This window comes from Passer domesticus, chromosome 1 (assembly GCF_036417665.1).
Source record: "Passer domesticus isolate bPasDom1 chromosome 1, bPasDom1.hap1, whole genome shotgun sequence".
NCBI lineage: Eukaryota > Metazoa > Chordata > Aves > Passeriformes > Passeridae > Passer > Passer domesticus.
The window spans coordinates 20,729,091-21,014,503 of record NC_087474.1 but is presented as its reverse complement, the minus strand read 5'-3'; the positions used below and the strand labels follow the sequence as shown (position 1 = coordinate 21,014,503).

At 38.9% G+C, this 285,413-nt stretch overlaps 3 protein-coding genes and 3 long non-coding RNA genes across 24 annotated transcripts; 3 read left to right on the top strand and 3 right to left on the bottom strand.

The window, feature by feature from the left end:
• Nucleotides 1-91,784: 91,784 nt before the first annotated feature.
• Nucleotides 91,785-120,959, top strand: STEAP4 (STEAP4 metalloreductase). Of its 4 annotated transcripts, none has more exons than XM_064409397.1 (6): nt 91,785-91,897; nt 106,202-106,360; nt 115,676-116,131; nt 117,465-117,992; nt 118,545-118,709; nt 119,683-120,959. In XM_064409397.1, the coding sequence occupies exons 3-6, from the start codon at nt 115,676-115,678 to the stop codon at nt 119,950-119,952; spliced, it is 1,419 nt and encodes a 472-aa protein (XP_064265467.1). In that variant the 5' UTR covers nt 91,785-91,897; nt 106,202-106,360; the 3' UTR covers nt 119,953-120,959. The 4 variants fall into 4 exon arrangements, with proteins under 4 accessions (XP_064265467.1, XP_064265472.1, XP_064265460.1 ...); XM_064409402.1 differs by having other exon boundaries at nt 106,202-106,364; XM_064409390.1 differs by lacking the exon at nt 106,202-106,360.
• LOC135294313 (uncharacterized) lies at nt 96,593-100,828 on the bottom strand. Its single transcript, XR_010356440.1, has 3 exons — nt 100,531-100,828; nt 100,207-100,284; nt 96,593-97,623 (listed from the first exon to the last, which is right to left on the bottom strand). It is a non-coding gene; the product is annotated as an uncharacterized LOC135294313 (long non-coding RNA).
• Nucleotides 105,590-111,111, bottom strand: LOC135294306 (uncharacterized). Its single transcript, XR_010356438.1, has 3 exons — nt 110,873-111,111; nt 107,952-108,118; nt 105,590-105,985 (listed from the first exon to the last, which is right to left on the bottom strand). It is a non-coding gene; the product is annotated as an uncharacterized LOC135294306 (long non-coding RNA).
• Nucleotides 120,960-137,065: 16,106 nt separating the features above from the next.
• SRI (sorcin) lies at nt 137,066-145,350 on the top strand. Of its 2 annotated transcripts, XM_064409359.1 has the most exons (8): nt 137,165-137,331; nt 138,001-138,084; nt 141,165-141,234; nt 141,936-141,979; nt 143,013-143,160; nt 143,315-143,428; nt 143,871-143,929; nt 144,609-145,350. In XM_064409359.1, exons 1-8 carry the CDS (start codon nt 137,284-137,286, stop codon nt 144,633-144,635), a joined length of 594 nt encoding a protein of 197 aa, XP_064265429.1. In that variant the 5' UTR covers nt 137,165-137,283; the 3' UTR covers nt 144,636-145,350. The 2 variants fall into 2 exon arrangements, with proteins under 2 accessions (XP_064265437.1, XP_064265429.1); XM_064409367.1 differs by lacking the exon at nt 141,165-141,234 and having other exon boundaries at nt 137,066-137,331.
• A 2,134-nt stretch (nt 145,351-147,484) lies between these two features.
• On the bottom strand, nt 147,485-278,980 carry ADAM22 (ADAM metallopeptidase domain 22). Of its 15 annotated transcripts, none has more exons than XM_064409239.1 (33): nt 278,600-278,980; nt 278,270-278,433; nt 262,427-262,503; nt 220,974-221,040; nt 207,789-207,871; nt 204,190-204,253; nt 203,488-203,557; nt 198,289-198,359; nt 197,722-197,796; nt 195,554-195,625; nt 194,384-194,550; nt 192,367-192,451; nt 191,853-191,943; nt 190,018-190,069; nt 188,021-188,120; nt 185,230-185,301; nt 184,702-184,794; nt 182,092-182,172; nt 181,818-181,868; nt 181,494-181,557; nt 180,866-180,971; nt 179,677-179,793; nt 178,843-179,011; nt 177,753-177,861; nt 176,815-176,905; nt 175,399-175,416; nt 172,343-172,537; nt 169,463-169,563; nt 168,831-168,897; nt 165,923-166,033; nt 163,760-163,846; nt 156,197-156,320; nt 147,485-154,933 (listed from the first exon to the last, which is right to left on the bottom strand). In XM_064409239.1, exons 1-33 carry the CDS (start codon nt 278,655-278,657, stop codon nt 154,913-154,915), a joined length of 2,973 nt encoding a protein of 990 aa, XP_064265309.1. In that variant the 5' UTR covers nt 278,658-278,980; the 3' UTR covers nt 147,485-154,912. The 15 variants fall into 15 exon arrangements, with proteins under 15 accessions (XP_064265309.1, XP_064265310.1, XP_064265320.1 ...); XM_064409240.1 differs by having other exon boundaries at nt 172,430-172,537; nt 278,600-278,977; XM_064409250.1 differs by lacking the exon at nt 163,760-163,846 and having other exon boundaries at nt 278,600-278,979.
• On the top strand, nt 178,299-182,796 carry LOC135294292 (uncharacterized). Its single transcript, XR_010356414.1, has 4 exons — nt 178,299-178,977; nt 179,664-179,774; nt 180,693-180,822; nt 182,653-182,796. It is a non-coding gene; the product is annotated as an uncharacterized LOC135294292 (long non-coding RNA).
• Nucleotides 278,981-285,413: the final 6,433 nt, after the last annotated feature.

The following is a 285,413-nucleotide window of genomic DNA, read 5'->3' as shown; positions in this document are numbered from 1 at the left end:
TGTGATTGCTGAGACATTCCCTGAGCAAAAAAACTCTCTTACAGCAGTTTTCCCTTCACTCAGTGTTTGCTAATACATTTGAATGCAAAGTGACTATTCAGTTCAACCATGTTTACAACTCTTATGATTCTTTATTTATGAGCATTCATACAAACGGGCTTTTTGTTCTCACAAATGCTTGCTGAAGGGCTATTTTTCATATGAATACCTGCACTCAGAAAGAAACAAGGGTGTTCTCTCAGAGTAAAAACAATTGCTACCTGTTGCTATTTGTTGGTTCTTACATATTCTAAAAGCTGCCATCGTGCATTTTACAAAACAATATCTGGAAATTAGATGGCCAGTCACATGCAAAACCAAAATGTCAGTGGATTCTGGCACTTCTGCTTCGACTGAGTAATATCTCATGACCAGCTCTGTTGACTACAGTGGAACAATTCAAAATGAGGAATTACTCCACCAGGTAAAGGCACAGAATCTAGCCCAAACCAGAAAATAACTATAGACTCCATGCAAACAGCAACAACTCATGCTCTGTATAAAATACTTAAGGACAGGGAAGTTTGGGGTTTTTTGGTCTGTTGTGTTGGTTTGTTTTATTCCCAGAATAATGAGAATTCCTTCTCATTTTCAAAGCATTTTCTATGCAGCAGCAAAGCTTTGTACATTCACAAAAAAATTTGTCTGCCACAAATAACATCACAAGCTGTTATCCTTCCTTTTTCTTCCCCAAGGGACAACAGTCCTTAAAACACCAATGTCACCTTCTGCCATACTTAAAGTTTGTATGAAACTGAAAGCATGTTGTTGTTAAACAAAGGATGCAAGTAAGTAAATGACAGAATTTGAAATGTAACCTGTTGAAAAATCTCATTCCATGGTGAAAGAAATCCAGAGTCTGATGCTGTAAAAGAGTAGAGCATCTGCAACCCCTTACTTCAGCATTTGTTCCCTACACAACATCCCTACTGCAAAGGCTCCAGACTGCTTTTTCCTACAGATCAAATAGTTTGCATATAAAAAAGATAGGGTTAAGGAAAAGTCAGTTTTGCACTTTGGGAATATTTTTCCCTTTATAACTTGGAGCCAAGTAAATAAAATTTTATCTCCAATCTTGTTTTTCTGGTACTGGAGAAGAAGATTATAAACTCCTTTTCTCATTGCCTACCTTCCTGTCCCATAGCTTTCTGGTCCTCTTGCAGCCTCACTTTACAGTCTTATTCACCTCCAGCTGCTCCTGCTTGCACCCAGTGAGCAGAGTGACTGCACATGAGGAGCTACACCTACTCATCCCTACAGCTCAAGAATCTGCTCTGACGTCTCTTCCCATACAGATTTCCTATTTTTCCTTTCCAGAGGCTTTCTCAGTGCTCACTGGAGCAAGTCACTTCACAAGACACCTCCTGCTGTTCCTCCCAGTAGAGCATGCCTGTGCTCCCCACCCTGCCTGTGCCTTGGGGTACCCAGGCCTGTCTGTACCTTACAATAGGATATATCATGTCAAGACATGCATAAGATTATGATGTAATTCCAACACAGTCACAAAAGCATGGAAAACTAGGAAGAGTTAGAGTTTTGCTGATTCCTCTAAAATTGTAAAATACCATCAGTTTTTAAAGCTATGCTTTATCACATTCCCCACATGATCATAATTAAATAGATGGACATGCCTGTGTTTGATACAGAAGATAAAGTTTAATTATTGTTTTGTGTTAAGAAAAACATTGAGGGGTGGGGGACACACGATAGGTGCAAGTATGGTAGTGAATTTCAGCCTTCTAAAAGCATAATACTAGCCCCCTGCAGTTGCCAGATAACATTTCTGAAATTGTGGAGATATTAAAAGGGTGGCAGTTCATTATGAAGCCATTTATATTTTGTCAGACTGTTAACAAGATTTGTGTTATCTGTACTATGCAACAGGAAGGCTGCTGCAGAATCCATAATAACTTCTTACTATCCATGCCAAAACATTGGTGCAATTGGCAAAGAGAGGAAAGGAATCAGAAGATTATATTAGTAACAGCCTACAAGAGTTGAGAGCCAAGTTATCCATCCCTCTTTGTGCTGTTGCTTGATTAAATTCATACTACATCATTAACCCATTAAATATTCAAATTATCACATCAATATTATACTAAATTCTCGGAGTTAACAGAAGTCAAGGTACATGCACTTCTGATTCTAAACATGAAATTGTATTTTTTAGTGCATTTAGCACACTTTGACCTACATATATTTAGCCAACAATTCCTTGCACGACAATGAAAATATATTAAAATTACAGTCTATTACTAATACTGTCTATACCTACACATGCACTGGTTTATGTAGTGTCATCTCAAGAATAACTGTTTTAGCCATTCTTGTCTTGCTCCTGCTCCTTTCTCTCCAATATAGCTTCTGAAAGACATCATTTGTCACCAACTTCCACTGTCTGCAGTCATTATTTGAAGTGTTAAGTGCATCACAGTGAGACCCTTCAGAAGGTGAGAGTATATCAGCAGGGAAGGAATATATTGATAGTAAGAGAAATTGAAACTTAAAGCTAAATAGAGCTGACATCCCATTGCTAAAATTATTTAACTCATTTTGAAACGGATCTTGTGAAGCTGATATCCTGACACTGAGCACTATCACCATAAAAGCACTTACAGAAATTTTGTGTTTCTTATACATCTTTTGCTTTTAAAGTGCCATCTTTTAGGATTTTATAAGCCATGTTAAATATGGTTTAGGATACTCAGCACTTTTCAAAATTTGTCTTATAGAAGGGAAGTTAAAAACTTTACATGCTAACTTTCCAATTTAATGACACAAATTGAATTAACCAAGAAAGAGAGTCAGGCACAGAACATAACACAGGTACAAGGAAATTTTCCAAAATTAAATGTAACAATTATCAGTCAGATTATGCATGAGGACTTCATTTACAATTCCCAAGACAAAAAATAAGGTGATATGAGTTAAAGGATGAAAGTTACTAACTTAGAGGTAAGTCTACACTTTTGAATGTGGAGGCCATCCATTCCTCCTAGACATCCTGTTCCAGACAAAGGAGACAATGCTGAGGACAGCTAGCTAGAGATTTCCACCTCCAAACCAACAAGAGGTGTGATCTCTCCAAAAGGACTGAAAGCAATGCCAGATCCACAGCACTCATGCCTATGCTGAGCAGATTTAATAGCTTGGAACTGATTCCAGATAGATTGTGTCATTTACAAAAATGTGACTTGTCGCCAAGACAGGGAGACAGATGCACTATGTCACAGCTGCACACAGGCTAGAAGAACTTTTAGAGACAGCAACACTTTGTGGCAGGACAGGTGACAGTCAAATGCTATAATCTGAAGAACAGCATCCTGACCACACCAGTCCTTCTCCTGTGCTCTTCAGGCTGTCAGTCATTGCCATCTACTGGTTTGTAGTTAGACAGCTTGTCCACATAGACTCCAAGTTCAGCAAAATCAAGTACTTTACTGCCAACCTGACTGCCAGTCTCATCAGACCCTCAGTGTTCCTGAGGATCTGGTTTTTATACATTCAGCATGCACAGAATTGACCAAGAGTCATCATTGCTCTTCCCTGTATCTGCCATGCCATTCCACTAGCTTAAGTGCCCCTTCTGAATTTCCACCAACTACTCCTAAGGAAGCATTTTAAACTTTTGGAGGTTTGCAACATGCAGATCAACAAAAAAACCCAAATTTGAGGTTTGCAACAAAATAATCACTTAATTATAGCTGGGCTATTTGTTAATTCCCAGTTTCACATAGAAGAATTTCAAAACAAATTTTATAAGAAGGTTTTTTTAAAACACTGTATTGACTTTCACTGTGCTAAAGAGAATGGAGATATTTAAAAAAAAGTTTTCCTAGCATTTAAAAAGTATGTCATATATTCCAAACCCCAGCAACCAAACTCTCATATATACATAAAGAAGGATTTGTCTAATAAATCCCCAGCATCTTGCTTCAGCATAGAAACAGCAATTAAGTAGCTGTCTACATCACCACTCAATATGACACAGCCACAGTGACATTTGAAGATTTAGTAGAAGCAAGTACATTCTATAATTATTGTTGACTTTCTGAATACTGTTTTGATCAAAATCTTGATTTGAATTATTTATTGAAGGCAGTGAATAGCCCAGTGTCAAAGCTAAATGGAGATTCTGCTTTTAGGCTGTGATGAAGTCTTCTTTTTACAACTCAGATTAGAGTTATAAATTTCTATAAATGCCTGTAGATGAACAAACCATAGTATGCTTGACTCAGTGGTCCTTGTCTCTTTTAGAGCTGTAAGTATATCTAAGATCCTTTTTCAGCAACCTGGATTGATGTTGCTGTATTGGAGTTTCCTAGAAATTTTCACATGCTGCAAAATACCTGTGGGAAGTCTTTTTTCTTTCCCCAGCAAATGGCTAGAGAAAGTTTCAAAGACAAACATTCTTCCTATCCACCTTTATGCATTCACACTCAAAAGTTTAGAACCTAAATTATTAATTTTTTTTCTTCTGGTAGTCTTCACTTGTATGAAGCTTAGATAACTTTTTTAAAAATTCAGATCTGCTTGAGAATATTGTATTTTAAATTTAAATTCACTAAGAAGATTTTAGTAATTTCATTTTTCTGGTACAATTTTAGAAGTACAACTTAGTTTTTCACACCAGTTAGTTATGTTAATATAAAATATATATTAGGATATTGTTTTCATATGTGAAGGTAAAAAGCGCCTAAACCAATGAATTGTGGATGTCACCGGTTAGCTGTGCTGGTAGAAGCCATACATAACCCAAACCTAACACTTCCATGCTGCTGAAACTCTCAAATTTCAGTAAAGACCAATTCTTTTCATTATTAAGAGGCGAAAGCTATAATAAAAAGGGGGCAAAAAACCCTAGAAGGATTGTGTTACTCAATATTTTCTTGCACAGCAATCACAGAGTTTGAGTAACATTATTACAGTAACTTAAAAAGCATCGATCACAGATCCCCCACTTTCTTTAGCATGTGCTAGGCTCACAGGATAACCTAGCCAGAGTGGAGGATGAAAGTAGTTCCAGAAATTTCTAGCTTCTCCTAATTAGCAGAAATGAGATTATTCCTTACCCAACATTAGTAAATACTTCCTCTATCAAGTAGTCTGCCCATCTTTAAACACAGCTGTTCAAGAAAACTAACTAGCTTCATCTCAGCAATCTGCCCAAGAACTAGTTTCAATGTCTAACAGCTGTACATAGAAGTGTTGGCTTGTCTAGGTGACATCTCCAGGTGTTTGTTGCTTTAAGTGGTAAGTGGAAACACAGCCACTGAGAATATCTGACTACTTACACCCTGAAAGGGAACCTGGAAAGCAAATGAAGAAGTAGGTACAAAAGTGATAAAACAAAGTAGTAGTGAGAGCTGTGGGAAGTTACTAACGACTATCAACACCTGTGTTCTGTTATAAAGTTTATAACCAGTAATCCCTGAAATGTAGGTGTGTTGTTGCCCTACTTAAAGCAGGATCAAAAATTTGCCTGTGATTTTATACATATCTATCTATCTATCTATCTATCTATCTATCTATCTATCTATCTATCTATCTATCTCCATGAATACAAAGCTGTCCAGGCTCCAAGCTGGGTTTGGGTGCAAGCCAAGTCATAGTATTACTCAGTAGCTTTAAGCCCAGCTAAATAAAGTGCTTTTGGAAGAGGAGCTCAGGATACATACAAGTCATGTAGAAATTTAATAAATCAGGAGATCTTTATTGACTTCAGTGGAGGTTTCAAATCAAGTTCATAAGATAATTTGCTGTCTATTTCATAAGGTTTGATTTTCTGTTTTGTTGTGTTTGTAGGTTCTGTTCTGTGAAGAATGCCATTGTCTAAGAAAACTTGATACAAACCCTAGATGTCTAAATTTTTGACTGGACATCCAGTACAACAGAAATTTTCCTCTTTAATTAAATGAGGTTTCTCTTAGTTTGTAACTGGAAGGTAATTTTGAAAGCTCATATTTTCAAAAAGGAAGGAAAATGTGAATGGTAGTTATCAGCCTTGAATGAAGTCTCCAAAATAAAAAGCACAAACTAATTATCCTGTGCATTTTCTTTAAATACTACTGGCAGATTTCCTGTAGCTGAGTGTGTACAATAACATTTAAATTCCTCATTCCATATCCACATAAGCAGATGATACTTTTCCATCTAAAAAATCCTGACTTGATTACTGAGAATGGTGTGATTTTAATGGTGTGTTTTTCAAAGGCATCTTTCACGGTCACTATTCAAACCTACAGATTTTTCAGGACTGCTGACAATGGCCTGCAAAGAAAGTATTCCTAGGGATTTAGATTATATACACTATTTATCATGAAAAGAAGTAGAGGAAGAAAGGCTATCACAAATCCCTGCCAGCCCATCTATTCACATGCCTTCAGCAGTCATTTATTACATGTTCCATGCCTTATCAGGTGCCCATTTGTAAATGATACAGAATTTTGAATACAGTACTCTCTAGATCTTGTGTGTATATTTTGTTGCTCATTCATTAAAGAATAAGGTGGATAAGAGTGAATCCACAGACTGTGTTCATATCTACTCTTGGCATTTGTGTTTTGACAGATGAATGAGGTGTAAAGGTTTTGAAGTGGAAGGAACACTCTTTAGTAATCCATTAACAGGCAGGGATTATACCTTCCCCAAGCAAGTGAAATGACAAGTGTGTACTTATTTTACTCAGTGACAAGAAACAGAACTGACGAACGGACATCAGACATGTTCCCTCCTTCATGTTTTTCCTACACCAAGACAAGCTGAGTGGACTGGTATATTAACCAAAAATCAGGTTCAATTGCTTCAGGTACCCAAAGTGTATGTAATAATCATGTTTGTCTTCATCAACAACCTGACATCTGTGATCATTCTTGTTCACTGCAATCCCAGGTTGAATGACATTCACTGTGAAATGCACATTAACAAAATAATATTTTATTGTTTAAAAAAATTAAGAAAATGCTGAGCGTGTCAGTGTTAAATTCCATCTATTGTTAAAATCTAGCAAATAGACTGGCTCTGGTTTTGGAACTTCTCTGCAAATGTGTAATTTAAAAATATAGTTGGGAAATCTTTGGATATAAATTGAAATCGAAAATTATTTCATCACACTTTTGGCACTATTACCCAGATTATAGCTTGAGTATTTTCCAGTACAATTTTAACTGAGAGAGCAAATAGAAATATATACATCATAATCATGGCAGAAGTTCATAAAAACAAGGAAGAGGTGTGATTGAGGGGCTAGGAAGGTAAATGCCTTCTATCTCCTGAAATAGAACTGAAGATTCAAAGTCTGCTGCTCAACTCCAAATGAGCAGTCTGTATTTGGAGGAGGAAGACAAGCTTTTGACAAACAAGTAGCTCCAGCAAGAGAGCTTTGTGGGGGGGAACAAAAAGTGAAGCTGGGGGTAAATCTCCTTCATTGCCCTCACAGGTTTGATCAGGCAAATTTTGCCACCTGTAAGGAAACCCCAGTTTTTTCCTAATATATTATGTCTATTTCCTAACAGACATAATAAATAGCTAGGGCTGATGAGGACTACTAGACTAGACATTAATAGGCTCACCACACCCAATGAGTTTTGGCTGGACAATCAACTCCCAGCCACATGGGTTGGTCTCCTCGGAGTGGGCTGACCTTTGATGTTGATGAGTTGGCAGCTTCCTATTCGTAGTTTTCTTTCTTAGGGCTTTATGCCTTTTCATGTCAACATTTTTCCTCTTGAATTTTTGAACTGCTGCCTATCCCCACCTCAACAACCTGTCTTATCTCACATGGCTGCAGGCTACGTGCTTTCTCTCAGCTCTCTCACAACCTAGGAGTATACACTAAGTTTATGCAGCTGTGCTGAATCAGAATCAGCCTTGGATCATAGGCAACTCAGTCCAAAGAGGAGAGTGACAATAGCCAGAGAACACCAATAATTTGTGCACATTTAATTAGGAATTCTTTGAGTATGAAGCAAGCAGAACATTAGAACATTAGAAAAAGTAAATGTAAAAGAGGAAAAATATTCCCCGTGGATCTCAACACAGGGGCTGTATTTTCAGGGATCTTTCCCCTGGTCTCTTGTGCTTGGTTTCTTTCCCCATGCTAAACCCACTGATCAGTGACATGAGACTGTGAAGAAATCACAGGAGTAGAAGTCCTGTCTAGCCCTGAAACTGAACTCTGCTATGTGACAACAACATCAGCTAATGGTCCAGTTACCACACAGTCCCCAGAGCACGTTTAAACAAACTAGACCAAGACATCTCCTACACAGCCATATAGTGGAGCTGTGAGGACAAAGAAGGGCCACTCTCTAGACTCACCTTCCCTACCAACCCCAGAATTACCATTGTTCTATCTCTGGTGTTTACAAGATACACACTCAATAAAGTGTTTGGTCCTCTGAAGAATAGTACTCACCAGGTGCCCTCAAATGCAAGATCTGATTCTCCCTTTCAGTGGGGCCACCACATGTCATGTTTTGAGTGACAGTTTTACTCTTTTGTCCTGGCATAGAGACAAGAAAAGGCAAAGCAAGAATAAGATACAACATGCCCTGTTCATCCTCCCACTGTTGAGACATGCAGTCCTGGTACACCGACAGTAACAAAAAAAAGAAGGGCCAAAAATTTATACAATCTACCCTCATTGCCAGGAGCCTTCATACAGTAATCAGTAGATACATGCAGACTCCTATGATAAACCCTTCTTACTTATCCAAAACACATACAGGATATATGTGTTGCTGTGGTAGAGTCACAGCAGCAGCACTATGTCACCAAGAAGTTCTCTGCCTTGAGCAAATTTGAGAGTTAACAGATACTTCTGGACAATGGATATGGCTTTTGGACCATGGATTATCCTCCTGCCACACTGGCACTTTAACATACTTGACCAGGAGCCGTTGAATTGTTTTATACTTTAATGCATAAGAAAAATATATGCTCTTTCTTAAATTACCATTTACAGCATCATTATTTTAAAAGATAACTTTTTGCTAGTAATGTCTTCCATAGAAGAAACTTAATAATAAATAAGGTCTCTCCTATTTTTCTCGTGTACTAATTGTATTTTTTTTTTCATTTCTACATAATCAAAGTCCTCTAATTTATCCTCATTAAGACAGATTATTAATTATAGTTGCATGCAACTGTATTTGCATGCACCCAACGCATTATAAATTTCACCCTAGGAACTTAAACTCTTTCATTATTTATGTAAGTAAGCTTTTATTTAAGTTCCAGAAAACTAATTACATTTTAAATTATGATGATCAATATTTTGTTTTTCCATATGAATACACTGGAATTTCATCCAGCTATGAAATCTGCAAGCTACAATTAACACATGTATTTATTTCCAAAAATAAAGCTGAATGCGTTTCAGATTTTGCACAAGTTATAAAAGCTGATGTTCTGGACTAAGAAATTATACTGCACTTCATTAATTATTTAGTTCAATGATTTGCATTTCACAAGTAAAAATAGGTTCTTTCACTTTCTTCTCTCTTACCAGCTGTAGGTGTTCTACTCAAATCTAGTGCCTCCCCTGACCAGTGAACAAAGTAAAACGAAAAGCTCAGGAAGTATGTTAATTGAACAGAACTTAGCTTAAGTACCTCATCATTTTACAGAGCTGTAAACAACATTGCCATTCTTGCTCTCCTTTTTCTCAAGGTTAAACCCATATGTCATATTTCTTTGTTTCCTCAAAAAGGAGCATTATACATCAGCATCCAAATACGACCCAATGGGCACTAGTCATGCTTCAGTTGGAGAAACTGTTGATAGAACTTTGTTTTATATTTTGCTTTTATTCTATGTTTACATTTTAGAAATAACATGTGAAAGATCACAACTCTGAAACCACAATGAAGTAAAACATTAATAATAACCATGGGATCATGAGATGATGCAAGGAATCCCAGAAGTGTATTTTTTCTGCTCCAAAGTCCTTGTGACTGTGATTCACTTCCAGACAGAACCAGACAAAAAAAGACAGCCTTCTGCCTTAGGTGCAGTGAGATACTTAATTGTCTCACTGCCGAAAAAAGTACCTTTACTTAAAAAGCAGATTCTTAAAATACTGACTCAGTTGATTCACATCCCTGTTGCTTATAATTGTGGAATGTTAACCATGTTTTCACTTCAGTTTCCTGTCCATCTCGAATTATGATCCTCATAAGACACTATGACTTCAGTTGAAACAGCAAAATTAAGGAAACAGGTATCAAAGTAATGACTCATGAACTGGATTTAAACACTCTGTCATGATACCAAGTTTCCCTCCATCATCTCTTCCACAGAGCTGTATCCAAGCCTTCACTGAATATCTGACAGGCCTAAAGACAACCTGAGAATCCCTCACTTCAAGCTCTGCACTGCTGTGATGGGAGCCAAAATCATGTGGAACCCTAGAACTGCTCTGGAAAGTTGGGATCTCTAATGCTCTTCAGAGGAAATATCTTTTGCTCTGCAAATTTTTTACTGACAAGCAAAGACAACCAAATGTCTTTTCTGGGGGTGGAATATGTCATCCAGACTTATCTTCCTAGTTTTGTTCAAGATCTGCAATAATACAAGATTTGTAATTTTTTGTTGAGCTGTGCCTGGAGTTTAGCATATTTTAATTAAACATCTTTTGAATTTTATTTTCTATATATAGATTAACTCAGGTAAAAAAACTGAAAGGCAACTTGTCAAACCTATTTGAGATACGGTATTAGACTGTGGTTCACTCAGTGCAGAAAAGTGAGGCAAGTCTAATTTACTATATGATGACCAAGGAAAGAGCATGGGTAATGGCTTTCTTTAGAATTTTGAGTTCAGGAAAATACAATAGTCACATGTAGAAAATCAGAGTTTGAGACCTAAAGATCTCCTAGTCAGATATTATTTGCATTAATCTCTTCACTGACTTCTAATTTTTCTTGTTCTGAAAATACATGCAGGTATAAAAATGTAAATGTGGAGATTACTGACAAACACCATACTACACAATGCCAATTAAAATGGAAATTAAATTGTACATGAAGCAGAAGAAAATTCCTTATGACATTATACTGGAGGGAATGATAAAAGAGCTACAATCACACTATAGAAAGAGACGTAAGTTTTCTATTTTAAATGTGATGAGAGTTAGACATTAAAACCTCAGAGATGGATAACACAAAACAGAAAATAAAATTAGATTGAAAATAACATTGAACTCTGTCATTGTAGTATGACTATAGTATTGCATACAAAAACTTAAGTGACCAAAGTGTAAGTAAATTATGATTTACATGATTTACTGATTCAGTCTGTGTCCTTGGATAATTTGTTTAAGGACCAGTCTTCAAAAAGGTTGGATGTGTCAGTGTGAACATGTGCTTGCACATGTAACACAACATGGAGGGTAAATTGTCATAGGAAAATGGCCAGTCATTCCCCCGAGTTCAGTGAGAGTCCACTTGAATCAAAAGTGAGTAAAAACCCAGGATTTGTCATCCTGCCTATTTTGCAGAAAAATCCAATCACACAGGCAGACTGTGGCGGCAAATAGCTTTCATCTGAAATGTTTCCACTTTATGTGGAATGTCATGAAATGTCCCTGATTAGGTATTCCACAGTTCCTCCTCCTACTAAAAATAGCTGAGTATCTGGTTATTCTTTTCCTCGTTCCTCATGTGATCCAAGTTTGTTTTCTATATATATAGAGAAAGAAATACATAGATACTCAGAATAACACCTGTGTGCAGCAGAACTTGGTATCAAAATAGATTAAGTTGATGATATCATGCCTAAAGAAAGAAAAAAAAATTGATGATATGTGACGCATTTCCCTGTCTTTTAAAAGTCTGTATACTAAGTATTATATGCATTATGTAGGTCTGCAGCTTCAATTGTGGTAGATTATACTTTTTTAAAGGCCTTTAGACCCAATACGAGACTTTGAATGACAGAAATAGCAGAAATATATTATTCTACAGGGGACATGTAACGCTGAATATATTCAAACTATTGTAAAATTGTTGCAGCTAATAATACAGAAACAGTGGAAGAAGGATTTCTTTTCATCAGTTTGAAGTTAATGATGTCCATGAGTCACACCAGATGTACTGAGCCATGAGTCCAGTAGTTATAAAGGTGTTACTGACTCAAATGATAACTGAGAAGGGTTGGTAACACCCACGGTGTCATTACTTGAAAAGTATCTTTCCCAGTAAGAATTCGGAGTTCACCCTTAGAAACTCTCTAGTTTTGCATTACATGTATGCATATTTTATTTTCCATACTGTTAATTTTATGCTTAAATGCTATTGTCTATTTTCTTTAACAAGCTCTGCTTCTGTGAGTAGGTTGGCATTAACTGTTAACTCTAAACCCATGAGCATCTTTCACTTGTGTGTCTACTGTCATGATATCATACAGTCCAGCAGTGCTAATTTGGGGCTTAACAGTGACAAGATATATCAGCACCAACCAGAATGTGATTTGGAGCACTGGAGCTGTTCTGGGCTCAGTGGAATTCAGGCTCAGATACTAATTCTGACATGGATGTACAGGAACAGATATTAATTCTGATATGGAGGTACGTTAATTGATTTTGACCACATATTTAATGTGTCAATACATTCTTCTATATAAGCTAATTAGAGTCTTATATTTTTTTTCTGTGATTAAAGCACTAAATTTAGCAAATACAGATTAAGGTCCAGACTGTGATAGATGGCATTTAAAAAAAAATTAATTGAGAGGTGAAGGCAAAAAGTTCTTAAAAATCCATTGTTAAACTAGACCCAGGGGTAGTCATTAAGGAATCTTCTTCTTTGCCCAAATATAAATCAGTTATTAGGAAGGAAGTTTAGTGGCAGCAGAAGTAGAAAACATTAAAAAAGTAATTAATTTACAAGTTTACATTTGATGTGTAGAGAAATAGGTTCCACTGCAGGATTACCTTAATATATGAGCATACATAGTTCCTCCCAGCCTCTGCTGCTGCAAGTGTGGTGGGTTTGGATTAGTGAACAGAAAGTCATTTGTTGCAGTCATTAATACAGTTGTGATATTTTGATGGGTGGAATTTGCATCAAAGCTGGGAACAACTCGACCTTTTTACACAGATGCATAAAAATTGATGGCATTTTATATGTAGCACCATCTGCTTTTCATAGGTTTTGTCTTTTCTGGATGTTTTTGTTTTAATTTATTCTCCATGGGGAATTAATTTCTTTAATGTTCAGCTTGTTAATAAGAAGAAAAAAATATACCTGTATATATAATACAAATAAATCATACAGTCAATTGTATAATATAGTTGAATTAGTAGATTTTTTTTCTGTTGAAAAAGTAAATAAAAATCTGAAATAGCCTGATTTTCAGAAGCACCTAACACCCAAATGCCACTGTCTACCGAGGAAATTTTGGACAGCTCCAAGGATCATTTCCTTCCTTCTAATAATCTGTGGGGAGATTATTGTCCTTATTGACATCATTCACCTTCTCTTTCAGCACGGAGTAACTTCCAACCTCACAATCAATTTCTCTCTCATATTTCTGCCCACAACAGCAGGCATTATTGCCTGATGGGAACATTGTAATCAAACTACACCAATGTCCTCCAAACCTTGAACCTGTGCCCAGGCTGTGAGTCTGGTGCCTCCACTAATTAACTATTCTAAATTTAGCTGTCAACTTTAATTAGGAAATCCATTGTCTCCAAATATGTGACCTGATAAAAGGAGACATGAGAAACATCTAGGATCAGGACAGCGTGGAATATCAGCTGTGGGGTTTTCATGAGTTTCAGCTTCATACCTGTGAAAATTAAGGACGCCCAGTCCCAGGTGGGATGGGGTGCAGCAGTGCCTTCCCACTTTTACACGGCTTAAATCCTGACTTCTGTCAAGTCCCTTTCTATTATCTCACCCTGTGAGCCTGCAGGAGGGAAAATGGAGAGGAAGGATGAGTGCAGTCATCTCTGCACTTTCTGTTAACCACCCAGAGAAGCCGGCTGCCCAAGGTGTGTGCTCACACTGGGTCTGAGAGAACCACTACACTCATTAAATCGGAACTAGCTTGGGCACCATGGCACAGGCAGCATGTACTCCACAGCAGAATGCAAACAGTGCCTAAGGTCCTAAGTCTCTGTGTTCTCTCCTGCCCCAGCTGCACCACCATCAGCTCTTGAACAAGCCAACAGAAAGGTAACTCGAGCTGAGCTGTTATCAGATGCTGCTCTCTGTTTCACTCTAGGACAATGTACTTTCACTAGGTTCATTCATAAGGATGGTGACATCTTGGAAACACTGATTTTGGAAACAGAATTTTCAATATAAATGTATTTATATTATATATATCTTCAATATAAATATAATTTAAAATGTAACATAGTGAAATTTTGTACATGGTTTACTGCTGGCGAGATACAATGAAATGACAATTTTGCAACACAACAGGTATACCCAAAGAGAGATATGAGGTAATTCTGCAGTGTCCTAATATTAAAAAAATGATTGATTGTGAAGATCTGACCCACACTGAGACATTTCTCAACTGATCAACGGGTCATTTATCTAAATGTGGGCTTTCTAGGTAGAATGAAGAGGTGTTTTCTATATAGTAGGAAGAAAAAATCCTGCCAAATTCAATTTCTCAACAGTGCAAAATAAATTTTCCATGGAACTCTGCAATAATTAGGCTTATACTATTAGTTGACATATAATTTTAAATAAATTTATTTGGCAGTCAAAACAATGGGAGTCAGTGAGGAACTGAAGTGTAAAAATAGTGAAAAACTAATTGAAATAATATGAAATTCATTTCAAATTAAGCATAAAACAGTATACGAACAGGGAAGTTAATTGGTTTTGATATGTCAATAGGCATCAGGGTAAAATGTGATCTTTCCCTTTGCAGAGGAAGCTCTAAGTGAGAGCTCGTTGCCAATGATCTCTAACACACGAGACAGATGCAGATGTAACCAGCGCACAGCCTAAGCACCCATTATGCTCACAAACAAGCTTTGTTGAGACAACTCCCTCTGAGCTAGATCCCAGCCTTTTCCTCTCACTGCTGCTCCTTTCATTCATTTCTGTTGCACCCCAGTTATCGATGACTTCAGCAGCAGAAGCCAGTAGTGCTTGAACACATTTTTCTCTCTCATAACATGTTCCTCTTGTCGTGCTCTTATTACAGAGTAGCTTACAAATGTTTGAGACCAAGGAGCATGGTAGAAAATAATTAATGTATTTACTGGTTCAGTGTGCGAGGTCAGCTGCCTGGTGTGATCTTCCTCAAATTACTTTGCATGTACCATGTGGTTTGCTAGTAGCCAGTAGTTTTCATCACCTACTGCCCATTAATTGCTCATAAATGTGTCCTTACCTGGGGTAACTGCAAGGTCTTTTGAACTAGCTCCTACACTCATACCTACTTGTATATAAAACAGAGAGGTTTTAGTATATTTTGCTACTTGACACAGCTTAGATTCAAGCTGTGCTTGATTCTCCTAAATGCAATGGATTTTTTCATGGATATTCATTTATCTTCATCAATACATTCACATAATGGGTTCCCACAGAAATCATTCTTCCCAGTGTATTTGCAAAGGCTCTTCTCAATTCTCCATCTCTTTATGATGCCTGTAGCAATTAGATTTTGTTTCTCAAGGGAAAATGAAAGTGTAGCTGATTTTCTCACACTTTTGCAGGGAATTCCCTTCCTCACTTACCACCAAAGTCTCTTTGCTCAAGTACACCAGAAATACAGTTGTCATCCCTTGAGTTCAGAGGTGAAAAGAACAATTAAACTGCAATTGTATGCTCACCTTGTTGATGAGAGTGAGTCTTCTTATCTGGGACAATGGCTATTAAGAAAACAGTTCCTAGTGTTCAGTCACTGGGAGTTTTGACTTGGTGACAATAAGTGAAAGGGAAAAATAGCAAGACAGCAACGGATGCAACACCTTTGCAACTTCCCCCTCATCCAGAATTTACACAAGTGTTCCTCTAATTTATCTTCATTACTCTAACCTACTTACAACACTCTTCATATATTTTGACTTTTAGTCTACATGACATTTTTTCATGATCTGTTTATCAAGCTTGAATTGGGGTTTAAGAGCTCAATGTTGACTCAAAAACCTAAAGTGTATATTGTGTACAAGGACAGAGAAAGGATATTACTGAAAGTGCCTATGTCTGTGCCTGTATATAGGTACTAGTTACTGCAGAAAGAGCTGCAACATAGGAAAAAAACAACCAAGACAATATGATATTTGTGGTGGGTTTTTGTTTTCACACAAGGATATGAACTGAAATTTATTATTTCATTGAAGGGCACTTTAACAGCCAAAATTATATTTAACTTCTAGAATGAGAGTTGAGTGTGATACGTATTTTATTTTTAGTGTCAGCAGACTAATCATCAATCACTCTCTCCATGTTTGAAAGAAGATGAAAGAGCAAACAATAGAGCAGAAGGATTCTGAGGCTAAAACCTCTCCGATATCTGTGAATATACAAGTCTGTAAATATTGATGATTCTTGGCAATAAAAAACATTCCTATCAATTTAGCTCCTGGGAGCAGGGAAATTAAGCCGGATTTCACAAGCCTTTCAGCATTAATTGAATAATGAGATCAATTAGCAATTACACTAAATTATTAAGTGAGTCTTATACATACCACCACATTACCTCATATATTCCTCCTTGCAGGCAACCCTTGCTAGGGTAATCAAGCCCAAAGTATGAACAGAGACAAAAGTGACTATTCTTAACATGTAAGAAACCACAGAAATTGGATTTTGAGGGCAGAAAATTCATGAAACTCAAATGAGTTTCTTCCAGTAAAAGCTAATTATTTGCCTTACAAATCCTCGAGGTACTACAGGAGTGAAAGCTTTGCTGTGCTCCTTGCATGTCTGGCTGTAGAAGTCCAAATAATAGCAGCTTTACTCACTTGAAGTTCGTGTTGGCAAGACTGGTGCTTTTGTGTGGACACGTTTTATGGATACAGATTTAAAATTTGGATTTATGTGCTGCTCTGAGACAAGTATGTCTTTCAATGGATGTGGGTTCCCCCCTCAGTTTCATGAGTGCGTTTCACAGTGATCAGTGGGAGGTGGAGGGCTGCCAGCACTGTGGGGCTCTCACTTTGGCTGGAGGCTTTCTGGTCTCTCCAAAAGGAAGATGCTCCAATCTGTCTTGCCTGCATGTCTTTTTTTCTTCCTGTGAAGGACAACCAAGCAGAATTCTTTTCATACAGAAGTACTTCTTTGCTCTCTGTCTGGTATGAACTAAGCTTCCCCTGCAGTCTTTCCTTTTCCTCAGGCAATGAGTTCTGCTCTGTGCTTGGGGTTGCAGCTTTTATACTTAATTTTTTCTGGCAATGGGGAAAGGAGAAAATGAGAAGAGTATATTTTGCTTGCTTGGACTTATGAATCCAGTTGGTAGTACAGTGAGGGAGGAAAAAAGATTTGAAGTCTGTGTATAAAGAAGGAAAAACAGCTAAGGCAGATGGAAAGAGTACTAGCAAAATTTTTGGTGGTTTTGGACCACAACTTCCTAATTCATGCTTATGTGGAAGATTTTAAATAGTGGGGGAGATTTTAAAGATAACAAAACAATGAACATGTCATAGAGGAGCAAAAGGCCCTGGAGGGAAGCTGGGTGAAATCATAACAAGGAATTTTTAGGCATACACAGCAGCAGATGCTCTAGTTAGGTCTTGTCTAGGAAGGAGTTTGGCCACTGCTGTAGCTTGTAACCAATATAAATTCTTCTGTGCAAATAGTGCTCAGTGCATTTTGTTCTCTAGGTTGCACCAGATTACTGTGAAATCAGAGACAATTTCCAGCCTAGGAAAGGATCACATTTGTGCCAATTACAAAGTGTATGCTTTTGCCCAAAAAGCTTGCTAGATGGGCAATCGTGACAAAGTCCTGAAAGCAGAATTAGCTCCCAAGAACAGAATTAATCAAATGACTTAGTAAATAAATTTGCTGGTCTGCTACCTTTGTAGACAATATAGCAAGAGCTCTTTGAATTGGCATTAAAACCACACTAATTCTTTAAACTAGTCAAATTTAATTGCATATTGTACTTTATCATGAAAATAACTGTGTTTTCTTAATATGTACTGGAGGAGAGAGGGAGAAAATTACTTCAGAACTTTCAATAAAGCATACCAGATGAGAATCAATGACATCTTGGAATTTTTTTCAGTGCATGCAGATAAGACTGGGAACTTAATGTGCTCTGTAACCATCAGCCAAAATAAGCCATTAGAAGTGGAAGCCATGTTACATGCCCCAGGAATCTGTGAGAAATCTATTGGCAGAAAAATATTCCCACTGAAGTTCTTGTTATTGATTTCCATGTTTCATTAAATGATTTAAAATTCTGCTGCCGGTGAGTGCTTCACTACTGCTGTAATGGGCACTCTATAAATTGTGATAGAAAACCACAGATTTGGAGTAACTCCTCATCTGCACTGGTGCAACTCGTTGCACCTGGCCCTGCACCTCATTTGCACAGAATGAAAGCTGGCAGCAGTGGAGTAGCACAGAGCTTGTAGTAGCAGCACACTGAATGCATACAGTCTACAGATGTAGCAGCCTGCAGCTCTGCTTTTTCATTTTTATCTCCAACATGTGATGGACAGAAAGAATTTTTCATTTATATCTTCACTGAAGAGGAAAAATACTGGAATTATGACCTCTTTTGATTCAATTCACTAACAGTATTGATTTTCTAATGGAATCTGAAGTGAGCCTGTTGATTGACATCAAGGGGGAACAAAAGTTGTCACAGTGCTGAAGAAGGAAGCAAAGAAAATTGTAACCTTACTCTGGAAGTGGTATTGATATATTGCAGCAGAGGTAAGAACTCTGGGGTATATTCAGATTTCTGAAGAAATTGCCATAATTTTATTGCCATACTCTTTTTTTCCTACATTTCCTTAGCTGGAAATGTAAGTATTCATGTTCTTTAGACAATATATAAGTTACTTTATGTGATAATGATCATAATAAGTAACATTTACAAATTTTTGTACATCACTAGAAAGGTCTCATGGAAAGAGGGGATATTATAAAAATATCCTCTTACAATCGAGTTTTCTATTATTTTAATTATTTATAGATATTAAAACTGGCTTGAATACAAATCTTCCCTCATTTTTTCCTAGTAATTCACAAGAAAAGGAAGTTTCGTTATTCTTTCTGTTTCCTGGCAAAAAAAAAAATCTGAATTCAAAAATATCACATCTACAAAACCATCTTCATTAAAAATAAAAAGAAAGAAAGAAATAGAAGAACTTATCTGCCAAATAAAGAGAATTTAAAAATCAATATAACCTTGTTTATCCTCAAACTTTAAAGAATCTGCTAAAAAGCAATATATTGAGACCACTCAAAAATAAACCTCTCAAATATCCATCAGAAAATAATTTTATGAGAAGTTAACTGGTCTAATGAGGTTTTCTCTGTGAAAATTTTTTCAATGGCAACATTGTATTATCACTGGTCAGTGCAACATCACTGAGGCAGCTGCAGACCTGGGACCGTGCACAGGAACAGGATCTGTACACACAAAGGACCTGCACACTGAGCAGGCAGACAGAATGTGTTGGGTTTAGCTTCTCAATAAAACTTTCAGGACTTTCATTTTAGGCAGCAGCAACTCATTTGAATCAAAGCACACATTGCAAATACTCACTATGGCCTGCTCCCTCCCAGAGTCTCTTCCCTGCCCACAGTAGCTTTCAGGACCCATCCTCCCAGGAGAACTGCTCTGGAAAGGTTCTGAGGAGCTGTATGTGCTGCATGTTTATTTGTGTAGTGCACATACAGTTGTAATCATAGGCATCCATCAGCAGTGAGTTCCAGTGCTCTGATTTTAAAAAAAAATTGTGCTGAAAATGGACACAATGAAATTAGTGTATGACAAAAAGGAGACAAAGGGAAAGCATTAAGAGCAGGAATTATCTTACCTAAATTTCATGATTTATAACTTAGTCTAAGCTATTCCTGCAGCATTTACATCTTAGTCCAAGCTATTTATTTAGGCTCCCTCAACAGTCAGTGAAGAGATGGAGACATCTCCACTGGATATCCATTCTCTCTCTTTTCCTCTCAAGTGACTCAAGGTGGGATGATTTATGTGGATGCGTGCTGCATGAGGGAGTGCTGCAGAACCATGGCTAGCTCCCTAAGGAAACAGCACAAGTCTCATACTAAGCAAATCAAACTTTTTCCCAGGCTTATTGTTTACTTACAGAACTGTGAATTTGTCGATGTCCTCTCTTCTGTGTAACCATAAAGCCCTCAAGCAGAAGTGTCTCAGTGTGCTACCTCCATCCACCTCAATCTCTTTGCACACTAAAGGAACATAATTGGGTCATCAAAATCTCTGATTCTGGCTACTGACCCATCTATTTTTTGCAATGTCTTGAAAACAGCATGCTTTTTTTTTTTTTTTTACTTTCTGAGACAAAGCAAGATTCTCCGCATTTGATTGCCTCAGGGAACAAACTATGTTTTATTTAGTGGCAAAACCAGTCTAAAGCATTTTCACTTGCACCTAGTCTGGCTAACCATTCCTATTCTCATGCAGATTCTTCTGCCTCCTTCCAATAGTGATGCTCTTGCTTGTGCTGCATCAGAGAGTTTTTTCTATAATTCAATGAACATGGATACAGTGCAACACTCAGGTGGTGGCACTGGCATAATAGAGCAGCTTGGGAGAAGTGTTCAGAAAGCAGGGAACTAAAGGAGGAAAAGTTTCCATTGGCTTTGCTGCTGGTGAAATACTAAGGTTATCATATCTGTGTATATGCATTTATAATTCTTATGACTCATTGTCCTGCACAGTAGGTCTTTTTATGTGGGAAGGGATCTTTTATTTAAGGTTCCCAGAAATGGTATGTGTAGTAGGGTGCCTAGAGACACAGAGTACACACAGTCACCTTAGTGAAAGTGAAGAAGTCCCTTTATGCCACTAAAAATGGTTAATTATTTTCAAAAGATAGCTTTAACACAGAGATTTGTTGTAGGCAAGTTTATTTTACCCATATATATCTCATTTCATGCTATATCAGATATAATTCATCTTCATGCAACCAGCTGACATGAACACCACGATGTGTGATGGTTAACTTGACAGAAATACAATCAGAGGCTCACACTTGATCTGGATCCAGTCCGTCTTGCCAGAAGACCTGAGAGCACTAATAAACGCAGGACTTCAGAACTGCTGTTTGACCTCAGATTGCTTTCAGAGCAATGAAAAATGAACTCCCAGTTGACTCTACAGAGAGCAAAATTATCCAGCTTGTCCTGACCCCCTCCACCAGGCCAGCTGTAGCCAAATTCACTTTGCTAGAAACCTCTGTATTAGGTAGCAGTAGACTCATTATTTATCTGAATGATCAGTTGGACAGCAGCCATAGCAGAAACAAAAAAGAGGCTGACTTTTATATAGTGAAAAATCTCTGCAAGGTTACAAGTTGTTGTTTTTTAACAGCTATAAACTTCTGTTATTTAACCTTTAAGGTTTCTGGTAATGCTTCTCCTCCTGCAGCAAACCCTTAAAGTAGTTCTCCCCAGCAAGCTGCAGGGACCATTTTGGAAGCGGAGGTATTTCTTAAAGGGGAGAAATATAGGTAAGGAGAGAACTTCCATCATAACACCCATCTGCACTTCTTTAGTGCCTGGTATCAAAAATTCCCATTAGACTGGCAGTGCACAATATATTCTGCCTGCTCTCCTTTTTGTCCTTGACATGCCTCTTATATGTTGTGGGCCAGAGGGACTGATGAAGAGATAGCAACATCAGTTTTATGCCAGCTGCAGATTTCTCCATCCTAGGTCGATCCTCTGCTGCACATTAAAGGCTACTTCAAGGTCCCTTTATGTTCCTCAGGTGGGTGGACTTCAGCACAGGCTTGAATCTGACCCTCAGAGAGCACTGCATTATTTGAGTTCCGTGATTTGTGTCGGCTTTAACGGTTGTTGTTTGGCTAAAATCCTGCCTGCAGTTTGAAAGTTCAGTTTGAATTTTGCCTTCATCTCCCTGTTTGATCATGACTGTGTCTAAAGTCTAATTCAACAAATCTTATTTGCCCTCTTCCTCTGACACTTGTTTAACTCCAGTGGTTTAACTCTGAAGCTTAAACTATAATGTTCTAACTAAGGAGGGAAAGATGATGAAAAGGCTGTAGTAGATTGCATATGAGGAGATTATACAAATTTGAAACATTTTAAGTGTTGTTGCAACTAGTAAAGTTGACTAATATTAGCAGGCAGCACTTAGGGGATCTGTTCTTTTAATTACACATAGTCTGACACTTTATTAAAAATCATGCCATAAATCTCTTTTTTTGCAGTAATTAATGGTTCTCTCCTATCTCACTTACCTGATGAGCTGTCTGCAATGCACACAAGGAAAATATAAAAGTCTTTTATCTGTCAGCAAAAGGAATGTGTATCCTTGTAGCACAGTGCAATCAAAAGGGTAAATAAAATTTTCATGTGGTAGAGGAAATTCTCGTGTTTTCGTGAGTTTTCAATTATGTTATAATTTTTGCTTTTAACAATGACTGTAGTATATTGCATCAAGAATGCCTCTGCTGCTTCCTAAAGCAGCTGGACACACTTGAAAGATTACGAACTTTCCAACTGAAGGAGCTAATCCTGAAAAATTATTTGTGGGACAAGTGTTCAGAAATCAGGGCACTAAAGGAGGAAACATTTCCATTGGCTTTGCTGCTGGTAAAAGATGAAGATTATCATTTCTGTTGATATGCACTTATAATCCTTATGACCCATTACCCTGTACAGTAGGTCATTTTTAGCATTTTTTTCTGTGTAAGACTAAACTACTCACTAGAGCGAGGCATTTCTGAAAGAAGTTCTAAGAGACAGACTGGTTAAAACAGAGATGTAGAGATTATGAAGGCCTTGAATATACTAAAAACAAAAAACCAAAAAAAACAACCAAAACCGGTGTAAGAACAATCCTTGATCTTGATATTGAGGGCTTGCATGTGGGAACAAGAAGAAAGAAAACTATCACTGCAATGCTTGCAGTAAATGTGAAAGGGCCCAAAAAAACCTAAAAGGGTTGAAAATATAGAAGACGGAAAACAGATTTCCCTAAAGAGAAATATAGAATATGCTGCATTTTCACAGACAAAATTTCAATATCCCTTCCTTCATTGTGCCTGCATATTTTCTGGGGACCATTTATTGCTAAGATCATTTTACCCTATAGGAATTTTGAAATTTAGGTTATTTGGGTAGTGAAGTATTAAAATTTTCCACAAATCATGTACTTTGTCATCATCTGCATTTTTTTGTGTACATAGGCAGCTCAAGCTACCACCAGACTGACTGTATACCTACCATTACAGGGGATTTTTTTTTTTAATGGAAAACAATGTCTTATTAAATTGAGAGTAAGATTCAAGCTTCACTCAGAATGAGACCCTGAAACAAGACACCAGAAGACAAGAGAATTTAAAGCCCCTATCTCTGACACAACCAAGCCAGATCATTTAATTTTCTACACCTTTCATCATTTTTAACTGAGTTTCTGTAAGAATGGTTAAAATTATTAAAATCAATTAAATATAGAGACAGAAAAGGGATTGTTAGCCCCATCAGTTTTATCATCAGTATTCCATATGTTGTTCTTGAAGAACTAAGGGCCAGCTATCAGCTCTTGTTTTGGTAAATTGTCCCAATGGTGATTTTTTTCTTATTTGGGACATCCTCTCCTCTTACAACATCCTAGAAGATGCTGTCATGTGCTCATACTGAACAACCTTGAATGTCTGAAATACAAATAAAGATTTGTACTTCATCACTTCTACAGTCTGATAGGAGATGCTTTGTTTACTTAAACATAAGGGCTGGAGAAAGAATTCCAATTCCAAAGAGCAAAAGAATGAAAGAACTTGTAAGCTACTCTAGCTATAAGTGATGAAGGGCTGTAAGAAAACAGCATTATCAAATGTAAATGCTTAGGGAATAAAATAATTACAAAAAGCAAAGTTTGAGGTGTTTCAGAAGATTGAGAAGGGTAAGCCATCATGTCACGGGAGGGAGCAAGGGAATAGATTACAGCTGTTTGTTTGCCAATGCCACAGAACAACTAAAAAAGGAATGTATCACAAAGTTTAAAATTGCTTTTAGTCGTTGTTATGAGTTTGTGGGGAGGTTTTCCTATTCTGTTTTGTTGATTTTTGTGGTGTTTTGCAGGAGCGTCTTGAGGGGAAAAACTTTGAGGACTATATAACTAGTCTTAACTTTTTGTCTTTGATCAAGAAAATGTGGTTAACTTCTTACCCATAAGCTTTTCTGCTCTTTGACTGAAGCAGAATAATATATACAAAATATAACATGTATAATACATAATAGACAGTATGAAGTATAGGTAAAAAGACTTATATTATGTTGTATTATATTATGTTATATATTTTATAAATGTTGGTTTTCACAAAATTAAAGTTCTTGAGACAGCACAGTGCACAAACCACCCTTTGCAGACCCTGACAGCTGGGAGATATACCAGTGCCTTCAGGAGCAGTGTATCTCCCTCCTGGCTACAAGAGGCACTGCAAAGGTTTGCACTGCCAGATCTGAATGACAAAGAGAAGCTTTTGCTTGTTGGTCTAAACCACCACCCTTCTGGGAAGCTCAAGGCCTTGCAGGACAGTTCCCTGGAAGAGACTAAGGGTACATCTGTCCTGCCAATAGTGACTGGCATTGTAAGAGCTCTCAGGTTCCAGTGACCCGTAGGGGACTTCTGAATTGTTTCTTAATAGCAGTTGAAGGAAATTCCTTACATACATTTGTCCCATCCACTGTGTTACTACATCTCAGAGCACGGGGATACACAGTTTAAACAGAAGCAGTGTGAAAAAAATGTCTCCTATTGGTTATTCTGAACATACCATCTCTCAATTTCATTTCATTCTCTTTTTTTTCACATAACAAGAAACAATGAACAGCTGCTACAGCTGCTCCTTCTTCACTTACCATTGTAATCTGTATTCCTGTGGATTCCCACCACGCCTATGTGATTAGTTTAATTTCTCAAAAAGAAATGTTCCAAACCTTTGACCTTCTTTCTCTTCTTTGAACTTTTTATGTACCACTAAGTTCTGCTTGAGGTGGAGATGACCATTTCTAGATCACATTTGAAGATACCTTCACAATGTGGATTAATGGCTTGAGAATCTTTTTCTGCTTTGTTTTCTATTTTTTCCCAGTAATTGCTACAATACACAGTAGGGTTTTTTATCCACTATTGAGAATTGTACCGATGTTTGAAAATACCTATAATTATAACCACAAGCTCTCTTTCCTGCATGGAAATAGGTAGTTTAGGATCCATTGTCTCAGACTGCTTTTCCCCTCCGTATTTATTATATAGAATGTAATCTGTCATCCTATTGCCTGCTTAGCACCATGACATTTTTCCCCAGCTCTTTGCAATCAACTTTCATTTTTGCTACCCTGAATAATCTCGCATCACCATTAGTCTCCTTGTTCTCAATTCTTTTCCATTTCTGTGTACTCCAACAGACACTGCAAAGATCCCAGTGATCTATAGTTTTCATCCATTGTGAAGCCCAAACATTCATTCCTTCTCTTTTTTTCTTGCCTGTTAACGTGTTGTTATTCTATAATATGACTCCCTTCTCTCCCACAGACAGCTTAATTTCTTTAAGAACTCACAATACTCACTGCCCCCAGATTTATCACAGAGTAAAGGATGATACTTATCTACTTTATAAAATGCCTTCACATCTAGAGATGAGAAATACTAGAAATTAATATTAGCTAGGAAATCTGTATTGCCTTAGATAAAAGATATTATAAGAAATATTATAAAACTGAAGGAGCAGGAATTTGAGAAATGCATGTTACTATGAGAAGAGGTCTGGCTGCTATACAAAAATCAGAGTTGTATCCATCTTAGCCTGAGGCTTTTTGAGTTTTAGCAGAGTTATTGCTGGACTAATTTCTCTGTGTGTAAAATGGGCTTCCAACTGTGATTGTGTCAGGGTTAAATAAATGTGGGTCTGGTAGCTTATCAAAAAGGTGCCAAAGAAAGATGAGTCTGCTAGGCTGTGAGTACAGGTCCTGACAGATTTGTGTATTAAGTCCCCAGAATCTTCAGTGGTTCAGTCGTCTGACATTTCACTGAGGGATTTGATGTCTGTTGCTTTTTTATTTTGCTAGGAAGTAACCTTCTAACAGCCTGGAGATAGAAGTGCCAAAAAAAAAAAAAAAGAAATAACACATTTTCTCATGTAAATTTATCTCCACTTTATTTCCAAATAAATTTGAGTATTTCTTCCTCAAAATTTTCCCATCTTGTTCTGTTTTGAATAAATGTTTGCACAGCTTTCTCCAGAGTAACATGTTTATCTATGTAGTGTATCACCTTAATACAAATTAAAAGTGGGTTAAAATGTCACATTGAATGTGGGTTAAAATATTAGAATTTTTGCCTAACCCCATAATTAAGGTTTTGCCTTGACCAGAGTTAGGATCCATACCATCTGCTCTTCATGTCAGCTGGTAGCATTCCACTGATTCTAAGAGGACTCTTTTAGGACCTTAAAGAGCAGAAATACTTTTTATTATTTGCCTCTGAGATGTTACACAAATGACAGAGTGCGAGGTGGAGTGACAAGGTAAACAAAAGACAATCTGACTGCAGTAGCTTGTAGGACTGAAATGAGATGTAAGTAACAATTGAGTAGTGTATGGGAGACTTGGGAAAATCAAATTTTGCAGTTATTTTAATTATCCTTTATTATACTAGTTATACCCAAGGAAATTGATAAAATTGTGAATTCTATTTGGATAATGCCTTTGGTGAGGACAATCAAAATATGCATTATGAATGAGCAAAAGAGTTTTAATACCTTGTTTTGGAATCTAAATCATTCAAATCATTTTTGCAGCTTTTGAAGTTCATGTGGTTTCGTTCCTTCTGGTGTTATGCACAGCTAAGGGCACGGACACCTCCTTGCTGTCACACAGGCAATCTGCAGCCCCTCTCCAAAAACTCCTGTCTTCTGCTTGTGTGCCACTGTTTCACCAAACAAGGGTTATAAATACAACTGGCCTGGATCATGTATCAGGTCAAAAATGAAACCCCTGAGTGCAAAGAAATAAAAAACTCTAAACAGTGTTTGAAACAAAACTCAAAAGACCTTCAGAAGTAGAGTGGTTCCAAGCAAGATTGATGTTCAAAGACATGAGGTAGCAGGGCCAACCCATGTAGTTCCTGGCTGCTGTAATAAATCTCCCTCTGAAGCACATGGACAGTGGAGCCAAGCACACAGGCAGGTGTTAATGTTAACATCCCAGTCCAGCTCAGATGTTGTTTACATCCCCTTGCAGTTTAGAAGAGATTTGTCATTAATACATAATGCCAACCTTTGAAAATTCGTAGAGGTGTCATCATCTTTTCTCCTGACTGCAATACTTGTCATTCACAGTCACCACACAGGTCTCTATAGATATTGTCTTGGTCTACATTGTTGAGAAATAGAGATCATAATAGTGATTTAAACAAGTTCTGGTTTCTTATTCTACTTATTTATTATATTTTATTTGGTTTATTTATAAATACAAACATTTATGGTTGTATAAAATGCATCTAAAAGCTGAGCATGTTTTGCATCTTCTAAACACTGCTTTTAAAATACATTTTTTCAGGTTGAATCCTGACAAAGAGTATCTGGGGGAAAATATCGTGAAGTGGCTACATTTATTTGAATACCACCCAACTGCCCAGATAAGTTCATCTTGTCTGGAAGGAGATGTAATTAAGCACAGTGGATTGAATGTTAAATTCAATAAAATGCCTAAGTAAGTTAATGAAAAATCATTTTTATCAAGGACAGAAGTCTAGATTCAAAATACATTCATTCCTTCCCATAAACTTGATCTACAAAAATCCTCTCTTCAATTATTGAAAAAGGCTGAAAACAGATAAGCTGGTTAATAAAAACTGGGAAATCCTGTGAAATCTCATTATATGTTTTCTTAATCTATATAATAGATTCATCTGTGTGATAATGTTTTTTATCATTGGCAGTTTCTTGATATGTAACTAGTGTGCATGGAAAGCTATTTATATGGATAAGTCACAGAAAAGGTCTGAGACAAGACCAGATCATTCATTAGATCTTCATATTTCTTCAATTAGGAAGAAGAAACTACAAAAACAGCTTTACAAGTGGTTACAATTCTGAGATAGAAATTTGTGCATTCAGATTAGCATAAAGCATAAATCATAGAGATCTCATTATGTGATTATGCAAATATGCATTAATTACACAACTACAAGCATCTATGGTGATGAAATATAATTAATTATATGACTTGGTTTACTTTCTGAATGTAATGCCATTAGTTACTAGAGGCCCATAGATGTGTTTCTTTTCTGATTCACTGACATTTTAATATTATGGGGCAATTATAAATTAGTGTAACAACAGATTATAAAAGCAGATGGAATAAACTTAACTGAAGCCAATATGATTTACTCAGCTTTAAACTTAACAGTTAGTGTATTTATCCAGTTATAAATGTTTTGCTCCATGATGAAGAGTTCTGTTTGGAATGAAAGTTTAAAAAAACAGTCACATATCTGAAAAAGAGCCTCTAAGCATGTGTCTTAAAATGTTAAGCTGTACTGACCCAAAACTAAGCAGTGGAAGGTAATTTAGGGCTGCCAAAGACACAGCTTTACTTGGGAAGTAAGGGACAGGCATTGCCAGCTGGAGACTTGGAGAGTACAATCTAGTTTATTTTCCTTAAATGTCCAACACAGGAGTCCCTTCTAGAGACCCAAATATATCCTACCTGCTGCAAACAACAATCTGGGGACAGATAAAGGGCTTTTTGAGGGAGTTTATCTCTTTCTGTTGATTACAGGAAGAGCCTTGATGTCTAACTCAAAAGTAGTGCACTCTGTGGAGGTGTTTAATAAAGATGAATCTTTCCTGTGTATGGGATGCATGTTTGCAGGAGCACTGGGTAGATATGACAGACAAGTCTTGTAAAGACTTACTTTTACATAGACAAGTAAAACGGAGTGGCTTGTTCTCTTCATTCTAATATCTCTTATGTGTTTAGGGTATAAGTCCCAAGCTGTGACACAGCAGCTTTGAAATACCCTGCTTGGTCAGTCTGCCCTGAGTGTTGGGACTAATTGCTATCTGTGTAGGACAACTGAGGTTTTCCACAGACACTTCCCAACTTCTTGGGCCCAGTGTATATCTTGTGTGAAGCTCTTCACCATCATCTCCATAAAAATCACAGAGTGGTTAAATTTGGAAGAGACCTCTGGGCACCACCTTGTCCAATTCCCTCAGCTCAAGCAGGGCCACTTAGAGCCATTTGCCCAGGACTGTATCCAGATGGCTCTTGAACATCTCCAAGTCTGGAGAGTCCACAGCCTCCCTAGGTAACTTGTGCCAGTGCTCAATCAGCCCACAGAGAAGAAATGTTTCCTGATCTTCACAGGGAACACTTCTGTGTTTCTGCTTGTGTGTCTGGTCCTGGCACGGGGAACTGAAAAGAGCCTCTCTCCATCCTTTTTGCTGCCTTCAGGTGTTTCTCTGAGCCTTCTCTTCTCCAGGCTAAACGGTTCCAGGTCTCAACCTTTTCTCATAGAAGAGATGCTCCGGTCCCTTCATCATCTCTTTGTTGGACTCTCTCCTGCATGTCCACATCTCCCTTGTGCTGAGCACACAGCTGGACACAAGAGGTGTGTCCTCACCAATGCTGAGTGAAAAGGAGTGATCGATTCCCTTGACCTGCAGCAATGCTTTGCCTAATGCAGCCTGGAACTCCACTCACTTTCTGCTGCAAGGGCACATTGCTGCCTTGGCCTCAACTTGGTTTCCACTGAGCCCTCCTGCTGCTTTCATACCAACCTGCTTTCCAGCTTTATGGACCCACAGTACACGTTGTTGCCTGGTTTTTTCCTCCCCAGGTGCAGGACTTGGCTTGTAGAGGTCCCTCTGGATAGAAGCACAGCCTTCTGGTGAGTTAGCCACTCCTCCCACACCGTCTCTATCCTGTATTTTATTTTTCACCAATACACAAATTTTCTGTCTGACGCTGAAAATTCTTCTGACTGACAAGGAGAACACAGTATGATACTACCTTAAGTATATCACTGCTCATGAGCTCAGGCTTGCTCTAGGCAAATCAGGAAATTCTAATGAATTCTGCTAATCAACCCCTGGCCTTTGCATTTGTAATGAAAGAGCTACTGCAAAATGCAGAGGAAACCTCCTCCTCCCCACTTTAAACAATCATATTGTAAGGTTAGAGTGTAACTTTTCCTTCTAACCATAACTGAATGTTTCACAGCGGAGAATCTGCAGTTTTTAAGACAGCAACTATTTATAAAATGCAGGGAAGTTCACTTGTAGGTCTAGCAAACTTTGGCTGAAAGCAGATGGAGAAAAGGTTGCCATAACCTAATCTGTCTGTTCTCTATTTTTTCACTTTAAATTTAATATCTGACTATCTTTTCATAGATATAAAAAATAAGTTCCTTTCTAAGTACTCAGATGGAGCACTTCAAATAAAAATGTGAACATCTCAGTCCAAAAATTAATTTGATTTGCTTGTTCAGAATACAGATAATTGAAGACATTTTAGAAAATACAGTTATTAAAAATCATATTGCTCCTTATGATTGATTATTTTTAAAAGGGAGTAGTCTTCTAAGAGAATACACCTGGTAGAACTCAGCTTGTGCAGAGGTGCTTGAAGTCACCCTTATTTTTTGTTTGAAAATAATATATTTCATAAAAATAGCTTATAATTTTATTCTTTAAACATTTTCCATTGGCTTTAATCTTTTTATACTGAAATAATTATTTAAAAAACAATAAAACTCATAATAGACTAGTGTTAAAGCAATGCTAAGTGCCTTTGAATATGTTGATTAACAGTGTTTGTCTTTCTTGGTGATGAACTGTGGAGCTTCTCTGAGGCCACTATTAATTAGAAGATGGTGTCACTGAAAATTCGTGGAAGGTCTCCTCCACACTGCTGACAATACAAAAATCATTATATATCATTAACACAATCTATTCTCATTAACACCATCCGTAACAGATCTCTGTGCCATTTCTCAACAAAAAAAATTCTCCTTTTGTGGCAGCAGATGTGACTTCACACCAGCTTCTTTATTGCTCTAGAGAGATGGACAAATGTATGTTTTCCACTGAAACAGACACTGAATCACTTGGGGAAGTCTCCTCTTTGTGTCAAAATAATGGATGCTTTTTCATGGAGAAGATGTAGCTTATTAAATGTACTTGCTACAGAGATCAAAGGCTTTCACTCACTGAAAGACAGCTGTAAAACAACTTGCAGAGGCTCTGGAATAATACTAGAGACTGCCCAACTCCACATCTCAGCTGCTAAATACTTCCCTAAGCATAACATAGCAGACCAGGCTTTCTTCTGTGCTATCTTAGGGACTGGGATCCAGGAAAACAACAGGGTTTTCACATAGCTGTAACCTGTAGTTAAATCTTTTATAGCCCCTGATTTGTACAGCCAAACATGAGAGTAGAGCAACTCCAATTAACAAAAATCAGAGGAGAGATAAGCTAAACATACTCCAAGTCATTATTGCACAACAGACACCACAAACAGCTTCACTGAGTACCTTACTAATATATTCCTGGAACACAGTGACAGTTAAACAGTAAGAGGAGAGTAACATTAGTGTTTGATAAACCTTAACATTGTGTTGGTGCCATATCACATAAAAATGTTTTCTGTCTCAAATGAATTTCAGCATTAAAGGAGGATAAGGAGCCTGGTCTTCTGCCAAAACCAAAGCAAGTCCTGCTGGGTGCCAGCCAGCCTCCAGCTGCAGCTGGGGCCAGCAAGCTTGGTAAGGACCTGGCTATACATCTCTAGCACAGCTGTGCAGGTGCTTCTGGCTCACCTGCTCAAAGTCCCCATGGAGGTGTCACACACATGAAACCAGGGCTTCTAGGGTTCCTCTGCCAAGCACTGCAGTCCCAGGGTGGGCTCCAGCAGGTGGGCATCACATGGGGCCGAGAGGCACCAGGGAGGGACACCCACGGTGCTGGGCTGGAACTGCACCCCTGAGCTGCATCTGCCAGCAGCCTGGAGCCAGCTTGGGGCTTGCAGCTGGGGGTGAGCAGGGGTCTGCCTCGCCTGAAAAGGCATTTTCAGCAACACCCCACTCCTTTTACTCTGTCTTAACAGGCTATAGGAGTCAAGTGAGGAATGGGGCTGCAGAAGGAGCAGCCAGAGGAACTGCCAGCATTTGGGGCACAATCTAGCATGGAGATTTAAGATTTCTTTCTAGCATAGAGGAGATTTGATGCTCATATCTATCATAAGAAAACCTCTAGATCTCTTATGCACTGAACTTAAAAACATCATGTAAAAGTAGAAAAGCAGCCCAGAACAGGTTAAAACTTTATTTTCTACCTAATTTTCTCAGAGAGGGCATGAATGCTGCAATTCTCCTGTCTGCTGTCCTCTGACCCAGAAAAACTGGTTAGCTTCACACAGCCCAGTCACAAACCCCTAGTTTCCCAAGGGAAAACCGAAATGTCATGTTCTGACATTGAATTTGAAAGCCAGATAAGCCAGTTGTCTTAATTCACTTCATAAAGTGCTATTTTCATTAATAAAAACAGAGAAAATAAACTCTGAGGAGAAAACAAGCATTTATAATATAATCATGTTATGTGATGTGTGTATACAAATACAAAAATATGTATCTATATGTGTGTATATAAATACATAAATAAGTATATATTTATATACAAGCTAAACATTTCTCGTGTAAACTCATCTGTCAGTTCAAGAAGTAAATGAAAGTTCAGCTCTCCTCTTCATTTGAATTAAGTGCTGTGAGCCAGGTTTGGTTCACATTTTCAAAATTTATAACACTGTGATGCATGCCAAAAATTCTTAATTAGATCAGAGGAGCAGCAAAACTGTCAGATGCGATAGCAAAGTACAACGAAGGAATAAAATATTCTGGGGTTAATTGGATAAGTTCATTCAGCCAGTTTTGCCAGGCTACTTTTCTACAATGATCCACAGACAGATAATGAGAATAGGGTTTTCTCAGTAATAATAAAACTGATTCTTCAAGTACATTTCATTTATAAGAACACTGAAATTGTTTATAACTAATATAAACCAACAATCATATCCCCTTTCCCAGAGTACACATAAATTATGAACTTCACATGAACTCAATTGCTTAGAGAGTACTTTGGGCATCTCACTTGTATGAGAATTTCATGAGAAGTGCTGCTGGCTGAGTGCTGCAGTGAGGCTGAGACCCAGTGACATCTCTAGTTTCATAAACTATTTGAGCTTTCATGTATTCAGAAGAAGGCTGCAACACTTTGAACAACAGAGTAAGAGATGATGGTATTAAACTCAAAAACAGCTGCATTTTTTTAACTGATTCCTCCATTTATTTAGAAAGCACACATAAAATATGACATTTGGGATGTTTTACTTGACACAGTGTATTAACACAAGAATGTTTCTAAGAAAGTAAAACCCACTATTTTTAATACAGATTATATTTTTATGGTGAGAATTTTTGGTAATAATTTTAGTGTTTTTCAGTTGGTTGTCCACCTCATAATGGATTTAGTGCTCTAGGGACATTTCTAGAGGGAGAGCAGGACATTTGATTCCCAGGGTATTTGACCACAGGGAAAAACTAAACCTAACAGCTTCATGATGCAGCAGGCAAAGGGCAGCCTGTGCATTATTTTAGAGGCCCTTCCAAATCAGAGCTGAGTGCCAAAAATGCAGCACAGCTATTCTGTGAATGAGTTGCCTTTTGTTAAGCCCCAGCACAGCTGGTCAAGATGGTTCTGTTAATGTAATGCTTCACCAAATCATACCCCAGCCACAGGAGAATGTTATTTCTTTACAGAAGAATGAGCACTGAGATATTCCCTTCTGAATGGAAAGAATAGAGGAGTCTTGCCATTTAATCTAAGTTTTATCTGCTGATACAATGGCTCATACTCACAACCACCATTGGGAAGTTAAGAAGTAATTTAAAGTATACCCTATGTAGTTCACCTACTAATGTGAGTATTTGATAAAAAAAAGTTAGAGCCAAAAAGTGTTTTGAATACCTCTGATTGATTTCACCAGTTATCTGGGAAGGTTTTATTCTGAAATAAAGAGCAGTGATCTTCCAGAGGTTCAAAAGACACCCATCATTCAAAATACTTTCCTGTCAACTAGGGAATACCACAAAAGAGACCTGTGTTACATCTGGTTCTGCTAAATTCTGCACAGTGAAAAGCAAACTTGGAGAAGTAGGGCTATGAGCAGCTGCCTCAGTGGGAGTGGACGTGCAGCTGGAGAGGAGCAGAAGGAATCCTCCTCACCCTGTTTCTGTGTTCAAAAGGAGCTCTGGACTTTACCCGAACCCTGTCGGCAGTACTGCAGCTGTGCATTGCTCCAGGGTATCCTTTACTTCTTTGTGGTGTGTCAGCCACCCCCAAGGCCTCCTCTCCTCTGTAGACAAAGCAGAGGACCTTGTATAGTCATGGTAGAAGCCACATGTGGCTTTTCTACCTGTAGATGCTTCCAGCAGAGAGCTGCTTCTAGAAAGCATTTAATTAAGCTAAGCCGTCACTCTCAGTAAAAATGGAAAATTAAATAACAAAGGCATAAAAGTAATTCCTATATTATGTACTAATACTCATGAGCCTCTTTTTCTTCTGAACTGAAGAAGAGAAAAACTGCAAGGGGGTGGTCCCACAGAGTAGAAACAGAAGCAGGCTTGTCCCTTTATTTGACGGGATACACTATGTCCATTACACCCTTTGGCCAGCCTTGATACTCTGACTTGCTATTACAGAGTCTCAATCCAGGGATTTTTGGATAATTTATTTTAAATTAGCATAATATTTTCATCATTGATTGAGGTATTGAGAAACAAACAAAAAAAGGCATTAAATTAAACAAAAATCAAAGACAATCACCTTTCATTCCCCTTCCACAGGTTCTATTTCAGTCCAACACCACTTCTCCCTTTTCCATGTCTTTCCTGCTCCTATTTTCACACTTACCTCAGTCCTTGCCAGTCTCACTGATGGGGCAATGGGCAGCACAGGAGGTGGGTGTCAGTGCATCATAATTTCTTAAACCAGTCACTGTTTCTCACCCTTCTCCTCCCCTCCTCCTCACGTGTTACTGCTCTCAGGTCCAGTGTGTGTCACCCATTGATCACAGCCCCTCAGTGGTGTCCTTGTCCCAGCATGGGCTGCCCACAGACTCAGTCTTCTCCTCCTTCCATCAATGCTCTGCAGCCATGACCCCAACAATGTCCCTTTTCTTTTGCCTATTCTGTTTTTTCTCTCCAAAAGTATCTCCTCACAGTCCTCCTCACATGTCCCTGTTTTGTGTCTCCTCTCACATCTTTCTCATGCCATGCCTTCTCCCATGGGCCCCCACATGTGTCCTTTTACACTTGCTGTGCCTCTTCACAGGAGCCCGCTGGTGTCTCCTACCCAAGTGACAAACACCATTTCCTCAGCTGCCACAGGCTTCCTGCCTGCCTTTAGTTTTGGTGGGCACTGGGTTTTCTCACCAGTTTGAAGACACCTGAAAACTTCTGCAGCAGGGCCAAAGCAGTCCACAGCCCCCTCCCACACAGGGCACCCCACCAAGTACCAGGATCGGAATGAAAACCAGGAAAAGGGAAGGGGCATTCAGCATTCCAGAAAAGGGTGTGGGAAACATCTTGTGCATTGGCCATCCTTTAAAGAAGGATTGCAAATGTAGTATTAAAATCACTTCTTTCTCACTCTCCCCGAGAAAGCAACAAGGGCTACGTGACACACAAGTTTTCACATCTCTGGGCCTCTGAGCATAAACCTCAATCAGTGCAGAATCACTGGTTCTCCTGACAAAGATATTTGTGCTTGATGGTAATAAAGTCTCATAGTCCAGAAAGCCAGAAAGGGTGGTCAGGCTGCTCAGCAGAGCTGCTGTATCAGGCTGAGCAAATTGCTGCAGCCAGCTTATACCCAAATCATGGGAATTGGAGGAGGAAAAAAAGCTATTTTCTTAGGATACCTCCACCCAAAGCCTCTGACAGATCCACTGCAAAAGACAGGAGCATTCCTTACTGTGTTTTGTGCACATAGTGAGGTTTTTGAAGTAGGGCTTCAGAGGTGCCCTTTGAGAAGTCACCAGAAGCTGCTCCTGTATTGAGCAGAGCCAGGTCCAGCTGTCTCCAAAATAAAATCACTGCTGCCCAAACCTAAGCCCACTGCTGGCACTGGTAGCACCTTGTCAATAGCATACTGAACAGAGGGTAAAATACATTGCACAGCATCTGTGGGAGACAGGAACAAGAAAAAAAGTAAGAGAAACATCTCTGTAGACACCAAGGTTGACTCAGACAAGGTAGTCTGTTATTTTACAGTTTGTTCTTCTGCAGTAGGTTTTAAGTATTCCTTGTTATAAGTTTGTAATGGTTCATTCCATGTACCCCATTTGACTTCCCTCATGATTCAGTTCTGAGTTGTTTACCCCAAGATTTTCCCACCAAGTGTATGTCAATTCCCCTGCCTATACAGGATAGCACAGCCTTTTTGTTCTGGAATGTTCCCTGTCCTTCATCCCTTCCTCAAAGCAGGATTTGATTGCAAGGTTTGCTGCTTCCCCTTGTTGGCTTCTATTGGATAGCCCTTACCCTGTACTCCTTCCCTAATGCCTTCCTATTGGTAAAAGGTTGTGTCCTCCCCCTTATTCCCTCCCCTCCTTAAAAGCAGATTTTTGCCCTCAGTTATTGTCACTTGTCCCTGACTCCTCTGGGGAAATAAACCTTCCTTGGAACTCAAACAAGTGATGCCTCTCTATTCCTTCACCTTGGTCCCTTGTACTGGGTTGCTGCTGTGTCACCCACACCACAGCTGCCTGTGGCAGGGAGATGCGAGCCCCTGCACACACCAACACCCGGGAAGGTCTCGTAGAGATCCAGGGGTGGCTTCTCTCGTGAGTGCCCATCGGTCTCGAGGAGTGAGCTGGCCAGAGAACATATTCCCTGTGACCGCAGCCTGCAGTGACACAAGGTCACTGAAAAAAAGCGGGGAGGAGGTGAAGGAGTGCTGCAAGCAGATACTCCTCTGCAGCCCTTGGTGCAGACCATGGTGAGGCAGGATGTCCCTGAAGGAAGCTGCAGCCTGTGGAGACCCCAGGGCTGGAGCAGGCCCTTGGCAGGAGCTGTGACCTCTGGAGAGAAGCCCACATGGGATCAATATTTCTGCCAATATATGTAGCCCATGAGGGACTTGGAGTGCAGCTTTTGAAGAACTGCAGTCTCCACAGAGCCACATTGCAAAAGTTCATGAAGGATCGCATGCTATGGGTGGGACCTCATGCTGGCATGGGGAGGAGAATGAGAAAGAAGGAGTGTTTGTTCATATCCCATGGCAGATATGGGATATGAACAAACATTCCCTCCATTCCCATCCTCCTGCAGGGCTCAGCAGGGAGGAAGGAGATTGAGGAGCTGAGAGTGAAACTGAGCCTGGGAAGAAAGAGAGTGGGGAGAGGGTGGTTTCAGTTTTGTTCCTCTTTCTCACTAGCTCTATTTTTAACTGGCAATAAATTAAACTAATCTTCCCCAAGGTGAGTCTTTTTTTACCTGTGATAATTGGTGAACAATCTCCCAGTTCTTATCTCAACCACCAAGATTTCTCATCTTATACTTTTCCCTGTCTTGCTGAGGAGGGAGAACAGCTTGAGGGGCACCTGTCAGCCAGCCAAGGCCAACCCACCACACTCACACAGCTGTTGCTATAAAGGACATTGCCACAAGAAGACAAAAAAACCTCAAAATTACTCAGCTGTTTTGCAAGCAGTTACCAGGCTCCAGTCACCTGCAATCTCATCCATGACCTTGTCCCTGAAATATGAACACATCTTCCGGACTGGAATATGTGGAATGAGGTGGAATACGTGCAGTGAGGTGGAATTCAACAGAACACAGAAGAAGGTCATGCACCATGACCCAAAAGCAAGAACTTTTGAAATAAAGGAGAAGCTTATTCTACAGCAATTACAGAAGAGATGAAAGACCTGCACCAGGCAGAGTAAGGGTTACAGTGAGCCCTCACTACAGAGGGGCCATTAAATGAAAACAGTGATCCCAAGAAGCATTAAGTGAGGCCTTTCTACTGGGAGAAAGACTTATTACTGCCATTGCACAAGAACCAGATCGGGCTCATCAGGAACAGGGACCACAGCCTTCACTGCCTGTACTCAAGGGAAATTGAATTCATTGCAATACACACAAAGGAGGGCTGCTAGGATGACCAGGTGAATTGGCAGAGCAGTTTGTGATAAAAGCCTGAAAGACCTCAGCAAAAGTGACATTTAAAAGCAGGAAATGGGTTTTTTGGTTTTTGGGGTTTTTTTTCTGTATGCGTATGTGGGAGATAAACAGGAGGGGATTTGGAAGGGATGGATGGATGGATGGATGGATGGATGGATGGATGGATGGATGGATGGATGGATGAGAATAGCAGGAAGGAAAAAGACATTTAAAATACAGGATAGTGCTGGCAAGAAAACAAAAAAAAAGTAGGAAGGAGAGGAAATTTTAAAAGCTTTTCTGTTTCAGAAATGATGAAGCAGCTTTTCAGTAGGAGCAAAAAGTTCAAGAAATACTTGTTGGTTTAAGATGGGTCTTGATAAATTTATGAATGGAATTACACCTCTCATACAGGACTACAGAATTGCCTTGTTTGATGACTCCCAGCAGTGTCTCCAGTCATCTGAACTGACCTGTTTTTATTAAATATAACCTATATATATCCAGACTAAATGATTTGTAATGTGTTACTGAATTCCACAGTATTACACTCAGAGTTCTTCAGTTTTAATTCAATTTTAAAAGCCCACCAAAAAGGTAGGGATTAAAAGGGTATAAAAATGCATATGAGAAAAGATGGATAATCAGATATGCAAGACAGATTTAAAGAAATGGTCATGAAAGGAGAAACTAAGGAGAAGTAAGTTGAAGAGAAACAGAGAATGTACAAATACCTAACGGAACACTATAAAGAGAATAAGGATCAATTACTGTCATTAGTCAAAGAGGTTGATCAATAAATGCTAATAACTAGATTAAAATGCAGCAGGGAAAATTTATAACTAGAGGAACAGAGACATAATGAAACAACCTGCCAGTGAAGGTTACAGCATTTCCATCACCAAATATATTCAAATTTATTTTAAGAATAATGAAATCCATCCACCAATGATTCAGGCTGATGGACTGAGATGACCCAAGAGGCATTTCTTCTACCACAAATAATTCTATTCTTCTGCAAGCACACTGATGCTTAGTAGGAGCTGCACTTCAATGAAATGTTTCATCTTATTTTTACAAAGAAACCATGTTATAATAAATATCAAGAGGAAAGTTTTTTTTTTTCCAATTAGTGGAAAATTAATGATATTTCAATTATCTATATTCTGGAACGTTTCTATTAAATCTTCCAACTAAATCCATTTATGCTGTAGTTCCTCCAAAAAACAATTATTTTCAAAAGCAAATCCAGTCTTCTCTCATGTCTAGCTTTAGAACAACTTACTGCACATATCAATCTAAAATATTGTACACATGTCTAAGAAACAGTAAGAAATCCCACTGGTTTCATGTAAGTTTGCTTTCATATGTTCCATTATTTGTTTGCATGTTAAGTGTATTGAAATGGACCTTGTATGTGGTTTTTATTTATTGGAAATTATGTAGCCCACACTACTTCCAAATACATAGGCAGTATTTCATCCCTAGCACCCCAAAGTCTAATTAAGATAATTCTCTCTTTTGCTCCCTCTTCTTACTCTTCTGTAACAATCATGGTTCATCAATACCTGAGCATCATGTCTGTGTGGATCATGCACTAATAGGGAATTAGTGTAATTATTGGGGAAGATACAAGAACAGAATGTATGCACTGAAGTATTCATCAAATGTTAGACTTCAGAACATTCAGAAATCACTGGAAAAATTAGGCTGGGTTTTACTGCCCATTTAACCAAAAATTCACTGGTACCCATTAAAATAACATCAGAAAATATAATCAAATCATGTACTTTGTTTATTTTCTATGGATAGAAAGTTATGTAAAACTGACATCAGACTATCACAGAAAAACCTTCTCAAGATGATGCCATGATGTCCTAAAAAGGACATCAGATCTTTTAGTCCCAATCCTGTGTTGGGAAATTAGAAGAAAAATAATCCACGTCTAGAAATAAAGAGGCTGGTTAAAAAGAACCTTTTACTGAAAGAAAAAAAAAGGGGGGGGGGGAAGGAGTAGGATGCTAAAAGCAGGTCCAGCTGAAGATCCATATTGTGGCTGTGTTATCAGTTATTTTGTGTAATTTTGTGTGCATGTCTCTCTGTTATTCGTGGGAATTTTCCAGCCCAGATAGAGGAACACAGAGGGTGCAGTAAATTTTCCTACTAAAAATATGATCTCTCTTCTTGCAACACAGCAAGTCCAACTTCCCTGCTCTCTGTAGGTCAGGTGAGTACAAGTCAAGGAATTTTCCTCCTTGTTTTCCTAGCTGACCTTTATGTAAATCCTGCACTAAGAGTTCAGCCAAAATTATCATAACCCAAGACTCAACATTTTAAAATATCGTTTATATATATCTTTTGTCTGTAGAGTTATAGCCTTCCACACATCACAGCTGCTAGAGGTAGCTGTTATACTTTCCATTATTTTTCTTGTTACCCAGTCAGGAAGAAAGGTATCTTCGCACTGTCCAGGACAAGTGAAGAGGAGGCTTTACATGGATCAAGGAAGATGGCAACAAGTGCAACAAGTGCCACAAGGCTGTGTCATAAAACACTTTCCTTGGGGGCACATGTTCTCACACATCAATCTTGTATGTGGCTCCTTGTGTCTGAAAAGTCATCCACTCTCAGCTGGCTGATTGTAATGTACCTGGGAAACAGGCTTCACACGACAGCTGAATGAGGCAGCTGCAGAAACAACAGTAGCACAAAAAAAAAATCAGTACAAAACTCATAACCTTTTTGGGTTCTTAGAAACACAAAAATACAGAAAGTGGAAAGGTGGCTTCTAAAAGATGTACAAAAGGATTCTTCAGAGCTATCTGGAGTATTATCTACAAAATATCAAACCACTGCAGAACTAAAAATTTTAAAAAAGGTGTTTAATAGAGTGGTACATGTTAGTTCTCACGTATTTGCTTTCTGCAAATAGCCTTCACTTAATTTTGCCACTCTGCCTAGACAATATCATCAGGAAATTATAAGTAGTATTAAAGAATTTAAGAGAAGATTGGATATTTTTCTTTTAGTAAAGGCTACTGTGTGCTGAATGTGTAACTTATACATTAGTGCTTTATCAATCCTATATTATAAAAACAAGATGAGGTTTTACTGTTCTGCTTTCAAATCCTGGATGTCTTGATGACTTTTGAAATTCACAGAGTATGTTATGCCTATTTTGGTGTCAAGTGTGCAGCAGAAGTAATTTGTTTTTCTGTGTAAACAGACTGGCAGATTGCAACAAATTAGGAGTTTCAAAATAGTTATCTTTTATTATGCATGCAAAAAAAAGTTTTATAAATTATTTTTAAAGTTGCATTAGTGTTTAGCAAAACTGCTCCTGAGTACCATTTGAAATAGTGCATTTAAGCTAGTAATAGTTGAATTGCATACTGAACGTATGGTCCACCTAAGGAAAAATGTACTGTGTACTTAATGTCCTCCCTCTGTGTGTCTTAATATAAACTGTATTTGTTATTTGTCTGTTTCTTTCTTCCAAGCAAGAAATTGATCCAAGAAGTGCTGTCACTGTACTCAAGGGAAATTTTTGAAGTAGGTCTGTAATTTGATCTTCTGTTCCTTTTTTCTCAGGAAAAGGACTAAGGTTTGCTCATCAGCCACTATGAGCATCTGCATCCTAACTCTCTTAATCTCCTCTGTTTTTTCCAAACCAGCAGAGAAAGGCCAAATTTTGGGAAGGCCAAATAAGGGAGGAGGGAGTAACCCTGCATCAGTTCCCATTTAAACCTGCCATGAGAAGGTTTGTATGCAGGTACTGGAGTGCATATGGATACACAGAGCTCTGAAGCTCGTAATAGAAAATTACAGAGAAAAGGACCCTGTGGTTTAGAACACAGATTTTTGATTTTGGACATTTCCTGTGAATCTGTGGGAAGTCCTTCTTCAGCACTACATGTCAGAAGGGATGATTTTGGATCTGAGAGGAGAGTGCAAGGTGTGGAGAGAACAGATTCTCCAGCCTGGGCGTCTCAGTGCTGCACAAGTGAAGCTGCAGGATCCAGAAGAGGCCCTGAGATGTCAACAAGATCAATCAGGTTATCAGTGAGGAATGGAAACAGCCCCATGGGATTATGTACATGTCTCACAGACAGTTCAGAGGAGATGATGGTGTAAGAGAGCAATGAGAAACCCTAGGAAGCAACCAAGAGGTCACAAAGGTGCCATTACTATTGTGTAATCTGCCTCAAGGCTGACATGCTTTTCAGTTTGAACTGAAGAGGGATGTCATGATTCTTCTCATCTCTTCTAAACTTCCTCCATTACCAATAAAAAGCCTTGGTGATATTGTTTAAATATGTCCCAGGTTTTTATCTCTTAAAAGTTATCAGCCTGGAAATGATACATAGAAATAAGCCAAATCAACTTCCAGCACCTTAGGTACTTATGGTGGTACAGCCTTTTTTTATATTTCAAAACTTCCAGTATTAGAAAAAAAAGTCTCATCAGTTACAAGACTCTGTATTGAGTGATGAGACATAAACAATTTTATTTTATTTTTTCTGCCTTTGCAGAAAGCATAAGGGAAGCATACTGCTAACATGAGCATCTTCTTTGAAAATAAAAAAGTATTTTTAAAATTATTTTGAGTACTTGGCTTGTGATCTACATACTTGCTTATTTTCAAGGAATTAAGTATGTGGAATCACTTCTTAGACCAATCTGGACCACATGTGTTTCAAATATTTTCAAGTAAAGAACAACAAACAGGTGTCTGCTAAGGAAGGCAGGAGCCTTCCTTGAAATGGAAAATGTAAACTCTCTCCCTCTGAATTATTATCATTTTGAAATTAGGGGGCTCTCAGGCAAAGACATGGGAGTAGGAATAACACTTCTTTACTAGAAAAATACAAATGCAATAGTACAAAAAAAGAAAACAAACCACTGCCAGAGTCAGAATATGACCTGACTCCCTGTTGGTCAGGGTGTTGGCAGCAGTCAATTGAAATGGTGGCTGCAGTCCTCCTGGAGTGACAGATGAGATTCTGTTGGAGCAGTGATCCTGTAGAAAGGTGTAGCTTTCCTCTGAAGGTCCAGTGATGGTGTAAATGGGCCTGGTCTTCCTCTGGGAAGCCAGTGGAGAAGAAAGCTGCTCCTCTGGGAATCCAGTGGGGAAAGGCTCCTGTGGGGTTGCAAATGTCAGAGTCCATCCAGGGAGAAATGCTTGGCTCCTCCCCCAAGGAGGGAGCAGCTCACAATGGGATGATGTAAATTTATCAGTAATGCACTGAGACTCAATGGGCCATTAACAAATGATATCTCCCCAGAAGGAGGATGGGTTGTGCAAATGATGAAGAAAACTGCCCAATTAACAGAAGATAACTGCTCCACCTCTAACAGATGGCAATAGAATACACACCCCGATTTCCAACCTGAGACACCCACCCAAGCACTGGCCTGGCTACACCCCTACGACCTCCTTCCCATGGAGTCAGCTTAGAAGGAGGAAAACGCTGCTGGGAGAGCACTGCATGAGCAGCACTGTCCTCTCCTGGTACCCAGCGTGGCTCAGTTACAGCTCCTTGGGCGTCTGTCTGCTGCAGCACTGCATACAGGTAAATCATCAGCATGAGGCCAGACACGGGAAAGGAGCAAAAGCTGCTGGAATAGCATCAGAAATGAGGAGTCAATTAACACTGAGCAGCACGTCAGCAAGAACCAAGAGATGACTAACACATCTATTAGAAAATTTCAGGAGGGGAAGAAGAACTTTATTCCTTAATTGAAGGACTGAAGAAAGCAATGAGGCAGCTTTGCAGATTAATTTTGCTGATAAAATAGAAGGGGCAGAATGGGGGAAGTGTATATCTAAGGAGAGAGATAGCAGGAGCTGCTATGAAAAGTCTCAGAATAGCCACAAAAAATTAACGTGTGCTTGTTGTAGGAGAGAGAAACATGCAGTAAGATACAAACAGGGTACACACACCAAGGGAGAGGCAAAGAAAATTCTCTTTTCTACAGCATTTTGAAGAAAACAGGGCAGGATCAGGGGTCTTGGTCTCCTGTTTTTTCCCATATGTCAGCTTGGGAGAGTCTATTGCAACCAGGAAAAATCATGAGGAAAAGAGAATGTAAAGAGAAAATCAAAACAAAAGGAAATAAATAGATCATTGGAGAAAGTACAGGAGTTAAAGACATGAATGAAAGACTGCATCTGTAAGAACGAGAGTGAGTGAGAGTGGCAGTAAACGAAGGAGTAAACAGAGATAAGCTGATGGAAAGAACAAGATAACATCCCACCTTTTAAATTGCATCTTTTGATAAATCAGCATGAACATAAAGAATAAGGTAATAAATGGAGTAACTAAAATTCTAGCAGGAAAATTAGTTCTTTTTCAGATCATTACTAGATATGATATGGTGGATTTCAAAATGTAATCTGTAGTGGAATATAAATATAAAACAACTAGCAAAAAGAAATTTTACCTACCAAGAAAGTTAATGGAAAAGAGGACTTTTTTTACAACAGATGTTTAAAGTACACAGCAAAAAAAAAAAAAATAGTACAGCAATAGTCAACTTGATAAGGTGCTGACTGAGATAATACTCTCTTCAAAAATAAACTGAATAAGAATCTCTCAGCATCAGAAAAATCCAAGCCATTTTGCTGACAAGGTTAATAGGACCAAAAAAAAGGACTGCTACATAACGAAGAAAATACAAAATCTCAAGAATAATAGAACATTGTGGACCCTGGCCAGCACACATCTATTTCTCCTTCTCCTGGCTTTAACTTTAACTTCTTTTTCTCAGTGCTAGAAAAATACAGATTCCTCAGTGAGGCGATTTTGCAGTGGAATCAGCAGCAGAGAGACCACCTTTCTGAAAGCATTGCTGGAACTTCCAGCAAATAGAAGGAATATGAGCAGGGCAGCTGCAGGAGGTGTCAGGTTTTAGCTGGGAGTCCTTCATCTAGCTTCTGTAGCAGACAGCTGTGTCAGTCTTGCAAACCCTCCCTTTCCTTCAACAGGATGAAGGGAAAAAAACAAAGCAAAAGGAAAAACACATAAATTGAATGTTATAAGCCTCTTTCATGATTTCTTTTTTAAAAATAATTTACATCCGTCACATCTGCATATTCTGTGCTATTTTTGCTCTCTCCTACACACAACTCTTCTTATTTTGCATCACAAGGGCCCACTAAAGGAGCTGCCTACACTGGTTTAGTGTAAATAGTTGAGTTGCAGAGAGGAATAGTTATTGTGGTACACTGTTGCACATCCAATATGCATTCAGGATTGCAACTGCCTCATGACCTTATTGAATAGAGATGCAACCCTTTAGTTAGGTTTTGTAAAGTCTCCAGCGGTGTTACAAAGAGGGACTGACAGAGGAACAGCAAGGCCTGTTGATACCACTGATAAAATGGGCAAGCACTCTCTCTTCATCCACTTTATCAAAGCAGGCACTTCATAACACAACAGGAGTGTCAGAAGTTTTTTCTTCTAAGACACATAATGTTTCCCTGACCTAGAGGGAAGAATAATCTATTATATGATTCAGAAATAAGTTTAAAGTGATTTTGCCTTTCATGTCTCAAAAAACCAAGAACATGATGACACTTTCAGTCTAATTATGAAACATTTCATTTTTTTCTTATGCAACTTTACAGAATCCTTAACAAGAATTCCCAGTAATATTTTCCCACTCATGTTCTGTGCCCTCAAATTAGGCATTTGTCCTTTAACTTTTCTAACTTTGTTCCTTTTCAGCTTGTTAAAAGGAAGGAGTCTACTTGTTCTCCTAGATTTTAAATTACTAAAAGAGAAATTATCTGCAGGGTAATTTTGATACATAATGTGGTTTTACTTTGACCCTGAAGTCAGTGCATTCACAGTGCATACATTAAAGACTGACACTACACAGTGAAGTGTAAGTTTTGGTGGTAAGGATTGCTAATGTTGTCTAGTTATAGGGCTCTTCACTGCCAACACTCAGTGGCACCAGAGGACTCCTGCTGGAATCCACCCCACTGTGTCAAACAGCCTCATGATCCACCCAAGACAAGGATGACTGCAGGAGAGCTGAACTGTCATTAGAGAAATCTTCTGCATGCATCAGTTCTACTTAAATGGGTTGTACCAACTGTAAATAATAACAGGAATGCATTCCCCCTGGGTATAGTTCCCTTTTCAAATACAAGGAAAAAAATATACATAACTGCTTAAAAAATTAAGACTGCTTTTGAATTTAAGTTCCTTTGAGTTGTTGTCAAGGCCCCATTGAGAAGTGCTCTGGGTATCAGAGACCACACAGGAAATTTAGGAAGTGAGAACCAGGAGCTGTGTTCTCAGGGTGGGCTCCAGCAGCTCCAACCTCATGAGAAGTGAGGAAGAATGTTGATCCCCATCCATTCCGTTTCACCTGCTGAATCACCAGCCCTGCATCCAAAATTTCACTTTATTTACAAGTACTTCTGAATCCTAGTTTACAGCAGCTGTAGTTTTTTTTAGCCAGTTTGTAGCACTAAAAAGCCTAAGCCACTGTCCAATCTGAAAACAAGGATGAACTATAAAGTCTTTATTAAGTCTATTTTCAGCGTGTCAGGACTGATTTGCTACATGCTTTTCTAGGGCTATTGTACCACTTATGGAAGGGTTACTGAAGGAATTCCCAAACACTGAGAAAATGAAATATGTGACAGTGTAATTTGTCAGCTTACCTATGCATACTGCAGGTTACATTCTGATGGGTGAGGTGAATTTGGAGCTAAATTCAATTCACTCGTTTCACTGGCACAACTACCCAGAGGTAATACAGATGCAGAGACATTAAGAAATGTGACTGGTTTGTTAGCAACAGCTTCTAAAATTAATAAACACACACACAAATAAACTTGTGTTTATAGCAGCCTGTTCTGCATCAGAGTTACACTGGTTCCTTTGACCCAGGGACTTCTCTCTCTACTCAGTACTGCAGCACACAAGCCCCACACTGTTGACATCAAGCATTCGAAATTAGAGGTCACCTTGAAACTGTCACTCGTTGCATGCTTCATCTAACTTGGTTTTATCCAAAGCTCTATTCTTACTCTTACCTGTCTTATTCTTAAATCAAGATGTATGACCGAGGATCATCTAAAGCACCTGCCAGGTAGAATCATACACAAGCATAGGGAAAAGCCCAGGATGCCTTCATACATGCTCTCTCTCCAAAACCATGCCATGCAATTAAGGGATGGCTGCCTAAAGGCTTGCAGATTTTATTGTGGTTTGTGGGGGGAAGAGAATTTGGATTTTGCTGAAAACTTATTATGGAGTCATTTAAGGGGATTGTGGAAATACGCAAGACTTCCTATGGGATGTTTAGAGGAAGGACCAAAGGAGGGGAAGGGGAAAGATCTGGGTTAACAAGGTAGGAACAGAAGTGGAAGAAGATCACTACAGCAGTCAAACATGTAAAGAGGCTTCTGGTTCACTCACCTGTCTGCCTGAGCCCTAAGCTTGGTCGCAGCAGTCTATCCTAGTTCCTTGTTTAGTCCTGTTTCTACGTTCTGTGTGTGTGCACACCCTGCTCTTTGCCTGCATGTGTTCCTGAGCCCCAGTGATTTTTGAACCGTAGCAGCCAGAGTAGGATGAGAAGTTACCACCCATCAGTGTAAATATACCATACATGCTTTTCATTGCCCAGATTTACACATATGTGCAAAAAAAAAAAAAAGGGTGTATATCAAGCTAACCATTGCCTGGATACATTAGTTTAAAAATCTTTCATTATTTTTCAACAGTTTTGGCCTATATAAATATACAGAGAACCAGAAAATAACATAGAAACTTTACCAACACTAAACCAAAAATTTAATTTAGTAGCTGCCAAGGAGAGACAGTTATCCAAAAGCATATGCAGTTATCCTCCAGCTGCCTGTCATCCAGTAAGTCCCAGGGTTATTTAGTCTTATTAGTTATTTGCCTAGATTTGTTATTGATGAATGCCATGCAGTAGTCATTTGATAGACCTGATAGCCTTGAAAATGTATGCACTGAGAGTTTCCAGAGAGGAGGAATAACTAAGTCCTAAGATAGGATAGAAGTCCTAAGAGAAAAATACATAAGGCTTCAGGAGCAGATTAAAAAAAGTGAGAAAACCAAGTAGGGTACAAGCAATTTTAGAATTCTTATGAGTCTTCTTTTTAACTTTCTATGAGAATTTGTTCCCATCCAGTGTCCCAAGATACATATTTGTGAACAAGTTTAGACAGAAGACTACCAAGAAGTGTAGGTGAATGCAATGCATTTGTCAAAATAAGACAATTACTTCACAAGAACTATCTAGATATCTCAGCCTCGGGAGGCTAGAAGCTTTAAAAAGTACAGAGGAGGTTGCTAAATGTAAAACAAACCACTGAGCTCCAGCTCCTACCTGAGATGTGTGTGGGTGCACATGCACATGCATGGCGGTGTCCCACCAAAGCTGCTAATAACCCTTGGGCTTCTAAGTACTCTCAAATCAACAAAGCAAGGAGAATACAAATTTTCACTTTGTTTCATGAAATTTATAACCACAGAAATAGAAATTAATGGTGAAATCAAATTCCCAGGAGCTGAAGCAAAGTAATGATGTTAATACTCTTCTAGCACAGAACTTTGAAACAGAAATGCCTCTGAATCAGGATCTTATTCTTCAAACACACCTTCATTAGCTACAGTTGAGAAAGCACAGCACAGCTCCTGTTACCTGGCTGAAGTGGCAGGTTCTTTCTTTGGTCCTTTTGGGTTATATTCTTGGTCTAATACACCTGGACTTCAAGAGAGTCACCTTCCTGAGGAACATCCTGATTAATATTCTTTCTTCTTTGAAGCCAATGGAAATTTTGCAATTGCCTTTAGTGGAGCTAGGAGTACATCTGAACAGGACTTAGCTAAAGCATGGGATTTGTTAATGGATTGGATGAACATCTGAAAACTCTTTTCTTCATATGCTTTAGATAATAATATTTTGACTTTCAGGAGGCTTGCATTGTCTTCATAGGCTGCTGTAGTGTCTATGCTGAAAACTGGAGTGAAAATGTCTTTATGCACAGAAATGACCAAAATTCTTCCTTTGTCTTGCCCAAGTGTGAAAAAAAAAAGGTATACAATACAGTGAGATATAACTCATATAAAATTCTGTACTTGTGGAGGTGAAATTGCATTCATAGTTACTGCATTTCTGCTATTTCATCTTCATTTCTTTAGACATTAAACTAGCAATTGTCTACTGAAACATACTGCAATCTTCAAGTATTTGTATATCTTACCATTAAAAGGTTATATTAACCAAAGAATCAATTAATTTTTTCACTAGAAATAAGACTACCTAACAGTATCTGGGACTTTACTACAGAGTAACCTAGCAACCATTTTGTTATCCATGTACTGATATACTTTGAAAAAATGGAAAATTCTGTATTACACATTGAGCCAGTTTAAGAGTTGCCACAAATTTGATACTGTATATATGAATATGGGACAGAAAAACACAGTAGCTAATGAGGTAAAGCTTTGTTAGAAGGACCTCTATGGGGCTTTTCCCATATTTGTTTGTCTTCTGGCAACTGGTATTGTATGAACGTTTTTTACCTTTGCAATTTCTCCTATATAAGCATACATACTTGATACCTAGCTATCTCTTCTTCTGTTAGACCTATAGGGCCAGAACCCAATTATTTATATAAACTTTTAATTATTCTATTATTTATATAAACACATAAAGGCACACATAATTATATATTCTCAGTAAGCAGAATACTATCTGAATTGTTATCTCTGTGCCCTGGTGTCCAACACAGAGTGAATAGCAATTTATGACGAACTTTGTATTACCTCAAAATCACCTACTGTCTATAGGGAGTCAAGAAAATATAGCATTTTCCATGGTATTTAATGTAAACAGGGATTGTCAGAGGATGTGTTTGTACACAGCAAGTTTTTCAGCATGAAGATAGGGCCAATCACACCTGACAGAAAGGAAGTAACACTGCCTCTGCAGTGGGCAGACAATGGTTTATAGTGAGATTAGGTACTTGGACAGGTACCATTTCAGCTCCTTTAATGCATGGTCACCACCAGATTTTTCTGTTTTGCACAGTCAAAGGTCTTAGCAGTCTAAAACCAGTAAGTAATGCCTTGGGAGTAGTATTACCATCTGATCTATTGATTAACTACCAGATTTTAAGAACTAAATACCAAATCTATCAAATTTCAATGGACATTTTATGTTAATTTGATGAGATTCTCAATGAGAAAGTGAGCATATAGTGTTGCACTTGTCAAAAATTCAATTTCTTCCCAGTGAAAGCAGCACCAGCAATGCAGATCTGGTCTAAGAGCTGGATCTCAGATTAAATATCTGCTCAAGACCTTTTTAGCTTCTTACCTGGGAGAAAGGGCAGAAAACCTTTGATGGCTAACCTGCCATGCTGGATTTTCTGCAAGGTATGATCTTCCTTCACTTGTATGCATTTGCATACACAGAAGTGAGCTGTACGGTTAGTATTTGGGTTGTTGTAAAAGTGTTTTCAAAGGTCTTTTACCTTTGAAATTTTTGATGTGAAGGTCGCAGTGCACTGGCATACCATTCACTGGGGAATAGAGGTTTGTAAAGAGAAATCTGGTATATGGGCAGATGACCAGCTATTTAGTATAAGATTAAGAAACACCATGTGTTAGCAGGCTATTCCTTCATTAAACTACACTTGAAAAACAGTTGTTGATTTGAAGGTGGTGTCTTTTAGTGCTCAGCATTAGCCAGAGTACCCTGACACAGATGTGCAGTGGGAAAAAAATATTTGAATCTTGAAGGTTTCCTGTAATATTCCAGTACAATCTAAAAGTCTGTAACTTATGTAAAAGTTTAACGAGTTGCTGAAGCAAAAACCTTTCACCTACAAGCAGTCTGTTAAACACCTACACTTATCCTGTAGAGTAATAGTGGACCCCTGTAGCTGTTGATTGAAGAGGAAAATGTGGAGCAATTTTTCAACAGAAAGCTTTCAACATTTATAATTGTGAAATGTTTCTGTCCAAATCTGTAACAATTTGGGTTTTCTCAGGCTGCCAAATGCTGCAAATATCTAGCTGCCTAGAAAGAAAAGGGGCAGAAATAAAAGACTAGGACTTCAAGATCTCAATCCTCCTTATGTTGCCACTCAGCCTGCTTGATACAATGTGATGGGAAGCTTTAGAGTATGATAAAGGCAAGTCCTGATTTAATTCAAAAACTAAGATCCCTCTCAGTGCCATTCTTGAATTGACAAATGTGTCTTTCTGTCATTCCTGAGATTGTTTCTAATGTAAAACTCCTGCTGCAGTCCCCCAATGAAAGTGCTGACTGATTCGTTTTCGTCTGATTCCTCAGAAGAATGAGTAGGTCAGACAGTGGAAAAGGCTGCTAGATAAGGAGATAAATGGTTTTTGGATACTAAGCAAAAAGCATCTATACAAATCTTTTGCCTAATGCACTGTTTCTTGTTGTCAATAAAATGGTAAAACTCAGGGACTTCAAGAACTTCTCTGCTCTTTCTAAATATTTACCTGTTTAATATAAAATTTAAATACAACTTACATTAACCCAGTAAAGTAAAAGTAAATTGAATTAAAACACATGAAAATGAGAGTACCCAGTGTGCAATGGAGACACACAACAGATTAGCAAATGTGGTATTTCATACTCCTGAAAAAAAACATTCACCTATCAAAAAGAACCAATAATTTGTCAAGATATAAGTCCATTTTCTCTAAGGACCATTCAAAAGAATTTGTGTGAGCCACAGAAGTAGGAAAATTTAATGCTTCACCATCAAACCTCTGGGATTCTTCAAGGGTAAACTTACTTCCTTCCATTGGCACAGTTCAAATTGCTGACCAATTTTGTTTTATCCAAACCCAGAAGCGCAGCCCCTGACTGGAATGGCAAGATTTTGGTTCTAAAAGATACATTCAAAGAGAACAAGTCCATGGTGCCTGTTCCTAGGGCTTTGGAAATTTTTGGAGGGTTGGGGTTTTTTGGGGGGTTTCTGGGTTTTTTACAGGTACACCAGTCCTACTCAGTTCAGATAAACTGAGTTGTTTTCACTGAAGTTTAGTTTGGGGGATCCCATAGAGAAATAACACAAATTCTGAAACACCAGTAGATTCTAAACATCTGTGACAGAATTTACCAGTATACTTGGGAGTTATGTTCTTCATTCTGATCATCTCCATCCAACCAAGGTCACAGAAGCTTGCCACATGAATGGACATTCTGAGCTCCACTCAGCCTTGCAAATATACTGCAACCATTCAAATGTGATGCTATTTATTGGGGAAAAAAAGATTCAAAGTAATTAAAATCTGGGATTTGGTTGGCAGATTATTCTAGTTAAAGAAATGAAAGTTTTGCTCAAAATATCTATGAGGTAAAATAATGATGAATATACAAATGACCCTGAACAAATATGCTACTAGTATGCACAAGTAATGACAGCCAGTCTGTATTTTATTTTGTTGCTGAAAAGAAACACATATCGTATTTATCTCTCTTGCTGAAGCAATCAAGATTTCAAATAGAGATTTAAGCAGCTAGATGTTTCCTTAGTAAAAATCAAATCTGGTTAACAGAACAAATATTCATGTGACAACCAGTCACTGTGTTACTTTTCACTAATGAATTTACTTCGTTATCTTTTCAACAGAAAAAATTAAGAATGGTCTTGATAGTCCTTCAGCAACTTCTTACAGCAACACTGTACTACAAAATTATATCTGTAATGCAACATATACACTCCTAAGTGTAATAATGGACATTAAAAGCATGTTCCACAAGGTATCTGTTAAATCTATTATATAAACTGCCAAAATAAAGTACCACATGGGCTCACTTTCAGCTATTTGAAAAGCATTAAAAATTCATGTTATATGAACAGGAACACCCAATACTCAGCTTTTGTAAGTGAATATTTAAGATGCACCATAAATTACAGTGCCAACTAGCAGTGCTTTAAAACACTCTGGATGTTAATAAAATCACTGTACTATAATGGACACACAAAATAAGTCACATCAGCCTACTGACGCTTACTATTATAATATATCTGTAAAACACAGGACTCCTGTGAGGCAATAGGTTCCAGTCCCATAACATGAGTTATATAATACATGAGTTATAATCTTTCACATGGAAGTGTGCTGTGGTTTAACCCTTGCTGGCAGCTCAGCATCCCAGAGCCAATCACTCACCCTCCACACCTGCCCCACAGCAGGATGGGGGAGAGAATCAGAAGAACAAACGAGAGAAAATCCTGGGTTGACAAAAAGGTAGTTTAATGAAACAGAAAAGGAACATAATAGTAGTAGTAGTAGTAATAATAATAATAATAATAATAATAATAATAATAAATTATAATAATAATAATGAAAGAATTAGAGTATACAAAATAAGTGATGCACAAGCCAACTGCTCACCATTCAGTGACCAATGCCCAGCCAGTTCCTGAGCAGTGGACTCTGGCCAGCCTTCCCCCCAGTTTATTGTTCAGCAGATGCCATATGTTATGGAACAGCCCTTTGGTCTCGGTTAGCTGTCCTGGCTGTGTCCCCTCACACCTTCCTGTGCCTCTCCAGCCTTCTTGCTGGCAGGGCACAAGAAGCTGAAATGTTCTTAGCTTAGTATAAACTGAATAGCAGCAGGCAAAACATCAGCATGTCATTCAACATTATTTTTATACTAAATCCAAACAGCACCATACCAGCTATTAAGAAGAAAATTAACTCTATCCCAGCTGCAACTAAAACAAAGATTCAATTTGTAACTTCTATATTTGATGATACAGCCACAGATGTTTTCTCTCCATCAATACTCAAAAAAAATCTTTATCCTATAAGCTTTTAATTAGAAACTTTATAATCACTTGATGAAAGGAAAACCCAACAATTTTGCAGCTATTTTTCTATCCTCAAAATCCCATTACTTTATTTGTATGAATGTCTCATGGAACCTCTTTTTTTCCCTCCTTCAAATCTGTGCTGACAAGACTTGCTGAACTAAATTGTTCAATAATGCATCAATCCATTATTTTGTATTTATGGTGTAGCTCTTCCCTATTCCCCCCATAGCGCTGTGCTGAAGTTTGGAGCCAAGCATGAGTTACAAGCCTGCAAAGCACCATGTGTGCTAATTGTGCTTTATATATTATTAATATGCAATGCATCCTGATACCAAGCTTCCAGAGCCCCAAGGCCTTCTGAGAGATCCAAAGAAAGAAGAGAGGAGATCCCACTTGTCCTCAGCATTTTCTACCTCCTTTTGTCAACTTTTGGCTGATGCTCATTATCAGAGCTGCAGGGAGGCAGAGCCCGGCGTGGCCGTCACTCCCCGTCTCGGTCACGCCACCCTGCCTGTCACAGCAATGTGCACACGTGCACTGCAGCTCTCTCTCACTTGAATCCTGGCAGACAGTGTCAAGCTGTTTATGCTTTGCTGACACAGATGCTTTCTACAGCGTTTTCTCCACGAAGACCCTTTCCAGGAAAACCTTGTTAAGCACCTGACAGAACCAATCTTCTTTTAATTTCAAGGCACTTGGACTTTTAGATGTAATTACATGTATAAATAGAATGACTCACCCAATTTTCTTGCTGTTTGTAACTTACATTTCATTATTTTCATTTAGCTGACAGAGAGCTGACAATTGTAGCTGTCCCTGGAGATAGTGCAGTGAATCCAATTTACAGATGTTCTTTGTAATTGTTTGGCAACAGACTGCCTGGCCATGCATTTAAAAGCAGAGGTGAACTTATATATATTAAGATGAACCCAGATCCAAGTACCATGTCTTATTTTATTTTTAATTAAAGCAGCAGAAATTTAAGAGAGTGTGGCAATCTGTACAGGCATGAGAGCCCATCTGGACATATTTGACAGGGCTCCTGTCATGCTGATAACTTTTTTACAGCTCGGTGGCGTCTGACAAATTCAAAAACTATTTTCTGGGCTTATTAAGAGAAAATTGAAAGGGTCCAACCATGAAGCAGTCCCTGATTGCTGCTCAGCACTGCATCTTCTCTGCTGCTGCTCTGAATGCAGGCAAGCCTGTGGGCTGCACATGGGGACTGCTCCAGAAACAAGCACATTACCTGCTCCCAGTGAGGGAGACAGAAGAACTATAAAGGTGTTTGTCTTCCTGGTAAATACAGTCCTAAAACTTAACATATCCCTTTGCTTCTCTTGAATTCAATACATTCCTGAAACATGTTGCTTCCTTCAAATTCATTATACAAAATTAAAATCTTCGAAAGGTTTAACATATTCCCATCAAGTAGAAGCTTCAGGATTGTGCTTTTCCAAGACTTCATTGAAATTTCCCCAAGTGAATTCTCCCAGCTCAGATGTACAGTCCCAAATCTCACATGGAGAGTTGAGTGCCTTTAGTACTCGGTAGGGTTCAGTCAACTGCATGGCAAAGATAGTATAGAAAATACCATCAAAACTGCAGCTTTGGAGTTCTGAAAAGGAATAACATAAAAGTACAAATAGCTGCTAATAGCTTCATATTATGCTCCCTCTGGAAAGTAAATACAGCCTATGGGGAATTTCCCAGTAGATACAAATGGCTCAAACAAACTACAGGGGAAAGAAGTGAGAGAAAGAGGGAGAAGTTATGGGGACCTAGAAAAATTACAGAAATTAAAGTTGTAAAGCCTCCAGTTCATTTAGAAGTCAATCTGTTTCACTTCTATTAAGATGACTGGTGATCTGAAGACATTTAAGATCATTTTATTTCTTTGCTGGAAATTTTGGTTCTAAATACTGTGATCTTTTTTTAAAGCAGAGGTTATAAAAGTACTGATATCAAGTTCTAGAAAGTAAATCTTACTGAAGATAAAGGGATTCTTATGAAGAAAATATTATTCCCCATTATTTATGTAGACATTCCTATACTAGAATGAATGGCATTGTAAATGGTGTAAAAAATAATAATACAAAAGACATGACATAATATAACAGGAATTGCTGTATCGATTATGTGTTCCCTGTTCCTTTGGTTCATTTGATCCATTGCTTCTTAATTAGTACTGTGTGTGTCTACATTAATGTGATAGCCTGAAGCAGGAGTGTACTTCTGAATCAAATCTCCTGCCATTTCCAATTATCCCATTTTGTTTGAGATCTCAGGGTAACCTGAGAGCACACAAACTCCATTGCACTATATGGACCTAAATGAAGAGCTGAACTTCACATGCTCACCTGATGTGCTCCACCAGGTAATCAGCCTGCAGGACCAGTGCATGAGACAGAGCTGCTGGGTCCTTGGCACCAGCTCTTTCCCCCTACAAAACATGTTGCACTGAACTGCCTGTTAAGGTGGATGTAGTTTTCTTTCATTCAGCCCACCACCTGATTTAAAATGTAGCAAATCTGAAATATAAAAGCTTCTTAAGGCTTTTTAAAACTCTTCTTTGTCATTAAACACCTTGTTAACCATGTAACCACGTTCTAGGAGTTTTCCTGACATGCTGGCAATAAACTTCTAGAGGAACACTTCCTGAAACTGCTCAGTATAACTCTCACAATGATAAAATAATCAAATAAATTTTCAAATATGTGGCTATCAGAAACCATCAAACATTCTCTCTATTGCTTCACTGTTGTCCAAGTTTTGGCTGGGATAGAGTTACTTTCATTTCAGTAGCTGGAACAGTTATCTTTACCCTGTGGCCCCTTTGGCACCCTCTTGCCAAAAAGGACTGTCATGGTTTAAGCTCAGCTGGAAACTGGACACTGCTGGTTCAACCTCCCACAGCAGAGGGGAATGGGGAGGAGAATCAAACATAAAAATTGTACATTTTGATAAGAACAGGTTAATAATTTAAACAAAGAAGAAGAAAAAGAAGAGGAAGAAGAAGAAGAAGAAGAAGAAGAAGATGATGATGATGATGATGATGATGATGATGATGATGAAGAAGTGTCTTATACTGAAATCCAGAAACAAAAATTATTTTCCAGCTATATTCTCAACTAGAAAACACTTTGATTCTCCTAATATCCTAAAAAATCTCCTGGTTCATTTTCTCATTCTATTCTACATCACAGAGACAATCGTGTCCAACAGAGCAACAAATTAGAAGAGTTACAATGCATATGTTTACTGATATATTTTAAATAAAGATAATGAGCATAGTGTTTTAGCATAAATTTGAGAATTGTACTTACCTTTTTTTATTCTCAAATGTCAACCTGTGTGCATAGTTGTTTTGTTCCCAAGTTCAAGTGATGCAACAAATGTTACTTATGAGAAATTTCAGTATTCTTGTCTGGGCTGAAATAAAGAAGGTTTTTTTAGTTCGTGGTTTTCAAACACCCTTCACAAGTCTGTGTCTAAGCACCAGGAATTAAAACTAATCTGGAAAAAAAATTGTATTTTCCCCATTTAACACACAAGAAATCCATAGTTAGATGCCATCAAACTAGGAACAACAGCCACAATTACAGGCTCATGGACCAATATCTCAACAACAGCTTGCTCTCTTTGCCAAGGATGAGAATTAGAACAACAGCTGCTGACATCCAAAAGTAGAGAAGGCTTTCAGCTCTCTTCCAGAGGACTAATCATTTTTTCCCTTACAGCCATTCCACCACACTGTCCTTTGCACAAATACTCAGTAGTTGCTGTCCTTCCTGCTTTGCTGTGTTAGCTGTAAATCATCATTCATGGTTCTCCTTATCAAATAATCTCAAATTATTTTTGAGAGTTTTATTTATTTAAATAAACTTAGAAGCAGAAGATGCACAATTTAGACTTGCATGCATATCCAGTTAATCAGTGCAAGCTTGGAGGAGATATGGATAATGAGAAGAAACCTGTTCTTAATTATGTCACCATCCTTTTTAGGTTTTATCTCTTGCAGCTGTAACATGAGTCTGTCTGTACCCAGCCAGCCTGCTCTGCATCTGAATAGATAGGTGATTCAGCAACATTTCAGCTAGAAGTCCATCAATTTATTCATATAGTTTGGGAGGCTGAAGCAGAGAGACTATTCACCATGGCTGAAAAATGATGCAAACTTCACATGTGTCTTCAGAAAGGCAAAAGGAGGAAGATTGGGAAACTACAGACAAATCCTGTGGTCTGGGGCTTGGAATCAGACCAGAACTTGAAAAACAAAAGGCAGAACATGCAGTAAAACAGTTTCTAAAATTCTGTCTTTATGGAGCTAAAATAACAACATCCAGAAAACAAAGGGGCTAAAAAGAGAATGAAGGGAAGAAATCCTGAAAACTAATAACTTGGCAGAATGAAGCCTACAGAAAAAGTAAGCTAAGGGGGAATTAATGCTAGAAAAACAGAAAATAAGTATGTGTTAGGGAAGAGAAAGATACAGAAGATAAAGAAAATAGAAGAGGAAAAATAGTTATATAGGAAAAACAGAGGGCATAGCATTAATTCATTTCGCTTAAGTCACCCTTGGCACCCAAGGATGCACTTGACTCACCTTTATTCTGCAAAACATGTTTGCCAAAGTCCATAATGAAGTCTGGAATGAAGAGAATCTGTTGTGAACTCTCTGGGTCTTTGCATGTTTTTATAATTCAAAATATCACAGAAAAGAAACTGATAAAGTAACACTTTTCTGTTTCTCATTCCAATGCAGTGAGAATTTATAACATCACTTGGAAAAATATGTTTATTTTTTTCCATATTGTCATCCCCTTATGTAGTACTAATTTTTAAATTGTGCATTACAATCACAAGAGATCACTACTACACTGTAAGTTACCTGAAGACTAACTAAACTATGCTTTAATCAAAAGGTAATAAAATAAAGCATTTCATAGCAGATTTCAAACCTTTAAATTCCCAGTATGGTAAAAAAAGTAGTTTTCGTATCATGTAGGAAAACCAGCCTGCATCACTGCAGTGCTTCATCTGCATCACTCACAACATCATCACCATTATTATCATTACTAAATTAACACTGCTTGCATGTTACACATTTAACTACAAGCATGCCTCATTAATAGAGCTGTATTCCTAACCTGAACATGTTTCTTGGAGGTGGATGAGAGCTATTCCCAGTCACAGGAAATCCGAGGTACCAGCTGAAAGGCTGATAAATCTGTATACATAATTCTGTACTGCAGCCACCTTGTGTGTGGCAGACAAAGCCCCCAGCTGTGCAATGCAGTGCCCTGCTTGGAAGCTGATGCTGCTTGGTACAACCTAGATCCGTGTATGGCTAGGTAACTATCAACAAGGGAGAAGGGAAGAGAGAGAGAAAAAAAAAAATCAAAGGTCAGCTTGGTGGACTGCCATTCATCCTGTATGTGAGATACCCCTGTGGCCTCACCAGAGAACAGAAACTCAACTAGGGGTTTCAAATAATCCAGAAAGTCTCTTCAAATTCTTAGTCTCCACTTTACCTAAGACACTAACTGTATTTATACTGCAAAAGGAAAATAAAAGAAAATAAAAATATTTAAATTTGTTTTTTAATAATAAACTATTATTTTTAGAAATGGGGCCAAAAGATGACACTGGTGCACAGGGCTGTGCTGACACCAGCCTACCTTGTCTGACACATTCCCTTTTTTGTTTCCACCTCTCCACAACACCTCTGTCCCTTTGCTCTGGGTGTTATGAAAAGCCAAAACAACTACTGAAATGAGGTTTTTTATTTTCTTTAGTTATTAATGGAGCTCTCTGTCTAAATAAAACTTCATTTCTCAAAACTTACTGAAACCTAATCTTGAAATCTCTCCTGTTCAGTAAAAAAGCACCGCAGCTCCAGTTAAAGCAATAGCTATGGGAGCTGTGGGAACACAGGTGGCAACATGAATATTGAGGAACTGTTTTTCCAAATAGGAATGGCTGTTTAGAGACCAGAGGAACACACCAGCCCATCAGCCCATGAGACTCCTTGCTGCATCCTTTCTTCTTGTTTGATAAGAGGAGAGTAACAGATTTTACCAGAGATCAGAGGAAACTGTCTGATCCCAGTGGGCTTTGGGGACCTGAGAGGTCTTGCTGAGGGACCTACCACTAGTTAAAAGCAAACAGCTCATCACACAGCAGGAAGGGATCTAAAAAGATGGAAATGAGACACATAAATGGGAAGGAGGGATTTGGATGACAGAAAAGTGGTAAAAGAAAGAATAAAATAAAAGGCAGGGGAGGAAATAGGAAAAAAAAATACAGACTGAGGGATGAAAGAACCACAAATCCAACCTGTGCAGGAAAACATCATAAACTTCCTGGGGCTGCAGTCTCCTTTTAAAATTCCCCAAGGATCAGCACATACTTTGAGCTGACAGTAAGATGCAGAGCACCCCCTGACATTTATGGGAAGGGTTCTCAGCTGAGGAGCAGCACTTTTTCTCACGGATACATCAGAATCATTAATTTGCTGGCTCGAATATTTCAGCACATTAAGGCCAGATCCTCCTCTCTTCCTCTGCTCATGGAGATGTTTTTTACTTCATCTTGTGTTCAGGTGAGTGGTTTTCCATTGCTGACATTTAATATTGTTCAAGGCAAAGAGGCTGTGTGACCAAAGCTCTTTATCAGCAAAACAGTAAACACATTTGTAGTGTTACTAAATTTTGTTTGGCTGCCTGAAATGAAAACTAGACTGAGTGATAACAGGCTGGAATACCCTGAGACTCAAGCAAATCAAAGACTACTTTAATGGGGACCATGAAAAGTCTTTTGAAAAAATTCAAAGAGCAAAATAATACAGAGTGACAAAAAAGAAAAAGGCTATCTTGAGGGAGTGAGTTAGTGGCTTTTCCCATACAAAGAACATAAGCACAAAAAGACACCTGGACCTTCTGATACAAAAAAAAAAAAAAAAAAAAAAAGGAGACAAATAAATATCCCTGACTACAACTCTCCTCAGTCCCACCAGTTCTTACTGGAAGAGCACTAGTAAAGGTTCTATAAACCTTCACTATGGTATTGTCTCCATACCATAGGCTCTTGAATGTGGCTATAGCTTTATACCTGTGGGCTGAAAGGAAGAACACTTCCAGAAAGCTAAATTCCTTCTTGGGTAATGAGTTCCACATGGAACAGATTCTGCCACTGATTTACATACTCTCTACAGGAGTTTTCATGAGAGCTTCTAGAAAAGTTGGGTGAATATGTATATACTCTTACTTAAAGGCAACACTTCAGGATACAAAGACTAACTGGTAGTAGTTCTGAGGATGAGACAGTGCTGTATGTTGGTCTCTTCCTTTTGGTGACATGGCTACACACCCACAAACATCCATCTCTGCTGCAAGCTCCCTCAGGAGGGCCTCCTCTCTCCCTACTTCTATAAAAATATCATCCGAGGTTCACTCCTTGCTACATTGAATACCTCCCTTACAGAGCACTGCAGACCTATGAATGGCAGCCTTGCACTGTGCCATATCCCCTCTTACTGGGAAACCAGAAACAGATCATCCAGCCCCACCACCCATCACCACTGCTTGCTCAGCTCCCTCCCCAAGCCTGTTCTGCTTCTGCTCATGACTGCTAACACAGCAGGACTTCTGTTGCTTCTGTTGCTGAGGTGAATATGTGATTTCTGATTCTGAACAGAGTCAGCTTGGATCAGAAGTGGGTACTATGTGTGGTCCTCCACTACAATGGAAATTTGCCCAGGGCAGCACAGAGCAGCACCAAATGTCCTGGTGGGCACTCTACACCTGTGTGTAGTGCCCACTACCAAGACCATTTGTGGGTGACACTGCATTCATTACATCTGACATGTCTCTGGTCACAGTGCAGGCATTAAGAGATCTGAATTTCCCAGAGCAGGACACTACATGTCCACTGCCATGGTTGCAGGGTAGTGCCTACCACCTCCTTGTCCCAAGGCTGCTGTACTGCAGAGGACACGTCACTGCCTTCATGGGAGAAGGCAGCTCCTCACCAAGTGAGGAAGATTTAATGAATCTGCATGAGCCAGTGATGACTGATGGATGTTTCCCATTAGCAAGGAAAGACAAGTGTTGCTCGGAGTATTTTGACATGTTAGAGATGAGTCCCAGGAATTCCTTCTTTTGCATTATCAAGAGTCCATTCCATATAGAGAAAATAACTAATATAAGAATAGCTATTTTCAGCTTTCAAGCTACCATCTGCTGAGTTCTTGTCACCATGCAGAGAAGCTGGTAAGCATCTAACAACCTTGTGTTACAAGAAGGTAAAGCTGAAGAGCATGAATTTGCTTGTGTGACGAAGCTGGCATTAAGACTCAGCTCCCTGCCCCCACCTGGTTGTTCATATTACACTTCTCTTCTCTAGAGTGGTCAAATAAGAAGTTCAATCATTCAAACAGAACCTGATCCAGCCAGGCTATCAACAGGAGTACAACTGTGAACAATAAATTGTGAAGTAAATCCAACTGCTCATAGAAAGTGGGTGTCCACAGCTTCTCTTTGGGAGTAGATGGAAGGCTAAAGCAAATTATGTTTTCTTTTCAATGGGAAAGAGAAACTGTTGAACGATTCACCAACTTCAGTATTGTTAGCTGTTGTTAAATTAATAAAACATCCAGTACGTGAGCAAATTATCAAATGGCTTAAGTACAATTATAGTGCATTTCAAATATCAGTTCTAGTTATATTTTCCTTTGACAAAGTAATTACACTTCAAGAAACCACAATCAGAACAATTTTTCACTGCCAAAGCTGAGAACAGAAGGTGAAAAAGGTGCATTTAGATGATTTTACAAATTACCAACTTAACTTTTATATAATAAAAAACCATAATAGTAGAACAGCTTAAAAATAGACCAGAGAACTCACATTTTAATCCTATTTCAAGTTGTTCAATGATTTGTAATTTAATGAGCCCGAATACAAACTTATGTTTAGATTTCTTTCCCTCCATTAACTTGATTTATTGATATTGAAAGTTATTTGGCTGCTATAGAGACAATATATATTTTTAGTCAAAAATTCACAGGAGACCAAAATTAGGCACAGCCATTTCCTGTTCCATCCCAGCTCCACAAATACTCTGAATATCTGTTAGAGAAGACTGTAAGATATTCTTGTGAGGACTGAGAAGGCATTTACTTTGTGAGGACATTGGGTTCAGGGCTGTTGAGCATAAAATACTGGAACAAGAGACAGGAAGAGAAGGAATATGTTAAAAACCCAATCACAGAATCCAAAAAGAGCAGAAGAAAATTGATACTTATACCAAATACCAGAGCTCTCACATTGATTATTGATAGGACACTGCTGGAACAAAGCTTTCACAAGTTCCACTAAAACTCTTCAAGTGGTAAGGAGGGGGAAGCAAGATTACCATAGGTCTTAAAGGCAGAAGCAAACCTACTATGGGATATTTGAGGAAATTGTGGGAATGCGATAAAGTTATGATGAAATATTTAAGGGAAGGGGAAATACACACATCTGTGTCGACAGGGGAGAACAAATAATGGGAAAAAGGAGAGCAGAGGAGGGCAGATAAATGCCACCAAGCCCTGTGCCTGACCACTGCAGTCTGCCATTGTAACACACCATTCTTCAATATTATCCTGTGTGAGGGTGCTCTCCAGTCCATGCAAATCTGTCAGGAGTCTGAGAGCTGACTAAGGGAGGGACCACAGGTCTGAGTCAGCTGTTGGGCAAGCCCGGGGTCTGAGAGGTGGGGAACACCACAGGGCTGGACCTGCTGCCAGAGAGATCCATTTGTGCGTGTGTGTGTGTCTGTGACTGTGTCTGTGTGTGTGTGTCATCTGCTAGCATGGCTGGAACCGAAGCAAACAACAAGAAAGGAACAATTGTATCTCTCATGTTTCTGTCAGGTGGCCACTGCAGCCCAGAAAATTATGCTGTGCCCTGAAGCCCCCTGGACTCAGCTTTCCTCCATCAATGCTCCCTCTGTGATCCCACTCCTTTCCCATGCACACACACACTTCTCTGGGTATGTTGTGTATAATCAGAATCACCCTGTCAAGGCAGCACTGAAAGAGAAAACATCTGCTCCATCCTTGTCATGTGGACCTGATGTTCTTCCAACATGAGGCAGCAACGGATGTAACAGAAAAACTCCCAGATTTCCTCCAGGCTGATTTTGATGAATTGCTCCTTCTGGACTGACAACAGAGGGATAACATGACTAGACTAAAGTATTCTGGTCTTCCGTGCAGTTTTCTCCTTTCCTCTTCACTGTATAAAGCATGGCAGGGGTTTCTGATAGCATACAGAAGGTTACAGACTTTCTGAAGCCTTTAGGGTCTTCTGTAACCGTGAGAGAAGGCATGGGTTGCCTCTCCAGGGCAGCTTGGTGATCTGGATGCAGTATCATTTTAAGCCCTACCTCAGTCTCAAAATGCATTCAATAAGGTCTAAAAAAGTTTCAAGTAGCATTTCACATGCTGCCTCAGCTACTTAGCTCCTCATGGCGCCCATGAGAAAACCACACACCCAATAGCTCACAGTAAATCTTGTTGGAGATGTGGGTTAATACTGGGTTTATCTGCACAGCCAGACTAGTAGCAGATTGAGAAAGAGAAGATAATTAGCAATTTTGGGATGTTAGCAATATGTATTTTCAGACAAAAATATTTGCTTTGAGGCTCTGACTTACAGTTTTGGCACCATTTCTGTTCCATTCTTCCTTTCAGATGCTAGAGACTGTCCAAGTTCTCACTAATGGCTGTTTTGTGCCCCCTTCTATTCCTCCCATAATTAACATATGTTACATGCTTTTGGAGTCAGATAATTTTGTTCAAAGTTTTCCCTTTTCCCCCCATATTCATCTAATGATCACCAGAACTATTAAATTTGTAATTTTTGGTTGTTTTTGATACCACCCACCCTTGATTGCAAGGTTTAGGGCCACTGCATGGTCTTAGCAGCCTTTTGCATGCATCCAAACAGCCCATACTGTGTTTGTTAAGCACAAAATTATTCTTTCTGCAGTATTCCTTCCACAATTTTTTAGGTGAATCTTTTCCCCATTCTGTTTCGTTGTTACACATCTCTTTGGTATCCTCCCACAGTAATTCCAGAAGTTGCATCATTTACACAAAATGCTTTTGGGATTTGGGACGTGGGAAGCTGTGGAAGCTGCCCAGCTAAGCCCCAGGAATGCAACACCAATGTGTCAGTCACACAAAGGACCTGAGAGTGGCAATCTGCCCATCACATAGAAGTTTTTGGGAGGCAACTGTGTTGCTTTTTACATCTGGAGGAAATGTTCTGTCTTGTAACAGCACTATGGGGAGCAGTAATGACACCTGAGACCAGGCAGGATTACTGGACCACTAGGCCTGTTTTGACTCACTTCTTACTGGATTTAAATTCCACTTCTCATGTGAATACTGAACTATATTGGAGTATTCCACCCATCCAGCATCTGGTTGTAACCCATAGTCAGGTTCTGAACATGAACAATAGCCAAAAAGAGATTCTTAAAGTTTCTTAAAGGCCTTTTTGTAGTAGTGATTGTGAATAGAACAGAAGAAACTGAATTCAGGCACATTGGTATTCAGGTCCAAGCAAAAAGCATTAGTGTAGTCCTAAAAATCATTGGCCTGATTTATGGCCTGAATTACTATATTCCTCCAGGGTTTCAGTGATGACATGCTTGCCACATGCTGTCTGTTTAACACAGTTTTTTGTCTTTCTCATATTTTTTTCTGTAAAGGTCTGCATTTGTGCAAAAGAAAGCTAAGTGAAGATTACAAAGGCCAGGGCCATGCTAGGCCCAGCATACAAATCATTCAGCCAACATGCTTTTTGTGTTGTCACCATTGGCACATCTGTGCCTTCTGCTTTCCCCCTTCACTCACAAAACCTCTTTGTTTTCCCCTGGAATATCAGGATGCCTCACAAAAATGCATATGAGCATAGGCTTGAGCCTGGGGTTTGCAGCAGCAGGGCTTCGGTGTTGATTATGAGCCATTCTGATGTTTTCCACTGATTACCATGCATGTTTCTCTCCTACACAACATCTAAAATGATTCCTCATGTTTCTGTTGTCCTCTCTCCTAATACAAGAGAAAAGGGAATTTCCTAATACTGAAAGGCAGATGAGGAACACTCTCTCCAGGCAAAGCATGAACAGCCTGTAGCCAATTTATTTCACAATATTCCTCCTTGTCAACATCTGTCCTAGATCCCCCAAATGATTATGCATTCGTGCTGATGAAGAAAATACCTAGAGGTGTCATAATGCCAAGAGCTTTGGTGGGATATGTCTCCTCATTCTTCCTTCAAGGTACAAAACTGCTTCTCACTCAAGGAGACAAAAAAGAATCTTTCTGTATACTCAGAATATTAAATAACTGGAAACTTTCTATTTCTGTAACACATCTGCTACCTCTGGTTACTGGAGGCAAAATACTGAGCTAGATAGATAAGTGCTTGAATAACAAGGTTATTGTTTATTAATATCATAAAAAATGACCACTGGTGAGCAAGATGGAGCAGTACTTGACTGCAGATCACTCAATTATTTTATAAATGCATGCCAGCTGCTATGGTAGTCAGGAATAAGATACACAACTGCAATACCAGTAATTTTTGTCACATTTTTTCCGTGTTTTCTATTGTTTCTTGCTAAGTCCCATTAGTAATCAACAATTCAACAGTCTTACAGTTTCCCTTACTCAGAGCAAGAACTTATTTTAAACTTGATTTACCTGCTCCTTCTCAAACCATCTACCAGAAGCAGAAATTTTACAGCTTTAAAAATACATTAATATGAAGCTGGGGGCAAGAGTTAATGACAGCCATTTCTACCTTTCTCTAAGTACTGACTGAAAATGCAAGGATTCAGAGAAATTCTTGCTTCTAACAGTATGCATTCTTCATTGCACTGTGAGAAACATGGTGAGCTTCCTTTCTTTTCCAGGAAGACAGGCTTTAAAGGACTTAATATTGCAAAGGAGTCATAGGGTAAAATAACAATACTGCTGTGCTTTCCTTTACTATTTCACCCCAGGTTGCCAGCACACCTAATATGCACTGCATTATCACAAAATCAATCAAAAAGAAGTATAGAGGATATTGAGGCCCTTCAGCCATTACAGCCACACAATGTGTGAATCAATGCCAGGGGGATTCAATGTGTGTGTCCAGTTTCAGCATTTCCCTTGTGAAAAGCCCCAGATGTTAATTCTTGACTGCTTCTGAAACCTTGAGCATAAATACTCCTTTTTAAATAAATGGTTAAGTTCTTAATCATGACTCATTAGGGATATAATTATTCTATTTTATTTACTTACTTATTGGCAGGTTAAAGCTGCAGACATAACAAAAGCTATTATATGAATGGCAACATACGACAAATTAAGAGATATGTTCTATTTTAAATGGCTTTTTCTCTTTAGGGCTTTGTAAAAAAAAATATTATCCTGTTTTTAACATCTCATTGGAAGGTCCAAATCTGCAGGTTTCTTTCCTGATGAAACAGCGAAGTTCACAAAACTTGACAGCAACTACCCCTACACCATGTATTTTACCAATTTAAGTATTTAAATGAACTATCATGTGTGAGTCTTTGAATCCATAGAAATTGTAATCTGCTCTGCACAGTGGCCATGCTAAATGTTCATTACTAAATGGTGTTGAAGAAGCAAGGGAGGGTGATCAATCACCACCACAACAAGGAAAACAGCCCCTCCATCTGGAGGCACCAGCTTTCCAAGCCTTCTGCAAAAGGACTGTGCAGTCCGGTGTCCCCAGAGCACCTTGACATTCATATCCTCTAAAACTGAAACTCACCAAAGGCAGGCTTGACAGCTGCAGGGGACATCACCGTGGCAGGCAGGCATTGACACTATCAGAGAATATAGGGACATTTTAGACACTAACAGTGTTTCATGTCTAAATCCCACCTTCCTCATCTTGCACTGTGAAGTTCAAGGATTCCCAATAAACGAGTCCTATCTCATGTTGTGCCCTCCCCGAAAGACTAATTCCAATAAAGTTAACAGCAGGATTAATAAAAATTACATATGTTGCTTTTCATATCTTGCCCTACAAGATACTTGCCATCACTAGAAGAGTCAGATCAAAATGGAATCTCTTGCTTCTGCAGAGGCTGTACAGCTGAGCAGAACAGCTGTGCTCCATGGATATACAGAAAACATCTGGCACCCCAGAGCTCAGCAGACTTACTGTCCAGCTGCAGGCTGACCTCCCATAATGTGGCCATGTAGTTCCAAACACATCCAACTCATCGTGCAGCTGAGCTGCACTGAAGCTTGTTGCTTTAAACTGCTGTACAGGAGGCAGCCCCACCAACACGAGCAGCCTGGAAAAAGCTGAAGTCTGTACTGAGTAAGACAAAGGTACTTTTTATGGCTTCACCAGCTTTGTTCTTTTCAGCCTCTACTCCTCTAATTTCCTCAACCCTGTAAGTGTGGGCACAGCTCATGGCTACGATTTGTAGGCCGAGAGAGGAATTTCCCAATAGCTCAAATCCTGGAGCTGACGAACCTGCTCTATAAATAAGAGAAGTGGCATTTTTTCATCACGAGATTAAATGAGGTTTGAGCACTCTGAAAAACCTCCTGTGAACCTGCAGTACTGATAGGAAGTGCACACATTTACTCCTTGTCTAACCTGTCCCAAATTAACCTCCTCCTGCCCATCTAATTTTCCATCTGGAAGAAATTTTGGCATTCTGATTCAGATCCAGAAAAAGGGCTGTGGTACTTCACCCAAAATTTTGCATCTGGCTTGAGTGTTTAGCTGATTGTGGACACATCCATGCCCCCTTGCTGATGTGTGTGCTGCCAGCATGTGCCCCACACCACCCTCACACAACTCCAATTCCACCCCTTCCACCTGCTGGTCCAATGAAAGCCTCAACCACTTTAGGTTTCATATAATAATAATAATAACAATAATAACAACAACAAAACAACAACAACAACAACAACAACAATAATAATAATAATAATAATAATAATAATAACAACAATAATAACAACAAGAACATTTTCTCTCATGCCAGGGAGGTTGGTGCTGTCTTGTTCTCCATTGATGTAAAAGTGCCAGGTCCAAATCCCTCCTCTTCCTTCACCTTACAAGAAATCTCAGTACAAATACAGACTTACAGCAAGAATATCCTGATTGTTAAATTACATTTTCATTTATTCTGTTGGAATTTCTCCACTTTTTTTTATTTTTAAACAATTATCCAATATATTTTGGAACAGAATTTTAATGTCTGATGTATGCACTTCTGACATTGTCTTGTGGTACATCTTGTGTAACATATATCTAAAAAGCACTGTCTGCAGAAGATGTGCCCCCACAAACAAATATTATTAAAATATATTTGATTGCTCTGATGGAAACTGTCGGAAGCCACCTGTTTCTTTAATGAAGAAAAAAAAAAAACAAAACAAAACAAAAGATTTTTTCTTCTATTGATAAATCTCTGAGCATATGAAGCCTAATTTTTTCCCCCTTTTTTAGACTGAGGTTTACTCTCAAGTGGAGGGCTCAGTTATTGTTAATACAGCAATCAATGAAAGCATCGCCACATCTATTTTTTTTCCTCCCTCTGGCTCTATGATTTCCAGAGAAAGCAATTTACTAAGCTTCTCCTGCCTTTACTTCAAGGTGAACTCTCTAAAAACATCAGAAATTTATAAAATTTCCTGTGTATTCTTCCATATTCAATTGAGAGTTTTTTGTATTCAAGAAAGATGTTTTAATTTTTTTCTCATCTCCTATTTAGATACTTTTCCAGTGAACACACCCTCAAATGAAAGGAAGGATTTTGTATATTCTTAAACGAATAATGGGACTTTTATTTCCTGATACTGTTAAAAATTGCATCTGCTTGAGCTTATTTACTGGTAAATTTAGTCCATATATTTTTTTATGGAGTTAGGTCACCTCAGCAAATACAAATTTTACCTCTTCACCCTCTACTGTTTGTGGATTTTCTTTCAGAAGTAATATCTCAGCTGCTGGCTCCATATCCTTATCCAGCTTGAAATTAATAAATATCACATTTCCTTTCATGCTGGCAGGTGTCTAAACTTTTGCTGCAATATTGACAGTGGTTCTTATGATACATTTTATGAGGCAATATTGTTGCTACTATCCTCTGAGCAGAGAGTGCATGAAAACCCTTCCAAAGCAAATCAACACAATTTAGTTCTCACATGTCGCTGCCTGGGGTTGAGTGGTTTGATAAATGTGCTGAATATTTGCAGTCTCAACCTCAGAACTGAGTCTGCCTTCCTGTCCTGGATCTGCTTCATTATTTTGATTCTCTGTCACACTTACAGCGCTAAAAGACTCTTCAGCCTTCACATGGTTCAAAGAGTGATGTGTTCTTAACTTTTCTGAGCAACTTTTCTGACAATTATGTTTATTCAGACATGGAGTTTGGGTGAAAATATACTAATCTTAACATTTACTAGTTGATTCACAGGCAGATGTTTGCAGAAAATTAATTTTTCTCATGATCCACACAAAGACATAATCTTGCAGTTATTAATGAAAACATAGTAAATCTCCATCTTTGAAGCTATTTGAAAGTCAGTTGTACAGATCCACCAGCAGCCTGATCTAACTTTAAGCAGGAACTTGGACTAGATAGCCTCCAGAGATCCCTTCCAACTTAATTATTCCGTGAATACATAGCATTAGCATCTTATCCTCATAATATTGATCTTATTATTGTAATTTGCTCTCTCTTGGGAAGTTTGGCTGCAGAATGAACTATTAATCTGGAGCTTATGAAATCACTAGACAACAGGGATTGCTTCACCTTCATATCAAAAGCATAGATGCTGTAAGCTTCCCAGCAGTTTTTACCACTGCAGTTTGTAAATACCTTATTCTTCTTTTTTTCCTGCCTAGGGAAGGGCTGGCTGCTGTACTGTGCAGGGGATCAGTGCACTGAACATATGGTCCCCTAACCCCTACATGTTGTGTGCAATCATTGCTCTTTAGGTGGCAAATCACTTAATAAAATCCAAGTGTTTAAAGAAAAGTGCATGTGCCAACAAGGAATGTTTTCTCTCGAGCCCTGTGTGCTTCTCTAGCCACCCCTGATGCAGGAGCTCCAAACCCACACATTCCTGTGCCCACAGAGTCCTGCTGAGCCAAACCAGCCATCACCTTTCCCTCAGCAGCACTCTTCTCCCATCCCCTCCTCACTGAAGCTTTCTGATCCTGCTTACCAGGGTTTTGGGATGCTCATGACTTTCCTAGCAGAAGGCTTTTTCAAAAGGGAAGGAAGTCTGAGGACTTCTCTGAGTGACACAGACCAAGAGTCAGCTGGTGACAATAGCACTGCTCACTCATGGATGGAAAAGACCACAGCAAAGTCTAATTAGAAAACAATTGCCAAATTGTTTTGGCACCCACAGCAGCTTCTTCAAATACCAATACAGCACATACAATTCACCACCATCTTCTAGTCCTTCTGCAGCAAGATTTAATGCTCCTCCACACAGGGGAATCCAGGGTTCTGAGTGTTTCTGCTGTAGGCAGACAGATGAGCTTGTTACTGCTTTGGGCACAGAGCAGGCACTGAGTCAGAACTGACTGAGCAGCATAAGGGAGAGACAGACTGCAGCCATCGTTCCTGCTCTCCCCTGTCACCTAAACACACAATAGGTTAGTCAATATCATTTTCTGGGGTGATGAGTTTGATCTTATCAATAGATTTCAGATGTTGGAAATGCCATTCCTTTAACTTTGAAAAGGGTGATATTGGGCAAGGAGGAATTAATGCAGTAGAAAAAAAGCAGAAGGAAGGAAGCACAGGAAGGGAAGCCACACAGCTTCAGAAAAAGCAACACTGTTTTATATACATTCCAGGGAAAAGACAATGAAAGCGTGACCAGTATATTTGAGGACAGTCTTTATGCAACCAGGAAAGCACCTATGTGAAATATAAAACAAAGCCTGAAAAGTAGAGTAAATTTTGCATAATATGTCAGTCCTAAGGCTTGGTAGGTAGAAGTCTACTGAAAATGATTTAAAATAAAGAGCTTACTTTGACCCGTGGATGATCAGAAAGGTAGAACGCAAAAAAACTAAAACTGCTCAGGATGGACCATTTCCTACAGCCAGCTGGCACAAAGGGATAGAATTATTTAAATGAGGATCAAAATTTAATCCATGAGGCTCACTATTCTGTATCTTTACGGTTTTAAATCATAGCATTCATAAATTCTATTGTATTTGAAGGCCTTTATTCAATCCTTATAATTTATTAGAGCTCACTGTACAATAAATAAACTTTATAATTGGAGAAACAAAATCGATCTATTTTTTATGTTACTTAGGTGAGCATATAGATGCTGTGATTAGCAAAAATAAAATAGCTGAAACAAATAGTCATGTAAAGCTTATGAACTGAAACACTCTGTTCAGACTACCTGGTAAATAGATGGTCAGAAATAACAGCTGTAGATGAAAACAGCTGTAGATTAAAAAAAATCAGATTTGTTTGAGAAGGACCTGTAAACAAATACAGGGCTAAATCTACAGTGACCCAATCAACTCCACAACCTTGGTACATCCCACAGTTCTAGAATGACAGCTGTAGAGTATTTCCAGGTGACAACCTAGAAGTACAACCAAACCATTTTATTTCATGTGATCTACAATGGTGAAGTGATGCACAATAATTGGTCACTGCAGGACTTATCACAAGCTCATGATTTCAGTTTTATAAGGAATCAAATCTTACATCAGATATTACAGGACTATGATGCTGTAAACTATCTGCAAAGCTGGAGCACATGCTCAGTATGTTATGCAATATCTGGATTTAAAGATATTGTTATGCAATATCTTGAAATGGCGCATCAACTTCTTCCTTGCTATTCCCAGTGCTGCATGCACAGTCAGATTTTTAACTGATATATTTTAGAAAGGACTGGGCAAGTCAGTATGTTATGTTAAGGTAAGTTGATGAGTTCATTGCTTGCATGGCATATGCCAGATGAAAAAGCCATTTTATGCTGCATTAACCATTTATCTCTAATTGGTTTGGGTTTTTTCTAAGACCTTTGCATTTTGCATCTGTTTACAGTTGCCAAATTGTTTAAATGGGTGGCTTCTTATTTTGTGGCCAATTAGGGATAATCAGCACTTCAGAGTGTATGATAGTTGAGTTAAACTCTAAAGTTACTCAATCCACCTACTAAAAATGTAAGTCAACTGATGATGCTATTACTAACTCTATTTTTGCTCCCTGTTTTAGGTTCCTTTCTATTCTACTCTCACCGCATAGTTTCTAGTTTACTTTCCTTCCTAAGTATAAGGAAGGGGAGGGAGTAACACAAGAAGAATTGCAGAAATATGTTGTGGAAATTCCTAAGGGATTACTTCAATCACAAATAATTTATTCAATCATTTTTAATCAAGGAACAAGAATTCACATTGTGATAATTCTCTGCATATTTTTAATAGCCATCCATCTGGAACTGATGTTAGTCTCCAGATCAATTTTATTTTAGGAAAGAACTTTGCAACCTCTTATTTCTCCTTGTCAAACAGTGTGAAATATGTTAATTCCTGTAGATTAATTTTTCCAATAAATGTGAAACCAGTGATGTCACTGCAGGAAACTCCAGTCTCCCTGAGAACCAAAGGTCCAGCTTGGTCCATCAATATGTTCCATGTTCTAACACGAAACTTTTACTCCAGTACAAAATTCATGAGAGCCTCAGGTTTCTCCTCTCCAGCTTTTACTAGTTTTCCATCCAAATGATGTTTTATATTTTGCAGGTATCCAACCTTTGGCACACTATTTGAAGTCATTTACTATCCTGCCATCCACTGGCTTGCTGACATAGAGAATCCTGTAATTAATGGGCAGGGACAACATTTTAAAAATATGATAACTCTTAAGATCTACTATCCTGTGACAAAGATGCAGTTCTGTCCCAACTAATTAACACTGACACTGAGTGTGCTGCACAGTAGCTAAATTGCAAGTTGGTTTGTTTGTGTTAATTGCTCTGTTAGCATTATTTATCTGTCCCGAATTAAGTCAAGCAAGAGGAGTTTTTGTTCTTTCGATTTCAATGAAGACTGTATTAAATATAGCTACTTTCATTTCCTTTGCCACTTTTCCTTGATGTTGCAAAAAGACCAATTTGAAAAGAGAGAACACAGTAAATTTTGGCTCAGTGGGAGATGCATTCACAGTTGGATCTCTTCTTTTTATATTTCTCATAAATGCACAAGTATGTTGCCTCCTGAATTTTCCTAATGACAGAAATTTAAAGTCCTAGACAACAATTAACACTACAGGGGCAAGAGTAGTGCAATTCTATTACCACAGAAAAAAAAAATCAAAAGCTCGTTTTAAAGCTGTACTTTTTTTCAACTTTTCTTAATTTCAGTTTTTACCACTTTTGCTTATCATTCATCAAAAAACCCTCAGTGTTCTCAAGTTATGACGGAGTATATCATATCATTTTTAATTAATTATGAATAATAAATAATGAGAGTAGTGATTTTATTTGTGAACATTGTATTGATATGAGCAGCATGTTGGCAGAGGACACTGAACCCCAGGCAGGTTAAATAATTTACTCAAACCCCTACATTGAAAAAGTGGCAAAAATGGTGCGGGTGACATTAGCAGGCTGTCCTGCAGAACAGCAATCAGTTTGGAGGAAGACTGTGAGGACTAGAGAAATCTGCACAGACAGAATGTAAACAGACTTCACAACCCTCATCAGCTGCAGTAAATTTTCTGACATTTCATGGAGCTGATATTGTCCAGTTAACACCTTGACCTCCAACAGGGAAAAATTAAAATAAGACATAAAATCCATATCCAAATTAACATGTCCCTAGTTTGTTCAGGCATTTTTAGCTGAAGGGGAGGAAGAGAGAGCACTAAGATGACGATTTTGGTGCAGGCTTGTTTGAAAGATCAGTACAGAGGGTGCTGTCCAAACAGAGTGAAATAGCTGCCTTAGGGACGTAGTAAGTGAATTAGCGAAGAAAAATATCATGTGACCCTTTTGTTTCTTTTTTTTTTAATAACAATAAATAATGAGACGAAAATCTCACAAAGAGAAGTTTATGTTTGCCGCAATAAAGACTCTCATAATAAATATGGATGAGGATATAGGACTTTTTAAGGAATTAAGGAGGTGGTGGATGCACTTGAAGCCCATTTTCCACTCAAATTCGCTGTGATTTAAACATTGCTACAAGAATCACTAATGCACTGAGGAGATAACAGATGTCCTTCAACTAAAGAAAATTACAGGGAAATCATCGCAAAAAACCAGCCTCAGCACAGAGAGATATCATACTTTTCAAGCTCTAGCAATCTGCAGACTCTGCTCAAATGAAATATATCTGGAGTCAGACCTAATTTACGCTAGTGGAAATCCATGTTGAAGCAAATAATTTATTTTAAATAATTATTGTGAATGGGGGATGAAATCTGTTCCAGGGCCTATAATTTTTCCTCATGCCTGAAAAAATGTAGTCTAGTGGTATTAGATATCACAAGATTAGGACCTTATAATTCTCTAAGAGACTGGATAGTGAAGAAATTTTTCTACTAAAAGAAATTCCCAGCGTCAAGCCTGGAGTGTGATTGGCAGATGGACAGCTACCCCTGGCTCCACCCTGTGTCTGGTGCACTAAGCTTCTCCTCTGCAAGATGTACAAATCCATGCATTCATAAGGCAGAAATAGTTGCAAACCCATCTCATTAAATATGAAATTTTTCAGGTCATGTAAGACTTTAAGAAAAAAAAAAATTAAAATATAAATCAGGGAAAAATACATACAGCAATGTGTTTAAGGCATCAGTTTGCAGCTATTTTAGAAAGCTAAACTAACATGCATATTCCCAGAAATGTAAAGGAAATCCCCTTGTATTCCCTTATAAATAAGGGAGAAAGAAGCAACAATCACATTCTGCCTCCACACTCTTTTCTGCCCTTCTTTGTATTAGTGCTGAATTTGCTTAGAGTACCATGCAGGCCAATATATTACTATTGACAACATGCTACAGTTTGATTCCCTGAACAAGAAAATCACTACTTCAATCTATGTTATTCTTAGTAGGAAATACTGTGTTATTTGGGTTTTTTTGGGTTGCAGTTGCAACTTTTTACGTTCCCAGCAGAAGCAGAACAGGATGTATTGGCTAAAAAGTATGAATGATTTGCCATTTCTTAGGTGCTATTACAAAACCTGAATTTTGACAACCTTAACTGAGCTTTGCCCAGGCTCAGAGACCTAAAGTGCTTTCAAATTGCAACAAACTCTATACATAACACAAACCTTCATAGAGGGCACCATAGAAATCTCTACCACAACTGCAGCTCAGCCAAGCAGCTTTTCACAACTCACACCACATGGTAGTTTTAAGCACCAAACACTGAACAATATATCCAGTGAAGCTGCACTGGGAGGTTAGGGATGCAAAATATAAGCTGAAGTGTGAGCAATGCCTGCAGTTAAGGTCTTGTATCCGGCTCCAGACTCAGGTGCTTATAATTTTGCTGTTGAGTCAGAGGTTTTCTGACCCAGACACCTGTCTTAAGTTAAAATTTCAGACCAAATGTTTTTTCTGTTTCCAGAACAAGTGTACTACCAGTGGGGTGAGTGCAATTGGCTGCAACTGGGAATCACCTTCCCAACAGCAGCCAAGGCTCGTACCGTCAACTACTACTGAGTAACAGGCATGATTAAGCATGATAGGGCAATTAAACATTTGGGTTCACAGATCTGGCCACAAGAGTATTCCCAACAGTCCCATGAGCAAAATATATAACACTTGAGCCATACATTATTCTCATCTGTTTTTAAGATCTGAATGAAGGTTTTGAAAGTCAGCATGGCAGGGGCTTTTGAGGTGCTGGAAATAACATAGTTCCTGTGAGAACTCAAAAGGTCAACCAAAACTACAAGGCTTCAGAGCAAATCTTATTTGACATAAATTTATGAAGGTCCTGGGTAAAGAGTGGAGACAGTCTCAGGAGGGATTCATCTGGGGAAGGAAGCACCAAGAACTCAGATTGTTAAGGGCTGCTCTCTGTGGTCCTTGAGACACCACCATGCACTTCAGAGAAGAGGTAACCATGACCTCACAGTACAGAGAAATCCATTTGGGAACAGGGAAAGTATCCAGGGAAAGAAAATAAAAGGCAGTCTATTAGCAGAGTGGAAGAAATAGCTGGGTTTTAAGAGAGAGCAAACAAAAGAGAGGAGGTCTGGAAGCAGGGCACTGGAGGCCAGGTGGGATGGCAGAAAATAGGTTGGAGGCAGAGTGGTGATGAGGCCCAGGGCAGGATCTTGCAGTCATGGGAGGAGGGAGCAGAGCAAGACATGCAGCACAGAATGCTCCTCTGAAACCCCAAACCAGAAACACTTTTTCTGAATTTCTTTCTTGCAATTCCTGTTTTGTACTGTTTTTCTCAGCCAGGCTGGAAAAAACAGAAAGCGTGTCATACCACACCATATGGGCCTATCCTGAGGGCCAGTCATCTGAAATCCATCACACAAGTGTGAGCTGAGCGAGCCACTGGGAGCTGCATCATATGATTATGCCTTGTGAGGGTCTGCCATCACCGAGGCACTCAGAATATTAATGGATTTTACAATGGCTAGAAGACAAATGAGGATGCATCCATGTTGACAGACTGTAGGAATAAGTCCACACATATTTTATGACTGAATGTCTGTGTATTCAGTTTGGTGGGGGTCTTTGGTTTTGTTAGTTATTTGGTTGGACATTGAAAACACGATTCTAGAAAGCTAAGAGACGTTCCATAGTTATCTATACATGGAATGAACAAAGACTGCCCTTGGAGAAAGGAGCATGTGGTTCAAGGCAATAACATGCTGCATAAATACAAAGTAGCTGAATTTATTTTGCAAAAAAAACCCTTCAATCTAGAATTTCACAACTTTCCCAAATTTGACTTGCACTTTAATATTTTCTTACTGGGTAAAGTAGTAAGGGAATTATGCAAACTGTGGCGCACAAGACACAGGGATCATCTCATCACCTTTCTTACAAAGCAGTCCAAGATTTTTAACTATTGCAGAAAAAGAAAGTTATAAATTCATTTTCAAAGTCAGTCCGTCACAGTTTTAAGCATTTCTGGGAATTGCTTCGCTTCTTCAAAGTTATCTTATGGTATAAGGAGCAGTAGCTCCTGAGATACAGGAACTGAGTGGTTTGCAAAACCAGGCATCTCATCTCCAGCCTGGCAGATCTGGTTTTAAAAGTGCCAATCTAAATGCTGGAGCAGATGTAGAGTGGCTTCTGTGAAACATGACAGGACCCAAAGAGGCTGTCTAGTGTCACAGGAGACTGCAGAACAGAAAGTTATTTTTGGAACTATTCCTTCTTCTGCAGTATATAATTACTTTTCATTTATTCAGCTGCTTCCATAAGCAATTTCTCACTAGCATGGGGTTTGCTCTGTCAAATAATATACTTCATCTACCTATCTCAGTCCTGTTTTTGTTGGTTTTCAGAGCAGAGAACCGCAGGGGATCTCCTGAGCTAGTGCAAATTCTTCTTATTATGGAACTCATTTCAGTGATGGTTCAAAAGTGGAGACTACTCGAGATTTGGCATTTGGGGCATTCTTTGACAGCTATAAACTGATGAGCTCAAAGAAAGCACCATCCAGAAAAATAACACAATATATATTTAAAAAAACCCCACCAAAACTACAAAACACAAAACCACTGTTTTTTTTTTCTTTAGAATTATCATTTGGACTTCTTCCATGCCCACAAGCAAAATTTAGGAATGCAGTCAAACAGCACAGCTCACACTGAAGTTTGTAAGGAGTTTCATGCACTTAGTGAAGTGCAAATAATTTTCTGGGAGCCTCTTAATGTTTATTTGTAGACATGCTAGAATCTACACAACCAGTATGCATAGATCTTACATCTGATTCTTCTTCAGGTGCAAGTTGATCTAGGGAATGAGAATGGTGTCAGAAGTTATCAAATACAGCCTTATTTTGCATTCTTGCCATGCAAACACAACTGCTACAAAAACTGAATCGAATTGATGCTTTCATAAATTATGAGATTATTGCCTTTTAGCATTTGAAAAATGAATGCATAAGCAATATTTGAAAATGTTCTATGCTACATTTCCAGTTATTTTCTTTTGGCTCTTTAAATCCATATTGAGTATTAGCATCATGACCACTCCAGGCATGCTAGGAATCAGAATCATCCAAGAGCGGTCCTGACAGTTGGTCTTTGAAATACATCCTTACCCTGGAAAGAGTTTAATGATTGCTTGATATATAAAAAATCTTGCACATTTTATAGTATCACCATGCCATCTAGAGGTGGCATATCACTGAGGCTCCCACTCATCATTGTGTCCAGAACAATGCAAAATAGTGAGCGGAATAGTGGGATGGGGGCTTTCAAATACAGCCTTTCACTAGGATGCTCCAACAGATTAGGTTGCAATTAGCCCATGGTTTCAGCACTATTAGTAAAGGACAGGAAATGCTGTTGCATGAGACTCATTAGGAAAAAAGATGAGCATTCAAAAACCCACTACTTATTCACAAAAGAAAAATAAGCAATGGACAATCTGTTGCTTTTCTACCCAGCTCCACTGGAAACTGTGCTCCATCTGGGACTCCATATTCACCTGCCTATGAAGTCCTACAGAGGAATAAACACTGTAAGGATCAATGCTCTTCAAAGCAGTAAGATAAGTAAATTCCATTTCAAAAAGGAAATTTTAAAACTAACAGCCAGCTTTGCATTCACCACATGCTCCCCATCTATCCTGACCCCTTGATTTCCCAATACTTCTCCTACTTCCCTGAAATAACAGAGCTCTGAACAGGAATCAAATACTTCTCACAGATAATTCAGGGTGGAACCAGCCCCAGAAAGCCTCTGGTCCACCTTCCTGCTCAAGGAAGGATAAATATGAGATCAGAAGAACTTTCTTAGAATATTGTCTAGTAAGTTCTTGAAAACCTGCAAGGACAGAGATAGCACAACTTATATTGTCCAACTCTTCCTCAGCTCTACTGTGCCCATGGAGAACAAGCTTCTCACTGCATCCAGTCTGCATCAAGGTTGTTCAGTTTACACTGTCCCATACCCTCCCCAGCACACATCTCCACTGATGTGTTTTCCTAACTTCCTTGCTGGTCTGGGGGATTTTGGTCCCTCCCAAAGTGGTCTTGTTTCCCAGCCGAACCAGCGCCGGTCCTTCAGTTTCTCCCCACAGGACAAGTACCTTTCATATGTGCAAAGCCTCTCCCTAATTAAGAGAGCAAAAGTAACGAAGATGTGAAATAACTACTGACAAGGAGGTTGCAGCTGGAAACTGGCAAGAGATACATGGTTATGTTTAGCAATGACTCTCAACTTTTACCTTTAGGTGATTCTTGTACCGTTTTTAAGGATACAAGAAGAGTAAATTAAATATGGGTATTGCATAGCAAAACTACTGAGGAAAACCTAAATATCTTTTCCCTGTAGCAAAAATCTATTGCTTGGTTTACTTTGTACCTCCTATTACATAGAAAACCTATGGCTGAATTTGCTTTACTGTCTGCTGTTATATTCCTACATCTAAAAGAACAGAACAAGCAAACATCAGCATTGAAAAATAATATGAAAAATAAAATCTCAGCTCAGTGCCCTTGCAAAACAGCATCAAAGGCATTCTGGAAACCATCCTAATCACTAGAAATACAAGTCAAAAGTAACAATTAGTACTGTAATTATCCTACAGCCTTGGCATCTGTCTTATATAAGCATTTAAGCCCTAAGAAAAGAGGTCAGCATGACTTCAATTGATACAAATACATAAGATGGGAAGAGCCAACAAAAACTCAAAAAAATTTTCAGGCTAACCATTTTTGCTTTCAGTTGGACAGTGCTACATGGGACACTTATGTTTTCACCAAGCTCCCAACAGCATCTGTGTGCATTATCCAACAATTCCTCCAATGTAAAATTCATAAGATCTTTTGGAAGCAGGAGTTAGTCCATTGCCAATCATGTCTCTAAACAAAAAACAGTAATTTCCTCTCTGCTTTGTGCTGCATTCAGAGCTCGTGGAGCAGTAAGCACTCATCTCCCCCATCCTGGAAACTAGAGTGGTTGCAAAGCCACCATGGGCCACACCAGAGAGAATCTCTGCCCATGCCATAGTGGACATCCTGACCCATATTCTGTGGAAGCTGGAAACTGAACTATCTGCAGGTGTGGCTCAACCTCTTTGAGACACGTTTGTCTCTCCCAGCAGAGAATTGTGTTAGTGGAAATCAATTACTGCAGCATCATGGCTTGCAGCCCAGAGGAGTGGGGGGAAGGGCTGGGTTTACCTGGAGCTGCCCTTCTTCAGCCCATCATTGCCACAGTCTCAGAAGGCGAGGTAGACTTTGCCTTAGCATCCATATCCCAGTTTGGATTTCCTCTGTGGGCATAGGCACTGTGGCACTGAGCCAGCTCCCACTTAACTTTGGCTAGTGAGGATAATTTAAAATCTCCCTTTTGCTGTTTTCTTTCTCTAAAGAAAAAGAACAAGACAAAATATAAAAAAAGCACCAAATCTGATGACACAACAGATCTTCCTTTTTCCAGTCTCTGAAACTTCCCGTCTCTTATAACTGTAGAACCAGATACTTTAGAGAAATAATAACTTTTTTTTGGAACTCATATAACTAAATATACTATTTTTATTAATAAATATTTATTAAAACTCTGGAAATCTCCTGTAAAATATTGTAGGTTGAGGCTATCTGCTTTAAAAAGTTCAGTCTTTAATCCCTCTATTTTTTTTTCCAGATTAATTAATTTGCTTCCTTAAGAGATTATCAGGTGCTTGGCTCCCAGTGTTTAGGTGGAATTTTCTGAAAACTAGGTACAAGACTGCTCAGTTAGCCTTGTTTCATAAAAATCAGCTGCTTTTTCTGAGGAACACTGAGAAGTCACATGTCCTGAGATCTCAAAATTGTCAGTAAAATTTGAGGTGGTTTTGTTATATTGATATTATTTCTATTTGTATTATTTATATTTATGAAACAGATTCTTCATATGCATATGAAACATGATATGTTTATTATTAAAATGATACATTTATTAGAATGTGAATGTATACTTCTCAAGACAATTCACAGCCCTTTTGCTCCCATAACAGTGAAAGTTCATTTAATTTCAGCTTTTACAGGATAGGCAGTTACAGTCGTTGGTTTCCTATTCCATGAGCTAATGCTAAGCTTCTCAGCAAGTGCCTGCCTTGTGAGTTAATCTTGTGCTCATTATCTGCACCAGCAAAAATACACCCTTGTGACTGAAAGAAATGGCACCTTACCAGAAAACAGAAAAGAAAAGCAGCTGCCCACTGTGATGAGAGAAAACAACCTGAGCATGAGGTTCCTGGAGGATTTCTTCAAATTGATACATAATGACAACCATCATAAAAACAAAGATAATGTCATAAAAGACTAATAGTGAGAGGGTGTAGTAATATTTGAAGTAATAAAACTGTTTTTCTGACAAAAGCCTAAATAAAGAATGCACTAACACAATCAGGGAAAGAATTAGTGGGACTGGTTTTCCTTCTAAGCAATCCCACGCTTTTTTGCTATAATGATGAGCAATCAGTTGAAGGGAAAAAAATAATTACCCTTGCCCTTATGTGGTGCAGCAAAAGATTTATAAAGAATAATTTGCATTCACAAAACAAGGAGGCTAGTGAGAAACCCAGACTGCTTCCATATGCAGCACCGAACTCTCTTCCCAGCTAATGTGTGAGTCTTTTATTCTTTGTGATTCATCTTCCTGTGCATGTCATTCACATTAACCATCACCAAAGACAGCTGTAAGCACAGAGGTCCATTGGAAAAACAGCCCAGAAACTCCCAGGCTTGTGACCTCTGCTCCCTGCTGCTTGTCCTGACCTGAGCTGACCTGCTGCCTTGCCCAGGAGAGCCCTGCTGCACAGTACTGATTGCAGGCAAGTTCCTCTGTGTCTCACCAAGCCAAAAGGGAGGTCGTAAACAGGCCACTGGTAGCTATGAGTTTTGCTGGAGTGGCTGCACTGAAGCTCTGCCCTGCAGCACTGGCACCCCTCCACTGCAGGCAGCCCCGAGGGGCGTCCAGCCCGACCTGCCTGCCCTGCCACGCGGCCGAGCGCCACGGCCACAAAGCTCAGCTGGGCTCAGGGCTGAACTAAGGCCTACACGCTCATCACAACGTCACCCGTGGAGACGTTGGCATTTTCTGTGACTCATTCCTCATCCTCTGCATGCCACACTCCTCATCCTCAGCCTTATCACAGGCTCCATCCTCCCGCAAAGGGAGAGCTGATAGCGTGTGTGAAGTTCACCGCTGGCAGCTCTCTCACCAGTACTCGGGCAGGAATCAATATAAATACAGTCTTTGGCTTCTGCATTTATTGCTGATATGGTAGAATGTTAAAGTCCAACTTCTATTCATGGAGAGGTCTGTTTAAGTTTATCTTTGTACTGTCTGCTGCTGTACATACAAGAAATACAATTATCAGTGCAAGTAGAGTAGTCCCTGAAAATGTCTTGTAGTAACTATGGCATTTCTCTCAAAACACACCTTCACTCCTTTCTCCTGTCTCATCTACACTGTAGTCCTTTCATCACTACCCACAGAATGCTGTCCATAAGAGTTATATCCATACAAATAACAAAACCTCTTTGCAGAGAGTGATATGAGTGAAACAGTAATACCAGGAAACTGAAACTAGGGCAAATGTGTTCCTGTTCACGCCAGGAGCAGCTAAATTCATTAGCCATTCCCCCTGTAATGTGTCAGGTCTACCAGTCTGCAAAACTGCCCCATGGCTGAGACCCAGAAGGAGAGAAAAGCTTTGGGTTATAAGTGTCAAATATGAGGTCTGAGTGTTTGCATACAAAGTCAAAAGACAAAACTTTCCAGAAAGGTACTACTTATTCCTACAATTGTTTGGTTTTTCCAGACACTTTCATTTTGTCTATTCTGCCTTGGAAACCTGCCCATACCTGTTCCCTGCAATGAGCAGAGGCTGCCTCTAGTTAACCAAGCTCTTCTACAAACAGCACACAAAGAGCACTGAGCTTCAGATGTGTTCTCTCTTCCTTGCAGTCACCAGATAGTTACCTTACTATAACTTCTCTCTTCTGGATTTCCCTTTCACACTGATCCATATTATTGTGACTTCTTCCTCTTTTGGTCTTCGAGCATAATTCTGAGCACTGATCAGGAGTACATTAACATCTGAGGGTTTTGTTTTCTCCACAATGACTTATGGCTTTTCCCTTAAAAGTCCTGCATTTCTTCAAGAACAATTTTTACCTTTTTTTTTTCTCTTTTTCCCCCCACATAAATGCAAGTGAAGAAATTGGAGGAAACCATTCATATCTGTGAGCTTAAGACCAGAATTTAAATATTTTTTAGGAATTTAACATATTTCAATCACAATTTTGCACCCTGGTGCCAATGTTCCTCCCAGCCTTGCAGTAAAAACTACAGGAGGGTAAGCCCTTGAAAGTGAGTGCATTGATTTGTTTTCCCCAAAGGATCCTGTGGAATAGAGATGGGATACCAAGATTCAGAGCAAGGGACAGCCATCCCTAAGGACTGTGCAATACTTCCTGCTGGGAAAACTAATGGAGGTCCCAGAGTGATGGCTACATATTATACTTCAGAAACACAGGGTTTCACTGCCCCATGAATGGAGAAGGGGCATTTGTCTGCAGGGGGAAACCTGCAGGACTGACACTGCACTGACCACATCCACAGTGCTGCATCCATGCATCTCCTGACAGGGCCAGACAGGCACCAGCAGCTCCACAGGAACCTCTTTGCCTCCAGCAGCTTCATCCTTGGGGTTCCTGATTTTTAAGGGCTGATTTCCCAATTTTTATCCAGTACAAACCTCATGCAAAGGACTACTGTGCAGTCAGAAAAGAGGCAGTTCTTAACATGGAAGGATGAAAATCCTACATTTTAGTGTGCTAGACTGCTGAAACAGATATCACATGAGTAGGTGAATTGGCTGTTTTTTCCTTTGATATCACATAAATAATATTAACAAGTAGATTTTCCATTCATTCCAAAGACATCTTTTATTTCAGATTTACTACAGTGTCAGTATGGAAACAAATTTTGTTATGATGTTCTCCAGCACAAGGTTGAATAATTGAATTGTCAGGCAAGCAACTAGTTGAGATCTTTAAAAAATATTTATAACTGTCAAACACAGAAGTATTGTAGGGTTTTCAGTACTCATTTGTTCCCTCTTTAAGGCTTTCAGATCACTCAAATTGAGTCAGACATTATTATTTTAAAGGATGTTTCTAATATGTTATTAAATTATCTCTACAGAAATTGAGTATTCATCAGTCCAGGCAAGGTTGTCAGCTTTTAGAACCACAGATATTTATGTATTATGCATTGATATCAATCACAGCAGAGGTATCCACATTTTTCTTCTCATAAGAAAACAGGTACACACATGCCCTTTATTATTCTCTTCTCTTTTGATGCTTCTTCTCACATACAGGAACTGCTACTTCTGTATCTTAACAACTGAAAACTGTTTAAGTATTAGAAAGCACTCTGGGCTGCCTAGGCTGGAAATAGGAGCCAAATTTCCCTTGCATTAGAAAATAAGGTACTGTGGCAGCTTCCTTAAACAGAGAGTTGCAAACGGAAATCCAAAGACAGGTGGGGATGGAGATTGAAAAGTTTACAAAGGGATTTGGCAAAGTACTGATGAATGCAACAGCACAGCGCGGGACACAGAGATGCAGGAGGCAATCTCCGATTGAACAGCCTATCATTAAATATCCCATTGCAATCTCCTTTGGGCTACCCGCACCCTCGAGGCTGTGCCTCCCCTGCACACGGCTGCTCTGTGGAGAAAGGTGCTGCTGTGGACGTGCCTCTCTGCCAGCAGGCGTGGGGAGCAATCGAAGGCAGCCCGGGCGGGCAGGGCAGCCGTGCCCGGGTGCGCATCCAGCCGCGCCCGCGCCCCAGCACGGCCCTGCTGGCTCTCTGGAGCCACTGGGAGCTCTCCACGAACAGCCTCAATTAGTGACAGCAGCGCTGATAATCAGCAATGACAGCTCGAGTAACATCCAGTCATAACAGCGCAATAAACAGAAATCAAATCTTTCCTATTAGCTCAATTAAGCTGTAGGCAATAAGAGTCTCTTAAGCCTGCGGAGTGGCATTTTAAATAGATTACTGAGGCTTTAAAAAGTCTTTATTTGATGTGGGCCTTATCTTCTGACCTGGCATACTCTCAAATCTTTGCACCACTTGCAAAAGCACCGCCAGACCTGCTTCCTATCAACAGTGCTACCTCACTCAGTCGTGAACAGAAAGCTCAGTAGCAGCATCGAGTACAGCAGGCTGTGGGACCAGGCAAACAGGGGAATGAACACCAGCCTTGGAGTAAAGAGCTCCGGGGGGGATAATGGAAATGGCATGAACAAAGGAGAAATCATCTACAATTTAAAAACGTGTGAATAATTGGCCCACCTCCTGAAATAAATAGCAAGACTTTTTCCTCTAATTGAATTAGTCATTAGGCTTTTTATTGCATTTTTTCATGCCAAATCTCTGGTTACACCTAAACACACTATACAATAAAATATTTTCTATATTGATCGCTTTTTTTTCTTTCCTAGAAGAGCAGGTTTTATTTCTCATGAGTAGATAAGAGATGTGGTTTCACCCCTAGACAGTGAAACTAGAATATCAGCATAATCCCTCTTAATGCTTTTTTTCTGCTTCAGTTGTGTAATTGTTTCCATAAATATCTGTGAGACTAGGGATCCAAGTGAGCTCAACAATGGCTGCAATCGATTTCAGTTGTTCACACAGCTGTATGACTTAAGAATATATCCTTTATCCTTATTTGGATTGCTAACTGACTCCCAGCAAAATCCAGTAGGGCTTTATCTGTTGGTGTGAAACTGACTCCTGATTAATATTAACCTGTCAGTTTAAAGCTGGGATAATACAATTACCTAAAGCTAGATCTCATAGCCCGACTAACACCCATGAACAGAAAAAAATCCAGAAACCTTTGAATTTCTCACAGGGAAAAATAATCCAACCAGTGTGATTAGTGGATACATAAATTAGTGTTTCCAAATTATACAGCTGAAGTCAATAGGAACTTTTATGGGAGCCTCTAGACAACCTGCATCCTTGGCCAAAATTAAAACATAGGTTCTCATCCAGCACATTATTAATGTTAATATATCAGATCCATGTAATTAACATTAAAGACAATTCTTACACCAGAACTTTTAGAATATTAAAAGGCAGACATGAAGAGGAAAAGCAATTTTGTCTGAGAGATTACCAATTAATGTAATTTTAACAATACCAAGGTATATCAAAATTTTAAGTACTAGTGACACTATCACTAAGTTATCCAAACTAACACCAGGAGCCAAAAGGTTTAACTTTCTATTTGTCATGGAAAATGGCTTTCTTTTTTCATTTAGACTGTTTCTTGATACTGAAGTGTATATTTTGTTGGATTGCCCATCTCACAAGGCCCCTTTCTAAGAAAATTAGATCTTGCCACCTGTCATGCCAGTGAGAACCATTAGGCTCCCAGAGCAATACAAGGCCAGAGAGAAAGTATCTTGCTAAGTTATACTTAAAAAACAGTGACTGAGCACCTCCTATAATAAATGGTATAAATGATGCAAAGGTGCTATTAGGAACACTTTTCTTCAGCTATGAAATAGCTATAAAGTACTTAGGTATATTATATTTAGCTGTTGGTTTGGTTGAGATCAAGTGTTTGTCACACCTGGAGAATACTAGCACAAGTGGATCTTGGTTTAGATAATTCCATTGCTCTGAGGTTGTCTGCTTTTGTTCCTGGAAAAAGAACAAGATCTTTCAACAGTGTGCTACGCTACTTAGACCATAATAGACTTCTATATTGCCTTCTTTCAACCATCTTTTCAGTCTATTCATATGATTTTCAAAGCACTTCAACATGTTTTGCCAAGTGATCCAGCAATGATGATGCCCTTTCAAAGAGTTTTCCAGCAGTGTTTGATACCAGAGTTTTCTACAACATGAAATTACATATTAGAAGCAAAAACTTCAATAAGTGAAGAAAATTCTGCTGTGTGATGCATTTTTTTCTGTTTTTACAGAAAATATCACTTCTGACAGTGCTTGATTTTCCTACTATAATTTACAGTAGTGTTACTCACACCTCTGCAAACTCTCTCAAAACGTTTTTCACTGCAGGAAAGGTCTGCAGGACCATGTACCAATTTCATGGACCTTCCACATGGCCTCCTTTGTATTTATATTTGCATTTATGTTATGCTTTCTTTTGAAGGCACTATTGTTGGTACTTGAGTGGCACACACCTCACACACCTACAGTTCCAGTGTTGGCCTGTATTTCCATATTTGCTTTCTACCTGTTCACAGTAGAACATTGCTCCTGAGGAGAGTGAGACAATCAATCTGACATGCTTTCTCCCATTTTGCAGTGTAATCAGTATGTGTAGGTAGTTCCACTCCAGTTCAGTATGTTTCTATGACCAATGTGCAAGATTTTTAGGTAGATTATGAAGATTTTTATTCTGTGATCACTAGCTACATATAGCTAAATCATAAAATTGGCTTTAGACACTGTCATTATAATAAAATTTATCAACATGATCAACAATTGATCAACATAAAAATGACCAACATGCTCTTTTGTGCACCAATTGCAATTATTCAGACACACATTTCTCAGTTTATAATGGATCATTGCAAAATTAATTATTTAACACATAACAGGATGGGCTTTTCATCTTCAGTTCAATCACTGTCACTTAAAAGGAATGTCTCTACCATGTGCTACATCTGAGCACACTTCAAATGAATATTTTTTGTGATGATCAATGTTAACAACTTTCTGTGATGAACACACATTCAACAACCACCTCCCTATTGAACTTTTGCTCCTGTAACTGGATAATTTGTGCTTAGGTTGTTTAACTTTCCACTCTTGTTTTTCTCAATTACTGCTAATATAGGCAGAAAAAAATCTTTAGGATAAAATATCTTTCAACATTATTTCTTAATGGTATTTTTGAGACAAGTCCACATAAAACAATTGCATATCAGCATGACATTTGTGGGCATCAGTTAGTGTACACCTCATCATAGGACTAAAATGTAACAATGAATCAGATTTTTCTGAAAGCTATTATAAATTTTATTTCAAACAATCACAGATTTGTCAGTCTAGCATAGAAATTACACTCCACAAGGTAAAACCAGTAATTTTTTTTGTGATTATAGAAGAATGTTACAAGTGACCACATGACATGTAAAGTATTAGAGTACGAAGCCCTTTGTGGTTTTTTAAAGAAGCATTTAATTTTAAACAGTCATTTAATTCCTTTTTCTCTGGTAATTTTATAGCCTTGGATTTTATTAAAAAAGCTTATTTTATATGAGAAACAGAATGTAGAAATCTACATGGGAACTGCATATTCTTCTATTTAAACAGAAAGAAAATTGAATATATGCAGTTCTGACAATTCAAGATGGAATTTAAGAAACCGTTTAAATTTAACCTCTCTTCTTGATGTGAGAAGATTACATTAACCATCAAGGTAGAAGCAATTGAACATTTAATTATTTTCTTCTGTCTTAGAGAGACTTTGAGAATTATTCCCAGTGTCAAACAAAAATAAATCCTGTAAACCGGCTATAATAAATTAACAGGAGTCTGCAATATTGAGTTGGGACAGTTACTTTCCTTACCAGCAGATGCTTTATGATTTGTGTCATTTATTACACCAGAGTTTTACTGTGAGGTGCTATTGCATGCTGCAGAAAAGGCCACAATATGTATCTGGAGAGAAGAAATCCACATGAGGATTCCCTGACAGTGCTCTTAACTCACAGCTCTGCAGCAAAGAGCAGGGTTTTGGCTCCCATGAGGAAAATTGGGAAGTCTGCTACCTCATGCAAGGCACATCCAGACAACAGGAGATGCACAAATGAATGTCCATATAACACCTCTGCCACTGTCCTAACTGCCCCTGCTCTCACCTAAACTCTGAAAAGGAAGCTGCAATTAAGACAGAACAAACCCTGGGAAGAAACATGATTTTTCGGATATAGTTTAAAAAGCACCACCAGTAAACTTAATTCTGTTTCCTTTTGTGTTTGATTCAAGCAACAGTGCTGGGCAGGAGCCAGTGAAAGTCAGTTTTGACAGAAAAGAATTATTTGTGGTCCAGCAGAAAGTGTTCCTTCTTCCTCATCTGGAACTTGACCTTCTCCCTCCCAGGACAGGCAATGAACCAGCCTGAGGCCAAACTGGGACACAAGGCTCCAGCCTGGAAGGAGTGCTGTCCCATAAAGCAGCTGGTTAGAAATCCCCCTTTTGCCCTCATTTCCCTGACATCTGCATTCACTTTCATTGTGAGTCAGACGCACCAGATTCCTCAGTAGAGATAAGCTGCAGATATCAGTAGGACTTAGGCAAGAAAATGAAGCTACTTTGAAGGTTTTTTTTTTATTTTCTTTCCACATAGCAGAGTTTTACACTGAATGGGGCTTGATTGCCTGCAGTTTGCTTTATGTTGAAGATCCACAGCTCTCAGTTCTTAGACAACACAAACTAACCTGGAACATAGGAACCCATCTCCTCCAGGCTCTTCTCTTTCAGTCTCACTTCGTAAGGTTGATGAGCCCCATGGCCGAGACTTCTTTGCCTGCTTCCACAGGGCAGAGCAGCACAGCCTGAAAAGCAGGGCATTGCCATTATGAGCAGGAACCCAAGAACTTTGTGCTACATCTTCAAAGCCTGGGAGCTGGGACACATCAGGATGACTTTATATTATCCTGGATTGCCTTTTCCTTCATTTTACCTAGGTGAGCGGTACCAAAATTTATTTACCTGCCAGGTGAATATTACCTAATTTAAGTTTTAGCTTAGCTTTGTAGGTGTGTGTATTTTCATGCCTATTTTTATGAGACTTTTGGTATTTCTGTATGTAATAGCAGAGGAGCTGCTTTGCACAGAGGCAGTTATGATCTGAAATAAAACTGGGGTAGAGGATTATACAAGTAACGGATTATAGGAGGGGTTCTCAAAGCATGGAGATGGGATGAAACCAGACCCTCCTGGGCCATAAACAAATTACCACTGATCAATTACTGGTCATTAAGCCTTTGGGAGGCCGGTAAAACTGGCTTTAGAGATAACAAAGGGAACAAAGAACAAATATTTAATGCAGGTAATTAAAACTTACTATATATAGTATATTTAGATACAAAGAGGAATTGCAGACCAATGAGGAAAGAGTAACGTGCAGTACGTGCTAAGAACCATATAAAAGCAGCCCCACACTGATCCTAGAGTAACATGGAAGAAATCCTCAGTAGCATCACATGGAAGAAATCCTCAGTAGCATCATACTTCTCCCAGTGAAGAACCTAGGACACTAAGAACTCGCCAGAATCCTCTCCCTTGCTTCTTGAGGACCAACAGAAGGGTGAGCATAATTCTGCACAAAGGGGTGGAGAAGAGGAAATTGGTGGGTACCAGCATCAATTGCATCATGACTGGGAGTGAGCTAAAATAATTGGAAAATTTGAAGTGCTGGTTTTTACAAAATGGGACTCATAAGAAAGCTTTGATTAGACTTTTAATACCTTAATACTTATGTTGATATGAAAGATTTCATTTTTCAGCCCATATAAAATTCATGGTGTGGGGGTTTTTCTTGTGTATTTGGTACATATACTGCTTAGTTGTAATTTCAGATGCGACACAAAAAATGGATTAAGAAAGTTGTTCTTCCCCAGATCATAAGGTCTACATGATGCCAAAAAATACCAAGTATATGAAACAGAAGTTAAAGTACGAGTTACTACTAAACCAAGATTATTATCTAACAGACAAAGATTTCAGAGAGACAGTTCAATTGTGCCTATTGCTTGGAAGAATAAATAAAGCCTCCTTGGTTTAGAGAAGGTGAACATTTTTATTCTGACAGCTCTACTTTCCCATTAGTAGCTTCCCATGGCATTACCATCAGATTGTTGACAGAAATGTGGTTGTGTAAGTTTTAATTTCTAGAGGGGGTGGCTCTGTCCCTTAGGCCATAATTTTTGTCACAATAGAAACAGCTTTTCACATTGCTAAAATTAGTCTTTCAGTTGACTTTGCCAGCAGAAATATGACAAATGCTTCTGAAAATTCTTATTAAGCAAATTTCATGGAGATATTTAACTTCCTGACATTCTTTAAAATAAAAAAAACCAGACTACTTATCTGAGGTATATGCACACATTTAATAACTTCTTACAGAAATAAAAGAATGTATATGAGAATGGTCAAGATGAAAATAGCTTTACTGCAATACATGCCGGTGTTTCCAGTCCCATTATTAGCATCAAATATCACCTACCTGAACCTTCTGACTGTCGATTTTTTGATTTTTCTAAATAACAAAGTTATTGTTCATATACAGGGCTGTTGTCAGCATATTTTTCTCTCCATATTCACCTGTCTGTGAAATGCTTCTTGTGAAACCTGAAAGTCTGCATCCTTACTTGTTCTGGGAGACTTCTCATTCCCACTTCATTGAGTTAGGTACAAACACCACCTTCACAAAAAGTAACCTTAATGTGGCTGGGGTACAGTCTGACAAAGAAACCAGGGAGATCACTGCTAGTAGTAAGCGTACTTTAAAGGGAGTTGAAAGGACAGGGAATGTAGAAGAGAAGAGGAATAGAGAGACAATCATCAGTGCTGCAAGGTCAGTGAGGGGAAACTGTGAAGGGAGGTGACTCTGAGAATAGAACATTTGTTGTGCCATGATCAAAATCAAGACCTTTTGGAAGAATTATGTCATTTAATAGCAGTGCACCACTCTGCAGCTCACTATCATTTCTGAAGAACTCAAACTCATCCTTTCCAGTGAAACTCATCTTACTCTTTGAAACCAGCACCTGTTTTGTTCAAATATCTACCTCTTCTGTCTTCTGCTTGGTGGCCAAGCACAGCAATGATGACCAGTAATGTCATAAGTCCTCAAAAGCTCCAAATAGAACTACTGAGGAGTCTGAGGGATCTGATAGCACTACAGAGACTTGAATCCTATATGTCATTGTCAGGGAGGCACCAGAAACCTTTTACTCACTTAAGTAGCCTATTCATCTTTATGTCCCCTCCTTATTGCTTTCTTTCATAATGCAGTGCAATTTATTTTTCTCTGATTAATTATAATACCATAAATGTATCACTGGAAAAGAAGGTCTACTCTTCTAAAGGAAGCATAGCTATAAAAATATCTAAATTATTTCTCCTTGACTAAGTGTTGATTTTATTTCTGTGTGTGTCATTTGGTTATTGCTTACATGATAATGAGGTTCCCATTTTTAAAAGGAATTTAAAAAAAAAAAAAAAAGAAGAGGGAAACAAAAATAGTTTCTGTATGTCTAAATAGCCCAGAAGAAAAATGTTGTTTTTCAAGCTCTTCCTGGGCTGGATGATACAAAGGAATATATATTAAGAAGTCTGTCTGGGAAATTTATTTTTACAAAGTGTAAAAGGAAGGATTAAAGCAGCACACAAATACCATGCGCATGCAGTCAGACTTGGTGAGATGGGAGACTTAGGCCTGCAGAGCTCTGAGGAAGACATTTAAACTGGTATGGCAGTATTTACTGGAGCAAGCCAAGAGCATGGACATGAAAGGCTAAACTGATATGGAGTAATTTGTTCAGCTCCTGTGACTCAGTCATTTATTTGAGCATTTTGGCAGTAGGGGTGATTTTTTCAGCTATGGAGCTCAGTAAAAAGTCTGGATATGCCAGTGTTGTGTCTTGCTGCTGGAGTGAGCTGCTCAAAATGGATTTGGGGTTTTTGTATTCTCTTTGAGTCCATAAAATTGACCAGTTATCTTTCTACATTTTTATGCTGCTTCTTTAGGGTTTTTATTTCTCCTTGCAGCTCATTTTTTAATTAGCTACAGTAGTTATAAAGACATTGCATAAATAGGATACAATGATCTGCTATGGTTATGGGCAGAAGTTCTACAGCCTATTTTCTCTCTCACAAGCAGTTCTAAATGTCAGAATATTGTCGCATCCCAAATGTGGGAAAACCATACAATTTTAGGGGGGAATGGTTAAGGGAAATTTTAAAAATAGTTTCAGTTGTAAAATCTACAAAGTTTTTCAGGTATATAATTATCCAAAGGAGATATTAGTCTTTTCAGAATACATCAAACATCCCTTGTATGTATGACAGTTCAGCTTCATGAAGCAATTTCAGAGAGAAGTATGAAGCCGGAAAAATCATCATCCCTGACTTACGGATATTTGTAAATTCTTTCAAGAAAAATCACTAGATGTACTGGAATGACTTATTGGGCATGCATGGCTCGTAGACCATAAAGATCTATTCAACACAGTCTAGGCAGATTTCAGCTCAAAGGCATTGCGGTCTGTAAATAAATATTTCTTCAATTAACATTTTCTACCTAGCCTAATTTTGAAATAGTATTGGACATTAACATACAGCCTAAAATACAGCACCCATTCCCATGAGCTTCCAGCTATGGTGTTTCCAGTTGTTGAGAACACTCTACAGAACTAAAACACTCCCAGTATGACACCATTACTTTTGAGCAGTGTTCATGCCTCCTCACAGACAAAGGGAAAATACACCTTTCCAAGTCCAGAATGGATCAGTCAGATCATAATCTAGGCTTTGCTTTGGGCATTGACTGAAATATTTCAGTGTGCTTCACTTTATGCTTTTCTTTAACTGTACCCGAATGTCCTTCCCAGAATACTTGTAACAAGTATTTTGCCTTCCATCTCACACAAAATCACAGTATGGTTTATCTGTGAAACAGTGAGAAGTTAAAATCCTGCACATTTCTCTACATCAGACAGTAAGTATCTTAGGGGATATTTTGGCCTCCTGGTAGGCACTGTCATCAGCAGAGCATGTTCCCAGAAACTAAGTGAACAATAGTGTCACATTCTTTGCTGTTTTCTAAGGAAAGACTGTTTAGAAATGAAGCAATAAGCTTGAATGCAGCAGCAATCCAGAGCAGCCTTCACAAATGCATGCACAACAGCAGTCTCTGGTCACAGCATAACTTTATCTGCTGAAACAGCATGGAATGCTGATATTGAATGGTTATTATCATCTCAGAAATGAAAGTGTCACTCTGAATAGACGATAAACACCAGCTGAACAAAATTACCTTTATTTAGCATAAAAAACCTGTGATATTTTAGCTGCATGTGTCTTCAGTGCCTTTAATCCCCACTTAAAATCAAATGGCATGCAGCCAAGAAACAGAAAATAATACTAAGAATGTGAAAGCTTATACAGTTACATTTTCCCATCTCCTACTGACAGTATTATAAGAGGTCCCTCCAGGATCTTTACTGATCTTCACATGTGTGTTGAAAACTAATGAGACACAATAAAAACCTGAGATATCTCACACATATTTGAGTGTAGGATTTTTGAAAATATTAACTTTAGAGGAAGCATTCTGAGCTGGGGTTTGGCTTCAGCTAAGATGAGAACAACAAATGGAAAAATGCTTCAGCCATTATTGACTTTTAGCCTCCCATGTGTCAGTCTCACCTCTGACAAGAAAAATGATACCCCTTCTCATGTCCTTCACTTCTCAAACACTTTCTTAGAAGATGATCCAAATGAACCATGGACAGGCTGGATGAGGTTAGTAATTTATTTAGAAAGAAAGCAGTTAGAATTTACTTTCTCCTTCAAAAATTCACCTGTTCACTAACTTTGAATATCTGGTCACACAACAGCTCATCTCTGTATGTTTGGTTTTGGCTCGTGTTTTCACTTGCTAAGTACCTTAAGAAATTCTGTTTATCTTGGTCTGCAACTTCGAGTGACCTATGTTGCCCACCTGCTTGCATGCCCAGTGCTTCCCTCATAGGCTTCATGGATAAAGTACTGTGCAAGAAAGAAATCTTAAGCTGTCAAGAGTGCTGGATCTTATGTTCAGAAATGGTCTGGATATTCCTACTCTGTCAAAATTGACAGCAAGTACTTACAGTCAACAGCTTCAGTTTGAGCACAAGGAAGCAAGTGAACCATCATATGAAACAGTGTCAAACAAAGTCCAAGAAAGAAATTTTGTTGACTTTATTTGAAAGGGAAATATGATCCAATTTGTCTCCTAACCATCTTTTTGTTTTAATCAAGTTTCACTGAAACTACTCTGAGCTATTTCCAATCCGACAATGCCATTCTATGGGAAATCCATGAATTTAAAAGTGACACCTGTATCTGTGATTTTGTGAAGGGTGATTTTTTTTTTCCTGTATCTGGGAAAGCTGATTCCAAGTCAGCTACTCCTGAACGCTGAGGAATCAGTACTTCACTCTCAATAAACTAGGCTTTGTGCAGCTTAGTTTACATGATGTTGGCATAGTTTCATATTAGTAACTTAGTTTACATATTACATGGCATTTACATGATAGGGACAAAGAATACAGGACAAAGCTAATGTTTACACCATGCTACTGTGTACCCTGTTTTCAGGGAGAAATCCATTTATTCTGGCATGTCTGAGATTTGAGTTAACTCGTGTGCTTGGTGGTGTTTCACCATCTCTAATGTATAAATCCTCAAAGACATGCTGACTTCCATCCTGAATACCTGTGTAATCTTGGACCTCAGAATAAACCCCCAGCAAAATGATGTTACTCTCTCTGTGAAGGCTGCACACAGCAAAGGCAGGATTTACAAAGCTATAGCCAGAATGTTTTTTCACATGCTAAAACTTTAATGTATATTCCCAAGGTTATACCTTCCCTGCCAAGGAAAACATAAAACCAAGTATATTTCAAACAGGGATAGAACAGAGGGATACAAATGTTTATCAGAAGCCTTGAGGCTGCATTTATCAGTAAATTTTCACCAGCCTTTGAGGGGCCCTGTGGGCATGCTTGCTCCCCTAGGGCACCAGGACTGCTTCTCCCAGGGGCACCATCCTAGCTGAATGTCCTGGGTCTCCCTGGTCCCAGGCTGAGTTTGCTGTCTGATGGAGATTTTGCAGCACAAAGTGACAGGCCTTGTGCCTCTTTTCCCCTTCTGGGTTTTTTTTAGAAGGTTGTCATCTCTTCTTCCATTGTAACTATGAGCCTGAGGAAACAACCTCCCACAAACAACATGCAGCTTTGTAACACCATTGCTCTTTTTTTCTTCTCCCTGAAAAAAAAAAGAGCACAGACAAGTTATGATAGGAAACAAAAAAATTTAAAAAAAAATTAAACAATTTTTAAGAAACTGAAAAAGGAAGCATGAAGTGTGAGAGATGGACACAGAGCAGAGCACACCCCTCCCGTGTCCCTTACCTTTTCCTTATGCATTTGAATCTTTAAATTTTTGGCACATATGCTTTGGAAGGTCTTCCCCAGTAGAGCTTTCAAGTTCACTACTCCCATGTTTTTAGGCTAAATTCAATCTTGCATTCAATGATATGAGTTATTTTCTGAAGCATCTTAGCCTCAGTAACTATTGTTGCAATAAGAGTGATGAGCAAATATCTCTTTGGACTTGGTTCTATTGTCAAATGCTCTAGAAATCCAGCTTGCAATTTCAAGGATATATTGAAGCTGCAAGTCACACTCCATAACTGAAAAATAATGAAAAATGGCCATTGGCCAGGCTTTGTTTGGTAATTCCTTATGATTTATAATCAGTTTCAAATGGCACTGGCCTTCAGTAAATAAAAATGTATGGGTTTGTTTATTCCCATGACTAAGATTAAATCTTTTTTTTCCCTATGAATATACCAAAGTTTTGTTAACTCCTAAACTACTGCAGTCTCTTTTTTTTTTATTTTCCACACTGTTTAAAATTACCTCATCAGCATTTGCCCTGAAATCCTCCACGGATAATTTACTTTAAATTCTGAAATGTGTAATTAATTCCTCTTATTTCTTATTTTCTTCAATAATTATATGTGAGATGATCATGACAGTGCTCTCAGAAGTTACAGTAGGTACGTATTTCTCTTTATAATTCAGCATCCAAATACTTTTGGGAGAAGACACATTGCTGAATATATTCTGGTGATTTACTTTGGTTTGTACCAACTTTTTTCAAGTTGGCACAAACCAAAGTAAATACCATGTAACACAAATAATGTTATTATTTGTGTTACATGGTATTTACAGTGTTGTTTGTCCACCTTCAGCCCAGAAGCACAGTTTCTTTCCATTTCTAATCTGAGGTAGTATTTTTTCATCAAATCTAAATGTCATCTCTATAAATCTTACTAACCTGAAAGGTTGGCAAAATTCATCACAATTTTCCTCAGGTGCTAAATGCAGCCTAAATACACATCTGAGAAAAAAAGTGCAGTTCACAAATGTTTCAAATTTTTTTAAAAACCCCTCTTTTATTTTTGGTAATATGAACATCCACCAGGATGTCTGTCACAGACCTCTTTTGTTTCTTCAGCCCCATCAATGGATGAACAAGAAGTTTCATTCATCTTTCCTATAATTACAAGAATTATTTTTCTCTGTTCTTCCAGTCATTCCAGAGCAATAAGCATATTCAGATCCCCTTTAAAGCACTGCTTTACAGTGTGAAGGGATAAAAAGGTGTGTGAAATGTTGGACAACTCAATGCTTTCCTGTTTTTTTTAGTATTCACAAGGTATTTATCCACTGGAAAATAGTCTCAAATTATTTACAGATTTTTTTGATCATGTTATTACACAGGAACTCAATGCTTAGATCAACTTGATGCACTGAATTTCATTTTACTTGCCCTTTTTCCCATCTATTATGAATTTTTGCATTTATTTCTCATATAACTTCTGTGGACTTAGCCTTGTGCTTTAAACTCTGCAAGTCAACTACTTTTCTCTCCGTTCCCTTTAATTTAAGTGTAAAACACAATTCGTGGCAGCATCTCTGTATAAAGGTCACCTGAAAATGAATACTACACTAGTTATCCCCAGACACATCCACTGCCTCATTGGACATTCTGAGCCAGGTCATACACTGCACATGCCAGGTGCTCCTTGTTGAATCTTCCAAGCTCTTTCAAAGTGATATCACCTTTTTCAGTTCCTGGATCTCTTCCAGTAGTTCAGGCATCAAACTGGCTTATGCTTTTTATCACAGTGTACAAATGACACGGGCAATTCCTGTTCTAAATCTCAAACATGACCTGATCTTTTTTCTAGAACTCAAGCTCTCAAATATACTTTCTTCAGCTCTAGTGAAGTCACAGATTGTTCTGAATGAAACTTCTTATTGTCCTTTCTTCCTGTTTTTAGAAATTACCCCTGTGTTTTACATATTCTATGACTCTTTCTTCTTAGTGTGTTTTTCTAATTAGTTTCCAGTAAATCTGCCAAAGTCAAGATTGTGTAAAAACATTTTTCTTTTAGTGTCTTCCTCTTTAATGTCATAAATTGCTTGCAAATCTGTAGAATGCTATATTATTCAAATCCCCCTACAATTCAATTTTCAAACTTATGAAATTTCAGTGCTAGTGGGACTTTCTTAGCCCCTTGCTCTTATCTGGATTATGATCTAGTTCAACGATGTTCAAGTCATCTGTTTTGAATTATGTCCCTTTTCGGACAGATATGTAACATCACAAAATTCACATCTACACAGTGGCTTATCCCTCAAAGACTGATTTCTCAATATTTATCCACAGGATAGCTGCACTTACCAAGAATATCCAGAGAATTTCAGAGATCAGCTACTTTCAACCACCCTATGCCAAATTCCTTTCATCCCAATGTAGCAATCTTAGTGTCCTTACCTACAGGTGGAATGGCACAGAAGAGCCAAGACACAGCAAAGCAGCTTTCCTTCCAGGCAAATATTTGTTGTTGTGCTTCTGCAACATTTCTTATGCAATTCTGGTTAGTCATACAAGAGTGGGAAAAGGCAGCCAAACCTTAGCTCTGGCCAATAGCTAAGGGGCAAGTCAGTGCCAGCATGATAAAAGCAACCACAGCTTCACCTCAGCTGTAAATACAAGGGCTGGGACTTTCCCTGAGACTTTGACGGGAAGTTCTTTCATCCCGCGCAGACAGAAAAGGCTTGCAACATCCCCTCACATATTCCGGCCCTGTTCACTCACCCTGGCTTCCTCTAGATAAATACCAGCTGAGCTGTCAGGGTTTCTGTGTCTGCTCCAAGCAGTAGATCCTCTCTGCAGCTCCTGAGGTTTCCCTTGGTGCACACACAGCATCTCACCAGCTGGGAAAGCACTGGCTTGCTTAGGGGGACTGCATCAGGGAGAGTGCACAGGTGAGTTTTACTCAGATGACACAGGTTTCTCTTATCCCTGCAGCTGAGAATGGGGAATGGCTAAACTCTCAACCTGAGAAGTTTAGGTGGGCTTGAAGTTAAAAATTTAAGTCTCTTGATGAAATTTTAGCCCAGCCTTTCTCTCTGCTAGACAAAGAAACCACAAAGCCACGACATGTCTCCTGGATTTTTATTGACATTATGCAATATATTTGTAACTAAGAGCTGATGTAAGGAAGAACTGAGAAATAAGAAAGTAATTGTATCTGTAAAGTCAGGACAAACCAGAACTTCAGATTTGTCAGTTAATATTCAGAGAGCTTACATAGCAGATAACAGGCTTATTTAATCTTCCAGAGGTGTTTGTTATAGTTACAGTGAAGAAGGCTTCTGCAAATAAAGATTGGTCAGTGGGGTTTAAATAATGAAACTAGAAAGTGGATTTTCTTTCCTATGCCAGACCCAAAATATTAGTTTGAGTTTTAGAAGCAAGGGCAGGGTGTTGTTTTACCCTGAATTATAAATTATCACTAATAAAAGTTAGAACTAATGATTATTTTTACTTCTGGATTCATATGTGGATTTCAAGTTTCCTCTTTCCATTCAAGCAGCATACCAATTTTAATCCTGTTTAATATTTTATAAGCAAGGGGCTTCAATGCTGCAGAAAGAAATGGATTTTTCTTAAATATTGTCTTATACCAGTTCCACATTATTAATTCAGAGAACATTTGCAGCTGTCAGAACTGTTCTTCAGCTTTGATATAGGAAAATTTCATATCCTCTCTAAATCTGTAACACAAACTGTCACTCAGACTGTAGGCCAATTTTTTCAAGTCTGTTAAGACTTCATAAAATGATGCAATTAGTGGAAGATGAAAATTCTTTTTTAGATGTGGCCTTTCTGAAGCTCCTAGATTTGTTAATAGCAATTATTTAGACTAGCATGAAGTAGCACTGTAATTACATACCAAAATATTGCAATAGTCATTGAGAAATCAAGCATCACTGTGTTATCTTCCTCCCTATTGGATTTTTCTGATAAAAATATAGTAGGCACTTTTCATATTTGTACATTTTTAAGCAGATGGTATGTTTTATAATTACTTTGCCTAGTTACAGTCAGAAATGATAATCAGATGAAGGGTCTACTTTGTGTTGAGAAATTAGGAACATAGTGTGTAGCCTGCACTAGTAGTTGGTTTAAGAGCAGGAGCTCATTGGGAATGAATCTGCTACTCTCCACCATGTCTTGTTCAGTGTCTCACACTGCAGAGCAGCTGGGGACATGCAATCTTGGCTGCTCACAGGCGAAACAAAATAATCTCACAGCTAATTGCAGTTAAGCTCACAGGACCAGACCAGAGCTACTCCAAAGTAAAAACCCCATCCGCGTGGGCATTGGGTGCTCCCTATAAACCTAGTCTCTCAAAAATACAGACAGCAACTGAGACGTTCAGGAAGAGTAATTAAAATCTACATATTTTAAGGTCTCTTTCACTGCTCCCCAGTCTATTTCTTATTTAAACCTCTTTATTTGGTAACTTCAAGATTTGAGCCAACATTTCTTTGTTTCTCATCTTGGTAGCTGAACTACTAGAGTGGAACTGCAAGATTTTCAACATCTAATTTTTCTGTGGGACTTTTTAGAGGCATTGGCATTTTGACTTTATTTCTATTCTATTCAGATTTTCATGTATATTGACTTTGGGGTTCTAAAGCCAGGTTTTGGAAAGAAAATGTAGAGACAGGTATTTAAATGTAACATTTAAATATTTATTGCAGTTCAAATAATGCATGTTCTAAAACAAAATACTGGGGTTTTTTTTCTTTTTTTGACATCACTGTTTAGAACCAGAGACTGTCTTCTTTTCAAAAATTTCTCCAATATGTACTCCCCTTAGTGAGAGCACTGTCAATCAAATACTCATTTAATTCACTTACTAGATGTTTGTAGGCAGGACTGTGAGAAGTAGGTGCACTCCCAAATGTCCTGGTGAGCCCTTCCTGAGCTCCCAACAGCTCTGTCCTCCCAGCTGAGGAGGTTTGGGCAGGGTTCTGGGACCGTACTGGGTGGCAGCTCGGGTAAGCACTGGTTATACTCGTGCTTGTTGGATACAGGGAATAGCTGCCAGCAAAAGCATCCATTAGAGGGCTGACAGAGCTTCCTCCCAACTTCATAGTGACTACTGAGTGCAGCCCTGGACACACCACTGCAAAGGTGTGACTTTTCACACACATTTTATAGACTCTCAGCTATTGTGTTTACTTTACTGGACTGTTGAGTGCTGTCTCTGCCGGCAGGGTACCAGAGAAATGCCCAAACTTTGGTGGTGGCACTATGCTGGGGACAGGCTCAGGCTGCCTGGCCTGGGACTGCTCTTCCAATGCTCGGCTGGGCTGCCTTTTTTGTTGCACTGGCAGAGCAACAGAGATCAGCCTGGCTCAGCAGCAAGGCTAGGTCTAACCTTCCACTGGGACATGCAGTTACCTTGCCTGTCTTTGGAAAACATGAGGTTAAGATTAAATCAGGAGTGAGGACAGGTTCTTAGCTATGGATGATTTCCCTACATGTGTTTTTCCCAAGTGGAGCAGCTTCACCAGGACAAATAAGAATGTGCAAAAAAAAACACCTCCATAAACAGCACGATATCCCTAAAAAATTGGAATATTAATACATTTGATTTGAGTTCTGAAACATGAACTGCTCCAGAACTTCATATCACTTGGCACTTCAAAGGTGCTCAATTATAATAATCTGCTACAAACTGCTTGATCAATGGTGAAAAGGCTCAGCCATCCAATTCAGACAAGTTACAGCACCTGAGAACTGGGATCAAAGTGTTTTACTGCTGCCTGCCACCTTTAGTGATGCCAACTATGTGAGCAAGTTTCTGGCGGCCTCTAGATAAACAAGCCTTGAGAGCTAAGAAATTAAGTGGAGAAGTTGATTGCCAAAGAGCAAAACACTTTCTGGCATCATTAAAGCAGAAGCTAGTTTGACAAATGATTTCTCTGGGGTGGTCCCATGCTATGATGGCTGTGAGAGAAGGAAATATGTAAAAAGACATGAGTACTCACAAAAAGTGGATAATTATGCAATAATCATAATAGCATAAAATGGTAATTCAATAAAGACAATGGGTTTATTCAGAAAACTCAGTTCCTTATTTTGTATTGCATTTCCTTGCTGGATATCAAGAGAGGGTCACCCTGCAGGAGGGAATTATTTTGTCCAATTAGGCAATTACAGAAGCAGCATGACACTTTGTTTCCTACCTCCTGGCACCCTCTTCTTTGCTCTTCAGCTAAGTTTAGTAAAAAGCTTTTCATTTGTCTCTTTTCCAAATACCCACTTTTTCCTTCATTCCTTTTTTTTGTTTGTTTATTGCATGTTCTCGACATTTAGAACCAAGAGTGATTTCTGTCTTGCACCCACATTTTTCACAGGGGTAGGAAATGGGGGTAGGTACCAGACCCTGGCTGAGAGCCAGGAGCAAGCAGAAGACAGAAATCAGGGTGAGTTCTCTCTGAAGGCCACAGCCCCTGTGTAAGAGGGCACAGGCAGCAGGGATTTGTAAGAGATGTTTTGTAAGTGTTCTTGTCCCTCTTGCAGTGGCACAGGATAACTCTGGCTGCCCTGTAAACAAGTTGGTGGCAGTGCTGTGCCCCAAGAGCAGTGCCCCAAGGCAGTACTCTGGCAGATGTCATTTGTACCAACATCTGGGTTGGAGAGAAGCTAATGACTCACTGCTGTGCACACCCATCCCTGCTTGCCAGGCAGGAATCACCAGCAGCAGCTCAGGAATCTGCAAAACCTGGACTGAACTCAAAGGAGGTTTGGTCCAAAAAAAAAAATCCAAAAAGAACCCCACAAACTCTAGATCTTTCCTTTTCTCAGCATAGGATGCTGCCCTGAATAGCTCTGTTAATTTGTTATTAATTCTGTTGCTGGAGGTTTTTTTCCTATTTTAAAAGCATGTTTCTAAACTCAGGCTTCTCAGCAATTAATTTTCAAAGCCTGTAACTTAAGGTTATTGCTTAAAGATTTTTAAACTCAGTGGCTCAGTAAGAAGAGGGACTTCTTCCATCTTGAGAAGTATTTAAAAGATTGCCTGATAAGAATTTTTCCTTGTTGAAAAGTGCAACAGCATATTATAATATCTATCTCACTCTCTTTTTTTTCTCCTTTTGTTTTTGGGGTATTTTGGGTTGGTGTGTTTTGGGGTTTTTTTTTTGAGGAATAATTTCTTTTGAAAATATCAGTGTTCATTTTGTCCTGGAGGCAGGCATGTCTCTGCAGCTGCCACTCAGATTTGGTGAAATGAGAGAGGAAATTGTTAAAGTCCACATAAAATAAAGAAAGGAAACCAAAAGGAGCAAGTAAATACAATTAGTACACTTGACATCAAGTGAGTAAGGGAACTGATGAAGTTATCCACTGTCTTGGATTGTCCAATAATATGTGTTTAAACCTAGATTAATGAACTTTCTGTAAAATCTGCTTGGCCCCATTCCCTAAATGTTGCAATCCACAATTATTTGTTTTGGCAAGAAAATTTCATATTCATATGCTCTGTTCCTTAAATCTTTCATCATATTGTCACTTCTCAGATTTCTAGGAGTGTAAGACAGCCAAGAGCATTGTCACTGCACCACTGCAGCCACCTTGCCCTTTCTTTTGTGAAAGGTGAAACAGAACAACTGGGCTTCATTTCCCCACTTGTGCAACCCAGTCCACAAGCAAAAGAACTGCAAATCAAGAATTCATTTGTGTAAATGGGAAAAGAGTCAGGCTTTTCATGATCTCCTAGAGCTCATAATAAATATGTGGCATGAATACATTTTTAGTGTTTGGAAGGTCTGGTTTTGGTAGGTTGCTGGTTTAATTTCAGCTAATTCCAGTTTCACTGCAAGGCACTCATTTCACTGGTTTCACTGTCAGTAAAAGCCTCCCAAATAATATCCTCTCCTCATTCTCCATTACTGTCAAGAGACCACAATGATGTTGATTGAAAACTCTCCTCCCTCTCTTTTGGTGGCAAAGACATGCATTTGGGTGTGTGTACTTCACAAATTTTTGGGGTGTCCATTACTTTAGCTTGACTTCTGTAGGAAGTGAGAAATCCTCTCACTCATGCAGAGGTATGTGAGCATCTCACATTTATGTGTGTTCCTCAGTCATTTATTACTGATGATTTCAAGCAAATATACCAGAAGGGCAGGGTCCTCACTTCTTCTCATGTTGCATGAAAGAGGGCAGCTGAAGACCCCAGAGATGAGTCCTGAAAAATGAAAGATGATAATGTGACTATACACATTTGAAATACCTAAAATCCACTAGAAGAAATGTTACAGGAGTCATCTCCTGTGATTAGAAACAGTTTCAATCAGTGCCTGTAATCAGCCCAGAAACACAAACCCCTAGGAAGCAGGCTTCATAATTTCTAGTGTTATTTCTCTGTGAGACACAGCTACTTGTTACTGTCTCTAAATGGCAGATTGAAGATGCTCAAGAAAATCACTTCACAGTGAGGGAACACCTCAGCAGGAATCCAAGAGGTGCCTCTCCATGCCTGGTGGATCTTCAAGCACGGCTTTCAAGACCTCAGAACATCCTCTGGGCCAGCTGGGATAAACACAGTGCCCCTGCACTGCAGGCAGGTCTCTCTCTCCCTCACACTTGATCACTTTCACGTGTTTTAAGAAATATTTTAATTCTTCTTGCAGTTGAATAGGCTGGATTAAAGCTTAATACCTGCAAGCCTCAAAATAAAACAACAGCCCTGAAGAGACTGAGGAAATTACTCAAGTTATAGCTGTGTATTTACGTGTTTATGGGAGCAGCTGGAGGTAGTGAGATTTCCAGCCCTCTCAGTATTTTGCTATGATTTAGACAACATTAAGCACATCTATTTAGGACTACATTTCATCTGTCTGAAGAGCCTCCAGACAGTTTTAGTGTACTCCTGATAAAAAGTGAAGATGTGGGAAATGCAATGTCCTCCATAGGAGGATTTATTGTCTCAAAAAAATATTTTTTATCATCTTTGTCATAACTTGGAGCCCAGGATTTTCTGCTGAGAAGAACAGCAGATATTCATCTGCTTAAAAGAAAATTCATGCATAATTTGTTGTAATAGGTTTGTTGGAGCTATTCTGCTTTTTTCTTGATGGGTTTAAGTACTGGATTAATCATGGGACAGTAGTTTAGCCACATACCTTTTAGTTTTAGGTGTATCAAGAAACAGAAAATGCAATTTGTATTTTAGGGCAGATTTGGTTCCACAGATGTCGTCTTGTAAGAAACAGTATTTTTTATAGAGTGTCTTTTTTATCTGTCTTTGGGAATAGTAAAATGAAATTTTAAGTAAATGGGATTACCTCAGAGTAGTGCACCTGTCTTTCTGAGGAGAATTTCTAAATCTCATTTCACCTGTTTTCCATATTACAACAGAATTACTGGATATTAAGCATGTGTGAAATACTTCATAAAGTATTCCAAAGATATTTAATGGACCACTATGTATAATTTTACTGTATTAGGGCATTTTTGTCTAATATGCACCTTACAAGACAAAGCAGGAGTCTTATTTAGAAAAAGAACCCTGCAGCTGGGGATGAATTATGCTTGCCAGTACATGCAATAAACATTTAAGATAATTATGAGAATTACCTCTATTTGAGAAAGAAAGTTGAACTTTGAAGAACTTGACAGTATGGGAAACTAAGAATTATCAGAGAAAAAAGTATAAATCCAAATAAACATATGCACCCATTTACTTATTTGGTTCAAGTTCACCATGCCCACCTACGGGTACATAAAATTTAAAGGAAACAATGAGAAACAAAATCCTGATATTAAGTAAATAAAGTAATTTTTTTAAAATAATCCTGGCCATGTCCACTGCCTTCAGCACCTTTGGTCATAAGCAGTGTTCTTTATTGCCACCAACATAAGAACATGCCATTGGGATGGTGTCAAAGCACCATGGTTACCAGGAGTGCTCAACCACCATTGGGAAGGATGTATGTTTATCAGATAGGGAGGGATTAGGGTTACACAGAGGCATTGGGAGAGCAAACCTGGCTGAACCTGCTTGGTCTGTTCAAAGAGGCATGAGGAAGGACATCAGACAAGGGTTTATTTTCACCATTTCAACATTAAATGCCAACTCGAGATTAGCTCACAGTAGCCTAGCAAAATTGAAATGAATAATCACATCAGATCCAACAGAGTTCAGGGCTTACCCTCTGTAGTGGTGGTGGGAAGCTCTTCTCAAAATGTTTTGGAAGAGAATACTCTGAACCTCTGTTATTGAAATGAGCTGTCATGTGCTCAGCCCTGCCTGAGTGGTTCAAACCACATAAGCAAGTTCCTGAATCCATGTTAGGAGCTGCATGCTTCCAGGTGTTTCCTGAGTAGAGAGATACAGAACTTTGACTGAAAAAAGCCTGTAGCAGAAGCTTGAGGGCTTATCCATGTGGATGTTGTGTGAGAAAGCTCAGCTGATCTTTGCTGTAATGGAAACAAGAGATACAGAAGGAAAAAGAAAAAAAAACCAAAAAAAAAACAAACAAACAAAAACAACCCGCAGAAAACAATTAATCATCCGTATTAAAAGAGCAGTGTTGTTATGCTGTAATGTAAGAAGCCATCTTGGTAACTTAAAATGAGGTCACAGTCTGAACCCAAACTGCTTGTCCCAGATGCCCCAGGTTCACTGCTGTACAAGCAGAGTTAAACATCGCAGGTCAGTGAAACCAAGAGAAGAATTAACTTCTCCATGCAGCAAGGTACTATTAGAGTTCATCTGTGCAATGGACTCAACTTAATAAGCTCCCAACTGTCCATCCAAGTGTCTCTCCATCATTATAGAATAACCCTTTTTAAACATAAAAACCAAGGTTTTTCTGGAGAGGTGGGCCTAGAAGACAGATTTCATATCCAAATTCTACTACAAAGAATCACTGGAATATGCAATCAATACTGTTTTCATGACTTCTGCATAACCCCAGAATATATGAATTCACACATATGAATCTATCCTCAGCATGCTACATTATGAGCAAGATGTATTAAGTCAGAACTTTTATTTGCCTCCAGAATGCTGTACTAGGCAATGACAAGCTGCTCCTGAAAGGCCATTCCATCCCCAACACTCTTTATTACTTGCACAGAGTAACAGAATCCTTGTTATTTACGTGGAAATAGCAGTAAAAATAATTCGTTTACATAAAAACAAGGCCTTTTAACCATCATTTTTACAGTTAAAATCACATATTTGTTGTGTGTATAATCCTTATGTCCATTTTTGGGATTAAGATTCTTACAATGAGTTTAAAAAGAAAAAAAAAAGAGAGAAACATAAATAGACCAGTGCTGTAAATTCTGGCACTAGTTCCTACAGTAGACAACACCATGGCCTACCATAACCTACTTATAAACCTTTCTTTTACATGGCAACAGGTCAAATTTCTTTGGCCTTTTCTGTTCTCATAGTCCTTATATCCTGCTTTGTCTTCTAAGCTTTTCCCTGAATCAAGAGATAAAAGAATATAATCCCAGTAAAAGATTGTGGGAAAAAGAGGGGGAAATACAGAGGTTCTGTCACAGCTTGGAGCCACCACAGGCAACCAAGAAACATCAAGTGCTCAAAAATGGATTTTTTCCCCGAGCAGAATAACAAGCTAGATCCTGAAGGTGGGAATGTGATGTTACATGGGAAGTACAATTTGAGAAGAAAATTAGGTCAGGAGACTAACTGCTTAAAGAAACTCTGTTAAAAGCAGACATAAAGACTGCAATGCAGAGCAGGGACTGCTATGAGAGAGCCATGTGGCTGGAGCTGTCAGTTCTTCAAAACTTCAAATTCAAACAACACACAAACCAAAAGCTATGGACAAGCACAGAATTGTGCCAATATGTTGGTATGATTTGAAAAGCCACGGCACAAAAAGAAATATAATTAGTAAGGTACATATAGAATAACAAAAAGTTTCTTTTAAAAACATAAACTGTTAAAGAAAAATCAAGGAGAGAATTGATCCACACTCAGCTGAGAGAAACTATTGACTAATGACTCCAAGAAAGGCAGATCTGTAATGGCTATTTTGCTTTTGTTCACTGGAAGGGTCAACCATGACAGAAGGGTTTACATCAGGAGTGAAGAGCTGGAAATACTTGCTAAATGACAGAAAAATGAGATTAGGCCATGCTTATGTGAGTTAAATGACCTGAGATCAGCGAGACTGATGGAATTCATCTCACACCACTTAGGTGATAACTGAAGCATTTCCATGGTTTTAAATACTGTCTTTAAGAATTGTGTGGAAGAGGTAAAGTTTTGAAAGACTGGAAAGGTAATAACAGCTATTTTTAAATGCACAACAAAAGACGAGGTGCAGAATTATGGCCCTTTTAAATAATCCGTTTAAATACAATTCTCAAACAAATAGAGGAAACACATAGAAAATAAGAAAGAAACAGATGACAGGCACATGGATTAATCAAGAACAAGATATTCCAAACCAACCCCATTATTTCTTATAAAGGGTAACAGGCCTTGTGAATCACAGAAGTGATACAACTTGACACGAGCAAATTTTTCAGTATGGTAAATGTTAGGAAAAAATGGCAAAAGCAAACTAAAAGAATGTAGTTTAGATTAAACTAATACAAGGTAGGGTTCTGTGGAACTAGCAAAAGAAACACTTTTCAGTCTTTCAGTTAACCATTGTCAAAATAGAAGACTGCATTTACTGCAGATATACAAGGGGGTTCTCCTGGCAAAACTCCTATTCCTTTCATTAAATGGCATCGATGCCAGAATAGACATTCTACTCATTAAAGCTGACAATCTGACAAAGTTGAAAAGGACTGCAAGCAAGTTAGAGGACAGCCTGGAAATCAGAATGATCTTGACAAATTGAAGCTACAGTTTGAAAAAATATGGTACTATTCAACAGGGACAAGTGCAAAATACAGCTCTGAAAACACTACAGAAATCAAGGATGGAGCAAGAGGCGTGGGAGAATTAAAGGACTGGGTGTAAGAGGATGCATTTGCATTGGTATTTCAGTTCTGCTCAGATGTAGAAGCAGGTCATCACTTTCAAGCTTTGCTTTAGACTACAGGGTTATCTTGGAACACAGGAAACTAGATTCCTTACCACAAAAGGTGAGCCAGAAGAGATGTTTTAGGTGGACCCAAATGCATTCAGCTACTAGTGGGCATGCAGACTGCAGTGCTCAACTAAAGTTAATCCAAGGTGGAAATCTGACACGCGCATGGTGTGCAAATCTTGAGCTCAGCACCAGGTGTTGCACTCCACGCCTTGGGCCCTGTTGCCACACACTCCTTGTTAAAGCACTCATCACCTTCATGCATCACAAGCTGACTGACTATTGAATCAGCTGGGCTGTGAATGAGACAAATGTGACAGCAGGATTACATATGGACTGTAAGGCAACTAAAGCAATCCTTTTCTGTCTGGTAAGATCTCTATGAGAGTACTGCAGTCAGCACCACACTTTTAATTAACAGTTGGAGCAGTTTAGCCTAGAAACATCAGAAGAAAGCCATGAGAAAGATCACTACTCACAGAAACACAAGTTGCAAGAAAGATGTGGGACTGTTTTATTTCTAGAAGAAAAGGGTGAAAGAGTAACAGCTTTCATGTCCGACAAAGGCTGCTGCAAAGAGAAGGGGGATAAACTGACACCTTTGACTGCTGTGTCTGCAGTGGGGGAGGCAATACAGATTGCTCATACAAAAATTTGCCTAATAAAATGGCTGAGAAAGCAGTAAGCAAGGAGCTTCAGCATCCACAACACAGGAAGGTTTCACAAACAGGTGAGACAAGTATTTATCAGACTTGGTTTAAATGCAGTTCACCCTGCTGTAGGGAGGACCTCTTAATACTACAACCAGAGCAATTTTTTGTTCCTTTTTTGAATTAAAATCATAAAATTACTATTTCCTGCTCATTGCATCTTGTCTTTCTAACTTTTGAATCATTCCACTGATCTTCCATATGCATTTCATGTTACATCTTTCTGATATTCCATTATCCATCCCATCTCTATTTTTCCACTTCTGGCGTTGTACTTCATCTGTGGTATTGCGTCTACTAGGATATCCCTCCTTTTACCCATGTGCAAAGCAATCTGCCTGACTTAATTCAATTTCCTACATAATCAAGTATTTGAATATAACTGCTTAACTAGACATTGTACTTTCCCCTTCCCCACTGTTCACTTCCCCCTAGTGTTTATGCAATGGGGAAAAATGACAGTGTTGCAGGTGACTTCTTTTTTTTTTCAGCATCTCCTTTTATCTTTACTGATGTAGAAAACTCAGAGATTACCACCATTTTCCTTAAAATAGGATAACTCAGTGTAGAAGAATACAACAATAATGCAGAGGAGAAAGGACAGAGCTAATCATTGCAGAAGTTTACACAGATTATCTTTCAAATAACAAAAGGCATTACTAGTGCTCTAATGTTATGAGGATGGATATAAGGAAAAATATTATGTATGCATACAAATCTCTATGGCTTTTTCTCAGATAATATACAGCTGCATATGTAAAAGAACAGATAATGATTACTGCATGTTCCTTTGTTGGTATTTCTGCTTTCCTCTGGTGCTTTGAAAGCACCCAGCATAACCCATGGGCATGGAGCAGAGCTCCACTGGCACCAGCTGCTGAGTGACAGCCCAGTGTCAGCCTTTGGGCTGAGCTGCCAGTTACCAAAAAACCCTTGTGTCCCTCGTGATATATTTCTGCTTCCCATCTGTCACGCTGATACACACAGTAAAACACCTCGTTCTATAGGAAATTACTGTCTTCTTAGACTCCAGCTACTGCTATCATGAATCTGGGAGTCCGATTTCCTTCTTTTGGCTTCAAAACCACACAGTTGCTGGTGGTTTTAAATGAGATGCTGCATTTTCTTCAAACACAGGCAGCAGTGCCAGGATGTGCCTATACACTCTCTATATGCTCATATCCTACTGCCTGAATTAACCTCCAGACATTCACTGCCAAGCCTACAACCTTATTTTGGTTCAGTTAGAGCCAGCTGACACAAAGACATGTCAAAAGCAAGAAAAAGAAGAATTTTCTATGGAGAAAATTAACTTAATTTCTATATTTTTTAGAAGAAGGCATGCAGAAGACCTGGAATTTAAAAGTCAACTTGATTTGTCTTACATGTGATTTTCAGAAGTAACAGATGCACTATCAGTTTTACAATATAATCAATTTGTTAAAAAATTCATTGGTGAATAGTTTATTTCTAATATATAATTTATGCTTTTATAACAGCTACGGACATCCTTATTTTCTCTTACAAAGAAAAGGTGAATTCTGCTCAATTTATTCAAGCAAATTGTCTCTCTTGTTAAAAAATGGTATTAGGCTATTATTAGACCACAAGTACTAAAGAAAACCTTAGCTCTCTTCAGCTTTCTATGCCTTTTACACTCCCTTTACGTCTTAGATAGCACTTCAAGAAACCATATTTTGGAAAAAAAAACCAAACAAACATTTCTTCCATTATTTTTTTCTTTTCATTTCCCTCTTTTTTTCTTCTCTGGCAAAACAAGTTCAGTGTTCACTAGTAAACGAGGTGCTCAGCATAAGTGAACAATGGAAGTACTTTATAGACTTATTTCTCGCTAGTGGATCCATTTCTATCTTAAATATGTTTATAAGCTCAAACAAAACATAATTCCACTGATCTACCAAATACAATACTTGATATCATTTGTCTGAGTTTTGGTTTTTTCCCTCCTTAGTTTGGAGAGGAGAATGAATTGAATAGTTCACTCAGCAAAAACTTGAGATTTCTTGAAGACAAATACAGATGCTTTCAAATGGATGATTGCATGTTACAAAGAAGTTTTACTTTTTATTTTAGATAGGAGACTACTTCGTTAAAAACTAAAATTAAAGACAGAGAGTTGAGTCTTGTTAGGTACTGAGTTGGACCATTTCTTTATATTACATAAACAACCCTTCTGTTCTTTTTGAAATACAGACTACAGAAAGGAATTTCATAGCTTTAGTCACTTTAGAGCCTCGTGGGACATTAATAAAACCCTCAGAGAATGATTTTCAAATATGTCAAAGGACCTTGTGACTTTAAGCATGTGTCAGGGCACACAAATATGCAAGACACATTCAGATGGATCCCTTTGAGGATCTATTTGCATGCTCAGTGTACTACTTGTCAAAGTACATGGAGTCCAGCTGCACAGAGCCAGGGTTAACCCCCTGCTGCACTGCAAAGCCTCCCATGGGACCTGTCTGAGCCACACAGATCCTCCAGCACACAGTCCTCAGCCCTTCTCTGCCTGAATCCTCACCTTCCCCAATGACCAGAAGCAGCTGCCTTGGCACCTCTCTAAACCAGGGCTCCCCCAGCTCAGTGCAAGAGTGCAGCTGGGCCAGCACTGAGGCCGGCTGAGGGCTACATAGCTACATATAGAAGTAGCCCAAGAAAAAAAATCTTCACATATGATTCTCAGAATAAGAATTTATGTGTCTATTTTGCTAGCAAAGCTTGCACCCTACAGCATAGGCCACAGCATCCTTGACTCACAGCTTTTATCCCTAAGTCATGGCAGGTAGGGGGAAACTGAGACTTGATTTTTTTCATTCACGAAACAAATGCAAGGTTTGGGTCAAATAATTTACACTCATGTCAGATTTTTTAAAAGCAAAAACTGTTCTGGCTAGAGGAAAATACAAAAGAAAGTGGAAAACATCATCTCGGTGTTTTAAAAGGCAGTATGTATAAATTGCAGCATTCTGAATGGTGCTTCACAGAAGAATGTAAGCAAAGGGTCATAAACAACAGGAGCAAAGAAGTTGTTTTCATTTCATGCATTTCTTTTCTTTACAATTTCACCCACGAATTGTAAAACCTGTTGTTCCCACAGCTCTAATTAGGACAGTTAGTTATGAGGCAGTTTAAGATTTGAATTGGGGCCCCTGCAAATTAAATTGCTGCTCTTAAGTACCAAATTGATGGACAGTCCAAGAGACAGGTCAGATGAGTCTGTCTGATTGACAGACCCTGAGACCAGGGTCTCCTGTTGGATGTCTTAGGTGTTCTGCTCTGATTCCACCTTTTGCTAAGAGAGAACAGCGTGTGGACCTACTGCAAGACCTATGGAACAAACCTTTCTGATTCTGTATTTGTATCATGGGTCTCACTCTGCAAGTACAGAGCGAACACACTGCCATTGCATGGATAATACATTAAAGACTTTGAAGTTGCCAGGTACAGTGATAAAGGAAGAGATATAAAACCTCAAAGAGAATTTCACTATGAGTAAAATATAAATATCAAAAATCTATTTTCAACATGAAATTTTCAAGTCCACTGTCCAAATGCTTCATGGAACATTCTTCAGGAAATTGAAGAACAATAATAAAACAAACTGGCACTGACTATTTGCATGAAGGAAATACTGAGAACAACAGATAGGTTAATAGCTACATTTTATAATAACCCTTCATAAAGTATTTTGAAAAATACCTTCCAGGTTCTAATCTGATTAGAAACAGACTCCTCCTCGATGTTTTCCTATAGCATAAATAAGCAGCAATTACTCTGAAAAGTATGCTACACTTGCTCTCTGAGCTCCTGTGTCTTTTCCTCCTATTTTCTCTTTGAGAGAGGAAAACTGAAACAATTCAGCTGGATGTTAAAATCTATAAAATGGATGGAAAAGAGAGTGCTATAAGACATGGAGGACTGAATGCTCAGAATGGTATTTTAAAAACTGTACATAAATCTTCTGAGAGTGTGTATTCAAAAGAGGGTGCAGGATTCATATTAAAGGACTAGAAGAGGTTAAGGTGTCTATTTTGTACATCCAGAGTGAATACAAACCTTTTATTTCCAAGAGATTAATGTTTTGCTTAGTTTGTTTCAATTACTTGGTTTTTTTAACAGATGAATAAAAATTCTTCCAACACGATGGCTTTGGCTCCTCATACTTCTAACAAAAGAGAGACAGTGTGCATATTTGGAACTGGAGATTTTGGACGAGCTCTGGGGCATAAGATGATCCAGTCTGGCTACCCAGTGGTGTATGGAAGCCGAAGCACCCAGATATCCAACCTGATTCCCAAGGATGCAGAGGTGTTGGGCCACGCAGAGGCAGCACAAAAAGCTGCCATCATCATTATAGCAATCCAGAGGCAGCATTACAACTTCCTCACACCACTGGCAGAGGTTCTCCGTGGAAAAGTCTTGGTGGACATAAGCAACAACTTGAAGCTAAACCAGTATCCTGAATCAAACGCGGAGTACCTGGCTCAGCTGCTGCCCGGCAGTAAGGTTGTGAAAGCCTTCAACACCGTGTCAGCCTGGGCCTTGCAGTCGGGCACGCTGGATGCAAGCCGGCAGGTAAGGCTGAGCAACGGGGACTTCCACAGCTACACATCACATGGCTTCTTCTCAGCCACACAAAACACACCCGGGACAGCGGAATTAGGCAGAGTTGAGATGGTGTTTTCAATATAATCTTCCATTTCAAACTAAATGTGAGCTAAAATTTACTTTGGATTTTTAATATGGCATAACAGTGAATATAAGAGCTTGCCTCTGAACTCAGAAAGATGTTTAGAGACACTAGAGAAGTAAGAGAAGAAAGATAGCAGAGCTACAACAAATCAGGAGTGTTACATCAGTTGGTCATCAGAAGAGTAAAGTTAAACAGAAATGAGGAGGAGGAATTTTCACAGCAAGAGTAAAATTAAGAAAGCAAAACAAGGGAGACAAGGGATGTGATAGGGCAATGAGTACTGGCAAAAGAAGTATGCTGAAAGGTGAATAAATAAATAAAGTTTTTTAAATTATCGTCACCTAAGTTTAACACAGCATCAGTGTGTGCAAACTGTTTTAACCACCTCCTCAACCACAGGCCAGCATGCACAGAGGTGGTCATAGGAAGCAGATAAATCATTTATAATGGCCCTGTTTTCTGTCACTTGAAAGGATAGTGCTCTTGTACAACATGAAATCATCCAGCTTCTCAAACCATTGCTAACTTTGTTCTCTGCTGCCAGATAAATGGTTTTGGCTAAACACCCAAGGGCTTCCAAGCCTAGGTTCTATAAACCTTCACCATCTGAACAAAAGCAGAAATTTCCCCCTTTCTCCCAGTTCCAAAAGCACTATATTATCTTATGTATCACAGAAAAGATGATTTCTTCACTATTTTACTAGACCCGGAAAGAACTAATATTTACTTTTGTGACAGGCAAATCGTGTTTTAAAGATCTCTATCCTCACTTCCTTGGAGTATTTATGGACCACTATAGCAGCAACTGTAAAATTTTGCTCTTACTTACAGCTATTGAAAATTTTGCTTCAATTTAGTCCTATAAAATCTTGTGCTTACAAACTACTTGCAGATCTTCAGAAAAGTGTGTCAAGTCTTCCACTCAAAGACCTATACTAAGCCTGTTATACATTATTCTTTCCAAATATAAAATTTTGCCACTTGAAACAATCTTCCTCCCTAAAGTAAAGAATTATATTCAAAGTTCTTTGACTTATTTGCCAAAAGTACCTATAGGGTACTTTTGACTATATTAATTAAGGTCAGCAGCAAACCAAGTAAGCAAAGCAGCAGTCTAGGAAGCTTATGCTTACTGTCCATATCCAGGCAAGATGGCAGTAGAGAAAGTCACAAAAACCTGTAAAAAAATAAACTTCTGTTTGTTTTTGTCTGCAGGTGTTTGTCTGTGGAGATGATGTGGAAGCTAAACAAATGGTCATGAATATTGTTCGTGCACTGGGTCTCACTCCACTAGATAAGGGATCCCTCTTGGCTGCTCAGGAAATAGAAAATTACCCTCTGCAACTCTTTCCAATGTGGAAGTTTCCCATCTTTTTGTCCCTTGGCCTAACTGCATTCTTCCTCTTGTACTGTGTGGCTCTTGATATAATTTACACTTATATTTATGAAAAGAATGACTTTTCATTTTTTATTGCAATTACCATTCCAAATCGGGTCTGCCCTGTAATGGCACTCATCCTTCTTGCCTTGGTGTATCTGCCTGGTATATTTGCTGCAATTATTCAGTTATACAGAGGTACCAAGTACCGCCGTTTTCCAGACTGGCTGGACAAATGGATGCTGTGCAGGAAACAGCTTGGTCTAATAGCCTTGGCATTTGCTTCCCTGCATGCTGTGTTCACTCTTGTTACTCCATTGCGCGCCTTCGCAAGTTGGAGAACTGGCAAAAGAATCATCTCCCAGGTAAGTTTTGTTCCCTACTCTAAGTCTTCCTTTCTTCTGGCCCTGTTACAATAATACCATCGACCTGGAGATCCAGAAATCCATGTGGACAGTCCAATGTTCTTTAAAACAGAGTAATATTCCTAGCTTTTCTTTCTTTTAGATATTGATATATCTACATTTTGTTGATATTATGTTGAGCTGAGGGAATTTCTGGCCTCAGCCTTCCTCCTAGATAGTTGACATATTAATAAAATAATCAGGGAAAATGTAAACACTATTTCTTCATATACTTTCAGGAATATAATATATTATGACCTTCTGATCTTACTTAACAAAGAATCACATATCTCTCTTCAACAGGTCTACAGAACAGTAAAATATGTACCTCAAATACAATTACATGTAATATAATTCCTCTCCTGTTTTTTGAGCAGGCATTCAAAGCAAATCTCTGATGATCAGAGAGTTAATGTATAACATTTATCTCCTACTTACCTGTAAGGAAACTTTTTCTTCTTATTGGTGCTAAAAATGCTATCACTAAAATACACCTGGTCTTCTTTTCTTCAGGTACTAAACAATAAAACAGAACCACTCGACCACACTAATGCCTGGCTTAGTGACTCTTATTTGGCTTTGGGAATTTTAGGATTTTTTTTATTTGTTCTTCTGGGAATAACTTCCTTGCCTTCAGTCAGCAACAATGTCAACTGGCGAGAATTTCGATTTGTTCAGGTAAGAAGGCCATCTTTAAAAAAACCTTATTCTAAAAAATACCTCCTTCCTATATCAATAGTGGCCATACTAGAGACTTATGGCTCTCCTCCATTATTATCTCCAAATGTGCATTATCCACAGTGAAAAAAACATCTACATGGCCATACAGTTGTAAAAACTCACAACTGCTCTGATGGCTGTTTATGGTACAACTGGGATTACTGCATTAACAAGAGAAAGCTGGGAAGATGTGAGCTCAGAAATAAAAAACAGAAAACTGACTTTGACATTAAATTCCACAATTGTACTAAGTGACAAAATAATTTAGCCATTTTATTGGGTTAATTTTTTTTGGTTCACAAGATAATTCAGTAAAATGGATCTGAAAATTACTTTATAACTCAAATCTTCTCAATGCCAAGCATCTAAAGAGAATCTGCAATTTCTGCAGAATGTAAAAACTGCTGTGACTATAAACAGGCTGCCCTTGGTAACACTATAATCTCAGCTCTCCATTTGGAGGAAGTTCGGTGCAAGCTGCCGTGCCTCTGCAGGAGCTGGGCTGGAGGGGAGGGGAGGAAAGAGAAGGGGAAATTACTATCAATGAATGTTTTATCAAGGCAAAAACTTGCGCAGTATGATACTTCTGGATGGATTAGCACTAGAGCATAAAAAAATCTTTAATCTCTCCACTGAATGTCAGCGTTTTCTCTGCTTTTTCACAAATATGACAGCCACTAGGCAGTATGTGTGAGCTAGGAAAAGTGATAAGGGCTATTGATGGAGAAAGAACCAAACTATTTAATCTATATCCATTTTAATTGATTTTTAAAAAAATAATAAGAGCCTTTATGCTATATAAAACAGTTTCATTTCACCAGTAACCAAGTTGGCACAAATCTTACTGTGTCCTTAAATTTGCATTTGTTCTGGTTTAATTTACTGTTTTAACTTCCATTTCTTTCCCTTTTTTTCCTTCCTTCTCCTTTAGTCCAAACTGGGATATCTGGCACTGATTTTGTGCACTGCACACACACTGGTTTATGGTGGAAAATGGTTCCTGAGCCCATCAACGTACAAGTGGTATCTTCCAGACATCTATATGCTTTCTCTCATTGTTCCATGTGCTGTACTGGTTGTCAAATTTGTGCTGATATTTCCTTGTGTAGACAAACCACTCACACAAATTCGGCAGGGCTGGGAGAGAAATCCCAAATACTCAGAACAGTCAAATTACATTATCAACAAGTCTGCTGTATAATTAGACAACACTGTATTATTAAAAAAAAAAAAATATTATGAGGGCAGATAAAAATGAAGTCTTAAGCCTACTCTATCTGGAAGGGGAGAGAAAAAGTGAAAACTTGGCCAGGCTCTGTATAAAACAAAGCCACCCCGATGACAAGCTTTAAATACAAATGAGGCCACTGAGTTTCTGCACCCCAGGCATGCTTTCACGCAGTTGCAGACTCTCTATTTTGCTTTGTTTATTTCCCCTTGCCTATTTAGTCACCATTCTAAGAAGGATACGTGAGAAGTAGGTTCCATGTCCCTCTTCTGTTGTCCTGAACTCCTCCAGAGCTGAGCAGAATCACAGAAACCTTTGGTGTTAGACAGTGTTTGCTCCTCTTTCTTATCCTGCCCATCAGGACTCAGCTCTACGTGCAGCTACACATATCCACAGAGATCCATATGCACACCTGCATGAGTTTCCACACATTTCCCTGTTTCTAACCCCAGAAGCCACCAGCACCAACAAAACGGATGCATGATGGATGCTAGCTAAGGAACAGAGCTTTGCCTCCTAGCATTGTTTATCCTCCATTAATATCTGATCCAAGGAGAGAGCTATGTTGATGCCTTAGAGATAGTTGAGTAAGATTTGTTTGGTTTGTGTACAGGAACCCTGATGTTCAAAGTGTGTGGGTCAAGGACTGCTGAATCTTTGCTTGTACTGCTCTACCAGATACTCAGGGGCAAGGGGAAGGAGTAGAGATCAAAATGGCAGAGATGTAAGAAATGCTTACAAGCCTCATCTTTTCAAGTATAGGCAAAAAATTATTTGTGATTTTTTTTTTTTGGTGTAAGCAGTGAGTTGTAAGAAAATAAACTGGAGAAAAATCCTTTTATTTGAGGAGTTATATGTAATAGTCATATCTCATGAAGATAATACTGTTGATTTAAAAAAAAAAATCATTGTATGTGATATTACAGAAATTCTATGAAAATACACATGTTTTAAAGACAATAAAGATTTTTTTTTTTACACCATTGAGCTCTGTTATATTTTTGGGAACCTGTTCTACTAAGATGCAGCTGCTGGTGTGCTCAGTTGCACAAAGGTGTTGGGAAGCCTTGGAACAAATATTAAAATAGGATCCTGTCTTCAGCCAGCTGCCTGGACTTGTCTTCCCCCACCTTTGTTTGCTTTTTGGATGCTCACATAAGCAGATCTTTGCTTAGTCGTCCAAGTAGGCTGAGGATGTTGGGGAAAAACAGGTTCCAGCTGGGTTGGTGACTTCCTGTTAAATTGCAAACAGAAGATCCAACAGTCTCCTTTGGACTGGAGAATAAAGAAAAGAAAAAAAATGTGCTGGCTTTATAGGAAGAAAATTGCTTACTATTTTTTTACGTCTCTGCTGGTCTCCCTGTCCATACAAAGAACACTCACATACATGAAAGTATAAGCATGCTACGTAGTATAGCTAACTGTGCTTTCAAACTAGCATCATCAAGCAGTTTTAAAAAATAAAATTAAAAAAAAACTCAAAACAAAAGAAACAACTATCTGAACAATAGTTCTGAAAACATTTCTCAACAATTGAGTCTTTTTTAATTCTGGGCAGTACACCCTCTCTTCATGTCATCCTCTGTTCCATAATCTGTTCTTTATGCACAAAAGGATGGTAAAGTTGCTGGAACATCAGCAACTGACAGAGCCAGATTTCTTAGAAAGAATTCTGGCACCAAGTACTCTTACTAACCAGCACTGGTGCATATGTTATACTCGTCCTAAACTGATACGCATATGTTGATCTAAGTCTTTACAGAAGTTTTTCTTGACCTGTGCCATGATGGAGTAGTACTATACTTCAAGCTGCCTTCAATGATTTTCCACAGAATCATTTATTGCAGAAAGAATCAGGTATAAACCCAACAGGCCCAAGTGATAACACTGTTGTGAGGATGCCTGTAACACCTCCTTACAGCTCCCTGGAGGAGAGATGGAAGCAATAGAGAGGATGAAAACAAGACAGAACAAGAGAGAGAGAGAGAGAGAGAGAGAGAGAGAGATTGTGTTTGCATGAGTACAAAGGGACAGACAAGAGCAGAAAATAAGTAGCAGCAGTCTAAATGAATATCCTCTAGTTTTTCCATTTTGGTGGTAGATTCTAGTCTCAGTGACACGTACTCCTGATTTATGTTATTACCAGTAGCAACAGTTCCAAAGCACCGACATATATTGGGTTTTGATATTACTTTATAAAGGATTTATTCTTGAGGTTTCTGCCTCTCTCCCAGTACAGACTTAAAACCTGCCCTTCCCCTCTCACAGATGAGCCTGTGGGTTGGAGTTTAAACTCCAGCAGCCATGGCAAGTCCCATTTAAAAGCTATGCTTTATGAAATACAAACACTGCTAGTGCTCTGCATCTTTTCCTCCAAGCAAACAGGCTCCATTGTGTTTTCTGAGGGGCTTGTGTTAAAAGAGGCCAAACCAAGTCTCCTTTACCCTCACCAGGAACTAGCACAAAGTTACCATGGCCTGACTGAATGCTGCTTTGTACAGTCACTCACAGCTAATCCATAGTCTCAAACACCCACAGGACTGTCCTTCTGCAGGCAAGACAAAGGAACTTCTTTGGGAATGGATATCACGTTGTTTTGTCAAAGGAAAACAGACCAAGATGTACTGGAAATGCAAAGCAGCTGGGTACGATTTGCAATTTGCTGTTTACTCCAAGGACAATGTGCCAATATTGGCTGTGTACAAACCAAGGAGGAGATGCTGTTTGCTTGCAAAGGGGGTGTACAGAAGCTGTCAGGAGCAGATCCAGAGCCCTTGCATCTGAACTCGGCAGCAGGTGCTTTGTTGACTTCAGTAGGTAATAGGTCAGATCTTCATCACTCATACCTGAGTGAGGGATTTCATGTCCTCTTCATATCCTCTTGTACTTGGGCAGCTGAGGAGGATTTGATTTACAAATTTACGAATTTACTTCCTGAACATGGTAGAGAAACAAAATTCAGTAATCATACTGGTAGTGAAAGTATTCAGTGGTAGTATTTTGAAAACAATAGCCAGTGCCAGGAAACAAGTGTTGGTAACTTGTATGCATTACTCATGGCTGATTTCTATTTTTTTTCCTTTTATGGGCTGACAAAGCCTGGTGAAAAAGAAGATCAGAACGATCACGAAAGGAATTTTGGAAAGAGCATTTTCCACATGGTTCCCAGAAGCCAAGAAAAGCTTTTATATTTGTATATAATTCCATTCAAAAAACTCCTGCAGGAATAAAACATTGATTCTTAGATCTTCTTCTAAATCAGAGTCAACACCTAGAAAATACAAATTGCAGTATTTTAAATAAACGGTCACATGGATATTGTCACAGTAACAACTAAGTTTGGGATTCATTATATAAGAAAGTTTTATTCTGATGCACTACAGCATAGTGGGATAGAGAGCATAGTGTGGGTAGACCTCTACATCCTTCATGATAGGGTTAATTTAACTCTGCCTTTTTGTTATACCTGGGGAATATCTATTTTAACCAAAAAATATACTTATTAGTGAAAATAAAGTATTTTAATTAATTAGATTTCCTTGAAACAGAATAGGGTTTCTGACACACACTGGCCCCAGGGGATGCAGCTGACACCACAGATACTGCTGGATCCTGAACCATGGAGATCTGAGCAATTCCCTTCAGTTCCACCACACTGCGCACTGAAGCCCTGAGATCTTCAACTTATTTTTGCTCTGCAGCACAGCCTTCTGTCAGGCTTCTCTGCTTTATCTGACAGTCACCTTTCACTCCAAGACATGACACTTTGTGACCCACTCTAAAAAAGCCCCTCTATTCCCCTATGTCAGGCTTTTGCAGCTTCACTCTTGTTAACTCCTGCCAGACACAAGATTTTGCAAAAGCATCTTTTGTTTCAAATGCTGTTGAGCATGTTGGATTCATTAGCCCAGTTCAAGAACTAGTGAATATTATGAACACTCACAGTAGCCATGTTTGCCTGTTCTTCCTTATTATGATTAGCATATTTAATAAGCATTCAGTGTACCAACAATAGCCTAAACATGGTCTCTCTCCCACACAATTTGGAAGCTTTTCTCTCCTACAGAGACTATTTTTTTAATCTGCATTATACAGATTTTTGTAGTGGGTCTCCATTTGTATCACTAATTCCTGAGTAACATGAATGATTTTCTCCCTTGAGGAAGCTGACATTCCTCAAGATGTAATTTTTATCTATCACCATGGAAAACTACACATCTCTTATTCTTGCACATTTGCCTTAACATTCTTGACTCTGGGTACCCAAACTGACATAAATACTAGCTCTGGCAAGACTAGACACCTACAGATTCCTTTTTTATAAGCAACCCCTGTGCTACAAGAAAAATACACTACAGAATCTTTACAGTACATGCACAGACCTCAGAGAACTGCATGAAACTTAGCTAGCTTATCTCCAAATGCTGCAAGCCAGAAGTGATAAAATTTGTTCATATGTCTTCATAAAAATCCTCTATTCCTGTCTCTGTTTTTGCTGCCACATCCAGATTTGCTTATTAGTTGAGATACAATCCCTTCACTGTGCTTCTCTTCACATGTGCTCAGATTTAAACTAGGAGTAGCTTAACTGCAGTCAGTAGACTCAAGATAGTAGTAACAGTGCAGAGGCCTTTCCTAGTTTCCTAGCTATCCATTAAATTTTTGCTCCAGTTTTATGGAAGATGGGAAAATGTAGTCTTTAGAAACCTCTCTTCAAGAGCCTTCAGAAAATAGATAAATGAAAATTGAAAAAAATATAAGTTACTGTAATATGGTAACCATTACAGGACACAAGTGGTTGAACACCACTAGACCAAACTAGAATATCCCAAAAAAAACATGTTTGGGGCATATTATCTATGACAGAGTGTTGGCATCAAAGCAGGGAGGTATTTTTAAATAAACATACTGGAGAAAAGTATATGGAACAAAATTAAAAGGCTATTAGGCTGAATGAGAGAGAGAGAAGGAAAGAAGGACAAAGATGAAAACCTGGTTTTCTTCTCTCCTCCTGGCTTCACAGCAAAAAACTTCACACATTTTTCATTGCGATTATAAATCATATTGCCAATTATTTCAGTACTTTGTAAATAACTAAATGAATAATTTGATCTTGGCTGCCCTGGAGTTCAAACTACCCTTTAGGATCCCACCATAGCCTTCTTCTCCACTCCAAACAGGTACAAATATGCATTTTTCTCATCCTTTGCAACAACCACTCAAAAGGAAGCTGCCACTCCTCACCACACCACACCACGCATGGCTGAGCAGCAGCAGTAGCAAACCCCACTGTGCAGCAAGCACAGGGCTTGCATGTCTTAGTATCAAACATAGTTGGAAGAACTCTTTCCTTGGGGTAGAAAACCAGAAAAGATGCTACAGCCCTACAGCCCAACTGTACTGGCTGAGGACAGATTGCTTAATGGACTGCTCTGTTTCAATGCAAGACACTGCCGTCTTCATTTTATAGTTAAAGGAGCAAAATCAAACACAGAATCTCACTGAAGAAAGAGTAAATCATTCACATGGCATGAAAACTGGAACTAAAAGAAATCCTACAGTACTTGGTGATGAAGACAAGTGAGAGCTGGGCAGGGTGAGCAGGACCTGAAGAGGTGACTGGAAGGGTAGTCCTTTCCCCTCCCCATTTTTCTAGTGATGAACCAGAGCTCTGGGAGTAGTGGAACAGGACAGATGCAGTGTTTCTGTCATTTAGAACTAGCCCAGGCAATCAGAGGGAATGGGTGCAGAAGTAACTGCAGGGAATTATGTAAAATACATACAGGATTATAGTTTGATTGTTTTTCTAGTAGCTTCTGTTTTCCAATCCCATAAGTAAAAACTGGAAAGCAAATCCCATCTTTAATTGCATTGGTCTAAAGGTTAAACCTCAAGTCACATTTCAGAAACTCCAGTCTGTTCTTTCTGGCAAGCCTGCTGAGCATTGTTGAGATAAATAAACCCAAGAACTTAGGATACCCAATCTTGCCTGAGGGATGCCTTCTGTCCAGTTACAGAAGTCTGGGAAGGATAAAGGGCCTAACTTGGAACAATACCAAATATCCAAGTATCACTGAATACTACTGAATAACTTCTAGCATCTCTTCTTCAAACACCCATGTTTCCTGGCAAAGCTGCCTTCCCTGTCTTTTGCAAAGGAGCTGACACTTAGATTCACACTTACTGTCTTCACAGACATATCCCGTTTCTTTAATGATCCCTGTGTCAGTGACTCATACAACATCACGCAGGAAGTCAGAGGCGAGGAGAGGAATTGGATTTCCTGAAGCTAAGGATAGTTCTCTAATTACGAGGAGCTTTACAGATTAGAAAGCCAGAAGGCAACCTTGTGATTAGCTATTCTCTCTTCCTGCAGAACACACGCTGTAGACACTGCCTAAATTAATTCCTCTTTGAGTTATCAGGAGTTGTCATATTTTTTGGTTCACAGACCTGCTACAAATTTTCCAACCGTAATACAGATTGCTGTAAAGTTTAAGCTTCCTGACAACATGTAGTTTTATCCTAGCTCCCATTTGTTATTGCTGGCAGGTAATCCATTAAAACAGGCTGCATTAAAGATATTCTGAAGGAACTGCTGAACTTGATTTAAACGTTAGAGAGCTCACCACAACTTCTGGCAAATTATTTTGACAGTTGATTACCCTCACTTCAATACGTGCCCTGGATTTTTTTTTTTTTTTAACTGTAGTATTCAGTAAACATAATTTATGATTTCCAAGATTTATCTGAAGTGTCCAGAATGGTGGCTATATATAGACCACATATATTACTCCAGAGAAGGAGCCTAGATGTAAGAAGAAAATTGTGATTTATACATATATATATGGAGAAATATAAATTCTAGTGCTCCTACTCTATATGTGGAAATTCAAACACACACTAAAACTTCATGGTGATGAAAGTAAAAGATTCAATGTATTTCAAATCAATTTTTTTACACCTAATCAAGCAAAAAAGTAAAATATTAACCATCAATGTGGATAATCTCAAACGTTACGATAATTTCACCAAAACAATCCCAAATTCTAATAAATATTTGTTAATAACAGTGTGAAGACATTATTACCTGCAGGTTTACAGTTTTTGTAACCCACTCTGTTAAATTCACACGTAGAACAACTACCACATAAGCAGGTTCTTAGGGAGTGTCTCAGGAATTAGTTGAAGACCCACCATTACACATAACAAGTCTCAACAAACATAAAATCACTGCTGAAGAAATGTGCAAACCATAGTACCCTGGAAATCCGCAAGGGGGACAGAAACAGATGGAAGAGGTTCAATCGATGGTGCATTTTCAGCCACAACCCCACTGAACCCAGCTCTCTAGAAGGCAATTGTAGAGGAACAAAGACTTGTCACACTTCCAGCCCAAGGAGATGTAGCCTGGAAAGCACCAGGTGAAAACCATTCACAGAGAGCCTACTAGAAAAGGTTATGAACCTTGTTCAAAAATGCTAAAGGGGTAGGAAAAAGAGGGCAGGACAAAGATCTATCACGGTTTTGTGATTTTCAGATGCACAGAGAGGAGAACTCCACTGCTGCAGAGAGCAGTGGCTGCATACTGTTACACACTGTGAAAAGGGACAATGAAGTCTCTGGAACAATCTCCATTAACACCAAAAATGTTGGAGTAAGAATGTTGTTGTTGTAAGAATGTGGAAAAATTTCTTACATCCACAGATTACATTAATTTAATTTATTTATTTTAAAAAAATAGAGTTGAATGAAATAAAAAGTACCCGGGTCACTATTCCACAGATGAAATGTCATAATCCAGTAACTGGAAAAGTGAGAAAAAGCAGTTTGTCTCTTTTATGAGACAGCAGGAAAAAAATATAATCTATACAAATATATGCAGCTCTGGGATTGTTTAACAATCCAGAGCACCAGGTGTGAGAAAAGCATACAGAGTATCACATAAGCTTTAGATAAAACCACAAGTGTACTTAGGCAGCTTTGGCTAGGTTTACAGGTGAAATTCTACTTAAATCAATCTACCCAGAGGCTGAGAGTGAAGAAACTTGTTCATTTCTTTCCAAGTTTAGGTATTTGACATCTGGCATTGTTGCACTCATTTTCAAAGAACACACATAAGAAAATATATGGCTCAATTACAACTTATCTTTCTAAAGAAAAGAACATAAAGACTAATAAGTTGTAAATGCTTGGGTTAGGAGAAGCATTACATTAGAACCATTCGAGAGACAAAACACCAATATCAAATATCACTATCCCAACACAAGAAGGAGACAACAGAAAAGCTTAGAGTTAAAATTATACAAATGAGATTAAAAACCTTCTGAAAAAATCCCCATTGGTCAGATGATTATTTTTAGTATGGGTGGGTTCACTCTTGCAAACACCAGGTCAAGCATGGATGCTTTAGTCAAGTTTAAATCACTAAGTTTAGCATAGGGACATCAGCATTAGATTAAATGTTAATTGCCTGTGTAATGCAGAAGGCATTGCAAAATCCTTGTTTATTCTTCTAAATAGGGGGAGGAGTGTGTGAATGCTACCACCCGCATACCTTTTGGTTATTTTTCTGAGATTTTCTAAGAACAAACAATTGAAAAACCAATCATGTTGCTTCATCTCCTCTTTCGTTCCCCCCACAGTTATGAGAGAAAAAAGTAAGTAAAGACTTTCTTAAGTAGGTCACTCTAGCACAAGCACAGAGTATGTGTAAATAAAGAGCCAAGAATTTTCCCCTTAGCTATCCGGAGAGAAATTTCAGTGATCAGTCCAAACATTGTTTTATCAGAGATGTGCCAGGAAAAACAGTAAAAATAAATTTAGCAGAAACTACAATAGCAACGACTTCCTAAGTAGGGTTTTAAAGTTTTTAGAAAACACGTAGTAATAAAATAGACTAATTCCATTCAGTCCATTACACACAACAGAAGGAGCAAGCTAAGAAAGGATCACAGTGCTAGAACTAGGTGCAATGCTAGTTCTCTGTACTCTGGGAATGTGCCATAAATCCCAACCTTGGACTTCGTAAAGGCTTAAATAAGATTACTTCTGCTGAATATTCATGCTGTAACTAGTTAAATTATAGCAGTACTACCTAAAGATTTCATAAATTAAATAAATGGAAAGACTCACAGGAAAAAAACACCAGCCTCGTCTACAAGGAGGTAAAGAGGTACTGTTCAAAGGCAGACTGAACTAGAAGCATCTGACCACTCCTGACACCCTTAGCTCTAACTACTGCAGCAGAAGAAAATCAAGCACCTCTCTGTGGTGCAAAATACTTATACCTAATGTATATCTACAATGAAGAGAACTTTTAAAACCAGATCTTTCAGGCAGGACAATGACACCCCTTAACATGCCTCCATGTTATATTCCAGAGAGGAAAGGGCAGAACTTGGAGATAATTTCTTTCTGACTGGTTTTATTAACAGAGTCCATGAGGGAAACAAAATAAAGCACTTAATCCATTCTTATTTTCCACCCGTCTCTTCTTGCACTCACAAACCTCCAGAGCAAGCAGACTTATTTACTGCTCAGATAAAACAAGCCTGGCCACTTCAACAAGCATGAAAATAGATACCTGTGACCTCTGATCCCAGCTAGGTTTTCAGCAGAGACCTTCACAAGTCTGATTGCTGTGCAAAATAGGACTCTGAAAGTATAATGTGCCCACTGTGCCCACTACCAATGAATAACTGGGGCCCCCTAAGTCCAAGATAATGGTGGTCATGAACTATCATAAAACCATTTTACATGTCAAAACAACTGTGGCTCTGCCCTGAGCATATTTGTGGCTTTTTCAGACCATGTCTTTTAGAGCTTTTTTCCCAGTCTTCAATGTTTTGTTAGCCCTCATGCCAAAACACAATGAGAACAGTAGTTCTGACCAATTTTTTTAAGTGTGTATTTGAAATACATCTGTGAAAGTCTGTGACAAAGACAATGCTTTGAAGTGTAAAATGTGGAGGTATTGTGCTTAAACTAAACTATCGGAAAGACACGATTAGATATTAGCCAATACAAAAGGTGATGACAACTATCTCACAAATGAACACAAAACCTTTGGATGAAAGGGAAAAGGATGGGAACATCCTCAGAGTTATATAAGAGCCCTAATCCAGAAGAGTGTGGAGATGACTGTGTTTAAACAAACTGGGCTGCCACATTTGAGAGCAACTCCAAAATTCAGAACCTTGTTTTTATGCTTACTGCCACCAACCAACTGTTCTAACTTTTGTTTAAATCAATTTCAAATGAAATCGGAAAGCTTTTCTGTTAACTTGTGGAGTGCTCTTAGACAGTTCAAGGCCAATTCATTCCTGGCTGTAACAGGTTAAGCATGCACAACACAAATGGAAACCACCATGTGATTATTATCATCTACAAAGATTCCAGGAACAGGTCAATTATATAAAAATAAGTATCAACTGGAAAGCCCTAAACACTTTGGAGAACAGAGTACAACAACTGAAAGCCTGCCTGGCCTATTTACCCTCTTTTTTTTCTGTAAGACCTGTGCATGATTTTACAGACATTGTGGATGTTCTTACTTAGAGGTGATGTAGAACCTTTCATTTTCTTCATGAAAATTCTAATAATTTTACTGAAAGAATAAGGAATAATCAGCTATAATGTACATATTAATAATGTATTAAATGATCCAGCTGCAAAAGGACTGAGCAAGAAAGAAGCATCAATATGACAACAACAACAACAAAAAAAACCTGTACCAGACATCCTACAAACATGAAGTAAGAACAAACAGAACATCATCAGCTCTCCTAATAGCCACGGTGCCATGTTCTGAATTAAATATTATTATGTTTGATACATTATTATGCATAACTGGCAAATTATTTCTGACTTTACTAATTATAACCTTATTTGTACATCATGGTCACACTTTCTAGGTGGACAAAAAGATTGTTACACTTAAAAAAGGGAGATGAAATGTTCTCTGTGATGCAGTTCACATAAAATATGGCAAACTGGAATACTTTCAGTGGCAGATTTGTGGCTAATTTTAGAAATTACACTTCTCAACCAATCTAGTTATTTAGAACTCTGATACTCAAACATTTAAATATTATCCACAATCTTCAGAATGGCTTCTCAAACATACATGCATGAATATGTGTTAAATTTTTTCCAATAGAAAAACCTATACATAAAGTCTAAACCACTCTTAGATATTTTAAAAGGGACTTTTGGCACAAATAATTTCTTTAGGCTCAGGAATATTATGGCTCCTACTAGAGAGGAGTGCTGGGACCTAAGGAGCTGCTCCCACAGCTGGTACCAGAGGCCTGTCTAGGTGAGTTCTGTTTCTGCCTATGGTAGAACTTATATTTGGATATTGTAAGAAAGAGGTATAGGTTAGACAGCCAGCAAGCAAGAGCTGATGTACCTGAATTAGAAGTAGCAGTGTGACATCTAGTGGGCTCTTTTTGGGACAGCAATAGGCTTCTTCCTTTTTAGCAACTCATAAAGCTCATAGATCACAGAACACTCTGAGTTGAAACGGACCCACAAGGACCATCAACTCCAACTCTGAAGTGAATGGCCCATACAGGGATTGAATTCATGACCCTGGCATTATTAGCACCATGCTCTACCAACTGAAATAATAGGTTTCAAGAAATTGAATGAAAGAAGCAAAGAAGCTAATACAAGGAGCAAAGAAAACAGCCACAGACTATACAGGTGAGGAAAAAATATTTACAAAAGCCAGAGGTGGAGCAAGAAGTTTCATGTTCAAGAAGTTTTGTGGTATTGCTTTCAGAGTATACTCAAGTATGACTGACAGGAATTGAAAATATATCTCATATTGGCCACTTGGGGATATGTGTTGCAATATTTGAGGCATTTTGAACACACACCCCATGCTTCAACAGAAGCATTAACCAAAACAAGCACCGAGAGGAGACATTATGATTAGGAAAGTGACTTTTCTCCACTGAGTGTGACACACCTTTCACTTCCAGTATGCTGAAACTTGGGATTCCCCCAAATGCTAAAAACTCCATTGCACCATAGGTCGTAGTGGGGCACTTAAAAACAAGTAAGTAAAACCTAAACTTTCTTTTCCAGGAGTTGTTTATTTCCATGTCCCTTCTACTACATGGGTCACATGGAAACCAGCCCAAGACATTTCCCCAGAATTTGGCCAGTCTCATTTATTATGGAAATTACACATCAGCAAATGGAAATGAATTCTGGTAGTACTGCACTGGTGTCAACTCAGTTTAAGCACTAGCCTATGGAGAGAATAAACTCTATCTGCCTAGATTCTCAACAAATTCTGGAGCCAAGAATGAGAGCCCTAATGGACATCTGGCACCTCATGGGTGACAATCATAAAATCCAGACACCTGAAGCATCATTTCTATGCTCTGCATGTTGGTTTTGTGCCAAAAGTACTGTCCCTGAACCACCGGGGACTAACCAGCTGTGAGCTCATTTCTCACCCATCACCAGTGGTGGTGCTGCAGAGCATAATGCCTAAATCGCCAGGAATATCCCTTTCGTGGATACCCATGGCACTTCTTCGGAAGAATAAGGCTTCACAGCAATTCCTTTCCATCTGCACCTGGGATTTTTACAAGCCTTTGCTTACCATCCAGCTGGTACAGCAGAATCATAGCCTTTCAGAAGGTGAAGTAGCATAATAAATATACTGATTTATATGAAAACATATGTGCTGACACATAGGATTGCAAAAAGTGTTGTACAGAAAGAATCAGATGCCTTATTGCTGAACTTGTTCTTTGCTTCAGTCCTTTATATACAGTTCATTTTCATATTCTGGTTTCTGTCCAGCAAAAACAGAAACCTGAATCTTGACCCCACATTATTCAACAAAATAATTAAAAGAGCTTGCATGACTCGCTTTGGTTGTCATCAATCTGTTTTAAATTATCCAAGCTCTTGGTATTGAAGGTCTTGAAATAAGGTATGTGGATGGTAAAGAAATAAAGATCAGCTGAGGAGTGATATGCAAAGTAAACAGCATTGTAAAAGTCTTTTTCAAGTCACAGGCACATATCACTGTTATCATCAGATATCTTTATATTGTAATTATATCTTTAGTTAAAGACCATCTTGGGAGCCATCTGACTGCAACATACCAGATCTAAGAAATTAATGTCATTACTGAAAAACTGCATTTCAGCTTTTGTTCTGTAAAGAACTCATGCCCGGGGAATGCACAAACTGTTGTATTTATAACTAAATGGATGTGGTAAGTTGTGTTATTGTACAGCATTGAATAAAAGCTGAGTGTTAGCCTCAAAAAATCTCAATATCAAAACCTCACTAGCTGTACCATCCACAATTAAGATTATCTTGTTTTAGGTCTTCAGTGATACTCTTACTGATGCCCAGGGAGTGATGAACAATTTCCACAACTCTGAACACAAGCGAAACAAAGAAGGGAATGAGTATGGAGTACAGGAGTTGGTCACCATCTATTAAAGAAGTTGCAGCTGAGAGGGAAAAGTCTGGCAGACAGATAAAGCAGAAAACCTGAAGTAGCTCAAACTGGAAGACTAAAATCTATAGAAAATTTTGTTCTCCATATTCTCTGTATCTATAAAGCAACAGAAATGCCTTCCCATTGCCCCCTATTCTTTCAAGTACATTATATAATCAATCCAGAATAAAACTTGGTTATTGAAGGAAATCCTGTACAAAATACTTGGCTGCAGAACTGAGCATAAATAATGTGCAATAAGTAAAAAGTGAAAGGGTGGCATCAAAGACAAAAAAAATGTAGCAGAACACAGAAGCACCATTCCTTTGGGCACCAAGTGAGGCATTATATTAGAGACATCTGGTCTGTATTATAAGTATTCTTCCACTGTTTAAAATCATGCCTCTTGTCAAGTATTGCAATTAAAAGGGTGAGGAGATTATTTCTTGGCCTTCCTTAAGCAGTATACTTATTCTGAAATTTTTATCCCCTCAGCTGTGCTAAGTAAACACCTCAAGAAAATTGAACTTTACACTTTAACTCCCTTTCTCCTCCCTAGCTTTATTGCAGTTGTCAGGAAAGCGTGACACCTTAGCATACCAGTACCAAGCTCAGAGCCACTACATCAGATGGGAATGTAACTGGCAGCACAATCCAGCTCAAGGCTTTCAGTTCAGGGTGACCAAATTACCACATCATGTGTGAGCTCATGTCAGGGTTAAATGTACCCAGACTTAGAAGGAACAGAAGAAGAGCAGATGGGCAAACAGAAAGTCTGTGACTTGTCATGGGTTTATGCTAGCCTTAGCTCACTGTGAGGAAGCATGGCACACATAATAAATGTAACTGGTGACCAGAGTTTAATGCAGTAATACTATTACTGTAGCTCCATTCTGAATTCTTTCTTAAAATCCTACTACAAAGAATCCAGAAAAGCTATGGAATGAAAACTGTGCACATCATTTTCCCGTTCTAAACAAAGTTATTTTACCTAGGCCTTTTCTTAGAAAAACAGTGAATTATCTCAAAAAAAAAAAAAAAAGATAAGGCAATAGTACTAGCATCCTAAGTTGCTTGACTTCAACTTTCCCACTAGAGGGATGACACACTCTTTGAGATCTGCAAAATCAGAAACTATTTATTCCACACAGATCAGATTTCTTACTCGTGTGTTTGTAATATATGAAATTATGGAAACTTAAAAGGTTACCACAGCCAGTAGCCCTTCAGAAGGCAGATGTATACTCATTAATCTCCTCAAACAGCCTTCCTTTACAGCCTTCATTCCTTATTCCAGATAAGGAATAAGCAAATGCACCAGTGCAAACAAAATGCCTACCCAACAATCCATTTAAAACACATCTCTTGGTTATATGTGTCTCCAAGCTCTTTTGCTCATGTATGTTTAAACAATCTTGCAAATGCTAACTACTGAGTGCAGTGCATTGGGCCCCTCACTGCAAGAAGGACACTGAGGTGGTGGGGCGAGATCAGAGAAAGGCAACAGAGTTGACGAAGGGTCTGGAACACAAGTCTGATGAAGAGAAGCTGAGGGACCTGGGGTGATTAGCCTGGAGGAGGCTGAAAGGGGACAGTATAACTCTCTACAACTACCTGAAAAAATGTTGTAATGAGGTAGGGTCAGCCTCTCCTTGCAAGCAACAAAAGAGGAAATGGACTCAAGTTGTGCCAGGGGAGGTTTTTGGATGTTTGGAGAAATGTCTTTATTGAAAGCATTGTTGAGCTTTGGAACAGGCTGCCCAAGGAAGTGGATGAATCACCATCCCTGGGGATATTAAAAGACCTGCAGATGTGGCACTGAGGGACATGGTTTAGTGGTGGGCCTGGCAGTGCTGGGTTAACAGGTGGTCTCAATGTTCTAAGAGATCTTTTCCAGCCTAAACTCCATGATTTGCTGAGTCCCACGAGTCTCAGTAGAAGTACTGAAAATGGAAGATGTCCAGATATTTACACTGAGTTAAAGTACAGAAAAATAAAAATTATGAAACACATCTTCCTTTTCTATACAGCTGCAGCTGTACAGCTTAGTGTCTTTATTGACCAACTGGTATAAATCATGCCTGGTTTTGTCTCACTGAAGCAATCAAAAATTCATTGTTATTAAGTTACTGGCAATACATATATACTATTTGACATTTTATCAATGTATAACTCTTCAAATCTTATCACTTACATTCTTTACAACTTATTTTCAATCTTCTCAGCCTTTAATATTTTTATCACTGTTCCTAGGTCCTATTTTAATTAGGAGGGCTTTTTGCCCAGACATTAATATATGTACTCTAACAAAGTTCACACAGAGCCTGCAATAACCTGCCCTGCACGTGATTAAGTCTGGTCAAAACAACTATTTGACCACCACACAGCTTGATATCAACACGCTTAGTTAAATACCCTTGTGAGATAGGTATTGCTTAAGCCAAGAAACTGTACAGGGTCATTACTTTGTTTCTCAGCTGTTTCATAGCTTCATATATGCTATTCTGTGTGATGAAGGTATTAAATAATTATTTGTCTCATTTGGCAACTCTACTGGTTATTAAATTACACAGAACACCAGTTTTGTTTTCATGTCATTGGCAATTGTTAGCAGCTACAAGGTGCACTTAGTACTGAAATAATAAAATATATTCTACATAGATAATGTCTGAAAGTTCGGTTTACTGGATGACTTAGAAGCTGAGTGACACACTTTAAATTAAAAGATTACTTTAAATGGAAGTTTAAATTCAAAGTCTACTATAAATCAGCATAGGCCAGCCCAGAGCAAGCCGCGGCCGCTCCGCTGATGCCGCTGCCGGGGGTGTTGGGCGGTCAGCGGCAGAACACCCCGGGCCGTGCCGGGCAGCGCCGCCAGCCGGGAGCAGGCTGCGGCATCAAAGCTCTCCCGAGAATCCCCAAACGCGGAGCGGGCCCGAGGGAACGCCAAAGGGCGCCCTCGCCTACTGCAGAATTTGGAGCTACGTAATTCAAAAGGAATTATGCAGCCTGTTCTCTGTCTTTGGGAGCAGTGACGGGTGGTCCGATTCTGAAGAAAAAGCCACGGTACGAACAGAGAACACGTAAAGATGCGGTTTTGGATACATGACACAGATGCTCGAACTGCTGAGTCTATGAGCCTTGCGGTCTTTTGATAAACCAGTCGGTGTCCATGGGATGCTACACCGGTGGTTCTGAAATAACCCGGTATCAACTCAACCGATTCACCGGTGAACACGTCGGGAGCTTTCCTGTCACCTTAGCGGGTCACAGCCGCCACAGAACATCGTTTTCCCGGCACCGGCAGTCCCGGGATGCGCCAGGGGCCGGCTCCACCTCCGCTGCCCGCGGCCGCTGGCTCCGGGGCGCAGCCTCCTCCTCCTCAGCGGTTCCGTTGCCGGGCGCTGCCTGCCGCTGCTGGCCGGGAGCCGCCGGCGATGTGAGCCCGCAGCCCTTGGCCGGCAGCTCCGCTCCGAGCCCGGCGCCCGCAGCGCTCCCTCCCGCCCGCCCCCGCCCTGTCAGGCCCCGGGCAGCGCCGCGCCCCGCCCCGCCCTGCTGCGCCGGGAAAAGCCGCCGCGGGGCTGTACCACCCTGCCGGAGGGGGAACGCGCAGGGGACGAGACCGGACGGGGCGGTCCCTCACCTCCCGACGGCACCGCCCGGCACCGCGCGCTGCCCTGGTGACGGCAGGTCGCCGCTTGCCCCGCCCGGGCGGCGGCGGGACGCGGGCTCCGGGAGGGGCCGGGGCTGGAAGTCGCCGCCCTCCCTCAGTATCCGGGTGGTTGCTCCCGGACGCGGCCGGACCGCCGGAGCCGTGCCAGGCGAAGATGGCGTATCCCGGGCAGCCGGCACCCGGCGGGCTCTACCAGGGCGGGGTGAGCGGGGCCGGGCCCGCGGGGGATGTGGCCGGCGGCCGGGGGCGAGCGGCGGGAGCCGGGCCAGGCGGGGTCTGCCCGGCTCCGGCCGCCGCTCCCGCCGGGAGGGGCCGCAGCGCCAGCTCGGGGCTGCGCCGGCGGGAGAGGGGAGAGGGGAGGGGAGGGAGGAGGCGCCTCCCGCAGCCGCTGCCGGGGAGAGAGTCGGTGCTGAGTGTGTCATTCCAGAGTTTTCACTTAAGAATCAGTTGTGTTTAAGGGTTTCCACACTTACTGCATGTTCTTTCGTGTGTTTGCCCTAGACATCTGTTTTGCTCAACTTTTCTGAAGAGGAAAGAAAAATTTGCAGTGGCTTAGCATTTTTTCAGCACGTTTTCTGCTAAGGGTAGAATAAAATGAAACCTTGGTGAGATAGATCAGGCTAGATCTAGATCAGTCGAATGCTCCTGTAAAAGATTTTACACTGATCTGCTTACATTACAATATATTTTTATGTCAATACTGAAATTGAGAGTTGGTTTGGGGGATTTTTTTCATGAGGAGTTTTGATTTTGGTTGGTTTGAGTTTGTTTTTTTTTAAGGCGTGGTGTGTACATAAAAATGTAAATTGATAAGTACAGATCTTTAACTGAATCATTGATTTAAAATTAATTTTCTTTCTTGTTTCCAAAGTATGGAGGAGCTCCAGGAGGACCAGCATTCCCTGGACAAGCTCAGGATCCTTTATATGGTTATTTTGCTGCAGTAGGAGGGCAGGTAAACTTTTAAAATGTTATTTACTTCTTGGATTTTTTTTTTCTTCATGGGGAATACTCTTGGGAGAAGAAGTGCCTAGTATTGGCAGTGAGAAAAACTGATGTTTCTAGTTAAAAAAAAAACAAATCCATAATTGTTTTACTTAGCCTATTTGCTGGGTATAGCTGTATTGGTCTATGTTACAGCTGTATACATACAGGAACTATACAATTTGATTAATGCTGTTATTTTCTGTATTGTTTGTGTAAATACATACCTACACAAACACAGGCATATATGCCTCTCTTTCCTATATAGGTATATGCAGGGAATATATAGGTGCATGAAGTTTTGTCACTGAATTGTGACTCAGCTCTGGGCTGGTGAATGCTGCCAGGTTTAGGAGAAAGAAAAGAGAAACAGTGGAAGGTGTGGGCTGTGGAGATGGCCTGGCTAAGAGCAGGAAATGCTAACAGGAAAGAGGTCATTACACGATCTTTATAGACTCACAAATGGAAAAGCAGTCATGGCTTGTGCCAACATTTGTGTTTACTGGTAACATAGAGTGACTATTCTTCTACAGGAGAGGCTTTCACTTTTTTTTCTTTGCCTGTCATTCTGCATTTTTAATTTCTTTCCTGTAATTTTGTGGCATATATTGTGTTTGTATTACCCCGCCTGTTACTAGAAATAAGTGCTTTTTGAACTGTACTCCAGAGTTTAGGAGCAATTAAGTTAGGTTTATTGAGCGGAAGTTCTGTGTTTGTTTGGCATATACAGACATTTATTGCACACTTGTAGGGTGTGGGCAAATCTAAAACTCTGCTCTTGAGTCTGCTGTCCTCAGGTAGATGCAACCACAACATGAAAATTTAAATTCAGCAATGCTAGCTGATGTTCAGATTCCCACCATAACTTGGATTAGTTTTGTTCTCTGTGTTACTCTTTTGAATTAATAATGCATCTTGCAGTCTATATCTTACTGCCTTCTAACTGCTTATGAAAATAATTAGACTGTGTGTTTTTGTAGTAAAGGAGAGCACTGGAATGACCTCTGTGTACTGGGGCCTTTCTGAGAAGGTGGAGCCCAGGGCTGAGTTCTGCTGAATGTGCTGACACTTTGCCAGCTGAGATGTGTCTGCGTGCAGGAGCCTCCTGGATGTGTGCCAGGAGTCAGCAGTGGAGCCAGTAACTGATGCTGGACAAGTGAACAAGCTCCTGTTGTAAAGAGAAAGGGAGGGAGCAGCAAACAGGATACATCACTGTGGAGAAGAGGTGGCAGGAGCTGGATCTCAGCAAAACATAGACCATGCCCAGCTTTCTCAAGTGGGGCATGGATACTGGAAGCTGGGGAACCAATGGGTTGATGGGTATGATCAAGTTAGCACTTAAGAATACTTAAGTTAATACTCTGAAGTGCTTTCTACTTGTAGAAATAATTTCTTGCTGAAATGAACTCAGTAGCTTTTTAAGTTATCCTTGGAATCTGAGGTGTGTGTTTCTAGTACCAGTGGCTGTGCAGAAGTAAAAACCCTGTAAGGGGACAGTGAAATGTAACAGATAAATTATCAGTTGCTTTTATGGCCACCCATGCAACTGTGTAAAAAGCCACATCTCAGTTATCCATCTGTACTTACTGTAGAATTAGTATGTTGTGGTAATAGTTTGCTGCTGTGTTGTTTTCATACTATATAATATTCAGTGTTTTATCTGAGCATTCTTTGAAGTAGTTTACAACAGGGATCTTGTCTTTGACTTGATGAATTAGTTTGCTTTGTTTACAGAAGAAAGTCAAAAGTATTGTTTCAAATCTTTGTTCAATTGAGTCTGTCTTTGTAGGAAGTAATAATTTATTTTTTAGCCTGTTTGCAAAGCCCATATGCATTGTCTAGTTTAACCTGCTTATGTTCTACTGAAAAAACCAAAAAAGGCAAGCATATTTTTGATAATGTTAATCTTGATTACAGTCATGCTTTTCTATCTTCCTCTGTTTTAAAGTTAGGCAGTTCCTATCTTTATTTCAGAAGGTACAAGGTCTTTGAAGAGATTAGTTACTTAATGGCTATTTCAAATCTCTTCAAATGTAAAATATTAAATACATCTGTATAATTAGACTGATGGAGTAGATAGGAAGCAAATTTGAGTTTATCTGCCAGTAACTTTATATAGAATCAAAACATTGTTGCCTTTTTTTCCAGATCCTGTCAAATATCATTTAACATAGAACTACTATTTGTCTTGTAAACAATGATACTTCATTTCTGAAAGTTATCAGGCTGTGCTGTTCCCACCCTATCATTCAGTAGTATATCTCTGTTATTGAAAAAAAGAGTTTTCAAAAGTGGGTTTAAAAACATAAGGAAAATGCTGTAGCAAACAGAATCATAGAATATGCTGAGCTGGAAGGGGCCCACAAGGATCATTGTGTCCAAGTCCTGGCCCTGCTAAAGACAGCCCAAGACTCAAACCAAGTGCCCAATGTGTTGTCCAAATACTTCTTGAACTCTGTCAGGCTTGGTGCTGTGATCCCTTCACTGGGAAGCCATTCCAGTGCTCAACCACTCTCTGGGCAAAAAACCTATTCCTGATAGCCAACTTAAACCTCCCCTGACTTGGCTTTTCATCTTCTAATGCTTTGCAGAAGTGTCATCATTTTCTTATGTCTACAGACATAATGTTCCGTTCCTGAATGAGGTTAAATTGAACTCTGTGTGAAGCAAACTTCATCTTGGGGATGTGATGAATAAAACTTAGAATTCCACCTCCACTTCTGGCAGCTCATTGCTTCCCATGAATTGGCAGTTGTTTTCTCTATTTGGCCCTGAGCAGGATTTGTTGGAAGTCAGGCTTTTTCCAAGCCATGTGGATAGGTATCTTTTCAGAGTTTGTTTTGTTTTTCGTTCAAAGTTCTTTGCTTTGTACGTTTGCTTTTTCTACTAGCAACTTAATATTTTTAAAAAACAGGAATTTTTATGTTTGTGAGTTATGAGGCTGTCTTGAGAAGCATAACTAATTGAATGCCACTGGAAAGGGAGTGGGTACTGGGAATAAGCAGCCTGGGAGAGGGTATTAATAGCTGATACATCTTCTGTTATCGAAAGGATGGACAAATAGATGCTGATGAGCTACAGAGATGTCTCACCCAGTCAGGGATTGCAGGATCATATAAACGTAAGTTAATGATTTGAATAAACAAGCAAATCTAAAGCACACTAATTCTTCTTCCCTAGAAAATGTGTTGTTGTGCCTTCTGCAGAGCTGGGGTTTTTTCTTTGCATGGCAAATGGGTTTCCTTTCCGTATCTTGGACATGTAAATTCTCTATATTCAGTTCTGTGTGCCAAGGATTTGCCTTCTCAGCCTCCTTCTCAGTTCCCCACTCTGCTGGGCTGTGGAGTTGAAGTGGTTTGTTTTGTAACGGACAGACAGTTCTTAAAAAGATGCTTTGCTTTGGTTTGAACTTTGAAGCTTTGATATTGACCAAAATCTGTGGCAGGACTCCTCTGCTGGGATGCCTCCTGTTCAGTTTACAGCCTCTGTGAGTGAAACTGGCTTGCTCAAGTGGTGTCTCTTGTTGGGGGGGGGGGGGAATATAAATGACCACTTTGAAACCCAAAACTGTTGTGGATTAAGGTAAGAGCAAGTTAATTTTAAATATAACTTGAATTGCCTCCAAATTGTCTGCTTTCAGTTTTTCTAACAAGTAATGGCTCATACTTGGATGAAAAATATGGTATGGCTGTATACAGGGGAACCAATTACATAATAGTTTATATAATTTAAATTTATAATAAATCTGAAATTTTATGTTTAGATAAAACTGAAGAATATGCTCTTAACATAATTTATTTTTCCTTTTTCTAATTTTAACAGCTTTCAACTTAGAGACATGCAGACTTATGATCTCAATGCTGGATGTATCCTTTAGTATGAAATGTAAACATTTTTGCATTATGTAAGCAAAAATGAGAGAGAGCCTAAACATTTGGGAAATGCTTTGTAGTTTCCATTCAGCCTTTACTTGAGAAGTCTTGTGATCAGTGTGATTGGGAAGTTACAAAATGCCATTCTCACTAATTTTAACAAATGAAGAAATAATGTATAAATGAGGCTCTTGGTGACCAATCATTTTATAGCAATTGGTACTGCTCTAAGCCTGGGGAACTGTTTCTCCACTGAATGTATGAACAATCAGGTCTGGTAGCCTAGAATAAAGTATTGTGCAAATCACTTATTGTACTTTTCAAATAGGACACCTTTCCAATTTCTCAACCTTCCTAATGAATTTCAAGCATTTGTAATACACAGCCTGAATACAATCTAAATCTTGTTCCATTAATGAATTCGCTTTGAGCATCTAATGGAATGGTGTGTGGGCATTCAGCAGCAGGACCTGTGGAAAACTTAGATATACTGTGTAAGGTTGGAATCTTTGGAGGTTTGTTAGCCAAAACTTAAATTAAAAGTTCTTCTGCTTGAAAAGAAAAAAGCGGAAATTAAACTGGAAGGGGTCTTAACTCATCTTGAACAAGCTACTTAGAATACAAGAGAACTAATATTATAACAGTTTATTCTTTGGCATCTATTTTTATTTCAGCTATGTATTTAATTGGTTACAATTATGTAGCAGCAGGTTAAAGGGAAGTGTGTCAACTAAAGTAGAATTCACAAGGAGCAAATGGGTTTAGCAGGTTTCACTGGGAAGAAGTGTAGACAGCAGGTTCTCTGACCTTGGGTTTTGGATAGTATTACCTCCATCTGTGCTGGGGGATGCTTTAGTTAGTGTTCTACAAGAGAAATTAATAATAGTAAAATTATATTATTATTGGCCTTCAAGTAAGGGTTTTTAACTAAAGAGAGATGTCTTTTTTGTTTGTTTGTTTTTTGTTTGTCACTTTTTGTTGGTGGTTTTGTTTAGCTAAGAAATGTTTTTCTTAGCTTTGAAATCAGAGAGATATGTCTGGCACACTGGGATTTAATGAGTTTAAAGAACTCTGGGCTGTGGTCAATGGCTGGAAGCAGCACTTTGTAAGTTTTGACAGTGATGGAAGTGGCACAGTGGATCGCCAGGAACTGGAGAAAGCCTTGATGACTATGGGTAAGTTGTGAAATGTTCTTGCTTCTGACACTGACTTACACCATTTCCCAGTTATCATCCTGCAGTAACTAACACATGATATTTCCAATGAAAACATGTTGGATTCTGTTAACTTACCTGTCTTTTCAAAATAAGACTTTTTATTTTCAAATAGGATTTAGACTGAGCCCACAGGCTGTGACTGCAATCACAAAGCGATACAGCACTCAAGGAAAGATTGCATTTGATGATTACATTGCCTGCTGTGTGAAACTCCGAGCTCTCACTGGTATGCTGGATTATAGCCTTGTTACTGTCATCCCCATAATATATTTTTATCTCATAAAACCTCTTTGCTCACTATCTCAAGTTCAACTTTGGCATACTACAAAAGAGATTTCTATCAGTAGTCTACAAACAATTACAGATCAGCATTTTTTTTAATTCCCATAAAAAAAGGACTTTATACTAATGCAGGGTTTACTTCAGAGACTGGAAGGGTAATGATAGCAAAACTGGGAAACTTTTTTATCAACGGAATATAAAGGGTTGTATATGATAAACACAAAAATTTAGAATGGGAAATAAGGTCTTGGAATGAATTGCAATATTCTTCATCACGTTCTCCTTCATATGACTTGGGAAATTTTAGGAAAGTACTATACACTTTAAAAAATTGTTTATTTGTAATTCTTCTTACTGGTTTCTGTTTTCTTAATGATTTTTTGCAGAATGCTTTAGAAGACGGGATACAACTCAGCAGGGTTTTGTGAACTTCCACTATGATGATGTAAGTAAATTTTAAGGAATCTATTAAAATTCCAGGGTAAAACAAAAGAAAAACTTAAGACAGTCAGTAATGATTTGAGTTTGTGCCTTCCCTACACATACAGTGGGAATGTGGAAGTTCTAGGGCATGTTGAATATTGTTTGAAAACGCTTTTGTGTATTTCACAGAGTTCTATAAAATGTTGTGTACCTTTTCCTGAACTAACCAGTGTGGTTCAAGGAGATCAAAGAAGCTCCATCACTTGCTAGCATCACTTTCTGTGACTTTTTGTTTTTTTTATTTTCTGTTTTAAAGCTTGGTAGGCATTTTTCCTGGGAAGGGTTGGTGGAGGTCTGGTGGACGAATCACACTCAGTCAGGCTTCTGGGTCTTGGCTTCCTAGCCACATCTGTGCAGCAAAAAGAGAAAACTAGATTCGAGTCATCCTGGGTTTGGGAGTTTTTTTGGAGTGGGGTGGGAGAGGACCATGTGTGCTAGTTTTTATTTTTGTTGTTGTTGGTATCATTAAGGAGATGCTTTGATTTAATTAACTATTGGCTTATTTTCACATGTATTTTAAAGCTTTACATACATGGGCTGAATTTCTTTACAGAAAAGTGTAGTGATAGTGAGTATTGTAGGAGAAAAAGTAAAAACCCGTTCTCTGTCATACATCTAATAGGTGCTTATTCTCTTTTCAGTTCATACAGTGTGTTATGAGCATCTAAATCAAAAGGAAGCAAGCCATGGATGATTATGATTTAACATTCCAGTTTTATGAGCATCTTAATCAAAAGGAAGCAAGCTGTGGATGATCATGATTTAACATTCCAGTATGTGTTTTGCTTTGCCAACTTCTCCAATGATTGTGTATCTCAACATTGGAAATTGAATATTTTATGAAGGCATCCCTTTCCACACATATTTTAGTCTTGATAATGAATATGAATTACTCATGTACTGTTGTCTTTAACTTCCAATCTGTGATTATTAAAGCTGCTTTTATTTTCATAAACTTGCAATTCACTTTGTATAACTCAGATCATGCAAATGGTAATATTTGCAGTCATGTGTCTACTTTTTTTCCCATGATTCACTAAAATCAATTTCTGGAGTGCAACTTAGCTTTTTCTGACTTAAACAGTAACATGTGTATGACTTAAGAGGATACATATTTTCTTGTCTTTGACAACCTAAGACACATGTACAAACTAAAAGGGATTTTGGAATGGTCATTTTGCACTGGTCTGTTAAAACATCATATGTTTTGGTTACTTACTTTGTCAGCATGCACTGAGTGTAAGACTACCTGCTAGAACTTCTTCTAAGCAGGGATGCAACAAAACATAGCAGAAAACTCTTCTAGCCTTGTGCCCTGGTAACAGGGGCTTTGTTCTTGTAAGATTCTTGCTTTGTTTGTGTGACTACATAAAACACTTTTAACATACAAGAGCTGTGCTGTGTCAGTTTGTGCATTAACTCTCCCTTCACAGGCAGACAGACAGACTTCAGTTACACGTAAATAAATGTTTCTATCTCCTCCACTTTAACCCCTGGCAAGTGGCCTTCATGCCTCCATATGCCAGCTAACACACAAGGGCCAAAACCCACTTGGAAAAAATTTTTGCTAGGTTACTCTTTCAGACCACAGCAGTAGTTAAAAATGAAAGCAGATACAGACAGGCAAGGCTTAGTTGCCTGAGGCTCTTCAGAGGGAAAAATGGGATTTTTGTTTGGTGGGGATTTTTGTGTTGCTTTTGTTGTAGGGATTTTTGAGGGGAAGATGGACATTGTATGGAAAGAGGGAACAGCACAACTGTACAGAGGTAGTACAAACTTTTTACCAATAAATACGTTAATGAAATGTTTGTTCATTTTGGTCACTTCTGCCTATCACGGGGGAGTAATATATTTTGTTTTGCTGTTTGTGAATACAATGCTAGAACAATGTTAAAAGATGTATATTTCTTAAATAAGTAGTTTAGGGCAGTTTTGGGAAGGAACCTTTGCATTAAGGAGTGAAAGCAAAACTACACATATGTGCATAGATATAGACACAAATGTAAATCATTGGACAAACAAGAGGCCCTCAGAGCAGGCATCTCACTCAGAGATACTGTATTGTACTCTGCTTTGTGGAGGTGTTTGTTAAATCCAGCACTTCAGTTTCTGGGCTGTAAATTCAAATCAGGCTCATCTTCCCTAAAGAAGTAACTTGTACTTACTGCTTAAATTTAGAATCCTTTGGGTATTGCTTGTAGTTTCATTACAGAAGCTACTTCTCTTTCTACCCTCATAATGAATTTCAAAGGCAGAGACAGCATTATACATTCACATTCTAATAGCACGTTGTCCTGTTGCACATAAAGTTGGGAAACAGATGGAATACTGCCGGAAGTATTTCTAATGGAAAGACCAAAATCCACAAAGGTTTCTCTGAGTGTAGCAGCCAACATCAGTTTTGCTGCAGTTCAAACCTTTGACAGCTGACGAGGTTAGTAAGAGTGTGAAAAAAGGCTGTTCTTCCTGTAGGGATTTGAGTATTTCGTATATAAACAGTGCTCATCCTTACACTTAATTTTACCCTAAGAACAGTAAGCGATCTTTACCAAAATGTTCATTTCCCACACATTTTTACTGTGTTTGTGGTCTTGTAGTGGCTTTGCTGGGATAGAATTAATTTTATTTATAGCAGCCCAAAGGTTCAGATTTGTAACTAATCAGCAGCAGTATCTCAGCAGTTTCCTGGGCAGTGCTTGCACAGCATCCAGGTCTTCTCAGTTTCTTACTCTGCAGTCACAGTGAATAGGCTGAGTGTGGGCAAGAGGCTGGGTAGGAATTCAGTGAAGACAGCTGAATCAAGTGGGCCAAAGCGCTCAAGACCCAAGGATCCAAAACTCAAGTCTTGCTCAGTTTATTTCCCCAGGCTGAATTGGTATTTTGGCACCAGCCAGTTACTGGGCTGCAAGGAAATAGTGTGAACTAATAGGGTTTTCAGTAGTCTTGTAAACATAAATCAGAGAAAACTGGAAAGCCAGGAGAAAATTCTGGCTTCCTCAAGAAAAAATAGCTTTTTGTTTTACATCAACATTTAAAAAATCAACATTTAAAAAAGCCACCTGAAACCTTTGCAAAAATGGCTTCCCCATTAAGAGTAGATTCAGTGTAGATTGATTATGCCAGTTACCTACTTTAGAGAAACACTTATTCTCAGAATTGATGGTTTCTCTTTCCCACAAGGCATACTGAGAAGGATACTCACATGACACCAAGTGGGGTGATTGCTCTTGACCTTTGCCTCACCAGGCATAGATTCAAATAGGTATTTTTCCTAGGTTGCCCTCAAACATGCAAACTAAGGAATAGTAATTTTAACTTTGCTTTGAGAACTGTAGGCCCCTAAGACAAAGATTTGAGGAGCTCACTGGATAATTTTCAATCTTGGAATTTGAAAAATAACATGTGTATTCTTCTATTAGCCTTTTCCCGTGCATGCAACATCTTTATTTTATAGAGGTCTATAAAACAGAAAGTGCTAAATACAGCAAATCAGAAGAACAAAATACACGTCACAATCTTTGTCATTGAAAGTCACTTTACTGATGTTACAATATGTTAGTAACATTGAAAACCACAGGCATTTGTATTAAATACTCTTGTAGAAGTGGATACTGTGACGCTGTTATTATTAAAAGTGAGCAGGAATTTAGAACCCCAAATTACAACAATTTGATTTTATAAAAAGCAATGGGTTTTTTTGGATACATGAAAGCCAGATTCATTCAACAGCCCAATGCCTGTAATGTTTATGACAAAAATATCACACTCAAAGCTATAAAGTTGTAAACTGAAGTGCTTCATTTTGATGTTTGTCAAAATCTTGCGCTTTTATTACATCAGGTATGATTTTTAAGGAATTTTAACTAGCAAAGACAATGATATGATGCAAATTATTGTTTTTTCCAATACTAGCCCAGCCACAGTGGTGAAACATGATTCTCCTTGCCTCTTTCAATAATGGCTAGTATGAGTGAAAAAATAGCTTTTTTTTTTTTTTTACAGCAATGCCCAAGTTAAACATCAGCACAAAATGAAGCTGGCAGAGTCAGTTGGTATATACCACCCCAAAAGCTTTGCTGAAAGAACTGGTCATACAGTGTTTTCTCCAGCAGATTAAAAATTCTGTAATGCTTTGCTATTCTGAAAAAAATATTTTGCATTTATGCAACAATAAAAATAAGTATTGTATTCTATATAAAATATTACCTATTGTAATATATTTTTATCCTTAAGGAAAGAAAAATCAGGTTATATATTCACAGTTTGAGTATATTCTGGACTGTATTTCCAAGCGTAAAGTATGCAGAGTCTACACAGGCAGTGAGCAGGAGTTCTTGTACCAATAATCAAACTAAATCAGCATTTGCTTTTCTACAGAGCCTTACAATATTGCATGATTAGCTGCTCGCACCACTCCACTTACAAGGTCAGTCAGGCCTATATACAGAATTTCTAACATGGTTGTAAAAATAGACTCTCCATGCTAAAGTTAGAATATATAAGGTCTTAAGGCCTCATGTTGATTTTTTTAAAACAAAAGCTTTATTTTTTTATTCAAAGGAATACAGAAACAGAAAAAAAAAAAGTTTGTTGCTTTGACATTTTATGCTCTAGCAATTAAAAATTGTGTTGACACCTTTACTTCTCCCTTAGATAACATGTTTCTTTTTAACTGCTCTGTGCTTATTTTCCCAAATTTTCCTCATCTCATTCTGAGTTACATGGCAATTATGGGCCATGTTAAGTAGCACAGGTTTTTAAACAGTTTAAACCTGGTTTAGCTGAAGTGATTTTGAAACTGGTATAGACTGGATTTTAAAGAGCCAAAACTGCCAGACCTGGCTAGGTGAGCCAATTTTGAAGCCAGGTACATTATCTCAAGCGTGAACAATATCTGTGTTCTGAACTTATTTTTACGGCTTGTTTTCCTTACTTGGCTGAGATAACATAGGAATGTTGACTGTTGTATTGCTTTTCTCTAAATACTTGCAGAAAACTGTTGTGGAATGACAAGATACCATGTGCACAAGATGCTGTTTCCAAAGCTGCAGTTTACATCAGCATCCATACTTGAGACAACAGAAATGGTTTTCATAAGCTGACTTTGAAACTACTCTTGTCAGAGGATATTTTTAGCATAGATGATAGAAACTATTACTTCCTTTCCTGTTTATGACAAAATTACACTTAAGAGAGACCTGTCTGTATTGCAGCTCTGTTTTCACTGTTTCATTTTATCTTGCCTTATTAGGATAATAGTTATGTGCACACAGGAACCTCACTTCACTGTCCAGTAATGGGATCATAACCTGCACATATTTTTGCAGTTTATTCAAATTTGTCTTCAGGAATCACAGAATATTCTGGGGAAGGGACCCACAAGGATAATGAAGTCCAACTCTTAAGTGAATGGCCCATAGGGCGATTGAACCCGTGACCCTGGCGTTATTAACATTGAGATCCGACCAACTGAGCATGTCAAATGTGATCCAAGTCAAATCCCATATTGCTGATACATAAGATTTGGAAGCCATGCAAATAGTGGGTCATCAGCTCATCCATTCTTGGTATTCAGTGGAGACTGAAATGCTCAAGCTCTTTAAAAATGAGGCAAATAACATCATATCGTGGTTATCCCATGACACTGAAACTCAATTTAGAGAAAGAAACACATGATTTTCAGACTTGGAGCAAGAGAAATGGGAAACAGCTGAACTGTTAGGTTCACAGTAAGAGGCTTAGCCTTCAAAAATGCTACAAGGTGAGACACAGGATGGCTGAGTCATCCATTTACCAGTAGCATTCTGGTTTAACCACAAAATAATTAAGCCCCAGAACAGCTGCTTGCTCAGTCCCCGCCCCCAGCGGGATGGCAAGAGAATTGGCAAGGTAAAAGTGAGAAAACTCATGGGTTGACATAAAAATAGTTAAATCATTAAAATTAAATAACTGTAGTTATAATTTTTAAAAAATGAAAAGGGAATTAAGAGAAAGAAATAAAACGCAAAAAAGACAAGTGACGCAAGTCAAAACAATTGCTCACCATCAACAGACCAGTGCTCAGCCAGTCCCCGAGCTGCAGTTCTTCACTGCCAGCCTTCCCCCTGGATTGTTGCTGAGCATGGCATCATATGGTTTAGGATATTCCTTGGGTCTGCTGTCCTGGCTGTGTCCCCTCCCAACTCCTTGTGCACCCCAAGCCCAATTGCTGGTGGAGCATGTGAAGAGCAGAAAAGGCCTTGGCTCTGAAAGCACTGCTCAGCAATAACTAAAAAATTCCCTGCATTATCAACAGTGTTTTCAGCACAAATCCAAACCACAGCCTCATACCAGCTACTGTGAAGAAAATTAACTCATCCCCAAGCAAAACCAGTGCAAAATCCATGAGACATGAGGCATTATCACCTGATTATAGCACAAGCAAAAGATCACAGAATCATTAAATGGTCTGGGTTGGAAGGGACCATAAAGATCATTTCATTCCAACCCCCCTGCCATGGGCAGGACTTTCCACTTGACCAGGTTGTTCAGAACCACATCCAACCTGGCCTTGAACACTTCCAGGGATGGGGCATCCACAATTTCTCTGGGCAACCTGTGCCAGTGTCCCACCACCCTCACAGTAAAGAATTTCTTCTTAATGCCTCATTTAACCTACTATTATTAACAGCATTGGAAAGATGCTATCCATAGTGTGGAAAGGTGACTAACTTAGCAGCTTTCTGATGTCAGCCAACTCACAGAGGCTGTTAGTGGATGAATGTTTCATGAAAATTCTTTTCAGTAGAAGTGAAAAGGGGATGGAAGAGAACAGCTTGTGAGTTTTACACTGGAGTCTGATAACTTTGTTTACAACTAGCTATGGGATTTGATGACAGAGCAAGTCAACTGAAGAGTATATCCTTTAGGATTATGGAGCCTCGTCCTTCTTTCACATTACATTCTATCCATTAATCAATTCATTAATGAAGTTACAGCAAATTTGTAGTATATTTGTCAGAATTTGTAGTATATGCATGCTATAATAGTGTATGTACCCATTCTTACCTCTGGTTTTCAAACAAGTTGTGACATTAGCATTGACAAGACCAATCAGTCCAAACCAGCAATAGGGATCTGAGTAAGAGGATTTCAGTACACTAACTATTGACACAATTTCTTTCTGATTTTAATTCAGACTATACCTCAAAGGTTCACTTGTTCAATAGCACAATCAAAATTATTTCATGAGCACATGAGCTCAGCAGGTTCAATATCTCATAAATCAGGAACTCTTTAAATGATTTGGAAGAAGCCATCTTCAAAGTCAAGTCACACTTAAGGTGACTGGCAAGTTGTGACTTTAGTCACAATTTAAGTAAAGATAGGCTCTGTAAAATTAACAATCTAATTGAATCTACTTACTTAAATATAACAACTACAATATAATAATTACATGTAAATTTTCAGTCACAACTATCTCTGGTATATTGCCTGAGATTACTGAAGTTCTTAAGTCAACAAATCCAGAATTGGTAGGTAAATCTTTACTTGTTAAATGCGGCATCATTGTCCAGCATTATTTTTAGATAAAATCTCAATTTTTCAGTCTCCATCAGTTAGTCACATTAATTTTATTACAAATTACACAAGATTGTTCTCCTACATTGAAATACGTAAAGGTAACTTAAGTATATCTCATCCTGCCAGTCCTATGCTCATATAAACAATTACTTCTAGTTGAGAACTCATGGCTTCCTCACTTCAACAGGCATCTACCGCATAGTTGGCAATAACTAGATCATTTATTAAAATGAAACAAAAATAAAAGCATGAGTCTCAATTAGTCAAAATGACTGTGCTATATTAGTGACAAGTACTCTATTTTAATCTGGATGAGGTATTATGCAGCAGTTTATATTGCTATTGCCAGCGTAACTAACTACAGTGGATAAAAATATTTGCAATCTTCAAGGTTATTAATCTGGCAGCTTTCCAACATACTACATTTTAAAAGTAGGAAATGACAGCTTTGTGAGCAAACAACTTCTCTGTCCAACCTCCACTGGCTTGGTAGGCTCACACGGCCCTGCCAGTTCAGGTATCCCAAGTTACCAACCTGACGCAAACTTCTCTGCAGAAGAATTTTGCAAGAACACAAGTCCTGTGATATTCTCACGCTAGACCACCAAAGTGAGAGTCAACATTTATTTAACTTAAATTTAGCACTCTGAACTAGACTTCCAGTCACTACATATCTCCAAATGTGAGGGTGACTGTTAAAGGTACGCTACACACATAAGTGTATCGTCATATGCTACAAATGAATTATACCAAAACAAAAGAAGCTGGAAGTACGTATGACATTGAAAATACAGTCAGGAGGGCCATTTGTTTGCAAAACAAGAAGCTATGAACATAGCAGAAAGAGCCTGCATGTTATCTCCAGTTCTGTCTGCCAAATTTTGCTGCTTCTTGGTAAGGAAAAATGGAAAGGGAAGAGTAAGCAGTGGTAAACATAAGATATGTACAGAAATCTAACGGGATCCTTCAAAACTACATGCCAGTTTGTATCCAAAAAAATACCATAAAAGGCCCATGATGAACAGTCCAGTTACTAAAGACAAGATATGAATATGGGAGGGAAAAACAGCTTCCAGGAAACAGAGTAATACAGTGATGATCAGGTTATCATAATGTCCTAATGTGGGTGAACTTCTTGAGGGTTCTGCTCAAAGTCTAGTGAAATCAACAAAAGACATATTGATTTCAAGTTATGGCTCAGACTAATTTCATAAGCTACATGCTGTCAACTATCATTAATCCAGATAGCTACACTCAAAGTAAATATTTGCAAAAAATATTCTTCCGTGCTGATGAAATATTTACCTTTCACAAAAATGCAGAATCTTTCCCTAAAGCAGTTACAATTGACTGTCTCTTTCCAGATGGTCAGACTGCACCCATTTGTGTTCACTTACATTTGTCTTTTTCCAAATACTTACCAGGACCTGTTGACTGTGAGAAAACCATTTGAATGCCAAGGCAAATATTTTGTCATAATCCAACATACAGCCTAATCATAAAATATAGTGCTTCTAAAAATCTTACATATTTTACAGCTGCCGACATGTTTAAACATTTCTTAATTTAATCTTACATATATCTGACTTTATTGAGAGACGTAAAAGTTAAAAAAATACATTAAAAGGCTGCAAGTGTTGGGTTCACTTACTAAAGGAAATACATGAAAGAGGTAGAAGATTCAGAAACACCATAGATGTTCCCATTACAATAAAATCTAATTAATCATACAGCTGTTGGGTAGGGTATTCAACTGCACCACAGAGTTGGGTGTTTTATTCTGCAATAGTACTACCTGAAGCTAAGTAGTCAGTTTTGGAAAACCAGAGAATTATAAACTGATTTAATATGGTCCAGTTTCTTACTAACTGAAAATTCCCAACCAGAAGTCATTTGCTTTACAATGACCTTTAGAAGTCTCAGGTGTTAGAAATATAACCATTAAGTTACAGACAAGATTAACATGGTAAAGAGTTGTTCCCCCCCACCCCATTCCTTTTAAGCTAAATTCATTTGTGCTCAATGAAGTTTTATGCCCCAAAAAATTGTCAAGGGGGTTTCAGGGGCAGCAAGCATAGCATTCAAGCACATGGTAAATGCAATTCCAGGAACAAATAAGAATTGAAAGACAGCAATGAAACTGGCCACTTGCTCAGCACTGTTATTTATCTAGTGCAGTGAAATCGTTATGCTTCTCATAAGCCTATGCCTTGCCATCTAAAACAGTGTCTGAAATGCTCTATCAAAAATACACAGCAACTCTCACAGACTTCACATCACCACATCCTGAATTGACTACTTAGAAGTATTCCCAAATGTCCAGTAAGTTTGGGTTGCACATGACTTAAAGACTGTTGTCTGCTGAATCATTCTTGATTAGACCTGTGAGAAGATACAGCGGTTATCTTACCAAACAAGGGATTTTGGCTGGTTCCTTTTATGATGATTTAAGACAAAGTGCTGCTGTACTGGTTTCTGCAGTCTGCTGTACAATTGAGATTGTCAAGACAGTGTAAGATGCTGAAAAAGTTGTATAGATTTTGGTCAAACACCAGTTTCTGAGAGACACAGTTTTACAGTACTGTACTTTCTGTATTTCTGAGGATGCCTGCTCATAATAATAGAAAATCTGAAGTGTGATGATGTTAGTCATGACTGTTTCTTTAGGCATTTGGCAAAATACACAGACGTATAACAGCTATTTTTGACATTATTGAAAGTTTACATATATACAATCTGTATACTGAGATTATAAACATGTAAGGTAAAAAAAAAAAGAGATATAATCTTTGTTTGCGGTTTGTGTCAAATAGTTGCCTTTCAAAGCTTGAAATCCTGTCACAAAAAAAAAATTTCCTATATTTCTTACTCCTGCATGCTAGTCTCTACTACAGTATGTTGTTTTTCCCCTACATGTGGAAAGTAAAGAACACAAGGTTCATGCATACAGCGTACAAGTTTACATCAGCTGGGCTCTCCGTGAGGCACATTCTCAGTTCCACTCTGGTCTGACTCAGGACTGCAGTAAACCAGAGAAAAACTTCTCTTACACAGGACTGGCAAATAGACTGCAGTTGGGATTCTAGGTCACCATGCAGAACAGCCTTGCCACATCTGAGCTAATTATTCTCTGTCAAATGCTATTATTTTGTTTGTTCATCAAATCCATAAAATACAAGTCAACAAAAAAAAAAGAAAGAAAAAAAAAGACTGTTTTTTTCCTTTCCACATGACAGGAGGTTATCACTGTGATATCACGGGCATCTCTGTTGATCTTTCGAATTGTCTGAAGAGCAGATGAATGTGCAGTAACTCAGTGATGCTGAGTTTCTATAAAATCCAAAGTAAACAGTTCTGATGTGACCCCAGGAAAACACTGCAGCTAGATGGATGTCTCCCATAGCTGGAGAGAGGGAAAATAAACACAAACACACATTGAACACCAAGATAAAACAGGTTGTGACCCAAACAGTGCAAGGAGCTTGTTTGGGGAACTGCATCTACATCACTTGGGTCACCAATCTCCTCCCAGCCTCTGGTGGGTGTGTGTTCACCAAGTGAGCAGACAGTCTTGAGCATTTCAGCACGACTTGCAGTCAGCATAGTAAATGCCCATGACTGGGACTTCACTTTTCTTTTTGAAAGAGAAATGTCAGTGTAGCATCAAACTTGTACTAGACAGCTTTTACCTTAGAGTTACGGTAATATTAGTGGAGAAATAACTTCCCATTTTCATCTGCCTAACTCTGCTCAGAGCAACATGACTTCCTGCTGTGGGTTTGAGCTACTGCCAAAGCAGCTCCAGGGCTGAGACACATCAGTACAGCCCAGGCTCCAAGCTGCCTTGGGAGCCCCTGTGCTGCACCTCACACAATCTTCTGCCCCAAGCAGCACTGGGGGAGCAGCTTGCAGGCTCCCTCAGCAGCACTCCATTCCTTTTTTCTTGAAAAAAAAAGGACAGAGAACAGTGATGAGAATCTCATCAACATCAGCAACATGAACCAAGGGTATTGCAAGTAAAGCTCCTAAAGCAAATTTCAGGAATTTTTTGCTTAATCAAATATCTGCTATGTCTGACTTGACACAAAGGAAATAAAAGCCTTTTGGAGCATCTGGAAATCTCTCCTTATGAGTTGTTACTATCCACCAGGCATTCCAGCAGCTCCTGGTCATTCTAGGGGGACCAGGGTGGGATCAGGTCACACAGCAGTGAAGTCCCTCCAGGCCTGTAACTGCTCCACATGCTCCATAATTGGAAATTTTTACATTTCCATAAAGCTGGAAAGCAGCTATCCCTGCAGCCTGAATGAGAGCTTCTGGGAGAAGGGGTAAGAAAGGAGAGCCAAACACACCACTTGCTCCAGGGCTGCCTGTACTCTGCAGCCCAAAGGCTGTCCAGGGCACATGTTCGGCTTGGAAAAAGAAAAGTAGTGAAATCTGGGCTTCAGGGCAGCTTCAAGAGCAACCTGAAAAGCTGCCTGTAAACACAGCTGTCAAGGCCTTCATTGCTGCCAGAGGCTCAGCAGCTTCAGAACTTCAGGGTGCAAAGGAAATGCCACTCCAGCCCTCCTTGTTGGTCAAAGGTGTTAATCTGTTAATCTTCCTTTTGAAAAACTATCAGTAAATCAAGTCACTGGTGAAATGCAGAGAGAAGAGGGACACATACCCTGGCACTTTGCCTGTTGACTTTTTTCTCTTCATCCGGAAGTGGTGGCATCGGGTAAGGGTATTTTCTGCTGGAAGCAATTGATCCAGTGGATGAAGATGGAGACTTTGCAGGAGACAGTGTCCTGAGATGTTGAAACACATAAAATAAATGTGATGTCTTTGCATTCTAGCACTGCAACAGCAACTGCCATTACTCTGAAGCTTGGTTCAGAGCCAAGAATATAGCTTATTATTAGCTCAATATCAGGGGGATAAAATTGCTTGATCAGTAGTCTTATAATTTCATTATATGAATAAAGGTATTTAGAGATTTCAGGAACATTGGAAGAAAAAATTTGCTACTTCTTATTAGAATTGTATAACAGAAAAATATTTCTTAAACTGTTTTATATGGTACTGTAATTAATAACTATAAAATTATTAAAAAACAAATCTGCAATTGAACAAATACAGAATTAAAAGATAAACATGGCATTATAAAGCCTAAATAGAAACAGTAATTGTATAAATACAAGCTGAACAAATGTCTTCTCGCAGTGACTAAATGGCAATTATGTGTCTTTATGCATATCTGACATATCTCCTAAATTGATACAAACATAGCAAATAAATCTATTATTTTTGTAACATTAATTTACACAAATGCATGCATTTGGAGGCCAAACTGTTAGTTGTGAAGTAACAAAGGCATATACAAAGTGCTAATAACAAGTTGTTATACATGCAAGCATCATACAGTGCATATTGTTCCAGCCAAAGAAAGAGTCTGATGAGAATATACAAAAATGGACTGATTAGTCAATGGCAATCAGCATTTCTGTACAAGGTGAGTAGAGTAAGCAGGAGCAAGTAAATGTTTGTATCACATGAAAGGCATTCTTTTCATGTCAATAAGGCAACAGCACATTATTGACTGAAATTTTATACCCAAGAAAAACTCTTATGCTTCTGTTTTGAGATTCTGCACTTTCCCACTTGAGAGGTTCCTATTAGACTCTAAATCTGGGCAGAGTAAAATGAAAAAAAGGCCTCAAAGTAGAAAAATTGAGCTATCCTGGCCCCCTTGTTCTCTTGTGCAGACCAAGGGCATTCACACAGGAGGCCTTTTAATACTGTAGGCACATCACTCAGCCTTCCCTGAGCACTGCTATCTAGTATCTTCTGAGCTAATGTGTCCCTGAAGATGGAAAGTTTCAATAATAATAAGTGAAATTTATTTACCTTTAAATAATTGTACTCTTATTTTGGACTATTGTATCATTTTGTTGTGTCTGTAGCTCCCTACAATAGAAGATTCTCTTGCCTCCCATACAAACAATGACTGATGGTAGCCACAAGCAACAAGGTGTCAATGGAAATTATATGATGAGAGCTCTCCACTCTGGCTCATGATCCTCTAATGCCTCATGTGGTAGTCTCTAAGTTCAACAACACTGAAGAGATTTGCATTGGTACAATTATCCAAACATGGAAGCATACGTCTTCAGTACCTGCACACTGATCACCCATTAAGATGAACTGGACATACACCAATGTTTTCAGGAAGAAAAATCCTGAAACAGTTACTGCAGTATAAAACAAGGTTTCTGTATGTCCGACATCATGGATCTGGGCACCAAACTGTGCATGCAAGAAAACAAGGTAATTTAAAAAAAAAATTCTAGGGAAAGGCTGCCAACAGTGCCCTGATGTTCACTATCCATACAAGTCCTCTCATCTCTGCCCCCACTTGGACTATCACTAATAAACTATTTGTGGATCTGGAATAAAGAATATAAGGAGAAGAGGGAGGGGGAAAAATAAGGAGAGCAGATTTTACATATTATTAGTAATCCAATTATTCACAAATTTTACCCCATTGCTGCAGTAGAATTTCAAATTTTCATTTTAAAATTTGCAACAGTGCACTTGGAGATCAGAAACAAGGAGCTGGGCTAGTGGAATCTGACTTGGCAAGCTCTATCAGAAAGTCATTTACAACGTAGCACAGCCAGGGGGGTGGCACAGAATGAAGGCGTCTCCCATCTCTTTCACCACACCAGGCGCAACACTTCCAACACACCACAGGCTCTTCATATTTTAGATATTCTAAGAGAAGGCCACAGTGAGAGGAAAAGCCACAGCCAATCTTCCTGTCCATCCATCTGAGCAGAGTATCCTGGAAGGAGTAATAATCCCCCAAAGGATAGGGCATCTTGTATAGTTTCCCTGCACAAGCAGGTTCCCTGACCAGGAACCCTAACTGAGCCTTTCCTCCAGGAAGCTTTGCACCATACTCAAACACAATGCTGCCAAGCCTCCAGTGTAGCTGCCTACATATTCTTCTTCTCAAACCCCTTTCCTCACCTGCAGTTTCCACATCTAACTGATGTGAGCTTTGCTCAGCTGCAACACTACAGCCAACACATCAAGAATGCAGTTGCACACTTACAGAAATGACCTTGCCCTCCCCTCACAGGGCCTCACCACTTATTTTTGTTATAGAGTTATGTGCTGATTTTTGTCATCTTTAGTGCCAGCTACCGAGACTGTGAGCACACACGACTCAGCATATGCTCACAGATCTTACAGTGCATCTTCTGTGATAAACAACATTGTTTGAGGTGGTTTTGATGACCTTTCAGGTTGTGCCCTGCAATTGTGTATGTGCTGTGTATCCCAGATTTACATATACTTTAAATGAGAAAGGTCATGTCTGGCTCTTTCTCATTTACGGGATGGAGAGACAGCATTCAGGGACACTTGCAGGTAATGCTGGGGTTAAAGGTAGGAAAACTTGGCAGTTTTGGTCAAGGGTGGGATCCGCTTAGCTTTCACTAGGGTTTCAGTTCTCCTGCAATCAAATCCATTAGCTTTCATGCCAGATGTTGCTTCCAGCTGAAACTTACACAAGAAACCAGTACACACCACGACAGAGATTGAGAGGTTTTACTGCCAACCCCAAATGAAGGCATGCACCTCACTGCAAAAATTCTAATTTTTGACCAGAAAGCAAGATAGAGTAGCCACTTTGTGTCTTTCTGTCCTGAAAGCTGAAACTAAAAGTGTGTGAAGACCATTTTGTGATTCACAACAAACTCTGTGGCAGCAAGAAGACATCTGGAAGCAGTCCCTGCAGTGGCCTCTTGTCCCTAAACAGCAAATGCTGACCCACAAGAAACAGTGCCAAATGTGTCACCTGGTCACACAACTAAACATCCTACAATTTTGAGTGTCATTTTAGCTGAACTCAAGGCAGGTGGTCGTGACAGATCTGAACTGTTTATGAACTGTGAGTGATTCTCTTTTGCAGACTGAAATAATGTAATGAAATTCAATTAACGTTCAACCTGGTGAAAACACTGAAAGCCCAAATATAGATCCTATCAGCCTAATCTGACCTTTGCTGCTGTGGATTCAGCTCTTTGTATGACATCATCAGCCTAAATCTTACATAAGGAAGTTAGGATCTTCTAAAAACACTGGTGTGGCTAAACATCTTAAAGTTCCTTTTTAAAGCTGCAGATGTGCACACATGTCCTCAGAAAAAGCCACAGCAGAGGGGAGAGGAGGCTCCTGGAGGGGCTGCAGAAGAGACAATGGTTATGGTTTGAGCTGTCACTTGGAGCAGTGAACTATGCCTCCAAAGCAGGCACTCACATGCTTCAATGAACTCTTCTCCCTAACCCTTGAAACAAAATCCTGATCCTACTAACATCAGTAGGCATTTTTCCATTTCCTGCCAACAATAACAGTATTTTGTAATAGGGAAAAGGCTTGTTTGTTTGTTTTTTAATTTTAAGCACAGTCTAGAGCTGCCTCAGCAAGAGCAGCATGCCAAGGGCTCTGGCCTCAGCTGGATGCTCACAAAAGAAGGTAATGGAGATGGTCAGCTGAAGATAAACTGAGAAAAAATCAAGGACACAAAAGCACATTAGAAATAGGAGGGAAATGACAGCCTACTCTCTCCTCCTTCCATGCCCCTTCTCAATGCCCTTCTAATATGGGACAGCTATTTTCTTTCTGGTTATGTGCTCTGGGTCTCTATCTAAAAAAACCCTTTGTTTGTAAAACACTTTTGTGTTTAAATATCTCATAAAATATGACTTATTGTAAATACTAGCATTAAATCAAATGTAGGTGGCTCAACGCTTTAGAAGGTGTCTTCTAGTCTTTTTTGTTTATAACAGAAATGCCATGTTTGGGGTTTCTGGCATTTTGTTTTCTGATTCCATCATGGCTCCATCAAGTCTTTCAGATTCAATGAGAATTCTGAGTAATCCTTAACTATATTCCAGAAGGTCAGCCTGTGTAGTGGATATTGTAATTGGCAGTAGCAAGAATAAGCAGTACTAGCACATTCATAAAATTATGTCCCTTACAGCAAAGCTAAAATCAGGGTGAGGCTTCCTGCCTGATTTTATTGTTAAGGTTATATGGTTATAACATTAAAAATTAAAATCAAGACTGGACTTTAAGCAGGAAAATGAGAGTTTTCTTCACAGATCTCTTTCTTACAGATGGGAATCCCACACTAGGGAGTTTTCTGGTGTCAGACACCAGCTACTATTATTACTATCATTATAAAAAGTAATTATATAGAAAATTATAGAAAAATTATATACCCATCAGACTTGTAGACTAGAAAAAAATTATTAGGAAATCAGCTGTTAGCGATACAAATTATGATTTACACAGGGTATTTATGTAGATGGAGAAAATCTGGGTGATGACTAATATCCCTATTTTCTGAAAATCTGCAATTTTCCTAGAAAGCGTTTTTGTCATTTTTCCTTATTCTATTTCAACTTTTCCTACAAGATCACCAGTGATCAGCATATTATTCCTAAAACTACAGGGAGACAAGCAAAACAGCCGTACACATTTAAAAGAACAGAGAAGGCAAAGATGATTAGCGACATGAATACTACTCAGCTAAATATCTGGTGTAAATGCCTTATTCTGGGACCCTGACTCATAAAATATAATACCAGCTGGACAGTCTGAATTCAGCCTGATGTTCTAGTTTATCAAGTAAGATCTGTTTCATTCTGTTTGTGAATCAATTCACAGGCCCAGGGTCACAACCCAGCCACAAGATGTTCTGACCCACCATTCTTACCAGTCTTTTCCTGTCCATGCTAACATTAAGCAAAATTGCATCTGATTTTTGTGGAGAAACTGTTAGTTCAACCTCTTGTAAACCCATGGCAATTCATCTCAGGCGATCTGATCTTTTGCCTTCCATAATGTATCTGCAGAAAACTTCCCCATGATTACCTCATTTAATTAGGACAATACAGATTTCTAAATTTATTCTAGTTGCTCTCTGATTTCTAAGGGTAACTGCTGCAGGCAGTGATTAGTAAGCTTCTGTGGTGCAAAAAATTTGATTTATGTTTCATCTCTGCTGATACATAGCCTTTAAAACTCACATGGGTCAGCTTAATTCTCATCTATATGCCAAAAATGCTTGCTTTATCTCAAATACAATTAGAAATGTGACTCACTCAGTGTAACAGCTGAATACCCTCAGGGACAGGGTACACTCCCATCAATTTAATCTAGTTACTAAATAAAAATATACTGATACGAAAAAAATGAAAATCAAATTATGAGTATGCAAACAGATTTTTAACTTTGTTTAACTAAACCATTTTAAGTAACCTGTATTAAAATAGCAGTATCTTTATATTCCATCAATGTGTTTGTTTATGGCTACCACAGGGCTTCTGATACAAAAAACCTGAAAGACAGCTATGGGGTTATGATATGGTGGAAAGCTCTTGACCTTGCCTAAACAATAAAGGTCAAGAGGCTATTTTTAGAAAAGGTTTTGGTAATAAAACACACCTCACCTCCTGTGTGAGTTTGCCTAATTTCAGCTTCCAGTTACCTTTGGTCATTATCAGTCTTAGTTTGAAAATCTAAAGGACCTCCCACACACAGAGATTTTGCTCCATATGCAGTGATGTGGACCTCATGCTCAGCTAAGTGTTCAGCTGCTCCCTTAAACTGAACAGCCTGAGGCTCTCCAGTCCTTTCTGTGTTTTTTTTTTTGGGCTTAGATCTCCCCAGTCCTAGAATGTGATAGCTGAACTGCAAACACCAGACCTGGACCCTGTATCCCAGCGCTGAAACAACCAGACTCATAATATTCCCTGCCAGAATGTCCAGGTACCAAGAGACTTGTCTAATACCGACTGGCAAAATCAAACCAACCTCCTGTAACCCCTGGATTCTTGCATTGGGGATCTCTTATCCCTTTGCAGGACTGAGATCAGGGCTGACAAGCCAAAGTTTACTCATTTTTCCTATTTGATCACTGGAAACCTTTCTTGCAGCTTACTCCATCTGTGATTTACAAGGTGTTGAAAACAAACAGAAATGCTTTCTAAAAGTAAAAATTTTATGGTGTTTTAAGACTTCAGGACATTTTTAGTTCTAAAAATTACAAAATTCCTATCCTGCCATTTAATGTCTGCCAGTGTTACTATTGGAATAAACATATTTCATTAGTACCCTGTGATAAAACTCCCATCACATTTTTTTCCTAAATGTACACTACACATTTAGTGTATGTTTCTGCCCTGTTGCACTATTATTAGGTCTATTTGTGTGGCAAAATTAATTAAGATTCTATTTACTTGTTCTTACCATCCTTCACTGTTTTGGCTGAAGATTTTGCTATTTTGCTTATTCTTTTGATTTGTGTTTCTGTAACTATCTTCATTTTTGATATGTCATCTTACAGCTTCATGGATTTTGTTCATGCTTTATGTTATTTGTCATAAATTGTCTTCCATTCTCTCCTATGCTGGCTCATTTTTTCAGCTGATGCACAGATCTGTCTCCACTGTGGGACTGTGTCTTTTGGGAATATACTGCAACATTCTCAGTCTCTTGATTCATGTCCAACAGTGGCCCAGCCTCATGTATGCTTTTTCTCTGTAACTTGGAATGTACCAGATAATGCACACTTTTCCCTTTCAAAAACATGTTACATTTTTGGTTGAACCCTACCTCACTTGTAACAGATTCATTAGCAGTTTGACAATTAGAGCACAGAGTATATTCTCATAAATTTAGTTTTCCAATTACAATATATAAATTATTTCATTGCCGGCTGAGGGTAAAATGCCACTACTTTTTAATCCTTTTTCATTTAAAATTTGGTATGCACTATATAAGACAGTAGGTAGAGTCAATGTGTCATGAAACCACTTGCTTCAGTAAATTAACATTCTATTTAAGTTAATACTATTTTATTAGTGATAAATATGTCTCATGCCCATAAAACACTATTTGGCATAAAATGATGAGAAAGCTACTACAAGCTATAGATGATGGTGGGAACGCATGCACTACAAACACCCTTTTCAATGGCTTCATTAAAACATTCAGAAAAAGAATTGTAAATTGCACATGAAGCCAAAAACAGACATCAAAATGCAGCAAAAGAAGAGAGGCCCTTTGCACCTAAGTAACTTGTATTGATTTATACAAGGTAGGAGTCCCAAGATATTTGTATATGCTGGAACAGCTCTAAAAATGAGAATTATAGAATTAATTTACAAAATACCTAAAGTATGGTCCTTCTGTGTTTTTATTCACATCTTCTACCCACTTAGCTACATTATATTCTCTTTTGAACCATGGATTTAAATACCTGCAGAAAGCAATGGAAGGAACAGAGAAAGCAGAAGAACAAGAATAGAAAATCTGAGAACACACAGCACAAGCTTAGCAAGGATGTCTTCATCCCCAAAATGCAAGTGAATATGGCAAATAAATCAGTATGGGTTTGGGTGAGGACTAGGCAATGTGTACAACTGCATGAGAAAATCTGACCTACAACAAGACTCATATGTTTGATTAACCTGGAAACTCTTTGGGATACATCATTCATTTAATGCCTTAAGGGTAAAATTCACTCCTATGCAGAGGGCCAGCATTAAGTTCATGGTTTGAACTCCCTCATCATCTCAAAATAAGGATGAAGGGGCATTTTGGCCTCAATCACAACATTTGCTTACCAACGACACACTTTTGCACCCATCTAGATAAATTGCAAGATAATGCCTAAAAGACCACAGAATCTTGGGCTTGACCCTTTTTACAGGAATGAATTTCAGCCTCATTGTGTTAAAAGGTTTGAGGTTTTTGCCACTATAGTGACAATTTTTACACTTACAGGCAAACAACCCTCTGATTTTTGCAATGTTCATTTAGTTTGGCTTTAATGGAGGTAGGCTGCAGAATTATCTCAAGTTTTACAGAAGCAGTATTAACACCAAAACCACATTTTTTAAGAAGAAAAGTCTGAGTTGTATACTCATATTAGTTACTTGAAAATTATGAAATAAAGATAATGTTTAATTATCTGACAACAAATTACCAAGGAAGAAAATGTTTTTGTAACAAATTTTTCCCAATAACAAGATAAGCAAATTCCTCCCCTTCTGTCATGTCATCAAAAAAGGGAGATGCAGAAAATAGGAGTCTGCCTGGACCAATTTAAAGTTTGTTCTTGTGACATATAAATGGCAACAATCAAATGATTATTTGTGATCACCATCTTATTACAACAGAAACTAGCACAACAAAATAGGAAACAAATTGTAACTAAGGAAAATTGTAAAGAAAGTTTGTCTTTAAGTTATTTTTGATACTTCTGGTCCAGTTCTTGCCACCCTTATTTATGGGAGTGACTCCAATGACCTCACATATGGGAACAGGCCTTGCAAGTTATTGCTCAGATGAATAAAAGTTGGGCCAAATCATGTCATTCAACCCCCTCCATATTTCAAACAACGATGATAACAAAAGCAGCAGCACTTTTTCAACTTCTTTTGCTCCTTTTTTGCTCTGGAACATCTCCTCCCCGCCCCGCGCAAGCACAGCCACAGCTCTCAGAAAGTACTCGCCCTCAGCCACAAGTGCTTCTCAGTAGCTTCCTCAGCTCGCTTATCTATCAGGAATTGGGAGTGCTTTATGCTTTCCAGCTTGGGGTCTTAGAGAAAGAAAACATCAAAAGCAGTAGCGCAGCAAACCAGATGAACCACAAGGGAAGCAACAGGCTGATGCCAGCGTCACCAGGAACTAATAAACTTCTGCTTTAGCTTTAATTGTAATTTTCTTGTACTTGCTGCAATACTTTAAACTTGAGTTTTTTTCATCTGAAAGGGTCTTTTGGTAACCATGAAACACTCCCAGTCTGGCTTCCTGTATTAGAAAACAGTGTAAGGTGCTATCAAAGCATGCAATTGTTGCACAACCATGTTGCAGGGTTTCCTGGGTCTGGGTGTATTACAGACCATCATTCACTACCTCAATCCATCTGTTACAGAAAGGTTAAACTCAAGACTGCAGACCACTACATGATACCACTGGAAAGCCCTCAGGCTGATCTTTCTGGCCACATGTTCATTAGCAATGACCAGAAACCACATTTCCTTTGGGTGAGAAATTCTGCTTTGAAACAAGGTGTCCTTACGCATAAGCCTAGAGCTAGACGGACAGCTCGATTCGGCTTGTAGCGCAACATGCAACAAGGCAAAAGACCTGGGCTCAAGAGTACTCATACTCCTCAGGCTGGCGAGGAGGAAGGGTAGCTAGCGCTGCATCAGCAGGAGCACCTCCAAGCAGTCACGGTGTTTGCCACAGTGAAACTATTGGATACTAGGGAAGGGACTTTTCACAGGACAAAATGGCAGCCCAGAGTGCAGGGGCAGGTGAGACTGACCTGTGATCCTGACTCCCTGTTTGGGGGTGGTCGGAACCCCCTGGGCTTATGCCTTGGGCAGGGATTTGGTGGGCGAGAGAAAGCCCAGGCTCAGATGCATGGGTTACCCGGCTGCAAAAAGACAATATATAATAGAAAGTCTAAACCAAAGACGTTCGTATCAGTTATAACAACGAGGAAGACAAATGCTTATAGGAAAAGCAGTGCAAATTAACAAAGGTCCAAATTGCTGTCTGTTCTGGGACCTGTTTTAACACAAGCTCCCAATTAAACTGTCAACTTATTCAGAAAACTCTCATAATTCCTGGATAATTCTAATTGATTTTAATAGAGAACTATTTATCAGGGCATTTCATCAGCCATGTTTCTGGAAAAGTATTCGGCTTGTTGGCATTCCACATGTAATAAACCATCTGCCTTTAGTAAAGAATAATTATTTTGTTATCAAACATCCAAAACCAATTAAAAATGTCTCAAAATATCTTTAACAGTATCCTCAGAGCTCTATGTTTAGCATAAGCCTTGTTCATATATGCTAGCTGCAAGGGTCACACAAAGGTGTGAGCAGGACATTTTTCAGGAGCTGCCCAAAATGTTTGCAACTCCCTGTCAGTGCTGCTCATGAAGGCTGCAGACTTCAAACCCTGCTCAGTCCTTAAGATATTTTGTTTAAATGCTTAATGGCATAATTCTATTTGATTCTTGGCTGTATACAAAAAAAAAAAAAACAAACATGTGCATAATGTGTGCAGTTACTGCAGACCTATGCATACAAGTATCTTTGTAGGCAACCACACCAGTGTGCTCCTGCTTAAAAAAATTGAATTCTGCACAAGGTATGGCATTAATAAACACAATTTTATAATGGTTAACTACAGTCTGCTTATTACAGGAGATCAATACTGTTATCCTTTTTCTTCCATATCAGCAAGTATGCTTTATTAGACTCCTAAGGGCCACACAAGCTGACTTTCTAAATACTGCTTCAGAACAGATTCAATAATATTCTGTATTTTCCAGACAAGGTAGAAAGGTAAATTGGTCTGGGAAAAGTCTCCATGTATTCTGCAGCATCCTCAAAGCAGCTGGTGTTGTTTTTGTTTTTTTTTTCCTAAATGACTAAATGCTGGTCACAGTTAGATCATTCTAAGTCCATTTTCTCTTCTTGCAAAACAAGGTGTCCTTCTAACCAGAGAGATAATTGCTGTCTAATAGCCCTGGCAGTTCTCCCCATTCCCCACTGAACTGACACAGCATGAGGATCTTTCAGTGGGAGCTCTCTCTCCAGCTGGTGACAGGACTGCCAAGGAGACTCGGACAAGCCATTCAGGCCTGTGCAGTCCAGGACAGACCCAATAAGGAGAAAGAGTACTTTCCTGCCTGGCAGGCCTCTCCCAGGAGCACACACACTGTGCTTCATCCCCAAAAGGTTACTGCATGGCCCTTGGGAAATACAAGCCTCCTCCCTCTAGCATCAGGGCTGCTGCTGGGTTGAGACACCACCGTAACAAGCAGCAAGAAGGAAAGCAGAGAATTAGGTGAAAATTCAGGGGCACCTTTAAAAGAGAAACAAATATACAGGGAAAAATGTTTCCAACTCAAAATATCTCTCTCTGCCTGCTTATTTAATGCTCCAAAGTTCTCAGACCAAATCTCATTTCTATTTTTGGCAGATTGGCCAGACTAATTTTGATTTTATCAAGCTATCTCATGCAAGGAGAAAAGAAAACGAGCAAAATAACATTTCAGAGTTTATCAGCACAAAGAGCACAGAGACTCTTGAGATAAACTCCTCCAAGGGCTAAAATTTCTAATTCCATGATGCCATTTTGACCATGCAATGTTATAATTGCAATGCGCATCGAAGTATTGTTTCTGTAATTTGTAATATAGGGTTTTCTCTAGGAACCCTTTTGGAGCCTACTCACCTCAAGACAGTGCACTGTAGATGACAGAAAAGTTTCAGAACAAACTCAAAATCCCCAAACCAAAGAAAATGGGGCCCAGGGAGCAGTTAGCATTATTCGCTTACAGCAGGGTTGGTATCAAGCTCATTTGCCCATCAAGGTGCAAAGTTAGTAGTCATGATATGGGGAAGGACACTGTCACTGCCATCAGTGTCAAAGAAGGGGCCATTCATGTGGGGTGTAAGTGCTGTAAGAGCAGGCTAATGCTTTTGACAAGCCCAGAGGTTTCCAGCCATTCACCACTCATTCACAAGAGAGGCCTGAACCAATAGGCTTAAGTATATAAGAAAGGCTCTTCCTGTGTGGCAAGCATTGCACACATGGGCTCTTTAGGAAATGAAATCAATAAGCCAGCAACTCTCAGCTGTAGTAGAAATGTCTGGGGGTCTGTCACTTGGTAGAGACTTTAATTACCCATTTATCGCAGGGCTTAGTCAAGACTGGCTGTTTCAGGCTTACAATGGCAAACTTCAAGGTACTCTCAAAGCAGACAGATATCTCTCCTAAAACCTCCAGGAAGGTATGCAGAGATACAAATCTCTAACTCTGCAGTGGCTCAACCCAAGGTGAAGACAAGGGTAGGAAACAGTCAGGTTATCAGAAACTCAGTATTGAACCAGGATACACTCAGCAATGGCAGTTTACTGTAGACAAAAGCCTGCAGTGATGGTGCAGGCTGCCACCATCATTGGGAATTGCTATGGGAACGACTGTGAGGAAGCCTACATAAAAAAAGAAAATTAATAGTTAATTTTTAAAGAATACATAAAAAGAGGTTGTAATACATTAGCCAAACCATTTACCAGATTATCAGTCAGCAATCAGAATGGCCAGAGAGCAAAAATGCAGCTGTCTACTTTTCAATACTCTTAATTTCCATCTACAAAACACAAATATGAAAACTCTACTTTTTGGCTTTGCTTTTTTAAATTCAGACTTACTCAGTTGAATTAGACCGTGGCCTAAATCTTTTGCCTCTGACTTTCTTTCTGTTTCCTCCTATATTACCTGAAAGAAATCAAAGGACAAAGACAGTAAAACAACTTGAAACTCACCTGCCCCATGCCAAACTGTATATTCTTTTTGCATCCATAGCAAAAGACTTGCTACCTTTAACTTTAAACCATTAATCTTTAATTTGAATGATTTAAATCTCACAGGTCTGTTCCTCTTGAATTATCTCACTTAGGTTAGCTTTCTCTACTTTTTGCTGCAACTCTACAGAGGATAGGTATTATTTCAGCTGTTATTTGATTAAATCACTACACTTCAAGAAAAACACTTAACACTGCCTGATAAAATCACATAAGCTGTCAATAGTGAATAGATTTCTTTCTCTTTTACATGTTAGCTCACACTGGAGGGAGAAATTAAGTGTAATGTCTTTGTGACAAAGCACTGTGCAAAAAAGGCACTTACGTAGGGTGTTGCTAAATCCTAATTCCAAGTTAATAACAATTAGCACAATTTTAAGGAGTCATGCTGCTATCCTAAGATCAGCTAACCTTTCAGCAGAGCAGCAGTGGTCCAGAGGCTGGTTTCCACTCTGGCCAGCACAGTGGTTCACACTTACCTTGCCAAGAATTACTCCTAGGCCTCCCATTTTCACAAATGTCTGAAATATGTTTTGTGTCTGGGATCCTTTCACTCCAGGAATGAGATAATCCATTTGACCTGGAATAGGAGGGCTCAGATGCAGTTATTGTTAAGGGTATTGGCTCACATCAATGTTAGCTGAGAGGTTTGGTCACATTCCCGAGGCCAGTGACAAAACACAGCCTAAGGTCTGTCTGCACTAGCAGAGCATCCAGGATTTCTGATTAAACTCTGCAGTTACACCTTGCAGCTGTCCCTGCAGTGGTTCCGTGTGCCCACACTCAAGAGGCAGGCATCAGCACTGCTTTCTCACTCTTCTGCTGTGGAATGCACAGACACCGGCGCACACCAGATTTCCTTTGGATTTGCAGCTCTGCCTCAGTTCCTAGATGGAAGATGCCCTTACTACTGTGCTTATTTCAAGGCTTTTTCATCTCACAAGCACATCCCACCTGCCCACTTCCTTCTTATGCTGCTGCAGGAAAGCCAGGACAACTTCCCTCAACCCACTGCTACCAGTCTCAGGGGCTCAGGAGTTTGTGATGAGCATCCTCCCACCCAGAGCTGGTAGCGCCAGGGGAGAGGTAACTCTGCCTTATTTTTGCTAATTTTGAACGCTTATATTTTATCAGCCAATTGCTGCAGTATATACTTCTAATGCTAAACTCAAAGCCAAAAATAGTCTTTTTATCTAGGTGCTAGGTGCCAACTGTTTTTTCTTTCCTCCTCCTAAGAGCCAGAGATGTATGTGGCGATGTCCAACACGTGGGGTTTTGCAACAGGCTGCCTCTTGTTGAACTAGAGCTGCTGCTCAGCTGTTTGCATGAGATTTACAATTATTTCCAAAAGAGAAGAGGAAGTTGAAAAACCCACAATAGATGGCTTACGTATTACAAAGTCTTGCTTAAAGGAACTATTTTTGTAGTTTTTAAGTCTGGTACTCGCATTTTTCAGTCTCTGCTTTCCTTGGGGGCATTTCAGAGATGCTCTTCCGTTTTCAGAAGCTCAGGCTAATCACAGCCACACTAAAGTGAGCCCAGGGTTTCATTAATTCAAACTTAATCACATCATGAAGGTCTGAGAAACAACAGATCCACTGACAGATTTTCAAACATTTCCTCCTCCTTTTCAAGGTCACTTTCAGGTTCAGGAATGTCTTGCTATATCATGGTTTTGGTGTTTGATATTTCATAATAGCAAGAGTTATCATAAAGTTCTGTCTTAATCCTTGAACATCCTCTGAATACCAGCTAATATTCCATAGTGCTTTCCAGCATGGAGAAGCCCAGGCAGCTGATGGCCCAGCCACTCCAACATCTCCCAAGAGATGCCATCCATACCAGCACACAGAGCAAATCAAAACCAGCTTGGAAGGTAGGAGGTAGCACTCTGGGAATTCAAATGGAAGGACTATGTCAGCTGTATCACAATGTTAATGGAATATTTGTCAGACTTACTTTTCCAGACTTGACAGTGGCACAACATACCTGAACTGGTGGTGGGAACAACAAAACTCTCTAGTACAGACAGACCTTAGAAACCATTAGCTTTTTGGAACAAATAATAAAGAGAGACACATGAAATAAATGAAGTATGAAAAGAAACACAGATACTGCATGAAAGAAGAAACACATTAAATACAGTATTTAAAAATAACGTGTTTTTTTTTTTAAACTGGTATTTAAACCTGACAGACAAAGCTATGAAAACTTGCTTTCCCAAGACTTTGTTTCAAAATTTTAGCCAAATTAAAAAAGATTCTCTAACACAAACAGTGCATCATTTAAGGTTAATGCTTGCTTTCTGAAAAAAACAACCCACACATCTAAAAAGCTGAATTTAAAAATTAGAGATTATTAAGTAATCATTACTGGAGTTTTCCTAATAGGATAGTCATTAGAATAAACTGAATGAGGTTGTATATAAGATCAAGCAAATAGCAAAATAGCAAATGTCACCACATATGTGTCCCATCCATACATTTCTCTTTACTTTAATTTAAATAATAGCAAAGAAAATGACCTCATCAACTGCACAGTTGTAGGCTGCTTAGTGGGACAAGAACTGAGAATTGCAGTTTTCCTGTGAAGCAGTTCATGGCTGTCAGTTCCTCTAGGACGCAGTGCTTCTCATAAATTCGTTCATAGTGCTAGCTGGAGTTTTTTATATAAAGAATCTTTTACTGCAGAGGAACAGTGAGCATTGTGATCTTACCAATTACAAATGGCTCTCAATGCTTCTAAATTAATCTTCCCTTTTAAAATGTGGAATTTTTTAGGCAACTGGAACAATAAAGGAATTAGTGAAATCTGATCAAGGGCAACATCTAATTCTCTCTAATCTAATAACAGCAAGCAGAAAACTGCAGAAAGTCTTTGTAGAATTATTTTCTAAGATAACACTTAGTGACCATTTAGTATACTAGTCTAGTAAGTGAATAAAATGCAATCACTATCATCTTTAATATGCGACAGCGGAAGTCTAAGTCAACACACTGGATTAATGACACTGACAAATAAAGATATAAAAATAACATTTATATTTAACATTTTATGTTATAACTATTATTGAAGAAAGACAATATTCCTTTTCTTTGATTACATGACACTGATTAAAAAAGTTTTTGGCATTTTATTTAATTTTTTTTAGCCAGCAATTATTATTACAGTCTACTTGAAATGAATTCTCAAGCAGGGATATTATGAAAATTTTATTAAACAAAAATTGGTTTACAATGCTTTTTTTTTTTTTTATTCTGGCCTAATCATACTGATTATCAACTAGGAGAAAAATCAGTAATCAAAGCAAAAAGGATGCTATTTCAAACATTACACAAAGAAAGAAGAAAGAGTCAAACCTGCTGCAAAACAATGAAATGTTCTGACTAATGGAATAATGGGTGATGGAACAGGTAGAAATCTGAAAATGCGACAGAAAAGCAGACCTCTTCTTAGAACTAGATGCAGAGTTTGTGCTGACTCCAGGAGGCATGTCGCTATAAAAAGAGTCGGCCTCTCCCGGCTTTTTTACATAATCTCCCTGGGGTATTTGTCTGAAGTGTAATAAACATTGTAGAGTCAGAAAACATGACACGAACTAGAATGCACACAAACATGCATGAACATTAGTTTAAATAAAGAGGCAAGGATAGCAATCCTTGAGAAAACCTGTTAACCACACATAATAAAGCTATTAATAAATAATTAAACCATCTGAGAGAAAACTCCCACACGCTTCTGTGTATGTGCAGAAGAGTGGATTATGTGGTTTTGGAAAGAGAAAACAAGGAAAAATGTTAACTCCGACCACAATTTTCAAAGTGAACAGTCAGTGATTCCTGAGACACTGAATAACCAGTCCAGACATTTGAAATAGCTCATCATGCTGGTTGCAAAAAGCACCAGTTCTGAGCCTAAGCTGAATATATGCCTGCATCAAAGAGGAGCTCAGGAACAGTTAATGCTTTTTCCATTCTGAGGTAGATGCTTACCATTTAATTTTTGTGATCATGATAGAATTCAAGAGTAGCAACCTGTTGAGCTGTTCAAATCTCAGGAGGACAAAAACCTCCAGTTTTTTAACTGAATTCTTGTGTAAGGGAACTAACACCAGTGTCAGAAATTCTCAGCTACTCCTGATTACCACAGTAGTAGACTCAATCTGCCAAGACACACAACAGTAATGTAATAGTTTATCCTTTTCCAGAACTAGAATCTCAGTTATGGTACAAAAAAAGATAAAACTATCTGTACATTAGAAAGTTCTAATCAAGCTATGCAAAGTTTTTGCAGATGGTGAATTCATTGCCAGCAGAGAATACCTGCCATGCAAGTATTCCAGTTATAGTTCCACCAGGTTTAAAAATCCTCCCAAGTACAAGTAGTTACTTTGACAGTTGACTATTTTATAATACCAGCATCAGTATTTATTCAACCTCACACTTTCCAAGACATTTTTGCTACAGTCTGCTCCTATCAAGATGCACACTTATCAGGTTGATTTATAAGTTCAGATTGTGTCCAGCTAAAGATCTAAACTGGGACCTCTCCATTCCATATCTGGATTTCTAATGCTTCTGAAGTATGTAAAGTATACAACTATATGGCACATAAATAATTGGTGCAAGGCAGTACTTCCACTCTCCATCTTCTAACACCTCTGGAGTTACAGTTCTTGTCCCATTCCTCAGCTGGCACAAGGGTATTCTCAGAGTCGGCTCAGTGTGAGCAGCCCTCTCCTCAGGGTTCCTCTAGCAAACTGCTCTCTTGCTACTCCATCAGATATAACTTCTCCCATGTAGCTGTGTCCTTTAAAGCCACACTGTTCCAGCTGGCAGAATCCTTGCTAATTAGCTCTACTTACCACTTTCAGTTTACTTGTTTTACTTGCTTATTAGTACCAAGTATAATCCTTATGTCATGTTCAAAAATATTATAATGGCTTGTTTTCATTGTTATTTAAAGAGTATTTTTTTGGGTTTTTTGTTGTTGGTTGTTTTTGTTTGGTTTGTTTTTTTTAAAGGGACTGTCTGGACAATCTGATGGGTATGTTTTTCATTTAGGAAGCACTCCATGTACTTATCCAAAAATATTCTATTTAGAAGTCAGCCTACAGAACTTCATTTTATGCAAGAAGGAGATTTAGTTACTAAATATCTTCCTCATCTTTAAATTGATGGAGTCCTCCATTACCTTCAGAAGCCTCAGCTTATGTTGGTTCCACCTCTGCCTTGCTCTCACCCACAGCTGCAGACTGGCTGCACACTCACAGCTCTCTGGCCATAAAGTAATTTCTGGAGATGAAGATATCTGAAGAAGTTACATTCTCTAATATTCCAATGCAAACATACATGGGGTGGACTCTGTCTGTTTCAAGGTTTTTTCTGCTCTGTCCTCAGCCAACACTGAAACAACCACAGTAGAATGACTTGATGGCCATGTTAGTCTCCATTTATAGATACACCAGCTTCCACTAAGCAGCACCAAACCCTTAAATTCTGCCTTCCTTGAGCTGGGTGGCATTCCCTACCCACCAGCCTCTGCATAAGGCTTGACTTCAATAGCATTGCCTTTTACTTGTTACTGTACCTGTGGCCTATCTGACCCTGGAGACTACAACCAGCACTTGACAGTGCTTGTCCACTTCTTACAAATATTTTGAGCCTGGCAGAGAAAGCACTACACAAAGGGAAATGGAGAACAAGCACAACGGGTAGCAGCAACAAACAAAGCAGCAAAGAAGGCAACGATACAGGCAGAAAACAGGGGAATTTGAGAAATCCTCTTATCTGTTGGGGACTGGGAGAGGAAGGAGCCAACTCCTTCCCACAAGACCCATCTGCCAGGCAGATGCCTGATCAAAGGGAGGTGGTCTTCCAGGAGCCAAATGTAAGTCACTAGGAAATCAGTTTATTTTTGGCCACAAGCTTGAAATGGTGAAAGCTCAGCCCTGTGCTTTAGCTATGAATCAATTGAACAGGGTGACAGGAAAGAATGGGCTCTTTGTCCACACAGCAATTTAATTGCATTTTATTTTTAACTGCAAAGAAGCTCCAGGAATTAATTTGTCTCAAAAGGCTCCTGAACATCATGTTAATATTAATTATTCAGTTCTTAGCCTCCCAAGAACACTTTAATCTCTAATAGCTGATTTTCAGTGTCTCTTATTGGAAATATTCTCCTGTTTTCCTAAATAAAACAGTCTATTGCAGAAGTATAAAAAACATTGGTTTTTGCTACTGAGTCCAGTGAAATCAGGATTTCAAGCAATGCATTATAGAATACTGATTTCATGTATTATTTAAAATATGATAACCCATCTCAATATTTTCTTTGTAGCATGTAAAGGAGCAAAGGAGAAGAAAAGCTATTTTCAGAGATTTCTAAGATACATTCCACTACTTTTATCACATACCTCTGTCTTCTGTAGTTTCTTTCCATATAAACAGAAGAGAAAGGAAGAAAAATGAGTTTTTAGTATGCAGGTATACATGGTCAGTAAGACCAAAAAAATGTACAAAGAAAAGCACTGTATACAGAATGAAATCTTTGCTCAAAATATTTCTATAAAATCACTTCTGAAATAAGCATATTTACAAATATACTACATCAGAATAAACAAGAAAAATATATTCATGTTGATGGCCTGTCAGTGCTGAGTGTAAGGTGCGGTTCATGCTGGATTTAAGTCTGTTCACTGTGAAGCTGCTAGTGAAAGGTGCACTCTTGTCCTGAACCTCCAAAAAGTAATCCCACTGGCTAGACATGATCTCAAAATGAGCCCTTAACTTTTGCAGTTTTACTCTAAATAAAAGTCCAGATTTTCAGATACTGCCAGAAGCTGAGGGTGATATACCAAGACAGCATAACCTACTTTTCTACTATCCTCATCTTCATGGTTTTTATTCTAAATGCTTCTTTCCTTACGTACTTCTGAGCTGCCCTCAGCCTACCTCAATCTGGCAAACCAGCAGGTGTTGTGCTACTTTGTTATGCCAAACCACTGGGGCTGTGCCCCAACTGAGCCTGCCCTGCCCTCCAAGCACAACAAGGACCTAGGGACAAATGACTTCAAGTGACAGTCTCATCTAAACACAGATTATAAAGTCACTACCTTGAAACTTTTTTTACTACCAAAAAAAAAACCCCACCCAAAAAAAAAAAAAAACCAAACAAACAAACAAACAAACAAACCAAAAAAAAAAAACCAAAAAAAAAAAAGACCACATAAATCCCTCTGGTTTTATAAGAAATTCACGAAAGAATTAAAACTGAAAAAGACCAATCAGGCCAATGTAATCCATTTTGCCTCTCAGTGAGCACTGACATCTCTACACCAGGAAAGAACTTGAGCCTTATTTGCAAATTGCAGATCTTTCCTACCAAAAAATGTGCTTGAATTAATTTCAGGTTAAGCCGACTAAATATAATCATCTATTTAATGAAGCCTATGGTTAAATGCTTTGCTGACTGACTGAAAGCTAATCTTGCTATATTTACTTCATCATGAGGAAACATTTATAATTTAATCAGATCATACTCTTGTATTTCCTTTGTCACATACAGTAAAATCATAATTTGATCATCTAAAAAAAAGAAAAGAAATTACTAAATGAGAAATAAATTTCAAGTTTGGATCAAGCTCTCTAAAACCACATACAAATGTAAGAATTGCTTGAAAAATGGTAATATGAAAAAATGTTAATGTATAAATATTGTTGAATTTTGATTTTTTAGATTTTTTTTTAATTGGTCTTTTCATAACATAATCAGCTATCACATGAAATATACATATTTTGAAACTCTATAAAAAAGAACAAAATGTACTTACTTGTAACCCCAACCAGTTATTCCTAAAACGAGAGCCAACACTAAAATGGTGCCAGCAATAGCCCCTATTATTATATTTGTGCTAACCACACCTGGAAACACAAGAAAGATGAAAAATATACGTGGTTTTAGGAGAAAAATACACAAAATCAGTAAATGCACCATCTTTCAAAAACCAGCTTGAACAACTTTCACTAGGCTGATTAATTGCAACCTGTGATACCCTTCTGAAGCATAGCATGGACATTAAAAAACACTTGTAAAACAAGCTTTGACTTCTGTGTCTGTTTCCATTAACTGAATGCTTGTTACACAGCATTTGCCAGGTATGCCAAAACAGTATTATCAATATTAAACTGCTATAGATTACATCCTTACAACCTGCCCTAACAAATCCATGGAATAAAAGTGACTACTTGTTTGGTTTTGCTCACATCCCTTCCACAGCTGCATAAATTAATCAAATTAACGATTCTGGAAGATGTCCCCCCACAAGGATTTCTAATGACCAGAATTTACAAGCTCATTTTTCCACAATATATCTTTGTTCTGTATGCAAGACTAAAGCAGAATAAAAACTTCCACTTCAAAAATGTAAGTCAGGCATTACCTTTCTGTCTAGATATGGAATGTTCCAGTCATCTTTTGCTTGTTCTAATCTATCAAGATGCCTAATAAGGCCACTCAGGTGACTGGGACAAGCATGGTGGAACTGGACCCATTGATACCAGTTCCCAAATAGGCACTGGGTGAGGCTTCATTTACAGGCTTCTTTTACACTTTACAGTGCTTCTGCTGTGGGAGGAGAGAGAGCAACGAGGCTCCTGCAGCAGCAGCATGTTGTGTACTAACTGAAAGAGTAGGAGACCTACTTTTGCTTAATGAACTTTCTTCAAATCCAAGCATTTTCAGTTGTTGGTAAAAACTATAACAACATACCTTTATTGATGGCATCCTTATCAAAAAATAGATCGTCTTTGATGTGAGAACTGCAGTCATCTCCTCCCCAGAATCGGTCACAGACACACTTTATTTCATTGCTACAAACCTGCAGTCAAAAGTGTAGCTCAGAAAAAAATCAGATTATTCATCCATTCCCGTAATTAATACCTTAAGTACAGGGATATCACTTTACCTATACAGTGATAAAGCCATGATTTTACTGCTCACAAAATTTTGCAAAATAATTTTTAATATATAGCAATTTTAATTTATGTTAGGCATAAGTACATTAAATGTGCTACTATGTTTTATATAAATAGATGTAATGCTTATTCAGTACATACTTTAACGTAATATATATTTAATAGAACCAATTATAATTGCTTTGGGAGACTGACCTTAATGACTTTTTCTTCAAAATATGATGAAGTGCATGATTTCAGATAAATAAGGAAGTTTTAATGCAGTGTACAAGACAAAAGACATTATGAGAGAACAAGTTCCTTGATCTCAGCTCAGTCACAGGGCCCTGGCTGTTGTGTCAAACTGTGTGAGGGACTCGCCAGGGCCATGGCAAAGCCACAGACTGCACACCGAGCAGAGAAACTAGCCAAGAGCCAGCTCTCTGTCCTCTTTTCCAGAGTAAAGGAATTCTCAGCCCACAAAATCCAACATCATCAACAACTTCATGAATCTTCTTGGCTATTAATGTAATAAAGAGGGAATCAAAAAGAGAAGGTCTCTGGAAGAACAGAGACCCAAGTTTCTCAGTTCATAAAACCTCCGTATTTATTCTCCAGCGTGTTGCCGAAGGAAATACCAATCAAGTTAGCAAAACTGAGCAAAATCATTGACTGATAAAACTCTGTAAAACTAATACATATTAACTATGACTCATTGTTTAAGATGCCTGGACTGGAATGCATTATATTTACTTATGCGCCTTGTTCCCTTTTTCAAAAACTTCTCCAGTTTTATGATGTCTAGAGTCACACTGCTGGCTTCCTGAAAGGTCCAGCTAGTAGACGACACAAGGCCAGGTACTCAGCAAAACCGACAAAAAGCACAAAAGAGTGCAAGAGCATACCCCGTGTCCTGAGCAGATCTGGCTGTCGGTAGTGCCGGGGCAGGTGCTGAAGTTGAAGGCCTCGGTGGGGAGGCAGCGATGGTCCAGGCACACCATGTCCGGCCCGCACGGCGTCCCGTTCTCCACGTAGCCCAGGTCCGTGTCCTCATCCAGCTTCACGTGGCCACCACTGCAAGACAGTCAAGAGGACCTTGGAGACTTGAGCTGGGCTTAGATGGGACTGCTTGAGAAACTGGGCCCTGGGCCTGCATTTCTGTGCTACACAATGTCCAGGGCCATGTATTGGCTCAGTGACCCCACTGGGCTAACATGAAACAAACTAAAACAGCCTATCTACATCAAACAAATGTAATCATGAGCACAAGGACCATTTTTCCTGTGAAACAGCTAGAGCTAGACAAAACTCAGTTTACTTGTTTAGGACATCATTTCGTCTCATAGTTGTGTGAAGCTATCAAAACATACCACTTCTATAATTAGAATTCAGCTACAATATAGCAATGAATTAGGCCACCAGTTAACTTTGGCAGTGCAGGCATATGTCTAAGTATTCTGGGTACATGAAGTACTTGGCAAATATTAAACAATGTAAAATCACAGGGCCTGAGAAGAGCATTACGTCTCTACAGGTAAAATTAACTACTGAGGGGACTGCGAAACTGCCCCAGAGGCAGTTAATTTTCTGAAGCTTAACAAAGGTTGAACTGAAATAATGGTTATGTGTTAATAGGAAAAAAAATTAATGGAAACAGTTTTTCTCCACTTAGGAATGAGAAAGCTGCTTTTCTGTGAAAGATGGATATTGTTCATTCTGTTTTCAGGATTTCCAATTACCTGCAATTGTAGACTTTTCCATAGTGCAAGATTGATGTTGTGATTTCACCATCAAGTTCTCCAAGTCTGGGCACACTGGATATATTGGAGCACAGAAGGTATCCACAAAGCACATCCCTGCATTGAAAGAATAAAAAGATACTCATAAAAACTAAAATTCAATGAAAATGGACAATCAAAAATATGTCCACTTGCTTGGTAACCTATTTGTTATTCCTCGCTTTTCTCCCACTGACAATAACTCCCATAAATAATGCTGTTTCCCAAGAAAATTCTTCCCTTGGAATTTAGATTGGGAAAACTCTGTTTTTATAACACATTATCAAAAATTCCGACTAACAACAAGCAGGGAGCTGTCAAGAACAAACCACATCCAATTGATTTAATGATCTATTAAGACACAGTAACTTCTCCAGAGAGGAGCAACAGTAGATACTGGTTCTAAATACATTCTCGTAGGACACATATGTAAGGGAACTATAGACACCAAGTTTAATTCAGCTGCTGAAGGGACTTCACTACTCATCTGTGGAGACTTTTGCACTGACAGAATAGAAGGGTCTGACATCTCCCATATTATTGAATATTTTCTACTTGTGAATTTGTAAGGGAACAGAAATAAGGTTATCAAAACTATGTTAAAAAAGTGGGAAAGAACATTAGTTCACCCGTAGGCAGAACTAGAAATCAAATGTCATGGACAGAATGGAGAAATCTGAAAAAATAGTTTGATAAGGGCTGGTGAAAGGTTCAGAAATTGGCAGAAATAATCGACTGCATATATGCAGAATGTGAAAAAATGCTTTAGGCAGCGACTTGCTGGAATATACTTGGAAAGTCACAATACCATGAAAAGTGAACAAAACATAGCAATGCAATGGCACAGCATAAGAAGTGAGCACCACACCAAGATGTGAAACCAAAGGCTTCTCTCCTCTGCACTGCTAACCCTCACTGAGTACTAGGACCTCTTTTAGTCCAAGCTCTCCCAAGCTCAGATGGTGTTCTCTTGTCAGGGATCAACTCGTCTTGGCACCCTACTCCCTCCAGGACTTCTTGCACAAAGGTCTACAGAAGAAGGCCAGAAATCTGATCCATAGGAGGCTTTCTGAGTCTCTTCATGCCAGCTTAAGAACTGCATCAGGGGTAAGAATGTCATTCTAGTAGCTTTCTAAATGGATCAACTTACTGTTTATTGCACTGTATCCAAGAGTCCTTTTCTCTTCCACAGTTTCCTTTCTCAGTTCCCTCAATATTCAGCTTCTCATAGCAGTACCTGTCAGCAGCCGTCACTTCTAAAAACAGAAACAAATCTCTTCTAAGATGATGACTTTGAAAAGCCGTGTCCTAAGAAATGGGGATGTACAATCAAAGCAAGCAGAGCTTCCCAATTTGTGAACTGACACACCATGATCTGCAGGTGGCCCATGAAACTCTGCACAGTGCTCTTCTCAGTTAAAAGCTTTATGATGCCATCACAGGACTTTTGTTAAATTTTGTTCAGATAGATGAGAGTTTATTGGTCAAAAATGTCCCCACTGAAATAAACTAATGAACAGGAGTATAGGCTCCCTAGACGGTTATTAACGAGAACTAAAGATTCAAATTTCAGAACAACCAGCAAGTTGACCAACACTAGAGAAAGAGCTGGAAATGCGGATGGAAAGACAAAAGCATGGGGGAAAGAAAGGGAGAGACATACTGTTCTAGATATTTTCAATGTTCTCAGTATGTCTCTTCCATAATTTTTCTTAGCTAACATAGTCTTTCAAGTCACATGTATCACAACCAACTTAGAAACAGAAACATTAACTTACTTTCACCCCAGATATATTTACATTGCCTGTCCCTGGTTTTACATCTTCCTCCAAAGCAAATACCCTAGAAAGAAAGAAAAAAAAATACAGAAAATATTTCAAATTACTTGATTTTCCAAAATATGTATTTCTATAATACAAAGATTAGTCACATGCTTTATACTGAAGCAAAGAATATGTGATTCTATCTTCATTTCATTAAAAATATGACTAGCATCCAAAAGTCATGAATATTAGCAGAACTGTCCCAGGTGACTTCCAAAGATCCTAAAACAAAATCCATAAAAAGCAATCTATAAACAAACAAACTGAAGTCCTAATTACCTGTCTGTTATCACATGAATATCCATCCATTTTATGGATATTAGGAGAACACTATAGAAAGAGAAAATAAGTAATAGATCACAGATCAGACAAACATGAAAGCAAAGTATACAACAAAAGTCATATGAAAAATCATTTCTGTAACATTCTGGTTTTTTCAGCATCAACAGATTAAACACAATTTTTATACACCATACTATATAAAACGTTCATAGTGATTTTGAGATTATAGGTGGGGCTTTTTTGTTTCATGAATAGAAGGCACAAAAATCACCTGGCTGGAATTTCCTGTGCAGTTCTCTGCAATATCACAATCATTCACTGCTTCTCGACACAAGACTCCTTTAGGTTCAAACTGGAAAAAAAAAGCACAGGAAATTAGTGTCTTGGTCTCTCCATATCTTGCCTTAAATGCAATGCTTCCTTACAGTTTTATCTAAAATAAAAAATGGGAAATATTTCTGTGCTGACTGAAGTGGGAAGACTCTCCTTTCCCTGGTGTGTATGCTGCACCACTCAAGCCATTTACTGGTGCAAGTGGTGCCACTCTCTGAGGTACCCCCTCCCAAGGGCACGGATTGTGAAGCTGAAGTCTCTCCTGGACAGAGGACCCCTGGGAGTGTCCAAACCAATACTGCAATGGCTGGCAGCATTATTCATTTTTCCACTTTTTTCCAAGGAAGTCTTTTTCCCAAACCAGCTGGGGGAGGGGCTGATTGAATTTGCTTTCTAGAGGAACCCCTTCAGAGGTTCTCTCTCAAATTTGCCCTAAACCAGGACAATTATCCTACCAGGTCACTGTGCCTTTTTGTGACTTTTTTACTCTTCTTTACAGAAAAGAAGAGGCCATCCTGATCTTCTCTCTAGGGATGAAGAACACCGCAGAGCTCTACGTATAAACACTGGTTATTTTAATCCCCCACTGTTGTTGCAGAACAGGAACTATTAATAAATGTACTGCATTCTGTACAGTTTGACACCCTTTTCTAACGGACTGGATATTTAACAATGAAAAGTGTAACAGTGACCTAATATAGACATTTTGGCTAAAGAATTATGTGCTAAGTCTCAAGACCTGGAAAAGAAGGAAGACATCTCATGTAGGCAATTGATAGTGTTTCTGGTGTGGACATATTACAGACTCCTTATTTTTCCTCAAAGTTTTCTTAAGACTTTGATACCCGGTTCATTTTGCAGGCCTGTAATTTTTAAATTTTTTTTTTTTTTTTTTTTTTTTTTTTTTTTTTTTTTTTTTTTTTTGATCTGCATGCATATGCATTTTTCGGGGGACAGCTGTTAACTCCAAGCTGGTGTGAACATGTGAACAGGCACACAACAGTGGAAGAGCTAGACTATGGTACCTTCTAAGCCCTCAGCTTCTTTTTTCTACCAGTCACTGGAAAAATGCAGATAGACACAAACGTTGTCAGAGATACTACAGGATTCTGGGATGAATAATAATTATGTATTGCTTGCAACTCCTCCTTCACTCCTGCTTTCAGGCAGGATATTACAGGGGAATTATATAGTCTTTTGAGTTGTCCTGATAAACACAGTAGTAAAATTCTACTTTTCTATTCATTCACTCACCCTTGCCACTCTGAAAGGAGATAAATCCTTCTCTCATTTGCAAAAACATTAGGTAGGTATACAAAAGCTTTGTTTTGTTCTAATAGTCTTTAATATGGTGCCTATGTGACTTGGATTCTTGAGCAAAATTCACCTACACTGGTAATCTGCTGATATGTTTTATTATTATTACATTTTAAAAGGGAATGTGCTTAGGGAAATGTGACCTGTTCCAGCATAATCTGTGCTTTTTCTTTTTTTAACATTAGGATGAGCACAAAGTCAAGAATGTGATCCACAGTTATTATTAATGATCCTCCTCAGGGAATGAAACCCTCAAATGCGCAAAGATAAAAATATCACACATAGTACACCACATTTTTAACTACATTAATACTAATAATCTTTATTACTAAATGAGTACAAATAACTATTTGAAATCATATTTAACAGGGCTCCCTTAGAGCCACATCTGGTTTAACCTCCTTTTACTATTTACTGATGTATCAATAAGAATAACTTACAGTTTACATAGGGTTTGATTCCCTTTATTCAGTGGGATTTCAGTCAGTCCAAACATAAGGAGACACAGGCAGACCAAACTGAAACTGAAGTCAGGTGTCTTTTAGATGAATCCTTCTGAGTAATTCTGCTGGCTGTGCTTTTGTGATTTTTACTCTATCCTTCCCTCAGACACTCTGTGGTATGATTTTCCCATTCAGTCTCATGGGGCAAATCCAGAGCAACATATATGGCATTGGGAGAGGCACCTGGATAAGGATGTGCATGTTCAAAGGATGACAGAATGGCTGGCATTGGGAGGGACCTTAAAGATCATCTAGCTCCAGCCCCACTGCCATGGGCAAGAACACCTTGCACTTGCTCAAAGATTCATCCAGCCTGGCCTTGATCACTCCCAGGGATGGGGCATCCACACCTTTTCTAAGCAACTTGTTCCAGTGTCTCACCATCCTCACAGTGAAAAAACAAGGACGTGTAACGAAACCTTCATGGTTAATTTATCCTTTAAGCAAGGATGTCTAATGAGATCTCATAGAACTTCAACCTGATTCAAACTTGTCTGAAACTGGAAGGATTCAATTTACTCTGCATTTGATTACAGTCCCTGCCCCAAAAAGCCAAGTTTAAAAGATAGACTACAGCCTCCGAAAAATCAGATTTCAGCCAGTTTTGAAAGGTAAACTTTCAGAAGAGTAATCACAAGGTCTGCAAGGGAAAATACATGTGGTGCAGTGCCTGCAGCCACCAGGATGCATTCCCACCAGGCTGCTAGAGTGAAGGTCACGGCCCTTACCCGGCACTTCCGACAGCAGAGCCCGTTGCTGCACTGGGAGCCCGCGGTCAGGGTGCAGGTATTGCAGCACTCTCCTCCTTCACTGGCACACTCCTGGGAATACACACACACACAGAACAAAATACATGGGAAAAGCACATGAACCCCAAGCTCTTAATACTTCTAATCTTAGCATGCTACCTGAATAGATATTTTTTTTTCTTCATTCTTTTATGTACCTAGAGGCAGAAAAAGGCATGAACCTGTGGAGCATGAAACTGCTACTTCCTGTGCAAGATAGCAAATAATTTTTCTAGCTTCATATTGTCATTAAATACTAACATCTTAGCACTGACAAGTTTCCATCTAGGAAAATGCTTTCTTTCATGCCTTTGAAGGTCTGATTCTGCAAAGGCAGCTAATACTATGAATCCTTGGGCAGATGACCTTCACCCTGCTTGTCTTCCTCCACTTATTATTAACAGCAGCAATGTGCAGTACCAACTCTCAGAAAAATCTAGTTGCTAATTTAAAGTACATTCCACTTACCGCTATTGTCCCACAGTCGCATTCCTCTCCATCTTCCACAAAGCCATTGCCACATTCTGGAGGATCCAGAAGCTGCATGGAAATTCAGAAATCAAAGGGCATGTCTCTTTTAAGGTAATCATTGTCATATTTGCTCTGTGCAACATGGTTTTTAATCTAGCACTCCAAATGCATTAACTGAAAAACAGTTCCCATGACTCAGGAAGACACAGAAGTCTCCCTGAGTGAAGCATACAGAGAATGAACACTCCTGAAAATTAACACAGAAATGCCGTTGAGTCACATGGTATCTTCTGTGCATCGGTGTCAGCTTTACAGGAAATTCAGTTTGAGCAGAAGTTACAATGAAAAACAAAAGATATGACAAAAAAAGGGAAAAAAATTAAGGATATGACGATTTCATTATCTTCATAGCAGTTGCAACTGCTGTTGTTCTGGAGTTCAAGTGACAAGGGCTGAAAGGTTAAAGCCTGTACTATAAGTTCAGAAGTAATAGCCATAAAAAGTAGTCCTTTTATGTGGCTCCTTGGGAAGGAGAGATGCTTGGTTTCTTTGGCAGTTTTTGTTGCAGTTGGATTTTTCTTTCCATTTTCCTCTACCACAGTTGGAAACTTTTCCCAATTTTCTGTAAGTATGTATTACACACAGGCAGATGTGCACGGGAAGTATTGCTGATGAGGTTTCCTCCCTTTCTTTTCAGCCTTCCCATTGGATTGTAACTTAAAAGATCAAAATCTTTATATTTGTATGCCATAACCTCTTCTAAGAGACACTGACATGCTGTTCTTTCCAGTTTAATTTTTTCTGTCTTTCTAAAACTTTTAAAGGTAGTTCTTCTAAAATAAAATAATTTCTTTCCTTTGGACATAAGAAAACATAATAGTAGCTTTTATTACGTAAATGAGAAGGCATTTAAGTGTGTCACCAGACTAAAATTTTGCAGCTCAGCCTTCAAGTTCTGCAATTAAACTAGAACCATTCCAAAAATCACTCTTCTCCTGAGCCATCTGCACAAGCACATCGCACATGGTGTAGAGCATTTCTCACCGGCTGCTGCCTTTCTGTCAGAAGCCCACAGGATGGAGCATCACCCCACGTACTTCACTGTGCTACAAACCACAGCCTGGCACTGGCTGATTATTATTACATCCCCTATTGAAATGGAAATTTGACTGCAGTACGCAATGCATAAGTAGAATTTAACATAAAATGTATGCAAGCCTGTAGAATCATTCAAGAGCTGTTAAAAGTGCTTGTTTCCTATGTATTTTTCCAGACAGTTTAACTTCTTCAATATGTCTCGGTGTGCTGCACAACAAGAGACAAAGAGACGGCAGTGACAGAGAATTCTGCCTTGAAATATTGGGCCAATTTGCTGCAGCACATAGAGACAGCTAAAAATAAAATTGAAGGAAAAAACCCAAACATTAAAAGCAAATTGGATAACCTTTCCCCAAAGTCATATCATTCATCCATTCATTTGAAAAGAGCATATGTTCAATCTGCTCCAGCAGCCATTGATGTAATTTTTGGGATTATAGCTGATCTAAGAGTGGAGAACTGCCAAACACTGCACCTTGTCACATCAGCTTTCCTTTATCTCATAATGCTTGAAACACAAAAACAAATTTCTGTCTCACCACTCCTGCTAGGAAACATATCTTTGACAGCATTGTTAATTAGACAGACATTCATTGACAAAACCTTTAAACCAACCCAAACCACAATGCATAAAAGAAACTAAATCACCCTGGCTTCCACATTTAACTCACATTTCTGCAAGCCACCCAAAAAAAAAAACCAAACCCCTAAAGTCCTGACAAACTAAATTGAAAGGAGAGTAATTCCAACTGACAGATGTGTAAATGAACACAATTACTAAAATAAAACCAAGACACATTACACTGTATAAATAATAGACTCGGCAAGTAAATACACCTACCAGTATTTCTCCACCTTTAATGGGATGGAAAAAAGCAAACTTCTAAAACTCAGGTACATTTAAAATAAGAAATTTTACATCTTATTAATGTATTACAGTGCTTTCTGTCCACTTTTAATAATATACTCTTTCATCAAAAGAGACCTTTAAGAGATAGGCAAGCTCAGCTTGTCCAGATTTTATGTTTTCTCTCTCCTTCTTTAAGTTTTATTGAAATTCTCTGGTTGCAAGAAGATGCACTTTTTCTCATGATCACTAGAAGGAACATGCATCATTCCTGAATTGACCTCCTTCTCTTTTACATCTGTGACCACTTCAGTTACCAGATAAGTCTTTTTTCCATACTGGACTGTCTTTCTGCCTTAGCCTCTTTTCCTTTGCTTGTTGAAAGACAGCCATTAAATACAAGTTAACATTAATGATATATAGAAAAGAGTCAAGATCATTATCCTGCTTGCTTTACATTTTAACACATGCTTCAGTGAATGGAGCAGGAATACACTGAAACACTGCTGCAAATCCTGCATTGCAGAGCTGTTGTAAATACAAAATTTTATTGTATTCACAATATGCAGAATAAATTGTGTGAGGGATAATTCTCAATCAGAGGCTGTGGATACTCTACTGGACGTGAAACCACTGTATTAGAAATTTATTTAAAAGTAACTTCTAAACCACTATGAACTAAACTATTACACCCATATGTTACCAGAATAGTTAGAACTTAGAAAGAACCAGAACTATCAAAACTAAAGGGTTTTGTTCCAACATTATAATTTTCATTTTTATTGGTTTCATAAAAATTATCAACAGAATAGAAATAATATTAAACATTAATGTAATGCTTACTTTGGTTGGTTTATTGAAAAGGCAGGCTCCACCTCCATTGTTTAAAAATTCATGATACTCTTCAATATCACACTCAGAGAACTTGCTTGGAAGATAGTACCTAACAAAACAAGGTAGAAGGATTACTTTCTCTCATGCTTTTTACACTGTATTTTCTTTTTTGGAAACAGAAGAAAGGTAATGTTATACTTCAGAAAAAGAATGAAAACATGCTGCTCAGAATCAGAGTGACTATCTGTTTGTAAGTCTATCTGACTATTCTATTTCTTTCTATTTGAAAATCCTTCCAGTAAATAACACGGAAATTTCAACAATGACACAAAGCTCATGGAATGTGAGAAGTCTAGAATATTTCACTAAGTTTTTATATGCCAAACAGCACAAATGTGATTACAGCGTGTAGTCGCACAAGCATGACTTGTTCCACTAACAGGCCTGATCTCAGAAATACATTTATTTCCTCCCATGCAAACTGCAGGAGAAAAAGACAGGTTATAGTTTATTTCTGTCTTAGAGGAAATGGTTCCCCTGACTCACAGAATTTTTATATAATAGAGTTATGCCATTTTAAACATGCTTCTAGCAAACATCACCTAACATTTCAGCTTCCCTCTGTGTCATGTGTCCCACTCAGTAAATTTCAATTGAGTACAGAGGTCCCCTGAGGCACTGTGCCCCACCTAAAAACAATGTGATGCAGAGAATATTTGCATGGATCCTTTTCACAGGGAAATAACTTTTCCCAAGGCAACTGCAGTGATCTTTATATTCAGGTCCATAGTCATGAAAGTACTTATGCTTCAAGGAGATTTTGGAGTCTCAAGGGCTTTGCTCGATCAGCTCACCACTGGATATAAAAATATTAGCCAAAGTGCTATCCTGCACTGCTGGGAGAGACAGACTCCAAAACATAATTGGCTTTTTCTGTCTGTAATGCTCATGAATTTGGTCTAAACACTACAGAGGCTGTGGATTTCACTGAAGTTCAGCAATAAGCTAGGTAAATACCAGGTTTCTTAATGTACCAAATTATGTGAAAAGTTTGAACTTCAGATAAAGAATTTAAAGGCCCTAACATAGGAATTTATAACTTTTATAAGAATCAAAAATGCCTCTTAGACTGGTTTTTTAACTCACCAAAAATCAGAAAAATCCTACCAGGTATGTTTTCAGGTATTCTAAGATGAAAAGGGCACACATTCACTCTTTCAAAGAGGTTTGAATGACACACACTTCTTTGCTGAAAATTTTTCTGACCATGAAGCTATTGTGAAAATTTGTGGATCCATTCAAAATTAATTAAAAACTGAGCCCTGTCTATATCTAAAGCTAGAATACAATGTAATTAATAGCCAAAATTAGACTACAATATAATTCATATGCATGATAAAAGACAGGTGTTAGGATATGAATATATTTCAGAAAGCATCAAATTTCATCCACCAGCAAAAATTTGCTGATTCACCAGTAATTATGTTAAAATTTCCCCAGTGACACTGCACATGGGTATGAACATACTCAGCCTCCAACGGGGGCAGTTTTTCTAACAATATCACACAAACTGTGTGATAAAAAATGATAGAGATAGATGAAAGATTCCTACAAAATCACTGAAAATGAGACATGCCTCAGAAATTTGATTATAGGATTTCAAGAATTAGGGTGTGTCATTATTCCACAACTCAATAGCAATCTTGCGTGAGAAAATCAGCTCTGCCTGCTTTTGCTTCTCTGCAATGACCTGACTTGACTGTTGAGCCTTATGCTTTCCAAGTTAAATCAGCATTCACCAAAAATCCTCACGTGCCCTTCTCTTGAACTCACTTATTCTCATATTTCTTTAAAGGTGTCTTTGTATGGTATATAACTAATACTTTACTTTCTGAAAATGGACTCATCAAAAATATTCTGCTGAACCACAAAAGAGAAGACTTTTCACACCTTTCCTTTATGTCACTGTACGAAAACCATGACTTTTCTCTAGTGAACTGTCTTACCCCATATCTCCCATTATGCATCCAGACCACATGTCCTCACACTTACATTCACCTGACAAAAAAAAGATAAAATTAAAAGTCACATCTTGAGTCTTGTGAGTCCAAAACAATACAATTCTTGTCCTAAAAAGCACACTGTACTTAATTCCATTTCAGATTTCCAGACAAATAGGAAAGAATAATTTGCTGGTGTATTTCACACCTTAGTTTAAGTGTATCAGTGCACCTTGCCAAAATTTTTAAAAACTCTACATGATTCTGTGAAATCCTGAGCTTTGAAAATATGTCCTGTTTTGCTTTCCTTCTCTTGAAGAAAACTGCAGTGTTAGCCTTCTGCACTTGCAAAGCATGAGTCAGCTTTCTCATCTCCTGTGTATGATACTCATTTCCCAAATTTCTTTTTTTTTTCAGTTCTCTTCTTTGACTATGGTAACGTGATTTTAAAAATCTTCCCTTGGAAAACTGCAAACAATAATTGAGGCCAAAAAAAAGCATGGAATGATAAATGAACACAGGGTAGTACAGTAGGATCTATCAGCTTCTTCCTCAGCTCTCCCTCCCTCCCCTGCCTGCCTCCCTTCCCCATGCAACTCCCTTTTGCCCTGCCAGCTGGGATCACTTTGCTCTGGTCTCAGTCCTCCTCTTTCAAAGCTGTGTCTTGCTTTAATTTCAGTAGAAATGCTTTCCACTTGCACGTTCCATATCTTCTCTTACTGTACACATGAACATCAGTTTATTGTTTCCATTTTAAAAGTACAATTAGAAAGCAAACAAAGCTCTAACAATTGCAGTCTCCTCTTTCCCTACCAAAACAGTGTCCTGCCCTTCTCAGCCATAAAGAAAGGGAGTCACCACTATTATAATTTTCACTTTTACCCTGCCCCTAATCCATTCAAAAATATGTGGCTGGTAAATGAATACTGAACATGTCTGTAGGATAGAGCATCAGTCCTACATTTCTGATTATTTTTTAAAATGGCATTGCATAATCTGCAAAAAAACCCTTTAAATGCTGCTATCTCTGAATTATATTTTGTCTTTACAATATCTGAAAAAAAATCCACTAATCAATAGAGTAATTTATCTTATTAAATGAAGGCCACATAAACACACACAATCCAGTAAGTCCACACCCCAGTTAATTATCTAAATTGTTTCAAAACTGTATTTTTATTTTAATCATATCAAGCTGGGACTTCATATAACATGGAAGCAGGAAGGCAAGGTGCTTGTTGTGGGCACAATGGTGGAGATTAAAGCATTGCAGGTAAACAGGGATAACTAAGGAGCTGAATACCAAGGTTGCAGTAGAGAAATGGTACCAGTGGCAAATACTGGATATTTGGGTGATCTACAGGAGAAAGGGTTTTGGATAATTTACAAGAGGAAATGAATCAAGAAAAACAGATAAAAAGTTGTATTGTTTGAACTGTTCTATACCACAGTACTGAGGAGGCTCCTCATTATACCCCGATCTAATAACGCATATTCCCACCCTTGTGTCATAAGGTGGCAGCCATTTGGTCTGTGGGTGGGACACCAGGCTCCCTGAAATGAATGGAAGCAGCAGGCACCTTTATGGTCTATTTTGGATGAAATGGTGACACCAGTGCTGTCAGGAATTAGAAGCAGGGGGATACTACTCAAAGATTTCCTCAAATAGAGGAAAATTAGTATATCAGACTCTTCTCATGTTACTACAAGAAATAAAGATATTTCTATATTGTGAGAAACAGAAGAAAAAAGTACATATCAGAAAGACATTGACAGGACATTGATAAGATCCTCTACTTTTTAATTCTCTTGAGATAGAGTGAAAAAGCAAATAAAATTACCACTTAGAAGCTTTCTTCTGTCTGAGAAAATGCCAATGTTTTGGGCCAAGGTCTGTGCCAGAGTAACTGCCATTAAGTCTGGCTTTCCAAACTGAAAAAAACAAGGTGGGAAAAGTAATCAGCAACACAGAGGTATCTCAGATTCAAGTGAAGCTTTTCTCATATAAAGGAAAAAAATGTAAAATCAGATATGCAGTGTTAGAATTCTTACTTCAGGGTAGCTAGATGAAACTAGACACTAGCTTATAGACAAAATAAGTAAGAGAAAGTCTGTTTCTCTCTTGGCTGGAAATATGAATGACAGGATATTGCAGAATTTGCTTTAAAGTGTATTTGAAGTGTATTGACTTTATTCACTCATCACTCTTCATTGAAGTGTCCCTTCCATAGAGCTGCAGAAAGAGTCTACATCAGCCAAAAAAAAGCAAAATATTTTGAGGAACATGTCTGCACTGATAAATTCCCTGCAGATAAATTTCCACCACTTTTTGCTCATACCAGTATCCCCACCTACCTCATTCACACCTCCGCCTTTAAGCAAGGAGCAGATTCCACCAGTGTGGGCTACACCACTTCGACTGCTCTGAAAACGACTCCCCCTTTGACAAAAACGAAAAGAAAAAGAAGTTTACCCTGCTCAGTCCACGAGTTTTGCACCTGCCTATTCCAGTAATTACCCCTCTGATTTCCAAATGAGAAGCTGGCATTTGCAAATGCTGGATGCCACCACTACACTGCAAATTATGCAAAAACAAATGGGAAAAACAGATCCACTCACAGCCCTCACATGACAAGTTATCTCCAGAAAACTTATACCATCTTCCCTGCTCCTTTTCAGACTACCTAATATAAGAAGAAAGGGACTGTTTTGCCAAACCACTTGGATCTGCCCAGCCCCTTGTTTCTTGACATTCTACTGCAGCGAGTGTTTTCCGCTGGCACGTGCTCCAGGCAGAGTTCAGGAGAGGCCACCATGCTCCCAACGCGTGACTAGTGAAACGACACATGTCTAATTATTGGACAGTGCTGATGTGGTAAAACTCAAGGGGAGATGCATTAGCAGAAGATGCAGAAGTAGGTGAAAACTCCCTGGAACTACAGCCGATCTCATCCAAGGAACAGATGCACTCTCAGCCTAAATCTAATCACCTCCTTGGTGCTGACCACATCAGCATGAATGACTGCCAGTTACTGGAGACAAAATATACTCTGCTCCACCTGAGAGTACTGATCCATCTGGCAAATTATTTTTCTCAGGTGAGAGGAGAAAAACATCAAGAAGGATCACAGTGGACTTACTATGTTAAAGGTGGAAGTTCATTTGGAACCACTGTAACATCGCACCAGCTACCCCCACCTCACAACTTAGTAGTCTTTCAGACACAATTTCAGAAACTGCTGTTTCTAAACAGTCTATGAAGGCAATACCACAAACACCATTGGTGGTGGTGCTATGGATAGCACTGGAATTAGCATTACAGTAGTATCCAGAGTCCCAACCACAGGGCAAATCAGGCTCTCTTCTGTCCTGGTCAATACACACATTTTCACAAGAACCAGACTTCCCCCTCAAAGACTTTACAATGTCACCAGAGAAATTACAAAAAGGATATGAGAAAACCTGATTCCCATTTAAGAGATGAAGATCTGAGACACAGAGAAACCAAAATCTGCAAGCACCACTTTGCAGATCTTACTAGCTTTCTTCAAGGCAGAAATCAGTGGCAGTAATTAGGTACATGCAAAAATTCTGAGGGTGGATACCAGGCTTGGGTATCCTGGAACCCTAGTGAAGTCATGTGAAGTGAGGTGTTTAGGTTAAGTTTATTCTTATAGGCTCCTAAAACAGTCAGCAGAGAGAAAAAAGGATTCCAACAGAGATATTCCGCTGTCATGTCATATGTGGATCAAAATTCTCAGCCATATATCTCTCCTGTATTTTTGTAAATATATTTTATTATATCAATCTTATTTTAAAAACAATTAAGATATTTAGAGAAAATAACATTCTTCTCAGTTTAGTGTTCTTATAGCTCAAATATCTTGGGAGAACCAACTGTTTTGAGGATCTGAAACACTTCAGCAATCCTGCAGCATGCAGGTCATTCAACAAAGTAAAGCAGGCCATAGTGCACTTCAGCAGAAAACCTCATTGGTTTCAAAACCAATGTTCCACCTTTAAATAATCGGTGCTCTACTGCTGAAGAAGTCAACCTCTGAGGTGGAACCATGCATGACTCTTCAGATAGCTGCACTTGAGGAGTAGGTGGTTGCACAGAATAACAAAGGATTACAGCACATGCAGCTCAGGCTTAGTATGTTAAAACTAAAATAAGAGTCAAACCTCTAGTTGCACTGGCAGGCAGTTTGTGCATTGATTTTTTTTTCCCACCTCCCCATCTGAAACATGATTTTCTGAATTATTGTGGATTACACACACAACAGAAAAGAGATACATCAGCCACTTGTGAGAAGCAACCCCCAAGGAAAGAAAAAATCCCAGTAATATAACATCACACAAGGTTACGTACGAAAAAAGGTGAACTGCGTCACTTTTCTCTCTGATAAAATCCCTCCTATATTTCATAAACTCACGTAGAGTCACCAAGGGGTTTTCAGATATGGTGAACTTGTTATCAGTAGCCCAGGTTTCCATGGCAACCAATACTATCCTGGTGTTAAGTTGTTCTTTATATATCTAGTACATTAACAGAATGAACAAATATATTATGTCAAATAGAAAAAAGGTGAGGTTTACCCCTTTTTTGTAATAGCTTGCACTTTTACATAACTAAATATTTAGCTTATTCTAGCACACTTTACATTCTTGTAGGTGATTTTATCTCCTTTAAAACCAACAAACATAAAAACCAAGTAAAACCAAAATTTTAGGCTTAATTCTTCAATCAGTTCTCTTAGCTTTCTCTTAGCCTACACAGGCAGAGGTAAATAAAAGAAAAACGTGATTTTTGAAAAATTACTACATTCCAAATAGTTCAAAGATTTGAACTTAATATGTCTTTTATAAGAGCCAGCTCACCCAATGACACACAAGGGCCCTCTTATGCGGAATAATGATCTATAAAGCCACAATTTTCACTGTTACATGTCTCTACAGGAGTATTTCAACTCCTGCTAGCTGAATCACAAAAAAAGGGACATCCTTTCAATGCTGTGTTAACACCAAATGCTTTCAAACATTTTTTTTTCTACGAATACTTTTCTTTTTCTAATACTTTGCTGCGGTGAGGTACAAGAGCAGCTTGTCTGAGTTATATATAAATACAATCCACACAGTTCACCTCTCTGTCCCTATTCTAACTCATTTACTCAACTGCACTTTTTCTGGAGAAATTTTAATGCACTAGAATTTCAGATCATCTTTTAGGTTTAAAGTTGTCAAAACAGGGATCCTGTGCTAGAAATTGTCATATCTCAGGTGCTCTTTAAAACTCAGACTCAAGGGACCAATCCAGCAGGATACTTAAATGTTTAAAGCCACAAAATAAAACCCCTCTGATGCTTTATTTTAGACAAAGGCTCTAGACAAAGGTGAATGATTGTGGTTCTAGATGAAAATTTGCAATCTTCACATACATTACTCTTGTTACATCACAAACTGACAATTCCTGCATCTATCATCAGAATAATCTTTTGACTCATCTCACACATAAAAGAACATATAGCTGAGTGATACTTACCAAATCAGCCATGTTCACAACTGATTTAGCATAGCTGTTGGTATGGCCAACTGACAGGCGGTGCTTTTTACACTGTGAAAAAAGCACAGACCAGTAACAAGTTCAGATTCAGAAAAACAAAGTCCATTTCCAAAACACCATGAAGTAAAAAGCAATTACATCAACAATAAAGCCCCTGCACAAGGTTTTGTCTCTTGTGTTGAGTGTAATGTTCATAACCAGTAGTAGAAAATTGCTCAGAAATGCACATTATTGATATACTTTAAAACAGCTGATGTGAGGATGTATTAATTCTTCTTTAGAAAGTACCCTAGAATCTTTACTGGAAAGTGATATAAGAACAGTAACATCCTGTTACTGTCTTCACTATCATTATTGTTGTTGCCAGTTTTAAAATTAATCACAAATGCCAGTGGAGAAGTTAACAACAAAAATTTCTGTAACTGATTTCCATAAGATGTGTTATCCAAGAAGTCCCTGCATCCATGTTTTAATCTATCAGACTCCCTTTTTTTCAATTTTCTCTTAAGCTGTTTTCTTGTTGTGTAGTTGCACACTCTATACAGCCACAGTAACTGGTTCAAACCACTTCAGCAATCAAACTCCAATGGCACCTTTACTGAAATTTGTAATGCAGTGTTATAAAAATGGCACTAGAAACAGATATCCAGGTACTCCAATTTGCAGGGGAAAAAACCAGTTATGAATGAGCATCATGGGCATGAAAGTCACAGGTATCTCAGAAGAATTTAAAACAAAGTGTACAAGCTTTTCAGAAATGTTTTGCCATCTTGTGCCCCATGATGCTTGATTTTGGAATGAATATTGTCCATATTTTCTGGAAGTTAGGATCTTTTAGTGGGCAAGAAGTTTTACACAGCTAGGGCATAGGACAGGCATTCTTTCAAGCAGGAATGGGGGGAAAACCACCAAAAACAAGGAAGTTAAGGCCACAGCAAACAATATTTCTTTCTCACAGGATGAAATTATTTGGCTTCTTTGATCACTGGCACTCACCTCAGAGAATAAACTCCTAACTAGACTGAGTCTTCCTGTGGCTGTGATTAGACAAAATTAGGAAACATTGTCCTTGAAGAAAATGCGCCTGAACAGATAGGAGGATCCCAAAGGAAATGTTGTGGCTTCAGGTCTTTAGGGTCAAGCACAGTTATAGTGATTTAAGGAATTTTCATCCAATGTTATTCATTTTAATCCAAGAATTTATTCCTGTGTTCCCCAAATGAGCTAGTGGAGGAGTACACTAAGGACAGTGGCACACTTTTTGTACACTCTCATGTCTATTTTTGCTAATACAGGTATTGCATGAGAGAACTGTTGCACATTAGAGAAGAAGTAGACAAGATTTTAAAATTATAAAAATTTTTATAAATATTTATAAAAATATTTTTATTTTAAAGCCTAAGGGACCATAAAATCATCTAATGTCACCAGTCGGATGGGCACTACCAAGCTGAACTTAATCCAGTTACTTCAAGAGAAAATTCATTGTTTGTGTTTGAAACAAACTTTGAAAACTGCATATGATGAAGAATTTGCCATTTCCTTTGATATTTCCTTCATTAAATGATTAATAAATTATCTTCACTGACATATATCTGTGCTCTTTCCTACTTGAATGAGTCTGTCTTTTCTTCGATACACTGTTATTATGTGTCTTTCCACTATGTTAAAAACTCCACTGCATTCTCCCAGACCAAGTATAAAAGTTCAACAAAATAATTTTCTTTACATTTATTGGGATGTTTCAAAAAAAATCCAGTCATTGTTAATCTCCCTATTCTCAACAGCTGCTGCACAATTGAAATAACTGCACTATGGATTGCTGAGTGCCTGTAACTCAGACAAATGCTCAGGAAAGCCAGAAAGAATATCATCAGCTTAAATCACACTAGCGACTAGTTACTTTCTGACCCTTCTTTCTGATCATCAGAAAGTTGCATTCATGGTAAAATTAACTTGCCAAAATTCAAAACTAACTTCATCAATGGTTAATGAGATCATAATCTCTTCTCTTAAGAACAAACTGAATTTATTCCAGTTATTTAAACTGAATTTATTTATTTATAATGTTCCTTATTGTTATGCTCTCTGGATAAATTAAGACAATTTGATGCTAATTGTAAGATGTTGAAATGTGTCAGTCTTACCATTAGGTGATCATTTACAATCATCAACTCAATATATTTTGTTTCCTCTTCAACTTTACGTGGAATCTGACGAACCTATGGAGAGAATGTAACTCTTAGAGTCTAACAATACAGAGTGTAACTGGTAACAGACATCTGCACTTAGTGGCTTCCCCACTTGAATAAACAGGGAATGAAGTCTCTGTTTAGAATATTTTTTTTGAAACAAAATAAAGTGAGGTAAACTAGCTACTTGTCACTATTGCAACATGTTAAAAAATATATAGGTTTTATTATGGGAGTTTCTGATAAAACTATACTCAAAATGAGCAAAATTATTTTACCTACCTTTTAATTTTCCATATATCAGTATTTTAAAATTTTCTAACTTTTCCAGTAGGCAATGTCCAAGAGAACCCATCAATGTTTAGCTTACATTAGATACCTCTTTTTGTATTAGCTGTATTGATACAGAGCTCTCATGCCAAACCAGCAGGAGCAGCAGGACTCCATCTGGACAAATTAACTCAGCAGACATGAAACAAACTTGATGGCATGCTCCTTATAAACAAGCATATTGGCACATACCTGCCTTTTCCTTCTTTTGTGTCTTGGCCTTACAACAAAATTCTGTGATGTAGTATTCGTCTGCCAGAATTCTAAGCAGAAAACACAGACAAATACATGGAATATTTACAAAAATATAGCCCAGCAATTAGTGACCCTGATGTAACATGACAGTAGTATGGCATTCTTCAGCACTTCAGATGCAGCAACAACTCTTTTTTCAAGTTTCCAGCTAGAAGGCAACACTACAGATGCTTCCCAGTAACAGGACTCTTATTAAAAACTCTACTAGTGACAATCTGGGTCTGTTGAAACAGATGATCTGTGGGTGTCACGCTTCAGAAAGCACAGCAGATGTTCTATGCCAAAACTTCACCAATACTGGGCATGAAATATTATTAGCATAGTGCTTCCATGGAGTGAATCACATTTTCAGGAATTCAGCAGACGTTCACAGAGCTCTTGCTATAGCTACCTAAATTAATAAGAAGAGCATGAAAGGCAGAATTTATGCTTTAAGATGATTATATTCACAAAGCAAAATATGTCAGAGTTGGGATAAACCTTACAAGATTTTGGCAATGCTCACTAACCAACACAATATTCCTCCCTGCTAATCCCTGTGTCTATAACTTCTTAAATCTCTAATCATAAGCATCAAGTAGTTTATTCTTTTGCCAAGTCCTTTTAGCCAAATCTACTACTAGCCCCTCATGGAAAAGGACACATCATAAACTAAGCAGAAGATAACACTTGCTCTCACTCTTTCAAATGTTCAAGAAGTAATTTTCCATCTTTAATTTTACATTCATAGTCTCTGCCTCTATTTTCCCTATGTGAAATAAAGCTCTTTCCTTATCTTGTATAAATGTGTTTGCTATTCACATAGCCCCAAGAAGATCTTTTTGATTCATGCAAATTAAATGTTTGCAGTTTCTTAGTTTGCAATAATATCTTTCTCCTTTCACTGCTTTCCATCTTTTGTGCTTTCTGCAGCTTTGGACATCCTTTCAGTTTCAAGAACTGAAAACTTCTTTCAGTGTTTCAGTGATTTTACCAGTCCTGCAGTGAAGTAAATAGTCCTATAGTGTTTACAGAACACCCCTATTGTGCTATAGGATTGATGGAGCTGTGTAAATCAAGAGACTTCCAGTTCACATATCTTTGTACACAACTTCTGCTTGCTTTACAAATTCCTGAGCAGTTCAGTTTTGCTGGTGAGACAGGCAAGTGTCTCACAGCTTCACTTCCTGCTGTATATTAATTGTACAATTTCTGCATAAGGTTCAAAAATAGGATTAAAAACCATGCTGATAGGAGTTTGATAGGACTGACATATCAGCAAAATCTTAAAACACAAGGCTGAGTTGCCCATCTGACAAGACATTGCCAAGCCTAAGTGATAATCTTAACCAGGAGTGGCAAATTACTAATAAGACAAACCAGGAAAAAAAAAGCATGACTAACTGCTATTGTCTTGGGTAAATTAGGAACTATGGTGTCATTTTGGTATGTGAGGTTTGCAGATATCTTTTCATGGAGCAACCTAGACAATCACAGGCTCTCTGCTTAAAAATGTTTTCATGGTTACACCAATGCACTTGAGGACTGTCTTTAGAAAAAAGAACAAGGATAAATTAAATCACACCCAAGCTCCTTATTTATTGCTTGAAGACCTGCAGACTCTTGAGCTTGAACAATGATGAGAAACCAAATCTTGAAAACCTTTTTACAATGTTTTTGATTATGCTTTATGTATGTTAATTACTTTAGACTCACAATTAGTTTAGACACATAACTAGTTTAGACACAAAACTGTATCTCAACATGTCATTTTTGATTTTATAACATGCTTAATGAAACTGGTAAAAATAACACTTTTCAATCAATAAAATAATAATTTACAGTGCTTATGTATGCTATATGTATGTATATCTCAGATAACTTTACCAGCAAATGTGATTATTTTACTCAAAATCATAAGTCAGTCACCTCTAAGGGAAATGATGCAGGCGTTACCATTAACACATTAACACACATTAACACTGCCTTATGATTCACAAGATGGATAAATGCACACAGGTTGCATTTCCAGCCAAGGACCCTCAGGTAAAAGAACATGACCAGCAAAATCACAGGGAATGTTGATAGTTGAGAGAGTCTAGCAGATATTTTGATGGGAATATATTACCTCAAAGAAAAAAAAATGTAATGAAGATTCACAAAATCATAGAATCATCTTGATTGGAAAAAGATTGCTAAAACTGAGTCCAACCATAAATCTAATACTGCCAAGTCCCACTAAATCATGTTCCTAAGTGTTGTATCTACATACTTTTCATGTGATCCCAAAAGAAAAGGACATCTGTTATGTATTGCTTGAAAAACACCACCTTTGTTAACCTATTGTTATCTAAAACCATGCCAGGGCGTTTTCGATCTCAAGAGAGATTGTGAAAAAACCACAGTGTAGTGAATACAAAGTCAAATGCTCTAAGTGTGCCAAGTCATCTGTCCAAGCTTCCTTATTTAAAATCCTCATTATTCCTCAGACTATTGCAAAGTACAGTACAATAAATTATACTTTCTTTTCTGAAACAGCTTTTGGGGTATTTTTTAATACCCAGGGAGCAAAAGGATGTATAAAGTGCATTGCTATTTAACCGTGATAGAATAGTGTATGCTTTTACTATCACTGATACTGAGTAATCCCTAACAACTGAATTTTTCCCCTTTCTAACACCAGTACTGAAGCTGGTGATCTATCCAGTTCATTGCTAATGCAGTGTAAATGCTGAGTGGAAGTCTTACTTTACATACACACTCTTCTAAAGATAAAAGAAAATCTTGGCTTCATGAACAATCTCCTTAGGCCAGTCCAATTGATAAATTAGGAGAGTAGCTATGATGATATATGCCAGCACAGTGCTTGCTACTGCTAACAATAGTTTTGTTGTAGTACTTTCAAAAAATCAATCACAACAATACTATTAGCAATTAACTGCCAACGTTAATTGAAGAAAAAAAGTCAAGTTAAGACAGCAGTCTGACCTCTCCAGACTGGCAGGGAAGAAGCAGAGATACTGGTGAAGCTCTCATCCTCTAGAGCTGTGACTATGCATGGAGGATGACTTACAGACAGAGATAAATTGAATAACCACACAAATAAAATTTTTGGGTTTCCTAATGAGGATGTAATATTATACATGTACTATAGTTTTCACTACAAACATCAGAAACACCTTTTCAAACAATTTTACAAAAACAAGTATGAGCATGCGGAAGAGTAGACTGTGAATTAAAGTCTATTTCACCATACATGGGATCCTAAACATAAAGTGATAGAAGATTAGCACCCTGTACATTACAAATACTTGCATAACTGAGAAGAGCAGCAGTCTGCAAGTGAATTTCCTTTTTAACCTTTTCCACCATCCTGTGATTCTAATTCAATCTAGATACATATCCCATTATGTCACGTGCTGGGCTTTTTACGGCAAAGCCAGCAACTATTCATTCGTTATCTGTAGTAAAATCAAAACTTTACAAGCATGTCTGGATTTTTGTGGGAAAGCAAATAAACAAAACAAGACCGCAAAGCCCTAGTTTGACAGATTTTTGAAAATCAAAGCTTTGGTGGAGGTGAGACCGGGGCATTTACTTACAATTAATCACTTTTCATAATTTTAAAAGCAGAAAACAATTTTATTCCATAATATTGAAAATATAAAATTCACTAAGGAAATCTTATAAAACAGCTTAGAGACAGTAAGTACCAACACTAGCAGTGTTAGTTTAACAGCCTGAGATAGAAGATTTATTTTAAACTCAGCATTGGTTGCATTATTTCCAATCTTTTGAGTTATATGCCCTCAAGAAAATGTGATAAATTATGCACTCTGTTATTGACCTTATGTTCAATAAATTGCTGTCATTACACTATCATCTCTGCAAGCACAGGTAGTAAGCATGGTACCTGTGTAAGGTGCAGGTACACAGGAAGTTTTGTGACACAGAAATCAACACCTTGCACAAAAGTCATGAGCCTTTTGTGCTCTTGTCCCTCCATCCCAACATTGCCTCTGCCTTGCCTGGGCAATCAGCATCCCAGGACAGGAGGCACCAAGCTGGGACACTGGTTTTGTTTGGATTCAGATTCCTTCTTCAGAACAAATTAAGTCAACCAGATTGTAGCAATTTCCTTTTTTCCTCCTTCTTTTCTCATTAGCTCCCTGAATGACTTTACTTTGCTTAACAACTGGCAAACCTGCACAAACAGTGCTCCAGAGATGGACCCATCTGCCTGTAGTATTCAGCACCTTAAGATCTCAGATCCAAATGTTACTATAGGACAAATAGCTTGTAACAAGATAACCAAACGTCTGTAACTCTCCTGAAGAAACGACTGGAGGTGGTTTCTTCCAAAATGTCTGTGTCTACGAAGGACAGTTACACTTATCTAGGATATGCATTGTAGGGCAGGAAAACACATCTGTAAAACTGGCAAATCCTTGACAGAATGGGGATATGTCACAAATACTGCAATTTTAGCTTCAATTAACAAGCAAACCTCTCAGATGAAAACTCATTCTTTTAAAATACCTTTCTCCCTCCACACACAATATGGGCATTCATCACTACAAGCACTTGAAACCACTTCTGCCTCCAAATTCATCTGCACTGAAATGCATGGCCCTCATCATAGCCAGTACTGTGAAAGATGCTGAAGGGACTGGAGATCAGTCACTGAACAGAAATTACATTGGGCAATTTCTTGTCTCCTAGGTTTATGCTCACTCCATGGTACTCACCCTGTATCTCAAAACCAGAAAAACCCATGAAGAGTTATCAACCACCATCAAGGTGGTGTTTATTTTCATCACCTCTAGGCTACCTCAGTCCTTTCCTCTCTACAGCTACCAGCACATAATCCAGCCCACAGACCACATGACCTGTTAAGAGAAACACATATCACAACACAAAGGTCTAGGAGAGATTTCATTCATTAGATTCAGGATTTTTATCATCACTTCAGATTCTTTTCCTGTGCTTTCACTGTTTCAGAATGGGGTTTTCTTCAGTATTTTTTTTTTAATTTTTGTAAAATAAGGTATATGTAACAAAACAATATACTCTCAGAAGATGATCTATCAAATATAATCAACAAATATGGCCTTAGACTAAAACACTCAATAAGTCATGAATACTAAAAAATCATACCAGACGGCAGGTCGGCAGAAGGAAATTCAAACAACTTGGATTTGTAAACAGAATGGAAATGGAAGTCATCCTGAAATAGAAAATAATTGCCCATATGATCTCAGGAAAAATTAATCCATCTCATGAGCATTAAACAGACAATTCCAAAGGTTCTTGTTACCCAAAACATACCCCAGAGAACATGCAAGTTGCCAGGCACCATTACTCTACATTCTTCTTTTCCCAACTGCAATGTGATGGCTAATGCCACATTTAACCACCTTTTAATCTGAGTACCTCAAACACAGTGGCTGAGCACACAGAGCTAGGCCTAAATTAGGCTCCCAGAGCTGCTCAGGGAGAGTCAATGAAAGTCCCAGGAGCTGCTGAACTGGAGTCAAGGATAAACCAGCAGGAGAGCGATATAATAAACCCAGAGCAGGAAGTGCCAGGGAAGGGGATGGGGCACTCACAGGCTCCAAGGGACCCTCCTCTAGTGCTGCAGTGCTCTACAGCCAAGAGCTACAGAGCACACACATATAGACACATCACTGTCTGATTTTTGCAGGTCAGCTTTTGTCTGTGAAGATGGAGTCTCACATTCAAGGTAAATGGGTTAGGAATGAGGGGATGACCCTTTGGTCCCACGGCCTTATGCCTCCCCTGTACCCATGGATGACTGTACTCAAAAAACACAGCAGGACTACTGTAAGTTCTACTTACATCTGAAGTGTAGTTTTCATCTGGCTCAATAAGGTAAGTATGATTTCCATCATAGAACATCCCACTGTCAAGAGCACGAAAGGTAAATACAGATTTAATAAACAAACACTAGCCCAACATGAAAGTAACTTCTAAAAGTTAATATACTTTAAAAATATAAATATTTGGGAAAGGAAGAGTTTAAAATGGTTTCAGGAACTGAATGCAATTCTGGATCAATCTTTTTGTTTCTTCACTTTAGAAAGAAAGATTTTCTCCTGTGGTGAAGCAGACTCTTCTTTCTTCCACAAACCTTCTCTACAACACATATAAACAAAAAATGGACTAATTTAACCAACTGAAAATCCAGTTCAAAGCCCCCACTCCCATGCAGGAGATATCTACCTGCAACAGACCTGTCTTTAGGAACTCATTTTTGGAACATATGTATAGCTTTCTTCAAATAAAAATTATATTTAATTGAATCGAATTATCCTTAGGTTTTTAATGGGTTTTTATTAACTCTTTCCTTAGCATTTCATTTAAAGAAAGTGTTAATACAAATATACAAAGAGCAGAAAAACAAATGTTATTTCTTACATCAATACATTCTGATCTTCAACCAAATCAGAATATTTTTAAGTAACTTTTCCTTTACTGCATGGCATACACACATGGTTGGGATTAGGCTGCATCAGCATGTCACTTTCAAAGGGCCACTACTACAGTGTTTAAGCTTGGCCCTAAATATGAGCTGTAAATTCAAATTTGGCACATTGCACACAACAACAACAGCATGAAAGTGAGATTATTTATTTACTTATGTTACTGTTAAAAACACCCAAAGCAAACAAGAATTACAAGGAACCAAATCAAAGCCTTTTCTTTTTTTCTAATGCAGCACTTTTTTATCAGCAAAATTGATATTCACAGAAGTAACCTGGGTTACTGACTGTATAACATATATCAAGTATAAGCATAACTACAATGTAAAGCTGCTTCACCTTTCAAATTGCACGGTTGCCTATTCTTTAGAAATAAATACTGTCTATACAGTCTAAGCAAAATATTCTAGCATCTGCTGGAGCTTCTTTGCTTGGAAATAAGGAGGCTGGGAAAATCCTGTAGCTCTTTATCAGTCAAAATTTCCTTCCCTCTAATTGCAACTTTAGTTAAGCAGGGTCTGCAAGTTGAAGCAGTGTCAGCAAAGAGCTTCTCGTGAGACTGCTGCTCCCAGCAGCACTGACCTCTGATCAGGTCACTGCACAGTGACAAGAATAATAGTCACAGCCGACCTACAGACCTGAGCTGCCCGCTCAAAGCATTCACGGCTCTTTTCCCACCAGCTACCACAGACCTAGCGCGCTCTGAAGAAACCACACGCCCACGGGTGTGTTAAAGAGAAAGCAACACATTTCAAAAGCCTGCATTTCGATGATGTGCATTCTTCAGACAATCGCGTTTGTAGCCGCGGCAGGCGGACCCGCAGCAGCAGTTCCTGCATTGCCCAGCAGCCGGCAGCAGGACCCAGCCGTGCCCGCTGCCAGCGGCGCCGCCGCCGCTCGCTGACACCCCAGCAACGCCGCCCTTTGCTGCCAAGGTCCTTCCCGGCTTAACTCACAGGATATCCACAGAAAACAAACAAAAGTCCAAGCAAAATGGCTTGCTCGAAGTTAAGGCGGCAGAGATACATTTGTCATCAGCCAAGTCATTAAGAAGACATGCATAATTTCAGGCATTCTGTCGGCCAGATGTGATTGATTTAACTAATAAAAGGAAGGACGCAAAGCAGACATTACTAAAAGAAGAACTGATAACTTCTGATTAAAAAAACCCCAACGATTTTTCACATATATGAATAATTCTGCTGGCTGAGATCTAGAGGTACTAATATGCAAAAGGGGAGACTGGCATGACCTTTAGAAACATGAAGCTTGTTATTCTCTTAAAGGCATCTGTTCTGTCTTGTGTACTTCCTAAAAATTCATGAAAGCAAAGCTCCTGCCCCACAGACCTTACAGAAGACAACTCTGCCCAGCTACCCTTATTCCAGCAAGATATTCCAAAGTGTGGTTGAAGCCAAGGAGCTCTGATTGCCAGTGTGAGTTTCTAATAATTACTTATCATTTAAAATCAGCTGTGTAGGAGCTAGTTGCAGTGATAGAAATGCAGTGGCAGAGAATGTGAGTTTAATACAGCTCAGGAAACATTACTTTCTCATACTGGATGTTTGAAATACCAGCCTGATGAGAGTAAGCTTGTGTCAAAGAACTCAGCTCAAACTTTATTATATCAAGGGAGAAAATGGAGGGGAGGGTGGGGAGAGGAGACAGGGAGATACCTTTCAAGAGAGAGCTGAATTATACAATGAAAAAAATGCATCATCTATCATGTAACTTTAGAAGGGACTAATTTGCATATCAGGCCATTGAAGAATACAGAGCAGCAGAAGAATCAGTTTTAAGCATAAACTCACAGAAAGAGGGCAGGGAAAGACATATGCAGGCTCTCCTTTGTTCCTGCTTTTTCTCCTAGGAGTTAGCAGGGGCCAAGACCTAATGGACCACTGCTAATGGAAGCCATGCAGTGCCTCTGGATGCATTAGGAAGCTACTATTTTTAGGCTTACTGTCCATGCTTCAAACTGGGCTCAAGTTTCTTGAGCTGCACAGCTGTAAATCAGACAAGTGCAAGGGTGACAAGTCTTCTGCATGTGTTCTCCCCTTCATACTAAAGAATATACAACTATAAAAGACACTACTCAAATGAAAGTACTTATATGACTGATACCAGAACTACAGAATAATTGCAGATAGACAATAGGCTGAAGAAGATTTCCATCAGCTAAACCCTGCTTCCACAGAAAAAGGTAAAGCTCACGTGATCTCCACACAGGCCACTTGGTGCCATGACTTTGCAGGCTGATGTCAGTATTAGTAGTGCTGAGATCCTGTAATTCCCAGATGTGACAGGCACTTGGTTGATCTGAAAACCTGACTAGCATCATTCAATAGTGCCAAAAGTAGACAGGTCCAAAAGCTGTACAATCCATACACAGCTTTATGTAACCTTCACTGGACAGAGGCTTTATTTATGAGTAAAATTATGTACTTCAAATAAAAAGTATTGCACCCTCATACCTTTTCTTCTACATTTTTCAAGATTTTACTATATGCATACACATAGCTTAAGGCCAGAAATTCTGTTAACAAAAATGGATAACACAAGATAAATTCTAAAGTGACATTTTCTTTGTAAAGATACTAGAAAAAAAATAAAGTATATACATCATTATAGCAACAAGAAAAGGACACAATTTCCAAATAATTCATTGGCATTGTTTTTATTTTTGTAGAATTGGTTATTTTCAGCTACTTCTCCTCTGCCATCTCTATAATAAGTTATCTTAAAACAGTGCCTGGCCACTGCCATTAGTCCTGAGTTTAGGAAAAAAAAAAGTAAATAATGAAGATTTTTGATTACTTAATATTGGTGAAAAAGCAGTAGGAAAATAAACAGCATTTATTTTGCTATATACATGTGTTATTTTACTATAAACAACTTGGTTTTCCTTAAAAGAATGATAAACAAAGGTCAATAAAAACAAAACAGCAGACTTACTGTAATCCATGGCATGTTGACAAGGCAACAAATGATACAGAATTTCCTCGAATTTTTCCCTGATAATAGCAATGTTCTCCTCCCTGAAATGGGAAATTGAGATTGTAAATCCATGGGACATTCCACAGCATCACACTTCATCCTGTCAAGGACTGCTTTTTCATAAATACTTTCCCAAGCCATTGACATGGCACCAAGAACTCACTATCACTCATGTGGGTGTTCATCCCATCTTCTTTGAGCCTTGGTTTGGTACTCAGACAAACACCATCATCTCGACACTGTACACCAAATGGTGAATTTCACAATCTCAGTGTGAAACCCCTGACATCCTGAGATGGATTTCAGAGACAAATTACTCCAGAAGTGCTCATCTTTCTTCACTGACTAGAAAAAGAGTTGGAAGTAGGGGGCTTAGACTCAACATCTGCCCTGCACATGACTACATCAGACAGGATGCTCTGCATCTGCTCTGAGGGTAAGGCAATTTCCTTCTTCTAAGGATAAAGGTATGCTAACAAAATAATAACAATGCTTGATTGAAAAAAATGACCAAAGGAGAAGTAGTCACTAGCACTCCAAAGCTAATGGAACCTCTAAGAATAAGTAGTAAAGGAATACAATGAAAATGAATATTTGCCTCTTCTGCAAATAAAATGTATACCTTTCTATTAAATCCAGCTGACTTTACTCAAAAAAATCCCCCCTGGTTTCACTGTAGTAGGGCTTTCACTGATAAGCCCTACTACACATGCAACAAATTTATTCAGTATTGCACAATATTTGTATGCAAAATTAGAAATAAAAAAATTCAAACATCCCTTAAATTTTCACTGACATCTACTCTTCAGAATAACTTACCTATTAGTGTCTCACCAAATTTAGCTGTGCTGTAATGCACAGCATTACACATTGGTTAAAGAACTATGAAGGAGATTTTCAGTACTTTTCTTTTTTAATAGCATTTATTTGCAAATACTTCTTCCAGCAAATGAATGAATAATCTACCTAGCCTAATGTACCCAGCCCTCTGAATATTTATGTCCATTTACCAGAGGGAGAGAAAGGCATTACAATTACAGCTATTTCAGAAGCCAACAGCCACTTGCAAGTTGCATAGCACAGTCATTTTAGACATCTGACATTAAATGCCTTTGGATTTTATTTTTCAAATGCTAAAAAAAAAATAATAAGGATCAGACTAAAGGTAAGAAAATATGTAGGCTATGTTGGTAGTTTTGTGTTTTGATCAGGAAACCCTGTTCTCTTTTCTACAAGATGTGGAACTACTGTTGAAAGCAGCCACAACGCATGGGTGCCTCTGGCTTGAGGTGCACTCCTTAAGAGAGTACAGGAGCCTGTTAGAGCACAGCTGCGCACAGTGAAACAGCCTTGATCTCAGCCTGGTCAAAGGAAGTCCTTCACCACGCTGACCTGCAGAGTAACCACCATGCTGCCCACCACAGGCACCCCTCAGATGGCTGAAGGGAAACTGGTGCCACACAGGTACTGTTTGACTCCTTGTCTCAGGCTGGTAAGAGGCTCTGGGGCTGACTCATCCCAGGCTACACCAAGGTGTGTCTGACAGCAGGTGTATGACCTCTGGACCAGCATTTCCATGACTATCCAGAACTTGGGACACAGATCAAGTATCAGTGAAAAGGACATTGCTTCAATTTCTGCTTTGCACTCATGTACATTTTAGCCACCAAGATCCTCAGTTAATTTGATTTCAGAGAGACTATGTCCTTCTTTGTTTTTCCCGAAATTTCGGCTCATTTTCTCTATTTTATCCTCTTTTTCTACACCTATTTACTTCCTATATCTTAGCTACTTTAAGTTCTTTTGACTTGCAATTTTTTTTCTTTCAGTCAGTAGGATGTCCCCCTCTACAGGATCATGGAACTGCTTAAGGCTTTCAGGTCCTTTTGGAACATATGAATAAGCAGTAAACAAAGAGAGACACCAGTTACCAAATAACAAAGCTAAAAATCAAACTATATTGATGATCTAAAACCTTATGAGCAATAAAATACACTCTAAAGAGAATTCTTGTAGTAGTATTCCTGTAAAAGATATAACTGGAATTAAGTGCATGGATTTGGAAATAATGCTGAAAAGACTATCAGTAGGGAGTTGTACAGGCTTCTAGCTGTGGAAGGAATTTGGAGTAATTACACAAATTGGTTTGTTCTCAGAAAATGTAGTTAATATGTACCAGAAATAGAATCTCAGGCTCCATTAGTTTGCAAAACCATGTCTTTTCAACCAGGAGGAACATTTTTTCCTACTAAGAGTCCAGTCTGTGGCTCAAAAGTGTGTTTTGATCTTTCAAACGGGATTCATATAAATGTCCCATGAGAGTACCTCCAAATTAATTTATTCTGTAATAAATCCATGGGAAAAAAATTATGGATACAGATCTAGAAAAGAAAAATATAACAAAAACATGTCTAAATTCTTGTCTGGGAAAAATGCAATTGAGATACACAAATTCTACTCTATTTAATCAAATCAATTCAACTCAGTGATCTACTAGAGTTCATGGTAATTCTGGTGGAGATAGAAACACAACTCTGATCTCAGTCTCAGGGACCAGTTCTTATCACTACAAAACATTATTTTCTATATGCTAACATCCAGGAGACATTTTTTATTTATGTACTTATGTTCCTATCATTGTAACATAAGTTTGCTGCAAACCAGTTAATAAAATTAAGCTAAAAAATTATTTTCACTTCTTTGAATGAAGATTGGTTTTTTTCCAAGTACTTGATGCACATGATTATTGGAGGTGGTTAGAGCATGGTGCTAATAACACCAAGGTTCTGAGTTTGACCCCTGTGTGGGTACTTAAAGCTACAAATTCTGAGAATTGAAGTGTTCAGGAAACCAGTGGATGTGGCACTCAGTGTCATGGTTTAGTTGGCATGGTGGTGCTTGATCAAAGGTTGGACTTATAGAACTTGGAAATAATTTCCAACCTTAATGAGTCTATGATTCTGTGGTTCTGTACTGAGAATCAGGACACATAAAGGTACTCTACAGGACAGATTTTTTCAAGCACGTGTAATTTTGGGCAAGAAGTTTACTGTTATTGCTTCACTATAGTGCTGAGGCTGAAATTGTGCTGGGTTTGGCATGTACTAAACCTGTTTTATAGCAGGTGTGTCATAAAATGCACTGTAATAGAGGAGAAATCACAGTATGTGAAAGCCCTAAGACCACCAAACACTAAATATGATTATCATATCTATCTTCTTTTACTCTCTTCTTGGAAACACTCCCTGAAGGACTGGAGTTGTCTCTCTTATCTACTGGTATCTTCAGCAAAGAGAAAAAAGCTGGAAAAAAAAATCTTCTTTTTTTCCCTAAAAATATTCTGGTCCCATATGGTAATTAAGACTTTCCTTAAGAGCTGAAACCAGCACCAACTACAGTTCAGTCCAGAACATCAATGGTCTTTTGTGAAGAGCTATTGGCTTCCTGTAGCTAACAGAGCCTCTCTTTGTTCTCTCAGAAGCAATAATTGCCCATCTCAGCAAATCAAACCTCCTCCTTTGCCAGCTACTGGGGAAGGGTTCAGTGTAAGATGAGAGGAAATCAGACCACTCTTCAACATATGCCAGCCATAAGTCTGAGCAGCACATTTACCCTCTTCTGCTCTAAAATTGAACCTGGTCACTTTAGAGTCTGGAAGAAAATTAGGCTAAATGTCATCTCCTATGAGACAAGGTCAGCCTGGTGACAACAGCTGTGACACAAACCTGCAACACTCATTTGCCTGCAAGGCAAAATTTCTGCCAATGCCCATAGCACTCTGCTGTCCATTTCCTTGGATCAGTAAGTTATCCTTCCTGCATGAACCTTCTCAACGTGAGGGACAACTTACTAGTGATCTCCAAGGGCAGTACAGAAAATAGAGATTTTAAAAAAGTTTATTAATTTGGAGAGATAAAAGTGTAATAACATCATACAAGGGAAAAAAACCCTAAAAAACCCAACAGAGTTACCCCAGGGTCAATTAAAACAAGTTAATCATTATGATAGTTGTCAATTCATAAGATAGCCTTCATCTTGATGCTTAAGTTTGATAATTCTTGCAAAATCCTGAATTAGAGCTATTTACCATGTGAACAGCTACAGTTCATCTCTAACCAGATGCAACCCTTTTGCCCATTCAGTACAAGTCTTCTTGCAACCTGTTGGGTACGTAGCATGGCAAAGACACTAAAAATGGTAAGACACAGGTGTCAGCAATGCAAATAAAATGTTTCCGGTTTTATACTTTAAGATAGTTTGTCCCTGCTTTGAGAGGCATCAGCTGCTGAGCAGACACAAAAGAGATGAAAAACACATTAGCCAACACTCATAATAAAGGATGAAATAAGTAAAGTGAAAAAACAGCCCAGACAGTCATTAATGGCAGCGGTTCACTCCTCTCTGCAGCCACAGTGCAGAAGGCATCTGCTGACCATACACTGGCAGGGTTTGTTATTCGCCTCAGAGACACTATGACCTTCCCAGGGGAGGAAAATAAGGATGCACATTCATCTGCTTTCTACATTGGATATCCAAGTAAGCCATTTTCTGCAATTAAGAGAGGTGCTGACTGGTAAAACACATGCAACAGTCAGGCACTGACCTTAAAATGAATACCTTCCTTTTCCTACATATTCCTATTTTAACACTTTTTAATCCACAGGAAAGGAGATTGCTGGTTTAATTCAAATCCTAGTAACATATCTCCCTCTTTCCTTGCAGCGGAAAGTTCCCAAAAGGCCAGCTAAGGCTCAAGCCACCATTCTGTGAATGCTAGATAATGATGAGCTGCCAGATAACAATAATAAGTAAGGCTGCACGATCAACAGCAAAAGGAAAAGAAAATGCACCCTCGCTCGCTGACTTCTACAGCAGAAAACAACTTGCTATGAATGGGTTTCTATTAGTAAAGAGAAGAGTCAAAATGGCACTTTGACCTGTGTAACTGCAATAAGAGAAAACATTTTTTAATTGACACACACTTCAGCAACCGGCAGGAGCCCTGCTGTGCTGAGCCCTGAGTTCAGCTCTTACTCAGCTCAGTAACAACGCCAGGACCTGGCATCACCTCTTTGCAGAGTAGTTTCTGCACTGCAGTCTCCTTAAAGCCAAATGTTCTGAAATTGTGAACGGTGCCCTCCCTTTGTGGGAGGATGGCTATCACATGTGCTCAGACAGCTCAGAACCGACACGCTGTGGTGACATTAGATTATAACGCTGTTTCACTTTCTGAAATCAGAGATATGGATTCCAAAATTAGGATAAGGCACAGCCACTTCTAAGCCTTCCTCACAAAAAGCCCATGTTTAAAGACTGTTGGCAGCACTCTTAACAAACAGAGACACACGTGTATGTGACAGGATCCTGCACGCAGGCGACTCGCTCCGACTGCCATCAGTGACTCACAGCAGGGGCCTTCAGCAGATGGCACAAGATATCAGCCCAGCTTCCAGTTCAGAGGCCAAATGAGGGTTGTGTTTACTGCCCAGTAGCTATGAGAGAAGATGCCCCACAAAACACTGCAGGGTGTGGACAGAGAGCTCATGCCAACGCAACACCATCTGCTCTGGAAGCTGCCTTGGCATCTGCTTGGAAAACAGACTCTTGATTTGCCTTGACTTACCTTGGTGTTAGGGGAAATTATTTTTTATTATCAGCTGCCAGGCAAGGATGAGGCAGAGGAGAAAAAGTTACCTCTTCCGGCCTACTCAGTTGCTGTCTTTAAGACAGCTCTTGTAGCAGTGGCTAGTGTCTCTCAGTCATGGCATACAAGTAATTTAAATTACAGTCATTTTGCCCCACTCCTGCATTCCTGTTCCAGGGAAATGGAAGCAAACATTTTAAGGGACAGTATGAAAATTCCTTTTAATCTACGCATTCCAATCTGCCACATCAACTCATCAGCTTACCCTAAGTCTGAAGCCAAGGTGTAAAAATGTGATTTACAAGATTACTATAAACACAACACAACACCTACATGGATACCAATCAGTCAACAAGATATAAAGTTCTGAGGAAAACAGAAAACAACACAACTCTGATATCCTTATTGGCTCATTATTTCTGAATGACAGAACTTTCTCTCTAAGTGAAAATTCACAGAGCTTGAGGCTGTGTCTAGAAACATTAACCTACTGTTTATAATAGTTTGGTATCCATAGGGAACAAGAGATATGTCTAGGCAAAGCTACTTACAGAAGTCAAGATGAAGAAAGTAAAGATGTCAAGCTAAAACACACTGCATGGAAGCACTCCTTCAGAAGTACAGCAGCTTCTGTTTGCTTAGCTTAATTCCCCCTCAAAGGATTAAGTTAAATCCAAAAATACACTTTTATTTTTTAATAAGGGCATCTACAAAGTGATTTGATGTTCTTTAATGTTATAGTAGTAATTAATTTCTCTTAGCCATACTCAGTCCTCGTACAGTCTGAGATTACAGAACACTTGGTTGTTACCACTCTCTGGTTATGTATGTCGTATGTTATTGCAACTCATGGAAAATAACTCATGAGGTGCACAAAGGCAGACAAGATTTTTCTGCAAGTTCAGGCTATCCTCCTTCTGGAACAAGACAAAACTGTGGCAGAGTACCCAAGAGATGACTCCTGATGGTCACAAAGTCGCTTGACTTGTCACTTCAACAGAACCACCCGCCATCACTAGGGTCCACATCCACACTGAAATGTACTTTTTAAGCTCTGGAAGACTTCCACTTTATGACATTTTTCCCCTGCAGGATTAGTTAAACCTACTGGATTTTTTAATTTATTTTTTTTTTACGTCACAAAGAAAAGGGAGACAAGATAATTAAACCTGCAAAATCCTACATGAATCATGATCTGGGATTCATTCTAGCGTAGTATATTCAAAACCATGACCTGGGAATGACTCCTAATATGGAAAGCTGTTACTTTTAATTTTCTTCTCCTTGGTAGCAGAATGTATATAAAAAGTAAGTGAGTAATAACAGGGAGATAATCAGATATTTAAAAAATCTACTCTAAATGTTCATTAAAAGTGCCAGCCTGCAGGATCATTAGGTCAGGAAAATGCACTATGTATGAGAGCTAATTATCTTGCCCTGGAATCCTATAGAGGACACTACGTTTTCTAAACCCTAAAGGACTTGCTTCCAGAATTCAAAAACTGCTGCAACAGGAAAGTGAGATATTTCTCAATGCCTATGGACTTAGTGTGACAGCATAACACTACTGGGGGAAAAAAAAAGATATCCAGAGTAACTGAAAATACATGGAAATTTTAAAATTTTGTCAACTCTTCATCAAGACACATTAATTCCAGTCAAAACCTAGAGAAAGCAATTTGACTGGTATACTCTGGGATCAGTTTGCTTCCATCCTGCCATTCCGTTCCACTACTACACTCTAATCTTCCCCTTCTTGTGGGACTTTGAATTTGTGAACTTTCATTGTACAGAACAAACACCTATAATTAGTCCCTAAGTGTAAGAAGTTGCCATTTGTTCTATTCAGTCTTTTATTTACTCCATTGGTCAAAAGATAGTCAGTTTTCCAGCTGATCCTTCTCTGCACTGTAATACTTCTGTGTTGCACTGTTGGCAAATTTCATTAATATACACATATTTTTTTTCACGTAAGTCATTAACGAAAACATTTGATGAGAGCACTCTGAAGATCAACCTTGCAAGGGCCCCCTGCTAAACTGTCTCAGACTCCCCATCAGCTCTTCTTCAGTTAGTTTACTGCTATCACTAAAAAGTAGATTATGGCTTAGATTTGTTAGTAATTTGCCAAGAGAGCTCATTGAGGGCGCAAGAGAGAGACCTGACAACATTACAGAAACCCTTATTCAAAGTCTTCTCTCAAACAAGATTGAGAATGATTTTTCTGATAATTATGGCTTCTCTAGTCTCTGGATGCAGCCAAAAAAACTCTGCCAGAAACAGGCATATATAATTCCTGCATTATTTATTATTTTCTCCTTTTCAGTTTTCATCAGCAGGTTGTGCAAGTTTCAGGTAGATGCACACAGAGCTCCCCACCAGCCCCAGGCTCCAGCCTCCCAGGGCTGAGTCTTCCTGCACTCCCATCCTGTCCTCTGCCAGCCCAGCTGGCACTCTGCTATTCAGGAGAAAATGTAATCCCTTGCAGGAAAGCCTGTTTAGCATACAGGCTTCCCTGGCAACGGAAACACCTTCCTCTGTGGTTACAAAGAGGTGAGTTACCAAAACCTGAGGAATAATATGAAATTCTTTTCAGACAGTGAGTACCCTAACTGGAAGATGATGGTTTCCAGTCTTGCTATAAGACTGGAAACATACCAGTCAATTATTAAAATGACCTGCTCACTGGTTAAGTGTTTAATCTGGCTGCACCACAAATTATTGTAGACTTATGATCAGTTTGTACCTGTGGAGATAACAATGAAATGTTGGAATGCTACTTGGATAAGGTCTCATCAAACACAGGCACAGGTGTGCACTGACACACACTGCCCTCAATCAACGGACTGCTCGAGGAGACCAGATCTGAAGCAGAAAGTTTAAGAAAAAAAGCAATATTGACCCTATCAAGGGTACCCAGACTCCTCTGGTCTTTCAAGATTTTAATGTTTTTCTCCCTTATGCATAATTTTTCCTTAAAAAGGACATTTTAAGAGCCCTTCAAATACACATCATGGCACACACTAGCCAAGGCTTTAAGCACAGCAAGACAATGAAGAACAGTCATTTTCCCCCTTGTGCAGAAGCATTAAAATAGCTGTAAGCTACAATAACAGTCATCTTGCAAACTCTACTAGTCAAGCAATACACACAACATAATGACTATTTCTGCAAGTTAACAGCTCTGCTTTGTTGTGCAGCATCAAAATGCACTTGCCCCAAACCCCCTAATTGGCCAAACTACCATGGTGGCCCCTCTGCTGGGACCCCCACAGAGCAGGAGGCTGTGCTGGGTCCCCCCAGCTGGACAGGACAGCTGTGGATGCTTTGAAGGAAGCTCAATGGGCATGGTCTGGGCACTGCAGGGCCCAGCAGAAGGGCTCAGCACACCTTGGGACACACAGCAGTCCTAACCCACAGGACAAGCCTGGCCAAAGCTCCTCTGTTAATGCTACAACAGAGAAAAAACAGTACCTAACATTTGATATGCCTCCATTCATGCTGTTCAGTGCTATCATAGGAACATGCTGAGAGGCTGAAGAAAAAGCAGCAGTTTATGCTGTAAGTACTCTTGTTGTAATTTTGTGCCCATAATACACCTGCTTTGTTTACACCACCACACACAAGAATTTCAGACTTTAAGGACTGCCTATGAAATATAGTTCCTTCTATAGCCATATTTAAACATGCCATCAAAACTTTCTGGTGTTTATCTACCACATCTCTACCTGTGCAAGTTTTCTGACTTAATTATTTTCACGGCTTAATCTTTTTCAGAAAGCAATTTCCTAAGAACTCATAGAAGTGTCCATTGTTTTGGGGGAATAGAAGCAGAAACATTTATTTCTACACACTCTGAAGAGGAAAACTGAAACATTTTATTGAGAAAATATCACTGAATAGATATCAGCTGTTTCTTCTGAGGGTGAAAAATCCAGCAATGTGAATTACTCAGCACTATAGCTGCTTTTTGCCTTTCATCTCATTGACAGCATCAGTGACAGAATGACAACGAAAAAAGAGGGAGAAAGAGAGATAAAAGGACACACAGATATACTGCAACAACATTAGGTATACACAGGCTGAGTATTGATGTGCTATGAGCATAGGATGGTCTGGAATGACACAATCAGGAAAAGGCAATGCCAAGAAGGGTTTTTCTCTTTCTTATTAATTGATTATTCTCTTTGCTACCAGAGAGAATTTAGGCCAACATTCCTGCTTTCCTAGTAGAGATGTGATGTACAGTAGAGGAGATTGTGGGGGGAAACACTGAAATAATTTGATCATCTAGCTCCTTTTGTTTTTCTTAGGCATTACACATTGCTGCTTGTTTAATAAGAATGTCTTAGGTGCTGCCTAACTGTGCCAAATTAACAAGAAGCCTCTCCTCTGCAGCAGCTAAATGCTGGTACCCTACAAAAACATTTGTAATATCTTTCACCTTCACAATGGTCTAATGTATTAATAATTATGCAGAAATCAAATGTAATGTAGCATCTTCTTATGACAAAAAGGTATGTTAAACTGAGGACTCCTCTCACAGTAAAAATCCCTTAGCTACTAAGAAGTGGTGTTTTTTATGGTATAAACATTTCTCCCTTCCCCTGCCCCCCTCTCCTCCTTGAAGTATTCTCAGTAATGGCAGAAGATCCATATGCATTTTACAGCACAGGAAGTTTTACTGGGAGGGAAGGAGAGGGGGAGGAGTGGCAAAAGCAGTTATCAACTCCACATTGCATGTGAGCCAAGGCAGGATCCGCTTTCCAGACACATTCCCAAACTGCTGCGTGCACGTACAGCTGCCTTCACACCGTGCCTCAAAGCTCCTTCTTCTCCCATACTGCTGGTGGCACAACAGCAGCACTGATCATTTGTGTGTCTGGGCAGTCTTCCTGCACAGAGAAATGCAAGGGGGAATGTCTATGGAATTTGAGATACACCTCTCTGGTAAGAAGGCAAGGAACAGAGGAGGCAATTTCTCTGCATGAGCAGGCTTGCTCGAAGCCTGCAGCTGGCAGTGGATGGCAGATGGACATTTTCTTCCTGTCGCCGTTTCTCCCACCAAAGCAGCAAGAGAGATGTTGCCAGGCCGCCTCTGTCTCTGCCTACAGCCCAAGATAAACTGCACAGAGATGGGTGAAGAGCAGCATGTTGAAGCACTGATAGAAACCTGTCTCCTTTCTGAAATACCTCTTCAGCTTCTGCTTTGGAATATGCATAGCAGAGTGCATATTTTGTGATTTATCCCCAAGTTGCACCCTTTTAGTAGCTAATTTTAAATAAGTATCTAAGCAATCTGCACAATCCCTAAAATCTAGTATAATAATTATGTTACCAGTTATGGTAAACAATTCCCAGAGTAATCAAAGGTAATAAATCACCATCATGGAAATTTCTTATAGTTGCATTAAGATTTTCAAAACATTTGATGTAAAACCAAAGCAAACAGATACTGCTAGTCTTTTCAGAAACTGTTCAACAGACAAACAAAGCTCTAAAATGAACTTACAGGTGCTCTGAAAAATATTGACTGGTCAGAGGGAACCAGATTTATTTATAAACAGCTATTGAGTACTGAAATCAGCCTCACCCAGTGTCTGGTTTTAAAGTGTACTCAGTAGTCTGCACTTTTCCAAAAATCTTTTGGTATCTGAACTTCTATGAAAATGTTCCCGTGACTGTGGCCACCAGGCTCTTCTGACATTTTGTCACAGCAGCTGCTTCCCTCTCTGCCAATCCCACACACTGAGATGCAACAAAACAAGCAAAAACCTTACATTCCCTTTCCTAGTATGCTTCCATAGGACTGCTGCCTGCAGAACTCCTGGGGCAGTGGAAAAGAAGGGGCAGAGGAGCCCACCTGTCCAGCCCAGCCACCCCTGCACCCCTGCCCATGGTACAGGGCAGCAAGGGGAGGGAAACTCACCACTCGAGCAGCAAGCCCTGTCCTTTGTAGCCTTTGCAGTCTGTGCAGCCCCTTTCACTCCCAATTCAGCTCACCTCAAGCATCAAGCTGGATGCAGCAGTGATAGTTCTCTACTTCAGGCAGATTTGAGAATACTGAGCAAGGCAATGATAGCCATCCCTGAAGGTATACACTGACCCTGGTTCAGCATCTAAATCAAGGAGAAATAATCTGTGGGACCCTTGAGGCTCGCAGCTGTTTTACCCAGAGCATTTCCTGACCCTTCCTCTGAAAGGCCTGATCCTCCCATCACTTTCCCATTCAATTAAACAGTGCTTAGATATGAGGAGCTGCTGATTTCAAACATTTCCTTGCTTGATTAAGGCTTGCTCATCAGGAACAATTCAGTGACAGGGCTTGGATGGATTAACTTAGATAACTTGCATATATATCTAAATGTAGACAAATGGGTTGTTTTTCTCTTATTAATATCAGCTATTATCTTTATTTCTGCTTTGACTCATATTCTGAACCTCAGTCAAGAAAGACTTCTTGACTGCAGAGCAGAGCTGACTGAGGAATTAGTCTTTACAATTTAATGGAACATGTATGTGTTTGCCTCAGTCTGATAATGTATGCAGACTATTATCTTGATAATAGTGGGAGAGGAGACTTCCTATTTGCAAATGACAGAAGGGAATAAACCAAAGGAAACTTGCATCTTCAGCTATCCAGTGGATAAAGGACTGTTTTGCCCATTTCCATTTCCACTTTCATGTTGCAGAGGTTAATGCATTTGTTTTGAAGTGTTTAGATTATCTCAGATTTAGTAAAATAATTGGGGGGATTTCTTTTAATACAATGTAAACTTTAAACAAAATTTTACCTAATATTTACCTGATAGGCAAATTTAGAGTTTCCATTTTGTAGCATATATAATACATTTCTGAACACTTCTTAATCTACAATAATTGATACAAAAGTTATAGCTGACATCTATAAAATAAGTCCTAACAAATAGAGGGTCCTCAAGAAAAATCTCCTATGTTGCATGCAGAGAACAAAACACTTCTGCAAAGGCTGTGGGATGTTTCACACAAGACAACAGCAACAAATACCATCTTGTATTCACCAAGCCAACAAGGACACAGAGAAAGAAACACAGAACTGGTGACTAGATATCTGGAAATATTATACAATAAATATTGCTATTCTCAAATTTATAAAGCTCATAGCAAACCAACAAACTTGGGGTTTGGTACAATGAGAAAATGCTATCTACCAAAACAAAAATACTTTCTTCAAGAAGTATCAAAAGTGACATATACTTACTAGCAAAAAGAACTACTATGAATACATTTTTAATGGGTACCATTTTGATATAAACATTAATGTACTAAATTTGACAATGGAGTGTATTTGCCTTGTTTAAAGCTGAAAGTTAGAAAACATGAAACATGCTTGCCTCACGATAGTAAAACAAATCACTTGAAAAATCAGTTATCTCTCCTTTCACAAAAATATGTGAGTTTTCATGAACATCAAAAGCCAAGCAAATTAAAAAAGAGAAAAATAAAAAGGAAATTCTTACTTTAACTTCCACTGTCTTCCCACCTTGCTCGATATGCCTCTCAAGATATTCAGAAGACAGCAGGTCACTGCAAGAAGACAAAAAAAAGAACCATAAGCCTCGTGCATGTGTTCTTGTACTCCCTCTCAGCAAGCACTGATTAAACATTTACATTTGAAAAGGGCAAAACCCACAGGATACTTTTCCTAAAATGTTCATAAAAATCATTAAAACAACCATGTCCAATGGAGTTACACAGTGCATGGGATATACTGATTTTTAACAGCAAAAGGTAGGACAAGGAAAAAAAAACTGAGGGGAGTTTGTTCATGGAAGGTCCAAAACCAGCCACTGACACTGACTGTAATTCAAGAGACTCTTCTATTTGCTGCTAAAAGCAAACAGCACAGAAGTTAGGTGAACTTCAAAAAAAGTAAAAAAGCAGAAGGATGGAATCTGAGGAAATTGGAATCCAGGTGGAGTCTGAGGGAAAACAGCAGCTGTGTTGGCAGGTTTCAAAGGACACAGTGGCACAACAAGGACATCACCTTCTAAGACCAAGGTGGTGGGCTCAGCTCCACACTGCAGGGGCAGGCAAAGCTGTGGGCCCCAGGAGCTGCAGCCCAGGCAGGCTCACAGAGCAGGTGCACACACCCCTGGGAGCCCTGCAGCTCCAGCAATGCCAGAGGAAAAGGCTCTGGGCAATAGCAATCCCAGCCTCCATGTACACAAGGACTTGGAACAAACTTCAAGGAGAAAAAACAATCAGACCTGAGGCAAACATATATAAATTAAATGCAGGCTGTATTTACTAAGCCATTCAAATGCTAAACCAGTCAAATTATCTTCCTCATAGTTATTTTCTAGTCAGGCAAACCACAGAATCACAGAACTGGTAAGACTGGGAGAGACCACATTATCCACATTGTAAATTTCACTAAGCAGCTTCAAAGACTACAAAAATTTACTGAGATTAATCAGTATAAAGTCTTGCTATTGTTCCACCTCAGTGACAATTAAGCTGGAAGAGATGATGAATTAGTAAAGAAAACCTGACAAGAGGCAAGTTGGCCACTGGGGCAGGAGGCAGTGAGCACAAACCTGCTCAGCAAAAGAGGCAAAAATGTAGTATTTCTCCTTCAAACATCAAAACGCCTGAGCTTAGACATGAACTGACCACATGAAGGAAGGGCAGGAGCAGCTGAGCAGCCCAGAGCAGTTGTAGTTCTGCTTTCCAGACCTTCATCCTGGCCAAACAGGCAGCAGGACCAAGGACGTTTTTGCTCACAGAGACATTGGTGACTACCCTGAGTGAGCCCGAAGCAGAACAAAGTTGGAAGTATGGATCCTCCAATATCATCCCTAAAAACTGCCAGTTTGATATTTGCATTAATTACCCAGGCACCAAAACCAGGAGCATTTCAATGAAATATGCTAATAACATTAAATCGGAAAACATGGAAAATAAAAAAGATTGAAAAAACTCCCATAGGAAAGACCTTGGATGATCTTCAGGACTGGTTATTAGAAATAGGATCAAATTCAATTGTACAAACAGCAAATTTATGCACTTAAGGGCTGGAGGGAATTTCTATTACATATTTTGGAGGACCTGGTTTATAAGAAAGAGAGACATGACCACACTTGTTTCTGGCAAAATGATTTGGCAGATCAATAGAATGTCTTCCTGGAAAACACAACTGTCATCCCAGAATACATCAAAGAAGATGTATTTCCAGTCAAACTGAGGAATCATTAATATGACTGCCCAAAGGAGACCTCTTTTCAAATACTGCAGACAGGTACTGGGCAGCTTTGCTTACAAAGTTCCATTAGCTGGAAACACAGAGGGTGTCCTGAAGTCTAGCAAAAAATTAAGTTGTGAGGGAATGTGAACGCACCTCAATTTACACACCAAGATACAGGAGCAACTAATTGGGCTATAGAAGATGCTGGCAGAATCTCAAAGGCATAAGGACTGTCAATGAGCCAATGGAAATTGGATGTTAAAAAAACCTTTGTATCTAAGTGTAAGGGACAGAGGCAAAAAAATGAAGGATGCTAACAAATTTCTGAATGGAAGCATCCATGGGACAATTGTCCATGGAGGTGGGCTTTCCTCTGGCTCAGTGAGTTCACAGCTGGTCACTGCTGAAAGCTGGAAGTCTCAATGCCCCCTCAGGAGCAAGCACTGAACCAACTTGTGTCAGCACAAACACTCATCAAAACGCTCTCGGTGCCAGAGCTAACACTCATCAAAATACTCTTGGTGTCAGCACTGGCACTCATCAAGGTGCTCAGGAGGGTTCAACAAAACCATGTTTTTGCTGCATTAGGTAACTGAAACCCCTTGACAAGAGGTACAATCAGCTCCAGAGCTGATGCAAAGGAGGTAATGAGCAGCTCTCAATAAGGGTGAAAGAAAGAGTGAGTGACTCCCTTGCCACTGCAGAACCAGCGTGAGCCCCTTTAATAGTGGCCAGCCCCAATATCTGTATTGATGCCTGGCACAGCTGCCTGCAGCTGACCCATTACTGAGGAGCACCTAAAAGATATGCTGTGGAGTTCCTGATTACAATACTCTGATTCCTCTTAGAAGCGAGTATTAAATATTTAGGATACTTATGCCCTGAGGGAAGCTCAAAGACTTCTATAAGGTCTCGTATGCATTTTCCAGATTTAGTAATTTAGACAGATGTTCTCTTAAAATGTATTTAGTTTAGCTTGCTGAAGTTAGTGATATAGCTTCCCAGCATTGACTACACTCTTTCAGCAGAAGTTTATGCTTCCATAACTTTAATAAAGATTCCTTTATAGCTTAGGGCTCTATCTTTACTCTTCATTATTTCAGAGGGACTCAGTTAAACTAATGTCTTCCTCCCTATTGGATGGACCCAAAGGTTTTCATGCCAAGAGATTGTAAAATGTAAGACAGTAAAGAAAGTACATAGTACAGAGATCAAACAGAATGGCTTAACTCTGACCTTAGAGTTGTATTTGGGGGGATGACAAGGAGAAACACAGGTTCTTCTCACGTGGGTCTAACAAAATTACTGTTTTTTAAAAGACACTGCTGCTAATGTTTTAATGTTCTGGAAGATCATATGTTATGTTCTCAAAAATCTGGAAATTGTCTGGCATGAGAAAACAAAGACGTTGATCATTCTCTGCCTTGTACAACACAAGCATTAGAAAGTAACAAAAGCGGCCAGTGAGCTCAACACTAATTGAAAAGAACCTTTTCTGGCACAGCTGCTGATTACAATGTTCAACATAGTGCAGGAAAGCACAAATGCTAGAGGTTTGTACTGGTTCAAGCTGGGAATGGACAAGCTAGTGGATGTAACTGGGAGCTGCCAAACACAGACACTGTACCTGACTCAAAGTGTTGGGAGTCCTGGAAAAGGGCTCTTGGAGAAGCCTCATACATGCTTGCTGAGCTCTTCCACTTTTCCCTCACCATCGGCCCTGGGCTACTGGGACTGGGCAGCTGGCCAAGCGTCCCTCTGACCTGGGCTGGGCTGCTCTGCCTGCACCTTGGGAGGGTCCTGCTTCTCCTCAGGCTACACAGTGTCCCATGGCATCCAGCTCCAGGGTTGCTGATGGTCAGTCAGCTGCTCTTCTCCCACCCACCATCCCAGTGATGGACATACCCAGGCGTTCAAGTTGTATTTACTTTCAAAGTAGGCCAAAAGAACAATTTCCAAACAGGCCCATCCATTTTTCCTCCTGCTTGGTCCTTATTTTGAGGACAAATGGTCTGGAAACAGTTGGGGAGCTGCTGGCATTCCCACCCCTCTCAAGGTCTGTCACAAGTGCCTTGATTCCCAAAATGAGCCTGTCTGGAAGGGAAACACCACAAGGTCACCCGCCTGCACAGCTCCTGGGGACTGAGTCCACAGCTTGCATACAGACCACAGATCTGAAATGAAGAAACATTTTTAAAGCCTGTCCTAAGTAACATGGCAGGATATGTCTGAGAATATTTTAATCAGTAGAAAAACCCATAAATGAAGACATTATATGCTTTGTTATTATGATCCACAGCACTAAAAATATCATAAAAACCACAACACTCTTGCAGATCCAATAGTGCAACCAACACTATTAAAAACTCAGCTACAAACTAACCACTACACACAATCTTAAAAACTCAGGCCAGAAGGTATCACCTCCTACGTGAAGTCATGTTTTGTCTGCAGTAACAGTACAAGCACAAAACTGCATCATTTTATTAGAAGGCCTTCCTTTAAAACAAACAAAAATCTAGATTAAAATACATGTGAAATATGATTAAAATTATTTAAGCAAGATAAGACAATAAGCATTAAAATAATATGCATTTCAACATAAATAAATACACACTTTCCTATGGTAGAAATGAAACAGGAATAATTTAGTTTCTATCCTAGAAACCATCTTTGTCAGCTTAAATGGTAGTTTTAGTATTAATTATAAATAAAACTGGCACATTAAAAAAGAAAAAAAAACAGATTGTGAAAAAAATCTTAGAAACACAAAGGATGGAAAAATTATAGAGAAAAAACATCAACACTATAATTGACAATATTGCAGAATGAGATTTTCTTAAATATTTGCTGAGGGATTGGTACAAAATTTTTGAAAAGGCATGAAAAAAACTGCATATGTTAACACCTAAAAATAAAACATTTCACAGAAAAAAGTACATGTGATCTGTTGCTTTTACAAGGAAAAACACTGCTACACTAATAATGGCAATTCTGTTGTCAGAGGTTTGTTATTTCAGTGTACACAAATTAAGTAGTGTCATTTTGTTTACAGCAGCAGCATTTTTGAAGCATTATCTAAAGTCCATGAGCCTATCCCATACAGATTCAAAAGCATAAGGGCCAGAACAAAAAAAAAATTAGCAAGCTCCTCTTTGCTCTTCCAATCTTCCCAGTCACAACAGTACACAAGAGGCACAAGCTGGGTGAATTTTGTTACAGAACAGGCCCCCAGCTAAAGAAATTATCCTTATCCAAGGTGATGCATATACATGCACTTAAATTCTACCTTGAATCAACAGTTTACCAAAATGAAGCTGGAATTGGGAGCCCATGAAATGAGATTAGCTTTGGATATAGATGGGTTCCCCAGCAGAAAGAGGCTGCACCAGGAAGAAAAAAAGGTTAAAAAAACATGGTGGCAAGACAAAACAGGACAGAACAGGTCAAATGTTTAAAGAAACAGAAAGAAAAAACAAGAGATTACAAAGCACTTCAAGACAAAAAAAGAAAAAAATAGGTGATTAAAGATGTTTTAAAAAGGAAGAGGTTTGCATTTGAATATTAAATGGAGAAAAACCTGGGAATTATCCCTATAAATTTAATATAAACTTTCAAGTAGAGAAGGAAAATGCCAATCACCAGCTTCTGAATAAAAATTAACTCTCCAGATTTAAGAGGCTGAAAAGCCTAACAGTTACAGAACAAAAAGAGCTGAAAATAAAGGGCTCTCTTTAGAGACCATAGGAAGAATTAAAAAGTTAAGAAAGGTAGAAATAAAGGGAGTTCATAAACATAGCACTATAATGTATTTTTGTCAGCATCAATGTTACAAATAAAACAAATGACTGGCTTCATGATAATCCAATATCATTGCTGTATCTCCTTGAACACTGTAGAAATTCTTTATCATTTATTCACCCTCACCTGTCTCCACAACTCTCCATTATGTACACCTAAAATTTCAGATTAAATATGATGCCAGACAAGAACACCAAGTGAGAGATCTGAAGGAAGATGCATTACTGAAAAGGAGGACAAGGTTTTAGTTGAAATCAGCAGAAAGGTCTGGATGGGTAGAATGCCAGCAGGAAATTATCAACAGACATATGGAGACCTTCAAGAGAAAAGAAGAGGTTCAAGGAAACGATGGAGACACTGATAAGAGATAGATGCCATATCAACTGCACAATTAATGCTAGCCCCTGGGGCAGAGCCAGCTATGAGAAGGAAGCCTCCTGCAACATCGTGCTTGAGAGGGCTGCAGTAAGAGGAATGGGCACTCTCAGGGTACCAGGCACATGAAGATGAGGAAGCTTCCCATAAAATGAAATATTCTCTCCCAGTGGTGTACATCCTCTAACAAGTATTAACAGAAATATTAGCTATAGAAGGAGTGACTATCAGAGACATTTTTAATACAGCTCACCTTGTACACCAAGAAAGATAAGGCAGGTTGATTGTCATAAAACAAAGAACGAGAAAGTGGAAAACTGGATGAGAGGGAACAGAATGGATGTTTCTATCTGCCAGTCAGTAAGAGTACAAAGGACAATTTGTATAATCTGTTATTACACTCAAGTCCTGGAACATTTTCAGTATTAGCCATGAGCTAACTAAAACATACAGCAAGATAAACTCAAAAAAGCCACTTAGCTGGCAGATTTCTGTATCTCACTACATGGGACACTTTAATTCTCCTTTATCCTCATGCCTACCCAGAAACCTCCTCTCTGCTCATACATGATCTCTCTTTTCACTTCAGAGGGGATTAGCTATCTCCATACTCTATGAACCAATCTGCTTTGATAGCCACAGCTCTGAAACTTTCATCTCCTCCTTCCCATCAAAAGAATTGCTGAATTTCTTTTTATGTGGATGGTTAATTTAATTAATGACTGTATCTGTTAAGTTAGCCAAATGGACTAATCAATCAGAATTAGATAGCTTCTCATAGATACGGCAGCAATTTTCAGAGTGTCTACTCAGAGGAAGGAAAAACAACTGAGAAAAAGAGCCACTTCTTGTCTACACAAATTGAAGTTTCACCCCTTTTTAAAATATTCTTACTGTACTTTTCTGTCCTTGTTCCAGCTAATATGAAAGGGAGAATGGAGTAAGAAATTTCTTAGTTTTTCTACTCCTACTAACTATTTAAGGCTTTCTTCAAAAAGAAATTAGGGACTTAAGAATGGGTTAAATTCTCAAAGGATTATACACAAATGCTGAGTAGTACCCACTCCAAGTCATGTCCTGGAGCTTAATTTCACATTTCACAAAATTACACAACTTGAATCTCTGATGATGTTTCTTCCAAATACTAACATTTGCTCACTTTTTTTTCCTCTCCAGGGCTTCTCACTTAGATCCCTAATGCCATCTGACTTGAAAATACACTTAGCCCTTTTTCCCTTAATAGCTACTCTGCCTGAAGGACAGGATAGTAACTGCCCTGCACCCTAGCACAGACAGCAAACTGCAGAGCAGCTCTGCAGCCCTGAGCAGGGCTTCCACCTCTGGCTTTAGAGAAGAAGTCTCACAGTTCTGGCTTACAAACAGCATGTGTTTAATTTCTGAACTGGCTTTGTTTCTTGATGGGAAAAGGTTCAAGCAGGTTGAAGACATTCTTCCTTAGTTTCACCAGATTTCTATAACACACATGGCTCCTATTACTACCATAACAAAGGAGAGAGTACACAACAATAGCTGCAAGGAAAACCTGTGGATGCAACAGTGGTGGCTGGAAGGCTCAGGCTGGTATGAGCATATCCTGCTGGACATGCCCTGTGCACGTGAGCTGCACCTGAAGTACATCCAGTGCCATTCCACAGTGCCATTCCCCAGCTGTACTTACCACACCATGGGCTTTTTGGCATGTCCTTTACAATGTTTGCAATTCAGTTTGACCTCCTCTATCTAAATGACTGTAGGGGCAACTTTGTGAGAATGTAATGACGAATAGATACTGCTTCCATTTTCTAGGGAAAAAGACTTAAAAGCTCATATTTAAGCTTTGCAGCTAGGAAGAGACATACTTACAGACTAACCATTTACTCATCTCACCACAAGTATCTTACCGCTATGTTTTAAGGAAATCTGAATAAAGCTCCCTACCACATAAAACTAAAAGCAAAGCATACCTAAAGTAGCTCCAAAATCCTCATTTCAAGTTCTGATTTTTTATGGAAACTTAAACATTAACAATATTTTAATTATATTTCTTGCATTAATATTAGTACTTCCCAATACAAATATAGTAATTGGCAAATAGCATCTGATATAATATATAACAAATAGGGTTTTTTTAAGTAAGGTATAATAAAATATTATGTGGCACAAGCACTGCAAAGGGCACAAATTCAACATGGCAGTTAATTCATACTGCTGGTGATGGAGGGATGGTGATTACAGTTTTCTCTTTCAGATAACGGACAGATTTAATCTAGTGTACTAACAAGGAAACTGCATGCACACACACACACACACACACACACACACACAGAGCCTTCCCAGTATCCATGGGAAGACGTCACTGCTACTCAAGATACCCTAGTGCTAAATGAGAGACTTTAACAGTCAGAAAGAGCAGACAGCTGGTGCTTGCAAGATTCTTGTCAGGCAGAAAGGTGAAACAGGATTTTTCTAGCTCTAAACTTCTGTTGAGAGTTGAAAGCAGTCTGGGCAAGGTTCACTTTGCTACTTATCCAGGAGCTTTCCTGACAGTAATGATGGCAATGCAAATATCAATAAAACTTCACTCTTTTTTTGTTGATGAATAATTTACACCAGTATTTCTTCAAGCTATTACTTCTTTTTTTTTCTTACAGAAATTTCAGAAATCCTGTTAAAATGAGCAGGTATTTTTAGACCAAGTTCATACCCTTACTACAAAGCAGTTTCCTCAATGCCTTTCTGCTCATGCACTTGTTACTTAAAAGTCAGGATGAAAACTGTTAATTTTAGTATTTGAGAGGATGGTAAAACATTAAGAAAGAGAAGAGGAATGCACACAAGAAGCACAGACTATAAATTTCCCTGCACAAAGGTACTAGTGAGGTCTAATCCTGGTTTTTAATATGCCTCTTCATATAGTCAAGCAGTTTTATATTACATGGAAAATCATTTCCCAAGTAAACGCATTTGTGATTTCAATCACATTTTGATCCAACTGTCTGTGTATTGTCCAGAAATGTTATGTTGAAAGAGAAAAACTGAAAAATTGGATGTGTAAGTATTATACATGGCCCCAGCATGACTTCATGCTATTAAAAACAGCACACACATTTTGTACAGGACACCTGTTACCATTTAGTGAAAGGACTTTATTAAATATTTTTATTTGGTGTCTTACTTCAGGATTTGCCCTCACATTGTAGTTACTGTATACATGGTCTTTCCCTGGAGCAAATTTACAAATTATTCCTCCACTCATGAACATTTCCATTATGCTCTGTCAAAGTATTTGCACCACGCAAATACTGAGTACTCCACGTACTGCTCCTCAGGAGAGTTAGCACCTCCCTCACTACTAAAATGCTGTAAAGTATCTGTTTGTTGGGTGCCCAGTCTGGAACTTGACAGCACATATATTGCAGAAAAACAGTGTCTTTTTCATCTTAACACATTTCAGATGTGTCCTGCTCTGTGTTGCAGTCTGGACAATGCTGGAGCTCTTGAAGCTCTTCAGAGCTGATGCCAAGTGTCCTCCTCATGGTACCTGAAGAACAAGGAACTGTAACTAGAGCAAAGGGTGAAGGCTTCAGTCTGGGGGATGTTTGTCCAGAGCCATGCAGCAGACCCCTGTCAAAGTGACCAGGCACCACCACTTGCTTTGCACATACACAATTTACAACTCAATAACAGGCAGACTGGGGCTGTCCAGCAGACTGCCTCATTGCCAGCACAGCCTCGCTTCACCCCCAGGCTACTTTACATTGACAACAAACTCCACAATTACAGAAATAATTTTTTTAAATTAAGATGCAGAAAATAGGAATACAAAGGGCCCAAATTATGCTCTGCCTCGGCTTCTGCCTTTCATCACCTTCTTCCAAACCTACCTCCCTCTCCCTGGTCACATTCCTACACCGCCTTTATTCCCCAGCCCATCCATGTCACTGCTTCCTACGTCTGCATGATGCCAAGAAAGACCAGAAAAGAAGCCAGTATCTCTTCGAGACAGATACAGTTTAGCACTAACATTGAACATGCCCATCTTAAAATGTGCACCCTTAATGACAGCAAAGCTTTCCCCTGCTGTGCCATCATTTCTTTTATGAGCACTTAGGACAATCACCCCCCTAACACTCATGGTTACCTGCTGCTTGAACTTTGCATTTTGTCCTGAATATTTGAAAGATTGCATGCCCCAATAATCTTTTATGCAGTAGTCACCAAAAATCATTTATTTTAAACAGTGTGGGTTTTATATATGGAGTATTCACATAAATAGATTGAAAAATTATAGAGAAGTTTGGGGTTTTTGTTAATCTAGTGATTGCATCAACTGTTGAAATACCTGAGATTTTTCAGTTGTTTCAGACCAGAAATGAAGGTTACCACTACTTTTATGTTCACTCACAAAAGGTGTTAACTTTAGAAAAGGGTATACCTAAAAATAGTTTCAATTTAAAACATTACAAACCTTAAATTTAGGAACTAGATTCGTTTCCAGAAACTATTCTGAAGAAGAAAATATGTTAGAATTTCAAAAAGACAAAAATGGGCTTGAAACTCTAAGATATTGAAAAAGCCTCTTCTTGGTAGAGGGGCTAAGAAAAAATGAGTCATGACATGAAGAACATCTTTAGTGACAGGCTATTTAAAGAGGAAGAAGCTGAAATTACCTCCTGTAGCACTATAATGTCACTATTTTGATAAAGAATGTCAATTGTAATAGCATGGGTCATTGTGTGGTTCAGAAGTCAAAGGTCTCACACTTCAGTTGTGAGTGAACCAGGATTTTAGCCTGAAACTAAGCAAAAAAATTCAAGCACACAGTTAAAAGAGACAAGGAAAGAAGTCTCTTGAAGAAGCAGGCTGCATTACTGGGAAAATATCTCAAAATATCCACACATGACAAATGACACAAAAGCTTGTGAAATAAAATTCATGGCACATCTTAAAAATGAATGAAGAGTGGGAAGACAAGAGTCCCTTAACCACTGAATCCTCAGGAGCCAGATTCTGAGAGAATACTAATTACATAACCCCAGTACAAGAAATTATCACAGCTCCCTCAAACTTACAATCATCAATCTTCATTTAGGGTACACAACTACAAGAGTACAGCTAGCTTCAGAGAAGCAAAAAAAAATCCATTTCCTAATGCTGTTCCAAGTAAAATTTGTCTGGCTTGCCAAATGGCTCTGGCATTGCTGATGACCCAGCAGGTTACTTTGCCTCCCTGTGTAAATCATCCTCTCCAAACTAAAAAGGCTCTTCCATTTGAAGAGAGGATGGGGTGAGGTTGGGGGAATATGAATACGATAGAGGTTTACAACATCATGTGAGCCATAAATTAATGCAAAGCTGTTATTTTCCTAATTCCACATTAGTAAAATGTGAAAGTACTTGAAGAAATTAGCAGACCAATTTAAAACAGATCAAAGAAAGCACCATGTGACACAACAAGCTGTGAATCTCTGCACCACATTGCCACAGGAGGCTGCACAGGCTAACAGTGTCAGAAGGTTTCTCTGAAAGGGACTGAAGTCATGGACAACGAGTCCATAAACAGGTGCTTTGTAAAAGGAACAGCGATGTGCCTTCTGGCATCTCCAATCAAACAGTCATGGATGTTATGGGCCTGAGTGGAATGGAACCTGAATGTGGCCCAGCACATGTGCTCTTTCACAGCATTTCCTATTTCCAGTGCCAGGACAGATGGACCATTGGTACAATGCAGTTTTATTTCTTTTGTGTTTAATCACTGTCACTGTTTCTTAGGGTGAAAAAAACACAGTAATTTGGTATTTTAAATTTACTTTTCTATCCACAGTCATTTTACGAAAATGAGAGAAAATACATTTATGCTTACAGGATGCAAATTATTTTTTCTATTAGCACAGGATTTCTTTTAAACACAAAGTTCACATATCATGTAACCTGCAATAGGTGTACAGAGCAACAGTGGCCAGCATCACTCTACGGCTGCATCCATTGCAGAGACTGCTCCACATGTGTAACTGGAGATCCATTCTGTAAATGCTATGACAGTTCTCCATCTGCTGCTTCATGGATGGGATTACGGTTCAATTCATACTGACAATCCTACAATAAAATTCCTGCAGGTTCAAATATCTCTCCCTTTTCTTATCATAAGTCTCCCATCCTTCATACCCTAAGATCAGCTTTATTCCTCTATATACAAAACTCCCCCTATTCCCACCCCTCAAGACAACAGAATTCTGTATTAAGACCGGTTATGCTGGTAGGTGGCATAACTTGGCTGGTGTCTAAGCAGTAAGGGAACAGGATTAAAACCTTGGTATTACTAGTGGCGATTGTATATCCATGAGTGGTGATCATATATCCACCTAAATTGGTACATTGATTGGTAAAAGAAGTCAAAAATAAAATTCTAGAGTCTGTAGCTGGTTCAGTCACACAGCATTGGTACAAGTTCCCATTTGACTGATGCTCTGCTGCTACCATCAAATTCTTCTACACACACATGCATTTGTATATATATATACATATATATATGCACAGAGCTCCTCTATATGATATATATCCATATAAATTTATACAGGATAGAGTTTACATCCCTAGGAGGCATCTGTCAACAATACACTATGCATGAGACATACAATCTGCTTATTTGTTTTCTCTTGCTCCTTCACCCCCCCCTTTTTCCTATCCCTTTATTCTCATCTTTCATGTCATCTTCTCTTAAATCAGGACCAGTACACAGTCCTGCAGAACTGTCTGTTGGGAGAATTCTAGCTCAAACTTCTAATTATTAGAAAACAGTAAACCACATGTTCTCTTTCCTGACTCAAACACAAACCAAATTGGTTTATCCTGCATACCTACCACATAATGTGCTAACAGACATTTTCAGCATTTGACATGAATTATTCAGTCATGCTCAAAAAAAAAAAAAAAAAAACACACCTCTAACTTCTCATGCTGCCACCTAAGCCATGGTTTAAATTTCAGAATACATATCCCAGGATGGAAAATCTGGCAGGTCAGAGCAGATCCAAGTAAACAGAATGCTTCCTACTGAGTTTTAAACCTGAATCACCACCTCTTTACATCTCCAGAATGCTTATGATTCCAGCAGAGATTCAAAATTTTCTTTTTTGTGATAATACAAATCCTTATGACTATTTTGTCTTTTCTTGTACCCTCTCATGTTCCAGCTACGGTATGACTATAGACAGACACATTATACGCCCATTTATAATGAAAATAGATTTCTAAGAAATATTTATTATTATCTATTAATCTTATCTATTTTTATCATGAAGTATTCTCTTCAGGATGAAAAGGGATCTTCATACTTGAGTGTGCCAGTTTCAATCACTACTTTTCAAAGAAAAAACCTCTTTATTTAGAGGTTACTTATCTATTCTTTTTTCTGTTCTAGGACTGTCATATATTCTGTAGTTCAGGCTGTGCATCTGACTTTTCAGACCTGGGCATTCTTTGCAATCTGGCAACTATCTGGCATCAAACAGGTCCATTTTGAAGGTGGCACAGCAAAGCATTACAGTGATGGTGTAAAGTGCATCCTACAGGAGAAGATGAAGTGTGCAATCAATTCCAGCAGACACAGAAGTGAGAAGGAACATATTCTGCCCTTCTGGCATATGTCTTTTTTTCCTTCAAAGGCCTCCAAGTTAATGTCTTTCCAAACAGCTGAATAAAATCAAGATGAAAACTTAAGTCTGTTTAGAAAAGTTAATTTTCACAAAGCAACTGCATAGTCAGTTTGTCCAGTTAAAAAAAAAAAAAATCTAAAGGTGCAGAACAGCTGCAGGCCCTTTTAAATGCTAGATAGTAGCATGTTAGAAAATGAAGGAACACAGAACTGCCCTGAAGAACACAGAAGAATTTATTCCCCCTCAGATCCCTTGATTCTAGTCCTGAATGACTTCTTCCATGCATCACCTCATCACAAGCTGGGTAATGGGGTCTGGCTGGGAGCACACCTGGCATCTGCAAAGCCATCCCCTCAGCCAGGACATGGCCACGTGCAGATGGCTCTAGCTGTCATCTGCCTCTGAACATAAAGCTGACTCTAATTAAAATTTTAATTCAGTGAATGACGAGTCTGAATCTGACCAGGCATTTTTACAATAAACCTACTTTCAAATCTCCTGTCATCTTTGCTTGGCAATCTCAGTGATGTGCTCATACTGTTCTAACAAAAGAAGTGCTCCAGCTCCTCACCTGTCCTCATCCTGAGGTAACCCAGTGTCCTAAAGGAACCTCTGCAGCAGAACAAAGATATAGAAGGACTTTTCTAAAAAGACAAGGAAACCATCCTCCCCTTTCTTCACTTGGCTGAGCCAAGGGAGAACAGGGCAACCAGCTGGGAGGCTGGTCCCTCTGGGATGCCCTACTCCACAATCAGAGAGAGAGAGACAGAGAAAGAGAAGTTGTTCACAAAGGCAAGACATTACCCTCCCACCAGCCTTCTGCCCTGACCACCCTCGGCAGGAGCCCATGCTCTCCCTGCTGGCAATAAATATCCTGGGAGATTCGCTTCCTAATTTAGGCACCTCTGAAAATCAGGGGAGAAATACTCTGGGAATATATTCAGCACCTCAGTGGAGAGTTCAAGAGCCTCTCACAGCAGTGCCCATCAGTTCTTAGGAAACATCATGGGTGGTTTTGACAACAGTAATTTAGATAAAGGGCACCACAGGTTATACCTACAGCTCACACTGACAAGCACACGTTCAAGACTCTCCTTTTCAGTACAAAAATGTAAAAGGATATCCTTATTATCATCCTTACTACATATTTATAGAATCTTGCTCAGTACTTTAAATTATTTATGTTTCTAAAAATAATTCTCCTAACATGTCATGTGTTGCTTATAATAAAAGCTGGATTTAAGACACAAGTTCCAGAGTGCAATGAATTTGATAAGCAATCATCAGGGACACTAATGCGGCTTTCAGAACAAGAAAAAAACCTTCCAAAATAACACACATGATACTGTAGAATGTAATTCTGAGCTAAAATACAAATCAGAGCTAACCAACCTCCAAGAATTCTAATAGTTTTTAAGTTAGAAAACATACAGGGTTATACATATTTTTATACACCCGGACTGTTTTCCCCCCCTCAAAAACACAGAGCCAGATATATTTACAATTCTACTATCAATTAATCATTTCTGTATGCTTCTTCATGGGAATATTTTCAGTACATCTGGTAACACTGCTAGTGCAACTGAAATCTGCAGCACTCTATCTTAGTATTTGGAGATGAGAATTAAACTGCAATTTGCAAAAATAAATATAGCTGTTTCTTAAATCACAAAGACTTATGCACTGATGAATATTTTCTTCCAAGCTTATTGACTCTGCATATAGCTATCAGTGTTTGGAAAGGGATGATGTAATCTCAAACACGGATTGCCATAATCAGAAACTTACAAAAAACAGAATTCAGAAGTAAAGTGACTAAGTTTAAGCAATGCTTTCAGAGGAATAAATGTATTTTCCCTTTACATTTGCTTTCCTTAGGGACCTGCAATGTATGAAGGTGGAATTAACTATGCTGTATAGCAGGTAGAGAATTAGATTGTAAGGACAGATACAAGATGTCTGAGACACCTCAGATGCTCTGAAAACATATCTTTTAAAAAGTGCTCACCAGTAATTTCCAACAAATGGTTTTACACCAGAAAAGTTCCTCCAACTATTCCAGTGTGAAACTTTAATCCAAAATGTAACAGTTAAAGTGATTTTTCCCCCTCCAGAAAGTACCTCCATATAGCCAAAGAACCAACTCTGTACACTCACATTCAAAGCCCTGATTTGTTTGATTCAGATCAAGGAGTATAACTGGAGTATCTCTAGAAAGATGTGCAACCTAATCATTGCTTTCCAGAACACACTTGGATTGCAATCAACTCCATCATTTCTACTCTGTGCCATGCAAGTGATTCATTGGACCAAAGGAAGCAAAAACAAGACTAACTGGAAAATGTTGCCATGGCTGAGATACAGCAGGCTTTGCTTTAAGTCTCCTGGACTTACTGTCAGTTCTCTTCCCTCTTCATTCCTAAACTGACATTTTCTCTCAAGAACTTACACAAGAGATATTTTGAGCTGCTAAGCATTCATTATATCCATTAACAAAGCACTTCTGAAAATCAGTTCATTGTCTAGAACAAGCATTGTGCATTTCAGATTGATATTTTTGGCCGAGAATATGTAAGTGTAAAATGAGAACACAGATGTGTAGGAGAACCCTAAAGATACACCCAAGTTTAAAGGAAAGTTATTTTGTGGGAAAACGTGGTTACACCAGTGGCAGATGGGTGATGCACTGCAGAACAGGCAGATTCCAGCTCTTCCAACCTGTGTATCATCACCTTACTGAGTTCAGACTTTACACAAGTTTGTATTTTGGTTAGAGTGCAGAGCAAAGATCTGCTACACCTTCTGCATTACAAGAAGGACCTGTCGTCACTGAAATCTACTGGCATTACACTTTCTTATGTAATATTTTTAAGGGAGACAAATCTTAACCAAGCAGTACGCTTTTCTAAAGACAACAGGCTTTCTTTTCATTGAGGTTCCCAGACTCTGGGGTACAGACAGATTTCTCATGGAGAATTCCACCATTTCTACAGATTTTTTCATTTTGGTACAATAAACCCTACAGCTTTTCATTGTGGAAGACATGAAAAATAACCCAAAATCTATTCCAATATATATGGGTTTGTTTTTTTGTATAGAACTTGAGTTTAAAATCTCCTCAAATAAAACTCAATTTAACAGCAGAAACATGAGCAAATTCCTGAAATGCAATTATCTACTAGTTCCTAAGCCATATATACAAATAATATGAAATTAACACTATTTAAGCAAATTAAAAGTAGATGTGTTCTCCCTTAACTCAAACATCCATTTCAGTTTTTAACAGTTTGCAGACTAAAATGGTCTTTGAAGTTCAATAATGCATTTGCAGAATTAATATATAATATCAGCAGGAAGTACACATTAAGGACAAGTGGGAAAGAGAAAACATTTTCATCTTAGAATGAGGTAACTGAGAAGCAGGAAATTAGGTAGTGCTATTCAAGGTATTGTAAGCTGTTTGAGACATTTTCTGAATACACAAGATGATGTTATTGTTCTGAAACATTAAGTTCATATTCCAGTCCATTTAATCTGAGCATTCACAAGGTGAAGCTGCCCAATTCCCACTAAAATGAGTGGTAGTCAAGGGCACTCAGGCCCTGAAAGACCTAAGCCTCTGAGATGAGGCAATACTCATGCCATCTTAACTTGAGATCACAGTGAGTGGCTCTGTGCCAAGCATGCTTGGGTATGCCTGCCTGAATCCATGTATGTGCTTTAGCTTCATTCACAGAAAATTAAATAGAAGGTGGCACTTATTCAGAAAATGTAAAATTAGACTTGCTCCTCAAAAGCACTGGTGTAGAATAGAGTATGGGAGTTGCTCCTTCCAGCAAGGCAGAACCCCAGAACTCACACTCAACAGAAATGCCAGTGAAAGAATGATTATTTATACTGTACAGCTATTATCTATATTTATTCATGTTTATGTATTCATTATTATGTTATTAATACTCCAGTTGTACTATAATAAAGTAGTATTATTTATACTAAAACACCATCACCTCAGAAAGGTGATGAGATGGGTAGAACTGCAAATAAACTAAAATGCAAAAGAAAGGAACAGAGAACAGACCCCTTCAGTGTCCCAGGAGTGACCCCATTCCTGAAGCCTAAGGGAGCCCCCTAAGCATTCTGACCAGCATTCTCCCTCCCCACTACCTAAACACAGCCCAAGTATTTAAAGGCCTTTGCCCACAGTATGTTGATATAGTTCTATGCATATCATAAATTTGTATCCAAAATCCTTTCATTTCATTTTCCAGCGTATCTTAAAAGACAGAAAGTCTTTACCATACTGTAAAAGTTCAGAAACTCTGCTTTGTTACCGTCTTTGTCATGTCCTAAATGGACCATAAATGGCACACAAGCTTTACACTTTTATCAGTTTAATCAGGAGTTTCCGTTCTCTAGTGGTAATTCAACATACAAATAGCAGACTCCTTTGTCTAATGAGAAAGAGTGTATGAACATTTTTTTCCAAATCAGTTCCCCCCCCCAAGCAATTCCTTTTTCAATCTTCAAAGATACTTAAATAAGAGAGAAACACCAAAATAGAATCTTATTCATCTTTTCTAAATGAGCAACTTGTTGTAATGAATTGGAAAACAATTCAAAATAAGCAATTATTCTTTGCTACTTGGCCACTTGAGCCCCAGTAATTTATTCAGGATACAAATACATATTTTAGCAGTACCATTGATATGGGTTTATAAAAGGACATGGAAAAAAAATCATGAGTTAGTATCCCAGACTTGCACAATATCATTTCCAAAAGCACAATAACAGTCTTGTCTTAAACTCAATTTTTTCAGAATTGTACAGCATAGAACTCTACACTAGAACCAAAGAGAAGGCAATGACTGGGTAACAACAACATACTAATCAGTGAATGAAACACAGAATGCAGTACTTCTTCCAGGGAGAAAAAAGAAAGCTTGCAGAAATAGAATACAACCAGAAGAATAATAAGCACAATAGTAAACTAGTTTGTCAAGTCAAACAACTTTGGTAAAAGTGCTAAAATATTGTGTTTTTTTTAATGTAAGTCAAGACTTGAAAAGCTTTTGCAATATTTTTTTTAATGGGTTTTTTTGCCTTTCTGTTGCTGTTTCTCACCCATCAAGAAGAAAAAAAAACTACTGCCCAAAAAAAAGCCCAAGTTCCATTATGCTGTTGTTGGTTTTGTTGGAAAGACTGATAAATTGGATAGTACTTCGGCAAACATGCACACTGTTTTTCTAATAGAAAATCATCCTTTTACAGCAATTATTTATTTAAGTTTTGATAAGAAAACAGGTTATCACTGGCAAGCCTACTGTAGAATTTCACAACAGAGTTCTCACAACTGAAAAAAACTAATTGGACAGAATTTCAATTGAAATTGCTGAGACTTTTAAACATTTGTCTTACAGATGGAAGATTTCTACCATGACAAGTTCAGAGCTGTCCAGAACTGGGAGGTGGGTTTGTACCTCTCAGATCTTCAAGGACCAGAAGGCTTTCCATTAAAAAAAAATAAAGACATTAGCAGTAGGTTTTATTTTGGTCTAAATAACAATAATAGACTTTTCAATCTGTCTGTCATAAAAAAGAAATGGTGATGTGTGACCATCTATGTTTATGTAGAAAGGGTGTGTGAGAGAAATCCCCCCAGCTGCCAGAGTCATTGCAGGGCAGCAGCACTGAAGATGCCAGAAGCACAAGGTGTGAGGTGCCACACAAAGCCTCTCCTAGGAGAATAACTAGAGCTGGGGCACGGGCTCAGGCACAGGCATGGGATCATCCACTGCATTACCTGTGGTGGTGTTCCATGTACCATGCCCTGAGAGAGAAGCTTCCCGAAAACCAACTCTGCTGCCATGAGGCTGAAAAGTTATAAGCCTAGGAAGTGAGAACAGAGTGAAGGTAGTCTTCCCAAGGATGCTGCAGTTTGTTTTTTTTCTTGGGAACAACTTTAGAGACAAAGACCTCTCCAAGCATGAAGGCATTCATGTTCTTCTAGCTTTTGTGCATAGCCCCGGGATGGGAGACTGAGGACAAGGATGTCACCTCAAAGTAAACTTGGACTTTGGTCTAAAGCATCTTTCTAGGTCTGAAAATTATTAAAATACTACAAATAACATGCAATCTGGAGGCACAGTTCACCTGAACAACTTTTAGTGCTCCACTTGAACCAGGCAACCTAGAAAAGCCAAAGAGGAATGTCAACTCTTTACACAGGCCACAGGGTGGAGGCCACAAGACTGCTGTGTGTCACTTCACCTGTTGCAACAAGCTTGAAGAGAGAGGAAACAATAGTGCAAATCTCTGAAAGAATCCAACTAGAGACAAAAAGGGGCAGGAAAAGGGGGAGGAAAAGTAGAGGTTCTGGGAACAGCTGCAGACCAGCTGGGCATCCTAAAATACAGCCAAAGCTGGATGAGAGGCACAGTGGGGAACACTCACCAGCTTCTGTGTCCTAGGCCTTCAGTGTGAGGAAAGACAAGGAACACACAACCTGTGAGGCAAAACCCACCTATGCCAACTGTTTGAAGCACCCAGTTGTACATCTGGGTAAATACTCAGAGAGATTCATACATGCCAATAAACTACAACATATTTTGCAAGATAGGGCCAAATCGATCCCTTCTTTACAACCTGTAAAAAATGCTTTGTACGTAATTGACACGTGGATTTTTAACTAGAGCCCTCATTCCTTACTGTTACTATACGTAAATCAAAGAGGATGCTCTCACACTCTCCACTGAGATTCATCCTGAAACACTTAAGAGTTTTCCCCTTGACACTAAACCATGAGCAATAGCCTGAAACTCTACATGTACTACACCCACCACTTTATGCTGGTGGGTGTAGTACATGTAATTTTTCTAAATTAAACATCTATCACAAATTGTCACTCCTGTCAGTGACACAAAAAGGAATTACAAATATTCTTTAAAGAAATTGCTGTGCTGGTATAAGGTTGATGATTATTTTTATCTTTTACATCAATTATGGACTATAACTAACATATTGGTACTTTTTTTTAATATTAATTTGTTAGTGTCTTAAAAACAGACATTTATTAGTAAACCTTCTCTACCAAATGAAATCAATAGTAAAATCTTCTATATACAGATTCTTAAAAATTAAGGAAAGAGATAAAAAAGAATTCTTACAGTGAAAGAGTTCCAAATCACTAACCATTTCACCCAAAATATCTCACAAAGCATTAAAATAATGTATTTGAAAACCAGCACAGAACTGTAATTTTTCAGACAACCAGAGTGCAAATTATTTCCAAATGTACGTGAGGGAAAAAAAAAGAAGTGCTATCTTTCCACCCACATGAATATTTATTACTGTCTACAAGATAATATAAAAGCATTTGACGAAAGTGAAAGGGAATAAAATTATATGATTGATACTGGGTCCCTAAATACTCTACTTCTCCCTCTTTTCCCCTTAAGATCACTGGAGTTCACTTTTCAGGGGAAAAAATGCAAACAAGGATTACTGGAAACTGACATTATCCCTTTCCTTCAGTTAGGGGTCTCATTAGCAAAACTAGATCTGGACGACATGAAAAATGCAGCAGACCCAAATCCCCTGGGAACGCGCTTAATTTCACAGTCCTGCTCCATCTCTACCTTCACTGCTGGAGCCCGTGCTGGGCAGAGCAGAGCAGCTGCAGCCCCCCAGCCCAGCCCCAGCAGCTCCTGGGGCTGCGGGCAGGAGAGCAGAGCCAGCAGAGCAGTCTGTGCCTGCTGGCAGCGCCCACGCCGGCTCCGCGCCTTCCGCCGTGCTCCTGACCGCAGAGGTCACCACCAATTCATCTGCCCAGCGGCTCAGGCCCTGCAACCCCGTTTTCCTCAGAGCCATCAGGGCCAGACAAATTGGTCTGGTGGTGACAATGTTCCCAGCCACCACTTTCCCTTGATCCTTCTCCATGGATGTGTGCCAGCTACAGAAACCAAAGCGTGACCACTGGAAACAGGCTGCAAAAGCCGCGTGGATGTAACCACCCCTGCTGGCCACCTTTCCTAGGCTTTCCTTTTCCACAGGCAGCCATTTAGTGCTTCAGGTTCATGGATATGCCAGCTGTGCTGGTTTGGCTGCCTGTGCATGGGATAGCCATGGAGCACATGGACCACAGATCTGGTACTACTAGGAAAAACAAGAGTAGCTGCAGTTGCACAGCTCAGCTGAACCATCCAAGCATACTATTCCCAGAGGAAAAGGTTTTTCACTGCACTCCCCCTGACATACCAAGGTGCCAAGGTACCTTCATAGTCAGATTGGGCTGTGCTATGCCAAAATACAAGGCACACAGAGTGATGTACCTCTCTCTCAGCAGAGGGTTTATTCAGTTGTTTTGACTGGGAAGGCACTTTGCAAATGAAAAATCTCAGTTCAAAGACAGGAGATTTGCTCTAAAAAAGGAATTTTGCAGAAGACGTCTGGAAATTGAAGAGACAAGTGTGCTCTGTTCCTCCCAGAGACCCTTCTGGAAGCAGTCTGGGTAGGATTTTCTGAGGTTTTTTAAGCTCACTCGTGTGGCTTTTTCCAGTACTATAAGTCTCTATTGTTAACTTATGCATTATTTAAAAGATACGGAGTTTAAAAATAGCTCTAACCCGCCAAGGGAAAATGGGAAAAGCAGTGAGCTGAAAGCCACAGTGTTTCTCTCGCCGATTGTTTCAGCACGCAAGACATCACAGCTTTCTCCCGTTTTCATTTCAATTTAGTAGCTGTCTTTGACATATGCCCACCCATTTTCACCATCTAAGTATCAGAGGATAGCTCATTCCTGAGGGTGCATATTACAAGTCTCTGTGCACCATTAGACAGCAAATTACTACCACACTGGGTGCTGGGATAAATATAGATATATATATAGAGAGAGAGAGATATAGAGATTAGATAGATAGATAGATAGATAGATAGATAGATAGATGGATAATTTCACTTAAACCCTTTGTGTTTGGATGTTCTGCATTCAACCCCCATGTTTTGAGTCCACCAATTAGGTGAGCAGCTTACATTCTTTAACATGTTAATGCCCACAACACCCTCTCGAGTTACAGATTGTCTACTACCCTGCTGGACAGACATGGACTGAGTTACATGCAGTGATTTCCCAAGACTGTGGGTGAAGCAATGGTAGATCTGGGGACTGCCCACGCCCCGGGGTGTTTCTGGCTACTGGATCACCCTTGCTCTCCCTGCAGCTGCACACAACCACTGGACACACAGGATGGGTGGGCTACCAAGGCAGCTCAAACACTGAAGCTCTTGCACACACTTGTACACTATGCAAATAGTGACCTTCCTTGGTCACTGTTTGGGGCAAACACCAATCCTTCCTCAGATACTTGAGATAAAAAACATGAGTGGGACCAGAATATGAACATTTTGGAACATCAGGAAGCAATTAGAAGTATCTGAGACCAATCTAAAATCAACAATGATCGTGACTCTCTATTTCACTTGTACATTGAAATCCAGAATAATACAGGCCTGGAAGTACTTAATAATCTGTTTGAAAAAGTAGCAGCACTGAGCTCCACAACAGGAAAAGAGCATTCCTCATAACAACTACGTACACGTCAGAACTAGGAGACTGTTCCACACTGCAAGAGAAACATACATATGTTGATTTTAGTCCAAAACATTCCTCTGGACCTTAGTTCCATACTGATCTTATACACTACATTAAATGGTGTTTGTGAATGTTTGCTCCCAAAGAAAGGGGGGAAAGGAGAAAAGGAGAGAGAGTGGGGCAGGCAGGATGGGCTACCTTGTTTAAGACATAGCAGGTTGTCCACATACCTCATATTTCATCATGTGATAGGTTTTCCTTCTATTAAGTATAGGTAATAGTTGGAAACCTGTATGGGCAATAATGTACATGACAAAGGTACAAGAAAACAAAGCTATCACTGTATTAAAAAGCCCATGGATAACAAGAGTGTTCTAACAGTTTAAAACCATATAAAAATAACCCCAAATGAACCCAAGACTTCTGAGGAAAAAAACCCCACCATCACCATCAAGCTCCTGTCACACATCTTGGGACAACTGAAGAGAGGTGGTGAGGATTAGAGCACTGGGGCTGCTGCTAAGAAAATGACTGGATATTTATGCACTGAGGAGAGTCTTAGAGAGTCCTTTCCTTACACAAGTTTGCAAGCATGGAGACTGTTGCCTTGCAGTAATAGGTGATTTATTTTATAAGTAACCCATTGTTATAGAGGCAACCCCCCCAAATTATGAGGGATAGAAGCAGTACTGAGCATGCAGTGAAAACACCATGAGGTTTCTAAACATAACAGTAGCTAAGGAGAAAACAGAACAGAAAAAACAATGTTTGTGTATAAATATGCCTGTATTGTCACCTTGAAATCTCCCCTTTTTGAACCCAGAAATATGCTCTGCAGTATTTTGGCAGAATTGGTACAGGACTAAGATCCATACAGAGCACAACAGCCCCATAGTTCAGCAGATACCACACGGTACCTGAAAATTTAAAAATTAAGAGAATCACATTAAAACTTTAAGCAAACATTAAAGGCAAGATGAAAAACTCCTTTGATTACTTAGATCCTTATGTCTCCAGCATGGAGACAGTTCATTCTTTCCAAGTACAAATGCAATTTGAAATTAATGTGGAATAAAGCTAAGGGACATGAATGTCCTGGACCTGATGTCCTTAGCAAAAATAACCATATGTGAGAAGAGACAATCCAGCACGCAAGCTAAGAAGAGAGTCAGGCAAAGTCCCAAGGGAAGGAGGAGGAGAGGGACTGCTGTAAAAAGTCACTTGTGGGACTGCAAGAGCAATGTCATGCTGCTCTTGATGTCAAGCCAAGTAACTGCAGCACTCACACTGGAAGAGTTCAAAGGGGCACTGTATAGAGGGTTTCCTTTCCTGCATCAAATATTCTCATGACAGTTGTAAAGTGTCTAACTCCACAGACCCTTCACATTCAGTTTCATGGAGTAGAAGAAAAATTTATCACAAAGAATGCACCAGTGTGACACTGCAAATTAATGCTTTTCCAGCTGTACAGTTCAAAGTGAAGCAAAGTGTTGACTGTTGACAAGCAGAAAACACTGCCTGGGTTAACAAAAACCAGCCAGACTCAGTGTGATTCCAGAAGAACAATATGTATGCATTGTTTCTCTCTAAAAAAAAAAAATATCATACCAAATGAGTAATTCAATCAACGGAAGCAACACAGGTGTAGAAAGGATGCAATGAAAAATGCAATAGTGGTGACAAGTTAATGCTTGCACCAAGTTGCAACAAGGACAGAAAAAGCAATCAGCCATTTTCTAAACTTTGTGAGATCTAGCAATACCAGAGTGAGAAGGCAGATGACAGTATCAACAAGGCAGCACCAACTGCCTTCTCTGTAGCACAGGTGCAGTGATGCTGAAAGAGATCCAAAACTGTGATATTTTGGCACATGATGACATTTTCCAAAAGTTGTTACACCTCTCCCAATTTCTTATCAGACATTCATCTTGAGACTTTGGGGGTGTTGGTATTATTTTAATGCTGTTTTCATATCTGTATTTTGTGTTTAACATATTTTTTTATTTAAAAAAAATTAATTGTAAAAAAAACTTTTATAAAATACATTGCAGTTAAAAACTTTAATAACCCCAAAGACATTAAGTTTGTTCTAAGGTAGAAAACTACCTTTATACAAAGGGGACTAGACAGGACTACTCAATCTTGAACTTCATGCACACCACTAAAGCCAGGCCTGGAATTATATTAACATAATCTCATTACCCATTTATTCTACAAACTGGGAATATGACCATTTATTTGCAAGTTACTAAACAGGCTCACAGTTTGAATAAAAACAATTCTTTCTAGGTATAGGTGTTGCATCAGTAAGGAGAAGCAGAGCAAGAAAAAACATAAACAGTAGTTTATCTGTTCACACTCTCTGTTAGTCACTAAAGCACACTTGTTCTTCAGACTGATGCTAACATCAGCTTAATCATTAAACAGCTACTAAAGATTCCTGAAGCATTTCTCTGTCTCAGTTCAGCATCTATCCCATGTCAATTCTTACACAGCAACAGACACCTAAGGAAACAAGACAGCAGACCTGTTTTAAAAGTCCCTGCTTGGGCTGATTTGCTGAAAAAAACTCAAATCGGGTTTCTCACATCCCAGGTAGACACTCGAAAGACTGGGTAGTTGAAAAGCTTTTGATTTGCTATACACGCTCAACAGCCATGGTGCCCGAAAGGCAAATTCTGCAGCCAACAACTCCAGTCCCCCAGTCAGGATGGCAAACTCGGTCCAAGTTCCACGTCAGGCACTGGGAATTCTCCTTCCCATTAATGAAGAAACTTGTAGAAACACAGAAATGTTTCCTACTCCAGCTTCAGTTTACTGACAGCTGTGTCCCCAGTTTACAAGCAAGCAGGCAATCCCACTTTACCCATTTAAAACAGCATAAAAATACCATCAGAATCTGCTGCAAAATACCTAACACAGCTTCAGCCTTTTAACTTCTCCAGGTGGTTTCTCTTTATATTGATTATTCCTAGCTCTGGCTCAGTCTTTCACTGGCAATTTAAATTCCTTTATCTTATGGTTCCTTTGTAATGAACTGGAAAATGTTGGTTGCCATATGGTCTAAGTGGAGGGGAAAGGATTCTTGATTTCTAAAATGCTCCTCTGCCAGCTTCACTGCTGACAGTGGTGAGGTGCCTCCCACAGACTGGTCTTCTGCCTCTTCCCTTAAGAAACAACAATAATCCACAGCAGAGGTTGTCAACTACATTCAGAAACCCCAGGGAAAATTTGACTGCGCAGTTACAATACAATAACAATAAAAATACAGCTTAAAAACTATACAAGCAATTACAGTGTCCCAGTAAGCATATCTATAGCAGTTTCTACAGACAGCTGGTGTTTAAGACCACTGTGTTCTGGTTAGGGTGTTAACTGTCTACATAGACTTAGAAAATCCTAAATGCTTTGGTAAGGTGGTAGTGGATTTCAGGGCCTGGGATCTCAAAGGTGCTCAGACATTTACCTCTTATTCCCATACAGCTCCTTCTGTTTGGCTTGCCAAGGTCAAGTGAAAGAGACTTGTTAATAATTCCTGTAACTTCTGCACTTTGAAAGCAGGGAGATGCACATTCCTGGAATATGCAATGCTTCAAAAGATTATTTCGGTCTAAGGCAAAGTTCTTTTATTAGGATGTTTGCTTGCAGCTCCTGCTGAAGTCAACCAGAACTATTAATGTTCACCCAATGGCAAAATTTGACATATAACATTATTTTATGTTATACACAAGTCTAAATAGAGATAATATAAAATGCATAACTGAAAACCAGCAACTAGAATTGGATAAAACAAAACTGAAATGCAGCAGTTGTTCAAGTGCAGGAGCGTGACAGTTTGCCATAGCCCTTGTGCAGTTCCACTGGCATTCTCATTTTCTGCTGGGTGACACAGCTGAAACAAAAGTATTAAAACATCTTTTGGTGTATTTTTGCTTGAGATTAGAAATATTGAAGCAGTAGTGGACCAACAGTACAGAGAACAACTCATCATTTGTTCATTCCCCTAAGACCTACACTGTCAATTAGAGAGCACCACAGTAGTCTTCCTTCTCCCTCTGTGTGTAGGAAGGAGCTTATGCTATCATGGGGTGAAGGGATTATGTCCTCAGTGATTTACACTGACCTGCAAACAATTCTGAAAACAGTTTAAGGCTGCTTTCTATATAACAAAAATATTGAAAGTGTCCACATCTTTTCCTTGTTGAATTTCAGCTTGAATGTTTTTCTTATTCTTGCTGGCACAGTAAAGTGTCAGCATGTTGCTGATTTAATTTCTCCATAACAGAATGAGGTGCAGAAAGAATTAAAAATAACTTTCAATCATATTGTGCTGAACTATTGCACTTAAAGGCAAGGGCAAACCCTTTCTCGTGACAGGCTTTGCAAGGACCAAGCAATAATAGCCTTGTTTTTCTCATATTCATTTAGCAAAAAAGAAGTTTCTCTCAAGAATTGTCTGCATGATTATCAAGGTGAAAAAACTGAAGCAAAAATAAAAGCAGACTATTTAATCTTAAAAATTCCATTTAGAATTTATCTGCAGAAGCAACAAAAGTTGTAAAGATCTCACTCCTCTGAAGTGCCAAAGTGCCTCTTGTTCAATCTGGTGGGGAGTGGGACAGAAATGGAAAGCAGAAAATTTGAAAGAATCCCACTAGGAGGTAGGTGTTCAAGTTCATCTCCCATATGGGAAGCCAAGCCCAGAATTTGCATTACCTACCTTGCCCTACTGTCTGCACACTCAGACAGTGTCTAGACAATTCTATTGTAAGTATCAGCCTTGCTATGCTGCTATTAGGAACAGGAGCCACGTATGAATTACTTAAAGTCTTAAATGCATTCCTACCTTGTGGGGAGAGGGAGGGAGGGCAGAAATACCCCTCTGTGTTTCTGTGTGTGTATATGCACCTGTATATGTGTGTGTGTGTGTATGTGTGTGAGTGTGTGTGTGTGCACAGTTTTATTGAAACAAAACACAGAGGAATTTACTACAGATAATGACACAATTCACCATTGTGAATTGTGAAGAGCTCTTTGTGGAGAAATGTCAAATAATAGATGCTTCTTTGGACCTTCTGACAGCTTCTACCCATTCCAACTGAATTCTACCATTAGCTAATTGTGGAACTGTACTGGTGCAATCCATGGGCATTACACCATGCACCAACATGAAGGCTATCACAACAATTCCAAGATAGATAGATAGACACTATCTAAATTTTCCTTCTCTTTGGTTGAGGATAATTTTCTGTACAAAGTCCAAAAAGTCAACAGAAGCAGCAAGTGCTCTGTATCCCTGAAATTTAACTTAGATGGCAGCTTAAGGGGATATTCAGTGATGTTTTCTCCCTTGTTAGTACTTACATGAAAACCATGTTTTAGTGGATATTTATATGAGATTTTACAGAAGCAGGAAAAGAAAATAAATTTTTCAAACATTTACTGTCTAACACTTATTATTATATTTTAACAATGAGCTCATCCAGGAATAAGAGTAAGTTTGAAAAAAAAAAATTAAATTCAATAGGCCATTTGGGAAGAAACAAAACAGGATGTCAGTGAAATTTGGATTAAAGGGCAGAAGTGGCATTGGACAGGAAATCTGTAAGCTTGGGCCTAAAATGTTGCATTTCTGCCATCCAGACCGAGCAGGACGAGGATTGAGGTGAACTCAGATGACCTTCACAACTCAAAAGCCCTAAAAACACATGCAAGAACCTGGTCCCCAAGGGAAAGGCAGAAATTCAGAAGTATCAGCTCCTAGTCTTTGAGATTTCCAGGTGCAAAATTGTATCACTCCTACCACCGAATGTGGAAAACAAACACATTCCATAAGTGATGAATTGCATCTCTTGAATTCCCGTAGTCTAGCTGAGACAGGCAAAGGAGAAAGCAAATTATTACTACAGCATAGCTGCCTAATTCAAGTGACAGTACATTACATATTTACAGGCCATTGGAATATAATTCTATCTGGCTATTGCAAAAATTCTAGCACACCAGAAATCCATTAGCAGTGATGTTCTGGCAAACCACCAAAGAAAAATACATCCTCTTATAGCAAAAAAGAAATGAAGATCAAAGAATGATTATGGATAAGTAGAGGCTAAAGATCAGCAAGCAAGCTCAGAAAATACATTGTAATGCAAGATTTAACTACTCTTCCAAAAAGAAAAAGACAAAAGAAACCATCTAACTCTGTACCAAAGCAAAGGCTATGCACATATAAATTAAAAGTTCCAGCCATCATTTTTCATTAACACTGGAAATGTATTTATATTAATCTCTTTAGCTAGACTTGGCAGCTTCGTTACAGTATCATATTCAGTTTGATCTCTCTGTTTCTCTACAGCTTCACATTTCGTTATTGCCACTTACTGATGAACAGCTTTCTGGAGTGAAGCACAATATACTAAATTTATTCCTTGGTTAATTTCTAGGAAGTTTCCTCTGTCATCAAACTGGCCACCTGACACAGGCAGAACTGTATTGATAATCAGATGCCTTTGGATAGATTACCGTCCCTCAAGTCATTGGGAGAATTCCCTTGCTTTTATAATTAAGCAAAAACAGAGGTGATGCTAAGACATATGGCTACAAAACAAAAAGCTTTTTATCCCTTCAATGATATGTAGAAATAGCTGTCCCTTTAGGAAGTGGAGCTACATCAGAATTTCCTTACTTCTTTGCTCTGAAAACATGCATCATTCTATTATAGAAATCTTACATCAAGCCCATTTTTTCTCCTTTCCCTCATCAAAACTTCATTGAATACTATCTAAATTTGACAAGCCAAATGGAAAGCATGATTCATTACCAGAGCAATAATAAGCAGTCAGGCAATTGTAATTTTACTGTCGCCACCAAGGCTGTCCCTGTGAAAGGAAGGCTGAATGGCTGCCACACGGAATTACCACATTTACAGTCTGAAAGAGCACAGTTTTGCTCTAAATGAACTGCTTTGTAGGGAGAAAATCTTTAAGATGAGATAGTTAGTTATCTCTACCATGATTTAGTCTCAGAATTCTCACTATGATATACCTGATAACAGGCAACCAAGAGCCAAAAATCTGTCATGCCCTTTGGACATGAATGCTTTAATGTTGTTCTTTTGAAGCAAATTTCATAGCTTTGATATTTAGGCCAACCATCAGGAGGGGTTTTACTTTGGGAGGTGGGTACAGCCCACATGTTTGCAATTCTTCCTGTATGCTTATATCCTCCCCACTAGATTCTTCAGCAAGAACAAGGAGATTTGATATGAGGTAAACAACCCTGGGTAAAAATAAATTCAGCTATTATAAAAGCTAGATTTTACATGGGTCTGTTTCTCTGGAGAATGAAGTGAAGATCAAGAGAAATATTTTTTTTCTTTTCAAATGACCTTTTACATCTCAAAAAAGGGCAGAAGCCCAATTTAGAAGAAATATGTCTTTGTAGGTCATCTTTAATAAAAATGCAAGATGACTCTTCTTCATCATACCACTGTATATCACACTAGATGACAGCATTTTATTTCCTTTGGGATGCTAGAAATAAAGTAAATGGAACAGAAAAAGGACAAAAGATAAATATTCTTTTAACATTGTTTTGTCATTTTTTTTAAGAAAGAGAGCTATTATCATATAACCAGCACTTCAGTCAATTGATAAAGGGATTGTTTTTGCCTTACACTAATTTATTTTTATTTCGTAGTAATACAAGCAGATTCCATAATCCTTCATCAAAACACTTGAAAAGAAAGAGAAAAGCTAAAACACAGTTCTTTTCATAAGGTGTACAAGTAAGGTAACTCTCACTGCTTTATTCATCTACTACTATTTCATCATACAACTTGGGCAATAAAGAACTAAAACCAAAGAGGAGGCAACCAGATATTTGAAGAATTTTAGAAATGTAGTGAATTCTGTTCAAATCAGAAAATTATTTAAAAGGAAAATTTGAGTTTAATATGATTGCAGAAACAGAGAAATAGATGGGCCCTTACAGAAGAATCACAATAGCAATGAATCACAAACTGTTAAGTTCAAAGACCTGCAAAGTATCAAGACTCCAGGGGTTTGAATTGTGAGAGTATCAGGTGATCAAGCAAATGCTCATCTACAGTACATAAACAGAGCAGCTTTTGGTCATACTGAAGAAACAAGAGATTTACCAGCAGAATACTTGTTTACCACAAGCCAGTCTATAATTCCAATGCATCCTCCAGGGTGAAAACCCTGTGACAAAAGGCCATGGCCCTGATTCAGCCCAGCAAGCTGCTGGGAGCAGGGGTACCAGTGGGACAGGACACAGCCCCAGTGGGTGAGGGGAGCTTCTGCCTTCCCTGGCCACAGCACCCCTGGGAAGCAGGGCAATGAGCAGGATCAGTATTTCCTGCCAGATTTGCATTTGATAATTGGTGCTTTGGGGTTTGAAAACCTGATTTTTGTGCATGTTTTGGAAGAGGAAAGCAGTCTACCCACGTAGAGGGGTTATTACCTGTTAATACAGGCAGGGAGAAAATTGCAGCACTGAGCGCGAAGCCTTTCAAACCAAAGTGCAGAATTTGATTTGTTTGTGGTTTTCTTCAAGGAAACTCTTTCTGCACTAAGGTGACACAATTGTCTGCAAATGCAGTTTTACCCACTAGCAGGTCCCAGCCAAATGCAAACAATTACATTAAAGACCACGCCATACAGAACATCTGGCAGAAGAAGCTTGTTCCAGCCACTGAGTGAGGAAACATGGGCACACCCATCTTGCATCTTATGAGCAAAACACATTAAAAAGTGCTTTATAAATTTCACACAACCACATATATGAAGCTGTGGGCTTCATATATGCACCTTTTGTCTGTAACAGATATTGCAAAGAAAGCAAACAAGTCCAATGCTTAGGTACAGCAGAGTTTGTGTGTGCAAGCTGAGCACTCTTATTTGCTAGCTAAGATGTTCCATATGTTAACAATACATTGTTTTAATACCACCTGTTAACTCAGTTTCTGGATTAAAAATACATTTAAGAAATACCACTATCCTGAATAGAAAATGGCTGAATAACCTATTCCTCACATAATCTTACAGAATTAAAGACCAAGAGTTTGTATGCTAATGATTTTTCCAGACATCCATTAGGTCCTCCAATTCCCCAGCAGAAAGTGCAATCATTTTGACTATTTCCATTCTTCATATCTTCATTCCTAGCTCAATGCATCCCTTGACTCCTTGTCTAGAAAAGTAAATTTCAATTCATTTCACTGCTTAGCTGAGGAAAGTATTTAAGCCCCAAGCTAAAAGTCCTTCAGTACTTCCTCTGCTTCTGTAAGTGTTATTTTTACAGAAGATCATCATGCCAAAGGAGTTCTCAAGGAGAAAGTAAAAAACAGGGCAGAGTGGCTGGACGACACCAGAAGAGGCATATGAAGGAAATTCTATCAGCAGGAAGGCTGCTGACTCAGGGAAGACATGCCCTATAAATGATAGTAGAGAAAATACCTGCTATTCACATCTATTCACATTCCACTTCATGCATTTTCCTCCTTACTGCCCTCCTCCTGTGTTTTACTCTGCCTACTATTTATAAGTACCAATTCACAGGGCCATAGTAGTGGCGTAGCCGTGGTGGTCTGACAATCTAAGTGGCAGGAAGCAAGTAAGAAAAAATAATTGCTCCTATTAGACCAAATTAGCTATGGCTGCCACTTGCTTTTGTAAACATGAATTGTGTTCTAGCTGTTAAATCATAACCAAATAAAGAAATAGTTGGAAAGGTCAAGGGTTTGTTTTGTATCATTTATGGATTTGGTAGAAATCTAAATACAAATCAAACATTCAAGTAAAAACTCTAGTGCTTAAACTGATACTAGCATATAAAGACATAATTCCATTTCAGAGGAACAGTAAATCCAGAAATTACACTTTGACTATCATAGCCCCTTTCACAGGCTAAATCAAAAATACAATTTTTCTTGTAAAATCTCTTACAATGGCTAAAGGTTATTTGATTGTTAAAGTTACAGTCACTTGGAGATACTTGACACTTAGAAGATAAATTCATAGGTGCTAAAACATTATTTGATTTTTTCCCTAGTTTGAGCCATTTTACTTAAAACACACTAAATATAGCACTGATGTATGACTGATCTGTATGTATGAGGTACCTCTGTATATGCGTGTGCGAAATATATTTCTCCTAAATGACCTGGTAATCTAAGGTATATCATCAAGAAATAAAAACATTATGCTAATAGAATGATAATAGCTCTTCAGGATAATTAATCTCTTTTTGCCCTACACAAACACACACTCACAAATACACACTAATAATTCTCTATAATTATTTTTGTGTCAGAAAAATTCAGACTGTGGAAAGGCAATTTACTTAATGCTGATAATTCCATATGTTTTAATCACTATAAACAAACAAACATTGATTCCAGTAAGTGCAATTGCCTAAACACAGTAAAATACTCTTTACCACATCCATTGAGGGCAAAACAAAGGAATGGCCTTTTGTAAAATTTTTTAATGGGTGTGGCAAGTATCTTAAGAGGGGATGCGCAGTGACACACTTGGAAATAACAGGTAAATTAAACAAATTACCTTTTGTTCTCACTTTAACCAGGATGCTAATAAAGCACTTACTGAAATTTCACAGACATCACTTTAACTTTTTATATCTACCTGAAGTCAGCAGCAAACCTGTGCTGATTTCAATGGTGTTTACCAGTAGCTTGTACTAAATCAACAAATCTATTGACAATAATACAGAAATAAGGGGTAACAGAAATTTGTTTACCTAAAACTAAATTATAATATAAAAAAGTAATTGAGTTATCAAAAGCAATTTACCCTTTCAAGAGATGTTTTAAGCATAATAGAACTGTGCACAAAACAAACTGAAGGAAGGTAATAAACTTACAGATAATTGACATAGCTTTATTGAAAATTCTTCTTGTCCAAATTATCCAGGGATTTTTTTGCATAGGATTAAAATTCAAAATATTGATTATAAATAAGACTAAAGAACATTGTTCGTATTTACTAAATAGTCAACTCTACGGTGAGAAAAAGGAGGTTTAAAAAAAATTAAAATTTAAGGGCAAATTTTGGGAACCATGGAAAGAAGGATTTCAGTAAGAACTGTGAAAGCTCTGCTACCTTTATACGTGACACAGACAAAAGGAAGTAGTGAATGTACAATTCAACAAAGGATACTGATACACTGAGGAGGTCATCCAAACGGCAAAGAAATTATTAAAGGTCTTAAAAGGTGCCATTTTGTCAGATCCAGGAGGTCAAACTTCGAATATAACGAAAAGAACTGATACGCTATCCATACCGAGGTGGGGGGAGAACTGCATGCTACAGGGCTTTTTCAGACTGAAACTATGGTTCAAATGTTTATCAATTAGACTAATTAGCAATCAAAACAACTTATATTTTGACAAATTCTTAAGTCCCACACTTCTTAAACACAAAACTTAAAAAAGCCAAACAAACAAACAAATGAGCAAACAAACTCAAAAGGCAGGAGCCCTGAGTGATGATAATGCAACCAGGTCTAACTGCATAACCCCAGGCAACTTCCCCAGTCTCAGGATGTTCAGTGATACACAAGTAAAACCCTGCATTTTTGCCTTACCCTTCTTTGTCTTTCAGCCCAAACAGAATCAGTTGTGAGAAATCTCTTCAGAATCAACATTTTTCATTAAGCATAAAGAAAAGTAAGTAATTCGAAATGGTTTGTACAAAATATGTGTTAGCAACAAACAGAATAATTGCCTCCCAGACAACAAAATCAACATTTGAAATTAAGCAACAGTATCAGCAAGAAAGTGTTTCTCAAGTCTGCATAACTTTGCATTTATGACCATAGTAGCTTTTCCATCATAGAGTGGGATGGGGGACGACTTCAAAAGAGGGCTGAGAAAAATAGTCCTGTTGGGTCAGCTGGGGTCCTGATCACAGAGCACATGATCAACATTACTTAACAAATAATTCAAAGATAGAGCAGAACACAATTGAGTACCTTATTCAGAAGACCTGAGCCCAGTCTATATCGTGCTACACAAAAATTCATAATAAATAATACAATTAAAGTTTCAGAACCCTCTCATATGGTAAAACGGACATTATTTTAAGTAAGAATCAATTACTAAAATGTAATCATATCCATGTGGGCTCCATAGCCTGAACATAGTATGAACAAGAAAAGTGAACATAGCCTGAGTTCCTTTGACCCCAGTAAACTGCAGCCACTAGTGAGAAAAACCAGGACTGTGTGCAGCCAAGACATTCACTAAAGTAACTAATAAGGGATTGAGTTGGACCATAGGGAGGCCCAAAAGGGCTCAGAGGAAGAGCTCCTGAGCTTTGATCTGACCATCAGGTTTGATCTGACCACACTCACCACACAGTTGCCCAAACAGTTACCAGGCATCACCACAGCAGTGACAGGGACAGAAAGCACAGAGCACTTTTGGAGGAGCAAAGGCAGATGGGCTCTCTCTCTCCCCTCCTGCAGGTGTCCAGGAGAAGCACTAGACTCACAGGGGCAGCACAGGAGAACAACTCACCAAAAACCACAGAAGTTACAGACAGTGCAACTGCATTTTTTAAACCACTTGGGGAAATTAATCCATTCGAATTCCATAGAGCCAAATGTTTATAATTTAGAGCAAATTTAGGAATATGTTTTTCATTTACAGCTTACATGACACATTGGTATTAGTGTTGGAGACCATTTGCCAAGAGAAATTACGGGCAAAGTTTCAGCAGTTTGTCTCATGAAAAAGTTGACATTTGTCTGTCAAGTTGCCTTTTATTTTGCTTCTCTTTTCAGAATTTTTTTTATGAAGTTTACAATGTGATCCTGTAAGGTTTGCAAAACCCTAGTTAAAAGACATTTCTAATAAACATTCTCCACAAGGCATGAGGAATGTCTGTATCCTTCTCAGCAGTAGCTGCAAAATACACTCTGTGGTAAAGCAAAACAATTCAATTTCTGGGGTGCCAGGAACCTTGCAGTATCACTGACCAGAAACAATTTCAATTAAGACTGACATATACAAAAAAATCTATCAATATTTTCTGAGAGTTTTTAAAAATTGCCTCATATATAACCTTTCAGCCTTCTGAAAGTAGTTGATCGTGGCGACCATGAATTTATACAGTGTGCTAATCCTCCTTCAGGACATGGGCAGGTGCTCAATGGAACAGATAACATGTGTGCTTCCTGAAGTGGTAGAGTTTCCGATCATATCTCACACCTCGGAGTTTCTGATCATATCTCACCCTCTGTATAGATTAGCTTCCACTAAAACATGGACCTAATTCCTAAAGGAATTCAATTTGTTTGCAGGAAGAGAAAGCAGTGGATGGTTTTGCTCCATCCTAGTGACTGACTGTCACCAGGAAGGACAGCGCAGTCCTGAAGCACTGAATATAAGCTTGAAATCCTTATTTATGCTTGTGACCCTTCAGAGCACTTCCCCATCACCACAAACCTGAAGGTCCCAGGCTACTAACGTGTTCACTCTCACAAAGAAAAAGGACATGATCAGGGAGAGCTCTTCTTGTTATGAGAAGCCAAGTCACACACAGGTGGTCAGATGCTTCAGGGAGCTTTCTGAAGGCCAAGGAACTCCTCAGTGTCCACCCTGCACCTCAGAAGTGACCACATTTCAAACTCACACTCAATAAACACTCTCTGCTTGTCTCCATGATGGAGACACCACTGCCTTTATACAAAGGGTGATGCTGCAGCGTCGTCTTTCTTGCCCATTGTGGTTTCCACTAAGTGAACCCGGGGTGATCCACCCATGTCAGAGCCCATCCAGCCTCCAGACCAGCACAAAAACTACAGTTTTTCCAACTACCCATCCAGCAGCACACTCCTTCCAAACCCAGCCCACGACCATAGCTTGCTTTGGGCCATCATGACATCAGGTCTCAGCTGCTTCACCCATGAACAAACTGGCTCAGGTGCTCTAAGACAGATACATGTGAACAAAAGGGATTCAAAGGCTTTTGGAAGTGTGTCCTATGTCTTGATGAGCTCTGCTGTTTAATCACACAGTTACAACACAAGAGCAGAGTGTAAATGGTTGTGTGACTACATTTAAGAAGAAATATTCTGCATGAAAAAAGTAACAGCCATTTGCTGAGCCACAGATGCCACCACAACATTAAAAACTTTAAGGGGAAGGAATTAAAACAAGGAAATGAGGAAGCACACTTCATTGCTGTGGGACTCCTGCGTAGGTCTGGGTCAGTGGCTGGAGCTGGACGCCTGTGGAGGGTGGGAAGGCTGGAGCAGCACCTGCCTGAGCTGCTGGCCAGCCCTGGCTGTGCCCATGCTGAAGGCAGCACTAATCAGGATGGCCAGAGAAAACAGCTCCATTTAGATGCAGCCCAGAACACATACGGATACCGAGGCAACGAACTCATAAACACACCGAAGCCACCAATGCATCCCTAACCTCTGCCTGAGGGATTGAACCTCTTAAAAATACAGCTGATTCGATCTGAAAGCTCCTTTGTAAATGCTACAGCCAGTTTAACAGGCAAGGAAAGTTTAAAAGAAACACTGTATCTTAGAAAAAAAGCTCATTGTAGAAACACTATGGCAACTCGGGGAAAAAAGGAGGGAGAAAGAATGGTGATGTATATGGAGAAAATACCCCCATCACTAAGGAAAGAAAAAAAAAGGGAAACTACACTGTAATTTTAACAGCTTATTATTACTTTCTATTATCATTGCAGGTTATATCTCAGTATATTTTACATCTGCATTTGATATGAACAAATGTTTATTCACAGCTGGTTGAGATCCAAAATAAGCAAGAACACAGATTTCAGTGTTAAACTGCCACACTTTAATGCCAGTTGGAAATTTTTTCATTTCCTTCCTCTCACTTGCATCCAGGACTTGCAGAATGCTCCTGTCCTGGACCTCAGTTTTCCTGATGTGTGAAATGTTGATGTAAGGTCCACTTCTTTATTTTCCTGCCCAGCTCCTGTATCTTTGCTGCTTGTTTCACTGCAGAAATCAGTGAGCCTTTGGCTGCAGGCCGCTGCTCTGGCAGGTGGCAGAAGAAAGGAAAGTTGCTTCAACTAACACCCCGAATCAATAGCAGCAAGGAAAGTGAAGAGGTAAAATCAGGCAATGGGGGAAGAGACAAAAGTAGGACACCTGAACATTTCTGCCAGCCTCAACTGTGAGTGTACAGAAAGTTGACAAGGAAACAGTTAAAGAAATACAAGAAATTTGTGCAGCACCTATGGTGGTGGCTAGGCAGACAACTATTCCTGATGGAAAAAGATGACAAAGAAATGTGTGACTCTAGAGAACTGAATAAGAACAGAGATGGGAAATACACAAAGACAATAGAATCTAAAATAAAATAGGGTACACAACAGGAGTATGTATAAAACCGTGCAGACAAATGCAGCAGAGCGAACAGAGAATCTAACAGTTAAAAATATGGATTTGAAAAGAACAGAGAAAATAACACCCACATGGAAAGCAGCAAAATAAGAAAAAATATTTGTGAAAAAACATCTGGAGTCAGGAGCATATTTTAATTTCTGATTTTTTTTACTCCCCATTTGCTACTCTCATTTTATATTTGAACTTTTTTTCCTCCATAAATTGGGGAACCATATGGGAGAATGAACACTTTCACTGTGACTGACCACCACTGATATTGTAATTACAGATGATGTTCAGGTACATTCTGGTGCACTAAGCTGTAAACAACATGAAGACTGCAAGAAAGGAGACTGACATAGGCAAGGAGTGGCCCTCCTTTCTGACAACCTATGTATTTTAAATTATTTCTCCCCCTGTGTCCCATACCTCCTTTAACATTTCTCAAACATATATTACACATAAGATGCATGCTTTAGATATTAGCAGAGGTTCAGTTTTGAATACCAAACTGCTATTTTTTCAGAGGATAACTAAAATCTTGAACCTTGCTTCTTACTAGAATTTAACTACTTTTCAACTGTAGAGCTACTATGGTCTAAATATACTCACAGAATATAATATGGAGAGTAAAAAAAGAAAAAAAATATTTGAATGAAAGATTTTTTCACAATAATGATAATTAAAAATACATTTTAAACACTGCTCTGGTATACCTGGCCCTCTTTTCATTTGATGATCTGCAAATGATATTGCAGAGGTAATATAAAAGTTGATTTAGATATCATGGTAGCAGCCAAACATCCTGATTTCTTTGCAGCCTTCTTCTTTTCATTTTGCACAATTTTTGAGAGAACTTCTTTCATATTATAAAAAGTGAAACTCTTCAAGAAAAATTAATATTAAGTTGGATTCTGGCACTCTTAAGAACAATAAGAAAGCATTTTGACAGTCTTACCATACACATACTTGTGCAGTATCATCCAAGACAATAAAGGAATCACATAAAAATGGCACTCAGCTCAAAACAGATAAAATGCTAAACATATGTTTGCGTCTATGTGCATAAACAAAAATTCTACCTACAAGTTTTCTTAAACATACAAAGCTGCAGCTCATAAAACCAAAGCCTTCACTTCTCTTTTCATAGACCATTAGTGTTTACTTTTTTTAAGATGACCTGAAATTCATACTGTAAGGACAATACTGATGTTTTAGAAACTAACTGTGACCACACCATTAATCTGCCAAATTAAAACAGGTTTGTGCAGCCTACTCTCAGTAAGGCATAAATATAATCCTTCGGAGCACAACATTTCTACTTCCAAGAAATATTTCAGTGTCAAGGATTTGGTGTTTTTCAGCAGGAAATTCTTCCTCTATAACTATTTTAAAATACAGTTGTAAAATCATACTCCTAAAGCAGCCTCTTGCCTTCTCCTTCCAGCAGCACAGTATCTCCACTGTCTCTAACCAGCAGGGATTCACATGTGATTTTTAGCTAATGTCAGTGCATGCAAAGAAATTGCCACTGTTTCAAGTTTATTTATAAGTGAAAAAACGAACCTGAAATTTGAGTGGGTGTCATTGCAACCTGAACGGTTCATCTTTACAGCAGAAAAACTTGCAGCAATTGCATGCAAACTCTTCCTCCAAACCACAAAACATTATGTTCAATTATTAGGAGCTGAATTACTTAACAAAACATTTCTATTTACTCTATTATTTATTCTCTTTTCACTTCAGGACAGAAAAGCAAAGCAACTCGTATGTTAAAACAGCCGTGCTAAAACACTACTTCAAAAACTCATTAGTGAAAGCCACACACCAGATTTCACTGTAAGTTTACTATTATTCAATCTTTCCTCATGGACTCAAGTTCACATTGCTACTGCCCTTACAATGCTTCTCTGTTCCAAAAGGCTGTAAACACATCTGGAGAAACTTAATTCCCAAGTACTCATTGTTTTTTGAGGATTAGCTGTTGTGCAATTGATGTATCTTCGGTACTTTATGCTTGGTTATTAAAATGCTCAGAGCTACCAGTTGTGAAATCCACCTTTTAATATCCTGGGATGCTCAGTGTGAAGTTTGTAATTTGCCTTTACAGTAAACTGGCAGAAGCAAGGCCATACCTGGAGGGCTGTGTTCAGTTCTGGGCTCCAGAGAACAAGAGAGACACGGAGCTCCTGAAACAAGTCCAGCAGAAGGCAACAAAGATGACTAAAGGACAGGGGCATTTCTCTTAGGAGGAAAGGCTGGGAGAGCTGGGCCAGTTCAGCCTTGAGAAGAGACAACTGAGAGGGGACCTCACCACTGTCTTCAAGAATCTGAAGGGAGGGTGCTCAGAGGATGCACCAGGCTCTTTTTGGTGCTGCCAAGCAATAGGACAAGAGGCAAAGGGCAGAAACTGATGCACAGGAAGTTCCACTTGAATATGAGGAAGAACTTCTTTCCTGTGCAGGTGACCGAGCACTGGAACAGATTGTCCAGAGGGGTTGTAGAGTCCCTCACTGGAGATATTAAAGAACCATCTGGACACAATCCTGTGCCATGTGCTCTGGGATAACCCCGCATAGGTAGAGTGGTTGGACCAGATGACCCACTGTGGTCCCTTTCAACCTGAACCATTCTGTGATTCTGTGAAGTGAAATTATGCTACTAAAATGATAGTTATACTGGAATAGGTACCAAGTAGTAACAATGGGAATATCAAAGCCCACAAAGCTACTCAAGAAAGTAACAGAAGAACCTAAAATATACCATTACAAATTAATTCAATACCTAAAATTATATTTTTGCTATAATACATCCTCTCAAAACTCCACTGGAAAATTGCATTTCACAGGCACCAGGTCTTGGACAAATGTAGTGTAAGATACAGTCATTACTTACTGGTTTAGTGTCACATCTAAGATGAAAGATGATCCAAAAGCATCAACCTGGAAGCTGGCTCGAGCAATGTGGGTAGACTGCAATATGGAAAATAATGGAATTATTATTAAGTCATGGCAAAACGTTTTGTACTGGTTTGAGAACATAGAAACAAAATATATACAGTAAGTAAAAATATGTCATTAACCAAATAAAATTGCATTGAAACAGACAAAGCAACCTATGATAATGAATAAAAGATCAGTTTTCTGAATCAATGAGACTTATTCAAGAATTCCCAACAACACACTCTGTGACTCAGACCAGCCCCCCATCTTAACCCATCTACACTGTAGGAAACGGCTCTTCAAATTCCCATCCTGGGCAAAGCCCAGCAAAGGGAAGTGAGACCTCCCCTCCCTCACATGTTCCTTACAGTGACTCTGGACACAGACCAGAGAGAACAGCTGAGACATTACTGCCTTGGTCAGACAACTGTACTCTCACAAATCTCACCAACACTGCCTGAAAGAAACTGCTCATTCACACAGACTCTCATACAGCGAGGGGATAGCAATGGGCTAAAATAGAATTAGCTGCATTTTCTCTAAAGCTCTGACTCACAACCCTCCAAAAGGTTCCCAAAACTTCAAGCCCTTGAGCAGCTACTAAAACCAAAGAAAAATAGGTGGTAGAGAAACAGATTGCTTTCTTGCTTGCTTTTCTTCTTTTCTTTACCATATATTCTCCCCAAACTAGTTCCTTTAATTGAGTCCTATAGCAGGCAAACATGGGAACACTTCATAACTCCCAACTGCCAGAAACAAGAGTTTTTTTCTAGTACTTAGTGGAAGAAAATACTCAGCTATCCAATAGAAATGCAACACTTGTTTCTAGACCTGAAAACACCAAGGAAAGGGAACAGCCATGTTATTTAACTAATTAATTAGAAAAGCTACTTGGAGACATTTTGGAACAGTATCAACTTTGTTCCTATTTTGTTTCCATTGAAATGTGCGCATTAGGATTTGAAGCATGTAGACAGAGGACCTAAGAGGAAACACTGAAGAGCCACTTACGACTCTAAACTACACTTCTCCAAATAAATATAATACAGGATAGTACAACAGTAACAAATTATTTCTTGAAAACTCTGGGAAACACAGGACAGGATGGGATAATGTGAAACATCAAATTAACTCTTTCTAAAACTACTGGCAAGCTTTAAATAGGCATTAAATCCAGAAGAGCTGAGAATACCAGCTTCCTTGGAAAAGAACAGCAGCAATGCAAAGGAAAGTTGAGGGAATCACGACTTTTTTGTTTATTACATCTTTTAGTTGCCCTACAGAAAAATTTTCTTGTTATGTCTACATATATAAGCATAAGTATTAATAAATAAAAAAGACAACAACCATGAATACACATACACAAATAGATGAATCCTTTAAAAAACCCAGAAGTCAGGACAGTTTCTCTTGCTAGAGGATGCTCAGGCTGAGGGCCCTCTAGACAAATGCCTGGCTGTGTCACTACTGTGGAGATGCATGCAAAATCACATTACAAGAAATTCTGCATATTTACATTACACTTCAGAAGGATACAGTAAAACTGGAAAGCTCCTTAGAAGGCACCTCAATAACAACTCAGTGTCAGATATCCTTTTGTCTATCCCCACTACATCTAACCTGCTTTATAACACAGGCCACCAAGTCTTTGTTAAGTGGTTCTTCTAATTTCTGGATTATCATTTATCACTTTATCATCTTTTTTGAACAAATGTATCATTTTTGACCAAATGAGTATATATATATATATATATATATATATATATATTAAAAAAACATATAGTTTACCTTATCTGGGTAAATAATAGGTGGTTAATTACCATCAATATTAAAAGCCTATTTTCTAACAAAAAAAAAGCATAAAGAAATTAAAAAGCAAATAAACAAACAAAAAAATATACATCCAGCTGGCATCTGCAATGACACCCACAGAATGTACAGACACCCACTGCACATATGGCACCCACATGCAGGACCATCATTTAGCTGCTTCTGGCCTGCAGCAGCTAGTGCAACCATAAATATAGCAAAAACAACCATCAGCAAATTACCACATTACCATTGTTGTTTCTTTTCCACCTCTCAGGCAGCAGTGTCTGATTTGAATGATTTTAAAATTTCATCTTCTCTTGCTAGATGTGAATTTTCAGGCTGCTGTTCACAAACAGGATGTGACAGGCCAACAATCAAGTAAGGTACGAGGGACCAATGGCAGTTCTGTCATTCCCTTGTTCCACTGCAGCCCATTTGCTGACCTTAGCTAACCTCCATTCATCCACCTGCACTGCAGCAACTGCTGTCTGATCAAAGGAGTAAGGACAGCCCAGTCTTTTCATTCTCATCATTACATTATTAACTGCAAAGAACATTCTACAGCATTTTAGTATTCCTGCTTGTTAACAACATAGCTACATATGCCATCATTTAGATCTCTACACAGAGTTTAACCAAGACTTCTATTTGACCATATGCTGGTACCAGAAGAGAATTGGTGAGTAAGAAAGAATATAAAAAGCCTAGCTTGGATTTCTAAATGCACATATATTAAATGTAACATTTGTCATTAAAATATATCCACTTCAGAGCCCATCAGAGCAAAAATTATTCTATTGTTTTGGTTTGGTTTGGCTTTTAACTGCTAGGTACATTGCACCATATCGATTTGGTCTGGGAGGTTTCCTCTCTTGAACACATCTCCAAGATAAACAACTACAAGCTAATGTATTTCTAAGGTGACCCTGGACCACAGCTATTCCCTGACAGAAACTGTTAATATGGATTTAAGGGAGAAAATACGTATGAATAAATTAATATGAAAAACATTACACAGATGTAACCACTCCCCAAGATACATGATGCCAACCCAGAAACTTACCATTACAATTAAGCTCAAGTGCAATCAAGTGTATCTCAAGGATATTTCAAGCCTACCAAGATACCAGGACATTCTGGATAGCCTGACAAACTCATCCCTTTCCAGAAATTGCATCCCTTCCTGATACATGTTTGTAAAGCACTGTCACACTGCACACTGTGGGCTGCTGCCAAAAACCAACAGTTCTGCCCCATCCTGGCAGTGTGCTCCCACCAACTCTCCCTTGTCAGCTCATGTGGCTAGCCAGCAAGTCAGATCAGCAGCAGAAAATTAATCACCACTTGGAGATTTGTCTGGTTTTTGTCAGACAAATAAACTGATCTAAATAAACCACAAGGTAGATGCAATAGTAAGAAGTCGAAGGGAACACCCAAGAGAGAATGAAGAGGAAGAATCTGTCTTCCTCTCATCCACCGTAACAAAAAACTGTGCCTTAAGAATTCCAGACAATTCATTTTCTAGATTACCAGTTCTTCTAAATATCAGGTTAAAAACCACAAAATAAAGAAATGGATTTTAAAAAGCCTTGGGTCTACATTATCTTTAAGCACATCTACCTGCCCACTCAGTGAATAGGTAAAATGGCCAGCTGCAAAGGAGCTTACGTTCATGGACATACATCAATAAAAGAACCCAAAGAGAGGAAATAAGTACTTTTCCATCTACACCACCTCAGTCAAGCAGCAGTAACAAGAAAAACACCCACAAAGCTTTCTCTAAACGACTGAAGCAAGACAATTAACTACGTCATTCAGTTCTGAAACTCAGGAACTCTCTCAGAAAATGTGAGGCTTTTGCAACAACCATCAGATTGACACATCAGTGGCTGACAACTGAGTCATGAAAAGGGAGTTCCTGGAGACCAGAAGATGCACCCAGTGCAGGACATGAACAAGAGCCAGGAAAGGAGAATTGAAGAACTTAATAGAAGAGCCCAATGCAATGCTTCCGACACAATCAAAAGGTTCTGAAATTTTTATGTCATGCAACTCAAGAGAAATACCAACAACAGCTCTGAAATTAGCTGCTTCAGGTGCAGTACTTAGCACTTAGTGGTGCACAAATTGCACTGACCTGCAAGGCCCACTACAGAAAACACTGAACACCCCATGCACCTAATGCAACTATGCAGAGCTAACTTCTGTTAAAGACTGTGAAGTTCAAGCATGCCAGTGAATGTCTGAAAGGAATCAGGAGTAAATGGAGTGGAAAAGATTATTTCAAATCACTAGGCACAGAGATATTTTATCTAAAGCAAAGATTAAAAGCTTGAATTCTACAAAAACAAAAGTGGTATGCAAACCTTCCTGCCAAACCAAAGAGCAATGTGATTCCAATTATTTTAAATCACCTGCTCCATGCCTCAGGGATCACTGCAGTAATAGAGGAGATGGACAATCAGTACCAAATATGACTATTTATTACTACAAACAAACAACAAAATAATCACATCCCTTTGATACTCCTGCTGGGGATCAGCTTTCCCCAGAAACTGGCCCCAAAGAATGAGCATCTGCAAAGGGAACAAACTCACATCAACTACAACCAACACACATCACGGCGGATCAACATCAGTGCACTGCTCTGGAGCTAACCTTAAATGTATCTCAAAGATTTTCATTTCAAATAGGGCAAATATCTTAACCACCAGTGAAACATTTACAAGCTATGCACTTTCTGGAATAATCAAACTAACAAGAATTTTAAAGGGAAAAATTTAGACGTTTTCCTCACATTGTGTATAATTAGCTGAGTATTGAAAGCAGCACAGTAACATGATGACTAATATTTTTCCTCAAAAAAATAAGGAAAAATAATTAAAAACTTGTTGTGATGCAACGTGCAATTCCTCATAACATATTTCTTCCTTGTGAAGCACCCTTAATAAAGCACTTAAATGATTTTAAATAAGTTTTGCTGGAAGAGATTACAAAAATTTCTGTCAAAAATGAACAAAGTCTTGTAAAAAACTGAGGACAAAATCCTATTTATATGTTTGCCCATTTATGTAAAAAATTTCTATATACTACTATATATAGCATTTCTAATTAAAAGATTCTGATCAATTTTGTAAAAAGAAAAGCATCAAGAAAATCAGGAGATACAATAATACAGGATGTCACAGGAAGAAAAAACTTTAAAAGCGTGCTTCAGAGCTTGTAAGAACAATGAGATTTCACAGCAGATATTTCATGAGTCAGTCACATTTACAAAGTAATAGATTCCTTAGATATTAATTTAATTTTCCCTCCCCCATTTCATAGAATAGAAACCTCAGCTTGTTGACAGTCCCTTAAGTGTGTATGAAATAACGTAAGTTATCTTAAGTTCAGTAAGGACACAGATAAGCCAATGGGAAATCAAAATAAATATATTCACGAAATTAAATTTAAAATACACTCAAAATTTTGTGTAGATTTTCCTACATTTCCTGTTTTGAAAATAATCATTACAAATAAATTTATGCTAGAGTAGAGAAATACAGCACCAATTAGCACTCTATAACAGGACACATAAAATGTACACACTCTACAAAGAAAATTTTCAGCCTCAGTTTTATTGTAATAAATCCAGAGCTATGCAGTATATTGTTGCTTTATGTAAAATAAGAAATCTCTTCAAAAAACTATTTTTTCACATGTACTGGGGAGAAAAAAAAATTAAAACTTTGCTAAGAGACAAAATTCAGAAATAAGCCTAGGTCTAATATTAAAAAGATGTATTCCAAGTCAAAGAATCTTCTTTCAAAATTACACAATAAAATATAACTGCAAGATTATTTCCTCAGGTCTTCTCTATTGCCATTTGAAAATGTCTAACTTTAATCAAAAGTTCAGGATCACTGAACTGGATCCACATATCATAGCATATTAAACAACTGCAACATCTCTTTTTTTATTTTCCCTAGCATTCTCACAATATTTATAGGCACTCATTTACTGCATTAATCATCAATATTTGACATTCTTTATGCAAGCTCTCTCTTTTTATCCAGTGCATAAATCTAAATATCTTTGGGGCATTTGGTGGGGCGGAGTTTATTTAATGAACAAACTGCAGAATAGGATCATGGTTTGATAAAAACGTTTTTACAACTACCTCTTTGGGGCACATTTAGTAAATCAGTTATTTATTCTGAAGAAAAGCTAGAAATAAGAATATATTTTAATAGATGCATGTTCATTTTTAAGTCCTGGATCACACATCTGCTCTCCATGCCAAGTGAGGGTGGAGCACAGCGAGAGCTAAACACCATCAGCTAGAGCGCAGTGCCAAGGCCCAGCTCCTTGTGGTAGTAAACATGACCTAAAATAGCTTTTCTCCATATAAACATCATTGTATCAATGAACTCAAACTCAGAAGCAAGAACCACTTGTACCTCTAAAATGCCAGTAATTAGTCTTCCCAGTACGAAAAAAAATCACAACAAACCCCCTATTTTGTTTATTTGTGTGTTCGAACACAGACACTGTGTGAATTTATTCAATATATATGGGGGAAGAGCACAAGGGAAAAAAGCCCCAAGCACAAACTGATGCAAGATGTTACACAGGTGTCACTGCTGCAGAGCCAGTGCCTGGGTAGCAGCATGGATCCTTCTGAAAGCTTCTCTTCCTGCTCTCCTTCCCCACCTCCACTTCATCTTTCTCAAAAATTCACCCAAGGTTAAATGTTAAGTGGAACAATGAAGAGAGGAAAACTATTGGGCTGTGACTACCAGTAAACTTAGCACGAGCTACCATCTGATCTCACACATCTAATAGGACAAATTTGAGCAACTGAATGGGCAAGATGCTGCTTCCCAAGAGCAATCTAACACTTGTTTCCATCACCAGTAAAGCCCTGTGTCACCAGATCTCACACTCGTTGTGCTTTTAAGTGTAGAGGATGATGTTAATTTGATTCTGAAATTTTGTTTATAAGTTTTGATTTCCTGTGAGACTAATTACTGCAAGTCTTCAAATTACTGTGAAAAAAAGATCTGCAAGAACTTTTGGAAAGTCAATTTTTCCCCCTTTTTCTGAAAGGGAAGCAGCAAGAATTCATTCATGTATAAAAGGTTACATCCAACTAGAGTGCCAGAGGTCTTAAATGTAGCACTACTGGGGTAAAACCAGAAAACTGGTTACTGCTCAGTCTCATGTTTTTAAAACTCAAAAAGGTTCTTCATCAAATACTAATGGCCAGGGGAAATATGATCAAATAGGTTGTTATAAGTGTGATTAATCAAGTACAAGGTTACACACAGAAACAAAGAAAAGCCATGAATGAAAATTTGAAAAGTTCAGAATCTTTTCCCGCCATAATTCATGCAAAACTTTGACAACCATTGAAGATCACACTCCTTAAACTAAGACAGGGAGAAGAGCAAACAAAGACTCACCCTGTGACCCAGAAACACCAGTTTCCATTGCTCCCCACTGTGACTGTAGTTTTCAGAAAGCCAGATCTAACAGAAAAATCAACGCACTGGCATGCCTAGGAGTCAGAAAAAATACTACAGCAGCAGTAGTGCAACGTGTTCCATCTGTGTCACTCAGCAGCCCAGGACCTGGCTGCAATCAGAGGGGAAACTACTTTGTGAAGAAACATGAGACCAGAGGGAAAGGGCTCCAACAAGGACAAGCCAGCCCCAGTAAAATACCCCTCTCCCTGGCAGTTTCGAGTGGGCAGAAGGAGATGCTGCTCGTGCACAGCTGCAGCACAAGAGACCAACAACCACCACATCACCCATCTGCAGGGGACAGGACAAAACAAGGGCAGCAAGCACGTGCTGTGGGCATGAACCCATCTGCATCTCTGTGTCATCTCTCTGGAGAAAGGACTATTGTCCAAGAACACCATTTAGGCAAGAAGGAAAACTCAACAGATCCAACAGTCAGGAGGAGTGAAGGCATTTCCTTTGCCGAAGCAGATGGTGCCTTGAGGTCATTTTTAGCTACATGTTTTCCAAGCTCTGAAACGAAGCAATAACATTTAAAGGCCCCCTTTTCAGCATCTCTTGTAGTCTTCAGAAATGAAGGAACAGAGTTCCACCATAGAGAAATCTACAAGTAAGCAACAATCTACATGAAGCTTTACATTACAAATAAAGCATTCAAATGTAGTAAAAGGAGTCCAGACTAACTGCTCCTTTATACCAGTATCAGTGACCAAACCTTTTTTCAGCAACACAGTGACATATTCCAACCATTTTCAATTGGTTTTACATTTAGTTTACATACAAATGAAAGCCTACCACCAAAAGATTAGCTCTGCCCACTGGAAATAACAAGCACTCTGACACCTAAAGCCTACCAACATGGTTAACTTCTCCCAGGAATGGACTCTGGGCACCAACAGAAAGTTTACCAACATCCTGTCAGTATCAGAGGCTAGCAAATGCTTGACAAAACTTGCAGACTCTTAGGCATGCCAATACATTGCTCAATCAATTCCACAGATAATACTTTTTAAAATGACTCACCCTCTACATTCAAGTATCAAAGTCCTGCTTCAAGTTGAAAAGTGCAAGAAAAGCAAATTTCAAAACTCCTTTTCCCCTTGATACAGCCTAGGAGACCAAAATGAATCAACATTTTCACTGTATATATTTTCTGAAACAACTGATGGATGGATTTTTTTTCATTCCCACAGAATTGCAGGAGTTGCAATACTCTAAGGACACATTTCTGGAACAGAGTGTATTCCTACATACTGCTATTCTTCTGGGCAATTTCTGAGCTGTTAAGTCAGGGCTCTAGCCTCCACATTCCTCCACATCATACTTTCATTAGAAGGCATTTACCCACACAAATTTTTCTAAATTTTGTATTAATGCCACATTCTGGAGTATGCTTTTTCTAAAGCATGTCCCTTGCTACAGTTGTCTGGTCTGGTAACACCCATTTCACTTAAAAACAAGGAAGGGAGACTTAAGAGTGAATTTAGCCTAGGTAGACAAACATGAGCTGGTCAAATTACCAGATGAATCACCAAATTTCATTATCTGGGGGCAAATGCATAGCAACAATGTCATGTTTTTAACTTACTTTAACTGAATCCAATTTTCAAGCTTGACTCTTAGTGACTCAACAGTTAAAACAGCTCTATGTCATTTGCCACTTTCTGTGATTGCTTCATAATTCTTCAATTTCAGGTGACACTGACTTTTCACTTGGATTTATCCAACCAGCCAAGCCCCATCAAGGCAGTGCATGCCACAGCCTTGCAGAACACAGCCTGACCACGTGAATGTGCACTTCAGCCACCTTTCTGTTCAGCTTAACAATAAATTTTCTGGGGAAAAAAAAATAAGCCTTCCTTCACACAGTCCTTCCACTAAAGTATTAAAAGCTTGCACAGATGTAATCTTCAGTGTCCAAAGCTCTCATCTGCATTGAACATGCTTCCATCTGAGAAGAGTGATGTTGTTCCACACTGACGCTTGGCTGTAGCTCAGCACAGCTGCTGCTGCACAGTTCACCCCTGCAGCAATGATTCCTCCTCTGCAGATTGATGCAACTATTGCAGTGGCTCCAGAAGAGCACTATCAGGGAGCATCTGCAGCTATGGAGAGCTAAATTTCATGCGACAGACCTTTGTGATCCTGTACGTGCTCCAAAAGACATCTCCACACAACAGCGTATCCATACACTATCTAGGAGAACACTGGCAAGGCAAAGGAAAGAAGGGAACTAGAGGGGCATTGAAGGCTTTCTTGTCCGAAAGTTTTCCACAGACAATTATAGCAAATTTGGCATTGTTTAAAGTTAATTACATAAGTCAAAACCAGAGAAAAGGAAGACAGGATGGGAGTCATAGTTATTTTTGGAGACACAGAATACAGCGGTTTTGGTTAACATGCAAGAAACAATTACACTATTTCTAGAAAAAAACAATACTGAAAAAATATTATCTAGTGATGAAAACACTGAAACATATCAGTAGATGAAGAGAAAGATAGATTGCATAGGAAAACACCAAAATCCTGTGTCCAGTCTTGATCCGCTGACAGTATTGGATTTCATCCTCTACATGCACATGGGCCTGGGCTGGCAATTAAATCATCTGACATGTGAGCTACTTCCCATGAAGCAGAAGAACAGTCTGCTTGGGAGAGGCAGCCTTGGCTCAAACCCATGGAAGACAAGGATCCTTGTCTTCCATCCTCTCCAGGTGAGAAACCCGGCGGAAGGTGGCAATAAGTGGAAGGACCACAAGCCTCAGCAGAGCTAACTGGAGAGGGAAAAGCACTGAGCCAGTGCTAGCAAGAAGTACCCACAATCTACAGACCTGAACCTTATCAGGCTTTTGAAGATTTTATACAGTTTGATTGACCTTTAAGCAGTGTTTGACAGGATAACTGTGATAATGTTTTCTCAAGCAGAGCCCTAAAAAAGTTGTTCGTTTTGAGTCACTTAAAGACTGGTATGATTATTGGGAAAACCACAAAAGGGACCTGGACTACCAGAAGGATAATATATCTACCATGACCTTTTAACATATAAGTCTATAAGGCTCTTGTGGCAAACATTTCAGAGTGAATCTTAACTTCACATGTAGCTCTTCCAGCATATGGATAAATCTCATCAAAGTTTATCAAGACACTGCTCAGGACACAACACACTTCTACACCACGCATATGTTATAGCTGATAAAGCTGATAAGCCACTGTAGGAGTCCCAAAACAGGTACACAGTGAAACTGTGGCAGAAAGAATACTCAGTGTGATCCTGCACTCAGGGACACCAACATAGACCAGGGGTGAGTACAGATACATTCATCACCAGAGCTGGAAAGCACTCCTCTGTCAGACTTCGCAGTCACTACACTAATCGTGGCAACAAGCAAATGTTGGGAAAATACTTTCTATACTAATTGTTACATCTGAGCCTTTGTGATCCTTTTTGGCTGTATATAAGCCTGTTTCATGAGGCTAAGCCATAGCTTTAGGAATATCTCTCTTTTCCAGTCTGCTATGGCACAAGCATGAGAGGATGACACAAAACAACATGAACTCTGAAGCAGCAGCTACCAAAGATTTTTCTTTTACTTATACAGTTACTGTCATAACAAATCCCATTACCAAGCAGGGAAAGACTTTTCCTGATATGAGCTTGCAAAGAAGGATAAATTAGGAATTTGAAATATTCTTTTCCTATAAAATGCCAAAACCCACTTTGAGTACTTTATAAAAAGGTGTACCTCAGAAATCAAAGGACACCCTCAATGCCCTTACATCATTAAACGAACAATCTATAGCAAAGTTTAGCTTTCAGCAGTTTTTTCTTCTTCAGGAAGGCAAGATCTGCATCTAAAGTATGAATATTTTAATCATCATTCACATATTCATAAAATATTGCCATGTTGGTGAAGTATCTTATTGCAAAACTGCATACTCTGAACATACAGTAAACTATCACACAAATTTTGCCTAATGCCTTACAAACCTTAAAAGGCAACAAGGCAACAAGGAAGAAACCCAAATTCAGCAATAAACTAAATGCATAATATTATTCAATATAGTCCCTTTCCCAGTTTAGTCTCCTTCCCTTTGGTTTTCTGTTAGGATGATCAAAAATTGTGCCTAAGTTTCTTCAAGAGACAGAAGTCATTTGATTAAGTCGGCAGAAAATAATTTTTTTAATCAAGCAATTTCTCGTGACACTTCTCTTTTCCAACAGTCACCATCCATCAGTCCCAAACTAGAGATATTTATAAGCCACTCAACATCAGAGCTCTTTTTTTAAAGAAAAAAAATTACTATTCGTTGGAGCTACCCAACACAGCAACTTACAATACCAACAGAAATTGACAGCATCAGAACAGAAAACAGGAGTCAGCAATTTCAGAAGCACCTGCAAAGAAGTGGGATATCCTGTTTGAAGACTAGAGTAAGACGATAAGAAATCAGAGAATCCAATAGCAAAGACTAGGCAACGCTCAAATAACTAATGAAGATTTCAAATCCAAGAGCAAGTAGAGCATGCAAACTCAGCATGACAGAGCACAGCTTCTCTGAAACTCATTATTAGCAATAAGAAACAATTTACGAAATCTGCAAGCACAATTCCAAATAGGTGTGTGCAATTTTATCATTTGGTCACAAACAATGCAGGCTGTGAAAGACAAATAAGTTCTTTACTGAAACTCTGGACTACAAACAACATGCACTGCTGTCTCCAGATGCAGCTCAGTCCTGGAGCCCCTTCAGGCTCTCCCTACAACCAGGTCATCCCCTTTGCTCTCTTTGAAGGAATCCAATGTACCTTAATGGCAACAGGCAATGAGCAAGTGAAAAACAGATCGAGAAACAGAAATTGCTGTATCATGGATGTCCTGCACAACCAGCAGAGATGAGTGAATCTCTGTCCATAGCAGGTCAGAGCCTTGTTACCACTGAAAATCACAGCAAACCTCAAATTCCCATGTAACACTTAGATGTATTAAAAATGGATAATGGTAATACAGGCAGTGGGACAGATGTTTACACATTCACACATTTTAACAAAGAACATGCCTGCACAGTATTGACTAAAGGAAAATATTACGAAACTTGTGGTTTCTCATGTGCTTCTTACAATACCAAAATATGGCTTAAGGAATGAAGTTAAAAGGTTCCTTAAAATGTCTAAAGTGGGAACTTTCCTTCTTTTAAACACAAAAATATTAGAGTAGCCTTCACTGAACATAGAGGACTCTCATCTTCTAATACACTTATTTATGCAATAGTAAATTAGGTGTCCATTGCTAAGATCCTGGATTGCATTAATGATAATATAATATTAGTGTATTTTTAGCTATATCTTATCTTGATTATTCTATACACTAAGTGCTGTGCAGCTCCTAACAGGCGCCCTTTGAGGAACAGAGAAATTGAAATACAGGAGTGTCACACATACCAGCAATGACTCCGTTCTGCAATGGAATTAAAAGCAAAAACCCAAAGTCACGTGAATTCTCCAATGTTCACTATATATTGTACATTAAAACATTAATGACAAGAAGATATAACAGCCTACAACATTTGCCTTGTGCTGTGTTCTGAGGTTCAGCAATCTTGGACAACTACAATTGTGAGCACATTAATTATGTTTTTTAACCAATTACATTCCGGGGTTCTAAGATGAGTATAGACTATTTCCTTCACTATTTAATAGTAAAGCATGCAGGTAGAGAAGTCAGCTCTGATGGCAGTGGCCCAAAAACCCCAAAACAAACAAAACAGAGGATGTTGCTAGAGAAAAACCTCAATAAATATGGAAAACAAACCACTACTTTTTAGAAATCCGCCATCCATCACATCCCAGTCACTTCTGCCTTCAATTATCTCCTCTCACCCCCTTTACTCATATTATCCTCTGGCTCTGCTCCATCATGAGCCTGTTCTAAAACTCCTGATCTGCAAAGGCCACGCTTGTCTTCTGCATTCCTCTGCATGCTCATCTTCATTTGCCTTTGTGCAGTTCTGAACTCAGGCTTGCATCTTTCTTGTTCAACTTCTGCCCTTTCTGTAGCTAAAGCTTTCATCCAGGAATTAAAGGAATCCAATCCGATTTAATGCGACTTCCTTCTCTCCAGCTTCTCTCTCTCTCTCCCCCCCCCACCCCTTTTATCTTAATCCGATTCAAAACACAACTACATTGTTTTACATTAATTCAACTACGGCCTTGTTGGCTAGTCCTCTGAATGCACCTTCCCATTCAGGTATCTTTGTTTTTCTAGAGATGGTTGCTAGTCCTTTACTCACCAGGGATTCTTCTCGAACGCTTTTACCTCCTCAAAGAAGCATGCTCCCTTTACTAATCCAGAAGGCTGTTAGTTTTGGTTTGAAATCTCTATTCAAGACCAGCTTTTTAAACTCTCAAATACAGCTACTCAAAGACTATTAGCAATGGATAGAACATGGAGACAGTAAGAGTGTATTTAATCATAACTCAACCAAATATGTATGGAAACGTTATTGATGTAGAGAACACCTCTGTTCCCCTACTCTTTATATGCCACTGGCTGTCAACTCTTCAGGGCAGGTATGGGGTGTCTCTTCATGTACGAGAAGAATCCAGCATCTTTATACTTCATGTGACTTTCACCAGACACCCAAAGGCACCATAGAAGTCCACTCTGTGAAGTTAGCCCATAACTTTGATAAGCACCTTCCTGAATGCAGCTCCTACACAACTTCAGCTCAGCAAAGTCAGCCACGCTGCTGGTCCATTACCGGCGAGCTGACTCAGCTCCCTGGGCAGGGGATGCAATATCCTGCAATTAGGATGTAACCATGCTCTGTGCCAGAATCTCAGAAAGTCTGTACTGCTTCGCTTGCTTTGGCCTGCTTGGCAATTTTTTTTGTCCAAAGCTCTGTCAGCTACTGTATCCTTCCAGGAGTAACAACCATCAGATACTGTGGAAGAGGTTGGGAATATTTTAAGCAGCAGTGGGGAAACTTCTTGACCAGGAAGAAAAGTTGTAGTAGCTTTCACATGTACATCAGAGCTTTTACACATTAACATTAGTTTACTGTGGAGGTCGCTGTGAAATAAATGTATTCAACCCTTTCAAACCATCCGTGTTTCTACTTTTTTTCTGCTTAGACTAATATTCATACTAACAACTTAACTAGATCAGGAGGACTTGAAAATTTTATGAGCATAAGATTTGGTGAATAAAAGCTGAGACATTCAGAAAAACAAAACCTATTAATTAGCAGTTTGTTCTGTAAAACCAGTACTTTAAGCCTAATATTAAAGCTAAATGCAACCATTACTAAGGTAAAAACAGACATGTCACAAAGTGTTTGAACTTGTGACTTTTTGGGGGTCTTCAAGGAATCCTGAAATGCTTAAAGGAGTTTTTTGTTTGTTTTTTTTCTTCTTTGAACAAAGCATTATGAACTTTAAGAATAGTATTTTATTTTACTGTAAATATTGTCTTCATATCTGAAAAATATTTATGTACAGTAAGTTACATTCAAAGGCAAATACATAAGCTATGAACCGCTTGTTTATTATTTAACAAAACAAAGAGAATGCAAGTTGTCGGTTCTTAAACTTCATGGATTATAAAAAAAGAAATATGAGACAAGTTTTCACCTATTTTGTTTCTTAAACACACAGTAGTCAATTAGAAAAGGAGAAAATGGAGGCCTGCAACTCATCTTGTATGTCAGCAGTTATCTCAAATGCTCAGATTTTGTGTTCTACATCTATAACAATATGGACTTAAAGTTTCTTTCCTTCAGATGTAACAGCCACATATCACCTCAAACAAAAGGGGTCAAGATGAAAAATCACTGTATTTTAATACAAAATGAGGTTGTTAAAAGTTATAGGGATTTGGCTTCATATAATCAAAATATCTTTTTTTTAACACAAATAGAGCCAGATTAATGGTTGGACTCGATGATCTTAGAGGTCTCTTCCAACCCCAAGGATTCTATGATTCCATGGAATTTGAAAATATACCCCGGGTTGGGTAGCAGGCAATATGTACGTTAAATCCTGTGCTTAGCTCACATGTCACATTTCAAGCAATTCCCTTCCGATGTACAATTTCTATTTTTAAAAACACATCCGAGTCCACAGAACACAAACCCACCCTGCCCACGCTTCAGCCACAAGCCGAAATTAAGCCGCAGCGTTTCGAGCCCCGCTGTCGCAAAGGCACCGCAACTTTCATTTTGGGCGCCCCGGCCGCCGCAGGCAGCGGGCTGTGCCCGCCCGGGGCAGGGCAGTAACACGCCGGGGGACCATCTTAACTAATTCGAGTGCCCTTGCCCAGGACTGGCACTCGCCGCGCTCCTGCGGGCAGCCGAGCCGCGCCTCGGGCCGAGCATCGCTTCGCACCCGGCGTTCTCCCCCGGCGGTGCGCGCACCCTCGGCGCGGGTGCGGGGATGCTCCGCACGGCCGGCCCCGCTCGCTGCCCCCGCGGGCGCTTACCTGTGCCCGCGCCGCCTCGCTCCGCACCCGCGTGCTCAGCGCCGGCCACCGCGCCCCGCCGCCGCCCTCGCCGGAGACCAGCCGCAGGGGCCTGATGCTCTGTCGCTCCGCGAAGGGGCTCTCGCCCCGCCGCCCCGCCGCCGCCTTCGCCGGCCCGGCGCCTCCTGCGCAGGGGAGAGGCACTGTCACCCGGCTGCGCCCTCGCCCCCGGCGCGCAGCCTGCAGCGGGGGCTCCGTTTCCATGGGGCTCCGCAGCAGCCTCGGCGCAGCGTCCCCCCCTTCCCCGCCGCCCGCCCGCGCCCCAAGCGCTGCCCCGCCACCGCGGCTCACCTGGGGCCGCTGTCAGGGCGCCGAGCGCCAGGCAGAGGAGGCAGGCGGCAGCCCGCATGGCGCTGCCCGCCGCCCCGCTCGCCGCCGAGCGCCGCCGGCTCCGCGCCTGCACGGGCGGGGGGGCTGCGGGGCCGCGGGGCCGGGGCTGCCGAGCTCCGCCCCGCCGCCGCGCCGAGCCCCCTGCCAGCGAAGGCGATGGCGAGAGCCGGCGAGGCTCCCCGCAGAGCCCGCTTGGAAGAGGGAAGTGCTGGGAAATGTAGTCGTTCGCCAGGGCGGGAGGGAGCGGGGCGAGACCGGAGGGGAAGCCCCGGAGGCCGGGCAGCGCCGCAGGGATTCCGCAGTCGCCCCCGCCCCGTAGGGCCGCCCCGGTACCGCACCGCTCCGGGGCTGAGAGAACCCCCGCCGCAAAACTTGCCTTCCCTGACAGCTGCGGGTGAGGGCGGGGGCTCTCCGGGGAGGCAGCCGGGGCGTTCTCCCTCCCTCCCTGCCCATACCGCCGTCAGCCCCTCTCTCCTCCTTTACGTGCTCATTTTCTGAGCAAACCTTCATTTCCTTCTCTATGACATTTTTTTCTTCCCTTCTTAAATTCCTACTCTCTCCCCGCTTTTTTAACAACGACAGTAGGAAAGGATTACAAAGCAGAATAATTCCTTTTACATCACAACACGCTCTCCTGGACTAAGCAAGAGGCCGAGGTGTCAAGGAGTCCGCACGATGTCCGTCGCCTGAAACGCGAGAATAATTCTCCCTCAGCGGAGGGATTGGCTGCATCTGCAACCCAATTCCACACTCCCACCTACCGGGAAGCCGAAAGCAGCAGTGCTGCCTCTCAGCACCGTGTACCTCACCTTCCTTAACTACATTTCTTTACGAAAATGGGACAAGAGTGGCGGTCGCCTGAGGCACCTCTTTGCCCGCCGCTCTCGGAAGGGGCGATAGCGAGGGCGGCCATGGCACGCAGCTGAGGTGAGCGGAGAGGAGGAGGGATGGCAGGGCAGCGGCAGATGCAGCTCGCTACCGGTCCAGGCGAGAGAATACGAAATCTAACTACCCACTGCAAGGCTTGCACCAGTTGTAAACACATAATAAAGGAGGAGGTGGCATCGCAGATAATGCCACTGAAAGATGCTGCTCACCGTAGTCTCAAAGATTAAAAGAACAAACAAACAAAATATCTTAGAACCATTATGCAGATCAATTTTAGTTGCACCGACAACAGCCAGGACACCTGGCACCTCAATTTCTGCTCTTAGGAGCGTTTCCACCCGCAGGGCTGCCTTCTGCCTTGCGCGCTCCCCGCGGGAAGGACCGCGCTCCGGGCAGGTCCGCCCGACAGGGAATGCCGGAGCCCCTGGCCCGATCCCTCTGCAGGGCTTATCTTACCTACATATATAATCTTATTAAAGGAACCAATTAGAGGATAGACAGAGGAAATTCAGTGTCTCAGAGTTTGTTTCTGTAATATGGAAACAGCCAAAATGACAGTCCAACAAGGTGAAGATAACAGAAGAGTATTGCATGTGGAAATAATACATAGTAACTTGAATATATAGTAACTTTGAGGAGAAAGTGGCAAGTTTTGTGCTGTCCTGCTTATACTGCTGTCAGGTACTACAGGCAAGATGCAATAGTGCCTCAAAGTATCCATTAAGTCCTGAAACAGTGCAAAATTAGCTTATAAAACTCTTGCATGAGGTGTCAAAAAGACCATGGGTGAGTTGGGTAAAGAAAAGGAAAAAGTGCTATTTAGAGCAACGAAAAGAAAATCAGTATTATAATATAATGCTTCAATCTTCTTACAAAATTCATAAATCCTTACATTTCAGGCTGCAGCCAATCCCTACAGTAGACCAAACTTTCCCCACTGGCACACTATTTCACAGCTGCTTCTGTCAGTATTTCCGTGAGAATTCATGACATTGGGTGTACATTACACCATTCAGCAGCAGATACACACTGCAGTTATACACTCATTTCCTGGATCAGTACATCATAGAATTCTTTTTTCTCTTGCTCACCAGCGTTCAGATTTAGTGTAGGTGTCACACATGGAAGGTTCACCAACCCAGTGCCAGCCAAAGCTTGGCTGCTTTAAGCTAACGATGAATGCAGAGTTTTATCCAGTCTGTGTCCTCAGTGGATATGGTGAGGTATGATACATATGTTTCATAAATGCAGCCCTTTTTTTAGTATGCAAATCCTATATTGGTCAAACACTTCACTAATTTAAAGAATAATAGTTATAACTTTTTCTAAAAAAAAAAAAAAAAAAAAAAAATCCAGACAACGAATACAAAGATAAAGGCATTTAAAAAGGGTGTGTGCTAGAAGCAATTAGCCAAAACACAGCTGAAAAAGGTTTTACATTCCTCTCCTTGCAAACCTCTCTTATTTATGTCTTCTACTCTTTGGCTTACTTATTTATCATTTCTGTGGTAAACACTAAAGATTAATTCTAAAGAGAAAACTTAAATAGCAGAAAATTTCTATATTATGCTGAAGGATCTAAATCACAAGGAAGTAAACCCTGATCTCTATGTCTGAAGCTGCTTCTAATTGTACACATTGATTAGAAATTAATTGTTTGACAGGCTTAATTCTTCAGAAAAATATTTAAATTTCATTGATGGTGATTTCACATTCATTTGGGAAATCAGGCAGCGAATATCAAGATTCACCTCCTAGTTTTACTTTCCTGGGAGTTCCTCAACATTGCCAAGGACTTTGGCAGACTATCCACCTCTAAGCAAGCTCTTTCACATCAGGGGACAGATCCTTTCTTCTTCTAGCAATTCATGGAATATCACATGTTGGAAGAGATCTGTAAGACTCATAAAGTCTAACTCCCTTCTCTTCATGGAACTACCTGAAAATACACCAAATAATGGTGTCATCCAATCCTTCAACTCTTGACTTGGGGACTGCTTCCCTGAGGAGCATGTTCTGGTGACCGATCACCCTCTCAGTGAAGAACCTTGTCCTGATGTCCAATCTGAACACTACCAGTTGCAGCTTCCTCCCATTTCCTCGTGTCCTATCTCCAGTTCCCAGAGAGAGGAGACCAGCATCTCCCCCTCCACTGCCTGTAGGACTGAAGGTCACAGTGAAAGTCTGGTTTGTGGTCAGCTATTCACACACTCAACCAATATTTAACATTGAGTCTTGAAGTGAGGTCTCCGTTCAACAAAATAACCAATATTAATTAATAATTAAAAAACCAATTCAAAACAAAACAAAAAAGCAAACAAAAACCCCCACCAAAACCAAAACAAACCCCAAACAAACAAAAATATTATAGACAGCCACCTGACTCTACAACTTCTCTATCCCAAATGAAATTGGAGTACACTCAAACACCTGCTTTCCATCCCAAATCTTTTTATGGTGCTGTATCTGCGGTGCTCAGCATTTATTTTTGATAACTACACTATCTAAAGCAAATAACCAAAAAGCAACATTTGCAGAATTCATGGTAAAAAACCCCAAATTATTCATCTCATACCACCTCCAGAGATGGTAAACTGGTTAATGGACTTTACTCACATTTATCTTCACCTGCTTCAGATAATCAGTGGTGACTCTGTTTATGCTTGCCCTTAATAGCAAAAACAAAAGTAAATCCTGTTGGTAATACCACAATCTCTTTACAGGGTCCAGAGGACTAGCTATGCTAAGAAATAAACTTTGGTATTCATTTTCTAGTCCACCTACGTATATCCTGTGTAAGTTGTACAATTGCTCTGGATCAATTGGTTGCTAAAATTTCCCCTCATTTGTCTTCAAGTGTGGTGATTAGATGCATATAGAGGTTACAGCTAAATCTGAGTGGCAGTAAGCACTTGAAAGAAAATAGCTTCTTTTCCAGAAGAATATTTACATGAGATGAAACATAATGGAAAAAATGAGAGGGATAAAGGGGAGACCATTTCCTGCTGTGATGCAAGTAACATCCAAACTAGTCATGCAAGAAGGATGTGAATGCTTGATCACATTAATTGTAGTTTTATCTTACACTTCACTATTTCAGGAATTTCCCATAATTCTTCACACAATCTAATCACATGTCTTAAAGTTTGCAGATTCTAAGCATCTGGAGAATGAAACTAGGGCAAGGAAGTGCTTTCCACCTGTGAGTACTCAGTGTAAGACCAAGGTAGACTGTGATTTGATGATTCTGTGATATCAATTGGCAATGTGATCAAAAGGCCCAGTGTGATCAGACTTTATCAGCCCCTGTGGTGCTTATTAGCAGCCAATGGCCCAGAGGCCACATGAACAAAGATTCTGCAGCTGGAGAACATGGAGGGATTCATATTTTTGTCCCGTGTCCACATGCCCCATGTAATTACACTAGTACCATTTTTTCAACATTCCTTCACTCAGAGGCTGCCACAAGAGCTTCACAGACACATCACCAGCTACATCAGATGAGTGTGTCAGAGCTGAGCCTCCTCAGATGTGGGATGAAGGTGCACAGGCACATCTAAGGAGCTAAAACCTCAGGCTAACAGGAAAGCCAGCCCTACAGTCACCTCCTGCTTTGTGTCAAGTGTTCTGCAGCTGGACATTGGGCAATAGCTGCACACAGGGATGCTGCAGCACAGCACAGGGCTTACCTGAGTGCATCAAAGTTCCTGCAGAACCTCCCAATATGTGAGTGGTGTTGGCACTACTAATCTCCACAGGAACACCTCCGTGCGCACACACGGATTGGGAACTGTTTCCTCTCCTCCTTACAGCCACACTATAACTTCCTTGAACAGACACAACATTTCTGCTCCTCAAAGTCACAGAAAGACAATTCAAAAATGAAGTGCATTAGAAGAAATCCTTATGAAGAAAACTCAAACTGCAATTATATAATATCTAATTATCACAAATACACATGGATAAATAAAGGTTTGCAATTAGAAGTGCAGTTTTAGTGACCAAAGAGGCATTCTTTTTCTGAACTGTTTGACATTTCTCACAATCACTGCCATATATTTTGAAAATACTCAATTCTCTATGAGGAAATCAGAGAGAGACAGATGTTCTAGTAACTACCCTTCTGCATTTATTTTTTGAAATTGTTACATAAATACATTCAAACTTCTGTAAAAACTGTGGGGGCTTTTTTAAACAAGCTTAAAATATAATAAATACATTAAAATAATTAAATATGCTGAGAAAATCTGTTCAGAAATAGTTAACAAGCTTACTGTGTCTTGTGATACCAAATGAACACACAACAAAGGGGACTCTAACACACACTAACTGCCTGTTAAGCTAACATGTTCTAGGACTGCATGTACTCATAAAAATACATTAAACATACACACAGTTTCTCTGATGAGAAGATTTACTAACAGTGACTTCTTCCACCTTTCAGCCTTATTATTGCATCAATAGCCATGCAGAGGTGGAGGCCATCAGGGCAGCTAAGGAATGTGTGCCCAAGGGATGGAAGCAGAGAGGCAGAAGCAAGGGATTACTGGCTACTTACTGGCAGACTTTTGCAATGCTTTAGGGGGAAATGCAGATTTTTCTTACTTTTAAGACTGAACCAAAAGCTAGGAAAAACACACACCCAGAGAAACTCAAACCAACAAAAAAAAAAAACCCAAACAAAATACCCAACAAAAAAATCTCCAACTGAACAAAATTATCTCAACAGAAGAAAAACAATCAAAACACTTGTTCCTAAAATATATTGAACTCACTGAACCAGAAAGCAATCACTAAAGTGTCATTCAAAATGAAGAACAAAGTAATTGCTTCAATCTTCTACTTTAAAGTCCCAGTCCTAGACTACTATATACAGGTAATTTGCAGACAAAAAATAAGTACAGATATACACATTCAAGATCGACTCCTCTTTAAAATGTAAATTTTGCTCATTTCTGTAATGGCTGTGTTTTCTGGATATGAATCCAGATGAGAACTATAATAACTAACTATAAATCCAGCCAGAAGAGGCCAGTAAGATGGAGAAGCCAAAAGCAGTCCTCACCAGACTGTACATACAATTACATTAACAGAGGAATAAGGAATGTCACCTTTAAAGGTGACAGTAACACCCTAAGCAGCTACTTTCATCATTAAACTTCCAATCCATATGCCCTGTAAAAGAAATATAATTTTATGGAGTTTTCCTCACCTATTCCTGCACTCCAAGCAGCTTTACCTAACCCTCATAGAAAACAGCCTATAAAGGACATACAAGAGCTTGCAACATTAAAGCACTTTAACTGTAAAAGCACTAAATTTGAGAATATTAAATGGGCAAGAGATGAAAATGCAAACAAGTAATTTATGCAAAAATTAATGAAAGTAATTTCTGTGGTTGAGATCTCTTATATGACCTTAAGGAAGTCTACATTTATTAATAACTCTTTTGTCTCTTGTAATTTTATACTTGTGCCCTCTCATGATTTACAGATATGAAAATTCTGAAAGAAATCAGCTCTGGTAAAGATCTGCATTATTAAAAAAAGTCTTCCCAACTCTCACTTGTGTCGTTCATTCAGCTTCCGAGTAAAGCCAAGCTGACAAGCTGGCTACTCTGAAAGAAAAATCAAATGAATGACCCAAGTCGATCAGAAACCTACCTGTCCTGCTGGTTTCTTGTTTGTTTGTTTTCCCCCAATGAAAATACATACACCTAACTGCTTTCTTATTAGCTGAAACACACAAGAGAGGTAGTTTTAATTTAATATTAATACATCAGAGTAGTCAAAGAATGTAATACATCTTTGTTACTGTGTTCTCTATTAAAGCAGCAGAAGAAAAGGGAAGCAACCAAATGCTGGCAAAACATCAGTAATCCATGAGT

Bases quoted from the DNA above. Each gene is read 5' to 3' on its own strand.
- STEAP4 (XM_064409390.1), top strand. From the start codon at position 115,676: ATGAATAAAAATTCTTCCAACACGATGGCTTTGGCTCCTCATACTTCT. The intron at 116,132-117,464 runs GTAAGGCTGAGC...TTTTGTCTGCAG, and splicing joins CGCTGGATGCAAGCCGGCAG to GTGTTTGTCTGTGGAGATGA. The intron at 118,710-119,682 runs GTAAGAAGGCCA...CTTCTCCTTTAG, and splicing joins GAGAATTTCGATTTGTTCAG to TCCAAACTGGGATATCTGGC.
- SRI (XM_064409359.1), top strand. From the start codon at position 137,284: ATGGCGTATCCCGGGCAGCCGGCACCCGGCGGGCTCTACCAGGGCGGG. The intron at 137,332-138,000 runs GTGAGCGGGGCC...TTGTTTCCAAAG, and splicing joins GCGGGCTCTACCAGGGCGGG to TATGGAGGAGCTCCAGGAGG. The intron at 143,930-144,608 runs GTAAGTAAATTT...TTCTCTTTTCAG, and splicing joins TGAACTTCCACTATGATGAT to TTCATACAGTGTGTTATGAG.
- ADAM22 (XM_064409239.1), bottom strand. From the start codon at position 278,657: ATGCGGGCTGCCGCCTGCCTCCTCTGCCTGGCGCTCGGCGCCCTGACA. The intron at 262,504-278,269 runs GTAAGCGCCCGC...TCCATATTGCAG, and splicing joins GCGAGGCGGCGCGGGCACAG to TCTACCCACATTGCTCGAGC. The intron at 156,321-163,759 runs GTATTTTGTAAA...TCAACATCTCAG, and splicing joins ACAGAAGGACCATACTTTAG to GACACTGTCTCCTGCAAAGT.